This window comes from Pelobates fuscus, chromosome 2 (genome assembly GCF_036172605.1).
Source record: "Pelobates fuscus isolate aPelFus1 chromosome 2, aPelFus1.pri, whole genome shotgun sequence".
In the NCBI taxonomy this organism is placed as follows: domain Eukaryota; kingdom Metazoa; phylum Chordata; class Amphibia; order Anura; family Pelobatidae; genus Pelobates; species Pelobates fuscus.
The window spans coordinates 296,464,113-296,752,470 of NC_086318.1; the positions used below are offsets into that span (position 1 = coordinate 296,464,113).

General features: G+C 41.7%; 1 protein-coding gene across 1 annotated transcript; it reads right to left on the minus strand.

The window, feature by feature from the left end:
• Positions 1-18,614: 18,614 nt before the first annotated feature.
• On the minus strand, positions 18,615-213,362 carry PKIB (cAMP-dependent protein kinase inhibitor beta). The gene is made up of 3 exons (XM_063441264.1): positions 213,071-213,362; positions 24,816-24,990; positions 18,615-19,720 (listed from the first exon to the last, which is right to left on the minus strand). The coding sequence occupies exons 2-3, from the start codon at positions 24,961-24,963 to the stop codon at positions 19,644-19,646; spliced, it is 225 nt and encodes a 74-aa protein (XP_063297334.1). The 5' UTR covers positions 24,964-24,990; positions 213,071-213,362; the 3' UTR covers positions 18,615-19,643.
• Positions 213,363-288,358: the final 74,996 nt, after the last annotated feature.

The window sequence follows — 288,358 nt, forward strand, 5'->3', positions numbered from 1 at the left end:
GTGCGGTAAGTTGTACGTGAAGGTGGTGCTAGTTGGTATGTCTAGTATGGTAGGATCGTGTTTGCTGTGTGAGTGATACTTGCGGGTTACAGTCTCGGTTTAAGAGAGTCTCTTGCGGGCTTTGCTCCACTCCTGCTCGGTCTTTTTGATCGGTTGGTTGGTTGTCGCGGTGGGTATGATGGGAATGTCCCATTCCTTTAGGAGCTTGATGCCCTCCTCCGGAGTGAAGACAGGTTTGAATGCTCCGCCATGCTGGATCAACATTTTGGTCGGGTAACCCCACCGGTATCTGGTGCCGTGTTGCCGTAAGGCTTCTGCTACCTGTTGAAAGGATTTTCTCCTCTTCAGCGTTGCCGCTGATAGGTCGTTGAAGAGTTTGACTGTCGGGTAATCTTCGTGCGGTTGGTCCCTCGTGCGGCTCGCCTTGAGGACCAGTTCTTTAACATGGAAGAAGTGAGCTCGGAATAGCACATCTCGTGGTACAGAATCTGGTAGGTATGTCGGTTTGGGGATGCGGTGTATCCGGTCTATTAGCATCATATCTGCCGGGATATCAGGCACATAGGCCCTCAGTAGGCCTCTGGCGTAGGCCTGAAGGTCCGCCTGTTGGACCGATTCCGGCACTCCTCGAAGCCTAATGTTGTTCCTTCTAGCTCTATCTTCGGCATCGGCCATCTGAGCTTCTAGTCTGTCCACTTTGTCTTCAAGATGTTGGACATGATCTGCCATGCTGTTGTGGGCCGCCGTGAAGTCCCCCATTTTCTCCTCCATTTGTGATGTGCGAGCCCCTATTTCCTGCATTTCCTTCCGCAGTGTTTCGGCTGTTTGCTGCCAGGAGGATATTAGCTTGGTGGACTGTGCGTCCAGAGCTTGTGCTAGAAAGCTTTTCGTTATATGGTCGACCAGCGTTTGCTCCGTCAAGGCGAGGCTGGTGTCTGAATCTCCGTCGCCATCTTGGGCAGCCTGCGGAGAGGCCGCGTGTGTTGTTTGGGTTTTGTGGCCGAAGAAGTTCATTTTGTCGGTTTTCGAGGTCGACTTTTTTGTTCTGTGGTGAGACATCTTCCTAAGAGTTGTCGGATTGCTTTAATTTGCGCCTTTTAATGCTGGGTTGTGAGAACTCGGTGCCGGAGCAAGTCCTTATGCGGCCATCTTGCCCGGTGGTCAGCCACGCCCCCCCGCTGTGATATGTTTTACTGTTTTGAATCACTAATATTTGTGTTCAGCGAAGTCTCCCGAGTAAAACAGTACCCCCCATGTACATGTTTTAGGGTGTCGTAGAACGTTACAGGGTAAAATACAGTGATGGCAAATTAAATTCTCTGGTCTTTCGGCCTGGGTTGGCAGGCAGGTCCCTTAAATTGCAATCAATAAAATAACTTAATTATGTAAAAATATTACCTAAATACGCACGTAGAATTTAAATATATATGCATATTTATATATTTGAAGTCTACGTGTATATTTATATAATTATTTATGTAATTTTGTATATCGACATATGAATAGTTCGCATTCTTTTTATTTATTTAAATATACATAGATATATATACAATTTCATTCTAAGTGTATTTTGATATAAATATATATATATTAATATCAAAATACAGTTAGAATAAAATTTCGTATAGATATATAATTTTTTTTCAATTTTTTATTATTATTTTTAATTTTTTTAATTTAATTTAAATTATTTATTATTCGTATTTTATAATAATATATATATACAATATATATAGTTATTATATATATTATATATATACGTGTGCAAATTAATTATAAGTGTATTTTTATATTAATATATGTACATATTAATATAAAAATACACTTAGCATGACATTATATATATGATATATAGACATATATTATATAGGTATAATATATGTCTATATATCATATATATATACACATATATAATAATATTTTTTTTTATTACCTTTCACTTTACATTTTTTTATGATTTTACACTGGCAGGGAGACTGCCTGTCAGCACAGACAGTCCCCCTGCAGGCAGAGACTAGGACACCTATTGTGACCATGTGGTCGCCCTGTTGGGCGATCACATGGCCCCAGGGGTCCTAAACCGCCATGGGGAGACTGTCTGGGCTGCAGGCAGTCTCCCCACACCGGGAGCACCGCCGATCGCCGCCGGGGGAACGACGGCGATCGGGTAAGTACATTTTAAATTTAGGACGGTTCAGGACCGTCGTCGGTCGGCAACGCAAAAATGCCGATGACGGTCCTGAACCGTCCTGCGTCCTCAAGGGGTTAAGGAGCTCCCGTTGCTCAGTTTTTGTTTAGCCTCAGAAGAAGGCGCATGTAGTGGCGCCGAAACACGTGTCAGGCAGGCAGTTAGGGAGGATACGTTACGAGACTGGTCCTATGGATGATTAGCTAGTAAGCTTAGCATTTTTGAGCAGGTTACATTAGAGATATAGGGTGGCGACAAGGGGACTAGTGGTGTGTGTTGAGCAATTTGTGTTCCAAATTCCAAAGACATCGTTGTACGGCTGCTAGTTAGTTTCTTCCAGCGCCGCATGTCAGGTATTGGCTGCTCTCTCCAAGCCGGATTCGTTCCCGTACCCCCTGAGGCTGTGCTCAAACAGCTGTATCGTGTCTAGATACATTATATCCATCCAGATCAGTGCTCTTCTATATGATACACTCACCTCTCTTGTTATTCTTTTTTTGCTACAGTTCCTTTACAGGTAGATTACTGTTTGCCACTTTTTTCACCCCATCAGATTCCGTTTTTCTGGGCACTGTCAGTGGGTATTAGACGGAGGGACTATCGCATTATATAACAGAAAGGTATTAGTGTACGTGTGAGACATAGCATAGATGTTGGGGGGACTATCCAAATAGTATCCTTTAGGTGATTACCTTAGGTTACTTATCCCCATCCAGCACGTTCTCACACTGATTTACATCCTCCCATTTTTTTGTTCTTTATTATTATTATTATAATTTTTTGCTTTTTTGTTGTGTCCTTACTATAGGCATATTTTTATACAGCAACTATTAAAAGTTATGTTTTATTCCCTGTATATATGTATGGATATTTACTAGGGGGCGCCCTATTCTCTCTGACCTACCAAAGACAAGTGATAGAGGCAAGGATAAATGACTGCGTGATTTTAAGGAGAAGATGTAGTACAGATGTGGATTCAACGGAATTGCCCTAGAAGATCGTGTTTAATAATTAATATCTGTATATAGGGTTTGAATAAGGTTAGTGTAGAATTAGAAAAACCTGTTCTTTATTTTGTGACATGAGAAGTCTATTAGCATTGAAAAAATGACTAATAAAACGTAGTTACTAGTTAATTAGGTGTAGGGGAAAGGACCGGATATTAATAAACAATTGTGGCAGGGCCTCAGAACGGACGGAGGATTGCTCTGGACCTCTTGCTGCAGGAGACTGAAGCTGTTCTGGTGGGAAGCTCGGACTGGAAGTGCTGGTTGCTATGGGGACAATCAGCTGAACGGCAGAGGTGAGTAGGGTCTGGGAGTTTAAGTAGGGGACTTACTCCTCCCACAAATTCAGGCCTAATGGCCTTTCTACATATATACATAAAATATATATAAATCCCCAGCACTCACATTTAAAGTATACCACTGCCGGACGCAAAACCAAGGCTCCAATAGATAGACAATCCAATGAGGGAGGCTGCTCTCCGGACTTAAAACTTCAGTTTATTATAATAGATTAAAAATGACGACCTCATTTTTAATCTATTATAATAAACTGAAGTATTAAGTCCGGAGAGCAGCCTCCCTCATTGGATTGTCTATATATATATATATATATATATATATATATATATATATATTAACTATAGGCCCGGCACCCAATCTCACATCTTGTTCCTTGCCTCGGTGCAAACTCCAACTAAACTATAATTCTGCAAAAGAACTGCACTCCAGAGAACTTTGTAGTGAGTTTCAGTATTCATTATCATGTCCATTCGCATAAGCCAATGTTTCAGTCTTTGTATCAGGACTTTTATCAAGGCCATACCAAGTCTTTGGGATCACAGCCGTTACAGCGTTCTATGCCACCGCAACACCACAACACACCATGTAATGGCGTTATGGGGTTAGATGAACAATTTTGGAATATTGACAAGGAAATTTAAAATTGTAAGTCAAAATATCAGAGGACGGAGCATGTTTCCAATTCACTATATTGGCGCAAATGTTTTAATGTGTTTTACAAATTAGTGTTTAGTAAATAAGTTTCAAAGTGAACATTGTTTATTTTGTATAGAAATTGTATATAGTGTAATACTTATTGTAATGCATATCTTTGCATTTACAAAACTATGTGGGTTAATATATGCAAGCCCCATGCAAGGGGTCCACACGTGGATTACTGTTTATTCTTAGGCAGACGATAGGGAACATAGAAACATGAATGTACTACTGAGAAGTCTGTAACAAATCATTGAAAAAAAATATTTTTACTGCCTTTGTTATACTATTCTTGAGATTTATTTCACCTAGATTGTGAATTACCATGGGAATAGGGCTCGCAACTCTTTTTGTATTTGTTTGTAAAATTACTGTTGTCTCTAATTAGTGATGTCCCGAACTGTTCGCCAGGAACCGTTCGCCGGCGCACATAGCTTGTTCGTGGCGAACGCGGCGGGCGAACATATGCGATGTTCGGTCCGCCCCCTATTTGTCATCATTGAGTAAACTTTGACCCCGTACCTCACAGTCAGCAGACACATTCCAGCCAATGAGCAGCAGTCCCTCCCTCCCAGACCCTCCCACCTTTATGACGAATAGGGGGTGGACCGACCATCGCATATGTTCGCCCACCGCGTTCGCCACGAACAAGCTATGTTCGCCACGAACAGTTCCTGGAGAACAGTTTGGGACATCACTATCTCTAATGTATTTTACCTTTGTATTTTTTTTTTTTTTTTTTTTTTGTCAATCTTTCTTTTTATTGTTTTTGTATTTGTAGGTGAGAATACAAGAAAGCAGTAACAATTCGGTTCATAGCATTCACGACAGTGTATACAGAAACATAGTCATAGTTCCCATCTATATAGTTGCGCTGAGACGTACAGCTACAATAATTTTCGCTAGCAGTCGTTGGCATTAGAGTTATAGCAATTCTAGCATTAAGGCAGATCTTGTGAGAGGAAAAGCAAGAACAGTCAGGTAGTGTCGTCAGGGGACAATGGTTGCATCATATTATCTAGTGCCTTTTACACTTTATCTCGTGTCGATTATCGCATTTGGGTTTTACTGTTTCCCTCCTAGAATTTATGCGAGAGATTAGAGTGTAGAGCGTGGAAACATATACGGCAATGTCCAGGGTGGCTTCCCCAATGGACCTCTAGGTGTCAAGGGCTATCTGTCCATCTGGGACCGTAATACTTTCCGGCGTAAATTGTGGGGTAGTCTTGGATGTGTCAGTTTTCTTCTGTCCCCGCTAGTGTCTGCCACTCGTGTGTGTGCTGTGTTCTAGTCTTATGTCGGGCATGGGCCTCTGTAGTGTTGGCGTCGCTGTCATTTAGTTGCAGCGTCTGTGGTAGGGAGCCTCTGTACCTATATGCCTCCCATGTGCTGCCCACCTTCCTTCGTTCCCAGGTTTGGGTCTGTTAAGGTGTCATGTTAATGTCTGTTGACTATGAACGGGGTGGCTTCAGTGCTGGCTACTCAGTTGGTCTGGTAGTGACCCGCTCCGTCTATACCGCTCGCTGCGAGTATCAGGGATGGTCAGAGTTTGAGACATGGAGGCGTAAGAGTAGGTAGAGCAGAGTGAGCAGAAGTTAGAAGGAGACAAGAAAAGATATAGGGGTTAGAGGACATGAGGGTTAGAGGAAAGGGTAGGGGAGGACAATATGGTCATCCCGGGACACTCTCGTCTGGGGTGCATCACCTCCTCGCGCCTCTCCATGGTGTCCCCCTAGGGGTGCCCCTGTTCTCTCGTCACCCCCGGGTGGTCCAGGCATTGCTCTCTCCTTCGGTGAGGGTGGCTGTGTATGTCATTTGTGTTCTTTCAGTTCGGCCTCTCCGAGACAAACATGAGCCACGGGGTCCAGGTCTGCATATAGCGTTCGGTGGTGTTCCGGAGGGAGGCCGTGAGTTGTTCCATTCCATGGATCTCCTCCACTTTGTCCATCCATTGTATGAGGGTGGGCACTTGTGGGGATCGCCATCTCAATGGGATAAGGAGTTTGGCCGCATTTAGTAGATGTCTGGTCAATGATTTTTTTATAGCGTGAGAGAGGTAGGGGGGTGTGATGAAGGAGCATCTGTAACGGTTGAAAGGGGAGCTCCACGTCCAGGATGTCCTTAATCTTCGTGTGGATTTGTCGTCAGTATGGGGCTATCTTCCTGCACGACCACCAGATATGTAAGTCAGTGCCTGTCTCAGTGCCACATCTCCAGCAGGTCTCGGAGAGTTCAGGCATCATTCTGTGAAGCCTCTCTGGTGTTCTATACCAGCCAGTCAGTAGTTTAGAATTAAGTTCTTGGTGTTTGGAACTCATGGCGCTTTGGTGAGACAGGGTGTGGATTTTCGTCCATCGGGGTGCCGTAAGTGTGACACCTGTGGCCTCCTCCCAGCGTGTCATGTGTTTCATGGGTTCCGCCGGTGTTGCGGTTAGGATCATTTTGTAGAGGGTAGAGACACCACGATTCACGTGGGAGCGTAGCTTGCATAGGTGTTCAAATTCCGTGGCCGGTCTGTGGAACAGGTGGCGTCCCGAGTGTGTCTGATAGTAGGTTTTAACTTGGAAGTATCGGAACCTATCGAGGCCCGACGGTATTGCTTCAGTGCGTCCCCAGTACACCACTGTTGCATGTATGTCCATTCAGCCTCCCTGAACGCCTTAATATCCCTGGGTGAGGGATAGCGTTGCCACTATGAACGGGTGATTCCGAGTCCGCGAGCTTGTCAGTGGGCCGCCAAGCCATGCCGCTGCCGGGAGAGCGCCCTCCATCTGTGCCCGTTCCAGGTGGATCCACACTTTGTCGGTTTTGGGCACGTGCCAATCCACCACTCTATGTAGGTAGGTCGCCTTGTGGTAGTCTCTTATGGAGGGAAGACCAGTTCCTCCCTGATCCTTCAGTTGATGGAGGTGTACTCTCTTCAGCCTGGGGGTTTACCTTTGTATTTTTACTTGTACCAATTGTAACTATGCACAGCACTATGGGATGTGTTGGTGCTTTATAAATAAAGTGTAATAATAATTGCAATGCAGTTTATCAAGGTGAAAGTGGGTCAAATATGGTTGAAAAGACAGTCAACAAGAGTCGTTACACGGATATATATGGGTTGTATTTTCTGTGATAAATATGATCAGTCACTTTGCTAGAAAAAATGCTCCATTTCTGTCTAACTAGATGTGGTGTAAGTATTTCACATTATCTCGAAGTGTACATGCATTTTTACAGTGAGCCCTGTGCTTGTATAGTTTTATATCACCAGCTTCCTCGTGTGTATTTTGCAGAAGTGTGTGCAACTGCATTCATTATGTTTTTGTGTGATAAAGCATTGAGATTTTTACTCCAAGTGTTCATTGAAACTACCGTATAAAATGTCCTATCTGTCTGCTGATGTACCCCGATTATGATCCTGTTGTCCTCTACCCCATTAACTTCACTTCCCTTTTCTGTCTTTTTTTTTTCTGGATGAAGATTATTGTTAGCATGACAGTCCGCTGTTAAGCATTGCTTAAAGCTGTGTTTCTCCACCTTTTATGCAGGTAAAATAAAACAAAAAAACCTATATACCCCGCCTTGAGAAAGTAATTTTTATTGGTTTAAATTCCAAAAAAATGTGTAGTCATGGATATTTTAAAAAAAAAAACACACTATAGTGTCAGAAATACTTTCTCCCAGCAGTACATGCAGCTGAATTTTTTTTTAAAGGTGCCCGGTTGCACTATTACACGACCACAGCACTGACCAGGCCCCTGAAGTTTTCACGGACCCGGCGGGTGCAGGACCGCCGGGTCCGTGAAAACTGTCATGCTTATCACCCCCTGATGGAGGCCCTGGTAGCAGCACTATATGAATGCAACAGGAGCCTGGGTGTCCAAATTAGAGTTGTGGCTAAAGCACAAAAAACAGACCATGCCATACTAAAAGAGACCCTGGACCACATCAATAACCCAGAAGGGGCCATAAGCAGAACACAGGCAAGTCATTGTCTACAGAAAATGACTCCAAATGAAAAATGGAAGTTCTACCTTTCAGCATTTGAATGAACAGCCACCCATGAACAATGGCCCCCCAATCAGTAGGTAAGAATTATTGCACCTTTCCTCAGGGCCATATATATTTATAAGCTTAAATGCTGATAGACATTTAGAGTGAGCTGGTGGTTGATACATTTTCAAATTCCTATGTTTGGCATTTCATTTTGATATTATTTTTCATCAGACACCTAATCACACGGGAAAAAGCAGCATTAAATGGCAACACCTAAATGTAATACAAGATCCTTTTGTTAGACTCATATGCCCCTAGGGGCATATTGCTCTCATATTGTATGTATTCCAACACCCAAATGAGCATCCACATTTCCCTTAATGTGTACTTAAACCTGGTTTTGTTTTTCATTCAGCAATGTGAATTTTGCAACATGGAAATTAGTACCTTTCTATAGCACCTTTATCAGGGCTATCCAATTATCAAATGTTCGAAATTCAAAGCAAATTTCACAAAGTTACTGTGTGTTGAGATATAACTCTAAGGTGCTCTCACTCGTCTTCATGACTACTGTTGTTGTCCTGCCTCTTCCTCTTGAGTGTGGAGCTGTGAAGAACCAAACATACTTGTGATGCTGCTCTTCAAGGAATCCAGTTTGTCGTCAAAGATGTAAGTATATTGATATCAAATATCACCTCATCCAACCCAGTGATCAATGAAGGTGGTATGGTTGGAAACTAGCTTGAGTTGTTTGGAATGTAAGTTTATATTAAAAGTATGTTGTGATTACCACATGTAAGAGCAAGGTGGGTGAAAGAGCAAGAGGGTTTAATATATAATCCTGAAATGCTTTGAATAGTGTGCATGTCCATGTTACAATAAAGTGTGGAGTGTGGAGTTGTCCAGTTATCCTAGCCTGAGTATGCAGATTGCAACAGGTTATAGGCTGAGAAAAGCTGCTGTAAACCAATGGAGCAGGCTTGCTTTTGACAGAGATGAGAAAAACTAAGAGTTACGGGAATAAAGTTCTTGGGACATCTGCAGTTGATGAATCTGAAAAAAACAATCCTCAGTGAACCTGATAATAACAATGATGAGGATAAAGATAAATGTACGAATGAGCAAGCACATGCTGATTGTGATAATTCTGAAAGGTTTGCCTGAATCATTTATATCATTTAAGTAATTTGCCATCCATATTATGCAGAGTGATGAAAAAACACTTTAGGTAAAATTGAAAGCACAGATGAGAAATTTCAAAGATTCTGAGAAATACTGTTCTAGCTCATATGACTAACGTTGTTGAATATGAGTAATGTAACTGCTAGATATAAAATGGAAAACTATAATATTGTCTGTTACGATTGCATCCAAAGAGAGCACATGGTCAGGATGTGCTCAAACAGTCAAAATGACAGACAGTCATTCTGGTGTAATTACTGTAGTTGTCCGACACACAGAAATGCAGGCTGTAGGCACAAGAAGAGAGATAATGTAAACAAGCGGCATATAATGATAGCAGAGTCTCATATGCCTTTAAAATCTGAGCTGACCAACTTAATGGGTTAATACCAAGAGATAATGGTTGGCAGAGGGGAAACATCCCACAGAGTCACTAACATCGAAAACTCTAAAAGTTATAACACTTTTAAATTGAGAAAGAGTTCATAAAGCTTGCAAATGGGAAAATATAGCAGGTGTGGAGATTTAATTTAATAGACAGTAAAGGAAATCAAATGTTAGCAAGCCTAAAGAAAGCATTGTATATACTTTCATATCCTCAAGACTTCTCTGTGGAGGCAGCACTAAGCAATGGCACATCAGTTAATGTAAACAAGGCAGAAGTGAACTGATATGTAAGAACGGCACCACATTCATACAGAGTTAATCACTAAAGCCTGAATAACTCCATACAGTGTCATTCAGACTGCAAAATCCTGAAATCTAAAATCTAGGCTTTCATCAACGTCCGAAATGTGTAATTCAGGCCCCAAACAGGCCTGAATTTGGTCCAAGTTTAAGCCGGGAAAATCTCTGCCAGACAGCTGAAATCTAGCCTGAATATGTCAAATTCAGTAATGTCCGGAATTTGTGATTCAGGCTCTGAATAGGCATGAATTTGATCAGGATTTCAGCCGAGCTAATCTCTGCCGAACAGCTGTGACTGCGCTAGCAACAGCCAGCCACCCACCATGGAAAAAGCAAAAAAATTAAATATATGAATACAAATCTTATGGGAGTCAATAAGACCCTCAACATTACTATAATGGAGGTAGCGTGGGAAGCCTATAAAAGGGCTTTCCCCACTAGTAAGCCCTTCAGAGGTGATTTAAAAAAAAAATAAAAACATTGTGATCTTTCTTTTCAGAAAAACTTCTGATGGAAAATATAATTTTTTTATTAGGGTGATGGCAGGTAGATAGGGCGGTTTGTTTAAGGGTAGGGTCGTTTATTTAAGGGGGTGTCTAGGGCATTGGGGACACCTAGCCATGTGGGGTGGAGTTACTGTTATATGAGGGGTGGATAATGACATTTCCACCACTCTCCCTTTTATTATATTTAATTAGGGCCGACCTGCCAGAATGGATGGGGCCCAGGAAGGGGGCACTATGCCTCCCCCCCCCCACTTTAATACATATTAGGTCCCTGACCTGCCGGTTTGGGTGGGGGTCAGGGGAGGAGACAATACGACCCTGCATTAAAATACGTCCCTGCATTCAAATTTAAAGGGGGGACTAGAAGCCCCATCACCAGTAAAGGCTGCACAGTTACTATTTTTTTTTTTTATCTATATTTTATTAGACAATCAAAACATATACTTGGTATAAAATCATCACATAGTAATTTAATCAATGACAGATGCTTTTTAAATTCACAATACAAAATACAGTAAATGCATTCTTAGAAGCGTTTGAAAAAGTGGAGAAAACAGAAATAGTAGAGGGACAAAACTAGACGAAAAATGACCGTCTGCAAGTTCCCACAGCAGACGTAAAACATCCCAGGGGTGTTTATGTGGATACCGAGTCAAACCCTGAGGAACAGAGATGGATACTTTGGAATGCAACCAGGAAAAACATTTAAATAAAGTAAATAAAGAAGAAAAGCTCACGAAAACGGATCATTATTATTGGGGTTTTTTTTTTAATTCTTTATTTTTGTAGTGCTTTGCAAATTTTACAATCTAACAGAGACATTGCAATTGGTATCAGAAAATATTAACTGGTAGAGTACATTACATGTCTGATTAACTACACTTTTTCTGAAATTAAGTTATAACATCAAGATATTCATGCTTGTGAAACGTATGGTAGGTGATGGTAGGTTGCTAAACACAGGCTAAGCATGCTAAGAGAGGTTAGAAAGGCACTTCAGAACTTTTACACATTTTGTTCTTAAATTCAAGCCTATCCTTCCTATTGAACCAAGGACATGGGATGTCGATTCAAACCTCTCAGGTGCAAGAGGGCACCCTTAAACCTATATACATGAGACATAATGAGGAATAATGAGGAATTGTCTGCTGAGTTGACTTGAAAAAGAGGTAGTCTAGGCTGATAATACACACCACAGTTTAAATATGGGTATTCTGCCCAAATATTATATAACGTGTATTAATTAGCATGTGGTACCATGAAAATTGTAAACATGAGGCCCAATGAGGAGTTGTCTGCTTAATCAACTTATATCACCATGGCATTTAGTGTACTTGCATATTTTTAAAGTTTAACAGACAGACAAAAGTATGAGGCTGGTCAAACATGACTAACTGTTTAGGCAGAAAACAAGGCTAAAACGGGCCAGCTTGACTTGTAAAGTATAGGTATACATGAGACTTCAAAATGCAAGTTACAGGCCAATTAAAGGGTGAGACATCATCTGTAATATTACTATAGAGCTTGCTGGGAAATTACTCAAGAGAGGAGACCACTGGTAATGAGTCTGGACAGTATGGTCTTGCATCTCAGTGTGTGAGTGAAATATGAGGAACCAAAATAATATTAATAAAAATAAAAATAATGGTTTGCAAAAACATAAGAGAAGGAAGTAATGCGGCTTCTGCCTGTGCAGGTGACTACGTTGTGCAAGCGGTAGGCCCAATGCCAGGCTCAACCTATTCCAGTGGATGTCTAGAGCAGAGTGTCGCTAAGTAAACAGGCAGAGCTGACATATAGCTAAACTAAACGTGCAGGTCTAGGCTAATGTTCGAATGGCATGTAAGGGTATTGGCCTGGTAATAATGATAAAGCAATAGTGGTAAACATAGCCAATAACAGTTGGTATAATGCTATTCATAGGTAGAGGTACAGGAAACTATGCATTGAACACATGCTAGGGGTATCGTCAACATACATTAACAACTGCGCTCTCGTTTAGGTTAGCAGAGCTGGAAAACCCAAATCAAAATGAAGATTAAACGTGGTTGGCGGCAGATCAAAAGCCTTGTGTCCCAGAGTGAATCTCTATGTCCCCCATGTCAGCCTATGCCTTCTGGGGTTTCTGTCCAGACCTGTAAGCCGCACGGGAACTCAGCCATCGTTGGTCCCGGTCCTGAGAGTCCTAATGCTAGGCCCGCTTTGTGTCCATGGAGACCTGCTGTATAGCGACTGGATCTGTTCGTGTGCGTCGGTCTGGTCCTGCGCGGGTATGGATGTGTGCTCTTCCTGGCAGTGGTGCCTGGCTTTGGTTTGGGCTTAGGTGGGAGGGGGCTTCAACTTGCTTGTGGCCGTTTTCAGTCGTGGGCTACTTGCGGGTTTTTGCATCGATGGTGTGTCTCCCTGTCTCTGGCACCATTTTCCAGCTTGCGTTTTTTGGCTTGCCTTGCCACTGGGCTGAGTGCGAGCAGGCTGCGCCTTCCATAAGTGTTCGATCGGGGTTTGTGCTGCGGCCTGTCGTTCTTCTAACTTGTGCCAGAAGGCCTCAAATAGGGCATCTATTCTCTTCAGGCAGTCTGCCTCTCGCGTCGCGGTGATTGTCCCCGTGCCAGTTGCCGCAATTTTGTGGTCGGTACGACTCGTCACGGAGTGCTTCCACCACACCCGCGGGTACCCTCCTGGGACGGGGATGACCCCCACCGGTCCATAGGGGGGGAACGAGGGCCCTTCTTCGAGCTGCTTGCCATCAGGGACGACAGGGGAGCGGCCACCTCCCCCGCGCCCGCCATGCTGTTGGGCCTTGGTCCACATTGCCGGGTTTTGTGCATTTTGTGCCACATGTTTGGTGCCGGCGTGTAGCCCCGGTCCTCAGCTCCTCGTTGGTGGCCCATTTTGTGGGTTTGTGGTCTGTTTCAGGCTTTTAATCAGGGATATTTGCCACCAGGAGCCAGAGCAGCTCTATCCTGCGTCCGCTCTGCTCTGCGGTTAGGCCCCGCCCCCCACAGTTACTAGTTTTAATGTGTACTAGTCATGCCCCTCCTACCACATCTGGTATGGCCAATGGAGGTAAAATATATCTATTATATTAATATGAGGTTCTTATTGATCCCCATTTTTATTTTTATATTTTGTCACTTTTTTCATGTGGCAGTTGGCTAGCAAGCATTGGTCAACCACAACATAATTAATCCTTACAAAGTCATGGGTTTGTAACTATTTGCTAGTGCTGCCAGTTGGCAAATAGTTCTTCAAATTATACATTCACTTGCAAAAATCAAGTGAATGATAATTTGGAACAGGCATCTTGCCAATTACATTTGGTTTATCATTGGCCACCACATGTACGTTGATAAATCTGTGATTCCAGTGCTGTAGATTGGTTCAATCACTGATGTTCTGAACTCATCTGAACCAATGTTATAAAATCGATTGGACCTACTAAAACCTGACTGCATTTGGCTTTAGTGAATTTGAGTATTGCCAGTGTGGTCAGAATTTGTCTATTTTCACCAGATTTTGTAAAGTGGCACTATCACCATTTCGGAATTCTCAAAGTCCCCTACTGTGAAGTTAAAACTGAGTTTACTTACCTGAACCTGTCCCTTGTGGGCCCACCATCTTGATCCAGTAGGTCCTCTTCAGAGCCTAAATCACTGCTGTACTCTTGTTATTTTGCCAATACCAATTATCAGTCACCTTTCCCGCCAATACCTGATGCCGATATACTGTACATTTAAAGTTTTGAATAAGTAACACAATTTCTACAAAAATCTGGCATTAACTGGACATGCAGACAGCAATCACACTTCTTTTACTCTCAGGCAGCCAGTACATGCTGGGATCAGTGAGATACCAGCAAGGACAGTACTGTTACTGATGGGATAGACTAGTACAGTAAAAACACACTTTCTAGTGGTAATTTCAAGGTTGCACTCACAAATGTATATTGTTTGTAGGCAGTGGCGTACGTACCGCGGTCGCAGGGGTCGCAGCTGAGACCGGGCCCGGTACACCAGGGGGCCCGGCCGCCCTGCGGCCCCCCGATGACCGGGTAGCAGCTGCCACGCTTTGCAGCCCCGGCCCGTGCGGCAAACCGCTGGGGCCGCATGTTAAGGGGTCCATCGGGTGGCCCATGCTGTCAGGGCCACCCGATGGACATGGATTTTAAGGGGGCCTGGTTGAGCACTTAAAGCGCTCAGCGCAGACCCCTGTGAGGACATCATCACTGCTGGGAGGAAGTGACCGCACGTCACTCCTCCCAGCATACTGAGAGCCCGCGCGGGAGGAAACAGAAAGGAGTATGTGTGTATGTATGTATGTGTGTATGTATGTATGTGTGTATGTATGTCTGTGTATGTATGTATGTGTGTCTCTGTATGTGTGTATGTCTGTGTCTCTGTATGTGTGTATGTATGTCTGTGTCTCTGTATGTGTGTATGTCTGTGTCTGTGTATGTGTGTATGTATGTCTGTGTCACTGTATGTGTGTATGTCTGTGTCTGTATGTGTGTATGTATGTCTGTGTCTCTGTATGTGTGTATGTCTGTGTCTGTGTCTCTGTATGTATGTGTCTGCATGTGTGTATGTATGTATGTGTCTGTCGGGGGTGTGTGTATGTGTTTGTGTCTGTATGTATGTGTCGGGGGGGAGGGGCCCACAGTCAGGGGGGAGAGGTTCACGGTAGGGGGGGGCCCACGGATCAGTTTTGCACCGGGGCCCCATGGAGTGTGTGTACGCCACTGTTTGTAGGCATATTAAGTGTTTTAGAGATGATACAGAATCGTCAGCACGAGAATGGGCATGTAGGAGAAAGCATAAAAAAGAACAAATAAGTGTAGACTTTTAAAAGCGGTATTTTTGTGCTTTACTAGATAACACTTACCGAATTGAAGTGATATTCAGGCATATCAAAATCTCAAGCAGGTATCTTCCATCAATTATAGCCCACAGGTTAATTTCTGTATGGATTAGGGAAAAAACCTCTTTGGTAATTAAAACATTTATTTGATATGAATATAAAATAAACAAACAGACTAGAAAAACAAACTCACTACAATAGCCTAACCCTACGCGTTTCATCCGGTAACAGTCCCGACTTCCTCAGGGGTAAAATATAATCCAAACTCCCGTGTAAGGAATCAGTCTAATTTCTCTGTGTAACCGAGATCAATTTTAAATCAGACCTATCCGCGGAGAGTGGCCACAGCTGTGTTTCATCCTTTCGGAAATGCACCTCAAGCCTCGTTTTCGTACGCCATTTCTTCCTGTATGCGTATGGATGTTGCGCATATGTGCTCCATTTCATTGGAAATCGCTGTAGCGCTTGCGCTCATTGCAAGATCATGATATATGTTTCTATGTTTGTATTTACATATAATTACCGGGACTACCGGCACTTTGATTGAGATAATATTATGAATTTGATGACACGCAGTGCTATGAGTGGAACGCAAGCGCTATACCGATCTCCAAGGGAATTGAACGAATATGTGCGACGTCCATACACATACAGGAAGGAATGGTATACGAAAACGAGGTTTGAGGCACATTTCCGAAAGGATGAAACACAGCTGTGGCCACTCTCCGCGGATAGGCTGAAAGCTGCCGCGGGAGTGGTTTCGTCTGATTTAAAATGTATCTGGTGACACAGAGAAACTAGACTGATTCCTTACACAGGAGTTTGAATTATATTTTATCCCTGAGGAAGTCCGGACTGTTACCGGATGAAATGCGCAGGGTTGGGCTATTGTAATGAGTTCGTTTTTTTAGTCTGTTTGTTTATTTTATTTTATATTCATATCAAATAAATGTTTTAATTACCAAAGAGGTGTTGTCCCTAATCCATATGGAGATTAACCTGTGGGCTATAATTGATGGAAGATACCTGCTTGAAATTTTGTTATATCTGAATATCACTTCAATTCTGTAAGTGTTATCTAGTAAAGCGCAAAAATACAGCTTTTAACAGTCTGCACTTATTTGTTCTGTTTTATGCTTTCTCCTATAAGTCCATTCTCGTGCTGAGAATTCTGTATCATCTCTAAAACACTTGATATGCCTACAACCAATATACCTTTGTGAATGCAACCTTGAAATTACCATTAGGAAGTGTGTTTTTACTGTACTACACTATGAGTTTTTGTTTTCTTTTACTGTAGATTATTTTTTGTTTTTAGACATTGTGAGGGCTGGGAGGAGCCTTGGTATAAATTCTACAGTTTTTGAAGATTGCCATATAGGTAAATTACCCTGTAAGGTTTTATCCAAATATGGTGTGTTTTTTCCACTTTACTAAATTGGGTGTCACTTTATATTATGTTACTGATAGGAGTTAGATTGCTGTCAGCAGTCACACTCCGATCACTCTCAGACAGCCAGTACATGCTTGAATCACTTGTTGTTAACAAAAATCTGCATGTGTTTATGAAACATAGGTCATGCCAAACTAACTTAATTGCAATCTACAAAGAAGTAGTAGAAGTATAGATCAGGGTGTTGCAGTGGATGTGATGTATTTGGATTTTGCCAAGGCATTTCATGCGTTTTCTCACAATAGGTTAGTGTTCAAAATTGGTCTTGATGAAAATTTTTGTTCTTAGTAGAATATTAGTTTAAGTACAGAGATTTAGTGCTTGCAGAGGACACAAAACTCTGTAAAGCAATACAATGTGAGTAGGATATTACTTTGCTGTAGAAGGATTTAGATAGATTAGGGGACTGGGAACTCAAATGGAAGATGAAATTTAATGTAGATAAATGCAAGGTTATGCACTTAGGGGTACAGAATGCAAAAGCAACTTACACCCTAAATGGTAGTAAATTAGAGATAACACACGAGAAGGATTTGGGAATTGTTATAGACAACAAACTAGGCAACAATGTGCAATGTCAATCAGCAGTTGCTAAGGCCAGTAAACATAGAATGTGACAGCAGATAAGAAACATTCGGCCCATAAAGTATTGTCATGTATAAAAGAGACGGGTTAATGCTGAGCAGCAATTATGCAAATGAAACCTGGTAACTGACTTTGGGGTCAAAGGCCGGTTACAGCCTATCAGATCTAGAGGAGGGGTATTTAGGCCCAAATCTCATCCTGCTCAGTGCCCTGTCGTGGTTTCCCTTGTGGTTGTCCGAGAGTGCGTTCCTGTTTATAGTTTTCTACCTGGTTTTTGACTTTGTCTTTGTTTATTGACTTCTCTATATTCTGGTATCCTGACTCCTGGCTTTCCTCATCGCTGTGTCCCTTTCTGTGTTCCCTGTCCTCGGCTAGTATTTTTGGCTATTCTTTGTACGTTAAATTCTATTCTAAGGACCGGTAATACGTTACTTATTTGTCATCTGTGCTGTACAGTTCTACGTGCTGGATCAAACAGTAATCCTGACAGTAAGTTATCAGTAATATTGGTAAATTAGAAGTCTGATACCAATTATCAATAAAATTCTCTATATTGGCTCTAATAATTGGCAGAAACAATAATGGGTCTACCCCTAACCGAAAATAGGCAAACTAAATTTGGATGAACCATACCAAACCATGGCCAAAATTTGATTGCCTACATTTTTTTTTTCTGATGAAATGATTCAGGTTAACCAAATTTTCCATCTATGCACAAGTCTAATCCCCATTGAAGGTGACATCGGGTCACCCTAGATTACATTTCATTTTAATGTAGTTTATAGCAACATTACCATGCCTTGATGATACATCTGCTGTCAACATGTGCAGGAATTACAATTCATTTGTTGCATAATACAGTGCCATGTTCTACTTTAGCTTCACTAGGCATATTGTATTTTGAATTATTAGCAGATGTACAGCAACTGCACAGAATGTGAGTCCCAGCTGGGTTATTAAATGCCTCATGTAAATAAGTTCTTCTTGCTTAGAAATCAATGTTTTATTTATAACTCCTTGATTGTTAGCGAGGTAAACACTTCAGAAAGAATAATAAAATTAATGAGATGTTGTAAAATTATTCTTCCCTAAGGATGATACGTTCATAAAAATGAATTGATCGAAAGCATGTCAATATATTATTTTTTTTTAATTTTCATATCAAACAACTGAAATCACAATTAGACATTGCTACTTTGGCTGACAGTGACACACAGAAAAACAAGTACTGATTTATTTGTAGCTGTTACTTGCGACTTCTGTCAATTTTCCTGGGGTCCGACCTATTCTGACTCCGATTTCACCACATTCTCTGGCAAAGGTAGTCACACATTCAGTGTTATTTACTAAATTGAGAATTCAAAGTGAGTTCAAAATTAATTTCAAAACGTAAGGTCAATAGCCAGAACTGGAAGCATTCTCTAAGTCAGATATGCTTTCAATTCAGCTATATTGGCCTTAATTTTGCCATTAACTCTGAATCCAATTTAAACTCTCACTTTAGCAAGTAACCCTGTCTGTCTCTCCAGCTCCCTCCGGAACTTATGTTCCATCACCCCAGGGCAAAGGGTGCTGGCGGAAATGATTGCAATTGTAGCTTAACAATAGCTGGTAGATGGTCACCCCGTTTGTATGGGATTGTCACATTGAAATGACAACATTAAGGCACTGGGGATTTTGGTTGCCTTTAGGTATTGCTACCATAAGCAAATGAGCTGTTGGAGGGAAATCAGACAGTGACCACATTTTTGCATTGGCTTACAGGTCAAAAAATAAAAAATAAAATTGAAAGAAATTGAGAGTCATTTGACATGGTTACATACTTGATATATTGTTTAAAAATGTCGATAATTCTGGACACCAAACCATTGCTATTTTGGGGGTAAAAACAATAATCACTTATGTATAGTCCAATTGTGATTGTGGCTGCAAAGTGTTTGCAAACTACAATAAAAACATTTATTATTTGAAAATAAACTCCTTAACATTCTTTGTCTTATAGCTCTTTCCTAAATTCGTTTTCAACTTACACTATCTCCACCTAAATTAGAAAATATCCTTCTATTTAAAGTCAGCGAGAGGACCGAGTGCTCAAACAACTATGTTGCATAGTCCACACCCAGCACTATAGATATGACCCAGGCTAATTGCTCCGTGCTCTGCCTTTCATTGCATATATTCCCATCTGTTAAGAAATTTCAGGTCTCTGATTTCTCCTCTGGTGTTTCAGCTGGAGCGGTTCCTGAAGAAGCTCCTCCACCTTCTGCTCCTTCATCTAAAATCAGAAATAACAATGGCATTAGATTAAATATTGGACATATGTCAATGTTTCTCTTGAGGCATCAAAAATAAGGTTCATGGTCAGTCTGTCCATCTGTATGCCCGTCTGCATCATTTTCAGTCTCTATATATGCATTTTGGATATAGCTATCGTTTTAAGAAAAATAATGTAAGAGTTCTCTCGAGCCTAGTGCATTAGGCATACTAACATTGACAGGTTTGCAGTGTGTGACTAATTTGGGTTAGTTTAACAGATTTTTACCATCTGCCTGTATATTTGAATAAAATATTAGACTATTTAGCATTTATTTCTTGAAAATCCACATTTTTGTGTAATGCTCCCACCTATAGTGCATAGAATGCAACTGAAATGTTGATTATTTAATAATCCACCTTTCAATCCTTTTAGAATTAGTTAGCATTTTTCACTTTTCTCCATCCAAGGAGAGAATAACCCCTTGGTTGTATTATTTGTCATTTTGCAACTGAAATCAAAAAAGATAAACAAGACAGAGTATATATATATATATATATATATATATATATATATATATATATATATATATATTTTTTTTTTATTTTTTTAAAGACAAAGTATCAGACTACTGTTTAAATTGGCACTTCAGGCCCCTAAGCCACATGCTGAAGTGCTTTATGTGTGAAATGTGTGTCATGTTATGTTTACTTTTACAATAAGTGCAGATTTCAACAGAAATGGTCAATTTTATAAATGAACCTTGTTACATCCTCTGGCTGTCAGTCAGACAACCGGTTCTGTTACGTCCTTGTTGAGCTCAGTTGAGCTAAACTCAAGACAGGCAAATGCTCAAAGCACTGACCTTGATACATTGAGATGCATTGGAAAGTCCATTTCTCCATTCCCCCCCTTCCCCTGCAGACCCTCCATTTCTCCATTCCCCCTTCCCCTGCATACCCTTCATTTCTCCAGTCCCCCCTTCTTCTGCAGATCCTCTATTTCTCCATTCCACCCTTCCCCTGCAGACCCTCCATTTCGCAATTCCCCCTTGGCCTGCAGACCCTCTATTTCTCCATTCCACCCTTCCCCTGCAGACCCTCCATTTCTCCATTCCCCCTTCCCCTGCAGACCCTCAATTTCTCCATTCCCCTCCTTCCCCTGCAGACCCTCTATTTCTCCATTCCCCCTTTCCCTGCATACCCTTCATTTCTCCAGTCCCCCCTTCTTCTGCAGACCCTCTATTTCTCCATTCCACCCTTCCCCTGCAGACCCTCCACTTCTCCATCCCCCCTTTGCCTGCAGACCCTAGATTTCTCAATTCCCCCTTCCTCTGCAGACCCTCTATTTTTCCATTCCCCCTTCCCCTGCAAACCCTCCATTTCTCCATTCCCCTTCTTCCCCTGCAGACCCTCCATTTCGCCATTCCCCCTTCCCCTGCATACCCTTCATTTCTCCAGTCCCCCCTTCTTCTGCAGACCCTCTATTTCTCCATTCCACCCTTCCCCTGGAGACCCTCTATTTCTCCATTCCACACACACACCATACAGACACACACACCATAGACAGACAGACACCATGACACAGACGCGCACCATGACACAGACAGACGCGCACCATGACACAGACAGACGCGCACCATGACACAGACAGACGCGCACCATGACACAGACAGACACACACCATGACACAAACAGACCATAACAGACAGACAGACACACACCATGACACAGGCAGACACCATGACACAGACAGACACACACCATGACACAGACAGACACACACCATGACCGACAGACAGACACACACACACACACCATACAGACAGACACCATGACACAGACAGACACACACCATGACACAGACAGTCACACTATAACACACATTACTACTACCTGCCATTGGGTCATGCAGTGCAGATGGCTGTCTGTGCTGGTGGCCGCTGGGGGACTTGTGCTGGAGTCTGGCAGCCGCTGGGGGACTTGTGCTAAAGTCTGGCGGCCGCTGGGGGACTTGTGCTGGAGTCTGGCGGCCGCTGGGGGACTTGTGCTAAAGTCTGGCGGCCGCTGGGGGACTTGTGCTGGAGTCTGGCGGCCGCTGGGGGACTTGTGCTAAAGTCTGGCGGCCGCTGGGGGACTTGTGCTGGCAGCCGCTGGGGGAGCTGCGCTGGCTCTGCTCTCCCTCCCTCGCGCGCTGCTGCATGAGACTGCGGGCGGAATATGACGTCATATTCCGGCCGCGGTCTCATTAAGCTGCGCGCTGGGGAGCAGAGACAGCGCAGCTCCCCCAGCGGCCGCTAGCAGACCCAGGTGTCTGCCCGGCCCCAGGTGCCGACGGCCCACCGGGAAATTTCCCGGTATCCCGGTGGGCCAGTCCGGCCCTGTCTGCAGACCCTCCATTTCTCCATCCCCCCTGCCTTGCTGAACCGCCATTCATCCCCTTGCAGACCCTCAATTTCTCCCCCCCCCCCTTTCCCTGAGGCCCTCCATTTCTCCATCCCCCGTTACCTGTTTGCTGCGATCGCGGTACCCATCTGAGTCTGACAGGAAGTGCTCTCTCTGTGAGCACTTCCTGTAAGACCGCACGGTCGCCCTACACACAGTGGCAGGAGGGGAGCAGCACAGCACATCGCTCCCCTGCTGCCAGTTAGCTTACGACCGCGGGCCTTGGCTGGTGCTACTGTGCATCTGCACACACAGGCAAACACCAAACATGTATGAACACCTTGACACAGAGATACACACACTGACACACAAACTCAGATACACACACAGATACACACACTGACACATACACTCAGACACACACACTGGCACACAGATGCACACACTGACACATAGATACACACACTGGAACATACACTCAGATATACACACACTGACACATACACTCAGATACACACACTGACACATACACACAGGTACACACTGACATACTAGCACATGCACACATACACACTCACTCACTCAGATAAACACTGACACAGAGATGCACACATTGACACAAACACTCAGATACACACACTGACATACATATACACAGGGACATAGAGATACACACACTGACATACAATAGATACACTGACACAAACATACAGGTATACACACTGACATACAGATACATACACTGACACAAACACACAGGCACACATTGACAAAAAAGATACACACTGGAACATACACTTAGATACACACACTAACACATACACTCAGATACACACTGATACACATACACTCAGATACACACATTGGCATGTATACACTCAGATACACAAACTCAAATACACACAGATGCTGTGTGATTGCTGGGATATTATACATGATATCCATGTGTCAGGGAGCTACCAGGAGACTGTGGATGTCAGATGTATCCTCCTGTATTTCTAAATACACATTGAGGAACTGAAATAAATGACTGTTGACAGAGCGCACTCAAGTTTAAATAAAGTGCCAGGTGGACAATCCATAAAAAGTGCTAGTTTACACAATGCAGAAAAAAATGCACTGCAAAAATACACCATAAGCAGTATGAGCCACAAGCAGGCTGTTGAAAAAGTATTGGTTTTGCAGTGAAACTCATTCAGTTACTATTTTCTGGATTTAATTTTTCTTTACCCTCATTTACCCCACCTTACTGGTTTGCATTGTATTATAAGAATTTGCTTGCACTGAATAAATCAGCATTTTTGTTTTATAGATTATCCTCATGGCACTACTGTTTAGTTGATAGATAGCTCCTTAAGTTAGTGTCCTTATGATGGAATACTATTTTTAAAGTGGCACTGTCACCATCTGGCAAATTTGCCAAATGAAAAAAAACCCAGACGGTGAGATTCCCACTGGAAGTGCGGTGGCCTAGGGGGGCAGGTAAAGGTGGTCCCTCACCAGTGCTGTCATTTTATCTCTATGAACTACTATTTTTTTTTAGGGGGAGTGTTGACAGTGCCACTTTAAGTATACCAAATGAAGAAACTAAAGAGAGCCTTGGGAGTCTAGCATTTCAGAATTATGAACGACCCACAATTCTTAAATTAACGAATTAGAACAAAACAAACCAAAATGAATTTTATAGGGAGCAGAGCAGAAGGATTACAGCAGCTCCACTGGACAGATCCACTCCAGCTCTCCCAAAGGCAGGGAGGCTGGGTGGACAAATTATAATAATAATATTAGTAGTTTGTATGTGTGTGTGTGTGTGTGTGTGTGTGTGTGTATGTATGAGAGAGAGAGAATGTGTATGTGTGTGCCTGTCTGTGAATGTGTGTTGATGTCTGTCAGTGAATGTGTGTGTGTGAGTGTCTGTCAGTGAGTGTGTGTGTGTGCACATGTGTCTGTGAGTTAATGTGTGTGTATACAAATACAAAAAGACAAGTCCTGCGCTCACTCCCATCACTCCTGGGTGGCAGCAAAGACCACAGTACACATCAGCCCAATACATACAGTAAAAACCAAAGAAAAAGTTACCTGCGCTCTCTCCCAAATCCCTATGTATATTTATTTAAACAAATGGAGGCCATTTAGTTACTCCAATGGCCACTGGAGGGAATGCCCACCTGCCAACGTCAAGGCAGACCCTCCTAGGTGGGTCCTACACTGACCTTTCACCTTGCCTCCTTGAGCCTCTGGCAAAGATATCTCTAATGAGATAGAGATGGGTATTTTTCATATGCACCCCTATATACTTATTAACCCTTAATAGGGAACACATGGGATGGGCGGCAGCATTGTAACAAAGCTGTGTGATACAAAAAGTCAATACAAATTCAAAAAGATAAGTCCTATATCAATCTTTAGCAATCTCTGGGATGCTAACATAATGCTATCATTGTAATCAGAGAGCCTATTCTCTCCTTCCCCTCCTTGACTGTAAGGATGAATAGACCATTTAAACTTCCTTTACTGTTTGGTAGGAAATGAGTTTTGGTATTTTCAGCACTCTTGCAGACCTACAATTAGTGGTTAGGAGCTCCAGGGAGAGAAAGTAATTTCTTGGCAGGCTAGTAATCATTCCTAGAGTATAAATGAAGATGAGTGAGGCTTCATGGACTAAATTCTGTTTTTCAAAGTAAAAACATTCATGCACAATTGTGGGTGTGATGGATTAATTTGAGGTATACCTTGAGATAATGAGAGTTCAGCTAATTTCTGTGGAAGGTCAGCGGTCTCTCCTCCAGCTGGAGAACCCAGGATGTCTGGTAAGGCATTGCGGCGACCTGCTCTTCCTGATGATGCAAAATCTGTGACTCCAGGCTCCACATCAGTCATTTCGGCCCTCTGTCTTCATAGCAACATCTGTAGATAGATACATCGAAAATGTACATTACTTTAGTCACTCTGAGATAACAGAACAAGACATTAATGGTACGAACTTTCCATGGAAATCTGTAATAATCTGGCAGGCATCTTAAGCAGTCATTCAGTATTTGTATTCGTGATTGGATCTAAGTCTCAGGTGCACAAAGTCATAGATTTTGAGGCGCCCCTTAACTCAGCCCCCCACCCCCTCCCCAAAATAAGTTGTACTTTATTGTGCTGTTTTGTTTCCATAGGTAATTTTTCATTGAATATGTTTTCAGAGAAGTTACATGCAGGTACTGAGCTTATACATTAAACAAAATCAAAACCAAAGCAAAACAAAAGGCCAAACTTTTTACGCATGCCGCCGGTGCAATGCCTCACATGGTAAATACCAAACATTGGTCCTAAATTCCATACACAATATCATGGCTAAAGCATCTAGATCCTGAATTTCATACAGGCCCACTGGATACACACTAGCAAAGGATAAGAGAGAAAGAAAGGAGGAGGGGTAGAAAGTAAAGGATAGAATGAAAGGTTGAGGGGTAAGTTGGTAGGTATACCACACTGCCCATGTCAATCCTTTCATTCCCAATTTCCCCACATTGCTTGGAATCTCTTTAGGTTCCCTGAGAGTCTGTGTGACATCTCTTCGTATTTATTTGTGATGGATAATCTGTTTGATACAGCGTGAATAGTGAGGGGTTGAGTTGATTTCCATATGTTGGTAATAGTAGTGATCACTGCTGTTATGATATGGATGGTAAGGGCGTTCCTCTTTCCTTTCATATCCGGCAGAAACATGCTCAATAAATATATCTCTGGTTGCAAAGGGTACTTGTAAGTGATAGTTTTCTGAATCACAGCTTGAATCTTATGCCAGAATGCCTTTGGCACTGGATAGAACCAAATATAAGTGTGGTTCATCTCCAGGATCCACATCTCCAGCAGGTTGATTGCGTTGAAGTAAAAATAGAGGCCATGCATGTTGGTTGTATAGGGAGAGGTATTAGCAGTAGAAAGAGGGAAGTGCTCATGCCATTGTACAGAACACTGGTGAGACCTCACTTGGAGTATTGTACGCAGTACTGGAGACCGTATCTCCAGAAGGATATTGATACCTTAGAGAGAGTTCAGAGAAGGGCTACTAAACTGGTTCATGGATTGCAGGATAAAACTTACCAGGAAAGGTTAAAGGATCTTAACATGTATAGCTTGGAGGAAAGACGAGACAGGGGGGATATGATAGAAACATTTAAATACATAAAGGGAATCAACACAGTAAAGGAGGAGACTATATTTAAAAGAAGAAAAACTACCACAACAAGAGGACATAGTCTTAAATTAGAGGGACAAAGGTTTAAAAATAATATCAGGAAGTATTTCTTTACTGAGAGGGTGGTGGATGCATGGAGAAGCCTTCCAGCTGAAGTGGTAGAGGTTAACACAGTAAAGGAGTTTAAGCATGCGTGACATAGGCATAAGGCTATCCTAACTATAAGATAAGGCCAGAGACTAATGAAAGTATTTAGAAAATTTGGCAGACTAGATGGGCCGAATGGTTCTTATCTGCCGTCACATTGTATGTTTCTATGTTTCTATGTTTCTATGACAAGATAACATCGATCATTGACATCTGGAAGTGTTCTGCATTTGATATGAAGCCACAAACCAGGTCTCAATAGGTTTCCTTCCCGAACTCCCTTTCCCATTGCAGTATATATGAGTGTTAGTGGGTTTCAGTGGAGATAGCTAAATGTTGAGAAAGGTTTTGCTTTATTTGTCTCTGATAGGATCATAATATACTGGTATTGGTATAGATAGCATTGGGACTCGTGAAAATGCGCTTATTTTAGAGATATGCAAACATCTCTCTAGATGGAATAGAATACTGGTCTTTTAACTATGGAATGTTCTCAGACCTGAAGGGTCGAACAACTGGGAAACTTTGGACACTCCTGCTTTAGTCCAGTTTGGAATATTTTATTCTTGGGTAGGAGCTTTATCAACGGAGCTAGATATAAACAAGGGCAGGCCACCACCAACCATGGAGCCCTCCTGCACCACTAAGTTTTGGAGTGCTTAATGGTAGTTAGCATTTTCACTGGTAGAGGACCCATGGACATTGAAATTTACAACATTGAGATACCGGAAATGGCTGAATACATTTGTTTTCCAGTGTCGCCCACAGTGGAGGTGAGATTGACTGAAGCACAGAGACTATTTGGGCTAAAGAGGTAGCTATGGAGTACATTTTAAAATTAAGTATAGTCAAACCACCTAATGTGGTGGGTTGACGACCTGCTTTATGGAACACCTGAGGAGGATGATTTCTATGCATGCAACTCTTAACCAAGTTATTATAATGCTTAATGATATATTGTGGAAGGGCAAGGGTTCTGAATAGGTATAGAATTGTCGACAAGACAATCACTTTGAGCGATTTTATTCTACCCTGAGATGAAAGCTCTAATTTACTAATTTGAGAGACATTTGTGCAAATTTTGTATAAAAGCTTACTATGGTTGAGATGGATCATCACCTGGGTTTTCTTGGCTAACTGAATTCCCAAAAAGGAGAGGAAGTAACTTCTCCAGTTAAAGGGATGCTGTTGCTTTAACTTTTCCACTATCTGCACGGGCATCCCTATAAGTATCTCTTACTGAGATTGTTCTTATAAAAGGATACATTTCCATACTCTGGCAGTAGGGCCTGTAACTGTGACAAGAAGGAAACATTATACTAAGAATTATGTAATTGTCAAACTGTGAACACTTGTTCCTAGAGTCATTTAGTGTGACTCCTTGAATGTCTGGGGAGTGTCTTATTGTTGAGACCAGTGGTTCTAATGCCAGCTAGAATATTAAGGGAGAGAGAGGACATCCCTGTCTGGTTCTGTTTTGGATTCTGAAACGATCAGACAAAAATCCTGAGTTTAAAATTCTTACTGATGGAGATGAGTAAAGTACATCAACAACTATTATACAAGGCTCTGGAAAACCAAAGCATTCTAGCATTGTGTACATGTAAAGCCAATCTAGTCGGTCAAATGCCTTTCGGCATCCAACAAAAGTAGGATGGTGATCTTATTCCTAGCTGCTTATCTCCTTGTATTATTCTATGCTTGCCATCCAGTGACAAACCCCACTATTCTAAGTTCTCTCAAAATAATACTGTGTAATAAGGGGATAGGTCTTGAGGCCAGTAGTTTGGCATAACATGTCCAAGTCTAAAAGAGATATAGATTGGATGTTAGGGCTGAGGAGGGGGATGTTGCCTGGTTTGGGAAATGTAATGATAGCAACTTCTAACATTTCCGGTGGGAAATCCCATCCAAGAATGGGATGTTTGTCTGTATCTAATTTTGATTTTAATCTTGATGCTAACAGTTTTCTTGCCTTGTTCCCCTGATTATAATAAACATGTCCTTATGTTATCAGTCATCTTTCTTGATGGGTAAGCTGGAGAGCTTATAGGTCATATTTTACTTGCACAATTTGTGTTACGCCCTTAGTAGTAGGATCATTTTTATTGACCCCTTCTAAGGAGCTAAGGCATCTCTGTAATGAGTTAACCTGTATGATAATGAATCCCTGTTTGATGAGTAACCTCTGCATCACTGCCTTAGGGGTTAGCCAGATTGAGGTGACCAATGTACTATCATAAGTATTATGAAGGAAATACTCTTTTAGGATGGTAAGTTTTGACTGGGGAAACCCCTGTGTTCAATGGGAGTATTTTGTTTAGATGCCACGCCCCCCTGTCCTCTGATAGGGAAGTATGTTGTAAAGGAAAAGGACATCGGAGCATGAGCAGGCCAACTAATAGCCTGCTTGTTTAGCCTGCATAATAGAGAGGAGTAAATTAGGCAGAGATCAATTCTAGATTAACGTTGATGGGGAATAGAGAAGTGTGTGTAGTCTAGACTGTTCAGATTGAGTGCTGACCAAGAATCATATAAATCTTATTTATTCAACAACCAGGTAGGCACTCGCCCCATTTTCCCATTGTTTTGCTCGTTTTGAAAGACTGAATAGAAGTCATGGCCCGGGGTGTCCGGCATGGGATCCAACACACAATTGAAGACCCCACACACAAACACAAAGTCCTCCTTAAGTGACTGTAATTTTTTAAAAACATTTTCTATAAAGGGAGTTAGATGTGTGAAAGTACAATTGTGATTGATTTTAAGTTGAGTTTGCTCGCTAAGATTGTACATCTGCCTTCATTATCAGTAAATTCTGTAGATAGAGAAAATGCCCATTTTCTGTGCAACAGAACCACCCCTCCCAGATTTCTGCTCTACATAAGAGTGATCAGCCAACAGATATTTCTTTGACTGAAAAGAAGGGGATTTGTATTTACAGTAGTGGGTTTCTTGGATACACACTATTATTGGGTTTGCTTGATGAGTGTCCAAAAATAACATCCTATGTTTGTGTTGCATGTTTAGACATCAAGCATTGTGAGTATACAGTAATTAGGTTTTTAGAGCCATGGCCTACTGTGTTAGGTAGAACTGTGCATTCTGGTACCTGTACATATTACATACTGTTGTTACTTGGGTGGTGATGCATGGTCAATGTGAGGATCTGGAGATCACTGAGATAGAACAGGTATTCGTGAGTGTCGGTTGAAGTGACTTGAGTCATGAATCTGTCTTGCACTTTGCCAACAGGGAAGGTGGTCTTTGAAAAGGAAGAGGAATTAGAGAGGAGGACGAAAGAGAGAGGGACCAAGAAAGAATGGAGGAAAAAAAACACAATCATAGAGAACAATCAAACTGTCAGGTATATAACTGGTTATGACAACTAGTGCTGGTATTTACTGACAATACATAACAAGACTTAGAGAGGGTAGGGAAAACAATATTACAACTTGGTGTGTAAAATATGACAAAATATACACAAAGTCCTGGTGTATAGCCAAAAAAGTCCCAACACACTCTAAACATCAGTGTGGTATCCTCTCTACCCACAAACATAAATAAAAAATGATACATACATACAATAGGCGGAGTTTGTAGGTTCTTGTGTAGATGGTTTTAGGTAATACAGAAATATATAACGATGCAAGCTGAAAAAACAAAGGGGATAACCAAATCCTAGTGCAAGAAAGGCCTATGAAAAAGGCGAAACGCGTCTTGCAACACCAGAAACAAACTTTATACTGATTTTAATTGTATTATTTGAATGTTGTCAATAAAGTATCTCTTGCACTTAATTGTTGTCCAGTGGATCTGTGAGGTGGACCAGAGGACATGAAACCAACGGGTGTACAAGAAGGGAGTTGAATCCCCACAAATATTCCCACACGCCTACCTATTGAGCCTAGTGATACTGGCTCCATCTTTATGAGTACAAGACTAGAGATTTTCTTTACTTATACTTATCCCTTTTGTTTTTTCAACTTGCATTGTTATATATTTCTGTATTACATAAAACCATCTACCCAAGAACCTACAAACTTTGCCTATTGTATGTATTTTTAGGTGTGTAAAATACCCTTGATTTGTGGGTGGTTGATTGTGAAGTGCTCAGGTACAGTTTTAAATAAAAAAAAAGGCATATATTAGTTGATCAGACCTTTGTGGCAATCTATGCAGGAGTGATGGTGAGTACATATTCACAAATATACATTAAAATGTGGAGTTAACCTGATGACCTACTGGAGTCCCTGTATTAAATCAGTAGGGGTAAGGAGGGCAAAGGTGTCAACCTGATGCTATTGGCAACAAACAAAGCAAAAAGTAAACTGGCTCTCAACTAGCAAGTACAAGTAGATATGAACCAATTGCTTAGGGCTTTGTAGATATATAAGCATGTCTGTTTTTTTGTTTTGTTATATTTTGCAACACTTAGTTATGAACAGTATAGGAAGTTCAACAGTAAGGATACTACTTCAGATAAAGGTTGAACTTGGTAACTGGACTTCTCAAGTGGTGTCCTGTCTTGGAGATGTGCACAGTGACTTGCTTGTTGGTAATCACAAGATAAAATACAGGTTGTACCTATTTGAATTAAGGAAAAATGCAATTAAATATAGTTCTAAAATGTAAATTGTCTTATTATTCTTAATAGTCACAAATAGGTCCTTATGGTTAAAGAGTTTCCCCAAACTCCGGCCCTCCAGATGTTGCTGAACTCCCATGATTCTATGAATGAAATAGATGAGAATCATGGGAGTTGTGGTTCATGTTGAAGCCTGGTGTAGCATTTTCATAAGATGGTGTATTATGAAACAAGTGGGAATACACTCACAAGTAATGAGCTCCTAACTAGCTCAGTTTCAGTAGCTTCTGACAATATAATCCGTGACAGAGATATAGCTAATGGGCCAGCATGCAGGACATGAATCTTGTGTGGTGTAGACCTGACCACAGCCTTGTCTCACAGTTGGTCAGACTGTTACTTGAATTAGCCAATTTACAAAAAACTTTTTTACCGTAAGGACCTATTTGGGACTATAAAGAACAATAAGGTAATATATTTCAGAAATATATTTAATCGTTATCCTTGTATTTTTCCTTATTACCATTAGTTGCAACTTGTATTTTATCTTTGGAATTCCTCTGTTTATCTGGTTTGGGGTTGAGGGTATCCCAATTTTTTGTGTTTGCTGTTCCCGAGCTAGCGCTGTATCTACTACCGTTTTCTTTCACTGCTTGTTGGTATTGCTGGGTGCCATTCCCTGTTTTGGTGGTAATGCACCCATATTCTGGTTTCAAGGCTTGCAGTGTCTTTAGGCATTGGTTCAGCAAAGGGAGGCTATGTTGTAATCCATTGTGCCATATCAGAAGTTTGGTGAGATATCCCCTTCTGTAAGGAATTGAGCTGTTTTTAAGACATTTTGTACTTAGGAGAAATTCTCTACTTATCCAACATGGCTGCAAAGAGATCTGCATATATGCAGAGGTGTTGGAACGGGTCAGGACTTTAGCTTTTTTTTAGACACCATCATAAAGTCATTCTTGTAATGGAAATAGTGCAGCCTGACAATGGTGTATTTGGAGGCTGTTTCAGGGACTTCCTTTGGTTTAGTCAGTCTGGGTGCCCTGTCTAATAGCCAGTTCCCAGTCTGTGAGGCCATAAGTATAACTTGGAAAACTGAGACAACAAATGTGGGTACTTCATCAGCTCTAACAGGATTTAGGTACACCCTTCATCCTGACATTATTCCTCTGTGCCCTGTCTTCCATATCTGTTCCTTGAAAGGAAGTTTATCCTGGTCTGTCTCTAGCATGAAAAGTTGGTTAATCAACTCTTTGTGAGCTCCTTCATGCGACCTTCTAGATAGTCCAGATCTTTCTTCATACAGGTCTGCAGTGATACCCCAAATATCTGCCTGGAGTGCGGCCCTCAGGGCCTGTAGGATGCCATGAAACTTCCCCTCCATTACTGGAGCACACTCTGACAACTGAGTATTTTCAACTTGGACACTGTGTCAGACATAGACAATCTTGCCCTTGAGCAGACGCCATCTTGTCTCATTCATGCCTCGTCTTGGGGCTGAAACAAAGCCATTTTCTTGTCTCTGTCTGGTTTGTGGGTTTTATGGGGACACATCACATTCCCAGCAGTGGGTAAGTCTGCTTGATGCTTCATAGCAGTGACAGTTGCAGCTGGATTGGTTGCTTGGCTTGTATACTCATGGAGCGATGCTCACATGTGACCGCTCTCCACTGTGTTCCAGAAGCGTCCCGACACTGGAGCTATTTGGTGATCAGAGACAAAATTAAAATACGGACACAAAAACTTTGTTTTCAAATTCAAGGTGGATGCCCTTAGCATTGACAACCCAAAGGCAGCTGCCAGCTCTGACTATAGCCATATCCACAAATGGGAATATCTAGGAGTATGCACACTCAAATGTAGCAGAAAGAAACTAAAAGAAAACGCTTTTTACGTAGGTCAGCATAAGTGCATAGATTACTATGGCTGGATTATCAATAAAAAAATCAACATGAGAAAAAAGAAAACGTACAATGGCAGCTTAGTTTATCAGGCTCACTGGTGAAACCTACATTTATTAGAAGAGCATGCCAAATTACAAATATTTCAGGACCCCATTGCTTTATCAATGTACCAATGTTCTTGAAATAAAACAGTGCACTTACACAAATACATAGAAAGTGAAAAAAAAAATAAACCTCCATCAACCATACACCATGTTGCCTTTTCTCATGTTGCCATATCGAGCACTGTTTGTATTCGAAAAAAAATATCCAGCAGACAAATCCAAATAGAGAAACAACCTTTCTATTCTTAGATGTTACAATATGAGAATGATATTAAGGCTGTAATGATATGTGTTGGACTACACCTCCCATTATGCTTTGCCTATCCCTGGTCTAGTGGCTAAGTATTTTTTTTTCACCTTGACAGCCTGGTAAGATTTTATTTTACCTTTGTATTGTTTCGAATCTATCATAAATGGTCAGAATCAAGAAATGTCTCTAACATTTCTGATTTGTTTGTTTACATTGTGCGTTTTTGAGACAGCAATGCCCAGTTATGTGGTTATGAGCTGCAATAGATAATACAAATATAATCTTCTATTGTCAATATCAGAAACTGCAGAAAATTGATAAGGGATTTACAAATGTAAACCAATGTAACAATGTTGGAAAATTCTCCAAATTTGGAGAACTGGCAATGTTTTTGTTCTAGTCTATAGTCCAGTCAATAACTGAAAAACGTACAACTAAAGTGGTATCAGCATGCTCTATCAGCAAAAAATGTAAAAATAAAAATAATAATAATATATTGCTATCATTAAATATCAGCAAGTTTGAAATGTTTATATTTTATAGTAACAAGATTGGCAGCCCACTTAATAAGACAGCTTTAGATTACGAATAGTGAAAACAAATTCTACTAAAATATTGAACTTGATGAACATGACAACAATATGCTAGATCTATAATCGTTTTTAGATTATTTTGATTACCTATGTTGGCAGCATAGTTTATCAAACCTTGATATCAGTCTGTAACATCCTCTAAGTCCCACCAGGGGTTCTTCTGTTTTAGTTCTAAACTTGTAAGTAACTACATGTTCTACCTGGGGGTGTCCCAGCAAGATACAATTTAATGATGGAGAAAAAAAATAAATAATCACATGCTTTGATATAGTCTTTACAGAGCTGATAATTTATTCCACAAAGCAGCAGGAGAAATGTCTAAAGAAACGGACAATCTTCCAAATGCATTTGCTACAATAAGCAAATTGTACATCTATCAAAGCAGATACAGTAGGCCATGCTAATCACTGGCTGTATGATAATAATTACATATATCAGAAGGAGACTTAACTGCTTCTCAGCTGAGATTACTGCATATGTGAACCCAAGATTCATGAAACATTTCAATTCGTACCGTATAAACCAGTGATTACTAACAATCAAATTCAGAATGACAAAGATTATTGCGTGAGAAAACTCATGAAACAATATTGCATTACAGATATTTTATCCTCCTCCCTCCCATAATATGCATGTTTCTTTTAATACCACAATATTCCTTCCTAAATTGCTATTTGGCCAAAATAGGAAAGCCGCTGGGATTTTCAAGCAACAATTTATATTGCCAAGATTTCATTTTAGATTTAAAAATTTTTTTTTTTTTTTACTTCATTAAACCAATGTGTTTACTATCCTGAAATATGAGATCGTCAAAGAAGGAACAGGATTGTCTGCATGCATGCTGCATGTATGTTCATGACAATGTAGGAGCTGTTTATCAAAATTAGATCACAATGAAAACATCGGCTTTTAAAATTATAGTAGGTTAAGGAGTCTGATGTTTTTTGTTTTTTTTTGAAAACTACAATATTACATAGTACAATATGTAATTAGGGGTAGGATAACAGCATGGTGATCAAAGGAGATATCTGATTGCAATTTCGGAATCATCCCCCCTCTTCCCCGTCCCTGCAGGCGTTTTAATGTAAACACACTGCCTTTTCAGATAAAAGACACTGTGTGCAGAACTGGCGTTGGCCCATATGGCAGATCATATAGGTGTCGCAATGTGATGTCACAAGGTGGGCAGAACATATGGGGGGCAGAAAATGTTTGTTTGCCTAGGGCAGCAAAAATCCTTGCACTGGCCCTGACTATCCCAATTTTCTATGTACATTTAAATAACTGGATGGGGAGTATTGTACTATAGTCATTGCTGCCGCCCAGGAGTAGTGAGAGTTTAAGTGCAGGGCTTAATTTAACCCCTTAAGGACACAACTTCTGGAATAAAAGGGAATCATGACGTAATATTTCCGTCATGTGTCCTTAAGGGTTAATATGTTTGTATTTGTTTTTGTATTAAACAGCCAAGAGGGCTTAATTTTGTATGTTTGTATTTGGTTTTGTATTAAAACAGCCATGTTACAGCACTGCCTGCCCACCCCATGTGCTCCCTATTTTAGCTCAAATTTCATGTTTTGTTTTGGTTGAGAACTTGTACTATTGCCTTCCGTCCCTAAGGGGTTAAACAAATTCAGTTTATCATTGAATTTCCTTATTCCAGGATGCTAATACCCCCATTCCCCAACAGAATAACAATGAGTACCTTCCAAATACACCGCTGAAAACATGTCATCCATTATTTAGGGGACATAAAAAAAGTATAGAATCGTTTCACTTTCTTAATCGTGCACATGGCTGCTAATAGCTTGGTAGGATGCTCTTACTTAGCATATTTATCATTTATATTGTACTCTACTGTTCATCCTGTCTTCTATTCATACCACTGCCAATGAGTCATATCTCAAAATAAGTTATTTGATTGTTACAGAGGACAACGAGAAAACAGCTACAATCACGCATTCTGATGGGAACCAGGTGCATAGAGTATATTGAATGGCAGATGATCGGTAAGGCCAGACAGAAAAACATGCGTCTGCCCATTCTCTCAGTACATAAGTCAATACAATGACTCATTCCATAGACTTTCTCTTTAACCTTTCGATCTGTTCTTTGTTTTTTCTTCTCAAAGTCGTATTAACAACCAACTGAAATTTTATTTTGGTTTACCAACATAAAAATGAAACATTGGCTTCTTTTCTGTATTTAAGAGTATCGGTTTGTTTAAACACTGTGTAAATTGGTATGTGGTTGTCAGGACTACTTATAAAATTATATGCATGATATGAATTCCATTGCCTTTCAGTTATATATATAAAAAAAAAATCTCTGACCCTAAGGGAAAGAATTGTATTCGGAATTATTTGATACATTTCTTCCTTCAAGTTCTAACACTCCTAACATCTCCCAGCTTTCCTTTCTCCATTTATTTCTTCCGTTTGTTCAGATGTGATTTTAATATTGCCCCTGAACCCTCCATGGACTCCACTGCTTTTAGACAACATTTACAATTACAACTTTTTTATATAGTTTTTTTTTTAAGTTTGAGATAAAACTTCACAAACATACATGAAAAGTGACATGTAGTCCTTACAATAACTTGCTACCATTAGGTCTGAAAATATTTGGACACTAACGCAAGTTTTGTTATTTTGGCTATTTACCAAAATTGATTCAAGTTACAGTTAAACAATGAATATGGGCTTAAAGTGCAGTCTCTCAGCTTTAATTTGAGGCTATTTATATCCACATTGGGTTTAGGAATTACAGCTCTTTAACCCCTTAAGGACCAAACTTCTGGAAAAAAAGGGAATCGTGACATGTCAGACATGTCATGTGTCCTTAAGGGTTAATATGTAGCCCCCCTCTTTTTTAAGGTACCAAAAGTAATTGGACAATTGACTCTAAAGCTCTTTCATGGACAGTTATGGGCTATTTCTTTACCAATTAAGCAGATAAAAGGGCCTGGAGTTGATTCTAGTTGTGGCATTAAGCCTGTTGCTGTGAACCCACAACATGCAGTCTGGGCCGGCCTTAGGGGTGTGCGAGCTACGCGGCCGCCCATAGTTGTGTAGTGTATGATCTTGTCCCAGAGCTCCACATTACTGGGAGTTCTATTGTTGTGGAGCTCTGTGATAAATGGAGAAGTAGCACATTACTACAAATTTTTATTCCAAAGAGATCAAGGTAAATAATTATAATCCATTGCTCGAAGGTAAAAAAAAGGACAGTACGGTTTCTGTACAAAATAAAAATCTCTTAACATCATGGGTAGGAAACTGGATGTTTATACACTGAAAAGCCACAACATAAAAACCACCTGCCTAAAATCAAAACACTAATTGGGGTTCTGCCAAAAAATGTAAAAAATAAAATGGCCGCGGGCGGCGAGGGAGCAGTGGGCAGTGATCTCCCAGCTTAGCTCCCTCGCGTGCACAGCAGTGATGCTAGAGCCGGATTATGACATCACACTGGCTCCGGCATCACTAAGAGGCACACGAGGGTGAGCAGGGAGATCACTGCTCCCTCGCATGCCAGCCGCTCAGCAGCCCCACTGGACCCCAGAGACTCCATGTCAGCCGCCCAGTAGCCCCACTGGACCCCAGGGACTTCATGCCAGCTGCTCAGCAGCCCCACTGGACCCCAGGGACCGCTCACCAGCAGCCTCACTGGACCCCAGGGACTCCATGCCAGCACTCCTAAAGGTAGGGGTGGAGTAAAATGTAAAAAATAAAATTGTATGTGTGTCTGTTAGAGAGTTTGTATGTGTTTGTGTGTCTGTCAAAGAGAATATGTGTGTTTGTCAGTGAGAGTGTATATGTGTTTGTATGTGTGTCTGTAAAAGAGTATGTGTTTGTCAGTGAGAGTGTATGTGTGTCTGTCAAAGAGTATGTGTGTCTGAGTGTGTCAGTGTGTGTTTCTGTGTGTCAAGGTTTGTGTATGTGTCACTGTATCTGCCAGTGTGTATCAGTGTGTTTGTATGGGCCTATGTGTGTGTGTGTGTGTGTGTGTATGTCAGTGTGTATGTCAGAAACATAGAAACATAGAATGTGACAGCAGATAAGAATCATGTGTCAAGGTGTGTGTCAGTGTATATCTGTGTGCCACTATGTGTGTGCCACTATGTGCCAGTGTGTGTGTGTATCTGTGTGTCAGAAACATATACACACACACAGAGATACACACAGACACAGAGATACACACACTAGCGCATACAAACACAGATATACATACCTGGACACACACCGGCACATACAAAAAACAGCGCAATTTATGTATTTTTTTCGTGGGGAGGGGAGTTCCACGATGTTGACACACTATGTCAAAGGGTTCCATGGGAAAAATTAATTGGGATACCCTGATTTAGGTATTCCTCATGCTGCTTTCCATTTTTAGGCTTAGGTACTGTCCAGTTATAAACCTGTGTGGCGCAACACTCACCTTTTTTTTTTATCTTTTAACATTTGTGATTTTTTTGAAAAGGGTTTGGAGGGAATCCATTTTTCTGGGTTGCTGCCTTCCTTAGTTGTTTGTGTTTATTAGCGCTGACCTATTTGTGTGTTTTTATCACCCACCTACATATACACAGCCAGTATACTATGAATTATGGAGTTTTTTTTGTGTAGTGAGGGCATGGTAACATGAGCCATCATTTTCATTTCCTTTGCATTTGCTCTACCAGTTTATGAATGGGGAATAGAAGTGGTACCTCTCTGTCTAAATACATATTACCCTTATGTACAGAGAATTGAGATGGGAGAAGATAAATGGACTTGGTTAATTCTGTATCCATTTTTCTTAGTTTGTTTTTGGGTTGGTATGTGTGCAGTGTGAGTGAACTTGCATATATGCTAGCAATATATGTCCTTGAAAACGTGCAATAGTTTCCTTTCTTGGTTAAATACTTTGATGTTGTTATTATTAAATTTGTTTATGTGCTCATACACCCAATACACATAACTAGCCCTTGCTACATGTCATCTGCATCTAATGTGAATAGGCCATGGGAGTCTCTCCACAGTAAGCCCTGTGCCGCTTTGCCGGATGGCATAAACTAGTAGTTTTCAAATATCTTCTTAAATTGCTGGTGGACATAGGGATTGACAGAAAGTGCTCTGAGGCAGGCTGCACAATTCTTTTCAGGAGTGGGAGATTTTAGTTTAGATGAAAAGATGGAATAGTGGAATGTGTCAACCTTAGTAACACACGTGTCTCAGAAAATAAATAAATATATATATATTGTAGTCTTCTTTTTTAAATTTACAAGTAGTGCAGATATCAATAGAAATTCACATTTTTATAAATTAACAAACAGGTCACCAGATAAATGTTTTTATATATATATATATATATATATATATATATATATATATATATATATATATATAAAAACATTTATCTGGTGACCTGTTTGTTAATTTATAAAAATGTGAATTTCTATTGATATCTGCACTACTTTTAAATTTAAAAAAGAAGACTACATTTTTATAAATTAACAAACAGGTCACCAGATAAATGTTTTTATATATATATATATATATATATATATATATATATATATATATATATATATATATATATATATATATAAACATTTATCTGGTGACCTGTTTGTTAATTTATAAAAATGTGAATTTCTATTGATATCTGCACTACTTGTAAATTTAAAAAAGAAGACTACACTCTCTGCACACCAGGCATCCCAAGTCTCCCGGACTCCCATATTTTGAATGTGACTCCCTGACATCCATAAATCATATGTAATATCCCAGAAATCACACACATAATCTAACATACACTGTATGTCAGAAATTGTGTGTGGGAATTCCAGGATATTATGTAGGATATATGCACAACCCCCCATGCTAGTGTGTGTGTCAGTGTGTATCTGAGAGTGTGTGTATTTGCCAGTGTGTGTCTGTATGTCAGTGTGTGTATCTCAGTGTGAGTGTCAGTGTGTATCTGTATGTCAGTGTTTATCTGAGAGTGTGCGTGCGCGTATGTGCCAGTGTGTGTACCTGAGTGTGTAAATGCGCCAGTGTGTATCTGTATGTCAGTGTGTGTATCTGTGTGTCACTCTGTGTATTTGAGTGAGTGTCAGTGTGTATACCTGTGTGTCAGTGTGCGTATCTGAGTGTATGCGACAGTGTGTGTGTCTGAATGTGTGTTTCAATATGTGTATCTGTTTGTCAGTGTATATCTTAGTGTGTGTATGTGCCAGTGTGTGTATCTGTGTGTCAAGGTGTTCACACATGTTTGGTGACTGTTTGTATGTGGGGGTGAGTGGCGCAATTGCTGGTGTAGCCACCTCCCTGAAATGCATTTTTGCATGTTGGGATGTATGGCACACATAATGCATTTCAGCAAAATTAAGTGCTTTATGGGTCTTTACCATCTCTTTAACGTTATTTGGTTCTAACTGGTAATTTGGAAACTTGCACATTTTAAACACATAGCACTTTAGTACACAATTGTAAAACAAGTGTTGATAAACAATTGTTGCCAGCACAGAGTAGGCTACTTTGAATTTTAATTAACTAGAAATCTCCCCTTCTGAACTGAATGTCTATTCAAATGTTTCTAATTTTAAGATTACATCATGTTTAAAATATTTAGGATGTAGCACATTTTCTGCCGTGCTTTTTTTTTTTGTGATAAATCTTTTCAGGTGAGGCTGGAGTCAGGAAAACAGAAAAAATATTTCTTCAATAGGTTTGATGTTTTGGATATAATATATATGGCCTTTTTATTAATCTTGAGTTGTTTTAGAATGAGAGTGGGTTATATGGATCTTCTACTGAATATTAGTTAAATAACAGCTATCACCATTTTTTATGTTCTTGAAAACTGACTCTGAATTAAAATCAATAAAAACCTCAGTTTTACAATTATAATTTTTTTCCAAAATACAACATACACGATTAAGAGCATTCACTCATTCACTGCACATCAGTTTCAAATCTCACATAATTGAATAACTGTTGTTTGTTTGTTTGCTTGTTTGTTTGTGTGTTTTTTTGGTGTTTTTATAAACCTAGGCAAAAATAATGGGGGTTAATATACAGTATATGATCATACATAGCATAAGCCTGCTACAATGTCAATTTACCTCATTTTTAGCAGCTCCTATCCTTGCAACCTAATGCCTGCCCTTATGGGATTAACCCACTTAACTTGCAAAATACTTCCTTCTGGGGCTCTGTGCAGTGTAAGGTACCTGGGATGAGGCACCCATGACAGGGAGGGTGCAAAACCAAGGAGTTGACTTTAACTCCCAAATGTATTTGTATATTATTATTGGTATTTATATAGTGCTAACGTATTCTGTAGTACCTCACAATATTATCAGAGGAAAACATTTAACAATGAATGAGAATTACAAAATGGTAAATTTTCAAACCAGATGAATGTCATCAGTGGTGTCCCTCAGAATTCTGTTTTGGGACTGCTTTTATTTAACATGTTTATAAATGATCTTGAAATATGCATGTCTTAGTGTTTGCAGATGACACAAATTTTTAAAGTATTAAAATGTGAGCAGTATATTGCTATGCTGCAGAGGAATTTAGATAGATTGGGGGACTGGGCACTAAAAGGGCAGATGAAATTTAATGTAGAGAAATGCAAAGTTATGCACTTGGAGGTCAAGAATGCATAAGCAACTTACACCCTAAATGGTAGTGGATTAGGGATAAGAACACACAAGAAGGCTTTGAGAATAGTTAGGCAGTTAGGCTTTGACAAAAAATTAGGCAGCAATATGCAATGTCAATCAGCAGTTGCTAAGGCCAGTAAGGTTTTGTCATGTATAAATAGGGGCATAAATTCTCGGGATGTAAATATAATTTTGCCTCTTTATGAATCACTGGTAAGACCACACCTTGAATATGCTGTGCAATTTTGGGCACCTGTTCCAAAGAAGGATGTCACTGCACTAGAAAAAGTGCAGGGATGGGCTACAAAATTGATGAAAAGAATGGAACATTTTACTTATGAAGAACGGTTAAAATTTTTTAAAAATGGCGCCTCACAGGGGATATGATAACATTTATGCAAATATATTCGCATCCAGTACAAATCGTTATCTGGAAATCTATTCATAAACAGGGCTATACATGGGACATGAGATCACACATTAGGCTGGAAGAAAGGAGATTTAGTAGAAGGCAAAGAAAAGTTTTTTTTACATTATGAACTAAAGGCATGCAGAATTCTCTGCCTGGTGGTTTCATGATGTTTAAGCTGCAATTGGATAAATACTTGCAAAAACATAACATACAGGGATATAATCTCTAATTAGTGGGGTAATAGCTGCTTGATCCAAAGAGATATCTGACTGCTATTTTGGGGTCAAGAAGGAATTTTTTCCTAGTTTGTTGCAAAATTGGAAGTGCTTTCAGACTGGGATTTAGCCTTCTTTTGGATCAACATCAAAAACATATGTGAGAAAGACTGAACTTGATGGACACAAGTCTCTTTTCAGCTATGTAACTATGTAACTATGTAACAGGAAAAATAGGTAAATGAGCACCCTGCTCAAATGAGCTTACAGTCTTGAAGAGTCGAGTATAAAGACACAATAGGAAGGACATCAAGGGGTACAGAAAACAACAATATGGAAAAGTAGCAAAACTGTAGGTGAGAGTGTGGCATTGGCAATTTTTAGAAATAGAAGTTAATCTGGGAGGCCATAAGAATTTCAAAATATGTGTTTCGAGGGACTTCTTAAATGATTGAAGACTAGAGGAGAGTCTGATGGGGTAAGCAGGCTGTTCAAAAGGAAAGGATTCGACCCAGAAAAGTCCTGCAAATACGAGTTAGCAGTAAGGATGCGAGCAGCAAACAGGAGAGAGTCACAGTATGAGTCAGGCATATTGTAATCGGGTTTTTGTGTGGCATTGATGTAGTAAAGGCTTCTTTCTGGCAACTCGACTATGCAGCACATTTTTGTTCAAGTATCATCGTATTGTGCTCTTTGAAATAACCACACCATCTTTTTACAGAGCAGCCTGTATTTCTCCTGAGGTTATTTGTTGTACCCGACTGGGTACCTCCGTTGAAGGATGCTCCTAGCGTTTCCTGAGGACTCCAAGCACTGCAGCAGACACCACAACCACCGAACCGGAGAAGCATACAAATGCTCTCAAGCATTTGAATGCTGTAAACAGCTGAACAGGAAAAGCATACAATCAGCTTACACTCCTGGCAATCAGCATACAATCCCAGCATACAATACAATTCCCCCAATAACGAGACGACACTTCGTTTTGAGGTCAAGCAGAACTAACTGTACTGGCACATACAGCCTCTTTTATTCCCAATCCACAAACATAGTACTGCCCACAGGGTTTTATAGAACAACCAATCAATACGTACAATACACACAGACACTCCCACACAAAATCCTCCCCTCTGCCTGTGATATGATTACTGAACACAATGGGAAATATAATTATCACAGACAGAGAAATACAGTTTTATAAAACATATCACAGGGACCCCAAAACATGCAATAACCCCATATATTTCCTCAGAACCGGGGGATCTGGGTGAACCACATATCCCAAATTTACCCAGATCCGTTCAGTAGTTTGGAAAATACAGTTTAATGCAGATTCCGCAGAACATATACAGATTATTAAAAAATAATTACTGTATAATGTGTCCCCTGTTGTATAGTTTAAAACTACTGCACAATGTCTTTGTGCACCAAATACCGGCGAGATGGCACCGTGTAGAAAAGTCACAACAGTGTCTGTGAGTTAAAATGGCCACCATCCATTGTTCTCACCATGTGCTTCATCCATTGTTCTCACCATATGCCTCTGATACATGAAATGGTGGCCACCCAGTAACTCCACATTATGTCCCCAGATGGTTCCCAAAGGGCCAGTAGCAGCATAATACAATACAACATGCCCAAATCCTGTATTTAAAGGGTCAAATCTCCCAGGGGCCATAGTCAGCAGGCAGGAGGCGGGCAAACAGGCTTCTCCAATGCCCAGTGGCGAGGTTGGTTCCGCCACAAGCAATACCTGAAATTTCTACTTTTTAATAAGTGATTGAACAGTACTGACTGGCATTTTCAAGGCTTTGGATATCTTTTTATATCGTTTTCCATCTTTATATAGTTCCATTACCTTGTTATGCAGATCTTTCCTGCCCACTAACTTCCCCCCACCCCCCACCCCAACATTGGCTCAGTATCTTGCATTCTCGGTGCATCAACGTGAGAGCTAAGAAACTCATTGACTATTTATACACGGACACCAATTCCAATTGAAAAGGTGTGGGAAATTAACCTTTAATTGCCTTTTTAACCTGTGTGTGTCTCCTTGTGTGTCTGTAACAAGGCCAACATTCAAGGATATGTAAACTTTTTATGTATATTTTAGTGTATATAACATGGATTTCTAGGTTTTGTAAATGTATATCATGAGTTTTAACATTATTGCAGTTTTGTTATTTCTTTCCTTCTTGATTTATCATATATAGTATCAGATGGTAATTGAGTTTTTTTTTGTGATTCTAAGTTTGTGTGTAAGAGTACTATGCTAATAAAACATTTTATATCGGTCCAATAAAAGTAGAGAAAACAAACGGATTGCAAAACACGCCCACGTAGGGAAATCAACTTTGAAAATTTGGTACATGTCTCTGGACACACATTTGACAATAAAATAGCAACAAAGGGAATTACAGATTAAGTTAAGGAAACCATTGATTATATTTCAACTAATAATTCAAAGTAATGAACTGTTTCTGTGGTAGCTAAGTCAGTGCTTCAGATGACAATCAGTGATTCTTATCTAGTGATGTCGCGAACATAAAATTTTCGGTTTGCGAACGGCGAACGCGAACTTCCTCAAACGTTCGCGAACTGGCGAGCCGGGCGAACCACCATTGACTTCAATGGGCAGGCAAATTTTAAAACCCACAGGGACTCTTTCTGGCCACAAAAGTGATGGAAAAGTTATTTCAAGGGGACTAGCACCTGGACTGTGGCATGCCGGAGGGGTATCCATGGCAAAACTCCCATGGAAAATTACACAGTTGATGCAGAGTCTGGTTTTAATCCATAAAGGGCATAAATCACCTAACATTCCTAAATCACAATGGATATGGATTGACACCTGACATATGACATATTGACACCTTCACATATGGATTGACACCTGTCCTCAGGGACCCTGATACACACTGACACAGAGCAGAATAGGGACTGTTCACCTTACATAGGGTCACTTGGCAGATATGGATTGACACCTGTCCTCAGGGACCCTGATACACACTGACACAGAGCAGAATAGGGACTGTTCCCCCTACATAGGGTCACTTGGCAGATATGGATTGACACCTGTCCTCAGGGACCCTGATACACACTGACACAGAGCAGAATAGGGACTGTTCCCTCTACATAGGGTCACTTGGCAGATATGGATTGACACCTGTCCTCAGGGACCCTGATACACACTGACACAGAGCAGAATAGGGACTGTTCCCCCTACATAGGGTCACTTGGCAGATATGGATTGACACCTGTCCTCAGGGACCCTGATACACACTGACACAGAGCAGAATAGGGACTGTTCCCTCTACATAGGGTCACTTGGCAGATATGGATTGACACCTGTCCTCAGGGACCCTGATACACACTGACACAGAGCAGAATAGGGACTGTTCCCTCTACATAGGGTCACTTGGCAGATATGGATTGACACCTGTCCTCAGGGACCCTGATACACACTGACACAGAGCAGAATAGGGACTGTTCCCCCTACATAGGGTCACTTGGCAGATATGTATTGACACCTGTCCTCAGGGACCCTGATACACCCTGACACAGAGCAGAATAGGGACTGTTCCCCCTACATAGGGTCACTTGGCAGATATGGATTGCCACCTGTCCTCAGGGACCCTGATACACACTGACACAGAGCAGAATAGGGACTGTTCCTCCTACATAGGGTCACTTGGCAGATATGGATTGACACCTATCCTAAGGATCCCTGATACACACTGACACAGAGCAGAATAGGGACTGTTCCCCCTACATAGGGTCACTTGGCAGATATGGATTGACACCTGTCCTCAGGGACCCTGATACACACTGACACAGAGCAGAATAGGGACTGTTCCCTCTACATAGGGTCACTTGGCAGATATGGATTGACACCTGTCCTCAGGGACCCTGATACACACTGACACAGAGCAGAATAGGGACTGTTCCCCCTACATAGGGTCACTTGGCAGATATGTATTGACACCTGTCCTCAGGGACCCTGATACACACTGACACAGAGCAGAATAGGGACTGTTCCCCCTACATAGGGTCACTTGGCAGATATGGATTGACACCTGTCCTCAGGGACCCTGTACACACTGACACAGAGCATAATAGGGACTGTTGCTTCTACATAGGGTCACTTGGCAGATATGGATTGACACCTATCCTAAGGATTCCTGATACACACTGACACAGAGCAGAATAGGGACTGTTCCCCCTACATAGGGTCACTTGGCAGATATGGATTGACACCTGTCCTCAGGGACTCTGATACACACTGACACAGAGCAGAATACGGACTGTTCCCCCTACATAGGGTCACTTGGCAGATATGGATTGACACCTGTCCTCAGGGACCCTGATACACACTGACACAGAGCAGAATAGGGACTGTTCCTCTTACATAGGGTCACTTGGTAGATATGGATTGGCACCTGTCCTCAGAGACCCTGATAAACACTGACACAGAGCAGAATAGGGACTGTTCCCCCTACATAGGGTCACTTGGCAGATATGGATTGACACCTGTCCTCAGGGACCCTGATACACACAGACACAGAGCAGAATAGGGACTGTTCCTCCTACATAGGGTCACCATTTTTAGCCCAAGGCAGCTCATCTCATCAGGCCTTTTTTAGTCAAATGTATCGCCCACTGTCAGTCCCTTCGGGATCCATCCCTCATTCATCTTAATAAAGGTGAGGTAATCTAGACTTTTTTTTACCTAGGCGACTTCTCTTCTCAGTGACAATACCTCCTGCTGCACTGAAGGTCCTTTCTGACAGGACACTTGAAGCAGGGCAGGCCAGAAGTTCTATCGCAAATTGGGATAGCTCAGGCCACAGGTCAAGCCTGCACACCCAGTAGTCAAGGGGTTCATCGCTCCTCAGAGTGTCGATATCTGCAGTTAAGGCGAGGTAGTCTGCTACCTGTCGGTCGAGTCGTTCTCTGAGGGTGGATCCCGAAGGGCTGTGGTGATGCGTAGGACTTAAAAAGCTCTGCATGTCCTCCATCAACAACACGTCTTTAAAGCATCCTGTATTGCCGGCGTGGTCGTGGGAGGAGGAGGATTACTTTCACCTCTTCCCCTGTTAGATTCCCGTTGTGCTGTGACATCACCCTTATACGCTATGTAAAGCATATTTTGTAATTTATTTTGCAAATGCTGCATCCTTTCCGACTTGTTGTAATTTGGTAACATTTCAGCCACTTTCTGCTTATACCGGGGGTCTAGTAGCGTGGATACCCAGTACAGGTCGTTCTTTTTATACAAGGGTCCCTCAACAGGCACGACAGCATGAAAGACCCCATTTGCACAAGGTTGGATGCCGAGCTACTCATTTCCCGTTCCTCCTCCTCAGTGATCTCAATGAAGGTATGTTCTTCCCCCCAGCCATGTACAACACAACGGGTACCAGTTAGGTGACAACGAGCACCCTGGGATTCCTGTTGTGGTTGGTCTTCCTCCTCCTCCTCAAAGCCACATTCCTCCTCTGACTCCTCTTCCTCACAATCCTCTTCCAATGTTGCCGCAGGTCTAGCAAGCGATGCTGATAAGGCTGTTTCTGGTGGTGATGGTGACCACAACTCTTCCTCTTCCTCTTCACGCTCATCTACAGCCTGATCCAGCACTCTTCGCAGGGCACGCTCCAGGAAGAAAACAAATGGTATGATGTCGCTGATGGTGCCTTCGGTGCGACTGACTAGGTTTGTCACCTCCTCAAAAGGACGCATGAGCCTACAGGCATTGCGCATGAGCGTCCAGTAACATGGCAAAAAAATTCCCAGCTCCCCAGAGGCTGTCCTAGCACCCCAGTCATACAAATATTCATTAACGGCTTTTTCTTGTTGGAGCAGGCGGTCGAACATTAGGAGTGTTGAATTCCAACGTGTCGGGCTGTCGCAAATCAAGCGCCTCACTGGCATGTTGTTTCGCCGCTGGATATCTGCAAAGTGCGCCATGGCCGTGTAGGAACGCCTGAAATGGCCACACACCTTCCTGGCCTGCTTCAGGACGTCCTGTAAGCCTGTGTACTTATGCACAAAGCGTTGTACGATCAGATTACACACATGTGCCATGCACGGCACATGTGTCAATTGCCCAACTTCAATGCCGCCAACAAATTTGTTCCGTTGTCACAAACCACTTTGCCGATATCCAGTTGCTGCGGAGTCAGCCACTTTTCCAGCTGTGCGTTCAGGGCGGACAGGAGTGCTTGTCCGGTGTGACTCTCTGCTTTCAAGCAAGTCAAACCCAAGACGGCGTGACACTGTCGTATCCGGGATGTGGAATAGTACCTGGGGAGCTGGGGGAGTGCCGTTGATGTGGAGCAAGACGCAGCAGCAGAAGAGGACTCAGCCGAGGAGGTTATGGAAGAGGATGGAGTAGGAGGAGTAGAGGAGGCGGCTGCAGGCCTTGCCTGCAAGCCACGCATTCCATGCTTGGCAGCCATCAGCAGGTTTACCCAATGCGCAGTGTAGGTGATATACCTGCCCTGACCATGCTTTGCAGACCAGGTATCAGTGGTCAGATGGACCCTTGCCCCAACACTGTGTGTCAGACATGCCATTACTTCCTTTTGCACAATCGAGTACAGGTTGGGGATTGCCTTTTGTGCAAAGAAATTTTGTCCGGGTACCTTCCACTGCGGTATCCCAATAGCCACAAATTTTTTGAACGCCTCAGACTCCACCAGCTTGTATGGTAAAAGCTGGCGGGCTAATAGTTCAGACAAGCCAGCTGTCAGACGCTGGGCAAGGGGGTGACTTTCTGACATTGGCTTCTTACGCTCAAACATGTCCTTGACAGACACCTGACTGTGGGCAGATTAGCGGGAACTGCTCAAGGCGAGAGACGGAGAGGCAGATGGTTGAGAGGGGCAAGGAGGACAGCAGTGGTTGACGTGACAGAAGATGCTGGACCAGGAGGAGGATGGCGACTTTGAGTTTGTGTGCTGCTTGTACTCATGTGTTGATCCCATGGGCGTTTGTGATGTGCGATCATGTGCCTACGCAAAGCAGTTGTACCTAGGTGGGTGTTGAACTTCCCACGACTCAGTTTCTTTTGGCACAGGTTGCAAATGGCATCGCTGTTGTCAGAGGCAGACACACAAAAAAAATGCCACACTGCTGAGCTCTGCAATGACGGCATTCTGGTGGTGGACACAGCATGCGTTGATTGGCGTGCTGTCAGGCTGACCCCGGGTGCTGATGCATGCTTTTTGACTGTGCCACTAGCTCCTTGCGACGACCTTCCCCTGTGCCACTAGCTCCTTGCAACGACTCCTCCTCCTCTCTGTCTCCCCATCTGAACTTTCGCCCTGTTCTTCTTCTTGCCGAGCGGGCACCCACGTGACATCCATGGATGCATCGTCATCATCAACCACTTCACTTGTATCTGACAGCTCAGCAAAGGAAGCAGCAGCGGGTACAACATCATCATCATCATCATCACACCGTACGTCCATGTGTGTAATGCTGCCTGCCTGAGACATATCCCTGTTATCTACATCCTCTGGCAATAATGGTTGCGCATAACTCATTTGTTCAAACGTATGTGTAAATAACTCCTCTGACATACCAAGTGAAGCGGCTGTGGTGCTAGTGTTGGTGGTGGCGGCAGGCGGGTGAGTGGTATCTTGAGAGGTGCCCGAAGCTAAGCTGGAGGAGGATGGTGCGTCAAGGTTCCGTGCGGAAGCTGTAGAAGATTGGGTGTCCTGTGTTAGCCAGTCAACTATGTCCTCAGAACTTTTCAAGTTCAGGGTACGTGGCCTCTGAAAACTGGGCATTATTCTAGGGAAAAAGGGAATCACAGCACCACGACCACGATGGTCCCTGCCTCGGCCTGTCGTTTTTTTTTTGGATTAGTGGTACTATGCGTGCAGATATGAGTGGCACTGTGCAGTGGCAGAGGTTGGCAGAGTACACGCTGTAGGCCTGACACACCCGCTTGAAGACAACTAACTGCTATTCAATCTATAACAGTGAAAAAAGTTTTTTTAGTTTTAAATGCACGCTATTGTGACACCAGATAGGAGTGGTGGCACTGGGCAAGTGGGCACAGTATCCACTGTGAGCCTGACACACAGACGCTTGCAGACAACTAACTGCTATTCAATCTATTACAGTGAAAAAAAGTTTGTGGGTTTTTAAATGCACGCTATTGTGCCACCAGATATGAGTGGCACTGTGCACACTGGCAGAGTACATGCTGTTGGCCTGACACACATACGCGTGCAGACAACTAACTGCTAATTAATCCATTACAGTGAAAAAACTTTTTTTGTTTTTAAATGCAAGCTATTGTGACACCAGATATGAGTGGTGGCACTGGGCAAGTGGGCACAGTATCCACTGTGAGCCTGACACACAGACGCTTGCAGACAACTAACTGCTATTCAATCTATTACAGTGAAAAAAAAGTTTGTGGGTTTTTAAATGCACGCTATTGTGCCACCAGATATGAGTGGCACTGTGCACACTGGCAGAGTACACGCTGTTGGCCTGAGACACAGACGCTTGCAGACAACTAACTGCTATTCAATCTATAACAGTGAAAAAAGTTTTTTGTTTTTAAATGCAAGCTATTGTGACACCAGTTATGAGTGGTGGCACTGGGCAAGTGGGCACAGTATCCACTGTGAGCCTGACACACAGACGCTTGCAGACAACTAACTGCTATTCAATCTATTACAGTGAAAAAAAAGTTTGTGGGTTTTTAAATGCACGCTATTGTGCCACCAGATATGAGTGGCACTGTGCACACTGGCAGAGTACACGCTGTTGGCCTGACACATGCAATCTTAAATTGACATTTTTTCTCTTTTCTACATACTTTTGAAAAATACTAGAAGAGACACATCATTAAATATGATTTTAAGGTCTGAGACACTTTGAAGGTCAATGATTTCCATTTTGATTTCCCCTGGAGTCACCATTACATTTACAGAGAAGAGGTTAGTTAGCATGTTGAAAGTCATTTAGTGAGCGAGGAAATCTAGGAATTTCTCCTGAGATATTGCAGTCAAATATTGAGGAGCATACCCAACAGGACCGCAGTTTAAGTATGCTTTGGAAATTAGAGAAATTCTGGTCTTGAAGTTGGCACTTGAAGATTTCTAATTTTGTCTGAAAAGTTTTGATATGATTAAAAACATATATTAGTATATATTTGATGGTTATGTTCATGGACCACATTAAGGGTCTAGCAGGCCACAAGTGTCCCAAGGGATATAGGTTTAAGTCCCCTAGTATACTTAATTAACTCCTATAGGACAGTGGTGTATGAGATATGCAGAGGGTTTTTACTGAAAACAATGTAGGGGACATAATTGACTGAGCTAATTCAGAGATTAATAATTTTATGAAATGTTATATAAATTGTTTGAATCCCAGAACCCTGATATGGCATTATTTTCTCCCCACCTAGAATAGCACTAGATATATATGACCCGGATTGGAGGGACTTAGCCGTGGGCAGCAGCTGCTGTACAGAATTCAGCCACTACTCTTTTAGTGGCATGTACACTGATCAGCCACAACATTAAAACCACCTGCCTAATATCATTTAGGCCCCTATTGTGCTGCCAAAACAACTCTGATATGTCAAAGCATGGACTCCACAAGACCTCTGAATGTGTCCTGTGGTATCTAGCATCAAGCAATAGCAGTATATAATTTAAGACCTGCAAGTTGCAAGGTAGGACCTTCATGAATCAGATTTGTTGTTCCAGCACATGGTTTTACTGTTTTGACTCATCAGTCTAAGTTGAGTGGCTGAGGAAATAAATTCTCAATTTCTCTCTCTCTAACTCATCTCCCTGCTTATCAGAATGGCAGGAGAGGTATTAAGTTATGGTGTCAACTGAATAAATAATCAATGAAGTGGGCGTCCTAATAATCTTGGTTACATCATAGGTCTTAGTACTCTCCTATGATTGGAGCAGTGTCTTTCACATTGTGCATGATAGTTTTTAATGCACCTATATACACTTATGTATCCTGTAGGGAATTGTTTCAGACAGGTATACATTATCTTATCTATCTCTAGATCATTACTTCGCTACCAAGAAATGATTTCTAAGTATGCATGTTTAACAAAATGATTCACATAAATTTTATATACCAGGCAGGATCTGATTACCAATATTTAATTTACATTTAAAAGAGGATAATCCTGATTAAACCTTGACAGAGTATGAATCTTATTAACATATTGGATGAAAGGAGCAGCATAATGTATGCATAAAATATGTCAATGTTCAGGTATAATGCAGCATTTTAATCATCTTAAGTAGATGTAACTTATCAGATATCCAATTCAGCCCTAAAACTGTTTAATAACTTGTAGAATTCCTATTTGAATAAGAAAATATCTCCACGCTGTGCATGGATGTACTGAACGTTTCCCATAGCGATGCATTTAATTCTCTATGAGAAGTTGCTGATTGGCGCAGTGCAGCGTTTTGTTGCGAATGCGCAATAGCTTCCCAATGCTTTCCTATGGGGAACTATTAGATTGGCTGAGATCATCAAAACTGTAGGTGGGGTCAGCCGCTGCAATACTGGCGAGGCATGGGAAAAAAAGGTGAGTAAAATCACCTTTCATCTGCGATAAGAGGAGGGCCAGGGACCTTATTCCGCATTCCAGCACTGTAGTGTTAGGAATACGTTTGTATACCTGACACTGTAGTGTTTCTTTAATATAATTAAACACATCCCACTAATTTCTATATGCAACTCCACCTTGTAGTGATATAACAGGGGTCAGGAAGTGTACTGTACTGTCCAATGCACAGATCTCTCTCAGTTTTCCTTCTATCCCAATGTATCTTTATAGGGAGTGTCAGTCCTACAAAGATTGTAGGACAGTACTAGGAAGCAACTCTGGTAGTTGTCTGAGTGACATCCACTAGAGGTGTCCTTCAGGAAGTATTGAATACATTGCTTTCCCCAGAAAAGGCATTGTTTACAGACCGGAGACTAACTGGACTGTCTCTTTGCACCTTAAGCACTACATTAGATTTTTTTAGAAATAATAATAAATAATAACAATAAAATATTTTAGAAATAATAAATAATAACATTAAACTATAGTAGTTTTGGTGCTATATGAGTGTCCCTTTAAAACCTAACTGACTGAGATACATTTTCCAATTTAACTTACATAGGGATAGTATATGTATATACAGAGGATTTTAGCCACTGATAGCTGTTAATACCGGCAGTAGAGTCCCATTATATTTACATTTATTTGCCTCTAGCAAGTTCCATTTAGTGCTGAGTGGCATCATCATTACGAAAAGGCAGTATGTTTTTTTTTTATCATTTATCTTGACATGGGTCACATGGTATGTTTATCATTAGTAGGCCACAGTAAAATGAAAAATCAGCAGCAACTAACTAACTAAATAAATAAATGTGTTTTATTGCTAGTAGCTCAATATCATCTCAATTCTCAATAAAAAAAAAATATATTGCTATCTACACATGTTTGACCTTTTATTGTAAGATTAGTCATTGGCATGAGCTTCAAACAAACTGAAAAAGAGGAGTTACAAGATATAAAGGGCAAAATGTTTAGAACAGACGCGTACTTGCAAGCTTTCTAAATTAGCTGACCCTTGGACTCCAGACAATATTAAACATTTCATAACACATCATGAAGACTATTTGTCATGACTCAACAATTTATATAACCAAGTGATAACATTATTGGTCCTAGAGAAAAGAGGACTTCAATAAATTCCTTATTCAGTCACTAGTATTAAAGCTGGGCTGTCACTATGATATACTGCAAAGCTCAGTTTAAGAGGTTAAATTGTCAGGAATTCAAAGTGAATTCAATGTGACTTTAAAATTTAAAGAGACACTAGAAGCACCCTGACCACTTCATCTCAAAGAAGTGCAACGACCTCTTGTTTTAACCCTGTAGTGTAAAACATTGCTGTTCTGCCAGTACTGCAAGGTTTGCATTGCAGGGCTTAAATGTCTGTAGTGGCTGTAGCATTAGTAACAAAATAGTTGAATAAAACTCGGCTATTTCAATGAGATGAGATCTGACTTGTGCATCGCTGCGTTTTGCCGTGCATTTGCACTAGTATTGATCTCAGCCATGGAGACGGTACCAGGCGCAAAGAGAGCACCGCTGTGGGTGCATTTATTACCTACAAACCAACAACACATGGAGAGACACAATTGTATTAAATACCGTATTTATCGGCGTATAACACGCGCCGGCGTATAACACGCACCTCTTTTTCAGAAGGAAATTCCAGGAAATTTCCACCCCTCCCATAGTATTCCCCCCCTCATCCCATAGTGTCCCCCCCCCCTTTCCATAGTATTCTTCCCCCCCTCCCATAGTATTCTCCCCCCCTCCCATAGTATTCTCCCCCCATAGTATTCTCCCCCCCCCTCATCCCATAGGGTTCCCCCCCCTTCCATAGTATTCTTCACCCCCTCCCATAGTATTCTCCCCCCCATAGTATTCTCCCCCCTTCCATAGTGTTCCCCCCTCATCCCATAGTGTTCCCCCCCTTCCATAGTATTCTTCCCCCCTCCCATAGTATTCTCCACCCCCCATAGTGCCCCTCCCATAGTGTGTCCCCCCTCCCATAGTGTCCCCTAGTGCACTTTCCCTCTGTCCCATATTTACTTACCTGTCTTGAAGCGTGGGCCGGCTTCACAGCGCGCACCGCGGTACTGGAACTTAAATTTCAGGTTCCAGTTTCCGGCGGGACTGAAAGGAAGTGTGCACACTATTGTGTGCACACTTCCTTTCAGTCCCGCCGGTTGTGGAACTTAAATTTCAGGTTCCGGTTTCCGGCGGGACTGAAAGGAAGTGTGCACACAATAGTGTGCACACTTCCTTTCAGTCCCGCCGGAAACCGGAACCTGAAATTTAAGTTCCAGTACCGCGGTGCGCGCTGTGAAGCCGGCCCACACTTCAAGACAGGTAAGTAAATGTGGGATATCGGCGTATAACACGCACCCATGATTTTCTCCCTATTTTCAGGGAGAAAAAGTGCGTGTTATACGCCGATAAATACGGTAGCTAGGTGCAAACCATATAAACACTCCCTCAAATGTTTCAAATATCCAATTATCTATATAATATAGAATGCACACTATAACAATCTCAAAAAACTAGCTTTATTATGTACAAAAAGTACTAAAGTAAAAACATACAAAAAAAATAAACACAATGACAGAAGCAAGGGCAAATACAATAATGTAATGGTAAATACTAAAAAGATTCTTGCAAGCCACAAGACAGAAACACGAGTTACCAAATCCCCCCAACGTTTCGGCACCAACTGGCATTTACTACCTACTCATACACTGGGAGGGGGAGACAGTAAACGAAATGGCTATAGGACAAAATAGAGTTAGGAATACACGTGCATTTTTTAACGGTATAGTGTTTCTTTAATGCCAAAACAGTCAAACTGAAAGCATAACTCACTTAGAGAATTTTTCCAGTTTAGTTGTTTTGGTCTTAAGTTTATAATTTACCTTTAACTGATATAACAATGTATCATCAGATCTTAAAACTGGAGAACCATAAGAGAAGTTACGTAATCGCCAATTAAGTTAGGAATATAGTAGGACCCAGATACAGTCAATACAAACAAGAGAAAGGTTTTACATACTATTAACCCCTTAAGGACACATGACGTGTGTGACATGTCATGATTCCCTTTTATTCCAGAAGTTTGGTCCTTAAGGGGTTAAATGGTACCTAAAGAATAGGGAACAATTCTTCATGGCTTATGAAATATGCATCTTTTTTGTAAGCATGATACATACTGGAGGTTGACAGGGCCAGCTAATGTTTAACAAGACTAGTAGCCACCTATATTAAAATGTTTAATATCATATGACATATATGCTAACGAAAACAAGGTCTATACAACAGAGAAATCTCCTGCATTTGGTATTTTCGGAATGGTTATTCAAACTGCCACTGTTTGCCTATTTATTTATAGATTTAACATTTATAGAACTCAAAATGCTTTTTAAATGTGCATACTTTACAGTATAGTTGTTTTTTTAAAATCAATGAAACTGTTGATCAAAAGACTGCCAGATGGAATACAGAAGATCAGAATGCTGTAAATGGAAACTATAGTGCCAGGAAAACAAAGTGTTTTTTCTAGCACTATAACTGCCTGTAGTGCCCCCTCTGCGGTGCAGAAGAGGTTGAAAACCCTTTCTGGCACTTACCTCAGTCCAGTGCCGATGTCCATTGGGTCTGCCTCTGCTCCTCCCCCTTATACAATGTTTTCCTATGGGGATGTCCTCATGCCTAGCGTGAGGACGTCCAGCATCAGTTAGGCAACCAAAAGTTGCCTAATGAGTTGGAAGTCCCTCTAGTTACCCCACAAAGCTTATAATTGCAGTTTATAAAAAAAAAAAACTGCAATAATTAGCTTTGTATGGTTAAAGGTGCTGGGACACTGCACCCAGACCACTTGTCAGGATCGGGACAGGGATCCAACACGCAGAGTACAAACAGTAGCCAGATACGTATACCGGACCTTAGAATGGCCGGACTAACGTAAGTAGTACAGTATAGAATGGTCAAAGACAAGCCGAGGTCGAGGGTAACAGAAGACAGGTAAGCGAGAGACAAGCCGAATCAAGGGTAACAGAGATAAGCAGAGTAAGGTAAACAAGCCGGGTCAAAACCAAAAGGGATAATAGAATACACAAGCACTGAGTGACTAGAACAAGCTAGAACCACGACAGGGCAATGAGCTAATGAAAGAAGCTCTGTTAAATACCCTGTTCAGAGCAGTAACCACGCCTCCGAGGCGTCCTGATTGGTCCTGCAGCAATTGAGTGACAGGTCGTTCCGGAGGAGTGTCCTGATTACAACTTCCTGCCTAGATGCTGTAAAAGGCAGTCACTCCCTCGCGGCCGGCCTTGCATGACCGGATAGACCGTGGGGAAGGGAGCCATCAGGCCGTCTGGATGGAGGAACAGCTAAGTCTCTACCTCTTTCGGAGGTAGAGACCACAGGTACCCTGACAGTACCCCCCCTCTCAGATACGCCCACCGGGCGGAATACACCAGGGCGAGAAGGGAATCTAGAGTGAAACGCCCTGCGGAGACGGGGAGCATGCACCTCCTCCTGAGGTACCCAACTTCTCTCCTCAGGACCATAACCCTTCCAATCGACCAGATATTGCAGTTTCCCCCGGGAGATTCGAGAATCAATTATGGAATTGACCTCATACTCCTCCTGACCCTCCACCTGAACTGAGCGGGGAGGGGCGATCGTGGAGGAGAACCTGTTACATATTAATGGTTTTAGCAAGGAAACATGAAATGAATTAGGAATGCGTAAGGCATTAGGCAACGCTAAACGATACGCAACTGGGTTAATTTGAGACAGTACCCTGTAAGGTCCAATATATCGAGGAGCAAACTTCATAGACGGCACTTTTAACCGAATGTTTCTAGTACTTAACCATACTCTATCGCCTGGAACAAACACCGGTGCTGCCCTTCTACGTTTGTCAGCGTGTCTTTTAACCAGCGTAGAATTGTGCAGAAGGATTTGTCGAGTTTGATCCCACAACTTTCTTAAATTGGCAACATGAACATCCACCGACGGTATCCCTTGAGAAGAAGACTCCGAAGGAAGGATGGAAGGATGAAAGCCATAATTCAAGAAAAAAGGGCTAGAATGCGTAGAATCACAAATGAGATTGTTATGTGCAAACTCCGCCCAAGGAATCAAACCGACCCAATCGTCCTGGTGTTCTGAAACGAAACAACGTAAATATTGTTCAACTTTTTGGTTAGTGCGTTCAGCAGCTCCATTGGACTGAGGATGATAGGCAGAGGAGAAATTCAATTTGATGCCTAGTTGGGAGCAGAATGATCTCCAAAAACGGGAAACAAATTGGGAGCCTCTGTCAGAGACAATTTGGGAAGGTATCCCATGCAAACGGAAAATCTCCCTGGCGAATATCTCCGCTAATTCGGGCGAAGATGGGAGTTTAGGTAAGGGAATGAAGTGAGCCATTTTAGTAAATCTGTCTACCACAGTGAGGATGACAGTCTGCTTTTTAGAAATAGGCAAATCAACAATGAAGTCCATTGCCAGGCAGGACCAAGGCTTTTCAGGAACCTCTAAAGGGTGCAGAAATCCGCATGGAAGCGAATGGGGTAGCTTGGTCTTGGTACAAACTTCACATGCCCCGATGAATTCTTTAATATCCTTGCGTAAGTCAGGCCACCAAAAATCTTTAGAGACAAGCGCATAAGTCTTGCGGATGCCAGGATGCCCAGCCACCTTGCTGTTATGGAGACAGCGTAGCACCTCCAGTTGGAGAGCGGCAGGAACGAAGTGTCGATCCCCAGGAGTCTGTTTGGGTGCCAAATGCTGAAACTTCATGATCTCAGAAAGCAATGGAGAGTGAATCCTGAGATTCGTGTTCGCGATGATATTCCCCTTAGGAACTATGGAGGACAGAAGTGGTTCAGTTATAGTGGATGGTTCATATTGACGAGACAAAGCATCGGCTTTAGAGTTCTTAGAACCAGGTCTATACGTAAGAACATAATTAAAGTGAGTGAGGAACAAAGCCCAGCGAGCCTGCCTGGCGGACAAGCGCTTAGCCTCCCCAATATAAGACAAGTTCTTATGATCCGTTAGAATAGTAACAGGGTGTAGTGTCCCTTCCAGTAAATGTCTCCACTCCTTTAAAGCCTTAATGACCGCTAACAGTTCCCTCTCCCTGATGTCATATCTGCTCTCAGGCCCAGAAATTTTTTTAGAGAAGAAACCACAAGGGTGTAACGGTTTATCCACCCCTAACCTTTGAGACAGAACAGCCCCAACTCCTGTCTCAGAAGCATCGACCTCGAGCAAGAAAGGCAGGGTCGTATCAGGATGAACTAGAATGGGAGCTGAGGCAAAAAGTTCCTTGAGAGTCTTAAAAGCAACAAGAGCTTCCTCAGACCAGAACTTAGTATCAGCTTGGTCATATTGGTAATAGGCGCAATGATAGAGGAGTAACCCTTAATGAAGCGCCTATAGTAGTTGGAAAAACCAATAAACCTTTGGATAGCCTTGAGTCCTTTGGGCAAAGGCCAGTCTAAAATAGATTGGAGTTTACCAGGATCCATTTTAAAACCTTCCCCAGAAATCACGTACCCAAGAAAGTCTACCTGAGACTGATCAAAACTGCACTTCTCCAATTTGCAGTATAGACCATGTTGCAGAAGTTTGTGTAACACCTTTCTGACCTCAATTGAGTGACAGGTCGTTCCGGAGGAGTGTCCTGATGACAACTTCCTGCCTAGATGCTGTAAAAGGCAGTCACTCCCTCGCATGACCGGATAGACCGTGGGGAAGGGAGCCATCAGGCCGTCTGGATGGAGGAACAGCTAAGTCTCTACCTCTTTCGGAGGTAGAGACCACAGGTACCCTGACACCACTTCAATGAACTGAAGTGGTCTGGGTACCTATAGTGTCCCATTAAGGTATTATAGATGGTCTTTGTCTCTTTTGGAGATTAATAATCCTGTCTTAAAAGAGATTGTTCATTTAATTTGTAGACTGTGCAGGGTGTTGAAGTTGGGTGTTGGATGAAATGACCAGAGTTTGTTAGTTAGTAGACTAACTGCTGCATTGTCCATTGTCTGTAGCGACCATGTAGCTCATTTTGCTTATAAGTGCCAAAACGTAGGGTATGCATATTATTGTATTATTGCATATTTTAGTGCATACACAGTGGGATTTCCATAACACAGAAAAAGAAACATAGAATGTGACGGCAGATAAGAACCATTCAGTCCAACTTGCATGCTTTAACTCCTTCGCTGTGTTAACCTCTACCACTTCAGCTGGAAGGCTATTCCATGCATCCTCTGCCCTCTCAGTAATGTGATACTTCCTGACAGACACCTGTACAGTAAATTATTTTTTCTCACAAAGCACAAGTACGTTGCTGGTATTCATTTTATTTTTATTTCTCCGTAACTTTGTCCAGTGATAAGCTTTAAACACTGTCTAGCTTCCGAATTTACCAGGTTCCTGTATGCCATCTGTTAAGGAACTTCCAGTATTTGGAAATACCATGTGGAAATACATACACAATGTTCCATCCAGCATGCAAGTTTCCTGTTATGATTGTAGAAGGAGTTTTTCAAAGTAAAATGATTTTCCTAACAATCTCAGCTCACAAGTGTCTAACACATGAATCTGTGTCTTACCATAATAACTGTAATCTGCTTTTGTTACATTCTTCCTAGGCCTCCTGACCTAGGCTGCATAAAAACGCAAACAGTAACACATCTGTAAAAACAAACTGGCTAATAGACGGATTGTGCTTTATTACCTAACATAAATTGTACTGTTGGTATACTGTACAGTGCCTTGCAAAAGTATTCACCCCCTTGGCATTTTTCGTGTTTTGTTACCTCACAACCTGGAATTAACATGGATTTTTTGAGGATTTGCATCATTTAATTTACAGAACATGCCCATAACTTTGAAGATATTTTTTTTATTTTTTTATTGTGGAGCAAACAACAAATATAACAAAATAACAGAAAAAGTCAATGTGCATAATTATTCACCCCCTAAAGTCAATACTTTGTAGAGCCACATTTTGCAGATATCAAAGCTCCAAGTCGCTTTGGATAAGTCTATATGAGCTTGCCACATCTTACCACTGGGATGTTTGCCCATTCCTCCTTGCAAAACTGCTCCAGCTCCTTCAAGTTAGATGGTTTGTGCTTGTGAACAGCAATCTTTAAGTCTGACCACAGATTTTCTATTGGATTGAGGTCTGGGCTTTGACTAGGCCATTCCAATACATTTACATGTTCCCCTTAAACCACTCAAGTGTTGCTTTAGCAGTGTGTTTGGGGTCATTGTCCTGCTGGAAGGTGAACCTCCGTCCTAGCCTCAAATCACGCACAGAGCGGTACAGGTTTTGCTCAAGAATATCCCTGTATTTAGCACCATCCATCTTTCCCTCAACTCTGACCAGTTTCCCAGTTTCGGCTGCTGAAAAACATCCCCACAGCATAATGCTACAACCACCATGTGTCACTGTGGGGATGGTGTTCTTTGGGTGATGTGATGTGTTGGGTTTGCACCAGACATAGCATTTTCTTTGATGTCCGAAAAGTTAAATTTTAGTCTTATCAGACCAGAGCACCTTACTCCATACATTTTGGGAGTCTCCCACATGTCTCTTGGCAGGTTTGCTGTTGTGCCATGTTCTTTCCATTTGGTTATGATAGATTTGATGGTGCTCCTGGGGATCATCAAAGATTAGGATATTTTTTTATAACCTAACCCTGACTTGTACTTCTCAACAACATTGTCCCTTACTTGTTTGTGAGAGTTCCTTGGTCTTCATGGCAGTGTTTGGTTAGTGGTGCCTCTTGCTTAGGTGTTGCAGCCTCTTGGGCCTTTCAAAAAGTGTGTGTATATGGAATGACAGATCATGTGACACTTAGATTGGACATCATTTCACTAATTATGTGACTTCTGAAGGTAATTGGTTGCACCAGAGGGCTTCATAACAAAGGGGGTGAATACATACGCACATGACAATTTACTGTTTTCTATTTCTAAAAAATAGTTTTATGTATATATTTTACTAATTTCACTTCACCAACTTAGACTATTGTGTTCTGATCCATCACATAAAATTCAGATTAATAAAACATTAATCTTAAGGCTGTAATGTAACAAATTAGGTAAAAAGTCAAGGGGGGTGAATACTTTTGCAAGGCACTTTACATTAACATACACTGCTCTCTAATACTAAAGGAGCATATGGACAAAATATATTTATTTTGTAATTAATTTGTAACTGTGTAAAAGGTCACTCTACAGCTCGAAAAAGGTTTACTCCAACCACCATGATTTGAAATGGCCATAGTAGTAAGAGTCAGTATGTGCAGTGTTTCAGCTTAAAACACTGCACATACAGAGATATCTTTAATTGTGTGCTGTGGGCTAGTTGCAGTGGTAGCCCAGAGCTCTGTTCCAGGCTCCATATGTCAATTCTATGTGTAATGTACATACTGCATGCTGCTGACAGGTGTGATTATCATCCCCTTCCTACTTCCCACCCACCTTGTGCTCCCTTCATCACCCTTAGAGATTTATTTATTTTTACTTAGCCCTCCATCTCCACTTTTTCCTTCCCTCCCCTTGTCGGCCCAAAGCATGCTGTAAGCCAGTGAAATAAACATGGAAGCCTGTCTATGAGCATCCTCTGTGACATTGAAGGGGGCGTTGAAGTCAGCACCAGGGGCTTCACTTGGTGCTGGTTTCCAGGTAAGTAAAACTCTTTGGCTTGGATGGGGGACCTTCTCCATTATGTCCAATAGGGCATTTTACACTGAAAAGGTGCTCCCATTAATAAAGGTTATAAGAATCCTTTAAGGGGCCACACTCAGAACCACTTTCATTGGCAACCACTTGTGAGGTTTTATAAGGAATACATTAAGAAAATACATGCCACCAACATAGATTCTCGGGACGCTGGTAAGAGGGAGGTAAAGAGTGTGATCCCAAAGACGGTGCACCAACTTAGAAAGAAAACTGGATAACACAAATTAGTGGCAGGACAGCCTAGCATCAAGGATGTAGGCAGTAGAGTGTAACTTGAAATATACAAACCAAAGTAAAGCATGTAGTAAACATTAATGAATTATCTATAAACTTGGTCAGATTGCATTATTGGCACACCTCTCAACTAGAAGAGTTTCTTCAGCCTTTCCCCTCCCTCTTACCCACCCATCTTCAGTTTTAGACCAGTCCACTAATGACAGAAACAGGGAATTAAGGTGCAGCAGCAGAAGAGGGAGACCCACCACTGGAGCCTGCTCTTCATGACCACACTCCCACACTGATCAGACTCCCTTCTTTTCTCTTCCTGTTGCGATGTTGCAAGGTGAAGAGATTTTCCAATTGCACATGGGTAATGTAACGAAAATATACCCCAACACGAAGGATTCAACTCAACAAAAGACAACACAGAGGGGAGGTACGTCTACCAGACCTTAGAATGGCCGGACTCGACGTATATGAGAGGAGTACAGAGTCAAGAGCATTCCGAGGTCTAGGGCACAAAGAGACAGCGTAAACTAGGACTAGCCAGGGTCTGGTACACAGAAAACAGCAAGCCGGCAAACAAAACAGATAAGGATAAAGAGATAACGTAGTCAGAAACAAAGCCAAGGTCAATACGAAGGAACACAACAGAACACAACAAGCGCTAAAGGGAACTGAAACAGAAACCACGATAGGGCAAGGAACTAAGGGAAAAAGGTAAGTTTAAATAGCTTCTAAACTAATGTGATTGGCTCCTGTCATATCCACACCCCCAAAAGGTAAGTGTATGGGGAGTGTGGCATGACAGGGGCCAATGGGAGCCTTTTGGCAATTTAGGCTCCCACTGTCTCTTTAAGAGCGCGCCCGAGATTCGCGGTGCGCTCTTAGATTCAGACAGGACACGTGACCGCTTCTCGCGGTTACTGCCTGCCTTCCTATTAAAGCTGTCGGATGAGCCGCGCGCGGCTCGTGCAGCAGTAGGACCGTGCGCGGCTCGAAGAGAGGACCGCGGCCGGCCCCTGGATAAGGTAAGTAACGCTAAAGGTAAGCCTGCCAGGTATGCCCAATGCACTTTTCCTGCATTCCTAAGGATAAGACACTAACTGGTTAGATTTTGTATTCTCCTGGATTCTGTGTGGAAAGCATAAGAAAGAAAAATCAGGTAAATAAGATTGAAAAAATATTTACCCGTTTTTTTTAAGCCCGCAGAGAAAGGTAACGTGCCATTCAAAGCTAAATCTTTTGTACGAGACATCTGTCTCAAAGTGATACATGTCTTTATAATAAATGCAAGGATTTCGCACTTCTCTTAAACTTCCTTGGGAATATTCTCAATTTCAAATTCTTGGAAATGTTCCCACCTTGAAACTTAATACTGCATAGAGCCCTTGTGGAGATCACATGGATTTATTTTTTTCTTGCATCCTAATTTTTTTTTTATTACAGTGAGTTTTTATGAATTGGTCTTCTTTTTTTATAGTAACATCTGTAATTATGGTTTGTTTGTTTTTATTTGGCCTTTCGAAATGCTGAAGCAAAGAAGATGTAAGAAGAAAGACTTTTGATGGTAAGTATAAGGCAAGTAAATATCCTAACTATCCCATTGGTATTAAGTGGATTACATTTTTATTTGATTATAATTAGAATTAGTCTTGGCATTTCTATAGTGCAAGCTTAGGCCGCAGAACTTTACAATGTTATAAAGTGGGAAATGTTACAATAAATGAAACAATTACAAATTGTTACAGGAACAATAGGTTGAGGAGGACCCTGTTCAAAAGAGGTTACATGTGTGATTATCTGTATTTTCATAATTAAAGAAATGCCATGTTTACATAAATCCTCTAAAATGTATACATTTATTATTGTTTCTCAATAAAAAATGAAAATCCAGTCCTAAGCACCGTCACAGATCGGAATGCTTTTTGAAATTGCATAATTTCACTATTCTATTTATAGAGAGGTGAACGGACATCTAGATAAGCAAGGGGAGTTCATGTTATTTTATTAGTCATTTCCCTAAATTTAAAGTCCAAGTCTAAACAGGAAACATGCTGCCTGTATTGTCTCATTTTTGTTGAAATGTTTCTCACACTGCTAAGGTTACTGGCACACAATGACCTGAAGGGACATTAAGCAGACAATGACTGTACTTATTTAATTCAAGGCTGGGAAGTGCTTCTAGAAAAAAACATGCATGTTAGTATATAATGTCTAAACTTATAATGCTCTGTTAAAATGTCTTAATAAACCGATGCCGTATATGTTCTCACTGACCAACACACACTGACTGATTTGACAGATACATATTTTCACTGATTTAAAACACACTCACTTACAGTTCCGCACACTTACTGATTTGACATTCACTGACAGATACATTGATAGACACTCTCACTGACAGACACACAATCTCACTTATTTGAAACACTCATTAACATATACAAGCACACCCTGACAGAAACACTTACTGACAGACACACACTCTCAATGACAGACACATAATCTCACTGATTTGAAAAACACTCACTGGCAGACACACACACTCACTGACAGAAACACAAACACACTAACTGCCAGACAAACTCACTAACAGACACACTGATATACACTCTCAATGACAGACACATAATATCACTGATTTGAAACACTTACTGACAGACACACTCATTCACACTGACAGACACTCTTAATGACAGACACACACTTTCACTGATTTGAAACACACTGCCTGAAAGACACACTGACATACACACATTTATACATTCTTACAAATTAATACACACTCACACATTTACACACTTACAAATTAATTTAATTTCTTATGGTGTTGTTTTATTTATTTTTTAGGCCCATCCAGCTCCCCTACCTTTGGGAGAGCTTGTGTGGGTACTCACCCTGGCATCCAGTGGGAATCTTCTGCCTAGTGTCCAGTGATGATCTTCTCCCTGGGGCTCATTGGGGATCTTCTCCCTGGGTTTCAGTGGGGATCTTATCCCTGAGGTCCAGTGGCTCCTGCAATCTTCCAGTTCCTCACTGCTCCCTCAAACACTGTTTAGTGATGCCGGGGTTGGAGAGACATAATATTCCGGGTACCCGGCGTTACAGTAAGGAGCCCAAGGGAGCAATGAGGATCTGAAAGAACATCAACGTTCCCTTGCTGCCAACTGCCTCCTTTCTCCCCGGTATATTTCGGAAGAGTAGGCACCTGCCGTCCAGGTAAGCAGGTGCCTATTTTGCATTAGTGAATAAGCACCTGCTTCAGGAGCGCCCTGAAGTGGCCAAGCAGCTGCCTCCTGGTTCCCAAAGTTTTTCAGAAAGCCAAAGTGTTTTAGGGGTTTGGCATGTCCCTTTTAAGGTAAACTTCAAGTACAATAACAAGTAAAGAAAGTGGCCAAGGCACAGAAACCAAACCACATCTTAAATATGTCAGCATTAACCAGTGTGACAATCTTTCAAACCCTGCCTAGCTGATGGAACTGCTGTTTTATTGATTATAGATGGTTCTATTTACAAAGGTTCAACTTTAAAGTGAGAATGACTGAATACATCGTTTGAAGATGAGTAAATTAGCTGCATTGGGATGAAATTAAGGTTAAATCAGTTGCATAGTCATGTAATGGAGCCACACTTACAACAGACTCAGCGGGTTCAAGTATGGTGCTGTCTGGTATTAACCACTTTGTAATTTCCACAAAGATTCACCCTGGAGTAAGGGTCGAACCAGTTTTGAAATTTCAGGTCTGTTGCTCCTGATAACCTGACTCAAAAGACCCAATAGTGCTAAGCCTGTCGGGAGAGTGATACAATTTCAATTCACCATATTTTATTGTTTGAGTGATAGGCCTCTATATTTGTCATATAATGTAGCCAACATCCCAAAGATCCCCCAGTCTCCACAGGTTACCTACCTCCATATATGAGGAAAAATAAGCAGCGTCTCTTGGGTCTTTAATGTTACAGAGATTTGTTTTTATCATCCAAACATGTTAGTAATTGGTTCATTTTTAGTTTACTAAACCTTAAGTACAATTATTTTCTTATTGGATTAAGAGGGGTTAGTTCTCTTATGATAAGTAGATATATCTTAGGTGAGAAAATGTAGAGTAAAGGAATTGTACAAAAAAAAGGGCTAACAATTGTTTAAACATGTGGCCTCTGATCTTTTAAAGCTTAAAAGGGAAACTTAAAGGGAAACTTAAAGGGGAAAATATAATAAATGCAATCTAATCACCATAATAATGAAAAAATCACAACACCCCAACTTTCATGTTTTATTATAATGTGTTAACTGAGAAAATTAATTCATGGGAAAAATATGTCATGTTCATGAGAAGAGCTTTAAAATATTGCATAACTGCAAATACAGAAAATGTTCATGGTATAATAGCATTTCAATATTTTTTTTATAGCAGTCTATATGCTAGTATTTTACATATCATGTGGGTAAAAGTGTGAATTGCATTGGTCTAGCAAATAATCTTCCCAAGAATTCTGTTCTGTGCACTAAATGTTGTTTTCGTTTGGGTGGCATTATTCTACAGCAATTAAGTCACTTTGTATTCCTTCTTTAGGATATATCAGGACCACTTTATAACCAGAAAAATTTACATCTAGAACACTCCACTCTTGCTAACCACTACAGTATTTTGTAGTAGTTATGGCACCAGAAATGCTCTGGTGCCCTCCTAGTAAAGAGTTAAAGAGACAGTTTAGACACCATAACAACTTCATCTAAATACAGTGGTTATAGTGCCAGTAGGCCCCCAGGCTCACTCTTACCTCAAGGGGTTAAACTGTTCTTGACCAGTTAAACCCCAAAATCGCCTGTACCGTTGCTCTCAGCTCCCCCCAGGGGGCATGCAGCTTCCAAAAATTTAGTCTCAGGAAGTGCAGGGTGCTGCTGGGTAAGGGCACTGCTGATTGGCTGCGAGTGGTCAGCTGGCTTGAAAAGGTTACATTTCTTTCCAAGCCACTTTTGTGAATGGGGAGTCACTGATTGGCTTAGAGCACTGGAGGCAACTTTGGGATTACACCAGTGGTTTAAACCCTTGATGTAAGAGTGCACGTGAGGGCCTCCTGGGACCATAACAACTTTATTTAGATGAAGTTTTTTTTGGTGATGGAGTGACCCTTTAAACCATTTGAAAGGTTTGACAACTTACATAGTTACATTGCTGAAAAGAGACCTGTGTCCATCAAGTTCAGCCTTCCTCATATATGTTTTTGCTGTTGATCCAAAACAAGGCAAAAAAAACAGTCTGAAGTGCATGGAGTCCACTTGGCACCTGCTGCCACAACCTCTTTAGCCCATCAATGCAGGGAGATGCTCATTAGCTGAGATTGCTCTGTGTGTACTACAGTGGTTATAGTGCTTGGAGTGTCCCTGTAATCATTTATCTTATCCCTACATAATGCATGCATTCCTCCTTCTAAAGGTGCTCTAAAACATTGCACATGTTTAACTCTGTCTGGGTTATTCACTAAAATGTAAATTGAAAGTTAATTTAAAGTTAATTTCAAAGTTAAGGTAAAAATAGCTGAATTGAAAAAATTAGGTCAATCACTGATGCTTTGGTTCAGCTACCCTGCCCTTAAATTGAAATTTACTTGGAATTCTCACATTAGTAAATAGCCCTGTTTGAGTACCAGAGGTGTGGTCAATGCATTGTGAAGCAGAACATAATTAAGCAGGGTTTAATTACTTTCAACAACAACTACAATATTATCAGGTGTTTTCACTCATCTATATCAGATATGAATGCTTTGTACATTTTGATATCTTGTGGTTAAAAAAAATACATTTATATTTCTAACCTGTTTAATGCTAGTATGTATTTATGATTTGTTATATAAACGTCAGATATGTTTTTATTTAGAAATTGTGTTTCTTGCGTCATATGTTGCAACCTATGAAGATGTTGTGACCTTGTATTTGTTGCCAAACGAGTGGTCTTGTGACAAGTACAGGTTGCTGCTTTGGTGCTGAACAATCAAAGTGTTTTGCCCTTCCTTCTGCTGTGCTTTGACCTCTAGCTCCTTTGTAGCAGCAAGGCCATTTTTAGCTCCAGCTACATAATCATATTACAACCTAAAGCTCACGTGTGGGAGATCATGTGGGCTTTAAAGTCACTCAACCAGCATGTTTTAGTTATAGCAAATATCTTATATATTTAAATAAAGTATGTTCACAGAGTGCTAAACATTAATATACTTGCAGACCTTGAATATGATAAAATAAAACTAAATGGGAAGGGTAGATCCAGCCATTGTTAATTTTAAAGGTACATGTCAAACTTTGAATGGTGTGTCATTTTACAAAAAGTGCAAATTTCTATATAATTGAACCTTTTTAGACCCTCTGGCTGTCAATCAGACAACGGGCTCTGTTACTTCCTGGTTTGGTTGGTTTAATGGTGCTAAACTTAAGAGGCACCAATTGCTCAGAGCACCTGCCTCACAAATTCTTTTTCACATCGAGTTTGAAACACTGCACATACAGAGATATCTAATGTTGCTGCTGAAGTTGTAACTTCATAACATAATTAGGCAACCTGAAATACGAGTTCCAGACTGGCTGCTGTTAATTCTGTGCATAATGGGCATCTGTCGTCATCACGCAGAGCATGCAGGCAACAGACAACCAGTAGGGGCATGGCCTTCTCCTGTGCTGCATAGTTCTTAACCCATCATCTTGGACATTACTGGTGGTGTCACCGTAGGAGAATCAGGCCTCAGGAAAAATGTGGCCTCAGGGGTTTCGGTCCATGCAAGCGATGGTTACTCTAACCAAAAACAGTTGTGTTTTTTTGTTTTTTTTTTAATGTCTGTTTTGTTTTTATGGCAGTAACACTGTAAAAAACAGATATAGGTGCACTGTGCCTTTAAAAAATTAAGAAACAGTGTAAACACAATATTATTTTCAATCAGACAAAATCTATTGTGGTCCCAATACTGTGCAAGGTCACTGCCAAAGTCCGTATAATGAAAAATTAGGAACTTATATACAAGGGACATATGTGTCCTCCACTTGAGCTCAAAAAAAAAAAAATACATAGTGTAAATCTATATATAAGTTCAGTGGATGTTAAAAAAAACTTTGTTGAAACACTCACAAACAAAGAGCAGATGAACCTACTCTGACTGATCAGCTTGAGTAGATCCCTTAAATGGCTAAGCGATGCAGTGAAGGATGCCAGCAATAGGTATGTTTAAATACTTTATTGCATCAAGTTGTGGTTTAAAGCCCTCTAAAGCTGGGAGGGTCCTTCTTTTGCAAAAAAAAAACACCTTTATTGGACATTGTTCAAAATCTTAGTGTGATATATTTGTTTGTGTTAAGAATAAAGAGAAATTATTTGGGATTGTGGTTGTTAGAAAAATGTTAAGCAGATATATATTTGAAAATAGAGAATAAAAAGAAAGAATACAGGCAAGTTCATCAGGCAAGGAATCACTTTCTGATCCGGTCAAAATAGTAATTTATGCTGAGCAACTGAGAGTACCACATGCTCAGCACACAGAAGAGGGATAGAAACATGACAAAGCTGAGATAGTGAGAGTAATTTGTATATTTATTTGCAATACCTGAGAAGTTGTGACATTTATAACATTGTGCAAAGTAGCTTGTGAAGAGCTTAACAGGATCACATTTGTTCGAGCATTGTCTGCCACATGCTATTCAGGATCTTCCTGATGATTAAGTCCTTTATGTACTGATGCTAAATTAAAATGAGCAGTCTAACCTTGGCCTAGATGAGATAATTGAGAAGGAAATTCTAGAAGATTTTACTGTTCCGTCACAATGAGGAATTACAAAAGCTGGGCTCCTTTTTACTCTTAGATGTCAAATGATAGCTTGGGCTCTATTGTTCTCAAAGTAATTTGACTACTCTAAGCTGCTGTATTTGCTTGAGAAACTTTCTGTCATATCATTCACAAGGGGACAAAATGTGGATGGTCAGACAGGACACTAAAACCGTCTCTCCTAAAACAGTACATTTGGGAGACCTTGCAATACTTTTGATACTATTGATTGTTACAGTGCAATACTCAATGGAATTCTTCACAATAGGTACTAAGTGAAAGATACATTAGCTGCATGTTCCTTATGTTTGCTACTTTGTTATAATCTTTAGAATTATGTGTTACATTTATTGATTCTAAGGACTAATGTTTGACACATACTGTTACTATTTTACACTTTGACTTTGTTATTACTTAATGTTACTGTTTTAAAGATTAGAATTTCTAGGCGCAACTTCACAGGCAGACCCCAGTCTAGCCTCCTGCATAGAGAAGCTTTCAGATAGCACTGCTTAAGGGCTCTCTTCAGGTATCTAGTGGCCACCAATGATCTAATAATGCCCTCATGCTGTGCTTCCCGAGGACAGTTCCCTGGTATCCCCAGATGCGGGACACCAGGGAACAAAATCAAGATGGTGGGACAGGCCCACAAAAAACAGGACAGTTGGGAGGCATGACATTGGGGGACAACATAAGCTCTCAGACAGATACATACTATAAGAAAGAAAGAGAGACATTAAAATATATACAGTTTATTTTATCTACTGGAGGTTGTCTTCCCTGGCAAATATAGAATGTAGGTATTATACCTTGTGGGTGCTCCCTTCTCTAACATGGTGTCCTTAGAGCACCAGGAGGAACTGATTAGACATTAAATCTTTCCAAGCTAAAACAAAAACAGTAAAGGGCACTGAATAGTTATAAATGTCAGCTCCAAATGTAATCTTTAATGAAGTTTAGTTTGGGGAAATAGTCTCCCTCTCGCTAACTTGCATCGTCTTAGTGTCCTAGAGGGAAGATGCCATGCTTGACAGGTTGTAACCAATGGTGTGCATCTCTGCATCTGTGGTCAGCAAGTTAAAACAAAAGGGGGCAATCTATAATATATTGAGAGTACATTGCACCTCCCGTAACCCCAGGAGAATAACCACTGATAATTGACACTTAAAAAGCAGCAACCTATTACACTCATGAATCTAATGATCCTCTCATGATCCTATAAGTATGAAGTCTGAATGTTACAAAAGGAACCTCATGTCATATGTTCATAGAACAATTCTGGGTTATGATCAGAAGAATCATTAGTAAACATGATTGCTACACTTACATCAATGTATGGACATATATATATATATATATATATATATATATATATATATATATATATATATATATATATATAACATATTGCAGAATGTTATTCTATCATTAAAGTGAAACTCTATGCCCAAAAATTCATTTAAAAAAAATTAATTAAAGTATATAATTAATCATTGAAAAAACATATGCATTTACTAACACCTGCACAAACTAATATGCCTTGAAATGTTTCCATTAGCTGAAGAATTGGCTTACGTAGCTAGTAAAGGTCCAGCCCTTTTTGCCCAGCTAGATCTGAGTAATATCCATTAAATGCTTTCATATAGAAGGACTGAGGATAAATCTAGTCAAAATATTCTTAGAGAGACAAATGATTTCATTGTGGCTTAAGCAGACTTGGGGATTGATTTTGTTACAAACTGCAATTCATCCGAATTTGTACCAATCTGGTGGTCATCCAAATTCATGATTTCTAAACTGCTGTATAGAGTAATCAAGAAAGATACGACTTGCAGGGCATGCTGTCTAAGGCATCTAGGATCAGCAGATACAAATGTGGCACACAGATGTTATTGTCAGACATTAGCAGGTTTATTTACTGTGTAAGTGAGCATTCAAAGTGAATTTCAAATATTGTCACCAAAATAACTTTGGCTTAATGAATCAGTTTTTGTGTATAGATCATGTCTCTGAAGGTTCACTGCGCAATCCACTGCCATTTATGAGCTAAATCACTATTGTTTCTGTTTATGCTGCCCTAGGCACAGGTTCCAGTAGTCGCATATTTGCCAGGACAGTCCTGCAGTTTTGTGTAGAGAAGTCACTGAGCATTAGGGCTTCAGCAGCTCTCCGTGCATTGTATGCTGGGGGGGGGGGAGAGGGGGGAGGGGGGCGGAATGTCACTTCTTTTAAGGGTGGACCTGCCCCCTTTGATAGTGACCACATCCACCCAGAAGGTGGCAGAGAAAGTTGGCAGGTATGGAGTCTCATCATCACGCAGCAAGAATAAAAGAGATGTTTAATTAAGCTCAAATTTTTTTATGTAATTAAACTGTGTTGCTACATTCAAACCCAATAATACAAAGTTATGTCTCTGGGCATTCTTCGTTTTAATCTCAGGCACATTTTGACAGCCACAAACCTGCTCTAAATGAACATTATTTGACTGTGAAATTCCTGATTCACTAAAATCACAGCAGGAATACATAAATAACACAGGTGTAAACCTCATAGTAAAATGAGAAGTATATGGCATGCAAATAATCTGAAGTACTATATTCAGACAAACATAGTTTGTTTAAGTTTAGTTTTGCATTTTCTGAATTATTGGTATATTTTAAGTGATTTATGTGATATCCAGGAACCTGCATACAGAAGATAATGCACATAACAATTTTTAGTAACACTAGTGGTATAATCATAAATATGCTTTTTCTGAAAGCACATTCTTTGTGAAAATATTTTAAACTCAATGAACTCAATGAATATTGTATCTAGAATGAATCCGCATTTCTGGAAATTCCACTCCATTATACTGATTAACAGCACATTGATTAAATCCTGCCGGATTTCTCCTTTTTTATTCTTAAAAAAAAAAAAAAAAAACAATCATTTGAATTGCACATATTACATAGTTGTCTAGGTTGAAAATAGACCCCATTAAGTTCAAGAAGCCCATTCGTTTATGCTATTGACCCACAAGAAAACCAAAAAACCCAGTTGGAGCCATTTTGAATTATGCGACAAAAAGGGAAAACATCTTCTTGATTCCATAATAGCTGTTACATTTCTCCTTGGATTAACAACCTGTTTACATACATATAAATTATATCCTTGAATATTCTATTGATGCAAAAAAACATTTCAAAACCTTTTTTAAATGTGCAAAATCTGATAACACAACCAATTTAGGCAGATAATTCCACTTCTTTATTGTTCTTAGTGCAAAGAACTATTCAGTCTCAATGGGTGACCTCTTGTCTGTTGTATATTCCTGCTAACGGACAGGTCAGCACATAGTGGTTTGTACTGACTCTGTATATATTTTTATAGTGCCATTAGATCCCCTCTGAGGCACCTTTTTTCTAAAGAAAACAATTCCAGTTTTTCAAGTGTTTCCTCATAAATAATGGGTTCCACCCCTCTTACTCGTTTTGTAGCTCACCTCTGCACTTTTTCTAGTTCTGTAATATCCTTCTTTAAAATTGCTGCCCAAAATGGCACCACATATTGAAGGTGTGGTTTTACCATTGATTTGTAAAGAGGAAAATTTATTTGTGAATCATATGTTTCAAAACCCATTTTTCTACACAAAAGCACCTTCCTAGCTTTTGCAACAGCAGACCAGTATTGCATACTGTTGCCTAGCTTGTTATATTTAAGTATTACAAAGTCTTTTTTATTTCATGTATAAGTGGCTTGTGGGTTCCTTATTCCAAAATGCATGCATATGCATTAATCTGTATTGAATCTCATCTGCCACTTGCCTGCCCAGTCCCCCAATTTATGCAAATCCCACAATAGATATACTATGTTCAGACTGTATTTTCTTACCTAGTTTTGTGTTATCAGCAAACACCAACAAATGATTTGAAATGTTTAAGTCAAGATCATTTATAAATAGACAAAAGAGAAGTGGACCCAGGACCGAACCCTGAGGCACGCCACTTACCACTTTTGTTCAATATCAAAATTTTCCATTTACATCTACTCTCTGCACTATATCTTTAATCCAGTCTTCAATCAATAAGCCAGTGTTCTTTTCAAGAACACAATGTTTCGTCTACCCCAACTGACTTCAGTTTTACTAGTAACCTTTTACATTTTGTGGGATAGCGGTTTTGTGTGTGTATGCATAGGTATCAACAGTCCCACTTTTGGCAGGACAGTCATATATTTTGAAATCTTGTCCCAGCAAAAATGGATCCTACATACTTCAGGATGCAAAAGGATGCACTAGGACACAGAACACTTAAACTACACGTCATGCATGGTCTGCCTTTAGGGGAGGTCTGTTCGCCTTTCCAACCACTTTAGGGGTGGCCACATTTTGGATGTTCCTACCCTTTTCATTTACAGGCCCACCTCTGTGCTTTTCAACCAAAAGTTTCTACCTGCTAGTAAGCAGGAAAGGCATGTGATTGACTAGTGACATGAACTGTCCCCAAAAAGCTTAGAGCGAGCATTACTAGATGCATTCGCGCCAAGCTCAGACCACTGAAACAGTTCTATCTACATAGTATGTGCTAAGTTGGCCTGCTCAGGTAATTTCTTCGGGCAGAACCAAGTTGTCTCTGACATTATTTAATCAATTGCCCATCATATTTGCTCCATGATTGGCTATTTCACAACCACATTTCAATTCAAATATTATAGCAGCTTTATTTTCTTGATTTTAAATATTGCACATAATGGATCAACATACAAAGAATATTGCAATGTCCAACATCACCAAGATTGGGATGTTAACAGCATTCAAAGTTTCTCTTGTTTTAGTCCACTTTCCATGGCATAAATCAATCAATATTTAATAATTTTATTTATGTATAATGTTCCCTGTTGAATATCAATCTGGCATATTAGCTGTAGCCTGGAGTGCTGTATAGGCCTCTCATTGGCTCTGTTGAATCACATTACTGCAAATGTAATTGTTTTTGTGGGAAAAGCAAATCTTATGGCCTGACTGGTGTTCAGATCCGTGTTTAACAATGTGTTGACTATGCATTGATTTCAAGTGGAAGAGGGGTTCAATCACTTTTTCCCTCCTCCAAAACTTCTTTGTTTGTGCTCCACAAGTAATGCCAAACCTCAATAGCAAGCCAGTAACCAGCCTTATGCTGATGAGTTGCATTAACAACGAAACAGCTGTCCATGAGTGGTTCACTGACTATGCTCCTAAGTTATGTTTCAAAGCTGGTGTATACAGCAACCATTAACTCCAAGTACCCCATGTTTAAAATGGAATAATCAGACAAAAATGTGATTCTTTGTTGAACTAATTTGCATATGCCCACCCCGAATCCCTTGCAACATCACTGAAAATTTAAGATTTCTGTGGTAAAGCAAGTCTTATGGCTTGACTGGCGTGCAGATCTGTGTTTAACAATGTATTGACCCTACATGTATATGTAGACATAAATAAGAATATAAGAATAGACAAAATATAAAATATATCCCCAATGGATCAAAGAAAGTTAGAAAGATCAAAATCAACATTTAGTTCATGGGGGGTAAGCCTGTCTAAGTCAATTACACATCTCATGTATCATCTTCCAAGCTTATTGATTACATTGCCACCTCACCATGCGTGGGTGATTTTATTGATGGCACAACATTTTAAAAATGTTGGTTGGTTATTGTGAGTTGAAAAATGTTTGGAAAATGAATGGTTAGTAAAGCCCTGAGAGATGTTCCTACAGTGTTCAGAAAGCCTGGGCTTTAAATTACTGGTGGTCATGCCACCTCTGGAGGTGACCACAGAAAAGTATAAATTTGAGGAGGTTTAATTGTTTAGTTCTGATACTGCATTATTTTGTATTGTGGTTTTTTATTACACTCATTTTGCATTATATATATTCACAATGCTCTTACAACAGATTATTTAAATACACTTTAGCTCATTAGGCACTGGCACTATTGAATTGGACTCCCATGTTTGAATTAGTGTAGGACCCACCAACATTGGGGTACCGTGAAGTAGTGGTCGGCTTAACACAACATGGTCATATGGTGGAACTGAATCCCATATTTGTTTGCTGAGATAGGCCTTATAGAATTTTAAAAATTATTTTTATGTGTGCGCTGTTCCTTAATCTGTATATAATATACATTTTTATCTCTACAACAGCACCATTGCTGAGAAATGCATGTTCCAGGTGTGCCCTCAATTCCATTTTTTTTTCTTTACTGTGTAAGTCCAGACCACATTCCTTTTGGGTTGAGCCAGTTACCACGACCAGGGGGCTCAACCCAAAAGGTATTCAGATGCCCCTTTGGAGGTGACCACAGGAAAGTATACCTTTAAGGAGGTTTTAGATAGCAATGTCACTGTAATTATGTTTTTCATTTAGTATACAGCAGATATATGATATGCATTGTGCATTCCTTTGTATTGTGTTGTTTGTTTTGTTTTTTTACATTATATATTTAGATTATTCAAATACAATTTAGTTCATTTAGCACTAGCACCTTTTAATTTGTTTCTCATGCTGGAATTATTATAAGACCTATCAATATTGCAGTACTGTAAAGTAGTGGTGGGCTTAACACAATATGGCCATATGGAGGAACTAAATTACGTAACTAAATTAAGTAACAATGAGGTCCAGAGTTCATAGCCCTGGAGCCCTTCTATCTGGTAGCAATATGACATTTGGAAGAACTATCCCAACAGCCCAGGTTCCCAAAAATGGGTGAGACCTATAGGGTTTAATCAAATTGAATGTTTGTGCATTGATGAACTTTGAATCCAAATCACTGTGCATAGACCTGGATGGATAGATATCCTCAAAGTATTTTTTTTTAAATGAATTCGACATTTTGATTGATACCTTGTAGAAAGGTTGTGGAGTTTTTTGAACAAACTGTTAGGAAATTTTCAAGTGACGTTTTGACTGTATATACAAAGAGACGTTTTGTTGATCTGCCCAAATCCAGATACTATATATCTACTCATTTTGTTGTTCAATCTACTGATGTTTTTTTTTTAAGTATTCTTCTTTTTTTATTTTATGATGAAGTGTACCTTAGGGTAATGTTTTTTTGTTTTTTTTTGTCATTAACCATTGGTTATTTTTCTTGTATCTTCACAGTGTTTTAAGCTTATTCGGAATCTTTGAACTACTGGTGGGAACCACTACAAAGGCAGGTATACAGTATTTTATTTAAGTCTAACAAATTGTAGAATTTTCAGGAACTGACATCATTGTATTACTTCCTTTCTTTGTAGTATTGTACAATTATATGGAGAGCAATCCTACATCTACTGGATATTTTGTGGGTTTCATGTTGAGTGCCAGAAAAGGCAATATTGTTTGCATGTTGAATAAGCATCATGGGATTTCTGACACAGTTGCCATTTATTTCCCATGCTGTTAGCAAGTGTTGTCTCTCACAATAGTTGATCTACCATGGTGTAGTGCAGCGGTAGGCAATCTTCAGCCCTCCAGATGTGCACTATGTCTCTCATAATGCTCATACAGTCATATTGCTGGCAAGCATTAGGATAGATGTTTTCCACCTGAAGAGCTGAGGTTGTCTGTCATGGTGTATTGAGTTGAACCAAAGTATTTTTGTTTCTTCATAGTCATAATTCATGACTTACTAGTAACGTGAATGGCAACAAGTTGATATTTTGGACAGGTGCAAGAATGAGTGCTCCTGCTCCTAAATCCTCTGTAAAATGTCATTATGGAAAATTCAACACCAAATATCACTGCTAGATTGTCATTACAACATCCAAAATGGAACTGGCAGCATTGCAACATATAGGGTATAATTGTAAGGGCTTTGTCATTTGCTTGAGATCAGTGTTGCAAAGTTTTTATACTGCTTAAACCAAGACATGGCTGGAATAATATAGTTATCCTAAAGCATAACTCTCTGCATTTCCTATATTTCTACCAAAGGAAGGTGCATGCCATGAGATAAGGAATCCCTGTGATGTAATTTCACCTTTACAAATAAAAATAAAAAAGTTGCCACAAAATCTTATTCAATGAGCAACACACATTCACAGACACATTAGTTCCTTTCTCAGAGTGTAATGTCCGTTAGTTCCACTGGTGGTAAATAAATGACATAAATACTGCAAGAGAGCTAAGAGAGGGTGGATTTTTTGAGTAAATGTTTTGCATACAACAGTATTCCGCTAACAATTAGTTGTTATGTACTATGAATGATCTCTCTGTACCCTACCTCTCTACTGCCTCACCCTCTGTCCTTTCCCTCTCTACGTTCCCATGCTCGCTTGCCCCCTACCCAGGTAAGCAGGCAGGTATCTTTCCGATCACAGACTATGTGACTAACAGCAATTCCATATACCCACTGTTGTAAGATGCTCACACTGTTCACATGGCTAAAATGTTATTACAATGCATATACGGTTAATATTTCCTTTGCTTTATGGAAAATTGTACAGTTGAGTACTTTGTATGCGATGACCGTAATACTCTCACGAGCGGGACCTGCGCGTCCCACCCAAATATTGCACGTCTCTGCATGTTACATATTGTTATTTCTTCTGCTCAATAAATAGCTTTGAAACATTGTACTATGAATGAAGTAACATTATTTCAGTATGAATTAAGGGTTATGACACATGTTCTCTAGCACATGATTTCCAAGTCAACTGATGGAAGCAAAGCAAATAAATGTACCTCTTAGTTCACCTGAGTGCTAGATCTTCAATTTACTTAATTGTAACTAGCACTTGTATCTAAAAAACCTTTTTTAGATACATAAATGAGAAAAGAAAAGTAAAACAAGGATTAGTTAGATTAAAAACAAAAGAAGGAAGGTATGTAGAAGAGGATAAAGGTCTAGCTGACTGCCTCAATGAATATTTTTGTTCTGTATTTACAGATGAAAATGAAGGAAAGGGACCTCAGTTAAGAAAAAGGATAAATGAGTCATTTATTACACGTGAGTTTACAGAGGAAGAGGTTCTATTTCAACTGTCAAAAGTAAAGACAAATAAGTCAATGGGACCTGATGGAATACACCCAAAGCTATTAAAAGAGCTTAGTGGTGTACTAGCAAAACCATTAACAGATTTATTTAACCAATCATTGATAACAGGAGTAGTCCCAGAAGATTGGAAGTTAGCGAATGTTGTGCCCATTCACAAGAAAGGTAATAGGGAGGAGTCGGGCAACTATAGGCCAGTAAGCCTAACTTCAGTAGTGGGGAAAGTGATGGAAACCATGTTAAAGGATAGGATTGTTGAACATCTAAAAACACATGGATTTCAAGATCAGAGACAACATGGGTTTACTTCAGGGAGATCATGCCAAACTAATCTTATTGATTTTTTTGATTGGGTAACTAAAATTATAGATCAGGGTGGTGCAGTAGACATTGCTTACCTCGATTTCAGTAAGGCTTTTGACACTGTTGCACATAGAAGGCTTATCAACAAACTACAATCTTTGAGTTTGGATTCCAATATTGTTGAATGGGTAAGGCAGTGGCTGAGTGACAGGCAACAGAGGGTTGTAGTCAATGGAGTATATTCGAAGCTTGGGCTTGTCACCAGTGGGGTACCTCAGGGATCTGTACTTGGACCCATTCTCTTTAATATTTTTATTAGTGATATTGCAGAAGGTCTTGATGGTAAGGTGTGTCTTTTTGCGGATGATACTAAGATATGTAACAGGGTTGATGTTCCAGGAGGGATAAGCCAAATGGAAAAGGATTTAGGTAAACTAGAAAAATGGTCAGAGTTGTGGCAACTGACATGTAATGTGGATAAGTGCAAGATAATGCATCTTGGACGTAAAAACCCAAGGGCAGAGTACAGAATATTTGATATTGAGTCCTAACCTCAACATCTGAGGAAAGGGATTTAGGGGTGATTATTTCTGATGACTTAAAGGTAGGCAGACAATGTAATAGAGCAGCAGGAAATGCTAGCAGAATGCTTGGTTGTATAGGGAGAGGTATTAGCAGTAGAAAGAGGGAAGTGCTCATGCCATTGTACAGAACACTGGTGAGACCTCACTTGGAGTACTGTACACAATACTGGAGACCCTATCTTCAGAAGGATATTGATACCTTAGAGAGAGTTCAAAGAAGGGCTACTAAACTGGTTCATGGATTGCAGGATAAAACTTACCAGGAAAGGTTAAAGGATCTTAACATGTATAGCATGGAGGAAAGACGAGACAGGGGGGATATGATAGAAACATTTAAATACATAAAGGGAATCAACACAGTAAAGGAGGAGACTATATTTAAAAGAAGAAAAACTACCACAACAAGAGGACATAGTCTTAAATTAGAGGGACAAAGGTTTAAAAATAATATCAGGAAGTATTACTTTACTGAGAGGGTAGTGGATGCATGGAATAGCCTTCCAGCTGAAGTGGTAGAGGTTAACACAGTAAAGGAGTTTAAGCATGCGTGGGATAGGCATAAGGCTATCCTAACTATAAGATAAGGCCAGGGACTAATGAAAGTATTTAGAAAACTGGGCAGACGAGATGGGCCGAATGGTTCTTATCTGCCGTCACATTCTATGTTTCTATGTTTCTAAATGCGACTGTATAAATGTCATTATTGGTGTTCAACGCCAATGTACTATGTGGTGAACATAATTATATGCGACAATAAAAAGCATAATAATGTGAACAAAATTAAGATACAGTAAGCCACCTTTTCATAATTCATTTTGTCTCATTGTACAGCAGAAGAAATAAAGGCGAAAGTGAAAGAACCGGTGATTCTCACCAATTACAGAGTATGAGAATCTTAATATGTCATGTTGCCCAACTTTAACTGACCAGGCAAGTCTTTTGCAACAGATAACATGTCAACTGAATTACTTTAAAGGACCACTATAGGCACCCAGACCACTTCAGCTCAATGAAGTGGTCTGGGTGCCAGGTCCATCTAGGGTTAACCCTGCAGCTGTAAACATAGCAGTTTCAGAGAAACTGCTATGTTTACATATGGGTTAATCCAGCCTCTAGTGGCTGTCTCATTGACAGCCGCTAGAGGCGCTTCCGCGCTTCTCACTGTGATTTTCACAGTGAGAAGACGCCAGCGTCCATAGGAAAGCATTGAGTAATGCTTTCCTATGGACTGCCTGAATGCGCGCGCGGCACATGCCGTGCATGCGCATTCAACCGATGACGTCGGAAGGAGGAGGAGAGTCCCCAGCGCCGAGGGAGAAAGGTAAGTGTTTAAACCCTTCCTCCATCTAGAGCCCGGCGGGGGGTGGGAATGAGGGGAGGGGGGCCATGAGGGTGGGGGGGGGGCCTATAAACACTATAGTGCCAGGAAAACGAGTTTGTTTTCCTGGCACTATAGTGGTCCTTTAAATGAAAGAAAACTGGATTTTTCTCAGAGTAAGCTACTCCATCCATCTTTTATCATGCCAGTCTCAAGTTGGGCCTTGATAAATATAACCCTTCAATTGTACTGAAATAACATGTAACAAAAATATTATGAAATCATTTGTTTAATGGCACTTGAATGGAAGGATACACAGTTACAGATACTTGTTGTGGTAAAGGTTTATATTATGGATTGGAAAAATCTTTTATTAGTAGCACAATTTCATACACCAGACACTGAGAAAATGCATTCGAAAAGCCAGAGCAGAGAGAATTAATTACTTGACTCTAATAACAATTAACTGACTGGCTTGTTTGGAAATATTTTCATGACCTTTGCATTAGCTATTTTGTTGTGCAGTGAGATGTGAGTATGAGCAGACATATGTGCGTCTGAACAGATCTTAATCTGCCAATTTAGATCTGAAGCATTTCTGCTTTGGTTGTTTCTAGGTAAATTTATGCAAAGACTTTTAAGTGTAGGCATCTCTGGTTTACCCATCTGAATAAATTACAGGGATGATTAACTCTATATATTTATACAACATCTGATACACCAGATACAAATACTACATCGATGACCACCATGCCTGTTTTCATGGTGCTGATCATGTGACCAGTATTTGTAGGCCAGTTGTGTTTCAGGAAATTCACCTCCAATATATTTTTCCCACTATCATTCGTGATAGTGATGCCATGGTGCTATTGGTGATAGAGCAAGTGACCGGTCAATATTCCTGTTACCTTGCTTTACTCATTCCTGAGTGAAGTATTTTTTATTAATACTAGCATTTATATGGCACTAACAATTTCATCAGAGCTTTAGAATTATAAAATGGGAAATAATTGATATAGACAAATAATGTTGGCAGACACAAGAGGTGAATAAGGTCCTGGTAAAAAGAACTAGGTGGAAGGGGTAAGGAAGCATATACGTAAGTTAAACCTTTCAGAGGGGTTGGAAGAGTAGTTGGATATGATGCCTGTGTCAAATTAAGTTTGTAAAAGTAAAGTGCTGAAGAACCAAAAAGTGGAAGGTGATCAAGTGAATCTGAACTATGGAAACAAGAGAAGTGTGGAGTGATGGGAGGGATATAGTAATGAGAGAAGACTCACCCAGGGAGATGGTAGGCTTTCTTAATCTGGTAGGGTTACAGTGACTTTATGAAGGACTGGATACTGCAGGAAGTCAAATAGGATGGTGTAGAGCATTCCATAGGAATGGCACAGGCCTCGAGAAATGTGTGTTCAAATTATTTTTATTAACAAGTTTTAATAGAACAATACAATACTGGAATAAAATAAAAACCTAACAGTGATAATATGGGGTAAAAAGAAGGGAAGGGGGGAAATATCTAATCAAAAATGGGGAAAAAGAGGGGGATTCCATCCTTATGTATCAGCATTTGAAATTACAGGTGTTTAGAGTCACGATTTATAATAGAGAGTACACTGAAGTACGTGAAAATAAATTTCAATAGTTACCATATAAATGGTATTGTAGGGTGTGTGACATTAATTATATCCTTATATCCAATATTCTTTTCTTTATATCATCCTCCCAAGTGTCCCAGTGAAACTGCAAAATAGCATTGTTAGGGGATGGTTGCCTCAATGCCATTTTATATATTTTGTTTTCCTATACCAAAAGAAGCACTTCCTTTATAGATGGAATGGTTGGCGACTCCCAATAGCAGGGTATGATTGACGTTGTTGCAACAAGGATGTGGCCTATCACGATCTTATCTATTCTATTTGTTGCATCAGGAAATCTCTTAAACAATCCCATGTCTGGTGTGAATATGACAATGGATGGATCTATCATTTTAATTAAGGAATGGAAACTCTTCCATAAATATTTGATTTTCTCACAGTGCCACTATATGTGAGACAGTGTCCCAAAGTCACCACAGCCCGTCCAGCGTCTATCTGAAAAATCTTTATTCACTTTGTGTAACCTAGAAGGGGCCAGAAGCCAATGGTACAAGATCTTGTAATGGTTCTCCATGTGGATAAGTCAAGAAATTCTGTAGCTAAGATTTAGCAATATGGGAACAAGCAAATGACAAGAAAAGGTCTATTGCCAGATGAAGGGAAGTAGAAAAGCTGCTGTTGTTAAAGTTGAAATGTTATGTGGAGAAGAATTGATGAGGGCTTTGTAAGTTAGTATTAGCATCCTGAAGGGTATGATAAGTTAATAAAAGGAATGACAAATGAGTGAGATGTGTAAGTAGCAGTAAGCCCTTAAACTAAGTACGGAAGCAGCAGTCATTACTAATGTTAAATTGGGCAATGTGAGTATATTTAAGACCAATGAAGAGCAGGTTACAATAACCAATCAGAGAAAAGATACGGGAATAAACAAGTGCCTTAGTTGTGCCTTGTGTTAAATAGGGCTTAATATGAGCAATATTTTTAAGGTAGATATTATAAGATTTGGAGGCAGACTGTAGGTGAAGAGAAAAGGTGAGACCTATGTAGGAAAGGCCTATTTTGAAAGCAGTGAGGATATCATTTTAAAAATTCCCCAGTCAAAGATATAATGGTGAAATGTATTATAAGAAAATAAAGCCTTTAAGGACAACTGTCATCAATTTTTTACCTCTCATTTTTTAAAAGTCTATTACATTTAATTAACAAAATATAATTTATTTTTTAATGATGTGGTATTTTGGTTCTATGGGAAAAATTAGACATTTGTTATCTAGCTGAGCAGCCATGTTGGGCCAAACACTAATTATAAATAGGAAATCCACAGGTTTAACAGGGTGGAACTTCAAGCAGGATTTATTGGGAATAGGGATACAAAACATACAGTATGTTTCTATCTCAAGCCTTAGTCATGTAATTGACTACATGATCAGCTACTGCTAAACTTAAATTGTCTGTTGCTGCAGTTTCACACAGACTACACAGAGCTATCGCATCTTACAAATTAGAGTGAGCAGCAGTTGGTCAGATAATATTAGACGACGATGAGTTGAAAACGACTGTCTATATCAGCCAAAACGTTGTCATGCTGTGTTTCTTCCAATATAAATTCTGCAGTATGATTGTATCTGTGTGCCTGGACTCTCTGTGCTTTTGAAAATATTAAGGGCGCTTGCCATCCACTAACGCTTGAGCACCAGTATATTATTTGGATAAATTGTGCAATCCTTACTTGAAAACTATCAGATAATATCAGATTTAAAAAAAAAAAAGGTGACATTTTCAAACAATCAATACACCAACTAAACTTTTCATATGTTGTTTGCATTATTTCCACTTAAATATTTATATAGAGAGATTTTCACATTATAAATTTAAAAAAAAAAGAATACAACCAATTATTTTGTTTGTAAAGAATTTGCGAATTTGGTTATAAACATATCACTTTTTCTAAACAAGCATAAATAATTTTATAAAACACAAATAAAGTAGATGATAATTTACTGGGCACAAATGATCTTTGCTGTGCCAACACATAATTGTATCTCGGAGTGGAGTGAGCATTGCCATAAATGTTATTTATTCAAGGTCATGAAAGGCCATGCATCTCACATCTTCTAGTTTAATGTGTGAATAGGAGAAAAAGGATCACCTCCATAGAGAGTGCAGTAGGAGAGTGCACTGTGAATCAACATCAAGGTATCCTTCTATGTCTTTACACATTATACATAACAAAAGACTATACATTCATAACATGACATAATCCATATTATTTTAAAGGCCACTATATTTTATTAAAAAAAAAATGTATCATTTAAAATAATTTCTATATATGTCATGGAAAAAGGAGTCAAGAATGAGAGGTAAATGTTACACTTGCTTCAGAGAGAAGTCCAATAGGGAAGAGATGGCATTTTTCCAGACAATTATTTTTTTATTTTTTATCTTTTCACATATTATTGAACTTTAACTCATTTGACCTTCATAAGACATAAAGAATGACATAATTTAAACAATACATAATCTATAGACCATATTAAAATGCAGACTTCTGCCAATTCAACAAAGTTTGCTTCACCAACATTTCATTGTGCTGTTGATGACCTAGAACTTGCCCATTACATGAAGTTGATTTTCTTTTTTTGTTTTGTTTTTTAAACAAGAAATTATTAAATGGTGTTTAAGGCAGACACCCTGCATGTCAACATTTAAGAACAGATTGACATCTTATCTGGGTCTTGCCAGGAGCATGCTGCTGCCTCACTCATTGGTTGAGAACACAAAACTGGCATAACTTATTAAGTGGTATGAATTCATGACAGGTAGTGAGAAGACCCAATAGTGGACGCGACTATTATGCAACATAGGACAATACTACCTGTAAAGAGATGTTCTAGCCCCAAAAGAGGGCTTTTAACCTGGTGTTTCCATCCTCAGTCAGAGCAGCTCATGAGCAGAGTGCTTCAGCACAGTTTGCACAATATTCCCACATTGGAAGAAATAATTATTTGACAGGGGGTAGGAATAGCCAACATTGACATGACGTGGTTGCCTGTATCACCTAGAGATGTAGTACACAAAGGAGGCCTGTCAGAGAGAAGGGGTAGAGTGGACTGAGAGCCAGCTACAGACTATCATCAGCCTCAGCCAGCTTCTGTTGCAGCAAGATCCCACTAAAGCCCACCCTCCAGCACCCAAAAAGCATGAAAATGGAAGAGGGATAAAAATGTGTAAACTATGACTTCTAAATGTGTCTGCTTATGTTTATCTGCATCAGTGTGTATGTGTCAGTATGTGTGTATGTGGCTGTACATATGCATAGCATCCAAATACCAAAACTACATAAAAATACACCCCTACAATCAAACGGCAACACTACACACAAATGCATTCAAACACAAACACTACACACAAACATAAAACTGCATTCAAACGGCAACTGTACTAACAAATGCATCCTTGTATTCACACACAGACATACTCCATACAAATACATGGTTACATTAAAACACACAAACACTGCTCATAAATATAACAATGCATGGGTGGGCGGTATGATGGTTGAGGATCTACCTTTTGGCCACCCATGTACTAGAGAGCAGCCCAAAAATATTACTCTCACCAGGGCCCTATAGTCGTTCTGCTAGTTGTGAAACATGCCTAGTACAATAGGTAATATGTCAACAGATACGACAAATGTGTGCAATATAAATAGAGGCAAGTATTATATATAACAGCATTATGATTTACATCCCACAATATAGGTGCATATGTGAAATACATACTAAAATGCACCTGAAACAATACATACGTGGGGGGGGGGGGGGTGGAAATGGGTGCAATATTATCATATGTGTTTAAAAACATTGGAGGTGCATTTTAAGCTAACATCCTACCAAACAGTACTAAAACTCACAGTTAGAGCAAAAATGCAAGCTGAGTCTCGATTAATATTTAGACAAAAAATATATATACTTGAAGGAAGGATGACAAAAATTTGATTTCTAGGCTAATCTGAGTATTTCGAAATTGGACTCTTACAGTAAGAAAACGCAGCTATAAAATGTAGTTATACTGTAATGTGTGGCATTTTTATGTTTCTCTACTTTATTAAGGGTATCCACACAGAATAATAAAATAATAGATGTGAGATTTTAAAGCTTGAATTGTTATTTTATACTGACTAAAGTGCAGGAATGCAATTTTATATGACACCCATGGATACAGATAACTTAAGGCAAAATGGTGCTTTCATGGACAAAAGCTTTTATTAAATAAAGCCTGAGCTCAGTTCACTGCAGTTAGTAAAAATAAGGAAGTAAAAGTGCACAGTTCCCCTGAAAGCAATTAAAAGCACATTTTATTATCCAACTGGATTTGTTATTAACTATACAGACACATACTACATTGTGTTTATTATCTTCAAATCTGAGGGTTTACATTTAAATATAATGCTGCCTTTTTGTGACAGCACACTAATCTGGAATAAAATATTCTTCTGAATGTAAATTTATGTGTAGTTACAAATATTTGTAACTATCCAAATTTGCACTCCGGGCACCATAACAACTTTATTGTTCATCAAAGTGAATTTCAATTTAAGACCAAATTAGCAGAACTGGAAGCATAATTGGCTTGGAGAATGTCTCCAGTGCATGTATTCTGGCCTTAAATTTGAAATGCATTTGAAATTCACACTGAATTCTCAACAGAATTCAAAATTCCATTTTGCTTGTGTAACAAAATGGAGGGACTTTAGATATTCATGTACAATGAGCAGAATGATTGAGAATTGGTGGGATGAAACGTAATTGGGCAGTTATATTAAATGGATATGCAGGGCTTTAGAAGGATAGCTACGGTAGAAAAGTGTTATGTTTGTATATTAAACCTTAATTGCCGCCAAGTGCTAAATAAATGGTATGTGATCAGAAAGGTGGAACTGAGGAATGTTTCTGGGTAGATATGTGCATGGAAGGAACCAGGGTGCAGAATTTTAGGAATATGCTACACACCTTCACACATAAATTGTGATGGGGAAGAGCAACTGTTATCACAAATTAACACTACATAACATCTTATATTTTACCGGTAATTATTGAGATTTTGTCTGGGCCAGATGGACTAATAATACAGTTTGGGGAAACTGTTTTAACCTGTTAAATGTCACTTACTCTTCCAGTATGCACCTCTAGGGGTGCAGACCAGATTCATTGTTCCATCTGGCATTGCTGCGGTAACCCTCTGGAATGCTCTGATCCACTCCATAGGACTATGCAACTGGTTTGTGCCTACTGGTGGTGCAGACCACAAGCTCCCTGGAGCACCGGATAGATGTGATTGTCAGGATCGGGACAGGGATCCAACACGCAGAGTACAAACAGTAGCCAGATACGTATACCGGACCTTAGAATGGCCGGACTAACGTAAGTAGTACAGTATAGAATGGTCAAAGACAAGCCGAGGTCGAGGGTAACAGAAGACAGGTAAGCGAGAGACAAGCCGAATCAAGGGTAACAGAGATAAGCAGAGTAAGGTAAACAAGCCGGGTCAAAACCAAAAGGGATAATAGAATACACAAGCACTGAGTGACTAGAACAAGCTAGAACCATGACAGGGCAATGAGCTAATGAAAGAAGCTCTGTTAAATACCCTGTTCAGAGCAGTAACCACACCTCCGAGACGTCCTGATTGGTCCTGCAGCAATTGACTGACAGGTCGATCCGGGGGAGTGTCCTGATGATGACTTCCTGCCTAGATGGTGTAAAAGGCAGTCACTCCCTCGCGGCCGGCCTTGCATGACCGGATAGACCGCGGGGAAGGGAGTCATCAGACCGTCTGGATGGTGGAACAGCTAAGTCTCTACCTCTTTTGGAGGTAGAGACCACAGGTACCATGACAGTACCCCCCCTCTCAGATACGCCCACCGGGCGGAATGAACCGGGACGAGATGGGAAGCGAGAGTGATACGCCCTGCGGAGACGGGGAGCATGAACATCCTCCTGAGGTACCCAACTCCTCTCCTCAGGACCATATCCCTTCCAATCAACCAGATATTGTACTCTCCCCCGGGAGATTCGAGAATCAATAATAGAGTTGACCTCATACTCCTCCTGACCCTCCACCTGAACGGAGCGAGGAGGGGCTATTGTGGAGGAAAATCTGTTACATATGAGTGGTTTCAGCAATGAAACGTGAAACGAGTTCGGAATGCGTAAGGTATTAGGAAGAGCTAAACGATACGCAACCGGATTGATACGGGTCAGCACCCTGTAGGGTCCAATATAACGAGGAGCGAACTTCATGGAGGGCACTTTTAAACGGATGTTCCTCGTGCTCAGCCATACCCTATCACCTGGAACAAAGACCGGAGCCGCCCTTCTACGTTTATCAGCGTGTTTCTTGACCAACATAGAGTTGTGCACAAGGATTTGTCGAGTTTGATCCCACAACTTCCTCAAATTGGCAACATGAACATCAACCGACGGCACCCCCTGGGAAGGAGAATCCGAAGGAAGAATAGACGGATGAAAACCATAATTCATGAAGAAGGGGCTTGAATGAGTAGAATCGCAAACGAGATTGTTGTGTGCAAACTCCGCCCAAGGAATCAAACCGACCCAATCATCCTGGTGTTCAGAAACAAAGCATCGTAAATATTGTTCATTTTCTGGTTGGTACGTTCAGCAGCTCCGTTAGACTGAGGATGATAGGCAGAAGAAAAGTTTAATTTAATACCAAGTTGAGAGCAGAAGGACCTCCAAAAGCGGGAAACAAATTGGGAGCCTCTGTCCGATACAATTTGAGAGGGTATCCCATGTAGGCAAAAAATCTCCTTGGCGAATATCTCTGCCAATTCGGGAGAAGACGGAAGTTTAGGCAGGGGAATGAAGTGTGCCATCCTAGTAAACCTGTCAACCACGGTGAGGATAACAGTCTGTCTTTTAGAGATAGGTAGATCGACAATAAAGTCCATGGCCAAACAGGACCATGGTTTCTCTGGAACCTCCAAGGGTTGCAGGAGTCCACATGGAAGCGTATGGGGTTGTTTGGTTTTAGTACAAACTTCACATGCAGCGATGAACTCCTCAACATCCCTCCATAAAGTAGACCACCAGAAGTCCTTAGAGATCAAGGCGTAAGTTTTGCGAATACCAGGATGTCCCGCCATCTTGCTATTATGTAAACACTGTAAAAGTTCCAGTTGAAAAGCAGGAGGAACGAAATGACGACCCGCAGGGGTTTGTTTAGGTGCAAGATGTTGCAACTTAATGATCTCGGCCAGTAATGGAGAATGAATCCTGAGATTCGTATTAGCAATGATATTGCACTTCGGAACTATAGAAGAAAGAACTGGTTCAGGTACAGTAGAAGGTTCATATTGGCGAGATAATGCATCGGCTTTAGAGTTTTTAGAACCAGGTCTGTAAGTCAGTACATAATTGAAGTGAGTCAGGAATAAGGACCAACGAGCTTGTCTAGAGGATAAGCGCTTAGCCTTCCCAATATATGACAAGTTTTTGTGGTCTGTCAAAATCGTAATAGGTTGTAGGGTCCCCTCCAACAAATGTCTCCACTCCTTTAAGGCTTTAATGACTGCTAACAGTTCCCTGTCTCCGATGTCATATCTGCTCTCAGCCCCAGAAAGTTTCCTGGAAAAAAAACCACACGGGTGTAATGGTTTATCTACCGCTAATCTTTGTGACAGAACCGCACCTACTCCTGTCTCAGAGGCATCGACCTCGAGTAGAAACGGCAAAGTCGTATCAGGATGGACTAATATTGGAGCAGAAGCAAAAAGTTCTTTGAGCCTCTTGAAAGCAGCGAGAGCTTCAGGAGACCACGTCTTAGTTTCTGCCCCCTGTTTGGTCATATTGGTAATGGGCGCAATAATAGACGAGTAACCCTTAATGAAGCGCCTATAATAATTGGAGAAACCAATACACCTCTGAATAGCCTTGAGTCCCTTAGGTAATGGCCAATCTAAAATAGACTGGAGTTTGTCAGGGTCCATCTTAAAACCTTCCCCAGAAATCACGTAACCAAGAAAATCTATCTGAGACTGATCAAAGCTGCATTTTTCCAATTTACAGTATAGACCATGTTGCAGAAGTTTCTGTAATACCGCTCTGACCTGTCTATGGTGAGTTTCAATCTCCCTAGAGTGTATCAGTATGTCGTCTAGGTAGACAATGACACAATCATGTTGAAACTCCCTAAGTACCTCATTAATCAGATCCTGAAATACTGCAGGAGCATTGCAAAGTCCAAACGGCATAACTGTATATTCATAGTGACCGTACCGAGTATTGAACGCCGTCATCCACTCGTGTCCCTGCTGGACTCTCACCAAATTATATGCCCCTCTGAGATCTAACTTGGTGAAGATTTTGGAGCCCTTAAGACGATCAAATAACTCGGTAATAAGTGGAATAGGATAGGCATTTCTGACAGTTATTTTATTCAAGCCTCGGTAATCGATACAAGGTCTCAGCGTGCCATCCTTTTTCTTAACGAAAAAGAACCCAGCCCCGGCCGGGGAAGAAGACCTCCTAATGAATCCCTTTTCTAAATTCTCCCGAATATACTCCTCTAGAACCAAGTTTTCCTGAACAGACAAAGGATATACATGGCCCCTCGGAGGCATAGTCCCAGGTAGAAGCTTAATTTTACAATCAAATGGCCTGTGTGGCGGCAAAGAATCGGCATTCTTCTTGTCAAATACTGCCTTTAAGTCTAGGTAAAGGTCTGGTATCTGTCTTTCTGTGGACTGAATAGAAGTCTCAGGTATGTTAACATTAGCTAATGGAGAAACCTTGCATAAACACCTATCCTGGCAACCCTGGCCCCACGAGAGTATCTCCCCTAACTCCCAATCGATAATAGGGTTATGTTTCTTCAACCATGGGTACCCCAGAACTATGGGAACGGAAGGGGATGAAATGAGCAAAAGAGATAAATTCTCCACGTGTAGGATACCAACATTTAAACTAATGGGTATGGTTTCACGAAAGATAACAGGGTCTAGTAGTGGTCTACCATCTATGGCCTCAACGGCCAAGGGTGTCTCCTTTAGCTGGGATGGGAAATTGTTCTTAATAGCAAAGGCTTGGTCGATAAAATTCTCAGCAGCACCGGAATCTATCAATGCCATAGCCCTTACTACTTCCTTCTCCCAAGTTAAGGAAACTGGTAGCAGAAGCCTGCGATCTTTATAATTAGGAGTAGAGGACAAAATAGAAACACCCAAGGCTTGTCCTCTAGAGAGACTTAGGTGCGAGCGTTTCCCGGACGGTTAGGACAGTTCGAGAGTAAATGACCCTTAGCTCCACAATACATACACAAACCCTCTCTTCTCCTGTACTGTCTTTCCTCCTCAGAGAGGCGGGTATAACCTATCTGCATAGGTTCAGGAAGCAAAGATACCGTGGAGTCAGGACTTGGAAAAGCGGGGGCTAACCTAAAAGAAGGTCTCCGGTTCCTCTCTCGAGTGTTCTGTCTCTCTCTTAAACGTTCATCTATACGAGAGATGAACAAAATTAAATCTTCTAAATTCTCAGGGAGTTCTCTGGTAGCAACCTCATCAAGGATTACTTCAGATAGGCCATTCAAAAATACATCCATATACGCCTGCTCATTCCACTTGACTTCTGACGCCAGAGACCTGAACTCTAGTGCATAATCCACCAGTGTTCGGTTCTCCTGTCTCAGGCGCAACAGTAATCTGGCTGCATTAACCTTTCTACCTGGAGGATCAAATGTTCTTCTAAAAGCAGCTACAAATGCGTTATAGTTATACACTAATGGGTTATCGTTCTCCCATAGTGGGTTGGCCCATCTCAGAGCTTTCTCAATAAGTAGGGTGATAATAAATCCTACCTTTGCCCTATCTGTAGGATAAGAGTGGGGTTGCAATTCAAAGTGGATACTAATTTGGTTTAAAAAACCACGACACTTCTCATGAGCCCCACCATAGCGTACTGGGGGGGTAATGCGAGAAGAAGCACCCACTGTGGCTACCTCTAGACCTAAACTGACAGGAGAAACAGGGGTATTACGTATCTCCTCTGGTGGGTTATTGGCATGAGATAATAGAGCCTGTAGCGCAAGCGCCATCTGATCCATTCTGTGATCCATGGCTTCAAACCTAGGATCAGGAGAAGCCAGCTGACTGTTTGTACTTGCAGGATCCATTGGCCCTGTCGTAATGTCAGGATCGGGACAGGGATCCAACACGCAGAGTACAAACAGTAGCCAGATACGTATACCGGACCTTAGAATGGCCGGACTAACGTAAGTAGTACAGTATAGAATGGTCAAAGACAAGCCGAGGTCGAGGGTAACAGAAGACAGGTAAGCGAGAGACAAGCCAAATAAAGGGTAACAGAGATAAGCAGAGTAAGGTAAACAAGCCGGGTCAAAACCAAAAGGGATAATAGAATACACAAGCACTGAGTGACTAGAACAAGCTAGAACCACGACAGGGCAATGAGCTAATGAAAGAAGCTCTGTTAAATACCCTGTTCAGAGCAGTAACCACACCTCCGAGACGTCCTGATTGGTCCTGCAGCAATTGACTGACAGGTCGATCCGGGGGAGTGTCCTGATGATGACTTCCTGCCTAGATGGTGTAAAAGGCAGTCACTCCCTCGCGGCCGGCCTTGCATGACCGGATAGACCGCGGGGAAGGGAGTCATCAGACCGTCTGGATGGTGGAACAGCTAAGTCTCTACCTCTTTTGGAGGTAGAGACCACAGGTACCCTGACAGTGATCTACTTGAATTATGCTAAGACATTTGGTACAGTTCCAAACAAAAGGTTACTCTACAAAATCTGGTTCCTGGATAAAACACTGGTTTACATATAGAATGCAGAGAGTAGTTGTAAATAAACACATTTCAAATTGGACAAAAGTGGTAAAAGGAGTACTTCACGATTCTGTCTTGGGTCCACTTTCTACTCATACATCTGTTTATAAGTGATCATGAAATTGTCATTGAAAGTAATATGTCACTGTTTGTAGATGACACACAATTAGGTAAGGTAATACAGTCTGAAAAATGTATTATTTCTATATAGAGAGATTTGATAAACTGTGGGACTGGGAAGGCAAGTGACAGATTCAATATTGATTAAGGCAAAGTCATGCATTTAGGGTTAACATTGGGAACAATTTTACATAACACACCAGGCAACAGTGTGTAATTCCTATCTGACATTGATAGGCTAGTAAAGTGGTGTCATGCTTAAAAAGGGTATTGATTCACATGATCAAAATATAATGTTGCCTCGTTATAAATCAATGGCAAGATTGCACCTTGAATAAGCAGAGCAATTTAGGGCACCAGTTTTAAGGAAAAATATTGCAGAACTAGAAAAACAGAAGCGAGCTACAAAATAAATAAGGTGGGATGGAAAACACTTGTTATGAAGAAAAGATAGAAACATGCATTTAGATTCTTTAGAAGTCTAGCACATCAGAGATGATAAAGTAACACTCTACAAACATATTCAGGGTCAGTACTAACTGCAAAATAGTAACCTATTCATTAACAGGAATATACAACAGGCAAGAGGTCATCCATTGAGAGTGGAATAAAGATGTTTTCTCTTACAGCAGAGGAAAGGTTTCTTATAGTAAAAGCAATAATAATGAGCAGTGGCGTACACATGACCTATGGGGCCCCGCTGCGAAAATTGATCCGTGGGCCCCCCCCCGCACGCTTACTCTGCGCAGGCCGGGGCCGCAACACATGGCGGCGGGCACCTGGTCGCAGGGGTTGCGACCCCTGCGACCGCGGTATGTACACCAGTGCATGCAGATGCACACACACTTAACCCCTTAAGGACCAAACTTAATAATAGGGAATCATGACATGTCACACATGTCATGTGTCCTTGAGGGGTTAAAGGACCACTACAGACACCCAGATCACATCAGCTCAATGAAGTGGTCTGGGTGTCAGGTCCCTCTAGTTTTAACCCTGCAGCTAAAAGCATAGCAGTTTCAGAGAAACTGCTATGTTTCACTGAGGGTTAATCCAGCCTCTAGCGGCTGTCTCACTGACAGCCGCTAGAGGAGCTTCCGCGATTCTAAGACACTGAACGTCCATAGGAAAGCATTGAGTAATGCTTTCCTATGGGCGGTTTGAATGCGCGCACGGCTCTTGCCGTGCATGCGCATTCGGAGCTGAGAGAAAGGTAAGTGCTGAAGACACACACACACTCTCACGAACAGACGCATACACACTAGCTAACAGACACACACATTTACTGACAGAGACACACTCAGCGACAGACATACATACACACTCACTTACAAAACATACACTCTCACTGACAAACACACACTCACTAACAGACATCAAAACAGACTCACTAATACAAACACACTCAGTAACAGACACACACAGTAACACACTCACTGACACTCACTAGCAGACACACACTCACTGACACTAACACACACACTAACACTCACAGTAACACTCACAGTAACACTAACACACAGTAACACACACAGTAACACTAACACACACACACACTAACACTCACAGTAACACTAACACACACACTAACACACACAGTAACACTAACACACTCACTAACACTCACAGTAACACTAACACACACACTAACACTCACAGTAACACTAACACTCACAGTAACACTAACACACACACTAACACTCACAGTAACACTAACACACACTAACACACACAGTAACACTAACACTCACAGTAACACTAACACACACACACTAACACTCACAGTAACACTAACACACACAGTAACACTAACACACACACTAACACTAACACACACACACTAACACTCAGAGTAACACTAACACACACACACACACTAACACACACACACACTAACACATTTTTTTTAATTTAACCCCCCCAGCCTCCCTACCTTTTGGAGTGCTGAGGGGATTCCCTGGGGTCCAGTGGTGCTGCTGGGCTCCTGGGGGGCCGGTCACCCGGCGGGCAAGAAGGCTGGCAGGCGCGCGAGGGAGCACTCTCCCCTGAGTGCTTCCTCTTCAGCTCCCTCGCGCGCCGCATACTGATACCGGTGCTGGAAGATGACGTCATCTTCCGGCGCCGGTATCAGTGCGGTGCGCGAGGGAGCTGAAGAGGAAGCACTCAGGGGAGAGTGCTCCCTCGCGCACCGGCCAGCCTGCTTGCCCGCCGGGTGTAAGCAGGGCCAGCCTCGGTGGGTCCGGAGGTGGCCGGCTCCTGGGCCCCCCAGGAGAAGAGGCTGGCCCAGTGCGTACATACCGGGTCACAGGGGTGGCCCTGGTATGTACGCCACTGATAATGAGGAATTCTGTGGCAAAATAATTTATCAGATTCAATAGATGTGTTATGAGTACATAATTAATGTTTTCTCACGTGTTCTTGATCCAGGGAGAAATCTGATTGCCATCATGGCATCAAGAAGGAGATTTTTCCCTTTTTTGGCATAATTGACTATCATTCCAGATAGTTTTTTGTTTTTTTTAATCTTCTTTTTGGTCAACAACATAAAAAGCTGTGTTTAAAGGTTGAACTCAAATGACTTGTGTATTTGTTTAAACCTATATAACTGTTATTGTGTTGTTACTATGAATTCCTGACAATTCTCTCCAAGCACTTAGCTACTCCCCACTATAGCCACAATATGTAAATATCTAAGTTAAATTGACTTTCATTGCCCAGCCTATAGCACAGCTGGGGACGTCCTGCAAGTGAAGGAGACCTCCCTCAGTGGTTCCAAAGTTGACTGTTGTAGCTCTGCCCCCTTTTATGATGTGGCGCATGAATGCTGATATCATGATGCCGATGACATCACAGCTTGCCAAAACGTTCAAATTTGAGAATTTTGGGGAGTGCCCATAGAATTTAAGATCCAATCTAGAAAAAGTTGTTAAGCAATAGGTCCTTTCCCTGTTGTGGTTTTATTTTAATCCCAATAGTGTGTTATATAATCCTCATATTGCATTTCTGTTTATGATCTTGGCATTTACTGACTATTCTACTTTCTATACTCCATTGACTTCGCTATTGTTTTTCGCTATTCCTGATTTCTGGCTTCCCTGACTATAGCTTGTCCCTGACTATTCTCTATCTGTTTACAAGGCCCAGCCTTATTACATGTATATGCTTGGTATATTATTACACACTGCGTGTTGGGTCTCTCTGAATTCCTGAAACTATTACAGGGCTATATGGACCCTGGCACACTCACTAGAGACAAGCTCACTGACACCCACAAGCACACTACAGACAAGCTCACTGACACCAACAAGCTCATTACAGAAAAGCCACACACACACACCCACAATCACTAAGCAAACCTACAAGTACCTGTATGTCACTGGGAGTGGAAACTCTCAAGGCAGTGAGGTTTCACCATGTGTGAAAGGTCAGGGGCAGAGCTCCAGTGCAGGTGTTGGCTCAAGTAGCCACGCAGAGCAGGAAACTGTTAAAGGGGATTTGTACTTTCTCTCTTCTCCCTGCAGCTAGCTGGACAGGCTGCAGACTTTGCCAGTGTATTTTGGCTGCTGGCAGCCTCAATGCAGCCACTTAGCTCTGTGCACCAGCCCCCTACACATGGGAAAAATACATTTTAAAGAAGTTTAATGTAATGTGCTGAACTGGCCGGCCCCAGGTGCCGCTGTCCACTGAGAAATTTCCCGGTATCCTGGTGGGCCAGTCTGGCACTGACTATGTCACCCTGGTCTACTGAGGTACCTGAACCTGAACCATATAGAGATGTTAAAGAAGTCTTTGAGAAGGGAAAGACCTAGAGGTATGGTGTATCCTCTATCCTTTAAGGAAAATTTAGTGTTAGACGAATTTATAAAGGAGAACTTGAAAAGAGGGTTTATGAAAAGGTCTTCATAACACGCATAGGCAGGATATTACTTTGTGTCAAAAATTTTATGGTGATCTCAGACTTTGTATAAATTATTGAGGATTGAATATAATTACTGTGAGGAATGCTTATCCTATTCCATTGATAAAGATGTTATTTGATAGGTTAAAAGGTTCCATGGTGTTCACTAAATTAGATTTGAGAGGGGAATATAATCTGGTCAGTAGTGATGTCCCGAACTGTTCGCTGGTGAATAGATCCTGGCGAAGATCGCTTGTTCACGTTCGCCACGAATGGCGAACACATGCGCTGTTCGGTCCGCCCCCTATTCGTCATCATTGAGAAACTTTGACCCTGCCTGTACCTCACAGTCAGCAGACACATTCCAGCCAATCAGCAGCAGACCCTCCCTCCCAGACCCTCCCACCTCCTGGACAGCATCCATTTTACATTCATTGTGAAGCTGCATTCTTAGTGAGAGTAGGGACAATGTAGCTGCTGCTGATTTGATAGGGAAATTGATAGCTAGGCTAGTGTATTCAGTGTCCACTACAGTCCTGAAGGACTCATCTGATCTCTGCTGTAAGGACAGTACCCCAAAAAGCCCTTTTTAAGGCTAGAACATCAGTCTGCTTTTTTTTTTTGTGTAATGTAATTGCAGTTGCCTGCCTGCCAGCCTGTTTGTCAGGCTCACAGCATATACTGTGCCCACTTGCCCAGTGCCACCACTCACTCACTGGTGTCACAATAGCTTGCATTTAAAAAATAAAAAAACTTTTTTGACTGTAATATAATAGCAGTCAGTTTCCTTCATTAGTGTGCGTTTCAGGGCATGCCCAGTGCCACCACTCACTCACTGGTGTCACAATAGCTTGCATTTAACAAAAGAAAAACTTTTTGGACTGTAATATAATAGCAGCCAGTTTCCTTCACGAGTGTGCGATTCAGGGCCTGCCTGGGCACAATGTCACACCAGTGCAACTCATATCTGGTGTAACAGTAGTGTACATTTAAAAAAAATAAAAAATACAATTTTGACTGTAATAGATTGAATAGCAGTTAGTTGTCTGCCAGCGTGTGTGTCAGGCTCACAGCGTATACTGTGCCCACTTGCCCAGTGCCACATCTCATATCTGGTGTCACAATAGCTTGCATTTAACAAAAAAAAACATTTTGGACTGTAATATAATAGCAATCAGTTTCCTTCATGAGTGTGCGTTTCAGGGCCTGCCAGGGCACAGTGTCACACCAGTGCAACTCATATCTGGTGTCACAGTAGTGTACATTTAAAAAAAAAAAAAAAAATTGGACTGTAATAGATTGAATAGCAGTTAGTTGTCTGCCAGCGTGTGTGTCAGGCTTACAGCGTATACTGTGCCCACTTGCCCAGTGCCACCACTCACTCACTGGTGTCCCAATAGCTTGCATTTAAAAAAAACAAAACTTTTTGGACTGTAATATAATAGCAGTCAGTTTCCTTCACGAGTGTGCATTTCAGGGCCTGCCCAGTGCCACCACTCACTCATATCTGGTGTCACAATAGCTTGCATTTAAAAACAACAAAACTTTTTGGACTGTAATATAATAGCAGTCAGTTTCCTTCACGAGTGTGCATTTCAGGGCCTGCCCAGTGCCACTTCTCACTCATATCTGGTGTCCCAATAGCTTGCATTTAAAAAAAACGAAACTTTTTGGACTGTAATATAATAGCAGTCAGTTTCCTTCACGAGTGTGCGTTTCAGGGCCTGCCCAGTGCCACCACTCACTCATATCTAGTGTCCCAATAGCTTGCAATTAAAAAAAACTAAACTTTTTGGACTGTAATATAATAGCAGTCAATTTCCTTCACGAGTGTGCGTTTCAGGGCCTGCCCAGTGCCACCACTCACTCATTTCTGGTGTCCCAATAGCTTGCATTTAAAAGAAACTAAACGTTTTGGACTGTAATATAATAGCAGTCAGTTTCCTTCACAAGTGTGCGTTTCAGGGCCTGCCAGGACACAGTGTCACACCAGTGCAACTCATATCTGGTGTAACAGTAGTGTACATTTAAAAAAAAAAAATGTTTTGACTTTAATAGATTGAATAGCAGTTAATTGTCTGCCAGCGTGTGTGTCAGGCTCACAGCATATACTGTGCCCACTTGTCCAGTGCCACCACTCATGTCTGGTGTCACAATAACTTGCATTTAACAAAAAAAAATATTTTTGGACTGTAATATAATAGCAGTCAGTTTCCTTCACGAGTGTGCGTTTCAGGGCCTGCCAGGGCACAGTATCACACCAGTCCCACTCATATCTGTTGTCACAGTAGCTTGCACGCATAGTACCACTAATCGAAAAGAAAATGACAGGCAGAGGCAGGCCACCCCGCAGGGGCCGTCGTGGTCGTGGTCCTGTGATTCCCTTTGGCCCTAGAATAATGCCCAGTGTTCAGAGGCCACATACCCTGAACTTGAAAAGTTCTGAGGACATAGTTGACTGGCTAACACAGGACACCCAATCTTCTACAGCTTCCGTTTGGAACCTCGACGCACCATCCTCCTCCAGCTTAGCTTCGGGCACCTCTCAAGTTACCACTCACCCGCCTGCCGCCACCACCAACACTAGTACCACAGCCGCTTCACTTGGTATGTCAGAGGAGTTATTTACACATCAGTTGGAAGAAATGAGTGATGCGCAACCATTATTGCCAGAGGATGTAGATAACAGGGATATGTCTCAGTCAGGCAGCATTACACACGTACGGTGTGATGATGATGATGTTGTACCCACTGCTGCTTCCTTTGCTGAGTTGTCAGATACAAGTGAAGCGGTTGATGATGACGATGCACCCGTGGATGTCACGTGGGTGCCCGCTAGAAGAGAAGAAGAACAGGGGGAAAGTTCGGATGGGGAGACAGAGAGGAGGAGGAGGAGACGAGTTGGAAGCAGGGGGAGGTCGTCGCAAGGAGCTAGTGGCACAGTCAGACAGCATGCATCAGCACCCGGGGTCAGCCAGACAGCACGCCAATCAACGCATGCTGTTGCCACCACCAGAATGCTGTCATGTAGAGCTCAGCAGTGGGGCATTTTTTTGTGTATCTGCCTCTGACAACAGCGATGCCATTTGCAACCTGTGCCAAAAGAAACTGAGTCGTGGGAAGTCCAAAACCCACCTAGGTACAACTGCTTTGCGAAGGCACATGATCGCACATCACAAACGCCTATGGGATCAACACATGAGTACAAGCAGCACACAAACTCAAAGCCGCCATCCTCCTCCTGGTCCAGCATCTTCAGCCACGTTAACCACTGCTGTCCTCTTTGCCTCCTCTCAACCATCCGCCCCTCCGCCTCTCGCCTTGAGCAGTTCCTGCTCATCTGCCCACAGTCAGGTGTCTGTCAAGGACATGTTTGAGCGTAAGAAGCCAATGTCACAAAGTCACCCCCTTGCCCGGCATCTGACAGCTGGCTTGACTGAACTCTTAGCCTGCCAGCTTTTACCATACAAGCTGGTGGAGTCTGAGGCGTTCAAAAAAGTCGTAGCTATTGGGACACCGCAGTGGAAGGTACCCGACCGAAATTTCTTTGCACAAAAGGCAATCTCCAACCTGTACTCGATTGTGCAAAAGGATGTAATGGCATGTCTGGCACACAGTGTTGGGGCAAGGGTCCATCTGACCACTGATACCTGGTCTGCAAAGCATGGTCAGGGCAGGTATATCAACTACACTGCGCATTGGGTAAACCTGCTGACGGCTGCCAAGCATGGAATGCGTGGCTCTGCAGAGGAGTTGGTGACACCGCCAAGACTTGCAGGCAGGCCTGCTGCCACCTCCTCTACTCCTCCTGCTCCATCCTCTTCCATAACCTCCTCGGCTGAGTCCTCTTCTGCTGCTGCATCTTGCTCCACATCAACGGCACACCCCCAGCTCCCCAGGTACTGTTCCACATCCCGGATACGTGTCACGCCGTCTTGGGGTTGACTTGCCTGAAAGCAGAGAGTCACACCGGACCAGCACTCCTGTCCGCCCTGAACGCACAGGTGGATCAGTGGCTGACTCCGCACCAACTGGAGATCGGCAAAGTGGTTTGTGACAACGGAAGAAATTTGTTGGCGGCATCGCATTTGGGCAAGTTGACACATGTGCCGTGCATGGCACATGTGTGTAATCTGATCGTCCAATGCTTTGTGCATAAGTACCCAGGCTTACAGGACGTCCTTAAGCAGGCTAGGAAGGTGTGTGGCCATTTCAGGCGTTCCTACACGACCATGGCGCACTTTTCCGATATCCAGCGGCGAAACAACATGCCAGTGAGGCGCTTGATTTGCGACAGCCCGACACGTTGGAATTAAACACTCCTAATGTTCGACCGCCTGTTCCAACAAGAAAAAGCCGTTAACGAGTATTTGTATGACCGGGGTGCTAGGACAGCCTCTGCGGACCTGGGAATTTTTTTGCCATATTACTGGACGCTCATGCGCAATGCCTGTAGGCTCATGCGTCTTTTTGAGGAGGTGACAAATCTAGTCAGTCGCACCGAAGGCACCATCAGCGACATCATACCATTTGTTTTCTTCCTGGAGCGTGCCCTGCGAAGAGTGCTGCATCAGGCCGTAAATGAGCGTGAAGAGGAAGAGTTGTGGTCACCATCACCACCAGAAACAGCCTCATCAGCATCGCTTGCTGGACCTGCGGCAACGCTGGAAGAGGATTGTGAGGAAGAGGAGTCAGAGGAGGAATGTGGCTTTGAGGAGGAGGAGGAAGACCAACCACAACAGGCATCCCAGGGTGCTCGTTGTCACCTATCTGGTACCCGTGGTGTTGTACGTGGCTGGGGGGAAGAATATACCTTCAGAGAAATCACTGAGGACGAGGAACAGGACATGAGTAGCTCGGCATCCAACCTTGTGCAAATGGGGTCTTTCATGCTGTCGTGCCTGTTGAGGGACCCTCGTATAAAAAGGCTGAAGGAGAACGACCTGTACTGGGTGTCCACGCTACTAGACCCCCGGTATAAGCAGAAAGTGCCTGAAATGTTACCGAATTACAAGTCGGAAAGGATGCCGCAGTTCCAAAATCAATTAAAACTTATGCTTTACACAGCGTATAAGGTTGATGTCACAGCACAACGGGAATCTAACAGGGGAAGAGGTGAAAGTAATCCTCCTCCTCCCACGACCACGCCGGCAAGGACAGGATGCTTTACAGACGTGTTGTTGATGGTGGACATGCGGAGCTTCTTAAGTCCTACGCATGGCCACAGCCCTTTGGGGTCCACCCTCAGAGAACGACTCGACCGACAGGTAGCAGACTACCTCGCCTTAACTGCAGATATTGACACTCTGAGGAGCGATGAACCCCCTTGACTACTGGGTGTGCAGGCTTGACCTGTGGCCTGAGCTATCCCAATTTGCGATAGAACTTCTGGCCTGCCCTGCTTCAAGTGTCCTGTCAGAAAGGACCTTCAGTGCAGCAGGAGGTATTGTCACTGAGAAGAGAAGTCGTGTAGGTCAAAAAAGTCTAGATTACCTCACCTTTATTAAGATGAATGAGGGATGGATCCCGAAGGGACTGACAGTGGGCGATACATTCGACTAAAAAAGGCCTGATGAGGGGGACTACTCCTATCTGGTTGAACACCACTCCTATCTGCTGGCACATTAGATTGCATGCGCAGTGCCCCAAATTTGAAGTAGGAGGACCGACCAAGCATCTTTTTCCATCTCCCGCTTCCTAAAATCGATGCCTTATATACACGTCCCCTGATAGGGGACGTAACAGGGATTAAACTGATAGGAATAGTACTACTTAACACACCACTCCTATCTGGTGGCACATTAGATTGCATGCGCAGTGCCCCAAATTTGAAGTAGGAGGACCGACCAAGCATCTTTTTCCATCTCCCGCTTCCTAAAATCGATGCCTTATATACATGTCCCCTAATAGGGGACGTAACAGGGATTAAACTGATAGGAATAGTACTACTTAACACACTACTCCGATCTGGTGGCACATTAGATTGCACGCGCAGTGCCCCAAATTTGAAGTAGGAGGACCGACCAAGCATCTTTTTCCATCTCCCGCTTCCTAAAATCGATGCCTTATATACACGTCCCCTGATAGGGGACGTAACAGGGATTAAACTGATAGGAGTGGTGTGTTAAATAGTACTATTCCTATTTGGTGGCACATTAAATTGCACGCGCAGTGTCCAACATTTGAAGTAGGAGGACCGACCAAGCATCTTTTTCCATCTCCCGCTTCCTAAAATTGATGCCTTATATACACGTCCCCTGATAGGGGACGTAACAGGGATTAAACTGATAGGAATAGTACTACTTAACACACCACTCCTATCTGGTGGCACATTAGATTGCATGCGCAGTGCCCCAAATTTGAAGTAGGAGGACCGACCAAGCATCTTTTTCCATCTCCCGCTTCCTAAAATCGATGCCTTATATACATGTCCCCTAATAGGGGACGTAACAGGGATTAAACTGATAGGAATAGTACTACTTAACACACTACTCCGATCTGGTGGCACATTAGATTGCACGCGCAGTGCCCCAAATTTGAAGTAGGAGGTCCGACCAAGCATCTTTTGCCATCTCCCGCTTCCTAAAATCGATGCCTTATATACACGTCCCCTGATAGGGGACGTAACAGGGATTAAACTGATAGGAGTGGTGTGTTAAATAGTACTATTCCTATTTGGTGGCACATTAAATTGCACGCGCAGTGTCCAACATTTGAAGTAGGAGGACCGACCAAGCATCTTTTTCCATCTCCCGCTTCCTAAAATCGATGCCTTATATACACGTCCCCTGATAGGGGACGTAACAGGGATTAAACTGATAGGAATAGTACTACTTAACACACCACTCCTATCTGGTGGCACATTAGATTGCACGCGCAGTGCCCCAAATTTGAAGTAGGAGGACCGACCAAGCATCTTTTTCCATCTCCCGCTTCATAAAACCGATGCCTTATATACACGTCCCCTGATAGGGGACGTAACAGGGATTAAACTGATAGGAATAGTCTACTTAACACACCTTATAATAACGCAGAGAGAGGCAATGCAGAGAGAGGAGTCTGAAGAAGAGGAGTTAGAGGAGGAAGGTGGCTTTGAGGAGGTGGAAGACCAAACACAGCAGGCGTCCCAGGGGGCTTGTTGTCACCTTTCGGGGACCCTTGGTGTTGTACGTGGCTGGGTGGAGGAAGAGACCTGCAATGACATCAGAGAGGACAAGGAACGGGACATGGCTAGCTTGGTATCCAACCGTGTGCAAATGGGGAGTTTGCGGTTGTGCAAATGGACTGTTTGCGGTTGTTTGTGGTGCGTTAAACAGGGAGTTTGGTCTGTCACTGTGAAGCGGGCGTAACCCTTACACTATCTGATCGAAAGCACGTTATTCCAAACAATTTAGGAATGTTAGGTGATTTATGCCCTTTATGGATTAAAACCAGACTCTGCATCAACTATGTAATTTTCCATGGGTGTTTTGCCATGGATCCCCCTCGGGCATGCCACAGTCCAGGTGTTAGTCCCCTTGAAACAACTTTTCCATCACTATTGTGGCCAAAAAGAGTCCCTGCGGGTTTTAAAATTCGCCTGCTCATTGAAGTCTATGGCGGCTCGCCCGGTTCGCCCGTTCGGGAACATTTGCGGAAGTTCGCGTTCGCCGTTCGCGAACCGAAAATTTTATGTTCGCGACATCACTACTGGTCAGAATTTGTAATGAGGACGAATGGAAGACAGCTTTTAACACCTGATATGGACACTACGAGTATACCTTTTGTACTATGTAATGCTCCAGCTGTCTTCCAAAATCTAGGAAATTATGTGTTTAGACTTTTAACAAGAGTGTCTAGACTAGAGCATAGCTTGACAATATATTGATATAATCCATGGACAGATAAACACATCATAATCAAGTAAAAAAGGTACTGACCAGCTTGTTAAAAAATGGGTTATACTGTAAACCGGAGAAATTGCTTTTTGTCCAATCACAAATCGGCTTTCTAGGATGCATTAAATCGGGAAATGGTGTTGTGAAGAAATGACTATATTGTTCGGTATTTTTTTTGCATAGTTCTTGCTTTTCTGTGTATTTTCATTTGGCAGATGGGACTGCCGAACAGAGACCACCCCTGGCTCACTTAACTTCAAAGCCGGCATCACTTTCACCCTCTATGTGTGCGGTCAGCGTTCGTACTGTCGAACGCCACGTGGCAGAGAAAACCGCGGCCATCTTTTTTTTTCGTCAAACAAAGGCAGCGGGACTTGGTCGTCGAGTGTCTGGAACTAAAATCGGACACTCGACTTCCCAAACACCGGTCGCAATCATACGAACGCTGGAACTAGTGATACCGATTAGCTAGGAGAGCGCTATTCGGTACAAATATGCACACGAATGAGGGGAACAATCGCTGCTAGGAGCCAGGGGAATTCATTCGGTACTTTTATTTGTTTTTTCCCTTTTTCTAAAGTGACCGGCAAAACCTCACGAATCTCTGGAACTATTTTGGGCAGCCACCCACAGTGAACCGGTCACAAAGGACTTCCATAGTTTTTGCGAACCCCTGAACCGATCTGGGTGAAATTTGGATATGTTGGTCACCCAGATCGGGGCTATCAGGGGACATAAGATTTGTGGGGATACCCCAGGTATAAAGGGGTGTTCCAGAAATGGGGAAAAACAGTGAATTTTCAGCCTGGAGATAATTAGGTTGTTACTATATCAGACCTGATTATCTCCAGGACTAGGGGAGGGAACTGCCTGTTTGTATTGGGTGTGTTTTATATTTTTACTGTTCAGGATTGGATAAATGTTACTCCTCCCTGTGGGATGTCCCCTTGCATGGGGACCTGCATAAAAAGCCATGTATGTGAATAAACGTTAGTTCTACTTGTATCCTGAACCTGGACTCTGACTGTTATTTGGAATTCGTATGCTGTAACAAGGGAATTATCTTATGCAGCTGTTATATTCCGTATGGATTTCGTTTCCTGTAACTACCGAACCGAACTCTCACTACCTTAGGCTCTGACTTTTCGGGAGGAAACTACCGAACTCGGTTTGGCTAAACTTGGTTTCCTTACAACTGGTGGCAAGCGGAGGGATTCGAATCCCGAATGGACATTGCAAACCAAGCAAGGGAATGAATGGCTCAGCAGTACCAGCTACTTAAAAGAACCACACTAAAGGATTTACTGGAAGCTCGAGGCAGAGTGGCAAGTAACAAGACAAAAGCCACGTTAATTGCAGAATTAATACAGAGCGATAATACCAGTAATACAGAGATGGATCAAGAGGAAGAAACCGTGATGCAAAAGGACATCCGATGGATGATCAGTCTATTGGGACCCAGCCCAACTGCAGAGGCGCTTTTGCAGGTCATGGCACAAGCCAGACAAGCGCAAAAAGAGCGAGAGGACCGGGACAGGCCGCCACAAGGAGATTTACTGCACTCCCCGGGAAGTACTGGGGAGATACCAAAGAAGGTAAATTATGCAGCCTTTGAATCGTTTAATGACAATGAGATGGAAATTGACTTGCAAGACTTTGAACGTCAATGTGCACTGGAGGGATTAGACTCCACGAAATGGGCTGCAGTCATTAGCAGTAAATTGTCAGGTAGAGCAGCCGAGGCGCTGCGAGCAGTACCTGAGGGGGACATACATAATTATGAAAAAATAAAAGACATTTTGTTGGCCAGATATGCTGTAACTCTGCCGGAGGCATACCGGAAAAAGTTTAGAGATCTGAGGAAGACTGGGAGAGATTCCCATACGGAATGGGCGTTTCGGCTACAACGGGCGGCCCGCAATTGGATGAAGGGCTGCCAAGCAACCACTCTGGAGGATGCTTTGCAACTGATGTTACTGGAGCAATTTTTTAATCACTCTGCAGAGGACATAAAAGACTGGGTTAAAGATAGAAAACCAAAAACTGTGGAGGAAGCCGCCAGGCTAGCGGATGAGTACCAGGATAACAGGAGGAAGGAGCAAGGGGTGAGCAGACCACCTTTTAAGCCTCACTACATGGCTCCAACAACCCCTACTCCTCCTCACCGTGAGTAACCCCTCACCGAACCCAGCAAACACACCTCGACCCCCTGCAGTGTGCCATTATTGCAAGCAACCAGGACATTATAAGAATCAGTGCCCTCGCTTAAACCGGGGAAGCTGGGAAAGGCAACCCCCACAACAACCCAGGGCAGCTGCTCATTGTGTGCAGCAAGAAAGCACAACCGGTGTCCCTAACCAAGAAGAACAGTGGAGTGTGTTACACGAGGTCAACCCAGTTCAAGCTAGGGGTGACAACCGGGACCACCACCGCCAATGGATTACCGTAGATGGCGTGGGGGCCCGGGCTCTGAGAGACTCTGGGGCTACTTTGACTGTGGTGCAACCTCACACGATCAGAGCGCAAGCTCGCACCGGACGCACAGTCACTGTGAGGGTGGCTGGGGGCGCTATCCACAAACTGCCCACCGCCAATATCCTTGTTGATTGGGGTTCTGGGTCCAAACAGCTGGAGGTTGGGATTATGCAAGAACTACCCGCCGAGGTTTTGTTGGGAAATGATGTGAGATGCTTGACCTCCCAACTAGCCCGAGACCCCCCTGCCGAGGCATACCCGGTTACCACCCGAGCTCAAGCCAGACTGGAAGCTCCGCTGCACTCTGAGGAAAACCAGGTAAGAGTCGAAATACCCCCCTTACCCGATCCTCCCTGTCCCTTCTGGGATACCCCCCAGGGGTTTGAACAAGAGCAGCGTACCGACCCCACATTAGAGGGTTATAGGAAGGCAGCGGCCGTTACCCCAGGGAACAACCCGCACGAAAAGTTTGAGTGGTATAAGGGATTGCTGTATAGAGTGACCGAGGGGGTGGGACAGGGGGCCACCCAGGTCATCAAAAGACAGTTAATTGTACCCCGTAAATTCCGGGCTGAGTTGTTAAAACTCAGTCATGACATTCCCCTAGCAGGACATTTAGGGGTTAAAAAGACAAGGGACAGGTTAACCCAAACATTCTTCTGGCCCAGGGTCACCCAGGACCTCAAGTATTATTGCAGGACGTGCGACGTCTGCCAAAGGATAGGAAAAAGGGGAGACCTTCGGAAGGCCAAACTTCACCCATTGCCCATTATCGAACAGCCCTTTCACCGAGTAGCGGTAGATTTAATAGGACCCCTCAGCCGACCCAGCCAGTCGGGCAAAAAATTCATACTAACCGTGGTCGACTACGCCACTAGATACCCGGAGGCAGTCGCCCTCCCCAATATAGAGGCAGAGACCGTGGCAGAGGCCCTTATTCAAATATTCACCCGAGTAGGTTTCCCACAGGAGATCCTTTCCGATCGGGGAACTCAGTTCACGGCTACCCTGACACAACAATTGTGGCAGAGCTGTGGAGTGAAACCCCTGTTCAGCGCCCCGTATCATCCCCAGACTAACGGGCTCTGTGAACGTTTCAATGGCACTCTAAAACAGATGCTAAAAACCTTTACAGAGTCCCACAAGAATTGGGAAAAATTCCTTCCCCACCTTCTGTTTGCCTACCGTGAGGTGCCCCAGGCCTCCACTGGGTTTTCCCCCTTCGAACTCCTGTACGGGAGAAAAGTTCGGGGCCCACTGGAGCTCGTACGGGAACACTGGGAGGGCAATACAGATGAGGGGGGAGTCCCTATCGTCCAGTATGTCCTGGAGTTCCGGGACCGTCTGTGGGCGCTCACCGCATCGGTTCGGGAGAACCTGCAGACGGCCCAGGAGGACCAGAGGAAATGGTACGATAGGGGAGCCCAAGATAGAGTACTGGACTTAGGGCAGAAGGTATTGGCTTTGAGGCCAGTTAAAAAGGATAAGCTGCAAGCAGCCTGGCAGGGACCATTCAAGGTAGTAGAACGGGTTAGCGAGACTACCTACATCGTGAGCAAATGCTCAGATGAAAGGCTGACCAAAGCCTTCCATGTGAATATGCTCAAACCATATTTTGAGAGAACAGAAGATGTGGGCGCCGTGTGTGCCCCCGCCACGGAAGATAGTGAGGGACTACCCCTCCCAGATTTGCTAGACACCGCTCCCTGTACTATTGACCAAGTAAGCTTGGGTCAAAATTTAAACCCCCTAGAGAAGGGTGAGGCCACGCAACTGCTGCAGAGATACCGAGAGATGTTTTCAGCCACCCCCGGCTATACCTCCGCTGCGGTACACCGCGTGGAAACCCAGGGAGAGACGCCACTGCGGCAACAACCATATCGGATCCCGGAAGCAGTGCGTGAGAGTATGCTCACCGAGTTAAGGGATATGTTACGGTTAGGGGTAATAGAACCCTCGCAAAGTCCTTGGGCCTCCCCGGTAGTACTAGTACCGAAGCGCGACGGCACCACGCGCTTCTGTGTAGACTATCGGAGGCTTAACGATCGTACCATAACAGACGCCTACCCCATGCCCAGAATAGATGAGCTCTTAGACCGTATGGCGGGGGGGAACTACTTGACTACCCTGGACATGTGCAAAGGTTATTGGCAGATCCCCTTGGAGCCTGCGGCCATCCCCAAGTCGGCATTCGTCACCCCTTTTGGGCTATACCAATTCAAGGTTATGCCCTTTGGGATGAAGAATGCCCCGGCTACATTTCAGAGGATGGCCGATAGGCTCCTGGAGGGGTTTCAGGACTTCGCCTGCGCGTATCTAGATGATATTGCCGTCTACAGCCGCACATGGGGAGACCATCTGGGTCATGTGTCCAGGGTACTCAAACGAATTCACCTCGCAGGGCTCACGTTAAAACCCGACAAATGTCACGTAGGACTGGCCGAGGTACAGTATCTCGGCCACCGGGTGGGCTCCGGTAGACAGCGTCCAGAACCAGCTAAGGTAGAGGCCATAGCGAACTGGCCCCAACCTCGGACCAAAACCCAGGTACTAGCCTTCTTAGGGACGGCCGGTTATTATAGAAAGTTTGTCCCAGAGTACAGCGCCCTGGCCAAACCCCTCACCGACCTTACCAAAAAGGCCCTTCCCAAACAGGTTTCCTGGACCCCAGAGTGCACGGACGCTTTCCAGAAGCTTAAAGCGGCATTGAGTGAGGCTCCTGTGTTGGCAGCACCCGACTACACTAAACAATTTCTTGTACACACAGATGCCTCCATGTTCGGACTGGGAGCCGTGCTAAGCCAAGTGGGAACAGACGGCATGGAACACCCGGTGGCATACCTCAGCCGTAAACTGTTACCCCGAGAAGTCAGCTATGCCACCGTAGAAAAAGAATGCTTGGCCCTCGTGTGGGCACTCAAGAAGCTACAGCCCTATTTGTATGGGCGGGCATTTACCCTTATGACTGACCACAACCCCCTGGTATGGCTTAACCGGGTAGCTGGAGACAATCCCAGGCTATTACGGTGGAGCCTAGCTCTTCAACCTTATAATTTTACTATGCAGTACCGGCCCGGCAAACAAAATGGTAATGCGGATGGCCTGTCACGCCAGACCGAACTGGACTCCTAAACCTCTACTTTTCTCGGACATCCCCAAGCCAACCCGACAGGGTCTAGGCGGGTATGCCGACTTATGGACTTATAGGGGAGCAGTGTGAAGAAATGACTATATTGTTCGGTATTTTTTTTGCATAGTTCTTGCTTTTCTGTGTATTTTCATTCGGCAGATGGGACTGCCGAACAGAGACCACCCCTGGCTCGCTTAACTTCAAAGCCGGCATCACTTTCACCCTCTATGTGTGCGGTCAGCGTTCGTACTGTCGAACGCCACGTGGCAGAGAAAACCGCGGCCATCTTTTTTTTTCGTCAAACAAAGGCAGCGGGACTTGGTCGTCGAGTGTCTGGAACTAAAATCGGACACTCGACTTCCCAAACACCGGTCGCAATCATACGAACGCTGGAACTAGTGATACCGATTAGCTAGGAGAGCGCTATTCGGTACAAATATGCACACGAATGAGGGGAACAATCGCTGCTAGGAGCCAGGGGAATTCATTCGGTACTTTTATTCGTTTTTTCCCTTTTTCTAAAGTGACCGGCAAAACCTCACGAATCTCTGGAACTATTTTGGGCAGCCACCCACAGTGAACCGGTCACAAAGGACTTCCATAGTTTTTGCGAACCCCTGAACCGATCTGGGTGAAATTTGGATATGTTGGTCACCCAGATCGGGGCTATCAGGGGACATAAGAGATTTGTGGGGATACCCCAGGTATAAAGGGGTGTTCCAGAAATGGGGAAAAACTGTGAATTTTCAGCCTGGAGATAATTAGGTTGTTACTATATCAGACCTGATTATCTCCAGGACTAGGGGAGGGAACTGCCTGTTTGTATTGGGTGTGTTTTATATTTTTACTGTTCAGGATTGGATACATTTTACTCCTCCCTGTGGGATGTCCCCTTGCATGGGGACCTGCATAAAAAGCCATGTATGTGAATAAACGTTAGTTCTACTTGTATCCTGAACCTGGACTCTGACTGTTATTTGGAATTCGTATGCTGTAACAAGGGAATTATCTTATGCAGCTGTTATATTCCGTATGGATTTCGTTTCCTGTAACTACCGAACCGAACCGAACTCTCACTACCTTAGGCTCTGACTTTTCAGGAGGAAACTACCGAACTCGGTTTGGCTAAACTTGGTTTCCTTACAGGTGTTGCTAGGGATTCTACTAAACTGGAATCCATATTCAAATGGCCCCTGCTTAAGGAAATAAAAAGATTTATAGTACTTTCTAATTAGACGGTTTATTTAAAGATTTTTGTCTATAGTAGTACATATAACTAACATGACTAAAAAGGGTTTTAATCCCAAACAATGGACATCTGATGCCTTTGTAACCCTAAAAGTATAATTTGCATCAGCCCCAATGTTAATACATCCTGACTTCTTTTACTAGAGGTACATGTTTCAGAGACAAGTGTAGGAGCAATACTACCTCAAAGAAAGAGTCCAGTTCAACCCTTGCATCCTTGGAGGTACTATCCTACAAAAAAAGTCAGGCACAGAAAAGAGATACAAAATAGGAGACAGGGAACTGTTTGCAATTTTGGAATGAAAAGAATGGTGACATCTTTTGGAAGGGACCTTCTATCCCATAACAACAGATCATAAGAACCTTACATTGGGAAATCTGTACAATTATCAGCAAGGCAGACCTGTTGGTCCCTTTTCTTGGATAGATTTAAGTGTTAGCATATAGAATTAGGTCAAAAACACTAAGGCAGGTGTTTAGTCCCATCAGTATGAACCTCATGTATGTCTTGAAACTGAAGTGTCTTATGTTGTTCCTAAACAGTGTATCATAGCCATCATACCAGTAGCAAAATCAAGTTCCCTCTTATTACTGAGATCTTGCCTAAGCAAGGTCAAGAACCAAAACAACCTTCTGATAGTAAAAAGTATGTTCCTCCTGAACACTAGAAATGTATGCTTACTTGTTTCCATGACAATAAGATCTCTGGTCATCCAGATACATAAGACCTATGCTCTCATACTTAATTAATTATGGTGGCTGTCCTTACGGAAGGATACCAGAAATTATGTTATAGATTGTGAAATACTTTATATTTTTATATATATAAGTCTTTTTATTAAGGATTTTTATCAAATACAAGTATTAAAGAAACAATACAAACATAATATATAAATAGACAATACAATATTTATTATTAAGTGTTATGTACAAACACATACATTTGTGGACATAAACAAAGACAAGCCAACATGAACAAAATTTAAATAGTTTACATAATATCCAAAGTAGGTTTACTGCAGATTATCACAAATGATAAAGGGAATTATTCAGTTACCATTTTTACCTTATTGAGTAAATCTGAACTTGGATTGTTACTATTATAGTTAATGCTTTTTTCAATTTCTGTCTGGAACAATAATAGTTTTTTTTTTTAATTGATTAGTGTGAGATTAAAGATGGTTTCCAATATCTAGAAATTCAGCTCTGTGCGGCCATTAGACAATGTGTAATCAGGGCCCTGGCCTTTAAGTTTGCACTTCCCCAGTTTAAATGTAAAACTGTTTCTGGGTTTCTAACTATGGAAATATCCATTACAGCTTTTATAATTTTATCTACTTGCCTCCAAAAATGAGAAATACGAGAACAGCTTCATCAGATACAGTTGTGCTCAAAAGTTTGCATATCCCGTCAGAAATTGTGAAAATTTGGCTTTGATTTTGAAAATATGACTGATCATGCATAACAAATGTCTTTTTATTGAAGGTTAGTGATCATATGAAGCCATTTATCATCACAAAGTTGCTTGGATCCTTTTTAAATCAGAATTGTAACATAAATCACCCAAATGGCCTTGATCAAAAGTTTACATACCCTTGAATGTTTGGCCTTGTTACAGACACACAAGGTGACACACACAGGTTAAAACGGTAAGTAAAGGTTAATTTCCCACACCTGTGGCTTTTTAAATTACAATTAGTGTCTGTTTATAAATAGTCAATGAGTTTGTTAGCTCTCACTACCCTTGCAGTAAAGTAATACTTCCTGATATTATTTTTAAACCTTTGCCCCTCTAATTTAAGACTATATCCTCTTGTTTTGGTAGTTTTTCTTATTTTAAATATAGTCTCCTCCTTTACTGTGTTGATTCCCTTTATGTATTTAAATGTTTCTATCATATCCCCCCTGCCTCGTCTTTCCTCCTAGCATTCCATGTTAAGTTCCTGTAACCTTTCCTTTTAAGTTGTATCCTGCAATCCATGAACCAGTTTAGTAGCCCTTCTCTGAACTCTCTCTAAAGTATTAATATCCTTCTGGAGATACGGTCTCTAGTACTGTGTACAGTACTCCAAGTGAGGTCTCACCAGTGTTCTGTACAATGGCATGAGCACTTCCCTCTTTCTATTGCTAATACCTCTCCCTATACAACCAATCATTCTGCTAGCATTTTCTGCTGCTCTATTACATTGTCTGCCTACCTTTAAGTCATCTGAAATAATTACCCCCAGGGCCGGACTGGGAAAAAAATTAGGCCCGGGCATTTTTCAATCAGAGCGGCCCCCTAAGAAGGGGGCGGGGCCAGAGAGGGTGTGTTTTGTCATCACTAATGACAAGCACGCCCCCTCTCAAAGTGAGCATGTTAGTTCAATGCGCAGAGCCCCACTGAAGAGCTCTGGCATTAGAAAAAGGCCCTGAATTTGTTCTGCGCAGCGCAAGCAAATTTAATAACATGCTTGCGCTGTGTTTGCTTTTAAATTGTCTCTGGTGTCTCCACAAGTGGGATACCAGAGGACAAAGGGCCAGGAAAGTGTATGGTGCATGTGTTTGGAGCCTGCTTGAGGGATTGCGTGTGTGTAGAGTGTGGTGTGGTATTGTGTAAATAGGTCAATTTCATTTGTGTTTGTGGTGTAATATGTGTGGCTAGGGGCTGTAGAGAGTGTGTGTATAGGGAGCATAGTGTTATAGGGGATGTAGCGAGTGTGTGCATACGGGTTGAAGTGTGTGTGTATAGGTGACGTAGTGTGTGTAGGGGTTGTAGAGAGGGTGTGTTTAGAGAATGTTGTATGTGTTTGCTGACAAGGAATGTAGTGTGTGTGTAGGAGATCTACTGTGTAAAGGACCCAGAGTGTGTATAGGAGATTGTGTGTGTGTGTGTGTGTGGAGGATTAAGAGTGCATATAGGGTAAGGGATCTAGCGTGTATCTGGAGCGTAATGTGTGTAGTGGTGCAGTGTGAGGGGTGCTTTAGTGTGTGTGTATATATATATTTGGACATATTGTATGCGTGAGGGGCGCAGTGTGTGTGTATGTAAGAGGGGTGCTGTGTGTGAGGGTGTTTTTATGTGCCGTCACATTCTAGGTTTCTAATTTTCTTAGTCTGTTAACTCACTGAGGGTTATTTTATTTATATATATATATATATATATAAATAAAATAACCCTCAGTGAGTTAACAGACAAAGAAAATTAGAAAGAGCTTATATATATATATATATATATGTGTGTGTGTGGGAGTGTACTGTATATGTGTGAGCGAGGGTGCTGGGTGTGTCTGAAGGTGCTGTGTGTGTGTCTGAGGGTGCTGTGTGTGTGTCTGAGGGTGCTGTGTGTGTCTGGGGGTGCTGTGTGTGTCTGGGGGTGCTCTGTGTGTGTGTCTGGGGGTGCTGTGTGTGTGTGTCTGGGGGTGCTGTGTGTGTGTGTGTCTGGGGGTGCTGTGTGTGTGTCTGAGGGTGCTGTGTGTGTGTCTGAGGGTGCTGTGTGTGTTTGAGTGCTGTGTGTGTGTCTGAGGGTGCTGTGTGTGTCTGAGGGTGCTATGTGTGTCTGAGGGCGCTGTGTGTGTTTGAGTGCGCTGTGTGTGTTTGAGTGCGCTGTGTGTGTTTGAGTGCGCTGTGTATGTTTGGGTGCTGTGTGTGTCTGAGGGTGATGTGTGTGTCTGAGGGTGATGTGTGTGTGTGTCTGAGGGTGATGTGTGTGTGTCTGAGGGTGCTGTGTGTGTCTGGGGGTGCTGTGTGTCTGGGGTGCTGGTGCTGTGTGTGTGCCTGGGGGTGCTGTGTGTGTCTGGGGGTGCTGTGTGTGTGTCTGGGTGCTGTGTGTGTGAATGTATATTTTATTTACATTTAAATATATATTTTTTATTAATAAAAAAAAAAAAAAGTTATATTCCCCCTCCTCCCTTCTTACCTTTTAGCCTGGAAGGAGGGGGGGGTCTGTTCTGCCTGTGGGGAGAGGGGGATCCGTTCTGCCTGGGGGGTGGGGGGGGTGCCGTGCAGCTTCCTTCCCTGGTGGTCCAGTGGTGAGAGTGAACTTTAGCCTGAAGGCTATAGTTCACTCTCGCGAGATCTGAGCATTGCCGCGGTAACCGCGGCAACGCTCAGACCTTGCGAGAGGACCCGGCGGAGCTGCTGGCTAGAGCTCCGCCGGTCCTCTCGCCTGCCTTCCTACCTCACACCCTCTCCTGCCGGCGGCCGCCTGTCAGTGTCTCTGGGCCGGTGAGGGAGATCTTTGATCTCCCCACCGGCCCATGGAGACACACAGCAGGGCCAGCGCTCGGGTAGCGCTAGCCCTGCAGGGGCTGGCAGGGGAGATCCTGTGATCTCCCCTGCCGGCCTCGGCCACACGGCCATCGCGGCCCACCGGGCATTTGCCCGGTATGCCCGATGGCCAGTCCGGGCCTGATTACCCCTAATTCCCTTTCCTCAGATGTTGAGGTTAGGACTCTATCAAATATTCTGTACTCTGCCCTTGGGTTTTTACGTCCAAGATGCTTTATCTTGCACTTATCCACATTAAAGCTGCCACAACTCTGACCATTTTTCTAGTTTACCTAAATCCTTTGCCATTTGGCATATCCCTCCTGGAAAATCAACCCTGTTACATATCTTAGTATCATCAGCAAAAATACATACCTTACCATAAAGACCTTCTGCAATATCACTAATAAAAAAAAATACTTGAACAAAAATGAGCTGCATGGTCAAATTGCCAGAAAGAAGCCTTTACTGTGCCAACGCCACAAAAAACCCTGCTTACAATATACCCGGTTACAATAACACCTCACAGCTTCTGGCACACTATAATTTGGAGTGGTGAGATCAAAATAGAGTTTTATGGAGACAACCATAAGCCCTATGTTTGGAGAGGGGTCAACAAGGCCTATAGTGAAAAGAATACCATCCCCACTGTTAAGCATGGTGGTGGTTCACTGATGTATTGGGGGGGGGGGGGGATTGTGGGGGGGGGGGGGATCAGGGAGGAAGCTCTAAAAGCATGGGGAATCTTGTGGAAATTAATGGAAAGATAAATGCAGCATGTTATAAGAAAATACTGGCAGGCAATTTGCATTCTTCTGCACAAAGGCCACGCATGGGACACTCTTGACCTTTCCAGCATGGCAATAACAATGCACAGGGCCAAGTTATCCCTCTAGCGGTTACAGCAGAAAAAGGTGAAGGTTCTGGAGTGGCCATCACAGTCTTCTGACCTTAATATGATTGAGCCACTCTGGGGAAATCTCAAACGTGCGGCTCATGCAAGACGACCAAAGACTTTGCCTGACCTGGAGGCTTTTTGTCAAGACGAATAGGCTTGCAAGAATTAGGGGCCTCATAGACAACTATTACAAAAGACTGCATGTTGTCATTGATGCTAAAGGGGCAATAAACAGTATTAAGGACTTAGGGTATGCAGACTTTTGAACAGGTGTCATTTTATGTTTTTTGTTTTGTGCCATTCTGTTATGAACTACAGTTAAATATGAATCCTATATGAAATAAAAGAAATGTGTGTTGTCTGCTCACTCATGTTTTCTTTAAAAATGATACATATATTACAAATTCTCCAAGGATATGCAAACGTTTGAGCAAAACTGTATGTACCCTCTTTTTGAAAACATCTCCAACATTTAAAGGGGCACTGTTGGCACCCAGACCACTGCAGTTCTTTGAAGTAGTCTGGGTGATGTGAACCTTTTGCATTTAGTGCTGCAATGTAAAACATTGCAGTTCCAGACATCGGTGCTGGATTCAGGTAAGTGACTGAAAGTGGTTTTAACCCCTTCAGCCCCGCAGGAGGGGGCGTGAGGGAGGGGGATGATAGTGCCAGGAAAACAGGTTTGTTTTCCTGGCACTAGGGGGTTCCTTTTAGTGAATTCAAAGGGGTGATCATTTCTAGTCTTATCGGTACCAGGCACCATCTTTGGGAGCCTGGGGCAGAGGAGAAGCAGTGAGAGCCTGGGGCAAAAGAGAAGTTGGGAGAGCTTGGGGCAGAGAAAATGGGAAGATGGGGGAGAGAAAAACATGTAAATTTAAATCTATATTTAGTCAGTGCGTGAGTCAGTCAGTCCTTGCTCTCATGAAGTACTTTGTAAGATTGCATTTTTTTTTTCTTAAAACAAATAAGAAAAACATATTTTCCATGGTAAGACGGAGAGAAAAGAGAAATAAACAAACCTCATTCTAAAAGTGGAGTTTTATTCAACTAATTTAGTGTCAAACCATTCGAGGCATAATAAATATGTTTCATATCATAAAATGGGTTTTAGCATTTCAAGATCAAATTAGGCCTCAATCCGCAAAAATGTAACAGCATGGATATTAAAATATAATGAAAGTGCCACTCTACAGAGCATTCTATCTTTGACAGTTTAATAATGGTATGTTTATATTGCACAATTCTCCCCAGGGGGTCTCTGACTACTGAAGTGCACACCCAGATTACACTGAATCAGCAGCTGATTACTAGAAGTTACAATTATTCATTTAAATGGTACTCATTTGACCTCTCAAGGCTTAAAAGCTTAGCTGACCATGCTAAGAATAGAACCCTCCACCAGTTGAGCATGTCCTTCAAGTTACATAAGATTGCATAAGACAACTAAGCCATCTTCTCCCCTAAACAACAATGAAGATAAATTCTACATGGAAGATTAGCGCTAAGAAGTTTTCCAGTTAAAGAAACACTGTGAGCACCATAATCATTACAGTGTACTGTAGTGGTTATGGTGCAAACAGTGCTCCAACATCCCCCAACTCCCCATCGTAAGTAGTTAAAAAGGTTAGAAGAGAAGGGAGGGGGGGGGAGTTTTCCCGGGTTCTTATGTTTTCCCAGTCCAGCCCTGATGTTTGGGTGTCAGAATGCCCCCAATAAGAATTAACTTTGCTCCATATTCCTTGTTCAGTGATACCATGATCTAAACCTTGCACATTGTTTCTCACATTGCCCAATTACTGACTACCCTGGTCTGCATTGTCATGTGTAACTAAGTTCCTTTTCGGTCTCATGTGTAACTAAGTTCCTTTTCGGTCTCAGTTCTCGTGGGTCTAGAGTAGCCTTTATGGATACTCTCCTCCATTATTGTCTTCAGAACCTGGCTCTTAATCCTGACTACCCTTTTGTATCACCCTTGTCCTCCATCACTGGCTTCAGACCCTGGCTCGTGATCCTGTCTATGCTCATGGATCACCCTTGTATGTCTGCTTCCTCATTGGTTTCTGACCTCTTCAAATATATTTTCTATGTTCAATTTATTATTTTTGTCAGAAAATGTCACTTTTCTCTTTTTTAACAAAGCAAACAATGAGATTAGATAAGATTACAGTTATTTAAAGGAACACTCCATTAAAATTTGTTTTAGTTTTTGACTATTTACAAGATAAGCACCTAACACAATATAACAAGATAACAAGATATACACGTGCAAGTATTTTTTTTTCTCCATGTTTTCTTTCGGGATAAATAAGAAAACAACTTGCAAAAGCTACAGACCTGCAGCCTTCCCTTGCAGAGTACTTTTTGTTTTTGGAGTGTTCCTATAGCTATTAAACAGACTAGAATTGAGTAGTGAGACTGCAGGAGCTTAAACTATGCACCAAAACTGTTTTCTAAAGCAAAACGTGTTTTGGTGCTTAGACTATCCCTTATACCCGGGGTGCCCAAAACGTAGATCCCCTGATGTTGTAGAACTACACCTCCCATTTTTAAAGCATGCTTTTAGAATGTCTCTAAAATGACAAAGCATCATGGAAACTGTAGTTTTAAAACATCTGGGGATCTACTGGGCACCGCTGCCTTATACCATATAAACATGGTTTACAGTGTGCTAAAATTATCTGCTAAGAAGAACTTCACAAATCCATGCTGTTGTTTGTTCAATATTGAATGTATATCCTTAGATACACATAGAGGTAGCTTTGAAAACTGATAAAGGTGCAGAGACAGTACATATGCATACAACACAGACTAAAATGATAATACACAACTCTGTTTCTCTGCTTCCCCAATAGTTTTCACATTTACCACATAATTACAAGATGAGAATAAAATAATAATAATAACAACAAAGTATTTAACCAGGAAAGGTACATTCAGATTACCCTGGTTTTCAAGTATGTCCTGGATCTTACCTTAGCCAGGGGTTGTTACTATTACTTAAAGGTACTCATTTTATCTTTCTCGGAAGGATGAAGGGCTGAGTCAACTCTGCAACATTTTTTTTAATACTTTCTATTTTTGTATGAAAGGCATATTTTTTATCTTTTTCATTCTTGATTTATTGTTGTGTCTTCTTTTGTATCAATCTACACATTGGACTGATCAGAAGATTATGAAAGGGGAACTGTCACTTCTGTGGAAATTACACCATTGAATAAAACATTTAAAGTCCCCTATAACTGTAATATTGTTTTTTAATATGATGCTCCATTTTCCTTTGCATTCATATTAAATACTTGGCAAAATTACTTCACAATCCAATTTGATCCAGGCACAGCCAAGGCACACATTGCAAATGAGGATGAGAAGCAGAAGCAATGCTTAATTTATCCTCTTTCTTGTATGCTTTGTCTATGCTTACTGCCAGGTGCAAAGGACAGAATTTGTAAAAATGATTGAAGGAGCTAAGATAGAAGAGCCTAGTTGCACGATAAAAACGTCTTTGATGTAAGACAGATATTTAAAATAAAGATTACTTGTGGTAGAAGTGTGATAGGAGTGTGGTAGGCGTGGTAGGAGTGTGGTAGGAGTGGTAGAAAGATGGCTGCAGTCATCAGCATCTAGGTTTTCTATCCCTTAGTTCTTCGAGTTTATATTTTGTGGACTGCAGCAGCGGACATTCTCAGACATGTTTCATTGAGAATGAATTGAAACTGTCAATCTGAATTCAGGAACAGTACCTAAATTACATAAATTACCCACAATTCCCACCTATGCATCTGAACAAATTAAAATAGCACGCTGACCGCAATCCGCTCTTTCAAATATCTAGGTATGTTGCTAGACCCCAGTCTATATTTCAGCCTTCACATTAAAAAAAAATCTCATCAAACCTTTGTCCAAAACAAGGTGCCCGGTACAGAAACAAATCTTGCCTAATCCCAGCACCTAAGAAGCATATTGTACAACAAATGTCAATGCCGGTCATTGAATATGGTGATGTAATGTATGCGCCTTTGCCGCAAACCCACCTTTATAAACTTACTACGTTGTATAAATCATTCTGCCACTTCATGCTACAAAGTAATTACATGACCCACTATTGTGACATGTTAAAAAGAGCTAAACTGGCTATCGCCGAAATCTAGAGGTACCCTTCATCTTTCCAGCCTTGCCTTTTAGGGAAGCTCCCATCCTACCTGAGAAGAATGCTCTCCCAGTCGGTTTTACCAAGGGAGAGCATTCTTCTGAGTTTCTCTAAGCTTTTGTCCGTTCTCATCGTTCTCAAGTCCTTTGTTTTGCTTGCAATGAATTAACTTGGCTCTCCCCAAGTTAAAAGGGTAATTCAGACGTGGACCCTGTGCTCACTGTGTCTAGTCAGATCAGTTACACCTCTCTGACGAGGCCCAAAGAAGGCCAAAATGATCATCTGGTATTTTGGTTCTGGATTGCCCTTATGGGTGGGATCAGTCTGATATGCTTCAAATATGCTCTCTCTTTATTGGCACACGTGAGCAAATACTATTTTGAGACCTAAACAGGGATTTACAGAAGGGCAAGTTTCTTGATCCTCATTTTTCTACAGAGCACCTCAATTATCGAAAAACCTAACAGACACAATCATATCCTCCTTCAATCTAAAATCCTTAAAGAGATCCCTGTCAACATATCTAAATACAGAATGCATCTGTAATCATGGTTGATTCGATTTCATACCTGTTCTGTGTTAAATTTATATGTGTATTTTAATACTATTTTGTATTTTTAATATTAAATTGTACCCTAATGCAACAATGGAATGTTTGTAGGCCCAGGACATATTTGAAAACTAGATAAATCTGAATGTATCCTATCCTAAAATGTTTTATAAATAAATAAATGAGAATACAGAGGAACACAAAAGTTAGCAGAGCTCAGTTTCAATGCTTGTACTATGTACCTGCTGATAATGTGTCATCCGATAGGAACACTGTGCCTTCTATGAATGTCTCCCTCATGTCAACCCTGCGTGTGTCTGATGAAAATGTGTTCCTCATACATCAGCACTGTGTGGCTTCTGGAAATGTTTCAAATTAGATATGTAAGTGAGAAAACTCTCTCTCTACAGGGAGTGCAGAATTATTAGGCAAGTTGTATTTTTGAGGATTCATTTTATTATTGAACATCAACCATGTTCTCAATGAACCCAAACAACTCATTAATATCAAAGCTGAATATTTTTGGAAGTAGTTTTTAGTTTGTTTTTAGTTTTAGCTATTTTAGGGGGATATCTGTGTGTGCAGGTGACTATTACTGTGCATAATTATTAGGCAACTTAACAAAAAAACAAATATATACCCATTTCAATTATTTATTTTTACCAGTGAAACCAATTTAACATCTCAACATTCACAAATATACATTTCTGACATTCAAAAACAAAACAAAAACAAATCAGTGACCAATATAGCCACCTTTATTTACAAGGACACTCAAAAGCCTGCCATCCATGGATTCTGTCAGTGTTTTGATCTGTTCACCATCAACATTGCGTGCAGAAGCAACCACAGCCTCCCAGACACTGTTCAGAGAGGTGTACTGTTTTCCCTCCTTGTAAATCTCACATTTGATGATGGACCACAGGTTCTCAATGGGGTTCAGATCAGGTGAACAAGGAGGCCATGTCATTAGATTTTCTTCTTTTATACCCTTTCTTGCCAGCCACGCTGTGGAGTACTTGGACGCGTGTGATGGAGCATTGTCCTGCATGAAAATCATGTTTTTCTTGAAGGATGCAGACTTCTTCCTGTAACACTGCTTGAAGAAGGTGTCTTCCAGAAACTGGCAGTAGGACTGGGAGTTGAGCTTGACTCCATCCTCAACCCGAAAAGGCCCCACAAGCTCATCTTTGATGATACCAGCCCAAATCAGTACTCCACCTCCACCTTGCTGGCGTCTGAGTCGGACTGGATCTCTCTGCCCTTTACCAATCCAGCCACGGGCCCATCCATCTGGCCCATCAAGACTCACTCTCATTTCATCAGTCCATAAAACCTTAGAAAAATCAGTGTTGAGATATTTCTTGGCCCAGTCTTGACGTTTCAGCTTGTGTGTCTTGTTCAGTGGTGGTTGTCTTTCAGCCTTTCTTACCTTGGCCATGTCTCTGAGTATTGCACACCTTGTGCTTTTGGGCACTCCAATGATGTTGCAGCTCTGAAATATTAACAGAGAAAGGATAGGGGGCACTCCCGAGACCTGAATTTTGCATGAAAGGTGCTGCCGCTGTGACCAAAATTTCATGAATGAGAAAGTAGTGCAGCGCACTCAGACTACAAAAATACAAAAAACAAAGAAGGCTACTAAAATGCCTAACTAAGTATAAATATGGGGATTTGGTTCCACCATATGGCCATATGTTGTTAAGCCCACCACTACTTTCAAAGTACCCCATTATCGGTGGGTCCTACACTACAATGTGGGAGACAAATAAATAGTAATAGTGTCATAAATAAAATAGTGTTAAATACTAGTAAGAGCATAGTGAGTATACAAACAAAAGTGATGAAAGCAATTAAAAGCAGTGTTAAAACTAAATAATTAATGTGTTAGTGCTGAAAATGAGTATACTCACTAATGCAGATGACTGTGTTCACTGGAAAAAATAATAAAAGTGACTAGACTAATGACAAACTCCTCCTTAATATACACACCTGTGGCCACCTCTAAAGGAGATTCTGAAGCTGGGGGGGCCTGGGCGGGGTGCTTAACCCCTAAGGAATCTGGTCTGGACTCCAAATATAGTATTAACAGAGAAAGGATAGGATCCTATCCTTTCTCTGTTAATACTATATTTGGAGTCCAGACCAGATTCCTTAGGGGTTAAGCACCCCGCCCAGGCCCCCCCAGCTTCAGAATCTCCTTTAGAGGTGGCCACAGGTGTGTATATTAAGGAGGAGTTTGTCATTAGTCTAGTCACTTTTATTATTTTTTCCAGTGAACACAGTCATCTGCATTAGTGAGTATACTCATTTTCAGCACTAACACATTAATTATTTAGTTTTAACACTGCTTTTAATTGCTTTCATCACTTTTGTTTGTATACTCACTATGCTCTTACTAGTATTTAACACTATTTTATTTATGACACTATTACTATTTATTTGTCTCCCACATTGTAGTGTAGGACCCACCGATAATGGGGTACTTTGAAAGTAGTGGTGGGCTTAACAACATATGGCCATATGGTGGAACCAAATCCCCATATTTATACTTAGTTAGGCATTTTAGTAGCCTTCTTTGTTTTTTGTATTTTTGTAGTCTGAGTGCGCTGCACTACTTTCTCACGCAGCTCTGAAATATGGCCAAACTGGTGGCAAGTGGCATCTTGGCAGCTGCACGCTTGACTTTTCTCAGTTCATGGGCAGTTATTTTGCGCCTTGGTTTTTCCACACGCTTCTTGCGACCCTGTTGACTATTTTGAATGAAACGCTTGATTGTTCGATGATCACGCTTCAGAAGCTTTGCAATTTTAAGAGTGCTGCATCCCTCTGCAAGATATCTCACTATTTTTGACTTTTCTGAGCCTGTCAAGTCCTTCTTTTGACCCATTTTGCCAAAGGAAAGGAAGTTGCCTAATAATTATGCACACCTGATATAGGGTGTTGATGTCATTAGACCACACCCCTTCTCATTACAGAGATGCACATCACCTAATATGCTTAATTGGTAGTAGGCTTTCGAGCCTATACAGCTTGGAGTAAGACAACATGCATAAAGAGGATGATGTGGTCAAAATACTCATTTGCCTAATAATTCTGCACTCCCTGTATATATATATATATATATATATATATATATATATTCTCACTTCTCCAGGGTGGTATCTTTATTCCTTATTCTCTGGTCCTCTACCAGAGGCCTGGGAATCTGAGGGTTCTGAACAGTATTTTAGGTGTTTCTAGAACTGCACTCTTCTGGACAACGATCTCAGGTGTCCCAACTGGAAGCTGTTGAAGCTACTCCCCCAACTTGGGAGTCACAGCCTATCAAAAGTTCTCCTATCAAAACTGTGAATACTACTGTCATCATTTTCCACATCCTTTCTAGCTCTTCCTTCAGTCCCTTGTATTTGTCCATCTTCTCATGTTCCTTCCTCCTGATGATATAGTCACTGTGTATTGCTATATCCACCTTGATTGCAGTCTTCTGTTTCTTGTCTACAACCACAATGTCAGTGTTGGGTTGGTTGGACAGTTCTTAGTACATCATCGAAAAGGTGGGAAAGCAGGTGTGCTCTAGCCTACAGCACCTGACATTTATCATTAGGTCTGTCACTCACCCAATGAGGTTATAGAAGTACGTATCATTATCTAAATCTGCACTTTTATAAACTGTTAAAAAAATGACAGATTCCAGACACATAACGATTTTGAGCAAGCTGTAGTGCGATATTTGTCTGGAGTGTTCCTTTAAATCCCAATGTCTGTCAACATAAAACTTGAAAGAATGACATTTTCTTAGGGTGATGATTGAATTTCTGCTGATATTTAACAGTTAGATGACTTGCAAGTGATTACAAAAAAGGATGTTGCGAGTTAGTAATCAGTCTGTGGGAGGTTGATATGAGATTAGCCGGAAGAAAAGCAAGAACAAAATTATGTAAGCACCAATTAGCATATTGATTGGTATGCATCTCTAGGTAACACTCAAGGTAATAAATGGTGCTTGTGAAATTCAAAACCACATAATGTCACAAAGATTTTCACTGAATAAGAGACAATGGACAAACGTTATATATTTTTTTCCTTTATAAAAATAACAGTTGATATGGCAAAATAATAACACTGTTGAATCCTCTGTGCTGTACACAGGAATTTACAGTATTGTGTATCCAGAAGCACTTGCAATATTATTATACCTTAAGAGACATCTCGACTTAATGAGGCCCCTCTTAACCCTTGACCGATGTTAGCATATAGCCCATTAATTCCATTGAGAACCCCACAGCTTAGCGATCATGCTCAGCTGTGGTGAATCTACAACTGCATCCTGCAGAAGCGAGACACTAAGGTCTCCCTGCATATCAATTAGAAATAACTGTCAACTGCACTCTTAATGCTTTAAAAAAATATATACTTATTATATATCACATTAAAAAATATATATGATATGTGTACACATATTTGTCCAAACGAATATACTTCCAACATACAATAGAACAATACATAAGGTAAAACAGTATCAGTGTGCAAGAAATAGTATTTACACAATAAAGAAATATAACAAAGAAAAAAAATAACAAAATAATCACTCAATAACAAATGGCATGGCACAAAGTGTTATAGCTCTTCTTCTATAGTAGATATTCAGAGCAAGATACGCAAAGCATCCAACGTTTTGGCTCCACTGACTTTTCTCAAGGGTGATATGCTTCTACAAAGTGTGCATTTATATAGGACAATACACAGTAGAAAAGGCCATAGCCATTCCCCGCTCATGTGCATAGCAATCCCATTAGGATCACTGTTGTTGCCATAGTAACAAATGCGAACACAAGAGAGTAAACTGCATAAAAATGAAAAAGACAAAAAGACAAAAATATGAACAATGTAAGGTCGCTATATAGTTTTAAGCACTACGTGTGTAGTTGACATTTATTTATAATGGACATGCAGGTAGACCTTAGTGTCTCCCTTCTGCAACCTGCAGCTATAGATTCAACAAGGCTGAACACGATCGCTCAGCTTTGGTGTACTCATTGGATTTAAAGGGCTGTATGCTAACATCGGGAAAAGGTTAAGAGGATCCTCATTAAGTTGAGATTTCTTGTGATATAATATAATTCCAAGTTAGGAGTGTGGTTGGCATTTATTTACAATTGTTTGTGTATTTGACCACCTAGAAAGTGGTTAGTTCAACTATCAGCACCCTGTTCATATTGTCGCATATTGCACCAGGTTGTATGCCCTACTCATACTAATTACTTTCTGCATGTCCTGAGGTCAATTGTAATTGGTACTAGGAGTTTAGTGCATACTGCAGTGTCTTAGTTCAGCGCAATCACATCTAGTGATGCGGTCGCTCTACATTTTTTACAGTTAACCAAAGGGTAAGCTTTTGCACTTTCGAAGAGTTTTCATATTCTCTGTTTTTGTGTCTTACTACTAGTTAAATAAAGTGAGGAGTGGGTTGGGTCCCACCAGTTCTACTCACACTAATGCCTCGTTTCCACTGAGCGGATCGGTTCGGGTCGGTACAGTTTGGAAGGTTTAGAATGGACCGGCCCATTCTGGTGAGTGTTTCCACTGCAAGTCAGACCTTCAGGGCCATGCGAGGTTTAGAAAAAATGCTCTTCCTGTCCACCAATCAATGGATTGTATAGTAGGTCCGCCCTAACCGAACCGTTCCATTTCCTATGGCCCTACATCTGAAGCAGGACCCTGAATGGATCGGTACGGTTCGCTTGTATGGACTACTTTCATAATGGAAACACCCAAAATAGCGAACCGTACCGAACCGAACCGAACCGATCCGCTCAGTGGAAACGAGGCATTAGTTCCTTCTTTAACCCCTTAACACCGCAGCCAAATGTACAAGTTGTGAACGAAACAAAATGTAAACAAAACCTGGCATTTGCGCTATATGTCTGTCCAACCGTAATTCACCTCTTTCATATTAAATGCTCCCCCCCTTATTATATATCATTTTATTCAGGGGAAACAGGGCTTTCATTTAATATCAAATATTTAGCTATGAAACATAATTTAATATGAAAAAAATGGGAGAAAATAAGATTTTTTTTGATTTTTTTAGTTCTACATTACATTTTAACTGTCAATGTCATAATACTGTTTGCTTTTACTGCAATAAAATACACATATTTGTATTCAGCAAAGTCTCACGTGTAAAACAGTACCCCCTATGTACAGGTTTTATGGTGTTTTGGGAAGTTACAGGTACAGGCGTGTTACATTTGAAATTGAAATTCGCCAGATTGGTTACGTTGCCTTTGAGACTGTATAGTAGCCCAGGAAATAAATTTACACCCATAATGGCATACCATTGCAATAGTAGACAACCCAAGGTATTGCAAATAAGGGATGTCCAGTCTTTTTTAGTAGCCATTTGGTCACAAACACTGGCCAAAGTTAGCGTTAGTATTTGTTTGTGTGTGAAAAATGCAAAAAACGCCAATTTTGCCCAGTGTTTGTGACTAAGTGGCTACTAAAAAAGACTGGACATACCCCATTTGCAATACCTTGGGTTGTCTACTATTGCAAATAGTATGCCATCATAGGGGTAATTTTCATTCTTGGGCTACCATAGGGTCATAAAGGCAACGTAAGCAATCTGGCGAATTTTAATGTGAAAAAAATGAAACACAAGCCTTATATTTGACGCTGTAATTTTTGAAAACACCATAAAACCTGTACATGAGGGGTACTGTTGTACTCGGGAGACTTCGCTGAACACAAATATTTGTGTTTCAAAACAGTCAAAAGTATTGCAGCAATAATATCGTCCGTGTAAGTGCTGTTTGTGCGTGAAAAATGCAAAAAAACGTCACTTTTACTGGCGATATCATCGTTGTAATACATTTTACTGTTTTGAAACACTAATATTTGTGTTCAGCGAAGTCTCCCGAGTAAAACAGTACCCCCCATGTACAGGTTTTATGGTGTCTTGGAAAGTTATAGGGTTAAATATAGTGCTAGCAAATTAAATTCCCTATACTTTCGGCATGGGTTGTCAGGCAGGTCCCGCTAATTGTAATTAATTAGGATACCTAATTATGTAAAATTATTACATAAATATATGTGTAGAATTAATATATGTATATATATACATATGTGTATATATACGTATATATATATATATAATTTTTTTAAATATTTTTATTTATATATAGGTATATATATATAGTGATATATACGTATATATTTATGAATATAGATATATATAGATATTATTTCGTTCTACGTGTATTTTGATATAAATATATATATATTAATATCACAATACAGTTAAAACGAAATAAAACACATCTATATATTTCTTAATATTTTGTTTTTAATTATTTATTTTATTTTATTTTATTACATATTTACATATTATTTTTTTTATATTATTTATAAATATATATAAAACAATAATTATATATATATATTTAATCAGTATCAGTCTACGTGTAATTTGATATTAATATATATATATATACAATTATATATATATTAATATTAAAATACACCTAGACGGTGTATGTGTGTATATCTGTATATATATATACTTAGATCATATATATATAATATATATATATGATCTAAGTATATATATATATTTTTTTACACTTATTTAACTTATTTGATTTTATTTTCAGCCAGCAGGGGGACCAACTGTCATTACAGTTAGTCCCCCTGCTGGCATTGCTGCAGCCAGCTATCCCGGCCATGTGATTGTGAGGTCCTCGCAAGGACCTCACTCTCACATGACCGGGAGGGACCGGAGGAGGAAGATCTGCCGCAGGGGGGCTCCCTGGGAGTCCCCCCAACCGCGATCGCCGGCGTGGGACCGGGTAAGTTACTAAAAACCGGAGGGCGTACTATTACGTCCTGCGGCGTTTAGAGCCGCTTTTAAAAGGACGTAATAGTACGCCCTCCGGTCTTAAGGGGATAAATACCAATGCAATGTTTCCAGATATGAATAATTTAGGCAAGCATACCTTCCAAAATGTCAAAAGGACAAAGATGGACACTTTTAGAGGTGTGGACAGAGGTGGGACTGTTATAAGAAATATTAAGTGACTTACTAAAACTGTAATTTAGAACAAGTGCAATGTATCTTCTATACACAGACTGATTTCTAAACGCATTTATTATGGTTTGAAGATAGTGTATGTATATTGTATATTGTAGTTTGACTGTGAATGTTATTACTCTGGAGTCCTGTTGTACATTCAGCCACACCAAGCTCTGTTTTTAATGTTTCAAGATTATTTTCTTTCAGGAAATGTACCGGAGGATTGGAGGACGGCAGATGTGGTTCCTATATTCAAAGGTTCAAAATCCTTTCCTGAAAATTATAGACCTGTGTTTAACTTCTGTGGCTGGGAAAGTTTTTGAAAGGTTATTAAGGGATAACATTCAATAATTCCTTGGGATGAACGTCATTATCAGCAAAAATCAGCATAATTTTATGAAACTTAGGTCATGTCAACTTAACTTGATTGCATTCTATGAAGAAGTAAGTAGATGTATAGATCAGGGTGTTGCAGTGGATGTGATCCACTTTGCCAAGGCGTTTGGTACAGTTCCACACAATAGATTAGTGTTCAAACTCAAAGAAATTAGTGTAGATTAAAATTCTTGTTCTTGGGTAGAACATTGGCATAAAAATACAGTACAGAGAGTTGTCATTAATGGTAAATTTTCAAGCTGGACAGAGGTGGCAAGCGGTGTCCCTCAGGGTTCTGTTCTGGCACCCCTTCTATTTAACATGTTTATAAAAAAACATTGAAAGTCATGTTACAGTGTTTGCAGATGACACAAAACTCTGTAAAGTAATACAATGTGAGCAAGATATTACTTTGTTGCAGAGGGATTTAGATAGACTTGGGGACTGGGCACTCAAATGGCAGATGAAATTTAACGTAGAAAAATTATGCACTTCGGCATAACAAATTCACAAGCAACTTATACCCTAAACGGAAGTGAATTAGGGACAACTACACACGAGAAGGATTTGGGAATTGTAATAGACAAACTATGCAGCAATGTGCAATGTCAATCAGCAGTAGCTAAGGCCAGTAAGGTATGTGCATGCCTGAAAAAGGGCAGTAATTCTCGGTATGAGAATATAATTTTGCCTTTTTATAAATCATTGGTAAGACCACATATTGAATATGCTGTGCAATTTTGGGCACCTGTTCTCAAGAAGGATATTATGGAACTAGAAAAAGTGCAGAGGCGGGCTACACAATTAATAAAATGGAATGGAACATTTTAGCTACATAGAAAGCTATTTACCTTAGAAACCTATTTAAAGCTACATAGAAACCTATTTAATTTAGAAAAAAATGTTACCTCAGAGGGGATATGATAACATTATACAAATATAGCTGGGGACCAATACAAACCATTGTGTGAGAATCTATTCACAAACAGGATTATACATAGGACATGAGGTCATGTGTTTAGACTGGAAGAAAGAAGATTTTGTCTAAGGCAAAGGAAATTGTTTTTTTTTACCGTAAGAACAATAAGGATGTATATTTCTCTGCCTGAAGAAGTAGTTTTATCAGAATCTGTACAGATGTTTAAACAGCAACTAGATGCATACTTGCAAAACACATAATATGCAATGTATAATATTTCAACTGTAGAGTAAAAGCTTCTTAGTAAATCTGACTGCCATTCTGGGGTCAATATAGATTTTCTTCCCTTGTTTGCTGCAAAATTGGAAGTGCGTGAAACCGTTTTTTTATTTATTTTTTGCATCAATAGTAAAAACAAATGTGAGGAAGGCTGAACTTGACGGACAAATGTCTCTTTTCAGCCTATGTAACCAGGCCAGGACTGGGCATACCCAGGCCTGGTTACATAGGCATACTGGGCAAATGCCCGGTGGGTTGCAATGGCCATTGACCTAAGCCGGCAGTGGAGATCACAGGATCTCCCCTGTGGGTCCATGTAGGGCCCGCACTATCCGAGCGCCGGCCCTGCTGTGCGCCTTCATGGGCCGGTGGGGAGATCAAAGATCTCCTGCACCGTCCCACAGGCACTTATATGCGGCCGCCAGCTCGGGAGGGTGGGAGGCAGGAGAGGACCTGTGGAGCTCTAACCAGCAGCTCTGCCAGGTTCTTCTCGCGAGGTCAGAGCGTTGCCATGGTTATCACGGCAATGCTCAGATCTTGCTAGAGTTCACTCACCACTAAGATCACCAGGGATGGCAGCATGGTACCCCCTCCATGGCAGCATGGCTCACCCACCCAGGCTAAAGGTGGAGGGAGGGATATAATGGTTTATATATATATATATATATATAGAATATATATATATATATATATTTCAATTTAAACATATTCTCACACACACACACCATACTCACACTAACAGCACCATCAGATAAGAGCACCCTTACACACACAGCACCCCTCTTTCACACACACACAGCACACTGAGCCCCTCACACATACAATACGTCCAAATATATATATATATATATGCTACAGCCAGGGCCGGATTAACATAGGGGCTGATGGAGCTGCAGCTCCAGGCCCAGGCCCATGGAATAGGCCCATTGGTTTAAAAAAAAAAAATAAAAAAAAAATTTTTTTTTTTACATTTTTTTTTTTTTTTACACACTACTCTTAGGGTTGCCAGATATTTCTCATGTATTTCTTAGGGTTTCCAGGTATTTCTCAGAAGTATTTCTCAGGTATTTGAGGCTGCCTAGCTGGTGCCGGTATTGCAGTAATACCGGCAACACAAGTCTGTCTCAGTATAAACATAGATTATTCTGCAATACCAGCGCCGGCCAGTAGGGGTCGCTGTTTGTGTGGAGAGAGGCAGTGATAAGAAGTTACGGCATCTCCCTCCCTGCCTCTCTCTACTCACTGATCCGTGGGGGAGCAGCTCTGCACAGAGTGTCCAGACAGCAGCTCCGAGACATGGGGACGCTGATACATTGGGACACTGGGGAACATGGGGACCCTGAGCATGGACGTCCGCAGGAATTTTTCCGTGGGGGGGGGGGGGGGGGCATAATTGTAATGACATCCATGCTTGGCCCCTTTTTGACAGTGTCATGAAAGGGAAGGAGCATAGTCATTTTCACATAAAGCAAGGATGAATAGCGTTTTCACAACTATGGTGTCAGGAATATATGTTTGTATTCCTGACACTATAGTGTTCCTTTCATCAAATTACAGGAACATTCTGGTCACCATAACTTTATCTAAATGAAAATGCTGTGATGCAAAGAGGCCCCTGCGTGCTCTTTCTTTGAAGGGGTGAAACTGCTCTCAAATGGTTTACCCCCAAAGGCTTCCTTCAGCTCCAGATCTCCAGGTCGCTCAGTGGTATTCGACTTCTGAAACAGAGTGTCAGGAAGTGCAGATTGACGTTGGGCATGGGTGCCGCTGATTGGCTAGAGTGGTCAGCTGACACTCTAAGCCAATCGCTAGTTCCCGATTCATAAAAATGTTTTAGCCAACAATGTTTTAGCCAATCAGCGGCACCCCTGCCCAGCGGCCCTCTGTGTTTCCTGACACTCAGTAAATAAAAGTGAACACATTAACACTGATATTGTTTCCTGTTCCCTCTTCCTACTCCTTGCTGCCCCTTCCTACTCCTTGCTGCCCCTTCCTACTCCTTGCTGCCCCTTCCTACTCCTTGCTGCCCCTTCCTACTCCTTGCTGCCTCTTCCTACTCCTTGCTGCCTCTTCCTACTCCTTGCTGCCTCTTCCTACTCCTTGCTGCCTCTTCCTACTCCTTGGTGACCCCTCCTGCTCCTTGCAGACTGTCCCTACCCCTTCCTGCATCCCCTTCCTATTCCTTGCTGACCCCTCCTGCCTCTTGCAGACCCTTTCTACTCCTTGCTGACCCCTCCTGCTCCTTGCTGACCCCTCCTGCTCCTTGCTGCTCCTTCTACTTTACCCTCCTGCTCCATGAAAACCTTTCGACCCCTTATTGCTTCTTGCTGCCCCTTTCTATTCCTTGCTGACCCCTCCTGCCCCTTGCAGAACCTTTCTGCTCCTTCTACTTTACCTTCCTCTATGCGGTCTCCCCCACCCCCCCATCCCTCACTTACCTGCTCTGTAGGCTGCCTTTGTGCTGCTCCCCTGCGGTTTCAGTCATGAGAGAGAGGCAGGGATTAGCTGTAGCTTTCTGCCTTTCTCAATTCACAGCGCCACCTACTGGCCAGCGCTGGTATTGCACTGTATTCTCACACTAAAATGAAAAATAGCAGCACAAGCTGAAAAATCCGGGGGGGGGGGCAAGTACCCCCCTTTACCCCCCCCCCCATTCGGACGCCCATGACCCTGAGACACTAGGGACACAGTGGCCCCATGTCTCCCAGTGGCCCCTAGTCTGTGTCCCCATGTCTCCCAGCCACTGTCCCTAGTGGCTCAGTGGCCCCATGTCTCCCAGTGTCCCCATGTCTCTAGTGACATCAGGACACTGGGAGACATGAGGACACAGACTCTAAGGGACACTGGGAGACATGGGGATACAAACACTAGGGGACACTGGGCGACATGGGGACACTGAAAGGCATGGAGACACAGGGAGACATGGGGACACTGGGCGACTTTGAGACATAGGAGACATGGCAGTGTCCCCATGTCTCCCAGCCAGTGTCCCTAGTATCTCAGTATCCCCATGTGTCCCTGGTGTCTCTCAGTGTCTGTAGTGTGCCAGTGTCCCTAGTGTCTCAGTGTTCCCTAGACTCCCAAAGTCCCCTAGTCTCCCAATGTCTCTGTGTCCCCATGTCTCCTAGTGTCTCAGTGTCCCCTAGTATAAAAGAAAAAATCTCAGGCACTCACTGTGATAGATTTAGGCAGGTTTATTGGACACCGCAACGTTTCGACCTGTACCCAGGTCTTTATCAAGTCTCCAATGTCCCCTATGTATCAGTGTCCCCTATGTCAGTGTCTCAGTGCCCCATGTCTCTATGTGCCCGTAGTGTCTCTGTGCCCATAGTGTCTCTGTGCCCATAGTGTCTCTGTGCCCATAGTGTCTCTGTGCCCGTAGTGTCTCTGTGCCCGTAGTGTCTCTGTGCCCGTAGTGTCTCTGTGCCCGTAGTGTCTGTGTCCCCTAGTATAAAAGAAAAAAAATCTCAGGCACTCACTGTGATAGCTTTAAGCAGGTTTATTGGACACCGCAACATTTTGACCTGTACCCAGGTTTTTATCAAGTCTCCAGTGTCCCCTATATATCACAGTGGCTCAGTGCCCCATGTCTCCCCGTGTCCCCTCGTGTCTGTCACCCAGTGTCCCCAAGAGTCTCAGATTTCCCAGGTCTCCCAGTGTTCCCTAGTATCTGTGTCCCCATGTCTCCCAGTGTCCCAATGTCTCTCAATGTCCCCTAGTGACATAGGGACACTGGGAGACATGAGGACACAAACACTAAGGGACTGGGAGACATAGGGACACAGACATTCCCCCTTTTTGTGTATGTTCGCCCTTTCAGCCGTTCTGGTTAGGTGATTTGTGTCAGTAGCCCACCATTTTACCGCATCCATAGACTTCCTGCTTTACTGGACACTGCTGTTTGGGGGTATGGGTTTACTTGAAAGATGAAAGCATGAGATTAGCAAAGGGTATGTGTTTTCTCATAGTTGCATCCTATGAGTTTCCCTACAGCATCTTCTCCATCAGATACATGACGCTTAGGAGGTAGGACTGTTTTAGTGTTTTTGGTCAATAAGATTTTGTAATTAGGCCCATCATAATTATCAGCACCAGGCCCACTGGGCTCTTAATCCGGCCCTGGCTACAGCACCCTTCACACTGCACCACTACACACATTAAGCTCCAGATACACGCTAGATCCCTTACCCTATATACACAGCATTTGGGATAAAAAAGATAGACATGTATTTGGGCACAAAATAGACAAGGTCCTTCCTCAACAGGGACCATTGGAAGGTATGGACACGTTTGCGTTAATACACTTGTTTGTCAACACTATTTAAATATATAAAACACGTTTTCATTTGTGTTACTGATAAAGCAAGCCCTTATATGAAGATAAATGCCACTTTCCTGTCACCAAACATATTTTGTAATTTAATGGATTAGCATCTACAAAACTATGGGACTAAGAACGTTATTTGTTATGAAACAGAACTACGCCTACACATTTTTTCTCTTCCTCCCATTCACAATATTCATAAATGAGTATGTCATACCCTTCAACTCCATAATGCTTCATATCCCATATGTTTGTTCTTTTGCACCTGCTGTAATTCATAGGAACATATGCCATTTGTTGTACTGTGCATTTTGTACTATATAAGATTCCTCTCACGCAGCCACCTAGACTCATATCTGCTTTCCAAACCTCACAGTTTAGCTGTAATCTTAAGAAAAGCTGGAACAAATCTGTGCAGTATCTCTCTCCTGGCCCTTTATTTCTTCATATTGGTTTGGCATTTAACATTCCACATTCCATGCACTCATCTGTTTCCATAGACAACAGCAGCACAGTTTACAGAGGGATGGAAGGAAAGGAGCAGGTCTAATCTACACAGTTATGATTTATAAGACGGAAAGGTCACAAGATGAAATCGAGAGACAGTGTTGATGCATACATACGTACATACATACATACATACATACATTGTTTGTTTTGTTAAATGTAACATCTTTGTCATGGTAACTGCATATCTTCCCGAATTCAGATATTCCATTATGATGTTGGCTAGTCTTGAGGATCATGACAGCAGCTGGAATTTATCTATGTTGTTTCGTGTTTTTTTCACAATTTTACTACCTGAATCATTTACAAATCAATATATACCAATCATGTGTAGCTCATGTTGCAGCTGTAGCTATTAAAATGGGCTCTTGTTTTTGCCTCATCTGCTAGATTGTAATATGGTAATTGTGTATATACATTAAACTTCTAATTAAAACTTTCACAATACAAAGGTCATAACGCTACCCTGTCTAAACACCTCAGATACAACTGGCACGATAATTGCCCCTACTGTAAGATGTGTTTAATGCCATCCTAGACATTACCCTCACAAATGCATTGATGCTTTTTCCCAGCATATCTACACACCGGTCGTCTTTTCCTTTTGCAGAAATATAATCACACTCAAAATAATGCAAAATTGTAATGCAAAGTTTTTTGCTTGTTTTTTTGTTTTCCTTCAGTAGCAACAATGAGAAACATAGGAAAAAAAAAGAGAAATTCATGTCTGTATTCCAGCAAAAGTGTTATCTACGTAAGGATTTAACAAGAAAGAGAATGCACACCAAAAAAAGCCACAATAGTCACTTAAAGGACCACTCTAGTGCCAGGAAAACATACTCGTTTTCCTGGCACTAGAGTGCCCTGAGGGTGCCCCCACCCTCAGGGACCCCCTCCCGCCCGGCTCTGGAAAGGGGAAAGTGTTTAAAACTTACCTTTTTCCAGCGGTGGGCGGAGAGCTCTCCTCCTCCGATCCTCCTCTTCTCCTCCCCCTCGGCTGAATGCGCACGCGCGGCAAGAGCTGCGCGTGCATTCAGCCGGTCACATAGGAAAGCATTCATAATGCTTTCCTATGGACGCTTGCGTGCTCTCACTGTGATTTTCACAGTGAGAATCACGCAAGCGCCTCTAGCGGCTGTCAATGAGACAGCCACTAGAGGAAATAGGGGAAGGCTTAACCCATTCACAAACCTATCAGTTTCTCTGAAACTGCTATGTTTATGAAAAAATGGGTTAACCCTAGAAGGACCTGGCACCCAGACCACTTCATTAAGCTGAAGTGGTCTGGGTGCCTAGAGTGGTCCTTTAACCTGGTTTAATAAGCCAATATCAGATACAGGCAAAAACAAACAATTATAATTAAAGTGACATAATTAGGCACAAAAAATAAATCAAAAAAATCAATGATAATTACCAAAAGTTTTCACAAGCCTAATAGGGCAGAAACAGGACACAAAAAGTAACCCCCCAACATTTCGGCACCTCCTGGTTGCCTTTATCAAGGGAACATCTACTTAAGGATTAACATACATAAAAAAGTCCAATCTTGTCAACCTAACAAAAAATATGAGTCTACATTAATATTCCCAGTTCAACTACTAGCTATATCCTTTTTTTATTTTTAGAAATGCTCTTTTGAGCCTACATAATCCATGCCCATACTAGAGATAGTCCGAGTCACTGTTGTAGTTATAGTGCTTGGAGTCCCTGGGCACTATCTGACAGTAATCTGCAAATCGTTTTTGAACAGCATGCCACCATGTTGCGTTGACAACCTATAGCTGATTTGATGTTACCCCCACATTATCACATCAACATGTACACGGTTTGGAGAGTATTTGGAGAGTATTCATTGACTAAGATTCATCAGCTGACACTCTTAATGCACTGTATACTGGTAAGAATGAACATCCACTTTATCATAGCAACTCAGACAGGCTGGGGTATTTGTAGGGGAAGTGGTGTGGCACTCAGGGTAGCCGCTGGTTTAAGAACAAAAAGCAGCCAAACAGGATCACTGTGCAAAGTACATTAAACTCTAGGTACAATCTAGGGGCTACACTGCTATATAATGCCATTTATTTGTACAAACAGGAGTGGGCAAAAAAAACAATATTTTCCTCTATATATATGTGTATTAATAAACTTCATGGTACACCTGAGCAGTGTAGCTTGTAGATTGCACCTGGGTTAGACTGGGGTATATGAAACAGCAAACTAAGTGTCCCACAAGACAGATGCCAAGAAATGGACTTGTTGCACCATAACGACTTCAGTGTGCTAAAATCATTGAAATCATTTCATGGATGGTGTAAAATATAATTATAATAATAATAATAATAATAATAATAATAATAATAATAATAATACTTATTATTATTATTATTATTATTATTATTATTATAATAATAATGTGAATAATAATAATGTGAATAATAATATAAAACAAGCATTAATAAAATAATGAATAATCTAATATAAATAATATAATTATAATGATCTAATACAGCTTAACAAAAAGGTCACACAAATCTGATTTATATGAACTCTAACATTTCTAGTTCACATTGTTATATTTAATCTTTCTAGTGACTCAACTTTAACACGTATAGATCAATTCATGTCCTTTCAATCATCTGTTTTGTTTGTGCAGCTACACTGAAGCGTTTGTGTATAATTTTAGCTCTTGCTATTGTCTTGGTAATGGTAAATTTTAGTTTAGTTTAGTCAGATAAACTGCAACAAGTGAAAGGGTAACTTTGGTAATGTGACTGTGTGTGAGGGGTAAGTGTTGGGAGTGACTGACATGGTGACTGAGTGTGTGTGGAGGATGACAAGGTAAGTGCATGTGTGGGGGATGGGATGATGTGACACAGTGATTGTATGTGTGTGGGGAGGGGTGATGAAGTGACATTGTGTGTGAGGGGGTGATGTCAAAAGGTTGTCTGTATGTGTGGGGCATAATGTGGCAGGGTGTCTGTATGTGTGTGGGGGTGTGATGTGACAGATTCAGTGTGTGGGGAGGCTGCCCACACACTTCTGCTAATTTTATTTTTAATTGAGCACCCCTCCTGCTTACCTTTTAGCAGTGAGGGGGGCAGGCGGATCCAGTTTCCCTGGTGGTCCAGTGAGCTGCCAGCTAAATCTGCCTTCTGTTTGAGAGCAGATCCCTTGGAATGTCCCCATCTGGTCTCTGACATTTAGGGAGCATTTGTCGAGCACTACTTACAGCCAGAGGGCAACCTGCAGCATGAGCAGGTCCATGCTGTGTTGGGGGGACTTAGCAGAGCCTGTGCTTGAAAGGTAGTACCGGCTCTGCTATTAGGAAACTCATTTCAAACTAAATTTATTTGCAATGAACAAATGTAATACACAATTGCAGGCTATGGGTGAAGACCCTGGCATTAACTTAAAATTGTTATAAGTAAGTCACTTAAAATTTATCAGAACAGCCTGCCCTTGGTCACACCCCAGTCACACCACAAAAAAGTGTCCTTATATGTTGATTTGAAATGTATTTTTGAAATATTTTTTTTTTAAGTAATGCATTGAAAAGTATGTAGAATTTAAAAATAAATAAATAAAAATGATACCAATAGCTGTTACAGATCTGCAAGCAAGCATCAGCACTCGAGAGCTTTGCCCAGACCAGGAAGTGGATCTGTGATGTAATTCCAGTAAAATACAAGTTTAGCAGGCTAAGATTGCCACAAGGCATATGTATGTATATGTGTTTGTAGTATCAGTTGGTTAATTACACGTAGCTAAGATACTGTCATCACTGTACTGACCAGGTGCAGGAATGTAAGAACTGGAATTACGCGTCCCTCTCCTTTGTATCAGATGAGCCACGTGGTTAGACCGGATGGATGAGTTTAGACTCTATTCATTAAATAGGTTAAGGGTATGTGTGGGTGTAGTTAATTGTGGGAGGAGCTACAGTGCTATATAAGGAATGTACTCTATGTATTCAGTACTCAGACTTTGCTGTATTTTGGTGACGCTAGTCCCTCTGAGTCCCGATCGGTGATCCAATAAAGAATCTCTTCCTTCCTGAAGAAACCTGTGTCCATCTCTCTGTGCTTGGCTTCCGTCAGTTTCTCCGGTATCATTTGGTGCATTGGCCGGGAAGCTCATCGTTCAACGGTAGCTGAGAGGCAGAGGCGTGAGACGGTCTATCTTTGCCCACGTTCTCTACGGCTGCACCCCTGAACTTCTGCGTGGACCTCCCTTCGTCTCGGCGCCACTGGTCTGTTGTCCAGGAGATCATCGGCCTCTACGTGAGAAGTGCTGGGGTGTCCCCGTCGATGAGTGTGAACTCAGGTTCAGGAACGAGGAGGTAAGATAACTGCTGTTTTAGACGGCAGGACCCGCTAGGGGTATACCGATTGTGCGGTAGGCCCAAAGGGGTTTTTGAATCTGTATCTGCCCCCTCTGTCGGAGGGAAGGAGCGAAGGCGCACCGCTCGATCGAACGCTCTTTAGTCAGACCGTTTGATTTGGTTAGTCAGGCGGGGTCCTGGTGTAAGATAGCCCTAGCCGGACACCGGTGTCTTGTCTAGACTAGCGTTCTAGGGTGTATATTACGTTCGCTAGGTCGGAGGGACCGGGAGACTAAGCGGCGCCTGTGTAAATTCGGTTCGCTAGTTCTCATCCTATCTGGGCTAAGTGGGAAGGCGTGTAAATTTGGAACCCACTAGACTTTTGATAGTACGACTAAGAGGCGCCTGTGTAAATTCGGATCTCTAGCTCGTTGTATAGTGCGACTAAGAGGCGCCTGTGTAAATTCGGATCTCTAGCTCGCTATGTATATGTGGTGATTGGGCAGTGTGGCTAACCAAAACGGGTGTATATAGTTTTAGGTAGTCCATTCAAGGTACTGGCCAATAGTTTAGTTGGGAATTGTAAATGTGTTAACGATTGTTTTAGTAAAGTGTATATCTTGTTAGATAGCGCGAGCTCAGCCGTCTAGCGAGAGTGTTAATAGTGTGTTGCTGTATTATAGTGCACGGTACCATAACCCTGTATATTTACTGACATTGTATAATAAGTACTAATCATTGTCGTCCATTGCATGTTTTAACACCATAACCACTAATAATTGTATTGTGACCTTAACTTGTGCTTTGACCTATGCTAACCGTACTGTAACCGCTATTTGTAAAAGACGATGTTACTGGGTGTGTTATAGACGGGTAATTCGTATATAGAGAATTATAGCGTGGGTGACTGTGTAGTTACGCCAAAGGGCATAATATTGATTATATAGTGACTGGTGTAGCAGCTGTGTGTGTACGGGAATTCCCTGAGTGTTTATTGTTATGGTGTACGTTTCACTTGGTAACCATACCACGTGGTGCTGTTGCCAGAGGAAACGGGTGTGACTGTTGAATAGTACGCGTGTATAGTAATCGTTGTCGACGACGTTCCACTGTTAAATATGGGCGCGTCGCAGTCAACGATTCCGGATCCCTTAGGATGTATGGTTAAGAATTTTAAAAAGGGATTCAAAGTTTGTGATTTTGGGGTTAAGATGTCCCCTGTACGTTTGGTCACTTTGTGCACTAGGGAGTGGCCTACTTTGGTTGCGGCATGGCCGCCACGTGGCAGTTTGGATCCAACTCTGGTACAGCGCTTACACGTGGCTGTATCAGGTAGGCCTGAACTTTACGGCCAGTTTCCTTATATTGATTGTTGGAGACAGGCCGTAAATGACTCGCCAAAATGGCTCCGGACATGCCACGAGGAACAGTGTCGCCTCATGGTAGCTAGGACTTGTTCGTCCACTAGGGCTGGTGTTAGGCCCATTTTGGACACGCCCCCTGAGTCCGAGATCCCTTTGCCGCCCCCTTACTTTCCGGTAAGAGGAAGTGACGCAAATACAGGAAGTCCTGTAACCCTTCCCTCATTACCCTCATCCACTTCCGCTTCCTCCTCCAGTACAGGATCCACCCCCCCTCGTACTAAATCTCCCCTTCCGGAACCAGAACCCACCCCCATTAGAAACGAATATCCTGATTTGGCGCCACTTCAGACTTCCGGTCAAGCTTCATCTAGCTCGGCCCGAAGTGTTCTATTCACTACCTTTTCCCAAAACCAACCTCCCACATCCCCATACCCTATATCTCCCCGACCGGAACCCATGACTGACGCTTCCCTACGTAGCCCCATCCAAACCCGACAGTTGACTGGTGCCCAACAATTAAAGCACTATCAGATGCCTCTTCGCTTAAATCCCGGGTCAGCTTATATCGATGCCGCAGGTCAAATGGCACACGCTGACCCTGTCTTCGTATATGTCCCTTTCACCACTACCGACCTTTTAAACTGGAAGACCCATAATTCCTCGTATACTGAGAAACCACAAGCCATGACTGATCTGTTCACCTCAATAGTACAGACACATAATCCGACATGGGCTGATTGCCAGCAGTTATTAATGACTTTATTTAACAATGAGGAAAGGACAAGAATAAATCAAGCAGCCATTAAAGCATTAGAGGATAGAGCCCGTGCTTTGAACCAAGCTAATCCAGCAGCATGGGCCGCAACACATTATCCCAACACTGATCCCGATTGGAACGTAAATGGTGCTGATATGGTTCAACTCAGAGCCTATAGAGACGCTATAATTGCTGGCATGAAAGCCGGAGGAAAGAAAGCCATTAACATGTCGAAGACAGTTGAGGTGATCCAGAAAAGCGATGAAGCGCCCAGTGTCTTTTATGACCGATTATTGGAGGCGTACCGCTTGTACACCCCCTTTAATCCGGAAGACGCAGACAATTCCCGAATGGTTAACTCCGCCTTTGTCAGCCAAGCTTACGGAGATATTAAGCGCAAGCTACAAAAGTTAGAAGGGTTTGCAGGTATGTCAATCTCCCAACTAATGGAGGTAGCTAATAAGGTCTATATGAATAGGGAAACAGAAAGCAAGAAAGAGGAGGAGCGCAAGATGCGTAAAAAGGCTGATATGCTAGCGGTAGCGATCGCAGGCGTAGATAAACGGGGCCCAGATAGAGGCAATAATAGATGGAGTAGGGAGCCTTTGAGTAGGGATCAGTGTGCGTATTGCAAGGAAGAAGGGCATTGGAGGAACGAATGTCCGCAAAGAGAGCAGTACGAGAGAGACCAACCCAGGGCAGGCTACGGAAACTTTAGAGGCAGAGCGAGAGGTAGAGGAGGTCCCGGAGGGAATAATGGTTATAGAGGGAGTAATGGGAACAGAGGAAGTGTTAGGGAAGACAGGTATATTCCAGCAGCGCAAAGGTCTCGCGATAGAGAAGGTAGGGACTTTGTAGGATTGGCTGACACGGTCATGGAGGACTATTGATACCGACCGGGCTCCATCCCCCTTGGTCGAGCGGAGCCTATGGTCGATGTATCAATAGGGGGGAAAAGGAGTGCGTTCATGATCGACACTGGTGCTGAACATTCAGTGGTGACTAATCTAGTTGCTCCTCCATCTGGAAGGACTATTACTGTGATAGGAGCAACTGGAAGAAGTGCTGAAAGACCGGTTCTTAAAAGTCGACTCTGTACATTGGGAGGCCACGTAGTAAAACACCAATTCCTTTATATGCCTGAATGTCCAGTCCAATTGCTGGGACGTGATATGCTATCCAAATTACAAGCGCAGATTACGTTCCTACCAGATGGAACAACATCTTTAAAGTTTAATGGACCTTCAGGTATTATGACTTTATCCGTACCAAAGGAAGAAGAGTGGCGACTTTATACAGTGTTGACTAGCCAAAACCCTAGGAGTGATGAGACATTGTTTAACATACCAGGAGTTTGGGCAGAGAACAACCCACCAGGACTGGCCCGCAATATTCCACCAATAAAAATTGAACTGAAACATGGGGTTTATCCAGTGAGCCTAAGACAATATCACATTCCGCAGAAGGCTAAGAAGAACATCCAATCCTATCTGGATAAGTTCATACGGTATGGTATCCTAAAATTCTGTACTTCCCCCTGGAACACCCCATTGCTGCCTGTTCAAAAGCCCGGCACAGATGAGTATCGACCTGTGCAGGACTTAAGAGCAGTCAATGATGCGGTTGTTAGCATACATCCAGTTGTACCCAATCCATATAACCTGCTTGCTTTAATTCCGGGCGGGGCTACTTACTTCACAGTCTTAGATCTCAAAGATGCCTTCTTTTGCCTCCGAATTGCCGCAGAAAGTCAATGTATTTTCGCTTTCCAATGGGAGAACGCTGTAACGGGCTCAAAACGCCAAATGACTTGGACAAGACTGCCCCAAGGGTTTAAAAATTCACCTACCCTATTTGGTTCAGCCCTAAGTCAAGATCTATTGGATTTCGAGTCCATCCCAGGAGAGTGTGTATTGTTACAATATGTAGATGACTTGTTGATAGCAGCAGTTACAAAAGAAATCTGTCAGCAAGCAACGCACGATCTACTACACATTCTCTGGAAGGCAGGATACAAGGTGTCTAGAAAGAAGGCTCAGTTGTGTTTGCCAACTGTCAAGTATCTAGGATTCCATATCTCTGAAGGTCAAAGAATTATGGGGCCAGAGAGAAAAGAAGCTGTCTGCCAAATACCAATACCCAAGAATAGAAGACAAGTGCGAGAATTCTTGGGGGCAGCAGGCTTCTGTAGGATATGGATTCCCAGTTATGCGATACTAGCAAAACCTCTGTACGCAGCTATCAAAGGTACAGAGCACGACCCCTTCCTATGGACCCAAGAACAGCAAACGGCATTTGAAGATGTGAAGAAGGCTTTGATGAGTGCCCCAGCATTAGGTCTACCTGATCACACACGACCATTCTACCTGTATGTACACGAGCAAAGAAGAATGGCTGTGGGAGTATTGACACAGTACTTGGGATCATGGCAAAGACCTGTTGCCTACATGTCTAAACAATTGGATGCAGTGGCCAGCGGACTTCCACCTTGTCTAAGAGCCGTAGCTGCAGCCGCCCTGCTAGTAGCTGAAGCCGATAAACTCACTCTGGGTCAAGAACTTTATGTACGAGTCCCACATGCAGTACAGACGTTGTTGGATTACAAAGGAAATCATTGGTTTAGTAATAGCCGTATGACCAAGTATCAAGCAATGTTGTGTGAAAACCCAAGAGTGCATTTAGAGACTGTAAACACCTTAAATCCAGCTACCCTTTTGCCACAACCTACTGAAAGTCAACATGATTGTTTGGAAGTAATGGATGAAGTATTCTCAAGTAGACCAGATCTTCGTGATTTTCCCATCCAGAACCCCGATGTTCAATATTACACCGACGGCAGTAGTTATGTGAAAGAAGGGATCCGCTATGCAGGATATGCAGTGACAACAATAGACAAGGTGATAGAAGCTCGGCCACTGGCGAAAGGAACATCAGCACAAAAGGCAGAATTAATAGCACTAACACGAGCGTTACAATTGGCTGAAGGTTTAAGAGTAAATATCTATACGGACTCTAAGTATGCGTTTTTAACCACTCATGCCCACGGAGCTTTGTATAAAGAAAGAGGACTACTGAATTCAGAAGGCAAAGAAATCAAGTACGCAGCTGAAATCCTACAACTATTGGAAGCAGTGTGGGAGCCGAAAGAAGTCGGTATCATACATTGTCGAGCGCATCTGAGAGGAGATGGTGATGTAACCAAGGGAAATCGGATGGCAGATAGTGCAGCTAAGCGTGCTGCTGAATCAGGAAGACAGGAGTATGTAGGGCATATAGCTGCTCTTATACCAACTCCACTGTCCCAATGGACTCCAGTTTATACAGCTCAAGAAGAGGAGTGGTTAAAGACTGAACCGGGAAAGTATCTGGAGAACAAGTGGTATCAGCTAGAAGATGGAAGAATAGTTATACCAGCATCGCTAGCGGTAGAAATTGTCCAAAATTATCACAACGGGACACATTCTGGGAGAGACAGTACTGAAGAATCTCTTAGAAAACATTTCTACATACCAAGATTGTCCAACTTGACTCAGGCCATTGTACGCAGATGTGTAACGTGTGCTAAGAATAATGCAAGACAAGGACCAGTAAAGCCACCAGGAGTTCAGTTTATGGGGGGACTCCCCATGTCCGATCTACAAATAGACTTTACAGTGATGCCTAAATCGGGTGGACATCGTTACCTGCTGGTAATTGTGTGCACCTATTCAGGCTGGGTAGAAGCATGTCCTACTCGTACAGAGAAAGCAGGAGAAGTTGTGAGATTCCTGCTACGAGAAATAATACCCCGATATGGACTACCCTGTTCTATAGGATCGGACAATGGTCCAGCTTTTGTTCACCAGTGCCTACAACAACTGACTCATATGCTTGGTATAAAGTGGAGGCTTCATACTGCATATAGACCCCAGAGTTCTGGTAAGGTAGAGAGAATGAATAGAACTATAAAGAACCAGTTGGCTAAAATGTGTCAGGAAACCCAACTTAAGTGGAACGTTCTCTTACCCATAGCTTTATTGCGAATCCGCAGTACCCCTACCAGAAGGATGGGCCTCTCTCCTTTTGAAATCATGTATGGGCGACCACCTCCCGTACTTGGTAACTTAAGGGGGGACTTGAGTCAGTTGGGAGAAGGAATTACCCGGCAGCAGGTTGTAGAGTTGGGTAAGACTATGGAGGAGGTACAGAAATGGGTACAAGATAGATTACCTGTGAATATTTATCCCCCTGTTCATAGTTATCATCCAGGAGACCAAGTGTGGATTAAAGAGTGGAATACTGTACCGTTAGGGCCCAAGTGGAGAGGTCCTTATGTTGTTCTCTTGTCTACCCCTACAGCAATAAAAGTAGCAGAAGTGACTCCGTGGATACATCACTCCAGGGTTAAACCAGCAGCAGTCGATTCTTGGCAAGTTACAGCAGATCCAGAGAATCCCTGCAAGATCCGGTTAAAACGCACTACTCAGTCGGAGTAACGAGGAATTATTGTGGATTACAAATTTTATTGTTACAGGTGTGAGTGAGAAGGCCATAATAAAGCCTGTCCGCTTACCATCACATAGTGTATAAGCCAGGAAAGTCTCGAAGGGACACCTGTGAAGATGAGCAGAACTCCATTCCCTGCAGCCCCTCACATCCTGGAAGCTGAGGCGCCATCGCACGGACGAAGACTGAGGATGACGGCGAAAGATGTGCTTTTGATAGTGTTTATTTATATGTGTTTTTATATTCAGGAAGGTAGAGGTACCGACACTCCTAGCTGTGAGGTATGCATTAAGACTACGAGAACAGGTAACCATATTTCCCAAACCCTAATTTGGCATTCACAATACGAGTGTAAAGGAGATGTATCGAGATGTAGATACTTAAATATAGATTATAGTGTGTGCCATTTAGGAGTAGGAGAACCTAAGTGCTTCAGTCCGGAGTATCAACCTCGTACAATTTGGTTGACTCTCAGGAATGGAGATCCTCAGGGGACCCTAATTAATAAAACGGTGTTAGAATCCGTACATTCTTCGGGTGTTCTGCTATTTGATGCGTGTAAAGCGATATCGAGTGGTAGAAAGCCGTGGAATGTATGTGGGGATCTTAGATGGGAGAGGACGTATGGGTCTAACGATAAATATATTTGTCCCAGTAGCAAAAATAAATATGTAAGTCCTAGATGCCCAAATAGAGATTATAACTTTTGCCCATATTGGTCTTGTGTGGGGTGGGCAACTTGGGGACAGACAGTAGACAAAGACATGATAGTGACTAAGTTGCCGACTAGCCCTTATTGTAAGTCTATGGAATGCAACCCAGTCCATATACTCATTAATAACCCCGACAAGTTCTTAGATAAGTATGGAAATTTATTTGGGTTTCAAATATACGGGACGGGTTTAGATCCTGGGACATTATTGTTTATAGGAATAGAGACTGATACGGTATCCTCCCAGACTCATCAAGTATACCATTCCTTTTACGAAGAGATGAGTATAGATAATAAGATCCCCCATAATGCTAAAAACCTGTTCATTGATCTAGCTGAAAGTATTGCCGGTAGTCTTAATGTTACCAACTGCTATGTGTGTGGAGGTACTAACATGGGAGACCAATGGCCTTGGGAAGCAAAGGAGGTAATGTCCGGTTCTGAGGCAGTTGACCAATTAATATCTTCACAAGCCGATTATCAGATGAGTGTTAGAGGTAAATCTGAGTGGAGATTAAAGACCTCCATCATAGGTTATGTTTGCATAGCAAGGAAAGGAATGATGTATAATACTTCTGTAGGAGAATTAACTTGTCTAGGGCAAAAAGCTTATGATGATGATACAAAGAATACAACTTGGTGGTCGGCTTCAAATGTCTCAGAACCATCTAACCCGTTTGCTAGATATGCCAATTTAAAGGATGTGTGGTTTGATCTATCCATCACATCTACTTGGAGAGCCCCAGCAAATTTGTACTGGATCTGTGGTAAGAAAGCCTATTCGGAGCTGCCACAGGACTGGGAAGGGGCATGTGTGTTGGGTATGCTCAAACCATCCTTCTTCTTGTTACCGATTGAAACAGGTGAGACTTTAGGTGTTAAAGTGTATGATGTGAATCATAGGAAGAAAAGGGGACCCATAGAGATAGGCGCCTGGGAAGATGATGAATGGCCTCCCCAGCGTATCATAGATTATTATGGGCCAGCCACGTGGGCTGAGGATGGTACCTTTGGTTATAGAACCCCTATTTATATGCTCAACCGTATTATAAGATTACAGGCGGTGGTTGAGATTATCACAAATGAGACATCACAAGCGCTCAATCTTCTAGCGAAGCATAACACCAGGATGAGGACAGCAGTCTACCAAAATAGATTAGCCTTGGATTACCTTTTGGCAGTAGAGGGAGGTGTATGTGGGAAGTTTAACCTAAGTAATTGCTGTCTTCAAATAGATGACGAAGGGCAAGCAATAGCTGAGCTTACTAGCCATATGGTTAAACTAGCGCATGTGCCTACTCAGGTATGGAAAGGGTACAATCCAAGTAGTTGGTTTGGTAGCTGGTATGAGTGGTTTGGAGGGCTTAAGGCAGTGGTAGGTGGAGTCCTACTAATTTTAATGTTGTGTCTACTCCTGCCGTGTCTTATACCCTTAGTAGTTAGGTCTGTGCAAAGCCTGATAGGAACTATAGCAGAGAGGAAGGCTGCTGCACAGATAATGGCCATATATAAGTATAAGGCTTTAGATCAGGGAGAAACTATGCAGGAAGATGAGTGTTGAAAAGATTCACATCATAAGAAAAGTCTGGTCTGGTTCATGGTAACCTGAGGTATATGCAAACCAAGGTTAAGTGATGCCTCAAGTAATTGTGAAATATCAGAGGCATCAAAGGGGGGAATGTGATGTAATTCCAGTAAAATACAAGTTTAGCAGGCTAAGATTGCCACAAGGCATATGTATGTATATGTGTTTGTAGTATCAGTTGGTTAATTACACGTAGCTAAGATACTGTCATCACTGTACTGACCAGGTGCAGGAATGTAAGAACTGGAATTACGCGTCCCTCTCCTTTGTATCAGATGAGCCACGTGGTTAGACCGGATGGATGAGTTTAGACTCTATTCATTAAATAGGTTAAGGGTATGTGTGGGTGTAGTTAATTGTGGGAGGAGCTACAGTGCTATATAAGGAATGTACTCTATGTATTCAGTACTCAGACTTTGCTGTATTTTGGTGACGCTAGTCCCTCTGAGTCCCGATCGGTGATCCAATAAAGAATCTCTTCCTTCCTGAAGAAACCTGTGTCCATCTCTCTGTGCTTGGCTTCCGTCAGTTTCTCCGGTATCAGATCCACCAGTTAGGAGCCTCTCGTTCTGGTCTAGGGCTTCCGAATACATATCATAAATGCCTGCCTAGCTGAAACGTATGGTATAGATAGCTCAGCGCCCAGCAGTATGTCAGATGAGAGAAACTGCTAAATAAGTGGTAATATTAGCCATTTTACATTTATTGTTTTGCAATGTGAGCTGTTTTGTGAATTGTTTTATAAACTGCGAGGGCTCAATTGTAAGAGACAGCAAATATTTTAATAAAACAAATGGTGGCTTCAATGTTATTAGCATGCTCCAACATGACATGTTAAAATAACGTAAATCAAGCAATACAAATATAATTTGGATGGAGAAGAATTGCACCTCTACACAATGACAAGCTCTTCATAATTGTTCTTTGGACTGCAATTAATTTCTGCCATTGAAGAGTTTGTTTTTCAAATGTGAGACACAGGAGGGAACTGGAACAAAGACCTGGAAGGTTTATTTTTTCTTGAATTGAGAGGATAGATTAACATGCGTAGAACGAGATAATCCGCGTACGTTCATTAATGCCACAAACAAATACTCAGTCTCACTGACCAAGGCTTACGCAGATGCAAAACAACAGTACTGCATATATAGCTAATTTAGTTTGAATCCAATTTTTATCCATAAAGAAACATTTTCTATATTCAATTGACTCTAGCCTTCCCATAACAATAGGGTGATTGAATGCATTAATATCTCAGTGGGAAGTTGCTTTTCCATTTCTCCAACCTAGAAATTAATAACACATTTTCATAAGCTCTCGGATTTATGTTGATGATGCATTGTGATTTGGAACTATTTGGGGAAGATTGACAACATATTGTACTTAGCAGTTAGTCAGTCCTTCCAGCTATTTTCAGGAGATGTTATCAAAAGTGATTATCCATGTTTGAATGATAGGTAAACAAGCCTAGTAATATGCAGACGTGGAGTTTTATGGCATATTATCATTCAGATATATTAATTATGTAGCATACATTCATATAGTAGAGGGACTCAGGACATGGCTCAATGTATTTAAAAAACACAATTTATTTGGACAAATGACCACGCTATTTGCCTAATAATACTTTCACAACAGTGTTATTTTTAGTAACAAAACAACAATATCTTACATAGATAGCTGTTCAAAGAATTTAAAAAAAATAGAATTTTCAAAATTTTGTTTATTTTCAGAAATGTATTCACCCTTTATAGAAGTCAATAGGTGATAAGTATTATTAGATAATATATTGTAATTCTTATAGATTGGGAAGAAGCATATAAGCAAATGGCAAATAAGCAAAAAAATTAAGCATACCATTTATTTTTATTTTTTTATTTTATGTTTTTGCAGTGCATGGGTATACAAGCAGGCTTGATGTGCCTCAATGGAATTCCCAAGCATATCAACATATATAACAGTGAGACAGATGAGGGAACATGCACAATTGTGTGAATAAGATAAAAAGAAAGCTATGCAGTTGTGTCTAGCAATGTAATGCTAAGACACTTGCGAAAAACACGAGATATAACCCCAGGCAGGAGAACAGGCTATACAGCACAATACCACTACATTATGAAATAGCTTGATGTCAAGTAGTGAAAGTAAGGAACTAATGAAAAAACCTAAAATAAAACCAATTGCTAAGTAGTGGACATATGCAAAAAGCAAAATCAATGCTGCTATTATCAAGTGGTAAAAGGCTTATGTAGCAGTCCCCTTTCAGGATCAGCCAACTCCCGTCCGCAACTGCATGACTATCCCATCCAGTGGAACATCTTTACAGGATCGAGAACCCCCCACAGCCCCCCAGTCACAGGCCTGTGTGAGGGCTGGCATCCATTTACCACAGACTTGGGTACTACAGCAGTCCACGTCTTTCCCCTGCAGAGGATGCTTTGAGGATTGTGATTGCATTCTCCGCTTGTCGCAGGTAATCTTTCTTCCATGTGGGCAATGCGAGGCAGGTAAGCCCCTTTTGGCTCTCGGCTTGGGAGGGTGTGCAGTAGGTTGTGTGCTCATCACTATGTCAGTATTGTCCTGAGTAGGCCTCTTCACCTCTTGTCGCTTGATTCTCCCTTCTCGCTTGTGCATATAAATCACAGAAGACCCTCTGCTTCAAGCTCTTGGCATGGGACTTCGATGAAAAGGAGTCCACCATTTTGGAGTGTCGGGGGTCCTGCACAGTGACTTTGTCGGCATGGTAAGTGCGGATACATTTGCTCAGGTCTGCTCTGAGGTGACCGGGATCGCCCCCGCCGGTCTGGGGGGGTGGGGGGGGAGGAGTGGGGGGGTTGAAGCACAAGGGGATCAGCTGCTTCCCCTTCAGCCCTATCTTCAGTAGGCCGCAGCAGAGCTCCCGGGCTCACAGTGTAGGATAACACTTGAGTGAGTCAGCAATCAGCTGGCCCAGGATCTCCTGACCTAAGGTAAACAGAGGAATTGGCATGGAACCCCCAAAGTTGAGTATAATACCCCAAAATCAACCAAAAGTCAAGAGCTCAGGCATTCCCCCCAGAATGAATAGTTGGCACATTAAATAAGGCAAAACAGCAATATCTTACATAGATAGTTGTTAAAATAAATTTTTAAAAAAATGTAATTCTCTAAATATTTTAAATGTAATGTATTTTTAGAAATTCATTCACCCCTTACAGAAGTCAGTAGGTGATAAGAATTATTAGATATCTTGTAATCTTTAAATATTGACAAATAAGCATATATCAAAAAATATTTTGTCACATTGATACATAAACTGCACAAAAAATATGAATAAATGGGGAAATATCCTGAATGTAGCTATATGTAAGGAATTTGCTTAAGGAATAGCTGACTTTGTTAGGCAAATGAAGACTGATATAGTTAAGGCAGAAAGAACTTGTATAGAAAAGATTGAAAAGAACCATACGTGCCTGCATGGGAGAAGCAGATAAGGATCCAACCATTCACTAAGACATATGTAATCACCACTAAGCTGAGATGAATTAATGTAAAATGTCTGTAGTAGCATAAAAAACCTGGACCATTAGCTCAGTTATGTTTTTTTTTTACTTTTCGTTATTCACATCCATTGATTGCCAAAAGTAGATTTCTTTTCAATGTCAGTAGCATGATCCTGATTATTATCTGGAACTCTGAGAGAGTACCGTGCACTCTTACGGTCAACGACTGTAAGTAATTAGTGAGTTTGGAAGTCTGACATTGTATACTACATAATTTAATTATGATACATGATAAAACAGTTTCATATTCTGAAGTGACTGCTATCCACAGAGCAGATATTATTTTCTAAACGACTATGATAGCTATCAAACCCTATAAAATAAATTAGAACATTGTCTTTATTCATTTGGAACACTACTGATACTTCAAGGCAAAGCTAGCTGGGAAAAGTCACATCCCTGCTGTATTTAATTGATTTCAGCATCAGACTGTGACTACTGAAAATGCAATTATCCATGACACACATTCATAGTCATAAACCTGTAAACCCCAAGCTTCTTCATTTGTGAATTTGGTGCAGATCCCACAGGATCGAAAGTTATTATTTTTTTTTTTTTTTTCTAAAAGCTTCATTAATTTACATGGCTATATTAAAGCATCGACAACCTTTTACATGTGCTGTTATGTTACAAAGACCTCTGCAACACTACATTTACTGTAGCGTAGCTCTATATATTGTAAATGACAAGCTTTGTGCAAAAATGAAATACCCATCCATTGGAAACTGAGATAATTTATACCCCCATACACAAACTCTCATTCAGGGAGCAAAGTAGCAGAGTAAAAAGAGAGTTGGCATTCAGTCTGTTAAGTTAATTAACTCAATACTTACATGTTTTTACTGCAAGTTGCAATGAAGAGAGAGAGGCCTAATACATTTTAAGATATACCTAGGCCTTTAATATAGTAGTAATTAGTCTCCACAGAGGCTTCACCGATCAGGTGCCAAAAATTCAAGTCTTTATAGTATGATCTTATCCCATAATCCTCTATCCAGCAGAGTTGATAAAATTATGACTTCAAAAGCTACATCATTTATTCTCTATATTCTCTGAACTCAGTGGAGCTGATAGAATCCATACTTTGACTGTCTGCTTATACACATAACTGTAAATAAAGTTGAATTATTTGAAGAAGTGAGGTACTAACTGCATACAGAAGATGGACAGATCTGATATTAAACAATAGGGAACACTTGTGGTGTATCATTTATAGTTTGAAGCTGCAGCTATTTTTGCCAATCACTGCAGTTATAAGCCTCATGGGGAGAAACACAGGGAGCAGTGTATCCTATACACCAGGGATAGGCAAACTTATGCACTCCAGATGTTGATTACATCTCCATTGACGCTTTATTTATTTATTCATAAAAAAAAAATTTCCAGGAAGGATACATTAAGATTTCTCTCATTTTCAAGTATGTCCTGGGTCTACAAAACATTGCATTGATACAATAGGGTAAAATAAAATACAAAAATAATATTAATACACAATACATACAAAATTTAACATAGAACAGGTAGGAAATATATAATCAACCATGACAGGTGCATTCTGTTTTCAGATATGTAGAGAGGGATATCGTAAAGGATTTTAGGCTTGGGGAAGATTTGAAAGTGTGCGGGAGGTCGTTCCATTAGACTGTGGGAGCACTGCATAAAAGGAGAATCCCTGTCATTAAACCTCAGTTCTTCTTGACCCTTCAAAACGTAGCCTCAGGGCCGTCTTTAAGGAGGGGCAAAAGGGGCAGCTGCCCCGGGCCCAGTTACTCCTGGGGGCCCTAAGGCAGCTGCCCCATGGGCCCCCTGCAGCACGTGAGGTAATCAGGAGACACGACCCTTTAATACTGCTCTGTAATATGGGGCTGGCTGACTACATACTCACAACTAGCCCCCTTACACACTGCCCTGTGAATCTCTTTCTTCCCCATGGCATGCTGGGAGGAAGTGAGGTCAGACCCTGTAAGAACAGATCACTTCCTTCTCAGTGCCGCTGGGGAGGAGGCACACTTCACACAGAGGATGCAAGCATTGTGGGGGAGAGGGACTGGGGCAGCTGAATGCATGCTCCTATCAGCCTGGGCCAGCAAGCTCCCAATGGACCCCAGGGAAGCCATCCTTCTCAACCCAAAAGGTAAGGAGACAGGAGGGTGGCTAAATATTGTTTTTGTTTGTTTTGCCAATTTCTGATTTCACTTGTATTCATCAGACATTACAAAAACTCATGTGTTGGTGTTTGTAATGTAACACACTGGGGATAACTACATGTTAAAAACCTAGAAGAACCTGACAGTTCCCTATTAAATATAAATAAAAAAAAAATATTTATTTTTAAATATTATTGCATAAAGTGTTATCAAAGGCTGTACACCATTTCCAAATGTCACTTTTGCCAAATTATGGACCAGGGTATGTAAGAACAGAGTTGAGACATTATATTGGCCAAGGTTACTGGGAGTTGCTGTCCAGGAGCTGCTAGAGGGCAGAGATTAATATATGTAAATGTACACACATATATGTGTGTGTGTATCTGGCTGTGTTTGTGTCGGTGTGTGTATTTGGCTGTGTTTGTCTGTGTGTCAGTGTATCTGCGTGTATTTGTACTTGTGTGTCAGTGTGTACCTGTGTGTGTGTATGTATATATTGGTGTATGATAATGCATACATCCCAGCATTTTAATGCCAACACTGCACACAAATACACTCCAACATTCCATTGCTAACACAGTACACATATACACCCCTGCATTTATACCTTTGTGTGTGTGTGTCTGTGTTTGTGTGTAAATACCTGTGTCAGTGTGTGTGTGTGTGTGTGTATATGTATCTCTGTGTGTGGATGTGCCAATGTGTATATGTGTGTGTGTGAAAGTGCTTGTATCTGTTTGTCAAAGGGTGTGTATCTGAGTGTCTGTGTGTGTGTATATGCCAGTGCTTGCATGTGTCAAGGTGTGAGCATGTGTCATTGTGTTTATGTGTGTATCTGCGTGTTAATGTGTACGTGTATATGTGTTAATATGTATGTGCATACATCCCAGAAATCACACAACATGCAAACAGACCCCTGCAAACACAAACATTACATACAGACACACCAGTTTGCTGAAACACCAATACTACACACAAATTGAATAACGCATTTAAAAAACAACACTACATCCAAACACCTCCTTACATACAAACACATCCCTGTATTAACCCGTTCCCACCGTTACGGCGTTCCATGCCGTCCCCATTATAATGGGCTTTAAAGCCGTTGCGGCGGCATGGAACGCCGTAACGGCTTTGAGTCCCAGGAGGTAAGTTATACTTACCTCCGCCGCGATCCTCTTCTGCGGGGCTGCCTGAGAGCCCAGGCAGCCCTCCCACGGCAAATGAGGCCCCCGGGGGCCATGTGATCGCTCTCAAAGAGCGATCACATGGCCCCCTATAGCTGGCTATGGATCTGCCAGCAGGGGGACTGTCTAAAATATCAGACAGTCCCCCTGCTGGTAAGAAAGTATAAAAAAATAAATTAAACATGTTAAAAAATAAATAGAAAATATTTTTATATATATATAATATGTATATATATTATATATATAATATATATACATATTATATATATGTAACGTCATACAAAGTGTATTTTAATACTAATATAAGTATATATATTAGCATTAAAATACACTTAGAATGATGTTACATATATATAATATGTATATATATTATATATATAATAGATGTACATATATATTATATATATATATATATATATATATATATATATATATACGTATAATTAAAATAATAAATAAATAAAATAATAAAATAAATAAATAAAATATTGAAACAAAATTTAATATAAATTATATATTCATATGTAATTTCATTCTAACTGTATTTTGTTATTAATATATATATATTGGTAACAAAATACACTTAGAATGACATTCTATATATATCTATCTATATAGAAAATACAAATAACCGCAAATATATATATATATATATAGATAAATACATATAATTACATAAAAGATTACATTAGTATACACGTAGAATTTAAATACATATATATGTATATATATTAAAATTCTACATGTATATTTAAGTAATCTTTTAACATAATTATGTGATTTGATTAATTAAAATTTGATTGACCTGCCTGACAACACAGGGAGAAAGTGCAGAGAATTTAATTCGCAAGCACTATATTTGACCCTGTAATTCTCCACGACACCATAAAACCTGTACATAGGGGTTACTGTTCTACTCGGGAGACTTCGCTGAACTCAAATATTAGTGTTTCAAACTGGTAAATTGTATTACAACGATGATATTTTAAGTAAAAGTGACGTTTTTTGCATTTTTTACAAACGAACGGCACTTTTATGGACTATATTATTGTTGTAATATGTTTTACTGTTTTAAAACACTAATATTTGTGTTTAGTGAAGTCTCCCGAGAATAACAGTACCCCCCATGTACAGGTTTTATGGTGTTTTGGAAAGTTAGAGAGTCACATATAAGGCTTGCGTTTCATTTTTTTCACATTGAAATTTGCTAGATTGGTTATGTTGCCTTTGAGAGCGTATGGTAGCCCAGGAATGAGAATTACCCCCATGATGGCATACCATTTGCAAAAGTAGACAACCCGAGGTATTGCAAGTGGGGTATGTCCAGTCTTTCTTAGTAGCCACTTAGTCACAAACACTGGCCAAATATTCTTTTTTTGCTTTTTTCACACAAAAACAAATATGAACGCTAACTTTGGCCAGTGTTTGTGACTAAGTGGCTACTAAAAAAGACTAAACATACCTCACTTTCAATACCTTGGGTTGTCTACTTTTTCAAATGGTATGCCATTATGGGGGTAATTCTCATTCCTGGGCTACCACACCGTCTCAAAGGTAACATTACTAATCTGGCAAATTTCAATTTGAAAATGGAACGTTCTATATTTGACCCTGTAACTTTCCAAAACACCATAAAACCTGTTAATGGGGGGTACTGTTGTACTCGTGAGACATCGCTGATTATAAATATGTGCATTTTGTTGCAGTAAAACCTAACAGTATTATGACATTTACAGCTAAAATGTGAGGCGGAACTACACATTTTTAAAAAATAAATACATTTCTCACAGTTTTTTTTATTTTATTCATAATAAATTATATTCCATATATGAATAGTTAATGGTAAATTAAAGCCCTGTTTCTCCTGAACAAAATTATATATAATAAGTGTGGGTGCATATAATATGAAAGAGGGGAACTACGGGTGAACAGACATATAGCGCAAATTCCAGTTTTTGTTTACGTTTTGTTTTGATCAGAACGTGCACTATTGACTCCGTCCTGAAGGGGTTCAAACGTTAAAATTATATACAAACACCAACTCTACACACAAAAGTACACCTGCATTTAAAAGCCAACACTACAGACAATCACACACCCCTGCATTCAAACGGAAACACTACACACAAGTACACCACTGCATTGCAATGGTTATAGTACATACAAATACACACCTAAATGCACACATACACTGTATAAAAAACATGCTTACATTCAATTGCACAAACACTGCTTCCAAATACAACCCTGCAAGGATGGTAGATCCCCAGCTGGCATAGCATCGCAGGAGTTGTATGACAGATGGGGATCTATCTTTTCTTTACTCCTGTGCTACAGGGGAGGCCTACAATTTTTTTTGCACCAGGGCACTCTCTACATTAGTTTTGCTGCTGGGTTGCGGTGGAGGAAGTGATTGCATGCCCAGGGGGCCCAAGCAAATGCTTGCCCAGGGACCAATCAATATTAAAGACGGCCCTGCGTAGCCTCGTCTCGTTCTTGGAAGGGGATTTTATTGTATTATTACCTTGCCTTTTTACAGCTGAACCTGACTCTCCCCCTGGATCTTGTGGATGGGATTATACAGACTCTATTACTACACAGCGACTTGCCGGGAAAAAGGACGTCTCCAACGGCTGATACCCTCTCACTACCAGGGTAGCCGTTACAGCAGTCATTCATAACACGTGTTGGGGTCATAAAATTGGGTCCTATATTAGTGGGTCCTCTTTGGTACATCAGGCAACTTCCAATTTTAAGTTGTTTACTGTAGTAGCATTGATTCCCTTTTGCTGGTTGGTGTTTCTTTCTATAACATTATGTTATAAATATGTTGTTTAAGAACAACAAAAATAACTGTCAACCATCTTAATTATTTCGTATTTATATATCTGCTATTGAGAATGTACAGTTCAAATCCCATTGTATATTGCAACTATTTTGGAATTATCCTTGCCAGAGGTCATTTATCATATGCTTAAAGAGCGCACACTTTTCCTTAACCGCTCATATGATTAACTTCACCATCACGCCACTGGCGATATTATATTCCTGTATTTAATTTGAACTTTTCTTCATTTAGGCTGTTTTCCTCTTTTCCTTTTCAATGTTCTCCCCTACTAATATTAACTGTGGCTATTTTAAACTATTGTATCTTTTTATTTTTATCTTACATTCCTAGATGATGATTCCATAACCTGATGGATAAGCTTGAAGGGACAGAACAATATCGCTGTGTTGTAAAACATCCATAAAAGTGCAGGCAGAGCATTTGACGCTGTAGAGATGATTCGGAGTAACTAAGGCAACAGTAATTGCTATGCACTTAAAAGCAGAGTTTTAGCAGTGTTTCTATTTAAGGAATATTTGGTAACTCTGTGCAACCTAGTGACATAAGCAGAATGGACATGTCTATGGTAAGCCTTCTCATTGCATTTAGTTTGAAAAAGTAACCCTCTCAGAGCAATAGTATGCGAAAGCACCAGAAATGTACATCATAGCTATCACAGACACATTTGGGGTTATATATAAATAGGTATTGCAAGGCAAACGTCTAAAAGTGGAGTAGTATGCATGAAAAAACAGTGAATATCACCACTTCTAGAACTTTGCTTCAGAATCGTTCTTTATACATATCCCCCAATAACATTCTCTCTGCTCTATCATTTTGATCTCTAGCAATCAGTTTTAAATGGATTACAATTGTATTCTGTCTATAAAACTCACTTTCCTTTCACCCTGCAGCAACTGGACCCACACCAGATCTGTCCATTTTGGGAGTCTTTGGAAAATGACCCCTAAAATTGACAGATCTGCTTTCTAAAAATATCAATATTTGAGAGCATTTGTTTACACTCTTAACCAATTAATTCTGTCCAGATTGGAAGAAGGCAGAAACTGGGAATTTTGGTGATATGTGAAGAGGGGGCAGATTGCATGCACTCAGGTGAGTGTCCAAATGTTTGAAAATGGTTTGACTACTTAACAGTGGATAGTCCCAGAGTACGCCTAGCCACAACAGCATGCACACATCATTGTGAGATAGGAAATTTACAGGGGAATTTCCCTTAAGGCAACATTTTAAATCTGTTTCAAGTTTGTTTCCCCATTATGATAATTTTCTGACTCCTATTATTTGTTTTTCTAACTTGCGTGTCTGCTCCAAGGTTGAGAAGTCTTCTGATAAATCTACAAACATCTCTAAGTGACACACTTGTTCCCCTTTTTTCTCTATATGAATATGTATGATTACCTTGTACATACTATATATTACATTCACGGAAGAAACATAAAACAAAACATAGTGTGATATTGTTAAAGATACAATATTTCATGCGCAACAATCTTTTGCACTCACAAGATATAGATGATAAAAGCGCTCTTAGGGTGCCTCCCCTGGAGTAGTGGGGGGCTAGCTGATATTGCTTGTCACCTCTGGATCCTTGTTCCACCAAAAAGACATCCACAGGTCAGGGTTCAGCAATAAAAAAATTATTTATTTAAATAAAAGATGTAGTCACCATATTCAGCATAGGATATAGATAACATAAAATAGGACTATGCTGAATATGGTGACTACATCTTTTATTTAAATAAATTATTTTTTTATTGCTGAACCCTGACCTGTGGATGTCTTTTTGGTGGAACAAGGATCCAGAGGTGACAAGCAATATCAGCTAGCCCCCACTACTCCAGGGGAGGCACCCTAAGAGCGCTTTTATCATCTATATCTTGTGAGTGCAAAAGATTGTTGTGCATGAAATATTGTATCTTTAACAATATCACACTATGGTTTGTTTTATGTTTCTTCTGTAGATTTACATAGCCATATCCCGAATCTTCTTTTTTGGTTTACATTATGCATGATATAGGTCGCTTATTTGGGTAGCGACCTAGGGAGGCTGTTACGCATCTTTATAAGCTAAGTACTATTGCTTTTTAATTTTTGTCATTTTGTTTGTATACTGTTTGAGTTATACTTGCAAGCTATATATTACATTCATTTGTGGGAGACTTTTTATAATGTGAATTGTTCATTTAAACATGCTCATCACTTCTAAATATTTTTTTTTTCTTTAACATGTGTAATGTAATGCTATACCTTGTGGTGTGGCATTATAATTTATTTTACTGTTTGAAATGGTTTAATATGCCTTGATATATGTTCCAGGGTTGAAATGTATTGCCATATATGAACCATGTATTTTTATTGTATTGTTAGAGGCAGCCGGTAAAGATTAGCAGGGTTGGAAACCATTTGGAAAACAGTCATTAAGTAGCAGTTAGCAGTTTCCACTAGGAATAATAGAGGTGTAAACTGTGGCCATGTGTTTGGCCTTCAGTAATGCCTGCCAGTAACTCCATATCACTACTGGTGAAAATTTGCCATTAGTAAACAACTCGTTCCCGATAACGATAGCAACCGGCATTTTAGCGAGTAATGGCTGCTAAGTCAAATGTAGTAAAAAGATTGAAAATGAACCGCATATGCCATTGATCTTCAAGTGTTTATCTGCACTTTTATGTGTATTTAAAAATGGAGACCTATTTTAATTAATATAGATTGTAATATTAATATAGATGTATCAAAAGAAACAGAGCTATTATATGGTTTCTGATTGGCTTTTGTTACTTGCCCATTTGACACAAAACAAAATCAACAAAATGAGTACTGTACTTTAGAAAATTCACATCGTTCACATTCCTGGTGGAGATGAATACCACATGCGCACCTATGATTGAGCAAACCGTATTTTGATCTTTTCCAAGTGTTTATTCTGTTTTTACACTCCTATTTTACGATGTGCACTATATTGTTTTATTCTTTTTTTATATACATGGAGAGGAGATGCTCTACCTACATATCCCAGAGTGAGGATCATACCATTCCAAGCTACATTCTAGGAGCCACTGCTAGGCTCCATATACTTATATACTGTAATGATTTTAGATGATAAGGTAAATGCTTTAGAGGCACCACTAGGGACAGTATGTAGGATTCATTTCCATTATATGGTTTCCTTGTGCCATGTGCCTCTGGCAGTACATCATAGGCCAGTCTACTCTAGGGAAGTTACCTCCCAGAACGCATCTCACTGGGAATAAAAAACAGATGTAATAGAGATTCATGTTCTCTCGATATCAGCTCTCACTCGTTTTGTAAGTTATATGTTATAGTACTGTTACTGTACTGTAATTCATTGTCACTGCCATCATTTGTTATAGCCTGTTACTTGCAATGACTATTGGAGAAAATTTACATTTAATATTATGTTTTCTGTATTTTCTGTCCACATGTTCGACCATAATACCAAGAACTATAAAACATATTAATATTACAACTTATTAATTATTACATATTAATTTGAAATATTAATATTCATTTTTAGGCCATGACCACAACACTTACTAATAGGATCTTACTCTTAAAATGCTACATTATAATAGTTTTTCTGTACTTTTATACCTACAAGACTCTATACTATATGACATAAAGGAACACTATAGTCACCTAAATTACTTTATCTAAATAAAGCAGTTAGTGTATAGATCATTCCCCTGCATTTTTACTGCTAAATTCACTGTCATTTAAGAGTTAAATCACTTTGTTTCTGTTTATGCAGCCCTAGCCACACCACCCCTGGCTATGATTGACAGAGCCTGCATGAAAAAAAAAAACTGGTTTCACTTTCAAACAGATGTAATTTACCTTAAATAATTGTATCTCAATCTCTAAATTGAACTTTAATCACGTACAGGAGGCTCTTGCAGGGTCTAGCAAGCTATTAACATAGCAGGGGATAAGAAAATCTTAAGTAAACAGAACTTGCAATAAAGAAAGCCTAAATAGGGCTGTCTTTACAGGAAGTGTTTATGGAAGGCTGTGCAAGTCACATGCAGGGAGGTGTGACTAGTGTTCATAAACAAAGGGATTTAACTCCTAAATGGCAGAGAATTGAGCAGTGAGGCTGCAGGGGCATGTTCTATACACCCAAACTGCTTCATTAAGCTAACGTTGTTCAGGTGACTATAGTGTCCCTATAAGGAATAACAGCCTACATTACAAGAGCTATACTATATCCTTAGGTGGGGATCATACCGCCCAGACAATTAAGTCGGAGCTGGATTACAGCTTCCAAAAAATAAGTGGACATTTTACTATTTGTATTCCTTGTTATCACCAAAAATGTACTACACTATCAGTTCTTGTATTTCTCTTCTCTTGTCGCTCTGAAGGACAATCCAGTTGCTATACCAACCGATTTGTTTTATTTGACATTTGTTCCACCAAACAAGAGAGCCACCTGATTTGATTGTTAAGCTGCCTAACAGAACTATATTAGTATTGTTCAAGTGCTGAATTTCCTCTGTTTTTACTTTAGAAAATGTACTTAAAGGTAAACTCCAAACCCCTAAAGCAGAAGTGTGTCCTCATTTTGCAAAAAGTGCAGCTTTCAATTGAATTTGACACTTTTATAAATTATCCTGATTACACCCCCTTGGCTTTTAATGAGACAACAGGTCCTGTTACGTCCTGGTTTGGTTAGCTAAGTGGAGCTAAACTCAAGAGGCAGGCAATAGCTCAGAGGACCTGCCTTGCAAAGTCTTCTCATTGAGCTGCATTGGAAAATATGTGATTGGACAGCCACCGAAAGTGTGGACGGGGTAAGAAGGGGATGGATTGCAAAGACAGCACTGCAACTTTTGCAAGCTGTTTTTAGATTAACCTCAATCGAAAAATGCATAATTAAATTTGTTAAGTTTTAAGTTTTCATTCGTGTATATCTACTAAACAGTGATTTTTATTTATGTTGTATTCGGACAGTGGAATGTCCCTTTAACCCCTTAAGGACAGAGCTTCAGAAGCTTGTCTTTCACTTAATGACAACGGCATTTTTTGCTGTTTGCGTTCAACTGCAATTTGCATTTTACTAATTTATTGCACCAACGCATATTATATACCATTTTTTAAAGGACAGAAAGGGCTTTAATTTGATGTAATATATATATACATAAATGCTTATTTATTATAAAAAAATACAGAAAAATGCAAAAAAATGAAAAATTATGATTTTTTTTACAGTTTTTGTAATAAAAATGTGTGCACAATTAGTGCAGGTTAAGGAAAGTAATTAAAAATAAATTCATTTAGTTGTTCTGATTTACAGAATATATAATGTGTCTGGGATTTTCAGGTTTTTTTGGTAGTTACAGGTCACAAAGCACAAGGAGTAAAATAAACTTTTAATGTGGAGCGATTTTAGAATTTGGTAGGTTTGTCTTCTAAGCTTAATAGCCATAAAAGAAAATAAAATTGCCACACAAAAGTATATATTTATATAAAGTAGACACCGCAGGCTATTTACGTAAGGTTGTTTTGACACTTTCTACGTAGCCATTTCACCGCCAACCTCTGCTAAATATTGGAGTAAAATTTTATTTTTGGGAGGTTTTGGCACACAAACTTATAACAAAGAACTTCTCATGTGTATTTTGTAATGTTGGTGTGTGCTATTCCTGTACAAAGTTTTATTTTGTATTCAGTTACATCTGCTGAGTAAAATGATACCCCCATTGTATGTCTTTGGCACTATTTTGTGAAGCTACAGTGCCATATAGGAGACCTGTCCTTTTCAGTATTCACAGTCGAATTTTGAGAGACGGATTTAATGAGCCAATGCTTCCATTTGTGGTATTATAGTAGTTTGACTGTTCAAAAAAACCCCACAAAGGCCTACCATTTGTAAATGTAGACACTCCAGGGTATCTCATAAGGTGCATATTGTGCCTTAGCATGCCCCCATTTTTCCACCAATATATGCCAAAGTATGTGGTAAAAAATTATTTTGGGAATGTTTTTACATACGGATTGCATTTTTGCTGGGCATTTTGTATATTTCATATGTGCCACTAAGTTCAAAACCCCCAAATTATGCTCAGCTAAGTCTTTTGAGTAAAAAGACACCCCCAATAAATGTCTTTGGCACTATTTCGTGATGCTACAGTGCCATATAGGAGACCAAGCCATATCAGTTTTTACCGAACTTTGAATTTTGACGCTGGGCCTATGTGCAATTTCCAAGCATCTTCGCAGGTTTTAAATTCAAACTACCCCACAAAGGCCTACCATTTCTTAATCCAAATACCCCATAAATCCATACCATTTCTTAAAGAAGACATCCCAGGGTATTTCAAAAGGCATATTTTGAACCTTAGCGTGGCATTATTTTTCTGCTAACTTCTACCAGGTGTAGTGGTAATAAGCGTTTTTTCTGCCTTTTTGACACACAAAGTGAGTTTGCACAGTATATTTTGCAAACCGTATGTGTACTACCACTGTATAATACTTCATATGTTGCTCAGCTATGTCTGCTGAGTACAAAAATACCCCGTATGTACCTTTGCCAGGTATATGTGGACATCGGACGGGCACATTTGGGACACAGCCATTCCATTTTTTTTCAAACTTTTAATTTTTACGCTGTGCCCATGTCCCATTTTAGACTATTTTACCAGGCTATATAATCCAAATACCCCATAAAGCCATGCCACTTCTTAAAGAAGACATCCCAGGGTATTTCAAAAGGCATATTTTTAACCTCAGCGTGGGATCATTTTTCCGCTAGCTTGTACCAGGTGTAGTGGTAATAATCATTTTTTCTGCCTTTTTGACACACAAAGTGAGTTTGCACAGTATATTTTGAAAACCTTATGTGTGCTACCACTGTATAATACTTCATATGTTGCTCAGCTATGTGGTCTGAGTACAGAAATACCCCCGTATGTACCGTTGCCAGGTATATGTGGATGTTGAAGGGGCACATTTGAGACGCAGCCATTCAGTTTTTTTCTAACTTTGAAGTTTTATGCTGTGTCCATGTTCCAATTTGGAGTAGTTTAGATGGTTGGTTATTGAAACTTCCCCACAAACACATCCTATTTATTAAAGAATACACCCTGGGGTAATTCAAAAGGCATATTTTGAAACTTGGCGTGGGATCATTTTTTCTCTAGTTTGTTCCAGGTGTAGTAATGAGCGTTATTAAATGTATTTTTTTTTACTTTTTAAAGCTTTTTTTACCTTTTAAAACTATTTTTTAAACTTTTGTTTTGCTTATTAATTTTTTTAAAGTTTCCTAAACTTTCGTAAAACTTTTTTTTACAGATTTAAAATTTTTCTAAGCTTTTTTTTTTTAACGTTAACCCCTAACTAGCAGTAAGCAGCACTAACAGTAAATTCCCCGTTTTCTCATAACTCCCACCCACCCCAGCTAGCAAAATATTTAATTATACAATATTTAAATGAGTTAATTAAATAAATTTAACCCCCGAGGGTTAAAAAAAAAAAATATTAACCATCAGGGGTTAAAAAAAAAAAAATCAGATCATGGTAAAATGTAATCCCTGTCAGTGATCAATTGGCAGGGAAGGGGTTAATTTTTTTATTAAAATGGGTAAAGGGGGGTGGGATTTTAATTTAACTTTATTTATTTTTTCAACAGGGGGCAGGATCACTGTGAACCCGGAAGTGCAGGGAGGTGGAAGGTAAGTATACACCGCACATGTGCTCGCTCTGACATGCTGTCAGAGCGGGCACATGTGCTGGGACAGCGCAAGTCGGTACTCCCAGTCTGCCTCTAATACAGAGGCAGACCGGAGCACCATTAACCCCGCGATTGCGGCGATCTGGGGTTAATTTTAACGGGTGACGGACGAGGTCCGTCACTCGTCGTTATGGCAATCCCCTGAGTGTCAGACCTCGTCCCTCACTCTTCGTTAAGGGGTTAACACATATATATATATATATATATATATATATACATATATATATATATATATATACATATATATATATATATATATATATATATATATATATATATATATATATATATATATATATACATACATATATATCAGCACTGAAGAAACTATTCCAGGTCATAAGATCAGTTTCGCTCAATAATTCCTGTACTGTCTTGCTTATATATAAAATGAAGTATCTGTAGAATTATTTGTTCATTATAACCATATTCTGTCTGAATACTGATATTATAAAAGGTCAATTTTGTGAATTGGCTTGCTTCTGATTGTTAATTGAACAGAACCACTGATGTGCCTCAGGGATCTTTGAGTTTGATTTCGCATAATGACTATGTACACTAGCCATAATGATAGGAAATAGCATTTTTAGACATTTTAAGGAATCGATATACTCACTGCAACTAAATTAGATGTTTGTATTTGTTACAGTTATGTACAGCGGTTTGAATTTAGCAGTTGTCAATACTTTTTACTGGCAGACAAATTCATAAAACACGAATAAGGTGAAAAGAACAAAAATTAAATCATCTTAAAACCCACTTATGTCAATAAACTTTCCCCTCTTGTATTAGCTTTAAAAAAGTAGGATTAGCCAGATAGACCATAAATCTTTCGTGAAATGTACAGAAAAAAGGCTGGTGTAGGCGCTCGCTAGAATGTGAAAAGGCAGCAGTAAATCTACAAGGATTCCCAAACCTTGCGTAAGATACAGAAATGTGACAAAACAGGTGATAAACCGCGCCAAACAGAACTGAAAAAAAATCACACGGGTATACTCATTCTTAACAATAACCCAATAATGTGTAATAAATGGTGTATATACATACTCTCCATGGAGTAAAGTGATTTTGTATTTCGTTACAAGGAAAACCTCAAAATAAAACAGAAATAGAGTGTAATATGTCTTAAATGGTTTTACAGACAGTTAAGTATATAGGTGTCTCACTCACACTTTTATGATTTACTGAGAGCTCTGCTGTTTAGTGCTTTGACGGTACATTCCCCATCTTGGTATATATGTAGATCCACAATTTTATGCGTCCAGTATGACTGTCCAAGAGACGCACTTTGTATGACAGTATGTGTCCAAGAGACGCACTTTGTTAAGACCAAAATCCCCTCCTTTGGTACCAAAGACTATCCCACGCAATACCACGCAGCACACACATCCAAAGCGAGAGGAGTGTCAATATTAATTCATAAGTCACAAACGTTTGAATTGCTTAAACTACACACAGACAGCCAAGGCAGATATATCATATTGATATGCAGAATTAATGACACCATATACACAATAGCCAATCTGTACAGCCCTAATGCAAATCAGAGAAATTTCCTCCATAAAGTACTCTCCAAATTAGACCTTCCACAAACGGCACAGATAATAATATGTGGAGATCTTAACCATATCTTTGACCCAGACGTAGACACTTCAGCCACACCACAACAACCCAGGCGTAATACTTGGTCAATGCAATGTAGATCCATGACGAAATTACTATCAGAATTGGGCCTATATGACGCATGGCGAATACTACACCTGGGAGAACGATCATACACCCACTACTCCCCAGTACACAAAACCCACTCGAGAATTGACCACATACTGATATCATCCCCAATCCTCCTCCAAACAACACAATGCAAGACAGGAGACATACTGTGGTCAGACCACGTCCCCCTGACCCTAACACTCACAGATACTTTCCAAACCAGAGGCCGAACTCCATGGAAACTCAATGAATCCTTACTAGCGGATAAACACTTCAAACAGAAACTACACAAAGAACTACAGGACTACTTCCTAACAAATAACACCCCAGACAGCACAGCACTGTCACAATGGCTAGCCCATAAATCAGTAGTCAGGGGGATACTTATTAGCAGAGCAGCCCACATTAAACGCACCACTCACACCAAGCTCCTGACGCTATTGAGACAACTGAGGGACAACACCACCCAACATTTCCTCTCACCATCTCCTGCCCTGCAGACCACTATAGACCAGACACAAGCACAGATTAACGAGTGGCACCTCAACAAGACTGTATATATAATGCAGAAACTCAAAACAAGAGAATATGCCCAAGGCAACAAGGCAGGGAAACTGCTTGCATCACGGCTCAGACAACAGCGACAAACAGCTAAAATCCCCTTCCTCACCCATCCAAATGGCACAAAAACATACAACCCCCAACACATAGCAGACGAGCTAGCAAATTACTATTCGTGACTTTACAATCTCAAACAGGACAGCTCCATCCACCAACCGAATAAAGCAGACATCACGGACTTCCTGACACAAGTAACCCTACCAACCCTTACCCCAGAACAACAACAATCCTTACAAACACCTATCACAGTAGAGGAAATTACATCCACTATCCACACACTACCCATGGGGAAATCACCGGGCCCAGACGGGCTTTCAAATCTATATTACAAAACCTATCACAATACGTTAGAGCCCTACCTGCTTAAAGCCTACCAAACCATGCTGCAGACAGGCAATACACCTCAAGAGATGCTGATGGCACACATAACGGCATTACCAAAGCCAGGCAAACCCCCTACTAAAGGACAAAACCTACGACCCATATCATTATTGAACACAGATATAAAGCTATTCGCGAAAATCTTCGCAAACAGGTTAGCAAACATAATCCCAACCATAATACATGACGACCAGGTGGGATTTGTGAAAGGTAGACAAGGGGCGGACAGAACCAGGAAGGTGCTGGACCTGATGCATCCGGGGGTGGGGGGGGAAGTAGCGTGTTCCTCTCCCTGGATGCAGAAAAGGCCTTTGATAGGCTAAACTGGTCCTTCCTCATGGAGGTCCTGCGCAAATTTTATTTCCCACCGCAATTCCTGGCAGCAGTATCCACACTTTACAGTAACACCTCCGCCAGAGTCGCCACAAGCAGATTCATCTCGGACCCGCTAACCATCTCCAATGGGTCACGGCAGGGATGCCCCCTGTCCCCCCTACTATATATACTAGCACTGGAACCTCTGACTACCCTAGTCCGCAACAACCCACATATACAAGGAATATGAGTAAAACAAACAGAATACAAACTTACACTATTTGCCGACGACGTATTACTAACATTAACCAACCCAGAGACTTCCCTACAACAGTTCACAGCCACATTAGACGCTTATAGTAAATGTTCTTACTATAAATTAAATGTCACCAAAACACAGGCTGTGTGCTTAAATACCCATAACGACGAGCTGAAAATCTTAAAGTCCCAATTCCCATATGACTAGAGAACAGATCACCTTACCTTCGTAGGTATAAAATTCACAACAATGACCACCCAGTTCTTTAAAGCGAACTATGTAACGCTACAAAACCAAGTGAAAATGCTTCTTCAAGGATGGCATAAAAAATGTATCTCATGGTCAGGCCCAGTAGCCGCAGTGAAAATGGTGATCTTCCCTAAATACTAGTATCTATTTTGGACCCTCCCCATAAAAGTTCAATCACCCTACTTTAAGAAAAACCAAAAACTACTGAACCAATTCATATGGGCGTATAATAGACCCAGGGTAGCCATGACCACAATGTATAAAAGTCACACCAGGGGAGGCATGAACCTCCCTAACATTCAGCAATACTATAACGCAGCCAACATTAACCCTATTGTAACAGTACAAACACAAGATAGACACCCACAATGGGTAGCGCTGGAATCCAGCACGAAACCGTAACAAAATTTTTTGTCCATCATGTGGACCCCCCCCCCTTCCTTAGACCCAAAAACATATCGATGTTACCTACAACGGCCCTAACAAAACATATCTGGGAAGCTAACAGGGCGACTCTATGCAGGACAAAAGCGCACTCTCCTGCCATGACAATTGGCACCTTACAAATGTTAATCCCCGATTTTAACTCCCGATTATGGGAAAGACATCACATCAAATGTATCACACAACTAATGCAGGGGAAAACAATCATACCCTTCTCTCAATTACAAAACGAATATAACCTCCCGAACATAGCTGAGTTTTCATACTTTCAAGTACGGGCATGGTTGCTCAAACACTATGTACCAACAATGAAAATTGTGAGTGAGCTGCGGCTGACGGCCTTTGAACGGGTTATGACGACACAATTGCCTGCAAGCCTACATAAGGTAGAGAACATTAAAACGTTAACATTTATCCAATCCTGGGAACGTGAGCTAAACCTCAACATCCCGGACAAAACATGGGAAAAAATATTTATCACCAACAAAAAATTAACACTCTGTTCATCCCACATAGAACTCTCAAAAAAGTTGCTGTACCGGTGGTACCTGGTGCCAAAACGACTCCACAAGATACACCCTGGAGATGTCTCAATGCTGGAGATGTCTCAACAATTTAGGAGACATGATCCACACATGGTGGGGATGCCCTAAACTAACACATTACTGGCAAAAAGTGGTCGACCTGGTGACCTTGGTCACAGGACTTACTCTGCCCCATAACCCAGAAACATTCTTACTACATATCTATCCCGCAAAACTCACGAAAGCACTGGCATACCTAACCTATCAAATAAATATAACAGCACTGATGCTGATTAGCAGAAAATGGCGCAACACAGAACCCCCAACAATACAAGAATGTATTATCCTAGTAACTCAAAATAAAATCTCTAAATGCGCAGCAAGACAGGTAGCGAACCAACAATCCAAAGTATGGAGAATAGCCTGGGAAAAGTGGAACGAAATAATGTTCACTGATGAATCTACCACTAAAGATCCAAACCTAACCAAGTGCCGACAGCAGCGCTCACGTAAATAAAACTTGTAAGGACCGCTTCCAAAGCAGAAGTATGTAATGATCAAACAAACCCCGGCCATTATCAAACCCCAGATATGGCCAAAACAACACAGGAATAGAACGAGCCGACCATTCCAAACCAACTGGGCACCCATAGGTTAAACACTCCAGAGGCAGGACACGACGCCAAACGTGCACACTAACACGCACAACAGACACATCAACAGCTGCAATATCCAGGGTACAGTGAGATACCACCCCTTCTTAAGAGAATGCAACCCAGGGCACCACCCACCCACCCACCTCCTCACTCTCCCTCCCCCTCTCACCCCATCCAGGTTTACCTACCCAAAGTTAAATTAAAAACTCGCAATATGTAATTAAAAATAATTGTGAAATGGATTGTGACTTAAGTACAAAATGTTTATGTTTGATACTTTATGACTGATGATCTTAAAAGTTCGCAACTCACTCAACCTTACTCAATGTAAAAGTCATGCATGTATGTGAACAAAATTGCTTAATAAAAAAAAAAAAAAAAAAAAAGGCAGCAGGCAGGCAACCAGGCTCCTCCAATGGACAGTGGCGAGATTGGTCTTGTCACATCTCTCCCCTTTTCCAAATAGACTAACAGGGTATCTGACCTCCTGCCGGTCAGTGCCCTGGTTAGTCCAGCAGCCCACCCACAAAACAGAAACAGCAGTACAGCCCACCCACAATAAATGGTTACTACACCTGGGTAAGGGAGAAACTTGTCCATGTCCAGGTGCCTCACCACGGCTGTGTGGGGGACTGGTAGGCTGCCTTGGTGGGTTGCTGGGTGGGCAGAGACCAGCTGCCCTGGTGCCAGCACTACCACGGAAGTAGCCTGGTGGGAGCCTGGTTGCTGGAGGGGGAGACCGACTGTCTCCCCTTTGGATACATAGCTGTGCTGCTGGAGGGGGAGACCGATCGTCTCCCCTTTGGACAAAGCACCCTGCTGCTGTGGGGGGAGACCGACTGTCTCCCCTTTGGACAGAGCACCATGCTGCTGTGGGGGGAGACAGACTGTCTCCCCTTTGCCTAAACAGCCCTGTTGCTGGGGGACAGGACCGACTGTCCCTACACCCTGTGCTGTAAGTGCAGAGACCACGGTCCTATCTGCATGGTTGTGGGGCTTACTGTCTCCCCCTGGTGCGTTAAGCTGCCGTTGGGGAGAGGGGGTAACAAGCTCCTCTCCCATACATACTTCCAGCCGCGGGGGAGGGAGACCGACTGTCTCTGCTCCCAATACAGAGTCCTGCTGCTGGGGAAAGGAGACTGGGCTCCCAATTCCCTGAATATCACACTGCTGCTGGGGAATGGAGACTGGGCTCCCAATTCCCTGCATATCACACTGCCGCTGGGGAATGGAGACTGGGCTCCCAACTCCCTGCATATCACACTGCCGCTGGGGAATGGAGACTGGGCTCCCTATTCCCTGCAGATCACACTGCCACTGGGGAATGGAGACTGGGCTCCCAATTCCCTGCAGGACCGGTGGAGAGACCTCGGTCCCATCTCTACCGGCCACCTGGGGTTCTTCCCAGTAACACTCTACAATATCTGCCCAGCTGAATTGGTCTGGATCTGGGTCTCCGGTTCCCTGCTGAGCCTTCTCACTGGAGTGGAACAGATTTTGGTAGCCCTGCTCCAGCTCCATCTCTCGGGTCACTAGGTGGACCAGGTCTTGCTCAATCTCATGAAGGTCATCCTAGTCATACCTGCTCTCCCTCCACTCAAATAGATCATGGAACCGGGCGTGTGTAGCGCTCCAAAACTCAGGCTCTGCAAAAGTCTCACATAACAAGCCAGGACCATCAAACTCGTCTCCCTCTGGCTTGTCATGCTCGGCTGTCTGGGGTAGGTACTTAGCTTCATACCACCAGAGCACCTGGTAAGCATCCTCCAGTTACATCTCCCGCCTTACCAGGTACTTCAGATCTTCTACCCACTCTTCCAGGGGCTGCTCTCCCAGGAAAGGCATCCGCAGGGCTAGTCGCTTCTGCTGTCGCTGCTAGTCCTTGGGGAGCCTCTCATCCCGCAGATATTCCACAATACCCAGTGCCTGGTACCAGATGCCTTTGCGGACTGCATCTCGGTCATCCATGAAAAAATAAATAAAGTGAAGAAACGCTCGAGGCGCGTTCCGGCGTAAAGATGCTCCGTCGTCAGGAGCTACTAGTAATAGTAGCTCCTGACGATGGAGTATCTTTACGCCGAAACGCGCGTCAAGCGTTTTTTCACTTTATTTATTTTTTATTTCATACTCACTTTGTGTGTCAAAAAAGCCAAAAAAACGCTTATTACCACTACACTTGGTACACGCTAACGGAAAAATGATCCCACGCTAAGGTTCAAAATATGCCTTTTGAAATACCCTGGGGTGTCTACTTTAAGAAATGGTATGGCTTTATGGGGTATTTGGATTAAGAAATGGTAGGCCTTTGTGGGGTAGTTTGAATTTAAAACCTGCGAAGATGCTTGGAAATTGCACATAGGTCCAGCGTCAAAATTCAAAGTTCAGTAAAAACTGATATGGCTTGGTTTCCTATATGGCACTGTAGCTTCATGAAATAGTGCCAAAGACATTCATTGCGGGTGTCTTTTTACTCAGAAGACTTAGATGAGCATAATTTGGGGGTTTTGAACTTAGTGGTACATATGAAATATACACGATGCCCAGCAAAAATGCAATCCGTATGTAAAAAAATGCCCAAAATAATTTTTTACCACATACTTTGGCATATATTGATGGAAAAATGGCGACATGCTAAGGCACAATATGCACCTTATGAGATACCCTGGAGTGTCTACTTTTACAAATGGTAGGCCTTTGTGGGTTTTTTTTTTAACAGTCAAACTACTATAATACCCCAAATGGAAGCATAGGCTCATTAAATCCGTCTCTCAAAACTCTACTGTGAATACTGAAAAGGGCTGGTCTCCTGTATGGCACTGTAGCTTCACAAAATAGTGCCAAAGACATACAATGGGGGTATCATTTTACTCAGCAGATGTAACTGAATACAAAATAAAACTTTGTACAGGAATAGCACACACCAACTTTACAAAATACACATGAGAAGTTCTTTGTTATAAGTTTGTGTGCCAAAACCCCCAAAAAATAAAATTTGACTCCAATATTTAGCAGAGGTTGGCGGTAAAATGGCTACGTAGAAAGTGTCAAAACAACCTTACGTAAATAGCCTGTGGTGTCTACTTTATATAAATATATAATTTTGTGTGGCAATTTTGTTTTCTTTTATGGCTATTAAGCTTACAAGACAAACATACTAAATTCTAAAATCGCTCCACATTAAAAGTTTATTTTACTCCTTGTGCTTTGTGACCTGTAACTACCAAAAAAACGTAAAATCCCAGACACATTATATATTCTGAAAATCAGAACAACTAAATTCATTTATTTTTAATTACTTTCCTTAACCTGCACTAATTGTGCATACATTATTATTGCAAAAGCTGTAAAGAAAAACTCAAAATTTCTAATTTTTTTTGCATTTTTCTGTATTTTTTTTATAATAAATAAGCATTTATGTATATATATGTTACATCAAATTAAAGCCATTTCTGTCCTTTAAAAAACGGTATATAATATGCATCGGTGCAATAAATTAGTAAAATGCAAATTGCAGTTGAACGCAAACAGCAAAAAATGCAAAAAATGCAAAAAATGCCGTTGTCATTAAGTGAAAGACAAGCTTCTGAAGCTCTGTCCTCAAAGGGTTAAAATGTGTTTTTGTATGGATTTTATTCTCCTTAATAAAAATATCTAGATCTAAAAAAGTAACATTGGTGGTGTTAAAATCTGCAGTTAGTTTAATCCCATATTTGTTATTATTTAAATATTTAATAAAATCTTGTGCTGAAGGAATGGTACCATCCCAAACTAAAAAGAGATTGTCTATGTACCTATAGTATGCAACCAGGCTTCCCACCCAGCCCTCCATACCGATCTTTCCTCCCACTCAGTCATGAAGAGGTTGGCATAGCTAGGTGCAAACCTGGTCCCCATTGTTGTACCATTTTTTTTAATATAAAAAGCATCATTAAACCAAAAATAGTTGTTAGTTAAAATCATTTTGATCCATTCGATTATATAACTTATTTGGATAGGTGACATTTTATCCTCGGTTTCTAAGATATTTTTGACAGCACTGCAACTTTCTTTGTGTGGAATTATTGTGTATAGTGACTGAACGTCACAAGTTATAAGGGCATATCATTCCTTCTAATTAATATTTTCTAATTTATTAAGGGGGGCCATAGTGTCTCTCAGATAGGATTTAGCTTCTTTAACATAGGATTGTAGCATAATAACAATATATTCCAACACATTTGAAAGGATTGAGTCAATGCCAAAAATGATAGGGCGTCCATGTCACATATTCATCCTCACCTTGCGATATCTGCGATAGTAATTCCCTTCGTGACAATAACGGAAGTGCTGCTCAGCAGCCCTGCGCCAGTATACCTGACTCCTGCAACATGTTGATGGACGCCAGTCGCTGCGCAACCATGCCATTTTATAGCCCCATGTCCGCCCACAGTAATGACGACGTCAACGTGGGTGTGACATCACACAAAAGACACGCACGCACGTTCTGGGATTAAAGGGCGGTTACGGACAATCGGATCTGAAGGATGCTTATTTAAACTCATTTTTACTTTTCCTAATTGCCCTGTCATGGTTTCTCTTAGATGGTTATCCGAGAGTGCGTTCCTGATCATGTGTTTCTGGTTATTGACTTTGGCTTCGTTTGACTGTCCTGACTTCTGGTATCTTTGATTATTTGCTTTCCCTTATTGCTGTGTCCCATTCTGTGTCCCTGACCTCGGCTAAGAATTGACTATTCTTAGGTACGTTAAGTCCGGCCATTATAATGTCCGGTTAGATGTTACCCATAGTCCTAAGTGTGACACATTTCTGCGTGCTGGATCAACTATAATCCTGACAGTCCAGGGGGTTCATTAATATCTTTGTGAATCTTTGGCAAAAAGTAAATTAAAGGGATTCTAGGGTGTAAAATATTTAAATAGTTAAATTCATCTGTATTTAAAATAGTGGTTTATTTTCCTTTATCTAAAAATATTTTTAATAAAATTTGAATATCTGGACTGGGGTCTTTATCTAGTTTCATATATGTGTTAGGCTCCTTTAGTTGTTTATATGCCTCTTCTTCGTAAATTTATTTTGACAGGATAACAAGGCCTCCACCCTTATCGGCTGGTTTAATGACAATGGTCTCATCCTTTTGTTGTTCCCTTAGGCTGTCTCTTTCCTTTTTAGTCATATTAAAATTGTCACCTCTTTGTTTTGTTTAATGCATGTAAGACTTTGCACACTTTTTTTCCAAAAATATCTAGTGCACTAGATTTAAAACTTGATGGGTAAAATTCTGATTTATTTTTTAAAGAACTTTTTACATAGGTATTTCCATTGGTAGCCTGCTCTATGTCAGTATTTGTGCTGCCTTCTTTGTTTTTACTAAAATAAATTTGGTGTAATGTATGTTTTTCTGTAACTTGATCTCCTATTTGGTACATGTAGGGGTAAAAATAGTTTATTCACACAAATAAAAATAGTTTATTCACACAAATACACAGTACTGGAGACCCTATCTTCAGAAGGATATTGATACCTTAGAGAGAGTTCAAAGAAGGGCTACTAAACTGGTTCATGGATTGCAGGATAAAACTTACCAGGAAAGGTTAAAGGATCTTAACATGTATAGCTTGGAGGAAAGACGAGACAGGGGGGATATGATAGAAACATTTAAATACATAAAGGGAATCAACACAGTAAAGGAGGAGACTATATTTAAAAGAAGAAAAACTACCACAACAAGAGGACATAGTCTTAAATTAGAGGGACAAGGGTTTAAAAATAATATCAGGAAGTATTACTTTACTGAGAGGGTAGTGGATGCATGGAATAGCCTTCCAGCTGAAGTGGTAGAGGTTAACACAGTAAAGGAGTTTAAGCATGCGTGGGATAGGCATAAGGCTATCCTAACTATAAGATAAGGCCAGGGACTAATGAAAGTATTTAGAAGACTGGGTAGACTAGATGGGCCGAATGGTTCTTATCTGCCGTCACATTCTATAAGCTGGCCATGTTGTGATGCATATGTTAAAAATGTATTTGTTTTTATTTAATTTAAGTATTTTAACCAATATATGATTTTAAATATATGTTTTTCCTCACAAAATACGTTCCACATACAAATGTCACTATGCATTATAATAAGTACATTATTTCTATGGAGAATACTAATTTCGCCCTCTTCTTTATCCCATTCTTAACATACATATCATGTTGCCCACAACTAAAATGGCCGATTAAATTTTTTATCATGTTCCCCTCAACCAATATGGCCGATGAAAACTTTTATTATGTTGTCCTCAACCAAAATGGCTGATGAGAACTATTCCGGCCATATTATTAGACATTCAGAGAAAGGGAAAAAGGACTACACATCCCACAATGTAAGTCAGTCGCAGCGCATCACTTCAGGGTGACACATGTGACCCAGAGAGACCCATGAGAACTAGGAAGTAAATCAGCACACCTAATTCTACTAATTGGAGATGAACTTCCTTTATAAACTTGGACATTCTGAGGATCATCCACACTTCTGAGGAAGCCCTGCTGGGAGAAACGTGTAAAGTGTAACCTTAGAGACGTTCTTTATATCTATATATTTCATTCTTGTATTTTACTTACTTGTAATATTACTTTTAACTACTATATTTATATATTTAAATACAATTTATTGTCTTCAACATCATATCCAATTTGTTGTTTTGCTGCTGAACAACTATCCTCAGGTGGGGATTGTACCACCAAGGCTTTATACCACCTGAGCAAGTTTATTGCTCTCCAAAGTGTAAGTAGGATACTTTGCTTTTGTGCCCCTTATATATATTAACATATTGCACTATTAAACAGCAGAGCTCTCAGTAGCTCATAAAAGTGTGAGTGAGACACCTATACTCTTAACTGTCTGTAAAACCATTTAAGATATATTACACTATATTTTTGTTGTATTTCTGTTTTGTTTTGAGGTTTTCTTGGTACCGAAATACAAAATCACTTTACTCCAGAAAGAGTACGTATATACATAATTTATTACATATTTGTGGGTTATTGTTAAGATTGAGTATACCCCTGTGATTTCTTTTTATCAGTTCTGTTTGGCGCAGTTTATCATGTGTTTTCTCTTTGGCCATAAGTATTTGCAGCTAGTGAATCCTTCATTACACTGCCATCACAGTATATTAAAGGGATACTCCACACACTATAATTGCACATTCTTTGTCAAACCGACAAAACTGTTTGAAAAAAACAGAGCGTCAGCACGCACGGTAAGCTGTAATGGTTAGGGTTCATGGGACGTCTCTACAATACATGCATGTTAATAAAGACTAAGGACTCCACACTCCGTCAATCCAATAGAAATTTTTTTTGTATAAACAAAAGGTCGAGGCGTTTTGTTACTTTATATAGCATTCAGGACAGAGAACTTCTTCTGATCACACCATCCAACAAATACAATTGTTTTAAATAAATATGGCAAAGCAGGTAATTTTATATATAAGGGCAGACAAAAAAGCATCAATAGTGAATAATTTAACATTATGTAAGTGCACATTCCTAAGTGCCAGTCTACATTGAATACTATTTGAATTTATGTCAGCATTAATTACTAGGAGACAACCTACAATCCATTCAACTGAATAAGTTCTAAGGGGTCTTTGTTTTCTGGCAAACGATGAAGACTAGGAATTTTATCATGTTATTGAAGCTTTCACACACATTTCCTAATAAAGAAATGTCCTTTTAAAATCTGTGCGGCCACATTTCAATTCCCATCATCACAAATATTATGTTCAAATGTGAATCAACTAATCTGGGTCAGGCCAGGTGAGTGATAGCAACCCACATCTACGTTCTGCAACTGTGAACTTTAGCTTGTAAAATGTAATTGAGATTACTAGATATCTACATAGTATATGTTTTTCTTAGGTGATATATGCAATTAGCCCAAACAGCCTACCTATTATCTTCCTAAAACAGTAAATGAAAAGGGCATTAATTTAAAACAGCAGCAGTTTAAAAATGTTAAATGCCAAGTGTAATTTGAGAAAAAGTGAAATGCTGAAGTGTTCATATGAGCATTCATAAACTATGCTATTTAGGGTTAGGGAGTAATTACCTTAAAGATGCTGTGCACACAGGTTGTTCAACTACCACACACACACACACACACACACACACTGCCCCCCATACACACACTGCCCCCATACACACATTGCCCCCCCCACACACACACTTCCCCTCATACACACATTGCCCCACACACCCTACACATTCACACACTACACTCCCCCACACACACACACACTGAACCTTTCACACACACACTGCACCCCTCACACATTGCACCACTCACACACACCACTGCTCCTATGCCCTACTACAGCTCCATATCCCAGCAGACCCCAGTTAAATTGTCAAACTGTTCTTAAATGGTTTGACTACTTACTCTAGGAGGGGATCCTGGCACTCCTGGCACCATAACCACTACACAGAGCTGTAGTGGTTATTGTGTATGGATTATTTCTTTAAATAATCTACAAGTGCCCCTCCCGAGATCAGGCTCTGGATCCGCCACTGGCATGACATCTAGCTTATAAAAAAAAATCTGTAATTTTCATGCTAACCTTTTTAAAGGGAATCCTCCCAGCTTTCCCAAATCCAGTAGGTTTGGGTCTATTATCCCACTGTCCTGGGTTTGTTTCCTAGTGTCTCTCTTTTAGAGACTATGCACAGAAAGCACAGCATTAATAGTATAGAGCGCTTGCACTTCACTAAGTGCCCTGGGATCATAGGCGTGCACACAGGTTATTCCTAGGCACACACTAATGAAGCAACCACCTAATGCATTGTTTCCTCTGAGTGAAGCTGTGACAGAGGGTGGGAATATAACTTTAGGTTCTATCCCCGCCCCCTCCTCAAAGTTATTGGCACCAATCTCTGCACAGAGGCAGCACAGAGCAGGACAGTCAGTCCCATGTTGCCCAGTCAGGTTGGTATGCAGGTGTGATTGGGAGAGAGTGACAGAAAGTGGGAGAACATTTAGGGTGCTGGGGAGGACAATATGTAGGGAGAGAATGGAAATGTAAGACAGTGAAGATGAAGAAAGTTGAAGGTGTGGTGGGACCGTGGAAGAATATGGAGAAAGAAACTTGAGGAAGAAGATGGGATAGAATATGAAGAGAGAGTTAGAATTTGGAGAGATTATAATGAGAAACAGAAGGAGGGGGAGAATGTGGAGAGACAAAAAAAGTAGGCACCATGCAAATGTGGGTTTTTTTCGGCGTCATTGCCACCTGTAGGGGAGCTACCTGTGCCGTGTCAACTTCCTACCTGGAACCGGAGAAAACATCAGTGTTTCTGCCCCAGTCGCCGTGGCTTGATTGGGGTCCTCCTGGAGCCTCTCTGTCCTGGAACAGGATAGGGGACTAGCTCTATTCCCTCCCAGAGACTGGGCAACACACTGTCCTAGGTGTTCTAGTCCTTACAAAGACTTTCCCTGTTGAAACATCCACAAGGTGCTGAGCCGTGATTAGTCCTTTCTCCTCCCAGTAACTAGATGACACATAGTTCTTGGAGTACAACTGATTTTAATGAGACATACTTGGCCTCTTATGCACAAACCCTGTCCCCACTTCCCGTAACTTGCACTGCCGCTGGGAAGAGAGACTGGTTGTGTCCTCTCCTTGGAATAAGCACTGCTGCTGGGGATGGAGACCGACCGTCTCCCCTCCCTGGACCGCACACTGCTGCTGGGGAGTGAGAGCGGATGTCTCCAATTCCTGTAACTCACACTACCACTGGGTTGGGGGCAGATTTGCTTTGCACTGCAGGTACCTGGCCACTATATTTCTCGTATGCTGTCTGCTTTTCTCAGAGGGGTTGGGTCCATAGAAAGCAAGCAGCCCCTTCAGCATCTTGTCAAGCTCCATGTCAGTGTAGCTGGGAGCCATGCTTGTTCAGCTGATTTAGCTGATTCCCCTTGCTGAAGTACTAGTCACTCTATCCCAATTTATGTCTGGGTAATTAAAATCTCCAATAATTAACGTGTTACCCTGATTTGCAGCTTTCCTAATTTGCTCTAACAGCTGTTCTTCCTCATTAATATATACATTAGATGGTTTAAAACATATCCCAACCAATAATTGATTTCCATTTGTTTGCCCCAAGCAGATATATATATATATATATATATATATATATATATATATATATATATATTTGGGAGTCTTGGCCAATTTATTGGTTTTACACTTCATCTATTCCCTTGAGATGATTGTTAGTGTCATGTCTGTATATCCAATCTCCATTTTATGATATATATATATATATACTAAGGTTTTTTTTTTATCTTTATTTTTAAGATAGACATTTCACCATTCTAATACACCTTATCTGCTTCTGACTTTTTCATTAAGTTTTAGCACAAAACAGGCAAATATCAACCTAAGGGCAAATTACAAAATTGCTACAAGGGATTCTTCTCCAGCTATACGTGAGAAACAATCAACTGATTTCAATTTCAATTTAACTGATTTCAATTTCCGTTTTTCACACAATTATATACGAAATCTTTTAATATAGTGTTGATTGTAATAATACACAACATATACTATACAGAAATCAGGCCTTTTATAATTTTGTTTTTACATCTAACCAACATCTCCAGAGGATTGATCTGGAAGCCTTCTTAGCAACACGTACAAGGCTCCAAGGCTCCAGCTGCCTTTATGTGGCAGTTAAGAATCCTGGTATTTTACATTTACAAGGAACATATGACAAACAATAAATTCAAATCATTATCCATAAAACAGCAATAGTAATAAATACCATAATTTATGAGCTAGCAAAGAATTAAATACCCGCCTTGTTAGTTTATATAAATATTTAATTTCCCTGCCTCTGTGACTTGGATCAGTTTGTTATAGCAACAACATTTTAATCACAGTGAAATACTTAAAAGCCACAAATCTAAAATATGTAGTTGTAGCATACAAGAGTTAGAGAGCTATTAATGCATTAAAATATATGTAGAAACATTAAACCGAAATAAAATAAATAAAAAGATACAAACCTTTGAATTTTCAGCATTTGCTGTGCATCCCCGTGATTTACACAGTTTATTTTTAATCTCTCATCTGTCAACCTATCCTTTCCGATTATTCTCCAAACAAACTTCGAGCATTCTCCATAAACATCTACATAATTGTTTGGAAAAATATCCAGCTGATTTGTGATATAAAGCATGTTTACATGGTCTACGGTTAAAAATTGGTGTTTTTGTCCCTATGAAGAAGGTCTTTAGCTGCAGTCATTTTCTAGTCCTAGCTCAGCATGAAGCAGAGCTTTGGAGCGAAGATACCTATAAAAAGTTTATTCAACATTCTTATCACTGCTTTTCCACACCAGCAAGCAAAAATGCCATTATCAGATCATATAGCTGTTGGGCTATTCACTATACTGTGAATTGTTGGAGAGAAAAACAAGTAGCAGGAGAGGTGAGACTACGGCTCAATTAGCCTGCCCTTCAGTGGGTCCCCCCTCAGATCTCAAGCTGGTTTTAGCTCATCTTGTGCCATTACAGAGAGAACATATCTGAAGCATATCAGACTAGTCCCACCCATACGGGCAGTCCAGATCCGAAATGTCAGCAAGTTCCCTCTGCACGAGAGATACGGCAACCTCAGATGATCGTTTAAACTTTGTAAGGTATCATCAGTGAGGTATAGTCAATATCTCTCTAGGCACAGTGAGCAAGAGTAGTACTAAATAGTGTACCTAAATCACAACTTATACGTATAAAAAGAAATTGCACGGACAATGACACCTTCAAGGAACAAGCAGACAAATTAATGACCGACCTGTTAGATAAGGGCTATAAAAAGGAGACACTCAACGACACTTATACACAAGTTTTAAAAATTCCACAGAGCACTTTATTACAAGAAAAAAACAAAACGCAAAATGAATGTGAGGTCAATTTACCTATTGTATGTAATTACAGCCATAACAATAAGGCATTAAGGAAAATCCTAAATAAACATTGGCCTATCTTACTTCAGGACCATGCCCTATCTCAGATTCTACCACCAAAACCCAAGATAATATTTAGGGGTGCAGTTAATTTAAACAGACTTTTGGTAAAGAACCACATTAAAAAAAACTAAAACCACTACCTTCCTAAATAAAGGAAAGGGTTTTTATGGGTGTGGTACTTGTCTTGCATGTAGGAACACCAATAATAAAAAGAGACATATTAAGACTTTTAAGAACTGCAATAACGATGAGGAATTCCCTATTAAAGAACTTATAACTTGCCACTCAAACAACGTAATATATATATTGGAATGTCCTTGCGGTTTAAAATATGTGGGACGCACTAAACGGAATTTACACACTAGGATTGAGGAACACACTAGAAATATTAAGAAAAAATTTGAAGGACACTGTGTATCACACCACTTCACCCTAGCCCACAACAGTGATCCCACCCAATTACTCTTTATGGGTATACAAAAGGTTAAGGGGAATTGGCGGGGAGGCGACCTCAATAAATTATTGGGACAGAGTGAGATGAGGTGGATATTCAACCTCGGGACTTTAAAGCCCCGGGGTTTGAATATAGACTTTGAACTCTGCCATTTCATTTAAATGGGTATCCCCCCTTTTTTTGGGTTCAATGGAATTTATCCATTGTAATCCATTCTACCCTTTTTATACCCCTTGTTTTTCTTTCAATCAGTGGCATATTATGTATGCCCGAACACTATAAACACTGTGAATACCACTTAAAGAATATTGATTTAAATACCCAATAAGGATATCTATTCTAGCACGTGTGTATGTAATATCACCTTTTTAATGTTTAAAAATATAAGTACCACCAGCACAGTATGCACCTTTAACAATGTGAATGTATTAGTCTATATGCACCACTATTTACATTATATCAATATTTGACATTATGCAATTTTACTGTCATTTCAATTCTGCAGCTCTATTTGCTTTTTTCAGCTGGTTTTTTTTTTTTTTCTTGGAATGGCTGGATGGCGATCACATGATTACGTGATGTCACTTCCGCCAACCACCCGGTTGAAAACAAGCACTTCCGCCAACCAACGCTGCCCACCAATGAAAAAATAGACAAATAAAGGCGTTAACATCATTAACCTATTAAAGGTACACACACATACACACATTATGTGAAATTGAATCTGATTGGACAGAATGAACTTAACTCATTAAAGGGGAAGACCCAGATGACATTTAAAATGGAGGATTCAGAGGACTAACATTACAGCTGACTGAAGAAGCTCTATTTGAGAGTGAAACGCGTATTGGCCATTTTTAAAGGACTTTTATTTGAGGACTTTTATCATCTTTGTTTTTATGTTTATTTTAAACCAATAAATTCACCATTTTCATTCAAAACCTCATCCAAGTCCTTTTTGGAGCCTCCAAGGAATCCTCACAGGGGAAGTGCCATCCCCATTCAAATTGGCACAAAACCTACACACCTAGAGCCGGGATTCGTAGGCTCAGGACCAGGTGAGCACCCCATTTATTGAACACATACCTGTGTCATTTATCACCATAAGTCTACACATTGGTCTGCTTTCTTCCCTTTTTTTCGTGTTCCTGAGAAATTCTTCAAGCCGAAGTAGGAGGGTGGTGCTACCATAACAGCACACAAGCCTTGATACGGAGCCAGTGTTTTCTATATACAGGCTCCTTGAAATGTGAGTGTAATATTCAGCACGATATCATTATAATCACTGTGAAGCCATTTTTCAGTACCATCTACACTATATTGTATTTTCTGTATTTTACTTTGACATGTACCCCATATTTTACCATTGAATGAGACTACGTTTTGGTAAGATTTATCTGTGTTTGAGCGCTCCACTTATAGGTGTAGGTCCTTGTCACTTACACCGCACCAATATCTACTAAATTTATTCAGTGGAATAGAGGATATTTCCACACCAGTGTATTGAGCTGCCTGTAAATCACTTTTTGACTTTTTTGAGCACTTTTGTTATACACACTCCTCTGTAAAAAGAGGCAACCTTTGATTGGTATTCACAGTGAGCAAGAGGTCCACGTCTGGATTGTCCTTTAAACTTAAGGAGAGAAAAACAAGTAGCAAGAGAGATTCTCTCCTGTGAATTGTTGGAAACTTAGAATTCAAGTGAACTATATATCCAATTTGAATATTTTGTAATTCCATTTGCAATTTTCTGATGAATTCCATACAATTCAAGGTTTATAATTTTTATGAAATGTATACTCTAAAAACAAGTTTAGAATTTCTCCAATTTATTTCTAAAGGATAAGTAAAATACGATTTTTACAAATGTATCTAATTTAAATGTTTATGCATACAACATCCTAAACACAAAAAAAGTATTTTGTCGTGACTTAATTTACTATTTATGCCACATTTCAAATAATTATTTTATGACTTTTAATCCAAAACTAACTTGAAGGGATGCAATGAAGAATATTTTATTAAACTAAATAATACTTTAGATGTCCATGATGCTCTACGGATAAGAAAATAGTTAAATTAATATGACACTGCATAATAAGTCAAATTATTTCTTAACTGCCATCAAAAATTCTGTTCCTGTATTTAAGACACTTTGAAATTCCAGTGGTTTATTATATGTTTACAATATTAGATCAGTTTTGGTATGTGGTATGTGTCGTAATCATTAATGCCAAAGGAAGATTTAACTGGTTCTTGTCATTGAGGCTGTATTACGTAAGTTGGTGATGAGCTTCTTATGTGCGGAGGTTTACGAAGGATTAGCACATAGTACACGTATTTTTAGATCTTATTTTCTATAAACCTTTAGCAGTCCAGAATTGGCCCAGATTTTGACAATGAAGAAGGCAATAAAACGAAAGTACTTCTGGTGACTCAACAGTATCTTTACAAAATAAACAGGATACCAGTTCTACAGTGTATTGAAAATATAAGGTTATATATGTATATAGGATTTCCTAAATTAATCCATCAGTCATTCAATCACAGTCAAGTTTATTAAATACAATACAAAGTAAAATACACATTTTGCTAAATTATATAAATTTGACAGTTTGGCTACAAAAAAAAATAAATAAAAGTAAACTAAAAATAAACTTGCATGGCAGAGACCAAGGTCGTATTTTATATCAATGAATAGGCATAACTTGGCTCTGTTTGTAGCTTATCTGTTCCCTGATTTAATTTCTTCCCTTTTTGTACATACTCTTTACTCCCTACAACAGATTAAATGTCCTTTTCTTCATCTCAGCAAGTCCTCTACCTACTTCTTCTCATTTATAAAGTAACAGTTGATGAGTTATTATTATTGGCACAACTATGGTTTGAGTAGCTATGCCCTGCACAACGACACCATTGAATAAATCATTGAATCATTGTTATATCAAATTAGATATAACTTGTGGTTTTTTATTTATTTTTTCACAAGATATTCCATTTTTTTTTTACACGTATTTTAAACATTGAGCACACAATATCACAGTCCAGTTTAGGCAAGGCAAACATTTCAACTAACAAAGAAAAATATTGTTTAATGCATCCGCTTCTTTCTCTATGCAGACTTCCAGTTGCAAAAGGCTGATCTTAGAACAATTATTGGCAAGAAACTGCCACAGAGACACCCAGCTGCAGGATAGAGAGGCAATGGATTGATACATATATTTTAATGATCTCACCTCACAAATACATGTTTGTTAATATCTCTCTAAAATATAAATAACTACATAAATGTAATTACCTAGTTGGGGAAAAAAGTTTTTTCTAAGGATCTTATTGGCCTCCTGTGCTCACTGAATCATACACAAACTGGCTGAGAAATCCAGCCAATCCCAGGCCTCCTATTCATTTGAATGGAAAGAATAATATACAAAGTGTGTAGACAATGTCATTATGATGTTAGTACTGACAGTAGTACGAAAAACCTAATCATTTCCTTTCTTCCAGTATGTGAGATACTTCTTCGGTTGTCTTTTGCAACTTGTCCATTTGGTTTTCAATTACCCAAAAAAAATATGTTGTTTTTTTACTGAAAACATTTTTTTATAGCCTAAATGTATCATATGTAATTAACTGTTCACACTTTCTGCTTTCTTTTTGGCACACAGCAGGAGAGCAGTTCTCTTCCTATCCAGGTAAAGTCACCGGAATCAGCTGTGAAATTACTCAGTTAAATGGAGCAGTGACATGTGATTTAGAATCTACGTGATGGATCCTTTGCGTCATTTGTTATTGAAAGTTCCCAGGCATGTGTACATTGACCTCGACTCACTTCCATTTTATATTTCCTTCTGTCAGAATGGAAAAATATTAGTTTACCTTCACGAACAGCTGCTTATGAGGTACATTTTGACTAAAACAGATGCAAAATGAACTCATTAAAATGTCATGTGGAGAATTTAGTTTTTTTTCTGTCAACTGATCCAGTAATGTTTTGCTTTACTTTAAATAGGCCCAGAAGCAGTGACCAATCTGTAGTCACACTGATATATGGACTATGTCACTTTGAATCTGGTGGAGAGACACAGATACTTGACTTAATTTTTTTATTCTTATTTATTTTTTTATTGGGAAGGAGCCATGGCTGCAACCCCCTATAGTGTTTCAATATTCATAACTGTAACTCACCACTTCTGAGATGTGGTTTTCCCAGAGTTGTGTTATCCATCCATTTTAGCATCAGGAGTCATGCTAGTAAACATTTTTTGTTATTATTATTATATTATATATATATATATATATATTATTATTTTTAACTTAAGTTCATTTTAGGAGTAAATTGGGCCCATAACATGTCAACATAAAGGAGTGCCCATTCTACAACATAATCTTCTGAAAGAGAGACTCCGCACTGCATCATGGCATATGGACACCAGGCAATGTGAATAGAGATTGTTTGAAGGATAAATAAGTTTGGCTGTATAGATTTATATTATTAACTTAAAAAGTTGCACATATTCTAGATGACGGTGTAATTTTGAGCATGTTGATTAAATTATGAACACTATGAGAAAATATTCTCTAATTAACAATATGTGGAGTTTACTTTCCTTCTGTTGCTTTTCCTGAATCCCTTCACTAGTTAAGGTCGCTGTGTGGGAGGGCATTATGTACAGCAACTAAACACTGGACAACTGGGCTTTTCATACCTAGAGCACCATCTGTTCTAAACAAAGGGAAGAAAACAGTACATTTACAAAAATTCCATATTTTGAAAAATGAATTTTGCCTGCTTGGTGAATGAATTGTTTCCAACTTTCGATACAGTTAAGTGCAAGAGCACTCCCAAGCACACCCCCACTCCCGAATTCTTACCTCAATGGCACTAGAAAAATGAATGTCATTTTATTGAAAGGATCTGTATTCACATATGTATTCATAAGCTCCAGACCTATCAGTGTTATATACATCTAAAAATACTCTATCCATTGCAACCCACAAGCACAGTAATAAGTGGTGAAATGAGAATAAGGATTATGATGAGAAGGAAACTGACTGGATTAAGAAGAAAATTGAATTCTCAAATTACCTAGTAACTTTTTGTGAAACTGTAGCTAAATACACATTTCACTTGTATTTAACTCATTTTAAATATTTAGAAATAGATATGGTTCGAAAACCCTCAGATGAGGAATGTGTGTCTATTTTCACATCTATGTTCATCATTTAGAAATAATTAAGTTAGTTTTTCCTCCCAGCCTTCAACAAAAAGATTACATTTTAATAAATGCTAGTTGTATCGGGCTTTACAAACATTTCCCTTTTCTATTTCTTAAACCTGTAAAGATCCAATTCATGCAAGAATGCAATTATATGTTTCTAGATTCAAGATGCAACTGAAACGCTTGCTCATGTATTCAACTCCCATCCTGATTATTGCAGCCCACTCTATCAGCAGCTTTAATTGTGCCATTACTTCCTTTGATCAATGAGAAAAAAAATAGAATATTCTAAATATACAGAATCATTAATTAGTCCACCTAACACGACAAAAGGGCAGCACTGTAGTCAAAAGCCAAGTCAAAGGGACACTATAGTAACCAAAACAACTGCAGCTTATTGTATTTGCTCAGGTGAGTAGATTCATTCCCTTCCGGCTTTTTGCAGTAAACACTATCTTTTCAGAGAAAATGCAGTGTTTACATTACATCCTAGTGATAACTCCACCGGCCACTTCTCAGATGGCTGCTAGAGGTGCTTCCTATGGCAGTGCTGTACACTGTGCAGTACTGCCATTCAGTGTCTCCACCCTCTGCATGCAGAAACTAAACTTTAATTCAATGCATCCCTATGAGGAGATGCTGATTGGACAGGGCTGTGTTTGACTTGTGCTGCCTCTGCCCCTGATCTGCCTCCTTGACAGTCTCAGCCAATCCTATGGAAATGCATTGTAAGTGGCTCACAGAATCACTTCTGATGATGACAGCTGTAAGCAGGCAGGTCAGGGGCAGAGGCAGCAGCTGCAGACCTGAATACAAATATGATTTTACTATACTTAGGGAGGCAAGGAATACATGTTTGTCTTCCTAACCTTATAGTGTTCCTTTAAGCCATCATTACTGAGCTCACAGAACAAATACGATTATTTGCATACGGGCTCACCGGTTGCAGTGTAACCAATCAAAGTGAATAAAATGAAATAGGGAGACAACTTGTACACAGGTATATTCTGAAATAAAATATAAAGTGTCTTGATAAATTATAAATTGCAAAATGCTGTTATCATAATGAACACCCAAAAAGGCACATCTCAGTATTCATTCAATATATAATTGTGGATTCTGCTTCAGTATTGAATTTGAAGTAAACAGATACAAATAAAAAATAATGATTACAATCAATTGCCTAGATGTAATAAACTTTTCAAATAATTCAATGCTGTTGAGAAAACCTTCCAAAATTAGTTGTATATAGAAGTCACCATTAAAATATAATTGATATTTTGTAAATTTTGTAGAATATTTAGAAAGTTGTTTTTGTAACAATCTTGAATTTTATATATATATATATATATATATATATATATATATATATATATATATATTATATTTTAATAGATTTTTAATAGAGAAAAAAATATTTTAACCCCTTAACGCCTTTGTGGGCCTGAGGCTACCAGAAGTAGATCATCCAGATAATGGAACCAGGTGAAGTTCTGGACTCTCAATATCACTATAAGCACATATAAGGTTATTGGGGCTGCAGTGAGGCAAAATGGTAGGACACTAAATTGGAAATTCTCTTCTGAGATAATGCTTAAGATCTAGGGCTATTGGAATGTGATAGTAAGCATCCTTGAGATTTATAGAGATAAGGAAATTATCCTTCCAAATTACTTGATATATGAATCTAATTGACTCCATCCCAAAGACTCTGACATTCAGCCTTTTGTTGGCCCTTCTTAGATCCAGTATAGGCTTCCCTGTGCCTTTTCTTTTAGCACCAGAAGAGAGGCGAATATTGTCCCTGGAACCGATCTTGTTATGAGACTTAAGAAATCACCTCTTTGTCCAGAAGGTTTCTTACATATTCCTTTAGTGCTGTACCTTTTGATTCATCTGTCTGAATTATCTTGTTGGTATAGAGACCCCTGTGTCTGAAGAAAATAAACTCCAGTCTATATCCATCTGGACTATGGATACCACCCAAGTCTCCAGAATGTGATGAGCCCTGGTATGTCTGATCAGAAAAAATAAGGCTCCTGGAACTGGAGAACAGACACAAGTAGATTGCTGAAGAGCAAATTGACTGCTTCATAGCTCTATTAGAACCTCAAAAGGCAGGTTTACCAACTGCCATGAGTTACCTCTGGAGTATTCTCTGTAGGGTCTGTAACTCCATGTAGCTCAGAAATTCCAGGGGGTATACCTTCCTCCACAGGGTAAGGTTTGGCCTCTTTTTCTTATCCCTAAGGCCTCTGAAATACTTTGAAACTTCCTTTGTAAGCCATGCTCGCATGTCATGTGGCTGCGCAGGTATAGGTGATGCTGAAGAGGCAACCTTCTGGCGACAGTCAGTGCATAACGGGTTTCCTTCCACTGCTTTCCCATCACAACTAGAACATAGTGTTCATAGATTCAGACAATACCTTGGTGTAAGCTATGCCAACATGTCCTGTGGCTGAGCAGGTATAGGAGATGCTGAAGAGGTTATTATTAGACAGTCAATGCATAACAGTTTTCATTCAACTGCATTCCCTTCACAATCAGAACATGGTGTAGATTCAGACATCAAATAAACAAAATAAAAAAATGAAAAATAAATATTACCTGTGGCAAAGTACTAAAGTAAAAAGGGCACTGTCAAATCTATTACCAAGAAACCAGTCAAACAGATTTAAAACTGGCTGAAAACAGCACTTACCCATGTCTGGAGACCCTGTAAATACTTTTTAAATAGGTATGGGTTTGTTGTAATTTTACCTCCATTTGAGGTACTTTCAGGCAATTGCCCTTATCCAAGATGGTTGCCGCAACTTGTATTCCCATAATGCAAGTCATCGGTATTGCGCCCTTTAAGGCACAAACTGCATATGCGCATGCGTCTTCTGAGTGCATTTTCCGTTTAGAGACCGGGGAGAGAGCTTGGTCTGCAGCATACATGGCCCCTGAACACCCAGGGAAACGGGAATAAATTTCCGGCACCGAAGGGAAGCATAAGACATAAAGTAAAAGTTCCTGCAAGGTGATTAAAAGGCAACAAGGTGCAAAAGTCAAAGCTTAAAGGCACCATTGTATAAAGGCATCATAGTATAAAGGCATTACAACATAAGGAACAGCTGCATAATCCCCACAGCTTAAATGCATCATAAATTTACCCGTACATAGATTAAGGGACTCCCCGCTCTAGTGTGCATTTCTGTGTTCAGGGACATTTCCCCTAACATAGACGAACGCACAAGAGCAGGGAATCCCTCTAATCTATGCTGGGGAAATTTTCCCGAACATAGATTAGAGGGATTCCCTGCTCTGTTGCATTCGTCTATGTTCAGGGAAATATCCCCGAACATAGAAGAACGCAGCAGAGCAGGAATCCCTCTAATTCCCATGACGGCTCGCACTTACCACCATGAGAGAGAGCTGGTCGTAAGCAGGGCTGGATTAACATAGGGGCTGATGGAGCTGCAGCTCCAGGCCAAGGCCCATGGAATAGGCCCATTGATTTAAAAAAAAAAATGTTTTTTTTACACACTACTCTTAGGGTTGTTCCCCTGGACGGTATTTATTTGAGATTACTCTGCAATACCATTACCGGCCAGTAGGGGTCGCTGTGTGTGTGGAGAGAGGCAGGATAGGAAGTTACAGCTTATACCTGCATCGCTCTACTGACTGATCCGAGGAGGAGCATCTACACAGCACAGAGAGTGCACACAGCAGCTCCCAGCCTGCAGAGACAGCCTACAGCTTAGGGAAGTGAGGGATGGGGTAAAGGCTGCAGGGAGACATGGGGACACTGAGACGCTATGAAACATGGGGACACATGGAGACCTCTGGGGATGCTGAGACACTTGGGGACACTTGGAGACATGGGGACACAGAGACATAGACACACACAGATATGGGGTCACATGGGGACATTGAAACACTAGGGGACACTGAGACCTGGGAACACTGAGACACTAGGGGACATAGGGAAACAGACACACATGGGGACACTGAGACATGGGGACACTGTGTCCCCATGTCTCCCAGCCAGTATCCCTGGTGTGTCAGTGTCCCCATAGCTCCCAGTGTCCCTAGTATCTGTGTGCCCATGTCTCCTAGTATCTCAGTGTCCATAGTCTCCCAGTGTCTGTGTCCCCATGTCTCCCAGTGTCCCCATTTCTCCCAGTGTCCCCATGTCTTTCAGTGTCCCCGGGAGACATGAGGTCACTGGGAGACATGGGGCACTGAGACACGGTGATCTCAGTGTCCATATTTTCCCAATATCCCTAGTGTCTCAGTGTCCCCATGTCTCCCAGTGTTTGTGTCCCACAGTGTCCCCTAGTGACATGGGGACACTGGGAGACATGGGGACACAGAAACTAGGGGACACTGGGTGACAGGGAGACACTGGGAACAATCCATCTATACAGCAGAATAAAATTAAGTAGTCTTTTAGTGATTTCACAGAATGTTCTCTTACTCCTTGTGATTTACATCATGTGATGTCACACATACATAATTAGTTATGCAAATTAGCAAGGCCTGTATTTTTTCCAAGAAAGGTGGCAACCCTAACTACTCTTCACATACTCTTGCTTAAGTATGGAAACTTAAGAGGGATATATGGAAACAAAACTTGTGTGGACTAGGTGAAATGAAATGAGTTAAGGTAATGCTGACTTTGGTCTCTCTAACACTGTGGCATATTCCCTTTCTTCTACACTCACTACATACACCTTTCCTCTGTCTCAGACTGTATACCAGGAGCTTCTAACTGCTAGTAAGAAGGTAAGGAGACAAGTGGACATGTGAGTGCTAGGGGACAGCATTCATGCCAGGCTAGTCTTCCAATTCTCTGGGCAGACATGTCTCCTTTTTGGGCATGTTCGGCCCTTTCGAATGTTCTGATTACATGATCCACGTCAGTGGCCCACCTTTTACACCGCCCATTGACTTCCTGCTTCACTGGACACTGCTGTTAGAGGGTATGGATTTACTTGAAAGATGAAAAGCCTGAATTAGAGAGAGATTAGCATATTTTTTATAGCTGCATCCTATGAGTTTCCCACCAGCAACATCTCCACCAGATACTAGATAATGCTTGAGAGGTATGACTGTTTTAGTGTTTTTGATCAACACGATTCTGTACTTAGGCCCCTCATAATTGTCAGCACCAGGCCCACTGGGCTCTTAATCTGGCACTGGTCGTAAGTGCGAGCCGTCGTAAAGCAGGTAGGTCACAAAACGAAGACCACCTGTACAACAAAACAGTGGGTGAGTGAAAACTAAAATAACATTTTTTTTTTTATTAATTTACCACCCAGAAGCAATATTCAAGTTTTGTTTATATTTTTACTGTCATTTTCATTCGCTGGTTTTTACAGAGCATAAAATGCTTGAGGCTCCTAGCAGAGGTAGTGAACGTAAAAGTTTGTACTATTACAAATGACACATTTGCAGACACGACACACTGTGTTTCCCATGGCACATAACCAATATGAAAAGAAAACTCGTTTGGATGAGTACTGTCACATGTTTCAGACACAGCAGCAAAAATAAAATAAAGACAATCAAAGCAAGTATACCACTTGCTTTTTTTGCTTCACATGCAAAATAATATGGTGTACTCATAGAGTCCTCAAACTATCTGCCTTCTGCACCTCCACCATGCGACCAGTGCTCCAGCGGTGCAGTATATTAGACGCCACATGTCTCTCTCTCCACCGGCCACTCAAAGCAAAGAACGCAGGACCTCTCAGTAACCGGTCTGCCGGAGGCACCGGTGGTTAGGCCCAACAGAGCTCACAGTGGTGGGGTTAACTTTCTCCAGGTTCCCACATAATCCAGAGGCAGAAGCTCCACACTAAGCAGCAAGATGCAGTTTGGTAAGAGCAGCAAAGGCATAGAAGTGGTTGAAGGTGAGGCTCTAGAATGTGTAAGTAGAAAGCTCTATGTGATAATCAACAGGCGACTAAACTCGCTGAAGTAAATAAAAGTCCCACAGTGAGGGGACGTAGCCAGGGTTCCAGCAGATGCACAACCAGAAACATAATGTGGAACCGGTGAACTTGAAACCCCCCGGTAAGGGGGGGAATCGGGGCCAAGTTACAAACCATGATTCTTCAAGTACGTACATTCTACATGTGAAGAGATGTACAGTTTGTTAGGGATGCTCTCTGGGTCGTGCAGTAGGACTCCAGCCCTTCCTCCAAGGCTGTAGTGCACCATATGCCATAGGCCCATAGGCTATAGGCCCAATTTGCTAATCACTGCATATTCTGGCTTTTGGCTTCAATACGAAAGCAGGGGTATTCCCCCGACAAAATCCAGTAAGCAATAAAGCTTATCAGTGAGTACTGACTGGTATTCGGCATATTTGAGAGGCACAAGACCAGAGCTGCAAATTATCCTTATCACCATGGTTTACATTTGTAATCCTTATATTTTAAGCCTTATTACTTTAAGCACAAGCAAAGAAGAAACAGACTGTTGGTTCACTAAGTGGGAATACCAACTTTACATTGGCCAACCTAGGCTTTAAAAGGACACTACAGTCACAAGAACCACTACAGCTTAATGTGTGCATAGCAGGCTTCTTAACCCCTTAAGACCGGAGGGCGTACAATTACGTCCTTTTTTAAGCGGCTCTAAACGCTGCCGGGCGTAATTGTACGCCCTCCGTTTTTTTTTTACTTACCCGGTTATCGCGGTTGGGGGGACTCCCAGGGAGCCCCCCGCGGCACGTCCGCCCTCTTCAGCCCCCCCGGGCCATGTGAGAGTGAGGTCCTTGCGAGGACCTCACAATCACATGGCCGGGATTGCTGGCTGCAGCAATGCCAGCAGGGGGACTAACTGTAATGACAGGTAGTCCCCCTGCTGGTTGAAATCAAATAAAACAAAAGTGAAATAAGTGTAAAAATAAATAATTATATACTTAGATCATAATATATATGATCTATGTATATATATATATATATATATATATATATACACATATACATACACACAAATACACTGTCTAGGTGTATTTTACTATTAATATATATATATATAATTATATATATATATATTAATATCAAATTACACGTAGACTGATACTGATTAAATATATATATATAATTATTGTTATATATATATTTATATATAATATAAAAAAAATATGTAAAAATAATAAAATAAAATGAAAAAATAATGAAAAATAAATAATTAAAAAATATATAGATGTGTGTTATTTCGTTCTAAGTGTATTGTGATATTAATATATATATATATATATATTTATATCAAAATACACGTAGAACAAAATAATATATATCTATATACATAAATATATACCTATATATCACTATATATATACCTATATATAAATAAAAATATTAAAAAAAATTATATATATATACATATATATATATATATATACATATATTAATTCTATGTAATCCTAATTAATTACAATTAGCGGGACCTGCCTGACAACCCATGCCGAAAGTATAGGGAATTTAATTTGCTAGCACTATATTTAACCCTATAACTTTCCAAGACACCATAAAACCTGTACATGGGGGGTACTGTTTTACTCGGGAGACTTCGCTAAACACAAATATTAGTGTTTCAAAACAGTAAAATGTATTACAACGATGATATCACTAGTAAAAGTGAAATTTTGGGCATTTTTCACGCACAAACAGCACTTACACGGATAATATTATTGCTGCAATACTTTTTACTGTTTTGAAACACTAATATTTGTGTTCAGCGAAGTCTCCTGAGTAAAACAGTACCCCCCATGTACAGGTTTTATGGTGTTTTCAAAAGTTACAGTGTCAAATATAAGGCTTGTGTTTCATTTTTTTCACATTAAAATTCGCCAGATTGCTTACGTTGCCTTTGTGACCCTATGGTAGCCCAAGAATGAAAATTACCCCTATGATGGCATACCATTTGCAATAGTAGACAACCCAAGGTATTGGAAATGGGGTATGTCCAGTCTTTTTTAGTAGCCACTTAGTCACAAACACTGGCCAAAATTTGTGTTTTTTGCATTTTTCACACACAAACAAATACTAACGCTAACTTTGGCCAGTGTTTGTGACCAAATGGCTACTAAAAAAGACTGGACATACCCCATTTGCAATACCTTGGGTTGTCTACTATTGCAAATGGTATGCCATTATGGGTGTAAATTTAATTCCTGGGCTACTATACAGTATCAAAGGCAACATAACCAATCTGGCGAATTTCAATTTCAAATGTAACGTGCTATATTTGACCCTGTAACTTCCCAAAACACCATAAAACCTGTACATAGGGGGTACTGTTTTACAAAAAGGGGGGCACAGAAGTGCTGAGGTTCCCAAAAGTGGGAACTAGAGTGTGTCTGCAGTACTAGTAGGGCATAACCCTTGTATATATACAGAAAGAGGAAATGTGAACCCAAGCTGGAACGGCTTCAGGGACACTAGAAAGTAGTACTGCAGTGGCGATTGTGTCTGATGAGAGGACCTTAAGAGATAATAAACTTTATTGCGGGCATCATAAAAAATATATATATGATCCCAATAAAATATATATAGAGAAAAGGAAACTTACTACACCTTAACAACTATACACCCAGATTGTCTATACTGTTTTACACGTGAGACTTTTCTGAATACAAATATGTGTATTTTATTGCAGTAAAAGCAAACAGTATTATGACATTGACAGTTAAAATGTCATGTAGAACTAAAAAATTAACACAATTTCTTATTTTCTCCCATTTTATTCATATCTAATTATGTTTCATAGCTAAATATTTGCTATTAAATGAAAGCCCTGTTTCCCCTGAATAAAATGATATATAAAAAGGGGGGGTGCATTTAATATGAAAGAGGTGAATTACGGTTGGACAGACATATAGCGCAAATGCCAGGTTTTGTTTTACGTTTTGTTTTGTTCACAACGTGTACATTTGGCTCAGTCCTTAAGGGGTTAATGCAAATGCCTGATAAAAGGCAGTGTTTACATTACTGTCACTGGAGGTGCCAAATAACATCTCTAATGACAGTCACTCAGACGACCACTAGACGTGCTTCCTAATTTTTTGTTGCTCTATATGCAGCAGCTCCGTTCAGAGTCTCCACGCTCTGCATTCAATGCATCTCTATAAGTAGATGCTGATTGCATGCACAATAGGTCCAAATACTTTCCAATGAGAAAGCATTGGAATGGCTGAGATCATCAAGACTGATGATCTCATCCATGGAGGCGGGGCCAGTCGTGGCAAGACCGGCGCAGCAATTGAAAAAAGGTAAGTTAAAAACCTTTTCACTGTAATTTAAGGAGGGCCAGGAACTACATGTTTGTATTCCTAACACTATATTGTTCCTTTATATTGTGCCATTTATGTTATTCCATTATATTGTGCCATTTATATAGTTCCTTTATAAGGTACCAGGACAGACATTTTAGCGTGAACCTGAAAGTGATTTAACATTACAATGAATATAAAAGAATTTTCCACATCTCTTTATATTAAATAATGGTTAAAAATTTACAGAAGATAATTGAACAATTTCACATCCATTTAATTCTATTTAAAGGGACTCTCCAGTGCCAGGAAAACAATCAGTTTTCCTGGCATTACAGGTCCCCTCTCCCTCCCACCTCCCTTCAGTGACTTACCAGAGGCAGCGACGATGTCCCACGTCGCTGCTTCTTCCTCCGCTCATCACATCAGCCGGCAGGGAGACTGATCACGCCCGCCGGAGGGGGAGATGTAATGCGCATGCACGGCAATGCTGCGCAGGCGCATTAGACCTCTCCATAGGAAAGCATTGAAAATGCTTTTCAATGCTTTCCTATGGGGATTTTAGCAACGCTGGAGGTCCTCACACAGTGTGAGGACGTCCAGCGACGCTATAGCACAAAAAACCTGTGCTATAGACTAGGAAGTGCCCTCTCGTGGCTGTCTAGTAGACAGCCACTAGAGGAGGAGTTAACCCTGCAAGGTAATTATTGCAGTTTATAAAAACTGCAATAATTACCTTGCAGGGTTAAGGGTAGTGGGAGTTGGCACCCAGACCACTCCAATGAGCAAAAGTGGCCTGGGTGCCTGAAGTGTCCCTTTAAGGGACACAATCACCAGACCCACTATGTTAAAGGAACATCATACTCACTTCATCTAAATGAAATTGCTACAGTGCCTACAGTAGTTCTCCCTCCTTAGTGGCCCCAAAGACTTTATTTTAATAATTAAAAGCCTTTTAATGATTAGAAGACAAGAGAGTCTGTTACTTCCTGGCTCTCATACGCTAAATAATGCAGGAGCTTAGTTTTGCATTGCAAGAATGCAAGTAGACTGCATTTGCAAGAAGTGCTATTTTTTTTTTTGTCTTAAACATTTTGACAGAAAACTGTTACATGATGGCCATAGGCTTATGGCATCATACCTATTACAATTAACTAAAGTAGTTATGGTACATATAGTGCCCCTTTCAATTAGCAATACATTATTGATTTTTTCACTAAGTTTTTAAAACATTATGCAGATAGTGCATAAAGATATTAATTGAAAAGAAATAAACAAATCATTAGAATAATTGCTGCTTTAAGTGCACATCTCTTGCCTTGAATTTTGAAATGTCATTTATTACATGGTGATACAATCAATATAATCTTAGCATCATAAATCTTAACCTTACAACGTGAGGTTTATCAGTTACTTTAATTCAAATATACAATGTTGTAGTATCATACTTAAGTGTGAAACCACACTTGTGCATACATTTCTCTGTAAACATCCTATCCAGGAAATGAAACATTGACCAGATGATGCCATAATTCCTGTGCTTCTAACTTCAGTATCATGTTCCTCAATTGAAATATAACGCCCAATGACCACTAAAACTTTCATCCATAGAAACTGAATACACTTCATTAAGTTCTGCAATTTAAAAGGCTTCAAAATACAGTGTAAAATTACTGCCAGGATAGATGCTAACTTATTCTGTAGCTCTCAAAGATGATATAGAAACATATTCTCAGCCCAGAGGGTGGGTTCATGTTATAGCCATGCCAATTGTCAACAAGCTAGTTGGTTGCAAGAGTGGTTGGTGAGAGAGACAAGGTGGGTTCATGTTATAGCCATGCCAATTGTCAACAAGCTAGTTGGTTGTAAGAGTGGTTGGTGAGAGAGACAGGGTGGGTTCATGTTATAGCCATGCCAATTGTCAACAAGCTAGTTGGTTGTAAGAGTGGTTGGTGAGAGAGACAGGGTGGGTTCATGTTATAGCCATGCCAATTGTCAACAAGCTAGTTGGTTGTAAGAGTGGTTGGTGAGAGAGACAGGGTGAGTTCATGTTATAGCCATGCCAATTGTCAACAAGCTAGTTGGTTGTAAGAGTGGTTGGTGAGAGAGACAGGGTGGGTTCATGTTATAGCCATGCCCATTGTCAACAAGCTAGTTGGTTGTAAGAGTGGTTGGTGAGAGAGACAGGGTGGGTTCATGTTATAGCCATGCCAATTGTCAACAAGCTAGTTGGTTGCAAGAGTGGTTGGTGAGAGAGACAGGGTGGGTTCATGTTATAGCCATGCCCATTGTCAACAAGCTAGTTGGTTGTAAGAGTGGTTGGTGAGAGAGACAGGGTGGGTTCATGTTATAGCCATGCCAATTGTCAACAAGCTAGTTGGTTGTAAGAGTGGTTGGTGAGAGAGACAGGGTGGGTTCATGTTATAGCCATGCCAATTGTCAACAAGCTAGTTGGTTGTAAGAGTGGTTGGTGAGAGAGACAGGGTGGGTTCATGTTATAGCCATGCCCATTGTCAACAAGCTAGTTGGTTGCAAGAGTGGTTGGTGAGAGAGACAGGGTGGGTTCATGTTATAGCCATGCCCATTGTCAACAAGCTAGTTGAGTTGGTGCTGTAAAGAGAAAGTACAGAAGTAGCATACAGAGTTAACCCACATTTAAAAGGGTGCATTGTACCCCACACAACCCTTAGTTTGTCCCTGTTCATATTTGTCATGTGGTCTAACTGGGAGAATCAATCCCAGCCAATCCCTTGGCTTCCACCAAGATTGTTCCACTCCTGGAACCTGGCTCTATTTTTCTACTAGAGGTAGTTTTATATCTCGGCTCCTGTGAAGCTAAAATAAACCGATAACTAGATGAATTGTTGCACATAACCTCTGTGATCCACGAGAAGCCTCATGAGACATGAAGACAATCTTGTCTAAGAATAATGGGGATTTTTTTTAACATTCATCTTTAATGTTTTTCTTCCTTTATTGAACAATACAGTAATTCTTCCTAGTATGAAATGTGAACCTAACATCCAAAATGAATTCCCAAGTACTGGACTGGACTGCAGAAACAGGGGATTTTAAAAAGCTTTCGGCTTTTAAAACTTATAGGAAGATGCATGTTTTCATTAGAATTTTTTTTTTTTTTTTTAAATAAAAACTTGACAAACAACAAATTGTTTTCAACAAAATATCAAAAACTGCTCTGACCAGAACTAGTCAGGTTTCAGTTTACTATTCTTTAAATGCATTTAATGTACGTTGTAATACATGAAAGAAAACAGCCTTCCTGACCTGTAATCTTTCTTCAGATTTTAACAAACAAGAAATAATGCAACTATTCAACTGTTTTTAATAAGCCTATGGCTAAAAATAGTCAGGATAAAATCGAAAGAGCACTTGTGTCACAAAGAAATCATATCTCTCACGCAAAGGTTGAAATGTTTAATCACAGTTGCCTTAGGGATAATGTTCAAAATGTATCCTTATGGCATCTGTAGGGAGTAAGAAGACCATTGAAAAAATGAAACACATTAGTAGCGGGTAGTTGACATGTCTGACCTGGTGTGACAATGACTGCATTGCAGATGGTTTCTGAAGCAAATTCATCACCGTACGTTCACATCTAGTTCATTTTAAACAAATGACCAACATAAGGTAGAACTGGCCGCATTCACTGAATTGAAAAATGGAAGGCATGCAAAAAAATGTAAAATCATTCAAAAAATGTATTTAACCCTGTAAACAGAGACAGGGAAATTGCACTTTGATAGCTTTGTAGATGAGTGATTACAGAGTGAGTTAACACTGACAGGATATTTACCGAAGGGAAAATATTCCGGATGGATTTGGTTCTTTAATTCAGATGAAATTCACTGGTTAGTTTAACTGATGGTAAAATGTGTATTTTATAAACAATGAACTGTGTTGAACTGAGGAGCAAATCGCAAAAAAGTAAATAATAGCTGATTTAAAAAAGCGAAAATCTCAATCTCCGTTTTAGTTACAGCTTGGCTAATGTAGCTCGAATTTTACAATTTGGATTTCAATTCAAAACAATACACTGTTTAGTGATACATCCCTGCAGTAAATCAGATTGTTCTGGATTTGAAAGGAGCTAAATAAGATATGGACTGCTCAGTAATTCATTCCCAAAACAGAATGCAAAATATATAGTTTAAATGGCTGTAAATGTGTAAAGTGGTGTAATGATGTCATAATTAGGATGGAGTTAGGATCAATACCCTCCTCGTTCCTTACCACATTGTCATTTTTATAGATCCCCTACCTGCCCCTGATCTTTAGCTAAACCGTACCAATCTGTGGGAAGGAGAAAAAAAGGAGGCATCCCCAACTCATTATTCACCTTTCTCGTTAAGACAACAAGGAGAGAGTGCAAGCATTTGATTGTACTCTCCAGTTCTAACTATGAGTTAGCACGCTTCATATGCTGTCATTGAATTAGCAGATATTTTGCTAGACAGGCCTGGAGAACACTGCTATTTTAAGACTACTGCTCCTCCCCTTAAAAACAAAAAGGAGTGTTTAGTAGATAACACCCAATGAAAATATACATGCATTTAAATATGTGTTTTTTTTTCATTGGGATTACATCTAAAAACAGCCTGCAAAAGTTGCAAGTATCTTGCCTGCTGCCTTTGCAAGGCCTCCCCTTCTTCCAAAACCCTGACTTTCTGTGGCTGTCCAATCGCAGATTTTCCAATGCAGCAAGACAAGTGCTCTGTGCAATAGCTCCACAGAGCTTAACAGCAGGAACTAACAGGACCGGTTGCCTGATTGATAGCCAGGGAGTGTAACAAAGCTCATTTCTAAAAGTAATAATTTCTTTTAAAATCTGGAGTGTTTGTAAAATGAAGGACACACTCTTCACACATAAAGTTTTTCAGCAATGTAGGGGTCTGGAGTGTCTCTTGAAATGTCACACCATGACCTAAAGGTATGAGGGAACAGAAGCTGCAATTGTTGAGGCACTTTCTGTTTATTTGGGGTCCTGGAGACACCTGCTATTTATTATTAACTCTTAATAGTGGTACACTGGGTGAAGGAATAGGAAAAGGGGTCCTGTGAAATTGCATGTCATATTTTTCATATACTGATCACCTGCAACATTGAAACCACTGACAGATGAAGTGAATAACATTGACTATATCATTACAATACACCTGTCAAGGGGTGGGATATATTATGCAGTAACTGAGCAGTCAGTTCTTTAATTTTTGGTGTAGGATACAGGACATGTCATGTGTGACACGTCATGATTCCCTTTTATTCCAGAAGTTTGGTCCTTAAGGGGTTAAGGGGTTAAAAGTGGTGCAAGGAAGGACAACCGATGAACCTGCATCAGGGCCCAAGTCTCATGGATGCACGTGGGGAGCGAAGGCTCGCCTGTCTGGATGATTGTGTAACTAGGCAGTAACGTAAACACTGCCTACACTGTTTAAATTACAAAGCCTGCAGAACAGACAGTAGACACCAAAACAACTACACTAAGCTGTAGTTCTGGTGACTATAGTGTCCTTTTAAAGCATTTTTTAAAAATTATTTTAATGTACTAACAGACACATAATGTATTTGGAAGTGTCTTCAGCTTCTGGCACATGTATAAAAATAAAACTATATTTAAAATGGAACAAAATTAGCTATGGTACTGTATATTTCCACTTGATGGGAACGATATTTTTCTCCTACATATCTGCCAGAATCAATATACCGGTATATTTGATGTAAGCAAGAAATATTTGTACTTTACATTAACCCGTATGAAATAGTTAATGTTCCCTGATTATGTTGCCTAGCACGGTCTATGCAGGGAAAGATGTGTTACCATCTTCCAAATGTGTGTTTAATTGTTGGCAATATTCCATCGTGCTTTAACAAGATCTCAAGTTTGGCTTGGCTGTGTATCTGGGACTATTATCACATCCTTTGTCATCCTCTAAACTCCCATTGGCCTTGTTTTCCAAGGCTCTAGGTAATTTACTGCAACCTCATCTTCTGCAGCTGTTCTATAATTGAACAATAAAGTGAAAGTAATCAGCCACGTGCACCTACATTAGAGAACACACACATCAAACGCTACAGTAGATAACACATCTAGCTTCCAAATGCATCCAAAATGTGGACAAATGTGATGCAATTTCATGAGAAGTACAGAAATGTGGACCATACATATCATTAAAATTGCTCAGTTATAGTTTAACCATTTCAATACCAGAAGCATTTGCCGGCAGGAACAGCTCAAGACAAAAAAAATAGTCTCAGGGATTTCAATATAGAGCAGCCTACTTTTTAATTTTGAGGTTTTAATAGTTAAATTATAGTTTGGCCCTTTCCTATGCCAATGAAAATTACTTCAACACTCTCCCAGAACCTCAAACACCACTTTCACACTGTAAACACACTATATTCCCCTTTCACCATTCCCCCTCCTGCTAGCCCGATTGCTCTGCAAGCCTTATGTTCTCCTCTATCCTAAGTTTATTCATACCCACTACACAAGAATTTGTTTCTGCTCTGCTCCTATCCACACATCTGGCTACATGCATCCTCAACCATATTCCTTTACATCATATTCATAATCTGTCCCATGCTTTGCATCTTTCTAAAGTATTTGGCATGTGCAAATACTACATTCATCTTTAAACAAATTCACCCAATAAAACCCTTTGAAATGTTTTTTTTATGAATCGATTTGTTCTGCAAAACCTAATTTGTATTTTCTCAATATCTACCGGCTGTGGTTTGTCATATAGATTGTGAAAGTTGCTTTTGTGGGTAAATGGTTTAAAAACACTTTTTTTCTCTGTGTGCTTTAATTTGACTTAATTAAAGGGACACTATAGGCATCCAGACCACTTCAACTGAATGAAGTGGTCTGGGTGTCATGTCCCTGTCTGCTGTCTGTTTAACCCTGCAAATGAAAACATTGCCACTCAAGGCGCTTTGGCAGCTATAACATAGCTTTGATTATAGCTCAAATGACTGTGATTGAGACCATTTGATTTGCGCAGAGTGGTATTTTGCTGCGCATGCACACTAGCCGCTCAATGATTTCCTATAGAATCTTGGTGATTTCAGCCTGGGAGGTGGGTAGCTATGCAGAGACTGGCGCGGCAAGGGCTGAAAGGTAAGTTAAAACCAGATCTGAAGTCTGAAAATGGATTAATATATGCATGCCAGCTGTCCAAGTTGGCTAGCAGCCATCATAATGTATAATCATTATGTGTGTTAAAGTATCTGTGTAAATCCTCCCATATTATCACACAATTGTGGAATATTACTTCTGAACTGATTAAAATGGTTACTATGATTAAGCATTTGATAGTTGGAATTGGTGGGGACTTTCATTAATTGATTGTGTTCCCATTTCACACTGGCTTTTCCAGATGTTATGACATAAGTGTACCATATCAGGCATCCCAATCTTCCCGATTTCGGTGGTAAATTTTAGTGTCTTGTCCTGCCGTCCCGGGTTTGTTACCCAAAAAGCATAGCATGAGTAAATCAGATGAGATTTTGCTACACTAAAGGTACTAGGATCAAGCAGAAAGCACTGAAACCCAGCCGGGCCACTGCTAGGCTTTACTCAGAGCACAGAGCTTCTGGCTCTTAGAGGACATAACTGACACTTTCTCAGGTAAGAAGTCAAACAGTTAGACTACTTACACTGGGGGAGCATCAGGGCATGCTGGGCACCATAATCAGTACAGCACTCTGTAGCATGTATGGTGCTTAGGGGGTTCCTATAATTAGATCTGACAACTGATCATTTCTGGGTAATCATAAAATTCAAAACCACAAAATGTTCAATATAATAAAGATTCAGGTACTTGAGGATAAAAGCCAAAATAGCAATTTTATTTAGAGAAACTCAACAGCAATGTTTCGACCAAGCAGGGTCTTTGTCAAGCTTTTGACTTCAAACTCTGGAAGTGAGACCTGGCCGTCGCCAGGTCCTGAGCACCCTGCAAGTATCCATTATCTTTTCTAATATGTTTTGTACAGACTGAGATTATGTGACATGGTAAAATGTTTCAAGAATTCAGTGCATGTCATCCCATCTTTCATTGTACTTACATAATTAAAATCATACAAAACAACTGCTGCAAGTCAACAACAAATACAAAAGAATCCCATGCACTCACCTGATTATTTAAAATTTTGTGAAATCATCTGGAAATAGAGACAGCAAATCAAACAATAAATCGCCATGGAATAAAATAGCTAGCGATTGCTAGCTATTTTGCATTCTTAATTTAAATAGACATGAATTTCAAGGCGGTGCATAGATTGGTCTTTCTGGTCTTGGTTGTCGGGTGCCAGATGTCAGATTCCAAATGGGACATCTAAAATCTCTGTTCAGAAGTGTGCAGTTCTAGGAACATCTAAGATACCTACACAGAATCCTCTGACTCTGATAATGGGGGACCCGTGGATGAGGAATACACAAAAATACCCCCCAAAGGTTGAGAAAGTCAATGTTGGCTCCATGCACACCAATCTGAGTAATGTTATAACAATTCCATTAGTTGAGGTACAGTTGTATACAAGCCTTTTTGGGCTTTTTCTGTTTGATATGCCTGGATTTTTCTCAGCATGTATGTTATAATATATAAATGTCTTGTGCATAAAAGGGACACTAGAGTCACCAAAACAACTTCATAAAGTCATTTTTTATGTATAGGCCATGCTATAATGCTTAATTTTCTGCCATTTATGAGTTAAATCACTTAGTCTCCCAACTGTGACATTGCCGCAAAGGGAGGGAATACTTACCTGAACCTGTCCCTTGGGGGCGCCGCTATCTTGGTTGGCTGCTCTGCGCCAGGAGCTGTGTGAGAGTAGAACACTGAGGCCTACTGGGAATCCTGCAAGACTGCAGGATTCTCCGTAGACCCAGCCAATACCCTCCAGCCATCACTGATGATGGTCTCTGCCTTGTGTCAGGAAATGTCAGGTAGAGGATGTGGCGGAACCAACCTCGCCACTGTGAACTGGAGAAGCCTGGTTGCTAGCCTCCTGCCCTGCGACTATGGCCCTGGTGTGTATTAACCATTCAAGAAGTATATTTGGGCACAATGGATTTTTGTATGCTGTTCCTGGCCCTTTAAAATACTTGGGAGCAGTGTTCCAACTTTTGAACTGGCACTTCGAATGCAGTCGAAGTGCCGAAACCGTCAAAGTCCCGAAGCCGCCGAAGTGCCAAAGTCGTCGAAGTGGCCGCCATTACAGTCGAACACGTGGCGGTGGCCATTTTAATCCAGTCGAACGCGGTGAGCTGTACCGTCCCCTACCCTTCGACACTGCGGCTGGAGACTAAGTCCCGTTCAAAGATTCTAACACACGTTCGAACGGGACTTTGTCATTTCTGGGTGTAAAACAGACCTCTGGTAGACAATAGAACACCACGGAAACAACCCCGGTTTCACTTCGACACTTCGACAAAAGTCGAACGGCGCCTTCGGATCTGACTTTTTTATTTTCAGAGCAGAAATAGACTGACCGCACAGCTTGAATCTGTGGAACTGTTTTGGGCATGAAAATGTGCCTGCGGTCGGTCACAAAGGACTTCCGACTAACTTTTGAACTAATGGAAGGATTTGCATGATTTTTGAGTGTGTTCATATTTGAAGTATGCTGATTATTAATATGTGTTTTTTTTATTAATATTGAATGCATAGTTTTGGAGTTATAGAAATGTATGAAAATGTATGTTTAAACTATATGTTATAATTGGGTTACCTCTCAGGCTAAGGGGAGGGAATCTGTGGGAGGTAACCATTGTGTGATTGGGTAATGTTTAATTGGGTGTGGGCGTCTCCCTTGCAGGGGAGAATTGCATAAAAGCAGAGTGTGTGTAATTAAACTAGAGTTCTTCTTCACCCTCAATCTAGAGTCCTGTCTCTTATTGGGGGAATTGCTATATCACTACAAGGGATTGCTATGCTCTGCATGCTCCCTTGGATAATCACTTCTAAGCTCTTGTAAGAGCTTGCTCCTGCTTCACTCTCTTGGAGGAGAGGTTCACCCACTGGAACCTGGAGCCTTGTCGTAGGTCCAGGGTGGGTAGGAGAAGGCGAGACCCCAACCAAGCTGCGGCGGTTCGTGGGGTCTACGGTGGTTGTGGTGTCTGCGGAGCGCTTGGAGCCCTCTATAAGCGCTAGGAGCATCCTTCAATGGAGGTACCCAGTCGGGGTGCCAGGTGATCAATTACAGAGGAGAAATACAACTACAAAGTAGTCTCTACTTTGTCTCTACATTTCTTCTTGATTGAAATTTTTAAAAAGTCATGATCGTTATTTTATACTCATCTTTGTGATACTAGTTTTTAATATAAGTGTGACAGCACCACTTTAAGCTAAAATTGTTTTGGTGAATATAATGTCCCTTTAAGTTTCCAATAAATTGTGAATCATCCACATTTTTGGGTGATAACTCCTAAATGCTGTATGGACGAATCATGAAGCAAACATCACATACACGCTCTTCTCTTCAACTCCACCCTTTCATCACCTCATGCTTATCTGGGCAGGGGTCTCTCCATACCTCTTTCTTATCAATCTAACATGCTTGTTTTTTTTCTACTTTGCTTACTGTTTATTTTATTTCTATTTTTTTACTTGATTTAATGTATGTTTATTGTAAAACACTGCTCCTCATATTAGCGCAACTCATATTGAATACATTTATATTACTTTTAACACTTGTATTGTATCCCTTAACTTATTGTCTCAATGTACAATTATCCCTGCTGATTGTAAGCTCATAGGCTGTCTTGAGTAGCCCTTTTAGGAAGTGCTGCAGTCTTTGGATTGCAACTCACAGGCCAAGTTCTCTACTCCTTTTGGGCATTTGGGCAGTTTATAAAATCTCATAAATCTTTATAAGGAATATTATACCAAACATGGTCTCAGTGGAAGGTTAGGTATCAAATATATGAATCAATTTAGGCAGCAGGCAAAGTTGTATACCTTCAGGATGACATAAATAACAATTAAAACAACATTAATATAGTAGCCCTCGAAGAATTTTCAATAATGAATTGTGTTTTATTTTGCCCTCAGTATTCCCCTATGATTCTGAATGTGTGTTCTGTTAAAGGACAGTATTTAACCAAATCAGCAGAAAACGTGATAGTCAGCTAAAGCATGAATCTATTCATTTGTCCTTGAGATCTTAAAAGTATAGCAAATATGCAAATTCAGATACACTCATTTAACCTTTTACTGTTTCTAACTTATAATACTAATATTCTGTATATAAAATACTAACGAGAGAGAATAAGTTCAACCAGTTTGACTTCAATGTCTCATGAAATTAGAGGAATTTGTTTTTCCGTAACAGTACACTAACCTGAGTAGACAAAATAGATTAAAAGAAATGTACTCAAACAAATTAATCTGCAAAAACATCCAATTCAAATTAGTCATATATGTTATAAATTGACAGACACTATAGGCACCCAGACCACTTCATCTCACTGATATGGTCTGGGAGCAGTGTCCCTGTTACCTTAAACCAGCAATGTAAATTGTGAAACATTGTGAAATGACACTGGATGTCCTCACGCATGAGGGCGCCCAGCATGATAAAAAACCCTAAGGGTTTTCCTATCTGGAAGGCCTAATGCCAATATAAAATACATACTTTTGCGATGCTCCTATGCTGCTCCTAAACCTGACCCAGAAATAATGTCTTCATAGCTTCACTGCATATATATATAACTTCTTATGGACTGATGACTGATTTTTAGATTTAAAGGTTGGCATTTTAGTTTTTAAATATATAAAGAAATATTTGTTTTAAATGATTTTGAGTCCACTATGGCTACTTTTTCCTATTCTGCATACAGTTTGGGGATCTATATTCCTAAACATGAATGCTTCTTGAAATCCTCATACATTTGTCACAAACTGTTATAAAATTAAAATTTGCCTTCCGAACAATTGTTTCTTAGCTTGTTATAGAAGAAAAACAATGAATACAAAATATTCATATTACAAATGTAGCCTTGCAATATTTTTGCAACAGATTTACAAGTAAATAAAACACTGCAGGTAGTTTAAGGGTTACATCTCACTCAACAGTCCTATAACATTAACACAATAAAAATAAATTGCTAATATAGGTAAAGAAAAGGATGTCAATGACTTATAACACGTGTCTTGCTATTAGTACATTTCTATTTAATAATCAGTTTCATAAATACGTCAATCCATATACAAAAAGGACATCTTGGGGGGGAAATACATTATATATCACTGCTGGTTTCTCATTTGTTACTAAACCGTATGATCTAAAATGTGCAGCTGATGGTAACATGGAAAGTCTGGTAAAGCCATAATTACAAAGATGGTTCTGTGGTCATACATACAGTAAGGTAAAAGAAAAAAAAAACTGCAGTGATTAGACCTTCATGCATTACATAGACACAAAGAGACACATGATTGAGGATGCACTGCCTAGGGAAAAAACACAATTTCACATCTAGCTAAACAACTGCATGATATATCATATCCCATAAACTTGTAAGTGAAGCTCTGTGAAATATCTAGACTGAATAAGATCACATCCTGGTATCATACACAAAGTATAGGAATTCTTCCAACCAGGGCATGTTGTGCTATATACTATGCCTATACCATCAGCATGAATGAAAGCAGCCTAGCACAGTCTCATCACCAGTTCCCCCTATCACTCTAGTGTTGCATCTGTTGACTCTCAATGAAGCTTCAGTCCTACTAAATAAATCTCATCGCGTTTTAGTCCAGCAATATGGCAAATGCTGTTGACAGTCACGATGGCATTAAATGGTTCTTTACAGATTAGCAGAAAATGGGTTTAAAAGGAAAAATGCTCTTTTTTTGATTCCTGGTGGTCTTCACTCCCCCTTCCCTCCCCCCTTCTCATTACAATTCTTTAGGACCCAAGTATCACTCACCAATGAGATGGTCAGTATCAGCACTCTTACTGACAATGCTCACAGAGGGTGGTCAGGAAACAAAATTCAGCCTGCATAATCCAGACCTCTGCAGGGAGCTGGGGAGGTCATGTTCACAGCAGATCCAGGTGTATTGTGTGTGAGAGAGTCAGGGATCTGCCTCCCAGCAGGTCTCCCTCACAGCTCGCTCTGTCCCCTGAGACACTGGCACAGTTGTTGTTCACACTAATTCACTAGACACACACCTTTACTTCCACTCAACTGTCTTTATTATGTGACTTGAATCGACAGATCACCCCCTCCCCTTGCTGAATGCATCCACTACACTAATCTACCAAGAACATTGTACTGCCATCAAGTGGACTCAGAAATAACACAATATCAACAGGGAGACACCTGTAACACAAGGATATGACTAAATACATTATTTTTTCCTGTTTTTCTACTGAAAAGCTTGATACAAATTCATTACTTGTATGCATTAATAAAAATACAAGTAGGATTAGCAGTATAATTTAGCATTTTTAGAATTACAGTTACATAGTAATAGAACTGAAAGAAACTGTTGATTTTTATCTGTCCAGTATCCTTCTGCCAAAGCATTAAAAATGTCCCCCTCCAAATAGTATTTTTAAAAAAGTCCAGTATGCTATGAGCATCGTATCATTGTTTATAAAGTTCCTCATTTTAATGCAATAATTAAAGTGTTATTTAGTAAAGTGATAATTCAAAGTGAAGGTCAAACGTATGCTTGCTACAAAGAAAATGTAACAAAGTAATGCTTGTTACTCCAGAAAATTGTCATGCCCCCCTCCCATGAGTCTCATTCCTCCCTCCAGCCCCTCCATGTGTTTCATTTTTGCCCTTAATTGCATGTCTCATTCTCCCTAGCCCCTCCCTGTGTCACATCCTCCTCCACGTGTCTCATTCTCCCCTCAGCATCTCCATGTGCCTCATTCACCTGAAGTGTCTCATCCCCCCTATCCCCGCCATGTGTCCTATTCACCAGCTCCTGCATGTGTCTCAATCCCCACAGCCCCTTAATGTCTTACACCATACAACCCCTTCATGTGTCACATCCTCGCCCCCAGCTTCTCCATGTGTCTCATTCTCCCCATCTCCTCTATGTGTCTCATTCCCCCATGTGTCTCTTCCTCTCCATAGCTCCTCCAAGTGTCTCATTCACTCAATATGTCTCATCCCCCCCAGCCTCTCCATGTTTCATCCAGCTCCTCCATATTTCTCATCCCCCCCACCCCTCAAGTGTCTTATTCTACCCCCCCCCCCCCCCAGCTTCTGCATGTGTCTCATACCCCCAACCCCTTCTATACCTGCTCATCTCTATGTAACGTGGCCGTTGGGCCGCAGCACCCAATCTGAAAGGAAGTGCTCGTTGATAAGTATAAAACACAGGGGACACTCCCAGGCTATGGATGGTGAATTTATTAGAGGGTAAGTCTCCTCACAAAAGGTGCAATGCAATGTTTCGGCTCTATGGAACCTTACAAGTTTTGCATAACAAGTGCAAAATTTCATTATGTATATATAACACTTAAATTGATCAATTAATGAATCAAATGTATTTTAAAATCATCATTGAACTTCAGAACCTGTGACATGGATTGCACAGCATAGCTGTGAAATAAATTGCACAGAAAAACATGACATGGTGTATTCTCTAATGTAAACAGAGGTACATATTATTAGTTTTAAACATAAGCTTTTCCTTATCTTTTACAAATGCAAAAAATGATTGATCTAACATGCTGGATAAATCAGAACTATAACCACTATGTACAATAAATCATAAGTATAACTACTATGTACATAAATAAAATAAAAATACACTACAGTACAAATTGATTAATGGATCAATTACATCAACTCAACCCACATGACACCGCCACCATCCAGGTGGGCACACTGGGGCAAGCTCCCTGATGTCAATTGCTGAAAAACAAAAATACAAATGTATATATATAAATATCCAAATAAGAATACCGAAAGAAAAATGATGTAAAAAATAAAAATAATTGTAGTGTCATCTTATATTACAATTGGGGGTTCAAGATCAATTCCCTATTCAGTCCCTTTGGGCTCAAAGTGTCCAATGTGTGAATCTAATAGGCTTCACTCTTTTTGAGCTGACCTACACGATTACCCCCTCTCCTAAGTGGTGGTATATGGTCTTTGACCTGAAAACGTAATTGAGCTGTAGCATGATTTTGCTTGAGAAAATTAGCAGGTACCCGAAGGTCAACCTGTCTGGTCCTGATTGTCGACTTATGTTTAAGTCCCACCAGACTTTCATCATGGTCTACCCTACTTAGAGAAGACCACAAGGACATTTAAGAATATATACAACATAAGAGGACTCACATGTTGTAAAAACTTCACCTTTAATAACAAAATTACTTGAACCACAGATGTGGCATAGGAAATTGCCACAAACAGGAGTAGACCAAAAACACTGTAATTTTGGTTTAAGTGGACCTATATTATCCCGCACAAGAATGTCTCTTATATTTTGTGGTCTTTTATAGGAAAACAAAGGGGGAGAAAGCAGTTCAGGAATTTCTGGGGGGAAATTTCTTTAAAATGCCCTAATGACAGCAGATAACATGTGCTATCTTATTACTTTGTGTATTGAATTGAGATACAAATGGTATCATTGTCGAAATTTCGGTTGCTCTTTTCTTCGGTATCAGAAGGGAATCTCTCTCCATACTGAGTATCCTATCCTTCTCTTGATCAAGGAGTTTGGTTGGGTAACCACGGCTCTGAAAATTCTCACTCATTTCTCCAAGAAGTTGTAGATGTATGTCCACATCTGAAACATTCCTGGCCTCCATTGTATATTGGCTATGAGGTAATGACTGGATGGTTCCCTTGGGATGAAAACTAGTAAATTCTAATAGGCTGTTTCCATCGGTTGGTTTAGAAAACATATGCGTGGAGAACCCATCCCCTTCACGTATAATTCTCAGATCCAGGAAATTGATGTCAGTCTCATTAGTGAACTGGATCTCATCACAGACTGTGTTCATGTTGCCAAAAAAGATGTCAAGCTTATCCTTGGTTCCACACCATACACCAAACACATCATTGATGAATTTCCTCCATACATGCGCAATGAATAAACCATGCACATACACCTGTCTGGTTTCAAATCCATCCATGAATAGGTTGGCGTATGATGGAGCCATATTAGACCCCATAGTTGTATCTCTCAACTGTTTATCTCCAAATAGGAAAATAATTATTATATAACAAGAAATCCAAGAAAGTCATAAAAAATTATAAATCTGCTGTCAGGAATCCTGGAACCTGAACACACAAACAGAATCACAAAATAAATAAGTCCATATACTGGTCCTTAGAATGGCCGGGTTAAACGAACAAATAGAGTCAGTATAGCAAGCCAGGGTCAAAGGAGTACAGAGACCAGAGAATACGATTAAACATGCCGAGGTCAATGAATAACAGAAGACAGAATAAACGTAGGGGAAAGCCAGAACAATATACCAAGAAACACAAGAGGAACACGCTATTGGGCTATCAAGAAACCACAACAGGCTAACAAGGAATGGGTGAGGTAAATATATATATAGGCATCACTTACACCTGATTGGTCCTTTTCCATTTGGAATTGACCACTATTCGTGGAAGTTACTTGACCTTCCTAATCTGACCTCTGACGTCATTCATGTACGCCAAATTCGGTCTACTGAATTCCGCGCTCGGTTCACCGAATGCCGAATTTGGCAGTTTGTTCGGTCGCACATATATACACGTTGCACGTCGGATGGAATGACCGAGGGGATCATGGCACTTGGAGCTGCAGCTGGAGGTAAGCGGGCAGGAAGCCTGACATCTGTATCTGGGTATATTCACTCCCACCAAGGACATTCCTAATGGTATAACCACCTCCTAACCACCCTCATTTGGAATGGATGTGTACTAACTCACAATATCCGAAGTAAATAGAATGCATGGTGTATCTATTTTCAGAACTGACTAGTTCACGTTTAAGTGTTTGTTGCTCTCAATGAGTACTTCCGGTCAGACTGCAGTTTGCTTGGCCACACTACATACATTGACTGTGCTAGTTTTGGGCTGGCTGGCTGATGACACTCCAATGACGCCGCCGGGGTTGGAGTTACACCACTGGCAACAAAGGGGTAAAACTCTGTAAGTGCAGATTTTTATAGCATAACACTGCACATACAGACTTCAGACACCATGACCACATAAAAGCAGTGAAGTGATTACGTTGCTTGGAGTAACCCTTTAAGGTCAAAATAGCTGAAATGGAAAAATATCAGCTATGGCTTCATATCAGCTATCATCATTCAATTCAATTTGAATTCTCAATTTGATTTCTCACTAAATAATCATGTTAGAGTTAGTAATTTAGACCAACATAGACACATAATTTGAATGCAGTGGTCCTGCAATGTAAAATATTGCTGTTTTGTAGATATGGCAATATTTTAATTGCAGGGCTACACACCACTAGGCAGGGGCTTAGCCAGAAACCTCAGGATACCGGTGCAAGAATCTGTTACCGGCCTCCCACCCCTGCTATAGAGGTACAGTGCCTTGCAAAAGTATTCACCCCCTTGGCATTTTTAGTGTTTTGTTGCCTCACAACCTGGAATTAACATGAATTGTTTGAGGATTTGCATCATTTAATTTACAGAACATGCCCACAACTTAAAAAAAAAATGTTTTATTGTGAAGCAAACAAAATAACAGAAAAAGTAAATGTGCATAACTATTCACCCCCCCTAAAGTCAATACTTTGTAGAGCCACCTTTTGCGGGAATCACAGCTCCAAGTCGCTTTGGATAAGTCTCTATGAGCTTGCCACATCTTACCACTGGGATTTTTGCCCATTTCTCCTTGCAAAACTGATGGGTGGCCGTCTCTTGGCAGGTTTGCTGTTGTGCCATGTTCTTTCCATTTGGTTATGATAGATTTGATGGTGCTCTTGGGGATCATCAAAGATTTGGATATTTTTTTATAACCTAACCCTGACTTGTACTTCTCAACCACATTGTCCCTTACTTGTTCTGAAAGCTCCTTGGTCTTCATGGCAGTGATTGGTTAGTGGTGCCTCTTGCTTAGGTGTTGCAGCCTCTGGGGCCTTTCAAAATAGGTGTGTATATAAAATGACAGATCATGTGACACTTAGATTGCACACAGGTGGACATCATTTAACTAATTATGTGACTTCTGAAGGTAATTGGTTGCACCAGAGCTTTTTATGGGCTTCATAACAAAGGGGGTGAATACATAAGCACATACCAATTTTCTGTTTTCTATTTCTAAAAAATAGTTTTATGTATATATTTTTCTCATTTCACTTCACTAACTTAGACTATTGTGCTCTGATCCATCACATAAAATTCAGATTAATAAAACATTGAACTTAAGGCTGTAATGTAACAAAATAGGTAAAAAGTCAAGGGGGTGAATACTTTTGCAAGGTACTGTAGATCCTCAGCTGCTGTGCAAATCCCATGATGCTTTGCCAGTTGTCGATCTACCCATCCTTGCAGGGTTCACAGTATCCTCACAGTATCTGTGTTTGACAGTTTGTGTATTTGTGTATAATGCTGATGTTTTAATGAAGGAGGTTTGTTTGTGTGTAGTGTTGGTGTTTAAATGTGGGGGTATTTTTTGTGAATAATGGAGATTGCATGCAAATGTGTATTCACAAATACATATGCACTGCCAAACACACATACAGGAACACATTGCCATGCACAGAAATACACATACACTGCCACACACATGCCCACAGACACATATTTGCACAAATACACTACAAGAGACACACATATACAGTTACATTGACAGATACTGACATTGCATGCACAGATCCACAAATACATGCACAGATAAATACACTGACACACACAAACACCAACACACATGCACAGATGCATACACTGACACAAACACTGACACACAAGCACAGATGCATACACTACAACACACACAAACACTGACACACATATATTCACTTACCTCCTCTCTTAGGTCCAATGAGCATGCCTCCATCCCTTGTGTGGTGATACTCCACATCACCGCCTGCCTGGGTGTCCCAGTGCTGCAGTTAATGTAATGCATTCCTTGGTGGTCTGGTGGCATAACAGCATTCCCTGTTGCTGAATTCTATGATATCCTCTCATTCATGTTTCTGGCACTCATGGTTAAATCAGAGCACCTGCTGGAAATCAGAGGCAATGAAGACCATACAGAGTAAATGTTGATTTTCATGCACAATCTCACTCATGGTGCATGAATATGGCTGAAGGATCCTGTCCTATACTTAAGGTAGGGATGAATTTTTTCAAATTTTTTACATAAAACTCATTAAAAATTAAATCTATTCCCTTTCAAAACTTGGAAGGATTATTAATTAAAAAAATAGTTTTGGGTGACAGTTGTCCTTTATGTGATAATTTAGTGCTTTCATATTTTCAGTCTATCCCTAGAGTGACGTATGGACTTCACAACTTTATGAGGTTTTAAAAGCCAGCTAACTGTTGAGTAACTTGAATATACAATAATCTTTATAAACTTTAACCCCTTAAGGACCGGACTTTTTTTGCGATGTTGTACATTTGCGACCAGGCATCTTTTTACACTTTTGTGGTGTTTGTGTTTAGCTGTAATTTTCAGCTCTCTCATTTACTGTTCCCATACAAATTATATATTGTTTTTTTCAGGACAAAAGGGGCTTTCTTTACATACCATTATTTATATAATCTCATGTAATTTAATTTTAAAAAAATGAAAAAATATGATGAAAAATTTAAAAAAATACATGTTTTTTGACTTTTATGTGAAAAATCTTTTACTCATCTACTAAAGCGAATGAAAAAAACTGCTAAATAGATTCAAAATTTTGTCCTGAGTTTAAAAATACCCAGTGTTTACATGCTTTTTGCTATTTTTTTGCATGTTATAGGGCTATAAGTACAAGTAGGATATTGCGGTTTCAAAACATACATTTTTAAAATGTATCAATAGTGACATTGTAACACTATTATCTGTCATAAATCTCTGAATAACATCCCACATGTACATATTTTTTTTAAAGTAGACAACCCAGGGTATTCAATATGGGGTATGTCCAGACTTTTTTAGTAGCCAGTTAGTCGCAAACACTGGCCAAAGTTAGCGTTCATATTTGTTTGTGTGTGAAAAAAGTAAAAAACTAAATTGAACGCTAATTTTGGCCAGTGTTTGTGACTAAGTGGTTACTAAAAAAGACTGGACATACCCCATTTGCAATACCTTGGGTTGTCTTCTTTTGCAAATGGTATGCCATCATGGGGGTAATTCTAATTCCTGGGCTACCATACGCTCTCAAAGGCACGTAACCAACCTGGCCATTTTCAATGTAAAAATATTTGACCCATATATTTGACCCTGTAACTTTCAAAAACGCTATAAAACCTGTACATGGGGGGTACTGTTATACTCAGGAGACTTTGCTGAACACAAATATTAGTGTTTCAAAACTGGAAAATGTATCACAACAATTATATCATCAGTAAAAGTGCTGTTTGTGTGTGAAAAATGCAAAAAAAGTCACTTTCACTGACAATATCATCGCTGTGATGTGTTTTACTGTTTTGAATCACTAATATTTGTGTTCAGCGAAGTCTCCCGAGTAAAACAGTACCCCCCATGTACAGGTTTTAGGGTGTCGTAGAACGTTACAGGGTAAAATACAGTGATAGCAAATTAAATTCTCTGGACTTTCGGCCTGGGTTGGCAGTCAGGTCCCTTAAATTGCAATCAATAAAATAACTTCATTATGTAAAAATATTACATAAATACGCACGTAGAATTTAAATATATATGCATATTTATATATTTGAAGTCTACGTGTATATTTATATAATTATTTATGTAATTTTTTATATGGACATATGAATAGTTCGTATTCTTTTTATTTATTTATATATACATAGATATATATACAATTTCATTCTAAGTGTATTTTGTTAAATATATATATATATTAATATCAAAATACAGTAAGAATAAAATTTCGTATAGATATATAATTTTTTTTAATTTTTTATTATTATTTTTAATTTTTTTTATTTAATTTAATTTACTTATTATTTGTATTTTATAATAATATATATATACAATATATATAGTTATTATATATATTATATATATACGCGTGTAATTTAATTATAAGTGTATTTTTATATTAATATATGTACATATTAATCTAAAAATACACTTAGCATGACATTATATATATGATATATAGACATATATTATATAGGTATAATATATGTCTATATATCATATATATATATACACATATATAATAATATTTTTTTTTATTAACTTTAACTTTAATTTTTTTTAATGATTTTACAGCAGCAGGGAGACTGCCTGTCAGCACAGGCAGTCCCCCTGCAGGCAGAGACTAGGACACCTATTGTGACCATGTGGTCGCCCTGTTGGGCGATCACATGGCCACAGGGGTCCTAATTCGCCATGGGGAGACTGTCTGGGCTGCAGGCAGTCTCCCCACAACGGGAGCACCGCCGATCGCCGCCGGGGGAACGACGGCGATCGGGTAAGTACATTTTAAATTTAGGACGGTTCAGGACCGACGTCGGTCGGCAATGGGAAAATGCCGATGACGGTCCTGAACCGTCCCGCGTCCTTAAGGGGTTAATAGAAAAGAAAAGGCGTTAGAGGACAGCGCTAGTCAGACACAATAGTCACTGGGAGTCCTCTCCAGTAGCCAGCAGATGGAAAACTTCCCCAATGGCGACTTGGTCCAAAAAGACAGTGCACTTGCACAAGGGTAAAAGGTCGATGCTGGGAGTTTGGTACCGAATTTTAAAGTCCAAGGCCGACTAGTGCGTGACTCTTCACAAAAGAGAACAACTTCTGCTACAATGGGTTTCACTGAACAAAGTATATAAAGCAGGAGGTGTAGCTGAGTCCACACTTCCTGCTTTATATGTCCTTCAGCAATGCCAAATACCCTTCACTAATGTCAAATGTACAAACAGCTGATACAGTAACAAAAAATATGACCACCACAGATTCCCTAAGGGTGACGCAAAAGCCGCGCATGTGTTGTATATGTGTAAGGACTGATCCCTATCACTGGCAGATCGTTCATCTCTATAATATTTTTTATTTTTTATCATTTCTATTATTTTATCTTTGCACTATTAGGAATAGTAATAGTAAAAAGCTTCACTGTGTGGTGCGTGCACCCACCCCAGTGAACACACGGTGGAGCGCTGAAGAATATTTCCACTTACCCTCACTTTATGGGTGAGGTATATTATCCTATAATAAAAAAAATTAACATAGAATAGTATATCCAGTATAGTGTATATGACCGTATATATATATATATATATGTATATATATATATAGAATGTACACTTACATGTTTCTGTGCCACATAGGACCGGCTCAGATCACTTTAGTGGTTGTGTAATGCAGTGACACTGTCCCTCTTCCTCTGAGTCTTTAATGTGCTTGTGATACATAAAAACATAAGAGAGGATCTAGTGTAATAAGTCCAAAATGGAACAAAATACATATATGTGCGGTTTCAATCTGCTCACCTTATTTAGAGCCCATAAACGTTGGCTCTGAGTTAGTAGACTTGTGTGTCTATAAAGGGGACACATACACCCTTCTTTGTAGAAGGAACAAGGTAGTGGAGTCTCCAAGTAGGATAAAAATCAGGTTTATTACAATATACTTAAAACAAATCAAATGCATATAAAATATAAAAACCTTCAAGGAGCTCCCGAGATGCGTTTTGCCGCCGTAGCGGCTTTTTCAATCATTATAACTACCCAGGTATACCTTCCTGCTTTTAATTATTCAGAAATTTTCTTATTGGTCCATTTCAAACATTGTACGCCAATCCTCAGTGTCCCCGGTGATGTAATTCATTCCCTGTTGGTGATATCTATCTGAATCACCTGAACCATAAGTGGTGCAGCGGATTCCCCATCACGTCACTTCTGGTTATAAGTCCACCATCTTTGTAGACGGAAACATTCTGGGAAAGTTGGTATTTTAGTGTATGCATATATCGTCCATCAGAAGTCCCACATACACTGAAAAAGTGTACTCAGAGGATTGTAAATATGTAAATAAGGACATAGAGAGAATAAAAATTAATAGATATGTAATTTTAAATATGTACTGACAAAGATTAATATAACCAACAGAACACTGCTTAGAGCTAATAACTAAAGGGATATTAGAATGTATATAAAAGTTTTCATATATAAAAGGTTAACAAATAAAGAATTATTTTAAAATAGCATAGAAGATTATAAGAAATGGCAAAGCTCAAAATCACTGTTAAGACCATGAGGTAGCATAGTATTAAATTAAAGATCCACCTCATTTCTGTTTGGCCCATTTTTTAAATACAATCTTCACCTCTCCAATTTGGTAGGATTCTTTGAATGCCTATACATTTGAAATGACTTGGGTGTTAAATATGGGTATTCTTTAAGTGCAGAGACAGACTATGTTTTTCAAAACCATTTCTTAAATGCTCTTGAAGGGGGTGGATTGGGGCCAGAAAAAAACATGCATGTTCCTTAAAGTGGACATGTGAGTTTAATACCCCTCCAGGGTATCTTATGTGCAGAGCCATGCTGAAGAGCTCTGTGTTTTCTGGTGAATTGTCTCTGCTGTCCCCGTAAGTGGAATATCAGAGTAAAAAACAGGGGCATGGTTGAGGATCCCTGATCACCCACTATTAACAACACAGGTCCCCACCAAACTTATTTTCAGCCCCCAAAGAAGGCAAATAAAAGTCCATTATCTTGTGATGTGATTCTTTAAAATAAAAAAAGGCAGCTAGCAAAGTCCTCCCTAAACCTTGAAACCTCTCTTACATTAATACGGAGGTCTTATTGACCCCCAAAGGCCTTTTTATTTATTTATATTACTTTTTTTAATGTGGTGGCTAGCTAGGAAGCTCTGGTCAGTTGCCAAATAATTAACCCTCGCACTGCCAAGGGTTTTTGACTATTGGCAGGCAGGCTACCAGCACTGCCAGAGTGTAAATATTATTTCAAATCATAGTTCACTTACATTAAAGCAATTGAACATTCATTTATGAAATTGCATCATCCTGGATGCATTCAGTCGAAGGATTGCCATGGTAATGCACAGCAAAACTCTGAAGTGCCTGCTCACAGGAGGACCATACAGCCTCCCGGGTCCTCCTTCTCTCCCTCTCCTGCAGCTAAGTGCCAAGAGGTTGGTAAGGAAGATCTTTTGATCTCCCCACCGGCCAAAGAAGGCAGACAGCAAGGCCAGCTCTGCATGGGCTCGCATGGGAGACAAAAGGATCTCGATGTCGACCTCAGCCCACTGAGCATTTACCAGATAACCACACATCCAGCATGAAAAAAAGTTTAATATTCAGTCAGATGTTTTACATCTCCTGTTTTGTAAATTGAACTTTAATCGCAAACAGGAGACTGCTGCAGGGTCTAGAAGACCATTAAAAGAGCAGATGAGAAATTCTAAATTAAACATAATGTGCAATAAAGGAAGTTTAAAGATAAGATCTCTCTTTACATGAAATGTATCGGAAGGCTGTGCAAGTTACATACAGTGAGGCATGCCTAAGGCTGTATAAACCAAAGTATGTAACTTCAGTTATTTAAAAATAATCATATACACTGGGAAAATTTGTTTTCTTGGAATTCAAAATTGAAAAATGTCTAGGCAACGGTTATTCACCTTTACCGTATTGCAAAATTTGACCAATGGGATTTTTAGCTGACTTGGAGATTCATTGAATTATGAACTGCCATTTGTCCAAATTTGGGTCTATGGGTGATCGTACACATTTTCTATTTCCAAACCACCATATAGACTTATTACAAAACCAGTTACTTGTGCAATGACCTCACTGTTCGTTTTGATTTCTGAATTTGAATTCTGCTGGTGGCACCAATAAAAACCCAGATGATTGATGGGGAGAAAAGATGATTGATGACTAGGGGACAGCCACAACATGATTTTATTCACAGATCAAGTGAGAAGTAAACAATTTATTTACTGCTACTTCTCTTTTACCTTGGGTTGATTACTTTTTCTCACTTGATCTGTGAACAAAATTGCAGAAAAATCTTTATTTTATGAATATATTTTGCAGTATATTGATTAGCTCCTTTTCACACCTGTTTTGTTTGTCTGATTCGTTTTCATAAATTTGGTTTTAGTTAACTACATCTGGACTAGAAAATCTTAATCCAATAAATAATTATCTATACAAGGAAACAATTCTGGTGTCATGCAGCTGAATATGACTTACACATCACAGCATTGTGTACAAATTAAATGTACATGTTACATTGCAAACAATTGACAAATGCTTTGCAAGTTAAAATTGTCGGCTTTGTCTTTACCGGGATTTCCTCTTAAGGATTTGCAAAATATAGACCATAATGAGTTGGAGAAGATTCTTAAGTCCCTAAAATAACACTGTTTAGAGTCGTACATATTCCATAAATATATTAACTGGATGGAAAAAAAACAGCAGGTTCATGAATAAACAGTTTTTTCTCCTGCCGGGAAGTACATTTGCATTCAGTTGGTACATAATAATCATCACAATGTTGTATATCTGTGACTGGTTGCATGAAATGTAGCATATAAAAGCAAGCTTAAATCTGTTCTATGCGAATAATCACTGGGTTCTGCATTTTAGGTTATCAAGGCGTTAGTTAAAATGATTATGGTTAAAAAAAAAATTATACCCTGTGTTAAAATAATACAAATTGTCCTTATATTGGATTGTGTTATTGGATGAACACGACCATATATTTTATGTAAAAAGAGCTGTACTTGATCAGGATGCCTGCTGTTGAAACCAAGAGTAGAAAATCCCATTACAGCATGCAACAAAATCTGGATAAATAAGATAGCACTTCTAAAGAAGCTGAGTTTATAAGAGAATTAATGGTGAATATCACATCAAACACATCAATGTTTAATATATTTTACATTGAAAGAACACTTTTCAAGATGTGAAAAGTCTATCTATAAATTATACATTTAGTTGTTTTTAAACTGTATATGTTATCCTTGTGTACTTATTTATGTATTCAGATTGCTTTACATTTATGCACTCTGAACAAGATTTTAAATATGAATATTATTACATGTAGGACCATTATTAAAAATGTTGTTGCCTAAACCTTTTGCTAAACAATTAAAATAATTCACACCCACTTAGAAAAATATACAGAGTAAAAAGGATATACCACCTATTGCAGATATAGATATGGTGGTTACATCTGTAAAACAAATGGGACATACATAGTGTTTTCCATATAGGTAAAAACAAACAATTGTATCATATGAGGATTGAACTCACAAGGATGGAGCCTCTTAGGCTCTATGTACTTCGCTCTCGGGTGCCTATTCAGGCTTTCGATAATTTTCAGTTGAAGACCCAGACTCCACGAATTCAAGAGTAAATAAGGGTTTATTAATAGATGAAATATTATATTAAAATATTAATAATATAGGACAAAAATAGGCAGATATATGTATAAAATACAGTGTGGTATGGTACTGCAATAATGGCCAAAATTAAAAGCAGCAAAGCACCACAGCATATACACAAAATAACAATACCGCCAAATGAAAGTCCCAGTAAAAAGTCCAGTAAAATGCAAACGCGTTTCAGCCCTAGATAGGGCCTTCCTCAGTGCTAAATTCCTGGAGAACCTTCAGGGCTTAAGTAGCCCCCTTGATAAGTCCAACTGCATCCAGCTGTGCTTCAGAAATGCCGCCAGCCATATCACTTCCGTTTTTTGAAAAAAAAAAAAAAAAAAATTATTTTATTTAAAAAACATGTGACTTCCGGTTGGATGCGGTCATGTGATGTATTTGTGTTCCACCATGCGTTCCACACTCGGGGATGGTGGAATTGACTACAGAAAGTGTTCATATTGAAAGAGGGCATTTGCCCAAACAAATAATATAGTAGAATGAATAAACAAATTGAGTAAGCTGTGAATAAATAAATCGGAATAGAAATTTTAAAATACAAAATATTTGTTATTATAGGTACATATAAAACATCATATATAAAATAGAAGAAATGTAACTCAGGGGGATGTGGAAGGGAGAGGAAACGTCCTAGAAGAAAAGATATTAATATAAAAATGTAAATATAATATTTAAAAAATATATAAAATATTATATTATAAAAAATGGACTAACTCAAAATCTATGTTGAGACCTTTAGGGCACATAGTGTCCAAAGTGAAAATCCATTTACCCTCTAACTTACTAAGTTCTCGGACATTATCCTCTCCTCTCCAATTCAGCCGCTTCTTCCCAATAACCATAAAACTTAAGAGAGAAGTGTCACCATTATGGAATTGTCACCATTATGGAATTAATATAAAAATGTAAATATAATATTTAAAAAATATATAAAATATTATATTATAAAAAATGGATTAACTCAAAATCTATGTTGAGACCTTTAGGGCACATAGTGTCCAAAGTGAAAATCCATTTACCCTCTAACTTACTAAGTTCTCGGACATTATCCTCTCCTCTCCAATTCATCCGCTTCTTCCCAATAACCATAAAACTTAAGAGAGAAGTGTCACCATTATGGAATTAATATCTAGGGCGGTGGTGCTTTGCTGCTTTTAATTTTGGCCATTATTGCAGTACCATACCACGCTGTATTTTATACATATATCTGCCTATTTTTGTCCTATATTATTAATATTTTAATATAATATTTCATCTATTAATAAACCCTTATTTACTCCTGAATTCGTGGAGTCTGGGTCTTCAACTGAAAATTATCGAAAGCCTGAATAGGCACCCGAGAGCGAAGTACATAGAGCCTAAGAGGCTCCATCCTTGTGAGTTCAATCCTCATATGATACAATTGTTTGTTTTTACCTATATGGAAAACACTATGTATGTCCCATTTGTTTTACAGATGTAACCACCATATCTATATCTGCAATAGGTGGTATATCCTTTTTACTCTGTATATTTTTCTAAGTGGGTGTGAATTATTTTAATTGTTTCACTTTACCTTTAGGTGTTAAGGGATTACACCTTTCTGTCACACTTACTTTTATTGTCTATTTTAAGTTGGAAGCGCCTACACAACTATACACCTTGTGTATATTTTGTTTGCTAAACCTTTTGCTAAGTCCCCACCCCAACACACATGCACACACACATGCATACACCACACACATATGTATATATGATACATACTCCATAATCCTCTCCAGACTACCACTTAATCTTTCTCCACAATTTGCCACCAAATCTATTAATTCTTTCCCAAAATGCTACCTAACCCTCCAAATCATTCTCCTGATTGCCACCTAAGCTCCCTAACCTCCTAAAACTGCTATCTAAACACCATAATCCTTCTATGGACTGACATAGTTATATAGTTACATAGCTGAAAAGAGACTTGCGTCCATCAAGTTAAGCCTTCCTCACATATATTTTTGCTGTTGATCCAAAAGAAGGCAAAAAGCCCAGTCTGAAGCACTTCCAATTTTGCAACAAACTAGGAAAAAAATTCCTTATTGACCCCAAAATAGCAGTCAGATGTCTCCTTGGATCAAGCAGCTATTATCCCACTAATTAGAAATTATATCACTGTATGTTATGTTTTTGCAAGTATTTGTCCAATTTCAGTTTAAACATCTGTATAGACTCTGACAAAACCACCTCTTCAGGCAGAGAATTCCATATCCTTATTGCTCTTACTGTAAAAAAAAACCTGTTCTTTGCATTAGATTAAATCTCCTTTCTTCCAGCCTAAATTTGTGACCTCGTGTCCTATGTATAGCCCTGTTAATGAATAGATTTCCAGATAAAGGTTTGTACTGGCCCCGAATATATTTGTATAATGTTATCATATCCCCTCTCAGGCGCCGTTTTTCCAAACTAAACAGATTTAAATTTTTGATCAATTTTGTAGCTCGTCTTTGCACTTTTTCTAGTGCCATGATATCTTTCTTTACAACAGGTGCCCAAAATTGCACAGCATATTCAAGGTGTGGTCTTACCAGCGATTTATGAAGAGGCAAAATTATATTTTCATCTCGAGAATTTATGCCCCTATTTATACATGACAAAACCTTACTGGCCTTAGCAACTGCAGATTGACATTGCATATTGCTGCCTAATTTGTTGGGGAAAAACAATATATACAAAAAGGTAGACCTAGGGAGAGAAGAGGAAACTCCTCATCCCTACACTAAGTCGACCCAATAGGAAGCCCCTCCCTTCGGTAATGCTGCAAAATAAAACTTAACCTTTATTGTAATTTGTAAAATAAAAATGATGCAAACACAAACAAAAATAAGTAGTAAAAAGAAGATGAAAAAATAATAATGAGGAGTGCCACAAAAATCACTGTGGGTGTGGACAATAATCAATAATATATATTGTCCTACCAAAACCACCTCCAGATAGGAGTCCAGCAAAAAAGCTCAATAGCTAGATAAGATAAGGTATATGGAGGAGAGGAAGGGAGGGGAGAGAGATAATCAGAGTAATTCTGGGTCTCAATTGGATATAAAATCCTAGTATACTTCGTAGCAAATGGAAACAAAATGTATCTAGTGCACGTTGAAACTCAGTTGCACTTGGATCCCTGTGATGTGGGATGCTGAACTAAATCCTGTTCCCACCAAGAGGCAATATAGCTGTATATACGAGACTGTCCAAGCTAAGAATAGAACTTAAACATCCAAAGCCCCCCTCTCTTGGATTTCCCTTCTCAAACCCCCAGATTTCTAAACCTAGTACTCGCTAGAATCTATTCCATGTGGCAACTCCTGACTAAACTAACCTAACGCGCGTTTCAGCGCCTCTAATGCGCCTTCGTCAGAGGTAAAGTGTTGTCTATAACAATTCCCAAATCCTTCTCGTGTGTGGTTATCCCTAGTTCACTACCATTTAGGGTGTAAATTGCTTGTGCATTTTTAACCCCGAAGTGCATAACTTTGCATTTCTCTACGTTAAATTTCATCTGCCATTTTAGTGCCCAGTCCCCCAATCTATCCAAATCCCTCTGCAGCAAGGCAATATCCTGCTCACATTTTATTACTTTACAAAGTTTTGTGTCATCTGCAAACACTGATACGTGGCTTTCAATGCCCATTTCAAGATCATTTATAAAGATGTTAAATAGAAGCAGTCCCAAAACAGAACCCTGAGGGACACCACTTACCACTTTTATCGACATCTATTATCAACTGACTTCCTTAATCCCTCTCCAGAATGCCACTAAAATGCCCTAATCCCTCTCCAGACTTCTATGAAAAACTCTCTCCAGACTGCCAAGTAACCTTTAATTATTGTCCATACTATATCATAATCTGCCTATTTAATCTCCATAATCCCTCTCCAGACTGCCAATTAACCTCTCTAATTCCTATCCAATACTATTGCACACTCTCCCTAATCCTTTTCAAGGCTGACACCCAGTGGATGGCGAAATTGTTTGGCTTGACTTGAGGGGCAGGTATAACTGAATGGCCTTTTCTCACAAAACTCACTGTGGATGGCCATACTGACATGAAGTGTGCCGTATATAGGTGTGACACATGGAGGCTGATGGAGTTGTGAGATGTGACACCATCTCTCTGTGCAACCTTTCATAATATGACCTTAACAATGTGATGACGCATTTACAGAGATCTGTACACGCAGACTCTGTTTACTAAAACTTAATTGCCACCAGTGATGACTAGTGTGCAATGATGATCTTATCTCACCCTCTAGTCACTTGCAAACACTTCCTGGGACATCATACATTCTCATCTTAATCTGGCAGCTATGTCAACCCTGATACTGCAGTCCACTGGGATATCTATCTATCTATCTCTATATCCTAGTAGGCCATGCCAGGTCAGGAGAGCATTGAGAGCACAAGCCACTAGCCAATGATGCTATCACCCATCACTGCTGCGGTACTGTGGCAACAGACATCCTAACATATGTTCACTATTTTAACTCTCAGAGGAATGGTTAGAGGCTGAAACCCACATCTCACTTGTCAGCCCTCCCATGCTAATAGTCTGGAGGGCAATAGCTCCCCTTCCCCCTTTCCCAGCTCCCATTCTGACACCTTACCGCTAATTCCGTTTCAGACTGCCACCTAACTTCTCTAAACCATGTCCAGGAATCTGCCTAATCCTTTATTAGGCTGCTCTGGTAAATTCTAAATTCAAATTCCCCTTCCTTTTACAGAGAATAAGAGACAGGGCCGGACTGGCCCACCGGGATACCGGGAAATTTCCCGGTGGGCTGTCGGCACCTGGGGCCGGGCAGACACCTGTGTCTGCTGGCGGCCGCTGGGGGAGCTGCGCTGTCTGCTCCCCAGCGTGCAGCTGAATGAGACCGGGCCGGAATATGACATCATATTCCGGCCCCGGTCTCATTCAGCAGCGCGCGAGGGCGGGAGAGCAGAGCCAGCGCAGCTCCCCCAGCGGCCGCCAGTACAAGTCCCCCAGCGGCCGCCAGCAGACCTCCCCCAGTGGCCACCAGCACAGGTGCCCCTGTCTGTGTGTTGGTCTGTCAGTGTCATGGTGTGTCTGTGTCATGGGGTGTGTGTCTGTCTGTGTCATGGGGTGTGTGTCTGTATGTGTCATGGGGTGTGTGTCATGGTATATGTGTGTCTGTCTGTGTCATGGTGTCTGTCTGTATGGTGTGTGTGTGTGTGTCTGTCTGTGTCATGGTGTGTGTGTCCGTCATGGTGTGTGTGTCTCTGTCATGGTGTGTGTGTCTCTGTCATGGGGTGTGTATCTGTCATGGGGTGTGTATCTGTCATAGTATATGTGTGTTTCTGTGTCTTTCATGGTGTATATGTGTGTTTAAAAATAGTGTTTTTGCTCACCTTTTTTTTCCCCCACGCAGCGAGCTGGTCTCCCCTCGACTGGCCCTGCCTCTATGGCTTGATGATCTCAGCCAATCCAATGTTCTGCCATTGGATTGGCTGCAAAACATTACACCAATCAGCCTCTCCTCATAGAGATGCATTGAATCAATGTATCTCTATGGGGAACGTTCAGCACCTACAGAGTGTGGAGGCCCTGAATGTAGGTGCACTGACACAGGAAGCACCTCTAGTGACCGTCTGAGTGACTGTCACTAGCGGTGTCACTTTGAAGCAATGTAAACACTGCCTTTTCTCTGAAAAGTCAGTGTTTACGTTGAAAAGCCTGTAGGGACATGCATATATATATATTACTTAATCATCTGTCATGGCAAGACATAGCCTTACATGTTACACGCGACAATATATGGCGCAGTGACTTATGGGGCTGGCACAAATGTTTTATCCAGGGCTGCTTTGTATCCCCAGTCCGGCCCTTATAAGAGGTAACAATAGGGGATGATAAGATCTCCCCAGCTGACGCAATTGAGATCTAGAGGGGGGAGTGAAGGTCTAAGCATTAACAGGTGAGGGTTGACATTCAGTGTCACTGTTTTCTGAAGAGCAGTGAGGAATGCTCATGGACAGTGGAGAGACCAGACAAATTCCCCCTTCCCTCTGCCCCACACTTTTATTTTCATACAATATAGTGGGCGGAAGTGCTGTGTATCTGCCCATGATTTGTTGTATGGAAATAAAAGTATGCTCCATATTACTTTGTAATGGGGGGGTTACCCCATGTCTTGTAGTGCGCAGGCCATATAGATGGAGGGATACATGGGCGTCCGCAGGAATTTTTCCAGGGGGGGCATAATTGTAATGACATCCATGCTTGGTCCCTTTTTGACAGTGTCTTGAAAGGGAAGGGGCATAGTCATTATCACATAAAGCCAGGGTGAATAGCGTTTTCACAACTATAGTGTCAGGAATACATGTTTGTATAGTGTTCCTTTAAGCAAATTAAAGGAACATTCTGGTCACCATAACAACTTTATCTAACTGAAAATGCTATGATGCCAGGAAGCCCGTGGGTACTCTCTTTCCTTAAGAGGTTAAACCGCTTTAAAATGTTTTAACCCCAAAGGCTTCCTCTAGCTCCAGATCTACAGGTCGCTCAGTGGCATTCGACTTCTGAACCGGAGTGTCAGGAAGTGCAGATTGACGTCAGGCATGGGTGCCGCTGATTGGCTAGAGTGGTCAGTTGACGCTCTTAGCCAATCGCTAACTCCCGGTTCATAAAATTTTGTAACTTTTTTATGAATGGGGAGATACTGATTGGCTTAGAGTGCCAGCTGACCACTCTAGCCAATCAGCGACATCCCTACCCAGTGGCACTGTGTGCTTCCTGACACTCAGTAAATAAAAGTGAACACATTAACACTGATGGTTTTTTTTTTACCTGGGGAGATGAGAAGGTCCAAAGTTTCCCTGCGAAAGCCTTATGATGTGGTGTCCAGAATAAAGTGGATGGCTCACTTCACTTGTCCTTCCTGCTCCAATCTCCTTTTCTTCTCCTTCATTTGACACAGTCTTCTTTTTCTTCTGACACTTTCTTCTCTCCTCCTTGGCTTCTTCTGCTCCTTTCTCTTTCTGATCCCTTTCTGCTCTTTGCAGACCCTTCTCTTCTCCTTCTCCTACTTTACCTTTGTGCTCCTTCTGATTCTTCTGCTCCTTTACCTTTCTGCTCCTGCTGTCCTTTTCTGCTCTTTGCAAACCCTTCCTTCTCCTTGCAGACCATTCCTGCTCCTTGCAGACCCTTGCAGATGCTTCCTGCTCTTGCTGACCCTTCCTGCTAATTTCTGCTCCTTCTCCTACTTTACGTTTGTGCTCCTTCTGCCCCTTCCAGCTCTTTGCTGACCCTTTCTGCTCCTTGATGTCCCCTTCCTGCTCATTTCGGTTCCTTCGCCTACTTTACCTTTGTGCTCCTTCTGTCCCTTTCTGCTCCTTGCTGCCCTTTCCAGCTTCTTGCTGACCCTTTCTGCTCCTTCTACTTTACCTTTGTGCTGCTCTACCTTCCAGCTCCTTGTTGACCCTTCCTGCTCCTTGCTGCCCCTTCCTGCTCACTTTTGTTCCTTTGTGCTTCTTCTCCTATTTTACCTTTTGTGCTTCTTGCTGTCCCTTCCAGCTCTTTGCTGCCCCTTTCTGCTCCTTGATGGCCCTTCCTGCTCATTTCTGTTTCTCCTCCTTTCTGCACCTTCACTTATTTTACCTTCCTGCCCCTTGCTGACCCTCCCTGTATGCTGCAAGCCCCCATCCCTCACTTACCTGATCTGTAGGCTGTCTCCCCCCGTCTCACTTCCCTGATCTGTAGGCTGCCCCCCATGCCTCATTTCCCTGATCTATAGGCTGTTCCCCCATGCCTCACTTCCCTGATCTATAGGCTGCCTCCCCATGCCTCACTTCCCTGATCTGTAGGCTGCTCCCACCATGCCTCACTTCCCTGATCTGTAGGCTGCTTCCACCATGCCTCACTTACCTGATCTGTAGGCTTCCCCATCCCTCACTTCCCTGATCTATAGGCTGCCCCATCATGCCTCACTTCCCTGATCTATAGGCTGCTGCCCCATGCCTCACTTCCCTGATCTGTAGGCTGCCCCCCATGCCTCACTTCCCTGGTATATAGGCTGCCCCCCATGCCTCACTTACCTGATCTGTAGGCTGCCCCCACCATGCCACACTTACCTGATCTGTAGGCTGCCCCCCCATCCCTCAGTTACCTGATCTGTAGGTTGTCTCCCGCATCCCTCACTTACCTGATCTGTAGGCTGTCTCTGCAATCTAGGAGTTGCTGGCTGCACTCTGTGCTGCTGCCCTGCGGATTCAGTCAGGAGAGAGAAGCTGGGATAAGATGTAGCTTCCTATGCCAGTCTCTCTCTCGATACACAGCGCTACCTACTGTATTTGCAATCTCACGTGAAAAATAGCAGAACAAGCTGAAAAATCCAGGGGGGGGGTATGATGTCACTTGTTGCAACTTCCTTGGGCCAAACAGTTGATATTCTCTTCTTACCTTGGTATTGGTGTTGCCTCCTCTCTATTCAATTGTACATTGTGGAAGTGGTATGTAATCAATTGGTTGGTTGCAATTTACTTGTCTATCTTTTGGATAACATTGTATCATTGAGCATGTGTATACTAACTGATTGATTAGATTGACGACCACTTTGTGTGTGTGTATATATATATATATATATATATATATATATATATAAACACACACACACATATACACACACACATACAGAATAATACACAAATGGGCTGCACTCATGGTCTTTCCTTGTATAGTTTCCTTTATTCCATCAAGTAAAAAAGCAGATCAACGTTTTGATATTGATTAGTAACACATAACACGTGGGGTAAGTCACTTTTCTAATCAATATTGATGTATATATTTTGTTGTTTACACATTGGAATTATGCCATTTGTTCTTGAGGAAGGTCCCTGAGTGGACCGAAACATTGCCCCTTTAAAACTGTGTCCCCAGAGTCCCCAGACTGTTAAAATACTTTGTTTGTGGCCTTTTCCCACTTGGTTTGGTAAATGGGGCTTACTGAACCAACTACTGAACAGGCGGACCACACGCAAGTGGAAGTGTGCAGGCAATTTACCACCACAGGTTAATTGCTGACCGCTGGGTGGCCGCCGTTCGTAAAGTCAAACATGTGGCGGCGGCCATCTTTATTTAGTCGAACGCGGTCAGCGGAGTATGCCGTCAAATCCATGGAACTAAAATCGGCTACACATTTGCACGAACACAACTGACTCTTACCTTCTCCACTTCGACATTTCGGCTAAAATCGAAGGGTGTTCGACGATTCGAATGCACAGTATACTAAGCTATTTGCACAAACGGTGCCCCTTACCTTACTAGGACCCTTACCTTCTCCTCCACTTCAGCTAAAATCAAAGGGCGTTCGACGATTTGAAAGCTCAGTGTACTAAGCAATTTCCACGAATGGTGCCCCGAATAGAGCGAACGCACAAATGAAAAAAAAATATATATGGAACTGTTTTGGGCAGGAAAGCCATGCTTGTGGTTGGTCAAAAAGGACTTCCACCTAACTTTTTAACCACTGGAGGGAATTGTCTGATTTTTGTGTATGTTTGTATTTGAAGTATGCTGATTCATAATTTGTTTTATGGAGATTGTATGCATATATTGTGAGTTATGAATATTGTATGAAACTGTATTTTCCTGCCTGTGGTTATTAAGTTAACCCATTGTGTTTGTGTGTCCTAACTGGGAGTGTCTGGCTGTATTATTATGTGTTTGATTGGTTGTTCCACAAAACCATGTGGGTGGTAACTGTGTGTAAAAACTTGCATATAAGACATTAAACCCTCAGACTGCTGAGTTCCTGTTTTGACCCTCAACATAGAGCCATGTCTCATTATTGGGGGGAAAAGGCTGCATTTACACTGGGGGCTTGCAATACTCTACATACTCCCCTAGCTATAATCACTAAGCTCTTTTAAGAGCTTTTTCCAGCTTCGTTCTCTGCAGGAAGAGAGGTTCGGTCTGCAGTGCTTATGGTGTCTGGAGAAGTGCTTGGAGCCCTCGGGAAGCACTAGGAGCATCCATCAACTGAGGTACTCGGTTGGAGTACTGGAGCTCCGTTACAATATATATATATATGGAATTTATGGCTTATACTTACCAAATATCTGTTACAATTTTTGTCATTTTCTGTGTTTTTTTTTTTATATGTATTGGATTATAAATTGTAGAGATATAATATTTATATTTTCTGGCATAATATGTCTGACAAAGTGATATCTAGGAAGATATCATAACAACAACATTGAAAAATAAAAACAGATAAAGTTAATACTAAAGGGAGACCAAATTAAGCCCCGGTTCCAATCAATGTTGTTGTTATGATACCTTCCTAGATATCACTGTGCATTTTAAATAACATAACGAAAATAACATAATAATCTTCACATCTGAGTCACAGCAGGTACTATTGATCTGTTGTAACATAATCATATGAAAAACAGTTTGCTTGAGTAGAAGTGAGAAAAAGTCCAATGTGAATATAATGAGAAGAGCAAAAAGTTTTTTTTCCTTCTATAACCAAAAAGTTAGATTTTTTTTTACTATTGTTTCTATTACAGTAACCGTTATTTAAGCACCTTAGTAGGTTCATACTTTGTTTGAACAGAGACCACCAGTAAATGCTAAATATTCTAACCCTTGCTAGCCAGTAACAGTTAACCTTAACAAAAGTTTTTGAGTTTTTTTGTGCTTTATTGTGCAAGGTCCAATGTCTAATGACCTTTTAGACATTTTCTCTGCTGCTAGCTACACACTGCTATAAAGAAATTGTACTCTGAGCTCTGGAATGGGAGAAATTAATGGAACTGATAGAAAAAAATAAAACCACAAAGAAAAACAGTTTTGATAAAAAAAGAAAAAAACAAAAGTAATGAAAAAGTACATTAAACTACCAAGTGCATTCAATTTCAGAGCAGTCAAATGCTGTATGTTTACACTTTAAATAGCACCTCCGGCAAACTCACCATCACAGTTTCCTTAAAGAGAACATCAGTCTGAAATCGGTTACATGATTTGGACATTTAAAATCAACACAAATATTATTAAAAATAATTGAAAGATATTCTCACTTTTAAATATCATATTTTTGGTGGATATGTCCAGCTGCAAGGGTAAATTTCAGTTCTGGAACTAAATGTTTATGTTTTTGTCAGGATTTAAAACGGACCCTTGCTGTTCTACGCAGAAGGAATGCCTGGCATCTGTGTCTCTCTCGCCTGCACAGTGTGTACAGCGGAAGGCTAACTAATAGATTTCAAAGCTCTCTGTACACAGCCTCAGCTCTGTACGTAAAAAGAAAATTGTACTCAAAAAACTCTTCAATGCGTAGTGGCAGTGGAGTCAAATTAAATGTTCTCTCTCTTACTCTCTCCCTCTTTCTCTGAAGAGTAAATAAAAAGGGAATAGAAACAAGGCCTGGAATAATTTAAAATGGAGAAAAATGGGATAAAACTGTAGAGGTTTGACATGAAATTGCTAAGATGGGATAAATTGAGAGAAGTGGGATATTTAATTATTTGTGGACATACAATTAGGAATGTTATGTAAAAGATGGGTATGGAATTGAAAATTAAAGCATCTGCCGGAAATGGAGACAACAAAAAAAAGAAAACAATTACTAAACTCCTATCATAAGTACTCTTCACATCAATGGCGTTTGGCCAAGCACACATTTGTGCTCTTGACCTTAGTGTCATTATGTTCCGAGAAGGAATATTCAGCTCAAGACAGTGATATCTCTACATCCAAGAACAGTATCAGTTTTGTAAGACATTTCCCATATATGTTTTCAAAGATATTATTACACCAGGATGGGCTGAAGAGGGCATTTTATCACCAAAAAAAAGGTATATGATTTTACATAGATGTAAAATGTAATTGTTGTTCTGTTTATTTGCCAAATAAATATCAGACCTAATAACTCCGAAAACCTTTATAATACCAAAAGACAACAGAGAAATGCCTATTCATGCAAATACGAAGGCTATTTATACTTCACCTTTGGTAAGATGATTTCATTTAGATTGGAAAACAATATGAATACAGATGTTGTGTTCCTAAAACTGAATAAACAGAATTTAGCAGAGATGAAAATTATCCAGGGAAATGACTATTAAATGTAAAACATACAATAAAAAAGCATAATAAACATAAAAAAATTAAAACATACAGGAAACGCAGCTGTGCATACACATTGTCCAAGAAAATTTTGTTTTTCACAATTGGATGTATTGGAAAAAGGAAAAAGAAAATGCTTTGTTACGTGGTGGGAACTAAATAAATACATCTGGATAACCCACAGATAATGTCCAATTTAAGGAGAATTTGTGTAAATGTCTGTTCAAGCCATTGCACTTTCTAAAAAATAACCTTGATAAAATTAGCAATGTCAAGGGAAATCTGATAATAAATCTACCTTTTCAAACAATGACAGTTTGTATATAGCAAGTAATCAGCTCTGTGTATATATTTACTTACAAACTAAGACGTTATTACTGTCAAATATGCTGTTTTCACTAGAGGTTTCAGTTTACCATTAATTTTGAAATTAGAATTTTTTCATTGGTTGTAAAACAAGGGTGAGGGATACAGAAGAAAAAAAGGAGTGGGTTGGGAGGGGGAAGTCATTGTATATTGCATACATCATACAATGTAGTTGTCTTTGTTCATCATATAGCAATTCTAAGTATTTAACCTCGGTTGGATGGTACCATTGTTATGGATAGAATACTAAAATGTCTTTTTTTTACTATTATACATTTGTGTCTTATTTGTCACACATTCCCTAATATCCTTGTAAGAGGGTCATAATGTCTTACACATGTGTGCTCAGTAACTATTTCCTCTGTAACAAATGCCTGTGTTAAAAGAACAGCTTCCTTTACTAACTCCTCCCCTCCCCCACTTCCTTTTTGCCAGTTAACAGCTATATGCCACGTGTAACAAAATGGAGAATCACTGTTAAAGTAACTGAAATAAACTACTCACTCCCCCTCCCATCGTATATCCATCCAAGATGGAGCTGGAATATGGGTGGGAGAACTCTGTAATGATGACATCACATCCTGTAGGGTGGGTTTAGACAAGACCCCTTAGACTGTTAACCAATTGTTGAATGTATACTGTATGTTTAAACTGTGACTCTGTACATGATGTATTTTTGCTTTAAGAAAGAGCTCCCACTCCAGGGAATAAAGCATTCCTTGGTTTTTCACTGATCAGAAACTTTGTCTCCGGTGTGAATTACTTCTAGGGAAAGCGTGCACGCATTAATCAATCAATTTGGAAGGAGTAGATAGACAAATAATCAAAGTTTTCTTTGATCTTAATCAGTTGGCGCATTTCGGAACAGGGACTAAAGGGTTGTTGTTATTCTGCTTGAAGCCGTACGATTCCAAGTCCGGAGAAGAAAGAGACTCCCAGAGATTGGAAAAAGAGCCTGATCACCTCTGTATATGGTAAATGAGTTTCTTACCCTATATTTTCCTTTCTTTGGACTTCGCTTATTCTCCGTGCCTTCACTCGGCTTCCTGTGGTTTAACGTCTTCGACAGGTAATACTATGCCCACATGTCCCCTTTTATATAAAACCTGTCAATTGTCTATCTACATCCTGAGTGTGAGTTTTATGTGTGAAAGTGTCTGCTTGAGAATCTGTTTTACTTCTTTTGATTATTTGAGGTCGGGTTCATAGACAACCCTGGCGATTGAGTTCAGGGTGAAAAAACCTGGCGATCTAGGCCGGATTATATTACTATTTTAATATTAAATCCTGGCGTTTCTTTTGTTGTTTTTATTTTAAGTTCAGTTTTGGAAAAAAAAAAGCTGTCGATTTAGGCCGGATTATATTGATATTTTAATATTAAATCCTGGCGTTTCTTTTGTTGTTTTTATTATAAGTTCAGTTTTGGGAAAAACAAAACTGGCGTAATTAGTTTTAGTTTGTTGAAATAATAAAAAACAACGAAGAAAGAGTTAAGTTGTTGTATGTGTGCTTGAGTGTTTCTATGTATGTGACCTGAGTTTATTATAAGCCGGCATTTATTTTAAGGACTTTGTGGTTTAATTGCATCTGTATATTGTGCTTTGGCTTGTATATTGTGCTTTTGCATGTATATGTCTTTTTAGGTATATGTTAATTGTTCTATATTCTATCTGTGTCTTGTCGCTCTCCTATTCGATCTTTTGTCCTAAGGAGAGCTGTGCTTAGGCAATTACATGGTTAAATACTTTGTGCTTGCAACTCTGCTTCACCCTCTCCTCCCCCCCCCCCCCCCCCTGCCACTTTCACCCCTCCCTCCTTCCCTTGGAGTCTGTGCTGCTGAGCTGATTTTTTTTTTTTTTAATCACTCTGGTTCTCTGTGTTATGCTCTACCGTACATGTGAAGCTTGATGCATGTTTTCCTTTGTCTATAGCTCCTGTACTCTTTCCCTATCTCTCCCTCTCCCTCTCTTTCTCTCAATCTCTAAATCTCCCTCTCACGTTCTCTCCATCAGCCTCTTGCTCATTTTCTATTTCCATCTCTCTCTCTCTCTCTACCTCAGTCTCTCTCTCTCTCTCTCTCTACCTCAGTCTCTCTCTCTCTCTCTCTCTCTCTCTCTACCTCAGTCTCTCTCTCTCTCTCTCTCTCTCTACCTCAGTCTCTCTCTCTCTCTCTACCTCAGTCTCTCTCTCTCTCTCTCTCTACCTCAGTCTCTCTCTCTCTCTCTCTCTACCTCAGTCTCTCTCTCTCTCTCTCTCTCTCTCTCTCTCTACCTCAGTCTCTCTCTCTCTCTCTCTCTCTCTCTACCTCAGTCTCTCTCTCTCTCTCTCTCTCTCTCTACCTCAGTCTCTCTCTCTCTCTCTCTCTACCTCAGTCTCTCTCTCTCTCTCTCTCTCTCTCTCTCTCTCTCTACCTCAGTCTCTCTCTCTCTCTCTCTCTCTTTTGGTCCAGGGTCTGTTTGCCATTTTTCCCCCCTGTTTCTCTCTATCCAGTACTACTGTTGTGTATAAATGGGTCATGTTAACCCCTCCCGCGGTCGGTTAGCCTGTGATCTTGTAAAGGAAAGAGCTGGGGACTAAGCTGTTGCCAAACTTAAGAAAATAATTAAACTTTGTGGTATTACAATGTCCCCCAGTGGTAGATTGCAGGCGGAAGACTGGAGAAACTTCTAAATGATAAACATGGGATATTGTTAGATAATGGGTTAATGAAGGCCGCAGATGCTTGGTATAGGGTGGCTCAAGGGATTAAGAAGGAGGGGTGGATTGAGGAGGAGATAGACCTAGAGGGGAAGAAATTCTTTGTGTATCATGAAAAAGGTTGTTTTGTTGAATCTGTTGCAGGCATTTCCCGACCTCCTCCTTATGATGGAGCCTGGCCAGACAGGGAGGTGGCTCAACCAGCTTCTGGAGCCCCCACACAGCCTATTCATGTTAGCACCCTCTCTCCAGCCCCTGCTGCCTTGTACCCTGTCCTTAAGGCAGACGGTTATTTTCCTGCCCCCACTCCTTCTCCACTCCAAGTCCCAGTCACACCTTCCCTTCCTGTTTCCTTGCCCATCTCTGCAGCTACACCCTCTCTTCCGGCTCCTGTTGCTTCTGTCCACGCCCAATTCCTTTCACTTCTCCCTATAACTTCCGCCCTTACTTCTCCTTTGGATTCCTTCTCGTCTGCCCTTTCACTGTCACCATTTCCTGTTTCTACCACACCCATCCCTTCCATGATCCCCTACCAACGCCCCTTTGGTCGCTTCCTCCCTCCCTTCTGTATCCTCTTCCATTCCCGCCCCTCTCATGGCTGCCCCCAGTGTATCTTTCCCTATTATGACTATTGGATCCACTGTTCCTGCAGCATCAGACTATCCTCCTGCTGCCTCCCCTGCAGCATCAGGCTATCATCCTGCTACCTCCACTGCTACATCAGCCACTTCTCCCCCTGCCTCACAACTTGATTTAGTCCAAATTACTACTACAGTTAATCACCCTGCGGCCAGTACTACAGCTGGTCCGATTTCCGTTCTTCCTGACATGGCTCGTGTATCCAGCCCACAGATTCCCATTCTCACTGCCGATGGTAGTGTTCAGGAGGCACAGCCTCTAATCTGCCTCACATTCCCCTAGCAGGCGCTTGCAGTGCCCAGCATGATCAGGAGGGCGCCCCTTTAATGCATGTTACCTTCAACCTGTCCCAAGCTGCAACACTGGTACAATCACTTCCTGACCCTGAGAAACAGCCCATGCCCTTTTTCCGTTGGATTGTTCAGAACCGTAAAACTTACTCTGCAGCATGGCGCGATTTGTTTAGTCTGTGTGAAATTAAGGCAGGGGATGCTTACTGGCCCATAATGGAAAGGAGCTTTGATGATGCCCGTCTCACTACGGACACGGATTTTCAGTCTGGTGTCACATTTCGTGAACAACTCCGTGCATGGGATCAAGATAAGTTGGCTGATCAGGCTACTTCTATTGCTGATATTGTTCAAGAAAAATCAGAAACGGTTGAAAGATTTCATTCTAGGTTAACTCAAACCTTCTCTGATCTGGGTTTCAATACATGTAATAAGGCCCACACCCAGATGCTTTCGTTGCAGGCCTTAAAGAACCTATAAAGAAAGGACTGGTCCTGTCCCGCCCCAAGTTCAGGATAATTCCCCTGGATACTCTCCTCCTGGTCGCTAAAGGCCTGGTGTCGATACAATTGCCCCAGCAAAATAAATCTAATCCTTTAATGTTTTCCTTATCTGACCCTGCAACTCAACTTGCCCCTGGTGGGTACCCTATTCCAGCACCTCTGGACCCTTTCACAGCTCGGGCCCCGGGACCACCACTCAAAACGTGTTATCACTGTAGGCAAATAGGTCATTTTCGGAATGATTGTCCAAGTCTGCATGCACCTAGGCAGCGCACAAGTGCTCCACGGCCACCGTATCCTGTGGCCGGTTATCCTCCTGCCCAGGCGCTCGGTTATACGTTACCTGGTTCTCATTCTGCTGACTATGCTAATTATTATCCTAATGACATACCCTCTGCCACTTATCTGCCCACTAACAATCCAATGCCTAGACACCGACGCCCTGCACAGCATGCTCACCAACCATACTACTCAACTACACCTACACATACATACCCTGGTCCAGACCAGTCTCATATTGATCTTGTCCAATAGGTAACAGGCAAACCTGTGTCCAATGCCCCTGTCATGGCAGTGTATACAGGGGATAAAGGGGGGCCCCTAGCTACAGTGGTCCTACCCGTGGAAGGCTGCCCAACCACCTTCTTAGTTGACACAGGCGCAGCCCGTAGCGTACTTAGAGCATGTGACCTGCCTGATGATTCCTTTCTCTCTAATATAGATGTTTTCTGTATAGGTGTAGATGGTACCCCTCGTAGCAACCCATTAACTAAGCCCACTTTGACAGACATATACTGTGATACAAAAGGTAACACTGTATTTTTAGTCAAATTACCCACAGAAGTGACTCATATGTACCACCATTGGGAGATGGCAGTTCCTCATGTCTCTATTACTAAATCTCCAAATATCTCATGGAAGGAACTTGGTCCATTAGCCAAAGCATGGAGTGCAACAGATCAAGACCAACTCTCCACAGAAGGTGTTACCAAACGAACTGTGAATTGTAAGACTACTGGTTACCCACAATATCACATAGAAATATGTGAAGATGCCCCTCCCATAGATCCTGACCCAGATGTCCCCCATGACTGTTTGAACAGATGAAGATGGAAACAACCCATCTTCTTACAGTACATGAAACGGCTTTGCCAGATCCTGACTGCACACTGATTGTGGATGGCTCCAGATTTGCAGATGAACAAGGAAGATACAACACTGGATTTGCAGTGACCACAGTAGATCAGGTACTTCAAGCATCCCCACTTCCCCCATCTATGTCTGCTCAAGAAGCTGAACTAAAAGCCCTCACTGTAGCATGCCAAATGTTTGAAGGGAAACGTGTTAATATTTACACCGATTCAAGATATGCCCTGGGCGTAGCACACGATTTTGGATTAATATGGAAAACAAGAGGTTTTCTGACAGCAACTGGTACACCAGTTAAACATGGTACAGCTATCAAGGAATTGATGGATGCTTTACTCCTTCCTGAAGAAGTGGCCATACTGAGAGTAAAAGCCTATGGGAGACGGAATTCGGAAGAAACATGTGGCAATCATAAAGCTGACCAAGCCGCCAAAGATGCTGCATGTCATTCAAGGGAAGTGGACAGAAGAGTGTCCGGTGAGGAAATTCCTATTTTTCCCATGCAAACCTTACCTACGGACCTCAAGTTTTTGAAAGAACAGCAAGCAGCTGTAAGTCCTGAAGAAAAGCAAAGCTGGAAACAGAAAGGAGCGACCTTGCAGGATGGAGTATATACTAGCAATCTCAAATTTTGTCTACCTAAATGTATGTATCCGGCTGTGGTTCAGTGGGCCCATGGAGCAGTGCAATTGTCTAAGACCCTCATGAACTCTTTAATTGGTAAATATTTCGAAGCACCAAGTATTACCACTCTGACTAAAACCTACTGTAAGTCTTGTGCTATCTGTGTCAAGTGCAATCCGGGAAAATTGGAGAAAGTTTTCCCCAAACATCTGGCAAAGCCACACTACCCATTCCAGAGAGTCCAAATTGACCACATTCAGATGCCAAAGAGTGGCCGGTATGAATATGCCCTAGTTATGGTGGACATGTTCTCATGATGGCCAGAAGCTTTCCCGGTTACTAATATGACCGCCAAGACCACTGCCAAGCAGTTGCTCACTGAAGTTTTCTGTAGATATGGAGTTCATGAAGTGATTGAAAGTGATCAGGGCCTGGCTTTTACAGCACTAGTGACTAAGGAAGTCTGGGCAGTCCGTTCCAAGTCCTTCTAACCATGACTACCTCAGTTAAATTGGCCGGAAAGAACACTTGGATACACGCTTCACACTGCAAGAAAGTTCCAGCTCCAGAGGAAGCAGATCCTGTTATAGCATGAATTTTGTGTATTTATTCTTGCTGCTAGGTCTGATAAAGGCCCAACAAGTCGCTATAACCAAAGACAATCATGTTTATACATTTTGGTACAATTCCTCTAGTACACGGGTAGCCACATTTGCATTTGATTATTGTGATATCGTAAATTGTACATTTCCACCAGCATTGTTGTCAACAGTGTACAAAGATATACCTAACATTAAGGACCCATACATATGTGTGACTAATGACTACTGGGGATATGAGTGTAGTTCATGGAAGTCAGCAGGTTGGAATACAGGGCCAGCCTGGGGCTATAGACCACAAAGTGCCTTAGACAGATTAGATAAAAATGGGGAGTCCTTACTGAAAAGAATGACGTTCAGGAAACCAGGGGGGGCGACACCTATGAAACTAGCTTTAAACATAGAACATCCCAGTCCTGGAGATGCTGGGCAATATGTAATGGGAATGTACTGGAAGGGAGGAGGTTCGTACAATAAACAGGGGACCTTTTACTTTTGGGACATGTATGACTCACCTGAATGGGTAGGTGCCACGCACATGACTATTAATCCTCTTAAGCCACATATCAAAACTCTAAAAGAGATGATAGCTATAGCTAACCCCACGTATGAGGACCCTATGGCTGTAGAGACGGGTTTCTCTGACACTAACTTATGGCTCGAGTGGATGAAATATAACGCTAACAAACACAACAGATCTAACTGCTATGTCTGTGGAGGAGCGAGGCCTCACTTAGGTACTGTCCCTTTAACCAGTGAGAAAGATACAGATCCACTTATGAGCACCGACACCCCTCGTTTTTTGTTCTAAAGCAGAAGTGGAACTCAGGGGTTGTGTTTGGAGTTAAATTTTGGCCCGTTGCACCATTTAAAAGGTGTTTCCTGACGGGGGGCAGAGCTTGCCAACCGAAGAGAGCAGACGCCATTCCTGAAAGCTCCTCAAAAAGCAAATTAAACCCATCAAATATCAATCCAACAAAGACCCATCCAACATTATAAACCCTCCAGCTGACCTGCCTGATCGGAGCTGCACCGATAGATGCCGTTCTTACACGCAGCAAAGCACTCTAAGCTGCGGCGCAGGACTGCGGCCTACTACACGCCGACAATCCAGGGCCTGTAGGCTCTCCTATGTGGTAACTCCACACAGAGCCCGCCAGACACCATGCCTCATGCATCACGGACTCCCCAAGACTCCATGCCCGCAATGGGACACCGATCCCCAAAACCGAGCCCCACGGCAAACAGCAAGGACATAGGAGACATGCTGAGGCAGCATGCACAGCCCAGAACGCTCCCTGCAGAGGATCAGAGAATATACCCCCAGGCGCAGGGGGAGAAATAACCCACACTACTCACAGAGGCAAGTCTCACACAATCTCTTGAGACCACTGATGGGTTGGCTCCCACTACCAAAAATGACCTGAAAAGCCTGCTTGCAGACATACATAAATTATGGGCAGCTGACCTAACGCTGTTGAGAACTGACATACAAGCCATTACTGACTGGGTGCGGGCCGCCGAGGAGGATATACTTGACGCCAGAACAGACATCAAAACCATTAAAGAGACAGTGCACCAACTTCAAGCACATCACTCACACTTCTCCCTACAACTCACGGCCCTGGAAGACAAACAGCGCCAAAACCACATAAAAATATGCGGAATCCCTGTTGAGGTTCGGCCGAGGAGCTCCCACACTATCTCCGCAGGTTACGGACAACCATATTACCCCATGCTACTGCCAAAAAGGTGGTAAATCGCATTGCATAGATATTGACCCTCGAGTATATTAACACTTAAAACACGGGAGCACCTGAGAGCTCCTACTCATCTAGCAACCCCCTTATCTTGTCACCCCTCTCAGAGACACCCCGAATGTTGACATGTTTTATTAGGAAAGGAAAAAAAAGGTGCAGCGCTATGGCAGTGTTCTTGCACACTCATTCTGTATACCTGCATCTTACAAAATTGCTCTGTATCGATCATGTCTTTGCAATGCACCACTAAAAAATAAAACGTGTTTCCTGGCAGAACACATGAGCATCAAGCTTTTTTGCTTCTGACAAAGCTAATCTACGCTTGTTGGGGGAGTTTAGCCTCTTCACATTAAAAGATACAATGTTTAACGTTATTGTTGTGGGTGAAGAGGATGCAGGTCTCGCCCTGGTAAATGGCATTGAAGCGCCGGATAAACTACGGTGCCCCCAACATGGGGACTAACATTTTTTGGGGACATTTTTTGTGTGTGTTATTTTTCAGTTTTTTAAAATTTTTAAGTCTAGAAACCAGCACTTTTGCCGGTCTGGCAGGACCACGATTTTGCAGATCGTATTGCCCCATGCTCTCACCTCAGCCCCATAATCCATACCCCAGTATAAACCTTAACTTCCCGCGACACAACTCCAAACCTCTCTGTGTGTGGGATGATTTTTTGCATTTTAATCTCCTCTGTGGTGTAAACGGTGCTCTGATGCCCCTGTAAAGCTCCAGCCTGTGCCATTCTGTTGGAGCGTTGCTGTCTGCGCCATTTCGGCGCCGCAATTTTTATCACAGATTTCGGCTTTTTTGGGGGCAGATTGTTGTGCCATGATGTGTAGGGGTACTGAGGCACACCGTTACTTGTCTTTTGCGGGCTTGTATTCGCTGTCTTATTTGCTGTAGGTTAATCCCTCACGGAGAGCAACAGCTCACGCGGCCATCTTGGTGAGCTGCTGAACCATGCCCCCAGTTTACGATTAATTTAAGTGAATAACATGGAGTAATCAGTTTGCTGAAGAGCTATGTGGGTATTTTAGCCTTGTGGTTCACAAGGTTTATTAACATTAATATACTGCTTGCCCATTTCAGTTTTTAAACATTGAAATTTGCCAGATGAGTTTGCTGGGCACATGTTGCCAATATCTCAAGCCAGGAATGAAAATTACCCCCATTATGGCATAACATTTGCAACAGTAGACAACCCATGGTGTTCAAATGGGGCTTGTCCAGTATTTTTTTTAGAAGCTGTAACGGATCACCTTCCGTTGACGGACGCTCCAGCATTCAGGACCATGTGGGAAAGACCTCTCCTCCAATCACAAAGTGATTAAAGCTCAAGGGAGTATGCAGAGCATAGCAATCCCCAGTGTGATATAGCAGTTCCCTCCAATAACGAGACAAGGCTACGTATTGAGGGTCAAGAAGAACTGAACTCCAGATTTATTCACACACTGACTTATAAAGGATTCTCCCATGCAAGGGAGGGATTTACAATACACCAATCACACAATGGTTACATCCCACAGATTCCCTCCCCTTAGCCTGAGAGGTAATCCAATTATACATACAGTTTAAAACATACTTTTTAACCAACATTCATAACTCTAAAACCATACATCCAATTCACATAAAAATTACATATTCACAATCAATCCATTCAGAGGAACAACATATCAGAAGTTAGTAAAATATCTTTTGGGCCCTGGCTGACACATGGCTATCTGGCCCAGGCCGGTTTTCAGAGTCTTCTATCCTGGAGATAATTGAGAAGTAATTCAATTATCTCCCAGGACAGAGACAAGACTCCATTATGCACATGGTGAGCACAAAGCATTAAAATACTATAAAATACACAAAGTCACATTTTATACATAAAACACAGACATGTCACATATCCCCAGATAGCTGGGATCTGAGCGCACAAAACTACCAAATAGCGCTCAGATCCTATTCACACAGTTCAATTGCCATGGAGCGGAAGTCTTTAACTACACGAATGGGCTCCATGGCATGGCTATCTGGGTTAACACATTCACATAAAGTCGGGTCCACAGTCCAAAGGCAAGAGGCGGGCAAGCAGCCCCCTCCAAGGACACGTGGCAAGGTCGGTTTTGCCACAGAAGCCAATTAGCAGGGCCAGTGCAAGGATTTTTGGCTACACAGGCGAAGATGAATTTTTGCCCCCCCCCACACACACGAATAAGATGTATCTTTAGCGGTGTCTCATATCCAGCTTTTTGAAATCCCCATGTAGTGTATTGTACCCCACTTTAGTGTGTCTTACACCCCCTTGTATATCTCTTAGAACCCCCATGTGTATCTCCTTCCCCCCCAGCCCCTTTGTGTGTCTTTCTTTCCCACAGCCCTTTTCTGTGGGTCTCTCCCCTCAGCCTGTTTTTTGTGTGTCACTCTTCCACTCAGGCCCCTTTGTGTAACTTTTCCCTCCCAAGCCATATAGACATAGATATATAGCTACACACACATACAGGCACATAGTCACAGAAATATGCAGGCACACAATCAAACAAACACAGCCATACAGGCACACAGTCATACAATCAACACATACAGGTACACAGAAATACAGTCATACAGACACACACACACAGAGACATGCAGACACTGGCATATATATAAATAAAGACACAGTTATACAAACACAGACATACAGAGACATGAAGATGCAGGCATTCAGAGACATACAGAACAAGGCATACAGATACATACAGGCATGCAGAGACATACTTACACTGGCATGCACGGACATATATACACAGACATAGTCATACAAAGATATACAGAACAAGGCATACAGAGACATATGGATACGGTCATACAGAGACATACAGACACAGGCATACAGTGACATTCAGAAACACACGGACACAGTCATATAGAGACATATAGACACAGACATACATACACTTTCATACACAGACAGACAGTCATACAGAGACATGCAGACACAGGTATACAGAGAAGGGGCAGATCCAGAACCTAATCTTGGGTGGGGGGGGGGGGGGGGGGCTGGTAGTTAGTTTTAGTGGGGTAATAGGGGCTGTAGTTGAGAGTTAGGGGCTGTAATTGGGGGCTTAGGAAATGTAGTGGGGAATTGGGGCTGTAGTAGGGGGTTAGGGGCTGAAGTAGGTTTATGGCTGCAAGTGGGAACAGGGGCTGTAGTGTAGGGGTATGGGCAGCAATTGGGGGAGAGGGGCTGTAGTGGGGGTAAGGACTGTAGTAAGGGAATAGGGGCTGTACTGGAGTTATGGGGTGTAAAAGGGAGTGGAAGGGATGTGAAGTAAGGGAGTTAGGGGCTGTGGTGGGAGCAAAGGGGCAATGTGGTTGGAAACAGGCAGTATGGTGGGAAACAGGGGCAGTAGAGGGGGACACAGGTGCAGTATGGTGTGGGCACAGGCTGTAACGAGGGACACTGAGGCAATAAAGTGGTGTCACAGGGACAGTATGGTGGGGGTAAATGGGAAGTAGGGGGGGCAGGGGCTGTATAGGGGGGTAGGGGAAGTAGAGGGGGGAGACAGGGGCAGTAAAGGCGTGTGGAAGGGGGGCAGAGGCAGGGGGCAGGATCTGTAGAGGGAAATAGAGGAGGCACAGGGGATAAAGAGGGGGGCACAAAAGCAATAGAGGGGGGACATGGGCAGTATAGTGAGGACAGGGGCTGTAGAGGGAAAGAGGGGCTGTAGAGGGGGGGCATGGGCAGTATGGTGGGGCAGAGGCTTTAGAGGGAAATAGAGGGGCTGTAGACAGGGCAGGGGTAGTAGAGGGAAATAGAGGAGCTGTAGAGGGGCAGTATGGTGGGGCAGGGGTTATGGAGGGAAATAAAGAGTGGCACACGGGGCAGTAGAGGAGGACAGGGTCAGTATGGTGGGGGCAGGGGCAGTAGAGGGAAATAGAGGAGCTGTAGAGGGGCAGTATGGTGGGGCAGGGGTTATGGAGGGAAATAAAGAGTGGCACACGGGGCAGTAGAGGAGGACAGGGTCAGTATGGTGGGGGCAGGGGCTATAGAGGTGCTGTAGAGGGGCACATAGGGCAGTATGGTGGGGCAGGAGCTATAGAGGGACATAGAGGGGACATGGGCAGTATGGTTGGGAGGCTGCATTGTAGCAATCAAGCTAAGTATTTGTATATATATTTCACTACAATCACTGTCTGTAGTAGTGTTTATATTGCATTGTACAGTATGGTAGGGGCAGGGTCTATAGAGGGAAATAGAAGTGCTGGAGAGGGGCACATGGGGCAGTACAGGGGGGTTTGGGCAGTATGGTGGGGACACAGGCTATAGAGGTGCTGTTAAAGGGCAGAGGTAGTATAGTGGGGCAGTTTGGTGGGGCTGTAGAGGGGGCGGGGTAGTATGGTGGGGCAGGGGCTATAGAGGGGGCAGGGGCAGTATAGTGGGGGCAGGGGCATATAGGGTCAGTAGAGGGGGCAGGGGCACTATGGTGGGGCAGAGGCTATAGAGGGGCTGTAAAGGGGGCAGAGGTAAAATGGTGGGGCAGTTTGGTGGGGCAGGGGCTGTAGAGGGGGAAGGGGCAGTATGGTGGGGGCAGGGGCTATAGAGGGACATAGAAGGGCAGGGGCTATAGAGGGGCTGTAAAGGGGGCAGTATGGTGGGTCAGTGTCTATAGAGGGAAATAGAAGTGCTGTAGAGGGGCACATGGGGCAGTTGAGGGGGCAGGGGCTATAGAGGGGCTGTAAAGGGGGCAAGCGTAGTATGGAGGGGAGAGGCTGTAGAGGGGGCAGGGGCAGTATGGTGGGGGCAGGGGCTATAGAGGTGGCAGGGGCTATAGAGGTGGCAGGGGCTATGGTGGTGGCAGGGGGAGTATGGTGGGGCAGGGGTAGTATGGTGGGGCAGGGGTAGTATGGTGGGGGCAGGGGTAGTATGGTGGGGCAGGGGGAGTATGGTGGGGCAGGGGCAGTATGGTGGGGGCAGGGGCTGTAGAGGGGTGCAGAGGCAGTAGAATAGGGCTGCAAAAAAAAACGTTTTGATTTAAAAAAAATAAATAAAAGTAAACATACTAAAAGTTCTTCCCCCACCCCCTTCCCCTCCCAGGGGCTTACCTTGGACCGGGGAGGGGAGAGCCTTACCCCTAGTGGTCGGCTGGGACGAGCTGCACTGGAGGCTGGAGCTGCAGTCAGAACCACTGGGGAGTCTGGGAGCAGTAGAAGTCCCGCCCCCTTCTGACATCATCAGAGGAGGACGGCTGACTTCACTGCCCTGCTCCTGCTGTGTGATGGCTGCAGGGAGAGAGGCGAGTTTACAAATCCGAGTCTCCAGCCAGAGGCAGGGGATTCGGATTTTTGCGCCCCCCTCCTCTGGCGCCCTAAGGCAGCCACCTGTGCCGCCTTATGGACGCGCCGGCCCTGCCAATTAGTCACAAACGCTGGCCAAAGTTAGTGTTTATGTATGTTTTTTGCATTTTTCACACAAAAACTGCACTTACAATGATAATATCATCATTATCATCATTATACAGTTTACTGCTCTAAACACTCATATTAGTGTTCAGTGATGTTTCACAGATACAACAGTACCTCCGATGTACATGTTTTATGGGGTTTTGGGAAGTTACAGGGTCAAATATAGGGCTTACAAAATTAAATTCTCTGGACTTTCTGACTGGATTGTCAGGCAGGTTCCACAATATATAATTAATAAAATAATCTAATTATACATAATAAATAAATAAATATATATATATATATATATATATATATATATATATATATATATATATATATATATATACACATACAGTTGCAAGAAAACGTATGTGTTGTGTTTATATTAACTTGCATGTGTCAGTGTGTTTATATGTGTGTATCTGTGAGCAAAAGTGTATGTATATATGTGGTATATTTGATGGCATAGCATCGTTAGTGTTGCATGATTCATGAGGATCTGCCTTTTTGTCACTCTTGCACTACAGGGGGCCCGATAAAACTTTCTTGTATCAGGGCCCTCTCTAGTTCCGCCATTGTTTTTTCCCCTCTCTCTTACCCCCTCTTGTGTCTCTTATTTTATCCCCCCTTTTAGGTTCTCATACAACCCCCCCAGTGTCTCTTAAAACCCACAGTGTCTCTTACAATCATGCAGTGTCTTTTACAAACCCTAGTGTCTCACACAACCCCCAGTGTCTCCTTCAACCGCCTCAGTGTCTGTTATACCCCAAGTGTCTCTAACAGTGTCCCAATGTCTCTTACTGGGCCACAATTACACTTGCAGTCACCCATTTCTCGGAATCTCCTCAGTATGATCCATGAGGACCATGGTAGAGGACCATGCATCTTCATACTCCCTTATCATACTTACCTTCGTAAATCCATAACTTTATTCCAAGGGTATATACAGTTGCAAGAAAAAAGTATGTGAACCCTTTGGAATGATATGGATTTCTGCACAAATTGGTCATAAAATGTGATCTGATCATCATCTAAGTCACAACAATAGACAATCACAGTCTGCTTAAACTAATAACACACAAATAATGAAATGTTGCCATGTTTTTATTGAACACACCATGTAAACATTCACAGTGCAGGTGGAAAAAGTATGTGAACCCTTGGATTTAATAACTGGTTGAACCTCCTTTGGCAGCAATAACTTCAACCAAACGTTTCCTGTAGTTGCAGATAAGACGTGCACAACGGTCAGGAGTAATTCTCGACCATTCCTCTTTACAGAATTGTTTCAGTTCAGCAATATTCTTGGGATGTCTGGTGTGAATGTCTTGAGGTCATGCCACAGCATCTAAATCGGGTTGAGGTCAGGCCTCTGACTGGGCCACTTCAGAAGGCGTATTTTCTTCTGTTTAAGCCATTCTGTTGTTGATTTACTTCTATGCTTTGGGTCATTGTCCTGTTGCAATACCCATCTTCTTTTGAGCTTCAGCTGGTAGACAGGTGGCCTTAAGTTCTCCTGCAAAATGTCTTGATAAACTTGGTGTGGCGAATCCGACCTCGCCACGTGTCCTTGGAGGGGGCTGCTTGCCCGCCTCTTGCCTTTGGACTATGGACCCGACTTTATGTGAATGTGTTAACCCAGATAGCCATGCCATGGAGTCCATTCGTGTAGTTAAAGACTTCCGCTCCATGGCAATTGAACTGTGTGAATAGGATCTGAGCGCTATTTGGTAGTTTTGTGCGCTCAGATCCCAGCTATCTGGGGATATGTGACATGTCTGTGTTTTATGTATAAAATGTGACTTTGTGTATTTTATAGTATTATAATGCTTTGTGCTCACCATGTGCATAATGGAGTCTTGTCTCTGTCCTGGGAGATAATTGAATTACTTCTCAATTATCTCCAGGATAGAAGACTCTGAAACCGGTCTGGGCCAGATAGCCATGTGCCAGCCAGGGCCCAAAAGATATTTTACTAACTTCTGAACCCCTGGTCTGATTCATGCCATTTTTTTTATATGTTCCCCTGAATGGATTGATTGTGAATATGTATTTTTATGTGAATTGGATGTATGGTTTTAGAGTTATGAATGTTGGTTAAAAAGTATGTTTTAAACTGTATGTATAATTGGATTACCTCTCAGGCTAAGGGGAGGGAATCTGTGGGATGTAACCATTGTGTGATTGGTGCATTGTAAATCCCTCCCTTGCATGGGAGAATCCTTTATAAGACAGTGTGTGAATAAATCTGGAGTTCCTGTTTTAACACTCAAAGTGAAGTGTTGTCTTATTCTTGGGGGAGGATTTATTGCATGCTGTTTCAGTTTGACTGCATAGGAGTGAAAACCTATTCGTATGGTTCCTATTCATCTGTCTACAGCATTCAGAGGCTTGAGAGGATTTATATGCTTCTTAGATTCGGTGATTGTGGTGTCTGCCAGAGTGCTTGGAGTCCTCAGGAGCGCTAGGAGCATCCTTTAACGGAGGTACCCAGTCGGGGTGCCAGGCGATCCGTTACACTTGGGAATTCTTTTTTCCTTCGATGATAGCAATCCATCCAGGCCCTGACACAGCAAAGCAGCCCCAAACCATGATGCCCCCCCACCATACTTCACAGTTGGGATGAGGTTTTGATGTACGTGTGCTGTGCCTCTTTTTCGCCACACATAGTGTTGTGTGTTTCTTCCAAACAACTCAACTTTGGTTTCATCTGTCCACAGAATATTTTGCCAGTACTGCTGTGGAACATCCAGGTGCTCTTGTGCAAACTGTAAACGTGCAGCAATGTTTTTTTTTAGACAGCAGTGGCTTCCTCTGTGGTATCCTCCCATGAAATCCATTCTTGTTTAGTTTTACGTATTGTAGATTCGCTAACAGGGATGTTTGCCAGTGACTTTTGTAAGTCTTTAGCTGACACTCTAGGATTCTTCTTCACCTCATTGAGCAGTCTGCGCTGTGCTCTTGCAGTCATCTTTACAGGACGGCCACTCCTAGGGAGAGTAGCAGCAGTGCTGAACTTTCTCCATTTATAGACAGTTTGTCTTACCGTGGACTGATGAACAGCAAGGCTTTTGGAGATACTTTTATAACCCTTTCCAGCTTCATGCAAGTCAACAATTCTTAATCGTAGGTCTTCTGAGAGCACTTTTGTGCGAGGCATCATTCACATCAGGCAATGCTTCTTGTGAAAAGCAAACACAGAACTGGTGTGTGTTTTTTAGGGCAGCTGTAACCAACACCTACAATCTGATCTCATTGATTGGACTCCAGTTGGCTGACATCTCACTCCAATTAGCTCTTGGATATGTCATTAGTCTAGGGGTTCACATACCTTTTCCACCTGCACTGTGAATGTTTACATGGTGTGTTCAATAAAAACATGGCAACATTCTTTGTGTGTTATTAGTTTAAGCAGACTGTGATTGTCTATTGTTGTGACTTAGATGATGATCAGACCACATTTTATGACCAATTTGTGCAGAAATCCATATCATTCCAAAGGGTTCACATACTTTTTTCTTGCAACTGTATATACCCTTGGAATAAAGTTATGGATTTACGAAGGTAAGTATAATAAGGGAGTATGAAGATGCATGGTCCTCTACCATGGTCCTCATGGATCATACTGAGGAGATTCCGAGAAATGGGTGACTGCAAGTGTAATTGTGGCCCAGTAAGAGACATTGGGACACTGTTAGAGACACTTGGGGTATAACAGACACTGAGGCGGTTGAAGGAGACACTGGGGGTTGTGTGAGACACTAGGGTTTGTAAAAGACACTGCATGATTGTAAGAGACACTGTGGGTTTTAAGAGACACTGGGGGGGTTGTATGAGAACCTAAAAGGGGGGATAAAATAAGAGACACAAGAGGGGGTAAGAGAGAGGGGAAAAAACAATGGCGGAACTAGAGAGGGCCCTGATACAAGAAAGTTTTATCGGGCCCCCTGTAGTGCAAGAGTGACAAAAAGGCAGATCCTCATGAATCATGCAACACTAACGATGCTATGCCATCAAATATACCACATATATACATACACTTTTGCTCACAGATACACACATATAAACACACTGACACATGCAAGTTAATATAAACACAACACATACACACCCTGACACAGAGATACATACACACCCTGACACACAGATTTAACACACACACACACTGACATATACACACCCTGACACACAGATACACACACTGACATATACACACCCTAACACAGATACAAACATACACACAGGTACAAACACTAAACACGCACACTGACATATGCATACACCTTGACACATAAACATACAATCTGATATATATATATACACATACACACATCCATGTCAATTTTTATATTTGTAGCCAGATACAGATGCACACCTTGCGTAAGGTCCTGCTGCTGCTGGTAGCTAGTGCGGGGCCTTACTGCTGCTTCTCTTCCCCATGCCAACTCTGCCTCCTGCTTAATCCTCCCTACAGCGCAGCTCCCTCATGAAGCTGGGAGGAAGAGACCAGCTGTCACTTCCTCCCAACTCCACCAATAATACAGGGGCCCAATCATGTTCTTAAAGGGCCACGGTGCTTGACCAAGCCCTTGTTCAACAATGCCCATTGGGTGACCCTAACTTCATGGGCCACCCAATGAGCCCCCCTAAGAGTACAGGCCACTGGATACAATACACCAAAAAATGAGAAGATTCACAAAAAGCCTGTAAGATGCACAAAAGGGACAAGAGGATAGGTAAGATGGGCAAAAGTGGGGTGAAGAGACACACAGACACATTTTAGGGGGGAACAAAATGCATTTTTGCCTGTGTAGCCAAAAAATCCTTGGCACGGTATATGATATGAGTTGCTGCAAACCAACTAAACATTAAAGATTACTCCAAGAATCATAACCAGCTGATTGCTCTCAGCCAATAAATGCAATTCTGAGCAAATGAATATGCACAGAATTGACATTAGTCAACCAGAAACGATGCATAGGGGTTAACCTCATTGAGTAACCCTTTAACCAAAATGTAAGGATTGACCATACTTAGAGGTAATTATGTATCTTTTATCTGATGTGCTTAAAAAAAAAGAGAAAAAAAAATTGATCACAGCTGGATGCGTGGATTAAAAGGAGGCCTACCCAACATCTCAGTAAGAGCAAGCTCTTCTTGCTGACACAAACCAAATTTCTTACTAATGCAAGTGGGAGAAAAACAATGATATGATTGATTAGTGCAGCTTTCCTGTGCAGTCTGATAAATAGAGCACTTTGCTCTTGATATAAACAGAATTACTGGAAAATATCTCCTAGCCTATTCGGCAGAATAACCAATTATTAGCCGCTTAGATTAGTGACTTCACAGCATACCAATGTAAAAGTAATTTATTAATTCTAACATATTAAATGGACATTTGCCTTTTATCTTAATGGACCATCACATCAATACCAGAAAGACAAAATGCCTTGTAAGCCAAGACAATGAAGCAGGTCAAGATGATCATATTGCTTGGCATTTGTAGCGTTAAGAGAGACCTTTCAGTCAAGCTGATTGTAAAACCAGTTAGCCTGTGGACAATAACTCCGTGTCAAACAGAGGTGTATTTTCATTTAATCAGTTTTGCAGGCTTCTTTTTAGATGTTTTCCCATTACATCCCAGCCCTTTCTTTAGAAAAGTATATAGAAGCCGCATCGCAAACTGTATGAGACTCATTCAATCGAACACATTACCAGCAGTGTTCTGAGAACACAAACAGTTTTATGTTTTGGTTTCGTATTTCTCAGAAAATGGTAAAACTGATACAGAAGTCATCCTGTGACATTGTATAAACAAAATTCAAACTTGCAGGCTGTTCAATACCTGCGAGTTAATGCAACCTTATGCAGCAAAACCTGCAGTTATCTTTTGCCCCCACACTCAATTATTGTAACCTTAGTAACTGCATTATTGTGACAGTTTCTGCAAAAGGACACAAAATATCCATTACAAGTCCATTGACAAAAGAAATCAGTCATAACACTCATGCCATTAAAGGGACACTATAGTCACCAGAACAACTACAGATATTACATTTGTTCTGGTGAGTAGAATCATTCCCTTCAGGCTTTTTGGGGTAATCACTGTCTTTTCAGAGAAAATGCAGTGTTTACATTACAACCTAGTAATAACTCCACTGGCCACTCCTTAGATGGCTGCCAAAGCTCCTTGGACAGTGCTGATACCGGAGAAACTGACGGAAGCGAAGCACAGAGAGATGGACACAGGTTTCTTCAGGAAGGAAGAGATTCTTTATTGGATCACCGATCGGGACTCAGAGGGACTAGCGTCACCAAAATACAACAAGTTCTGAGCCCCGGACAATAGTGCAGGCTCCTTATATAGGCACATAACTCCTCCCATATTAAGCTCCACCCGCACATTCTCTTGACCAATCAATACAAGTAAGAATTAACTTCCTGCTTGACCGCATGGCTTGTCCAGCACAATGGAGGAGGGGAATACTACATCCTGTGTTCTTGCACATGCTCCGTACACTACTGATCGTATCTTGCCTCGTGCAACCAACTGATCGATACGTCAGCATATGCACGTACACATGCCACGTGGTAATCTCGGCCTACTAAATTTATTTTTACCGAGATTCCACCACATTCCCCCCTTTGATGCCTCTTGATATTTCACAATTACTTGAGGCATCACTTAACCTTAGTTTGCATACACCGCAAGTTACCCTGAACCAGACCAGACTTAACTTATGACGTGAATCTTCAACACTCATCTTCCTGCATTGGTTCTCCCTGATCTAGAGCCTCATATTTATAAATTGCCATTATCTGTGCAGCAGCCTTCCTCTCTGCTATATTTTCTATCAGGCTTTGCACAGACCTAACTACACGGCAGGAGTAGACACAACATTAAAATCAGTAGGACTCCACCTACCACTGCCTTAAGCCCTCCAAACCACTCATACCAGTTACCAAACCAACTACTTGGATTATACCCTTTCCATACCTGAGTAGGCACATGCGCTAGTTTAACCATATGGCTAGTAAGCTCAGCTATTGCTTGCCCTTCGTCATCTATTTGAAGACAGCAATTGCTCAGGTTAAACTTCCCACATACACCTCCCTCTACTGCCAAAAGGTAATCCAAGGCTAATCTATTTTGGTAGACTGCTGTCCTCATCCTGGTATTATGCTTCGCTAGAAGATTGAGCGCTTGTGATGTCTCGTTAGTAATAATCTCAACCACCGCCTGTAATCTTATAATACGGTTGAGCATATAAATAGGGGTTCTATAACCAAAGGTACCATCTTCTGCCCACGTGGCTGGCCCATAATAATCTATAATACGCTGGGGAGGCCATTCATTATCTTCCCAGGCACCTATCTCTATGGGTCCCCTTTTCTTCCTATGATTCACATCATACACTTTAACACCTAAAGTCTCACCTGTTTCAATAGGTAACAAGAAGAAGGATGGTTTGAGCATACCCAACACACATGCCCCTTCCCAGTCCTGTGGCAACTCCGAATAGGCTTTCTTACCACAGATCCAGTACAAATTTGCTGGGGCTCTCCAGGTAGATGTGATGGATAAATCAAACCACACATCTTTTAAATTGGCGTATCTAGCAAACGGGTTAGATGGTTCTGAGACATTTGAAGCCGACCACCAAGTTGTATTCTTTGTATCATCATCATAAGCTTTTTGCCCTAGACAAGTTAATTCTCCTACAGAAGTATTATACATTATTCCTTTCCTTGCTATGCAAACATAACCTATGATGGAGGTCTTTAATCTCCACTCAGATTTACTTCTAACACTCATATGATAATCGGCTTGTGTAGATATTAGTTGGTCAACTGCCTCAGAACCGGACATTACCTCCTTTGCTTCCCAAGGCCATTGGTCTCCCATGTTAGTACCTCCACACACATAGCAGTTGGTAACATTAAGACTACCGGCAATACTTTCAGCTAAATCAATGAACAGGTTTTTAGCATTATGGGGGATCTTATTCTCTATGCTCATCTCTTCATAAAAGGAATGGTATACTTGATGAGTTTGGGAGGATACCGTATCAGTCTCTATCCCTATAAACAATACTGTCCCAGGATCTAAACCCGTCCCGTATATTTGAAACCCAAATAAATTGCCATACTTATCGAAGAACTTATCGGGATTATTTATAAGTATATGGACTGGATTGCATTCCATAGACTTACAATATGGGCTGGTAGGCAACTTAGTCACTATCATGTCTTTGTCTACTGTCTGTCCCCAAGTTGCCCACCCCACACAAGACCAATATGGGCAAAAGTTATAGTCTCTATTTGGGCATCTAGGACTCACATATTTATTTTTACTACTGGGACAAATATATTTATCATTAGACCCATACGTCCTCTCCCCACATACATTCCACGGCTTTCTACCACTTGATATCGCTTTACACGCATCAAATAGCAGAACACCCGAAGAATGTACGGATTCTAATACTGTCTTATTAATTAGGGTCCCCTGAGGATCTCCATTCCTGAGAGTCAACCAAATTGTACGGGGTTGATACTCTGGACTGAAGCACTTAGGTTCTCCTACTCCTAAATGGCACACACTATAGTCTATATTTAGGTATCTACATCTCGATACATCTCCTTTACACTCGTATTGTGAATGCCAAATTAGGGTTTGGGAAATATGGTTACCTGTTCTTGTAGTCTTAATGCATACCTCACAGCTAGGAGTGTCGGTACCTCTACCTTCCTGAATATAAAAATACACATAAATAAACATCATCATCAACACATCTTTCGCCGTCATCCTCAGTCTTCGTCCGTGCGAAGGCACCTCAGCTTCCAGGATGTAAGGGCTGCAGGGAATGGAGTTCTGCTCGTCTTCACAGGAGTCCCTTCGAGACTTTCCCTGGCTTATACACTATACGTCGGTGGGCGGACAGGCTTTATTATGGCCTTCTCACTCACGCACCAAATCCCAAAAATAATAACATTTTGTAATCCACAATAGTTCCTCGTTACTCCGACTGAGTCGTGCGTTTTAACCGGATCTTGCAGGGATTCTCTGGATCTGCTGTAACTTGCCAAGAATCGACTGCTGCTGGTTTAACCCTGGAGTGATGTATCCACGGAGTCACTTCGGCTACTTTTATCGCTGTAGGGGTAGACAAAAGAACAACATAAGGACCTCTCCACTTGGGCCCTAACGGTACATTATTCCACTCTTTAATCCACACTTGGTCTCCTGGATGGTAACTATGAACAGGGGGATAAATATTCACAGGTAATCTATCTTGTACCCATTTCTGTACCTCCTCCATAGTCTTACCCAACTCTACAACCTGCTGCCGGGTAATTCCTTCTCCCAACTGACTCAAGTCCCCCCTTAAGTTACCGAGTACGGGAGGTGGTCGCCCATACATGATTTCAAAGGGAGAGAGGCCCATCCTTCTGGTAGGGGTACTGCGGATTCGCAATAAAGCTATGGGTAAGAGAACGTTCCACTTAAGTTGGGTTTCCTGACACATTTTAGCCAACTGATTCTTAATAGTTCTATTCATTCTCTCTACCTTACCAGAACTCTGGGGTCTATATGCTGTATGAAGCCTCCACTTTATACCAAGCATATGAGTCAGTTGTTGTAGGCACTGATGAACAAAAGCTGGACCATTGTCCGATCCTATAGAACAGGGTAGTCCATATCGGGGTATTATTTCTCGTAGCAGGAATCTCACAACTTCTCCTGCTTTCTCTGTACGAGTAGGACATGCTTCTACCCAGCCTGAATAGGTGCACACAATTACCAGCAGGTAACGATGTCCACCCGATTTAGGCATCACTGTAAAGTCAATTTGTAAATCGGACATGGGGAGTCCCCCCATAAACTGGACTCCTGGTGGCTTTACTGGTCCTTGTCTTGCATTATTTTAGCACACGTTACACATCTTCGTACAATGGCCTGAGTCAAGTTGGACAATCTTGGTATGTAGAAATGTTTTCTGAGAGATTCTTCTGTGCTGTCTCTCCCAGAATGTGTCCCGTTGTGATAATTTTGGACAATTTCTACCGCTAGTGATGCTGGTATGACTATTCTTCCATCTTCTAGCTGATACCACTTGTTCTCCAAATACTTTCCTGGTTCAGTCTTTAACCACTCCTCTTCTTGAGCTGTATAAACTGGAGTCCATTGGGACAGTGGAGTTGGTATAAGAGCAGCTATATGCCCCACATATTCCTGTCTTCCTGATTCAGCAGCACGCTTAGCTGCACTATCTGCCATCCGATTTCCTTTGGTTACATCACCATCTCCTCTCAGATGCGCTCGACAATGTATGATACCGACTTCTTTCGGCTCCCACACTGCTTCCAATAGTTGTAGGATTTCAGCTGCGTACTTGATTTCTTTGCCTTCTGAATTCAGTAGTCCTCTTTCTTTATACAAAGCGCCGTGGGCATGAGTGGTTAAAAACGCATATTTGGAGTCCGTGTAGATGTTCACTCTTAAACCTTCAGCCAATTGTAACGCTCGTGTCAGTGCTATCAATTCTGCCTTTTGTGCGGATGTTCCTTTCGCCAGTGGCCGAGCTTCTATCACCTTGTCTATTGTTGTCACTGCATATCCTGCATAGCGGATCCCTTCTTTCACATAACTACTGCCGTCGGTATAATATTGAACATCAGGGTTCTGGATGGGAAAATCACGAAGATCTGGTCTACTTGAGAATACTTCATCCATTACTTCCAAACAATCATGTTGACTTTCGGTAGGTTGTGGCAAAAGGGTAGCTGGATTTAAGGTGTTTACAGTCTCTAAATGCACTCTTGGGTTTTCACACAACATTGCTTGATACTTGGTCATACGGCTATTACTAAACCAATGATTTCCTTTGTAATCCAACAACGTCTGTACTGCATGTGGGACTCGTACATAAAGTTCTTGACCCAGAGTGAGTTTATCGTCTTCAGCTACTAGCAGGGCGGCTGCAGCTACGGCTCTTAGACAAGGTGGAAGTCCGCTGGCCACTGCATCCAATTGCTTAGACATGTAGGCAACAGGTCTTTGCCATGATCCCAAGTACTGTGTCAATACTCCCACAGCCATTCTTCTTTGCTCATGTACATACAGGTAGAATGGTCGTGTGTGATCAGGTAGACCTAATGCTGGGGCACTCATCAAAGCCTTCTTCACATCTTCAAATGCCGTTTGCTGTTCTTGGGTCCATAAGAAGGGGTCGTGCTCTGTACCTTTGATAGCTGCATACAGAGGTTTTGCCAGTATCGCGTAGCTGGGAATCCATATCCTGCAGAAGCCTGCTGCCCCCAAGAATTCTCGCACTTGTCTTCTATTCTTGGGTATCGGTATTTGGCACACAGCTTCTTTTCTCTCTGGCCCCATAATTCTTTGACCTTCAGAGATATGGAATCCCAGATATTTGACAGTTGGCAAACACAACTGAGCCTTCTTTCTAGACACCTTGTATCCTGCCTTCCAGAGAATGTGTAGTAGATCGTGCGTTGCTTGCTGACAGATTTCTTTTGTAACTGCTGCTATCAACAAGTCATCTACATACTGTAACAATACACACTCTCCTGGGATGGACTCGAAATCCAGTAGATCCTGACTTAGAGCTGAACCAAATAGGGTAGGTGAATTTTTAAACCCTTGGGGCAGTCTTGTCCAAGTCATTTGGCGTTTTGAGCCCGTTACAGCGTTCTCCCATTGGAAAGCGAAAATACATTGACTTTCTGCGGCAATTCGGAGGCAAAAGAAGGCATCTTTGAGGTCTAAGACTGTAAAGTAAGTAGCCCCGCCCGGAATTAAAGCAAGCAGGTTATATGGATTGGGTACAACTGGATGTATACTAACAACCGCATCATTGACTGCTCTCAAGTCCTGCACAGGTCGATACTCATCTGTACCGGGCTTTTGAACAGGCAGCAATGGGGTGTTCCAGGGGGAAGTACAGAATTTTAGGATACCATACCGTATGAACTTATCCAGATAAGATTGGATGTTCTTCTTAGCCTTCTGCGGGATGTGGTATTGTCTTAGGCTCACTGGATAAACCCCAAGTTTTAGTTCAATTTTAATAGGTGGAATATTGCGGGCCAGTCCTGGTGGGTTGTTCTCTGCCCAAACTCCTGGTATGTTGAATAAAGACTCATCACTCCTAGGGTTTTGGCTAGTCAACGCTGTATAAAGTCGCCACTCTTCTTCCTTTGGTACAGATAATGTCATAATACCTGAAGGTCCATTAAACTTTAAGGAGGTTGTTCCATTTGGTAGGAACGTAATCTGTGCTTGTAATTTTGATAGCATATCACGTCCCAGCAATTGGACTGGACATTCAGGCATATAAAGGAATTGATGTTTTACTACGTGGCCTCCCAATGTACAGAGTCGACTTTTAAGAACCGGTTTTTCAGCACTTCTTCCAGTTGCTCCTATTACAGTAATAGTCCTTCCAGATGGAGGAGCAACTAGATTAGTCACCACTGAATGTTCAGCACCAGTGTCGATCATGAACGCACTCCTTTTTCCCCCTATTGATACATCGACCATAGGCTCCGCTCGACCAAGGGGGATGGAGCCCGGTCGGTATCAATAGTCCTCCATGACCGTGTCAGCCAATCCTACAAAGTCCCTGCCTTCTCTATCGCGGGACCTTTGCGCTGCTGGGAAATACCTGTCTTCCCTAACACTTCCTCTGTTCCCATTGCTCCCTCTATTACCATTACTCCCTCCGGGGCCTCCTCTACCTCTCGCTCTGCCTCTAAAGTTTCCGTAACCTGCCCTGGGTTGGTCTCTCTCGTACTGGTCTCTTTGTGGACATTCGTTCCTCCAATGCCCTTCTTCCTTGCAATACGCGCACTGATTCCTACTCAAAGGCTCCCTATTCCATCTACTATCGCCTCTATCTGGGCCCCGTCTATCTACGCCTGCGATCGCTACCGGTAGCATGTCTGCCTTTCTACGCATCTTGCGCTCTTCCTCTTTCTTACTTTCGGTTTCCCTATTCATATATACCTTATTCGCTACCTCCATTAGTTGGGTGATGGACATACCTGCAAACCCTTCTAACTTCTGTAGCTTGCGCTTAATATCTCCGTAAGCTTGGCTGACAAAGGCGGAGTTCACCATTCGGGAATTATCTGCGTCTTCCGGATTAAAGGGGGTATACAAGCGGTATGCCTCCAATAATCGGTCATAAAAGACACTGGGCGCTTCATCACTTTTCTGAATCACCTCAACTGTCTTCGACATATTAATGGCTTTCTTTCCTCCGGCTTTCATGCCAGCAATTATAGCGTCTCTATAGGCTCTGAGTTGAACCATATCAGCACCGTTTACATTCCAATCGGGATCGGTGTTGGGATAATGTGTTGCGGCCCATGCTGATGGATTGGCTTGGTTTAAAGTACGGGCTTTATCCTCTAGCGCTTTAATGGCCGCTTGATTAATTCTTGTCCTTTCCTCATTGTTGAACAAAGTCATTAATTAACAAAGTCATTAATAACTGCTGGCAATCAGCCCATGTTGGGTTATGTGTCTGTACTATTGAGGTGAACAGATCAGTCATAGCTTGTGGTTTCTCAGTATACGAGGAATTGTGGGTCTTCCAATTTAAGAGATCGGTTGTCGTGAACGGGACATATACGAAGACTGGGTCAGCATGTGCCATTTGGCCTGCGGCATCGATATAGGCTGGCCCAGGATTCAGACGAAGAGGCATCTGATAATGTTTTAATTGTTGGGTACCGGTCAATTGTCGGGTTTGTATGGGGCTACGTGGAGGGGCGTCAGTTATGGGTTCCAGTCGGGGAGAAATAGGGTATGAGGATGTGGGAGCTTGGTTTTGGGAAAAGGTTGTAAATAAAATAAAAAAGTCTGAAGTGGCGCCAAATCAGGATATTCGGATCTAATGGGGGTTGGCTCTGATTCCGGAAGGGGAGATTTAGTACGAGAGGGGGTGGATTCTGTACTGGAGGAGGAAGCGGAAGTGGATGAGGGTAATGAGGGAAGGGTTGCAGGACTTCCTGCATTTGCGTCACTTCCTCTTAACGGAAAGTAAGGGGGCGGCAAAGGGATCTCGGACTCAGGGGGCGTGTCCAAAATGGGCCTAACACCAGTCCTAGTGGACAAACAAGTCCTAGCTACCATGAGGCGACATTGCTCCTCGTGGCATGTCTGAAGCCATTTTGGCGAGTCATTTACGGCCTGTCTCCAACAATCAATATAAGGAAACTGGCCGTAAAGTTCAGGCCTACCCGATACAGCCACGTGTAAGCGCTGTACCAGAGTTGGATCCAAACTGCCACGTGGCGGCCATGCCGCAACCAAAGTAGGCCACTCCCTAGTACACAAAGTGACCAAACGTACAGGAGACATTTTAACCCCAAAATCACAAGTTTTGAATCCCTTTTTAAAATTCTTCACCATACAACCTAAGGGATCCGGAATCGTTGACTCCGACGCGCCCATACTTATCAATGGAACGTCGTTGACAACGAATACTATGCACGCGTACTATTCAACAGTCACACCCGTTTCCTCTGGCAACAGCACCACGTGGTACGGTTACCAAGTGAAACGTACACAATAACACAATAAACACTCAGGGAATTCCCGTACACACACAGCTGTTACACCAGTCACTAGATAATAAATATTATGCCCTTTGGCAAAACTATACAGTCACCCACGCTATAATTCTCTATATACGAATTACCCGTCTATAACACACCCCAGTAACATCATCTTTTACAAATAGCGGTTACAGTACGGTTAGCATAGGTCAAAGCACAAGTTAAGGTCACAATACAATTATTAGTGGTTATGGTGTTAAACATGCAATGGACGACAATGATTAGTACTTATATACAGTGTCAGTAAATATACAGGGTTATGGTACCGTGCACTATAATACAGCAACACACTATTAACACTCTCGCTAGACGGCTGAGCTCGCGCTATCTAACAAGATATACACTTTACTAAACAATCTTTATCACATTTACAATTCCCAACTAAACTATTGGCCAGTACCTTGATGGACTACCTAAAACTATATACACCCGTTTTGGTTAGCCACACTGCCCAATCACCACATATAGCGAGCTAGAGGACCGAATTTACACAGGCGCCTCTTAGTCGATTACTATCAAAAATCTAGTGGGTTCCAAATTTACACGCCTTCCCACTTAGCCAAGATAGGTTGAGAGCTAGCGAACCGAATTTACACAGGCGCCGCTTAGTCTCCCGGTCCCTCCGACCTAGCGAACGTAATATACACCCTAGAACGCTAGTCTAGACAAGACACCGGTGTCCGGCTAGGGCTATTTACACAGGACCCCGCCTGACTAACCAAATCAAACGGTCTGACTAAAGAGCGTTCGATTGAGCGGTGCGCCTTCGCTCCTTCCCTCCGACAGAGGGGGCAGATTCCATACACAAATAACCCCTTATGGGCCTACCGCACAATCGGTATACCCCTAGTGGGTCTGCCGTCTAAAACAGCAGTTGTCTTACCTCCTCGTTCCTGAACCTGAGTTCACACTCATCGACGGGGACACCCCAGCACTTCTTACGTAGAGGCCGATGATCTCCTGGACAACAGACCAGTGGCGCCGAGACGAAGGGAGGTCCACGCAGAAGTTCAGGGGTGCAGCCGTAGAGAACGTGGGCAAAGATAGACCGTCTCACGCCTCTGCCTCTCAGCTACCGTTGAACGATGAGCTTCCCGGCCAATGCACCAAATGATACCGGAGAAACTGACGGAAGCGAAGCACAGAGAGATGGACACAGGTTTCTTCAGGAAGGAAGAGATTCTTTATTGGATCACCGATCGGGACTCAGAGGGACTAGCGTCACCAAAATACAACAAGTTCTGAGCCCCGGACAATAGTGCAGGCTCCTTATATAGGCACATAACTCCTCCCATATTAAGCTCCACCCGCACATTCTCTTGACCAATCAATACAAGTAAGAATTAACTTCCTGCTTGACCGCATGGCTTGTCCAGCACAATGGAGGAGGGGAATACTACATCCTGTGTTCTTGCACATGCTCCGTACACTACTGATCGTATCTTGCCTCGTGCAACCAACTGATCGATACGTCAGCATATGCACGTACACATGCCACGTGGTAATCTCGGCCTACTAAATTTATTTTTACCGAGATTCCACCACAGTGCAGCAGAGTAAGCAGCACTGCCATTCATTATCTCCACCCTCTGCATTGAGACACTGAACTTTCCTCATAGAGATGCATTGATTCAATTCATCTCTATGAGGAGATGCTAATTGGCCAGGGCTGTGTTTGACTTGTGCTGGCTCTGCCCCTGATCTGCCTCCTTGACAAGCTCAGTCAATCCTATAGGAAAGTATTGTGACTGGCTCAGGCCACCATTTCTGCTGATGTCAGCAGACACGGGGAGGTCAGAGACAGACAGGGGCAGAGCCAGCAGCTACTGACTTGAATACAAGTCACAAGTAACTTTTACTATATTTAGGGAGGCAAGAGGGGGCAGGGGGGCTAGATGGTGGTTTTAGCACTGTGGGGTCAGGAATACATGTTTGTGTTCCTGACCCTATAGTGCTCCTTTAAAGATCCTGTATTAAAATTAAACGTCTCTCGCATTTAACAGAGAAACTACTGCATAAAACTGTATATGCTTAATGGGACATGCATCACTGAGACAACTGTCTTATTTAAAAGCATTAGCTTTGAATGAGAAGAAATAGCTTCTTTATTTAGGCTGAAAAAGCAGGTATATATGTATTATTTATTTGTTTTTCATATTTACCTGCTTCTTCATTCTTATGCTTTCCACAACCACTCCCGTGGAACACTAATCTAAGTAATTAGTGTCCTATCCCTAGGAATGCTGCTAAAGTGCATTGGGAATGCCTGACAGATTTACACACGTGCAGTTGGAAGACCTCTTCACCTTGCAACATCCTGACAGGAGAAGAGGAGATGGAGTCTGCTAAATGTGATCATGCAGAGCAGGTTCTGGTGTATAGTTTCTCTCTCTCCTGCTGCTGCACAATGATGCCCTGTTTCTGTCATTAGTGGACTGGTCTGAAACTGAGATGGGTGGGTAAGAGGATGGGGAGGAGGCTGAAGAAACTCCCCTTGCTGTGAGGTGTTCTCAATAATGCAATCTGACCAAGTGTTAGTAATAAGTAGTAAGTAGTAGTAAATTTATAAATGTTTATTACATACTTTTCAAAGTTTTTCTTGTTTTATTTTGGTTCGTATAATTGGTTTAAAGAGTTTGCTTCCTGGTTTAAAAAAATAATTGTGGTACATAGTAATGGATTTCTCCTTAAAGGGACACTATAGTCACCTGAACAACTTCAGCTTAATGAGGTTGTTCAGGTGAGTGCTACAGCTCCCTGCAGCCTTTTTCTTGTAAGCACTGTATTTTCTGAGAAAATGCAGTGTTTACATTGGAAGCTTGGAACACCTCTTGTTGCAGTCAATCAGACGGCCACCAGAGGGACTTCCGAGTTCAGAGGCCCTAAAAAGGCCTCACGTCTGACGTATTCACGCATGGGTGAATACTTCAGACGGGCTATCAGCACACAAAGCACTGTGAACGCGTTTTGTGTGCTGAGGCTGTCAGCACTGCTGTGGGAGCCCAAACCCACAGGGACTCTTTCTGGCCACAATAGTGGTTGAAGGGGGGGGGGGGGGAGACCTACTCTCCTTCCCCCCCCCCCGGCCCCCACCCCTGGGCGGTGGGTGGGGGCCCTAAAATTATCAATAAGGGGGGGACCTACTGCCCCCCCCACCCGCCGCACAGGCCCTAAAATTAAAAATAAGGGGGGGGGATCTACTGCCCCCCGGCCCCCACCCCTGTGCGGCGGGTGGGGGCCCTAAAATTATCAATAAGGGGGGGACCTACTGTCCCCCCCGGCCCCCACCCCGAGCGGCGGGTGGGGGCCCTAAAATTATCAAGGGGGGGACCTACTGTCCCCCCCGGCCCCCACCCCTGAGCGGTGGGTGGGGGCCCTAAAATTATCAATAAGGGGGGGACCTACTGTCCCCCCCGGCCCCCACCCCGAGCGGCGGGTGGGGGCCCTAAAATTATCAATAAGGGGGGGACCTACTGTCCCCCCCGGCCCCCACCCCTGAGCGGTGGGTGGGGGCCCTAAATACAAAGGGGGGGACCCTAGTTAACCCTTCCCCCCCAAAAAAAATGATCTCCCTACCTACCCCCCTCACCCTAAAAATAATGAGGGGGGGGACCTTTAACTAAAAACCTGTAAAAAAAAAAAATGAGATAAAAACAACTTACCATTCGATGTTTTCTTTCTTCTAAAATCTTCTTTCAGCCCCAAAAAAGGGCAAATAAAAAGCCATGAGCGGCGGGTGGGGGCCCTAAAATTAAAAATAAGGGGGGGACCTACTGCCCCCCCCGGCCCCCACCCCTGAGCGGCGGGTGGGGGCCCTAAAATTAAAAATAAGGGGTGGGACCTACTGCCCCCCCGGCCCCCACCCCTGTGCGGCGGGTGGGGGCCCTAAAATTATCAATAGGGGGGAACCTACTGTCCCCCCCTGCCCCCAGCCCTGAGCGGCGGGTGGGGGCCCTAAAATTAAAAATAAGGGGGGGACCTACTGCCCCCCCCCGGCCCCCACCCCTGAGCGGCGGGTGGGGGCCCTAAAATTAAAAATAGGGGGGGGGGGACCTACTGCCCCCACCCCTGTGCGGCGGGTGGGGGCCCTAAAATTATCAATAGGGGGGACCTACTGTACCACCCCGGCCCCCACCCCTGAGTGGTGGGTGGGGGCCCTAAAACTAACAATAAGGGGGGGACCTATTGTTCCCCCCCGGCCCCCACCCCTGAGCGGTGGGTGGGGGCCCTAAATTCAAAGGTGGGGGGGGACCCTAGTTAACCCTCCCCCCCCCCAAAAAAAATTATCTCCCTACCTACCCCCCTCAACCCTAAAAATAATGAGGGGGGGACCTTTAACTAAAAACCTGTAAAAAAAAAAAAAAAATGAGATAAAAACAACTTACCATTCGATGTTTTCTTTCTTCTAAAATCTTCTTTCTTCAGCCCCCAAAAAGGCCAAATAAAAAGCCATAATAACCTACGCAATTAAAAAAAAAAAAAAAAACAGTGTTCTTAGCCTAATTGCAGGGCGTGGCAAGGCTTTATAAGCCTTCCCCCGTCCTGCAAAGCTCAGTCTGCGCGGAGCCCTCCATGGGTGAACATGTATTGTTTTTTTTGCGCTCGTTTTTTTTTTATTTATTTTTATTGCGTAGGTTATTATGGCTTTTTATTTGGCCTTTTTGGGGGCTGAAGAAAGAAGATTTTAGAAGAAAGAAAACATCGAATGGTAAGTTGTTTTTATCTCATTTTTTTTTTTTTTTTACAGGTTTTTAGTTAAAGGTCCCCCCCTCATTATTTTTAGGGTTGAGGGGGGTAGGTAGGGAGATAATTTTTTTTTGGGGGGGGGAGGGTTAACTAGGGTCCCCCCCCACCTTTGAATTTAGGGCCCCCACCCACCGCTCAGGGGTGGGGGCCGGGGGGGAACAATAGGTCCCCCCCTTATTGTTAGTTTTAGGGCCCCCACCCACCACTCAGGGGTGGGGGCCGGGGTGGTACAGTAGGTCCCCCCTATTGATAATTTTAGGGCCCCCACCCGCCGCACAGGGGTGGGGGCAGTAGGTCCCCCCCCCCCTATTTTTAATTTTAGGGCCCCCACCCGCCGCTCAGGGGTGGGGGCCGGGGGGGGGCAGTAGGTCCCCCCCTTATTTTTAATTTTAGGGCCCCCACCCGCCGCTCAGGGCTGGGGGCAGGGGGGGACAGTAGGTTCCCCCCTATTGATAATTTTAGGGCCCCCACCCGCCGCACAGGGGTGGGGGCCGGGGGGGCAGTAGGTCCCACCCCTTATTTTTAATTTTAGGGCCCCCACCCGCCGCTCAGGGGTGGGGGCCGGGGGGGGCAGTAGGTCCCCCCCTTATTTTTAATTTTAGGGCCCCCACCCGCCGCTCAGGGGTGGGGGCCGGGGGGGACAGTAGGTTCCCCCCCTTATTGATAGTTTTAGGGCCCCCACCCGCCGCAGAGGGGTGGGGGCAGGGGGGGGGCAGTAGGTCCCCCCCCCCTTATTGATAATTTTCTCAGAGAAGCGTCCTATTGGGCCCCGCGATTTAGTCATTTTGACAAAAAAGGGGGCGCGGCATGGCTGGGAGCTCGGCGCTGGAACGGAGGTACGTTTTTAATATAAAAACACCTTGAAAATTATTTTTAATCAATGAAAGTACATATAAAAGCAAGAAGGAAGGCTGGGGGACCTGTCTTTCTTGCTTTTATATGTTGACTATAGAGTCCCTTTAATAAGCAGGATGGCATTAATTGGTGCTTGCATATTTTTGGTCTTGGTTTCTTATATGTATATATATATATATATATATATATATATATATATATATATATATATATATATTTAGATCGCTAGCTGCCCATTTAGAGATACAATTTGTACTGTGACTTTAAATGCAGTTTTCATGTGGGGAATCAGGAGATGAATAGGAAAAGGTGTGGAACCACTTTTTCTGACAGGAAAGTGTTCTCTTTCACTTCTCTTTTTTCTTCCATTCCTAAAATCGATATTTTTGCATAAACTGTCGGAAATAACTATGATGAAAACTGCTACATATTAAATTACTTATGGGAAGTGGGATCATGGGATCATCTGCGCATGGGAAGTTAAATATTTATAGGTTTTAAAAGAAAGTGGTTCCTAAGCATGTCTAAAGTAGATACTAGCTTGCTATGACACTGCCTACATGTTGATGTAAAAGACTTCTAAGCAGTCGACATGTGCAATTCGTTTCGATCCGAATATGAATTTGGACGAATTTCGGGCAATTCGGGCATTTGGGTACTTCCGAATGTCCGAATTGCCGAAGTGCCGAATTGCCCCCTTCTATCCTGGGTCCTAAATTAGAATAAGGTGGGGACCTAATGTCCTCCCCTCCTGGCCCCCACCCCTGAGCGGTGGGTGGGGGCCCTAAATTAGAATGAGGGGGGACCTAATGTCCTCCATCCCTGGCCCCCACCCCTGAGCGGTGGGCTCAGGAGGGGGTACCCTTTTTAAAAAATTTTTTTTTTATCTCTTTACTAGACATGCCCCTACTCGCAGTATGGCGAGTAGGGGCATAATTTACTAATACTAAGTAAACTTTACTTAGTATTAGTACATTTGGCTGAAAGACCAATTTAGGTCTTTTAGCCTTTTGGTAGATAACCAAGCGGCTGCAAGAGAAGTTCCGAAATTCCAAAGTTCCGAAGTGTGGTAGTGTCAAAGTGTCAAAGTGCCGAAGTTCCGAAGTGTCGAAGTGCTGAATGCCGAAGTGCCGATTTGCCGAATTGCTGAAGTCCCGAATTTCGAAATGCCGAACCAAACTGAAAAATGTTCCCATGCACATGCCTACTAAGCAGCAATTTACATATATAGACAAATTGTGTTTGAAAGGCATCCAAAAATAAACAAATAACAAAACTAAATATAAGTATACAGCAATTAAACTACCAACAGCTGGTGAGTCCATTTTGGACATTCACAAATTCACAGTGAAGAGGAACACACACCATTATCCATGCTAAAAATAAACCCAGCAGGAACTATGAGGTTTAACATATTTACTGTGATATTTCACGGTCTTCAAAAGAGGTAAATGAGAATGGTCTAATACCATCACAAGCAGTTAATCTGTTTTCTCACACAATTTATTCTGTTGAATAATTAAAAATTTAAAGTATTCTAAAGTAATTCTTTCAAGTAAATGTTGCCTTCTCAGTGAGATACCAATCTGCTGTAGTTCCATGCGGCTAATTTTATTAAAGACACGGAGGCTCATATTATGCATAACTCTTTCTTTATTTCCTCAGCAGCAAAGATAGAGGAATATAAATATTGTCAAAATGAAAGAAAAAACTGTATAGGCATAACGGGTAGCCGATCACATGGTAGAGGAAGTAGCTATATAAGTCCTGTGTCTCCCACAATCCCCCTCTTTCTTTGCTGCTTCCTCAGACAGATAAGTGTTACTTGTTTGCTCTTGACTCTGATTATTCAGTTTGGTGTTTTACATGTAATTGTATTCATCTTGTATTTATTTATTCTGTTTGCCTCTATTCTGTCTTGACCTGTACCGTCAGTGCCTCGGACTCCTTGGGGGTTCTACCCTTCTAGCCGGAGGTTTTTCCACCTTCCCTTCCCTCCCCTTTTCTCCCGCTTTCCCGCGCGGGACCCGGCTCTGCCTCGCTGCAGCGGCCGTCTCCTGCCCTCGGCCGCGGCTGAGTGCTCTCCTCTCCCTTCTCACCGGCTGCCCGCGCGGCTCAGGTGCACGCGCCCCTTCCCCCGCCGGGCACCCGGTCGCGAGCGCCTCCCTCACGTGCGGCGGCCATTTTGGGCAGACTCCGTTCTGCTTGCAGTGCTGCCGTGCGGTCGGTCGCCTCGTTTTGTCCTCTGGGTCCCCTGGCACTCTGACGGTCTGGTCCTTCTTTGTTTCTCCCTGTTATTTCTGTGGGTTACTCAACCCTTTTTTCTCCATAGTATAATTTATTAGTTTTTCTTAGACTTAAACTCACTGTGGTTTTTGCAAAAATGCAGGATAGGGAGGATGGCCCTGTAGGCCCCCCTGGGGACTTTCACTCCGATAATCCTGAGGGTAATATGGCCTCTCAAGAGTTTCAGGCCATGCTGGAGGCCACTATGGCTTCTTCAATTCAGAAGGCTATTGCCTCAGCCATGGGGGCTGTTTCCTCCTCATTCTCACAGTCCCTGCATTCTGCGGTTTTACCTAATTTGGTCCCTACTACCCCCCTAGGTGTGGGTTCCCCTTCCCCTGCCCAGACTGTGCCTGGTGCCCGTAAGGCAAGGACTAAGTCTAAGAATGTCGGCTCCCACTCCTCTATGCAGGTGCTTCCTGCCATGACTGACACGCTGGAGGCGGTCACAGATAGCGCGCACCCCACGCGCAAAAGAGCCCCTGGCCGGGCTAAAAAGGCTAGATTATGGAAACGGGCTAGAGCCCTTGATGATGGGTCGGATACCGACCGGAGTGTGGAGGATGAATCCGACCTTATGGAGTATGACTCCTTTGATGATAATGACTCTGGCGAGGATTTGCCCCCTACGGGCGTCACCCCCTCGGGGTCCTCCGCCATGGACCGGGGCCAGTTGTTAGGCCCCTCTGGGGACGCCAAGGCGATCCTTGACCCACAGGGTAACCCCCTGTTCGACCCTGACGATTTGCGCCACCCCCGGTCCGCTGAATGGGTCCCCCCGGATCATATTGCCCAATATGTGGCTAAACGCATCCGCACGCCCCTCTCTAGAGAAGGCCGCAATAAGCTGCGCGCCGAAGGCCCACGACCCTCCCTCCCGGGCTCTGCATGCAAGACCCCTGACATTGATCCGCAGATTGCCCAGTTTTTGAATAAGTCGGGGTGGAAATCTAAGAAGGGCCTTGACCACTCCCTAAAGGGTTGCCAGGACAAGATCCTGGATACGCTGGGACCCCTATCAAAGCTCTATGAGCTCCTCGACTCTGCTAGGGCGGGAGACTCGGTTGTTGATGTGGATGTGGCCATAGGTTGGGTCCAACGGGCGATATGCCTACTGGGGAACGCCAATACGGCGATGTCCACTGAGAGGCGTAAAGCGATCCTCCTGAAGATAGACCCTAAACTGGCCACTATGACCGTGGCGGAGCCTGATCCGACCGATGAGGGTTTGCTGTTTGGCACCTCTTTTGTTAAAGACATGGGGTCTTTTGTCAAGACCTTCACTGCCATTGACAAGGCACAGGCGAATATGAAGCGCGTGTTCGCGCCTAAGGTTTTCGGAGGGGCCGGGCGTAGCAGGAACCGTCCACCCGGCCGTGGTTTCCGTGGCGCATTCCGCGCAACCAGAGGTTCCTTTTTTCCCTCCCGGGGATTTCAGGACCAAAGAACCTCACTTCTCTTTTTTCTTCCATTCCTAAAATCGATATTTTTGCATAAACTGTCGGAAATAACTATGATGAAAACTGCTACATATTAAATTACTTATGGGAAGTGGGATCATGGGATCATCTGCGCATGGGAAGTTAAATATTTATAGGTTTTAAAAGAAAGTGGTTCCTAAGCATGTCTAAAGTAGATACTAGCTTGCTATGACACTGCCTACATGTTGATGTAAAAGACTTCTAAGCAGTCGACATGTGCAATTCGTTTCGATCCGAATATGAATTTGGACGAATTTCGGGCAATTCGGGCATTTGGGTACTTCCGAATGTCCGAATTGCCGAAGTGCCGAATTGCCCCCTTCTATCCTGGGTCCTAAATTAGAATAAGGTGGGGACCTAATGTCCTCCCCTCCTGGCCCCCACCCCTGAGCGGTGGGTGGGGGCCCTAAATTAGAATGAGGGGGGACCTAATGTCCTCCATCCCTGGCCCCCACCCCTGAGCGGTGGGCTCAGGAGGGGGTACCCTTTTTAAAAAATTTTTTTTTTATCTCTTTACTAGACATGCCCCTACTCGCAGTATGGCGAGTAGGGGCATAATTTACTAATACTAAGTAAACTTTACTTAGTATTAGTACATTTGGCTGAAAGACCAATTTAGGTCTTTTAGCCTTTTGGTAGATAACCAAGCGGCTGCAAGAGAAGTTCCGAAATTCCAAAGTTCCGAAGTGTGGTAGTGTCAAAGTGTCAAAGTGCCGAAGTTCCGAAGTGTCGAAGTGCTGAATGCCGAAGTGCCGATTTGCCGAATTGCTGAAGTCCCGAATTTCGAAATGCCGAACCAAACTGAAAAATGTTCCCATGCACATGCCTACTAAGCAGCAATTTACATATATAGACAAATTGTGTTTGAAAGGCATCCAAAAATAAACAAATAACAAAACTAAATATAAGTATACAGCAATTAAACTACCAACAGCTGGTGAGTCCATTTTGGACATTCACAAATTCACAGTGAAGAGGAACACACACCATTATCCATGCTAAAAATAAACCCAGCAGGAACTATGAGGTTTAACATATTTACTGTGATATTTCACGGTCTTCAAAAGAGGTAAATGAGAATGGTCTAATACCATCACAAGCAGTTAATCTGTTTTCTCACACAATTTATTCTGTTGAATAATTAAAAATTTAAAGTATTCTAAAGTAATTCTTTCAAGTAAATGTTGCCTTCTCAGTGAGATACCAATCTGCTGTAGTTCCATGCGGCTAATTTTATTAAAGACACGGAGGCTCATATTATGCATAACTCTTTCTTTATTTCCTCAGCAGCAAAGATAGAGGAATATAAATATTGTCAAAATGAAAGAAAAAACTGTATAGGCATAACGGGTAGCCGATCACATGGTAGAGGAAGTAGCTATATAAGTCCTGTGTCTCCCACAATCCCCCTCTTTCTTTGCTGCTTCCTCAGACAGATAAGTGTTACTTGTTTGCTCTTGACTCTGATTATTCAGTTTGGTGTTTTACATGTAATTGTATTCATCTTGTATTTATTTATTCTGTTTGCCTCTATTCTGTCTTGACCTGTACCGTCAGTGCCTCGGACTCCTTGGGGGTTCTACCCTTCTAGCCGGAGGTTTTTCCACCTTCCCTTCCCTCCCCTTTTCTCCCGCTTTCCCGCGCGGGACCCGGCTCTGCCTCGCTGCAGCGGCCGTCTCCTGCCCTCGGCCGCGGCTGAGTGCTCTCCTCTCCCTTCTCACCGGCTGCCCGCGCGGCTCAGGTGCACGCGCCCCTTCCCCCGCCGGGCACCCGGTCGCGAGCGCCTCCCTCACGTGCGGCGGCCATTTTGGGCAGACTCCGTTCTGCTTGCAGTGCTGCCGTGCGGTCGGTCGCCTCGTTTTGTCCTCTGGGTCCCCTGGCACTCTGACGGTCTGGTCCTTCTTTGTTTCTCCCTGTTATTTCTGTGGGTTACTCAACCCTTTTTTCTCCATAGTATAATTTATTAGTTTTTCTTAGACTTAAACTCACTGTGGTTTTTGCAAAAATGCAGGATAGGGAGGATGGCCCTGTAGGCCCCCCTGGGGACTTTCACTCCGATAATCCTGAGGGTAATATGGCCTCTCAAGAGTTTCAGGCCATGCTGGAGGCCACTATGGCTTCTTCAATTCAGAAGGCTATTGCCTCAGCCATGGGGGCTGTTTCCTCCTCATTCTCACAGTCCCTGCATTCTGCGGTTTTACCTAATTTGGTCCCTACTACCCCCCTAGGTGTGGGTTCCCCTTCCCCTGCCCAGACTGTGCCTGGTGCCCGTAAGGCAAGGACTAAGTCTAAGAATGTCGGCTCCCACTCCTCTATGCAGGTGCTTCCTGCCATGACTGACACGCTGGAGGCGGTCACAGATAGCGCGCACCCCACGCGCAAAAGAGCCCCTGGCCGGGCTAAAAAGGCTAGATTATGGAAACGGGCTAGAGCCCTTGATGATGGGTCGGATACCGACCGGAGTGTGGAGGATGAATCCGACCTTATGGAGTATGACTCCTTTGATGATAATGACTCTGGCGAGGATTTGCCCCCTACGGGCGTCACCCCCTCGGGGTCCTCCGCCATGGACCGGGGCCAGTTGTTAGGCCCCTCTGGGGACGCCAAGGCGATCCTTGACCCACAGGGTAACCCCCTGTTCGACCCTGACGATTTGCGCCACCCCCGGTCCGCTGAATGGGTCCCCCCGGATCATATTGCCCAATATGTGGCTAAACGCATCCGCACGCCCCTCTCTAGAGAAGGCCGCAATAAGCTGCGCGCCGAAGGCCCACGACCCTCCCTCCCGGGCTCTGCATGCAAGACCCCTGACATTGATCCGCAGATTGCCCAGTTTTTGAATAAGTCGGGGTGGAAATCTAAGAAGGGCCTTGACCACTCCCTAAAGGGTTGCCAGGACAAGATCCTGGATACGCTGGGACCCCTATCAAAGCTCTATGAGCTCCTCGACTCTGCTAGGGCGGGAGACTCGGTTGTTGATGTGGATGTGGCCATAGGTTGGGTCCAACGGGCGATATGCCTACTGGGGAACGCCAATACGGCGATGTCCACTGAGAGGCGTAAAGCGATCCTCCTGAAGATAGACCCTAAACTGGCCACTATGACCGTGGCGGAGCCTGATCCGACCGATGAGGGTTTGCTGTTTGGCACCTCTTTTGTTAAAGACATGGGGTCTTTTGTCAAGACCTTCACTGCCATTGACAAGGCACAGGCGAATATGAAGCGCGTGTTCGCGCCTAAGGTTTTCGGAGGGGCCGGGCGTAGCAGGAACCGTCCACCCGGCCGTGGTTTCCGTGGCGCATTCCGCGCAACCAGAGGTTCCTTTTTTCCCTCCCGGGGATTTCAGGACCAAAGAACCCCTCCCTTCTTCCCGGCCAGAGGTCGGGCTTGGGGCTCCAGGTACTCCCGCGGTGGTAACCCCGGCAGACGTCCTTATGGTAAGTACCCTTTCTTCCCCTGCCATTCAAGTAGCGGGGAGGTTGGCCCTATTTTACCGAGAGTGGGAAAATATCACCTCGGACGCTTGGGTTCTGCAGTGCGTAAAGGGGTATCGCCTAGAATTTGTTTCCATGCCTGTCCAGTTTTATTCCCCCAGAGAACTATCTCTTCCACCAGATCAGGACGAGATGATCTCCGCAGAGGTCACAGAAATGTTGTCCAAGGGTGCTATAGAGGAACTGCCGTTCACCGCCAAGGGCTTTACGAGCAATCTGTTCCTGGTGCCCAAGAAAGGGGGCGGAGTCCGCCCTGTGATAAATCTTCGTCCCCTCAACGCCTTCCTGCGTTACCAACACTTCCAGATGGAAGGTATACACTGCCTCAGAGACCTTCTACGCCAGTCGGACTGGCTGGCCAAACTGGACCTGAAGGACGCTTACTTCACGGTCCCTATTGCTCCGGAGTTCAGAGACTATCTCCACTTCACATGGCATGGGCGTCGCTGGCGCTTCACCTGCCTGCCTTTCGGTCTCTCCTCGGCTCCCTGGTGTTTCACCAAGCTCCTGAAGCCGGTAGTGGCGTTCCTTCGAACCCGCGGGGTTCGTCTCATTATCTACCTGGACGACATTCTGATTTTGTCCCAATCAAAGGAGGATCTCCTTCTTCACCTAGGGTGGACTACCAACCTGTTACAGAGGTTAGGTTTTCTGATCAACTGGGACAAGTCGGTCCTGGATCCCGCCCAGTCCATAGAATTCCTGGGCTTCAAAGTGGACTCCGTCCGACAGTTTCTGTTTCTACCGGGCTCCAAGGTGAAAGCCATCCAGAAGGAAATTCGCAGGGCTCTTCGCGTCCCAGACTTGTCCGTCAGGCAACTGGCGAGGATAATTGGCCTTCTCGCGGCCTCTATTCAAGCGATCTTCCCAGGTCCTCTACATTACCGAGCCCTCCAGCGGCTCAAAGGGGCACACCTTCGGTCAGGTCACTCCTACGAATCTCGGATACGCCTGGATGCGGAGTCCAGAGACGAATTGGTGTGGTGGTTGGCACACATGGAGGCGTGGAACGGGAGGGCCATTTTCGGCTCCATCCCGGACGTAGTGATCGAGTCCGATGCCAGCTTACACGGCTGGGGTGCTCGTTGTGGAGACGTTTCCACAGGAGGCAGATGGTCAGACATGGAGAAGTCGTTGCACATCAACTGCTTAGAACTCCTGGCAGGGGCGTTCGCGATCCGCAGCCTTACCCCAGGGCGGGCGAATTGCTGCGTTCTCCTCAAGATGGACAACGTGTCGGCGGTCCGTTACATAAATCACCTGGGAGGTACGAAGTCCAAAATGTTAGCGATGCTTGCAAAAGATTTCTGGCAGTTCTGCCTATACAACAACGTCTCGGTGACAGCGGAACACATTCCGGGTCTGGACAATTCGGGAGCGGATTGGAATTCCAGACACTTAAGAGACTCTGGCGATTGGCGTTTGCACGCTTCGGTGTTCCAGGGCCTGGAAATGTTGTGGGGAAAATTCCAGATGGATCTGTTCGCATCACGGCTGAACACACAACTGCCGAAGTTCTACAGTTGGAGGCCGGACCCGGCAGCGGTGGCGACGGATGCCTTCCTCCAAGACTGGCCACAGGGTCGCCTGTACGCTTTTCCCCCGTTCAACATGATCGCACGCACGATCTCGAAACTGGTTCGCCACGACTGTCGTGTGGCGCTGGTCACTCCCCTCTGGAGATCTCGGCCATGGTTCCCTCGCTTGATGGAGTTGTCCATAGATTTCCCTCGGTTGATCCCAACCTTCCAGGACCTCCTTCTGGATCCGGATGGGAACTCGCACGAACTGGTGTTGCAACACCAGCTGCCCCTGATAGCGTGGTTCCTTTCAGGGGACCTTGGGTTGTCTCAGACGTTCCGCAGACAACTCTCCTACTCCTCGATAACGCCTGGGCCCCAGGCACACGAACAGCTTATCGAACTTCATGGAGATCGTGGTCTGGTTGGTGCATGGAACGGGCAGTGGATCCCGTATCTGCCCCTCTACATTTGATCCTAGAGTTCCTCACGTTCCTGTTTGATTCGGGTAAGGCTTACCGCACGATCAACCTATCCCGCTCGGCTATTTCGGCCGGCCACAAGGGTTTGGATGGTTCCCCTATCGGCAGGCATCCTTTTGTATGTCGACTTCTCAAAGGTATTCGACTCGCCCGTCCCCCTCGGCCTCGTTTCTCTGCCTTTTGGGACGTCAACGTGATGTTGCAGTTCCTCTCATCATGGTACCCTAACCAAGAATTGACTTTAAAGCGATTGTCATCCAAACTGGTGATGTTACTCTGTTTAGTCTCTTGCAAGAGGGTCTCTGATGTCAGGGCCCTGGATTGGGACGCCGTGGCATTCACCCCGGAAGGCGTGACTTTTGACATATCCAGGAGGACGAAATCTGCATCCAAGTCCTTTACATACCCTAGGTTTTCTGGTTGTCCGGCACTTTGCCCAGTGGATTGCGTCAAAGTTTATCTGGATGCTACACGTTCCCTCCGCTCCGCTGGTCTACATGATTTGTTCTTATCTTTTAAGTCACCTCACCGGCCAGTTTTCGACGCCTACTCTAGCACGTTGGGTGCGTTGGTTGCTATCTTCTGCAGGTATAGACACCTCTGTTTTTACGCCTCATTCTGTACGGGGCGCGATGGCCTCAAAAGCCTCCTCAGTCGGATGTCGTCTGGAGGATATTATGCGAGCGGCAGATTGGTCCAGAGAATCGACCTTTAGGGACTTCTATTTCAGACCTATTGAACACATCGCATCTCGAGTGGTTGCACAGCTTTGAACTTGCATAATATGAGCCTCCGTGTCTTTAATAAAATTCCTAGATTTTACTAGTAACATGACGTAAAGTCATGATTTTATTAAAGACACGGAGGCGAGTATTATTCCCTCCCACCCTCCCGGTGTGGTCTTGGGATACGAGATGCTTGGGACTCTAAGGGTTTTTGCTGTTCTATTAGATATGTATTTATTTATATGTATTTATTTATATATATTTATTTATATGATTGGATGATATTGTACGTCTCATTATGTTTTTACTAACTATTTATATTTTGTATTTCAGAATCAAGTTTGTTGTTTGTGACTCCTCACAGTGATGTTTGGTAAGTCTGCAGTTTTGAGTCTGGAAATTACCATATTTCTCCGTCTTTTTTAGCTTGAAGTTATCGTATTGTTCCTGTCTCCTGTGTTGATCAAGTAGGACATCGTTCTTCTTACCTGGTCTTCGGTTTTCGCAAGAAAGAGGGGGATTGTGGGAGACACAGGACTTATATAGCTACTTCCTCTACCATGTGATCGGCTACCCGTTATGCCTATACAGTTTTTTCTTTCATTTTGACAATATTTATATTCCTCTATCTTTGCTGCTGAGGAAATAAAGAAAGAGTTATGCATAATACTCGCCTCCGTGTCTTTAATAAAATCATGACTTTACGTCATGTTACTAGTAAAATCTAGGAATTACAGCATAGAATTATATATCACTTAAAGTGCATTGACCTCTCACGATAATTAAGTATTATAGTATTATAGAGTTCTGAACACAACATTATAAATAATAGACATCACTATCCTGGGCCTAGAGGTTAAACACTGTAATGATTTGTCATTTCTAAGTGCTCTTTATAATTGGTTAGAAGACGTCCAGTCCAACTAACATTTCCCTCTAGGAAAGACTTCTGCCACATTTAAAACTTTGTGATCCATGGGTCAATTTTGAATTTTATTGGAAAGGCTTTGGTTTTACTATAATATAGCACAAAAACCAAAAAGCTCTAGCAAGGTTTGTGCCTGACAGGAAATGAATACCATGAAATTTGGGTTTGTGTGTACTTAATTTTTTCTTACGTAAAGAGGGTCCCTGATGCCGGCAGTGAATTATGTGTGGAATATGAGTGGAATATGATTATAAGGAATATTAAAAATCCTTCTCTTTTAACTAATAAATGAGAATAATAATGTTTCTGGTAATCACGTTCCACCTTTAGTGCTAAAATTGAGGTTCAAAATCTTTATGTGATATTTGGCCAGAGAAGAAACATAGCAGCAATTCTACAATTTTTTGATTGTAGAACCATCACTGACAAATGTTAAATAATTTGCTTACACATATAGTTGTACACAAAACATGTTTTGTTGATTTTTCTATGTACAAAATATTTGTTTACATGGAAGTTAAGACAAGCTGTTCAAGTCAAAACAAGATCTGGCACCCAGTCACTCTGACAGCAACTACAGGGGCTTCCTGGATGGTCCTGCAAAGATTGCAGGACCAACGTTCTGTGTCTCCACACTCTGCGTGGAGGTGCTGAATGCTCCCCACAGACATACATTGAGTCATGCTGATTTTTTTTATTTGGCGCAGCACGGAATATGCTATACTAGCCGCACTATGAGGAAGCATTGGATTAACTGAGAGGATTAGTATTGAGGAGAAGAGGGGGCCAAAGCAAGACAGGTACAGGGGGAATTGTAATATGAATAGAGGGGCGTGGCCTGGACACCATCCGTGATGGCCGCAAAGGAACCGTGCTCCGCCGCACCCGTACCTGTTTTAAGCGATCCCGCATCAGCCAGCACGACAAATGGGTCGTAACCGCCGCTCCGACCACCCGCAAGCCCAGAGGGACCCTCAGTCAGGCTCGCAGCAAGGTCCGATGGACGGCTTTTTACAGCCGCCACGTGGTAATGGCGGCGGGGATGAAAGCCCGGCTCCGGCCGCACAGCACTCAGCCCAAGCCGCGGGGGGAGACTCAACAGCCATAGACCGGATTGGGGAGGAACTGAGGCACATAGCAGCAGCCATGGCGACCAAAGCTGACCTCCTCACTCTGACCACCACCATACAGGATGCCCTGAGGGCAGAAATAGCGGGCCTCCGTACAGAGGTAACGGCCCACGCAGGCCGCATCCAAGCACTAGAACAGGCGGCAGAAAACCACTCCACCAGGAACAATGCGACAGACGTCGCCATAGCCAGGCAAGGGGACTTGATCCTGCACATGCGCAGGAATCTGGAGGACCTCGATAATAGAGGCCGCAGATGCAACATAAGAATCAGGGGGATCTCTGAAGCGGGCGAGGGAGAGAAAGCTGAAGAGGTATTAACAAATTTATTCTGCTCTATCTTGCACACTGACACGCCGCAGGCGTTCGAATTTGAAAGGGCACATAGGGCCCTACGCCCACGCTCCGCTGAGGAAGGCCCAAGAGATATGATCTGTTGCCTACACTCGTTCCCAATCAAAGACGCAATAATGAGAAAAGCCCGGGAACGCCCAACGTGGCCCTTCCAAGGCACTCAAGTATCCTTGTACAATGATCTCTCTCCATATACGCTGGAAGCCCGGCGAGCACTTAAACCAGTAACCAATGCGCTACGTGAACGCAATATTAAATACAAATGGGGATTCCCTTTTGCCCTGATGGCCAGACATCAAGATAAATGGCTGACGGCCAGTTGGCCGGATGACATCCCACGACTCCTCGATGCCCTGAACATACCGCATATCCAGTTTACGGACTGGGTTCTGGACGCTTCTAGGCCCGATCCCAAGGCTACAAAGAGCAGCCTGCAGACGAGGGGGGCAATCACCGCCGGGACCTCCGCCGCGGAGACGCTTGGGGAGGGGAGAACAGGCTGAGTGAGTACAGAACATCACACATTAAGCTGATGATCGGCTCCTGGCGGCACCTGGAAAGGTAACTCACCACCCCTGATTTACATGCGGGTCCCCCACCACACAACAGAACCTGGTAAACAAGGGGAGTCACACAACACTACCTAGCGATCTCCCAGGGGATAGCGGACATTTCACCACCTACTACTCCCCCCGCATGCACACATAGCGATTATAAAGTTTATTTTGGGAGGGGGGTTAATGGGGAGGGGGGGGGAATACAAGTATGCCAAGAGTTGGGACTCTGAGGACGGGGATGACTTGGTTGTCAAACACGAAGTCCCAGTGGCGCGATACTCTGATGGGGTGCCCCGCGGGGCGGCATCATGCTCACCAGGGGAAATCTGCCTGAGCCTGCCTTCTTAGGGGAGCTGGACATTGGGACTCTGGGGGGCCCCCAATTTGCCTCCTTGCGGCTGCCTACGCCCCTCTTACACACCTTTGGGAGGTACGGGTTTGGGGGGGCGGGGGGTCACACCGGGTAATTGGGTCGATGCACACTGGGAAGAAATAGGCTGTCCAGCCAATGTTAACCCGCCAGGCCTCCAAGCGACGTAATCCTGGCACCACCATGTGCATTACAACCTATGTTATCAATGGCCCTTTCGCCCGAATACCAAAGGCCATATGCTCCTGGAACATGAGAAAGGGTCATGGACACATGTCTCAATGCATGCTATATAATGTTGATCACCCCTGTACGGGTGGTGGGCAGGATAAAGGTAATCAAAGGTAATCAATGGACGGGGCACACCGGGACACTGACGCATAACCACAGACTGACGAATGAGCTTGACAGACACACTGGTACAACCCCAAGGAACACCCTGGGAGATGGGGGAAGGAGCTGACGCATGAGGGAAAAGACCCACTAGGACACACACACGTGGACAGCCATACCCGACAGACAGTGTCAGGTGGAGCAAGGGAAGGTAGCAGGTAGTCAGTGATTGCTCCAAAGCCAACCCCTACACTAATAGCTACAAAGCCAAAGAGAGGGGGAGATGGGGGGGGGAGGAGGGATGCCTAACAGGGGGCATTCACGCGCTAATTGGCAGGGACACCACCCGTGGCGAACACGACTGTACCGGACCGCAGGGGAGGACGGAGTCTTTAGGTAGATGGGACTTAGGCAACTACAGGACGATAAGGATTAGAACGCAACGCCGACGCTTAGGGTGACCTCAGAAGGGATACGACTGCTGCCCACCCACTGTAACCTGAGACTCAATGAGGTGACACATGGGAAAGAGGGGGACAACGCACGAAGTGAAGGACTGATGACAATCCCTAGAGCACACTTATGAATAATGTTGCACTGCCCCACGGCAGCACGAGGACAGAGGGGGACCCATGAGGGAGATCGGGGCACAAGCCAGGGGAAATCCACTGGCTCACACCAGACAGCCATGGAGCCGAGATAGACGCAATCACATGTGTTCTGACTTACGAAAACTGTACCCTATGTTGTTGTTATACTGTTAATTATGGCTTTGGCCAAATGTTTGAGATGGATCTTTTATTTTGCTTTGGAATGTTAGCTACCACGGGTAGCGGCGGATGCGAGCTCTCTGAACGAGACACACACTCTTTCCAACTTGGACAGGTGCGGACCACTCACCTCACACCACACTCGTGCCTACACACATACGGCGGCACCCTACGGGCTCTGACCTACTGGTCTGGTTACTGGGGCAAACCCACGGGGTTGCCGACCGTAGCACGAGCCACCTCTTCACCAGAGGTTGACCGACCAAGATATCTCCTATCCCGGTTACAGTACCTGCCTAGACGGGCAACTGTTTACTCTCCTTCTCTTCTCTCTTTCCCTACCCTTCTTCTCCGCCCTACTACCCACTGTACCCTCTCTCATCCCCCTCCCAACCCGGCCCTACTACTACCACCCCCTTACCTAGGGGACGCGGCGGGGGTCCGGGCACCTGAAACGGGCTGACCACAACGGAGGCGGGCACCGAGCGATGGCCAACAGCGCTGCACCCTGTGACGCGAGGGCGTATCGCCCTGCTCCCCTGACTGTCCTCACCCTTAACTGTAGGGGCCTGAACGCGCCTGAACGAAGGACTCACATATTACGAGAAATGAAGAAGAGACGCATCTCGGGCGCGCTACTACAAGAAACACACTTCAAAAAGAATGCCGCACCTAAACTCCGGAATAGACACTACCCGATTAACCACTTCTGCAACCACCCTATGACCAAAAAGGCGGGCGTTGCCATCCTGATCGCTGGAGACCTGGAATTCACAACGCTAGACAGCCTGCAGGATGACCAGGGACGCTTTCTGTTCCTAAAGGGGACAATTGCGGGGATGCTCTACACATTCGCTACTGTTTACACACCCAATAAAAGA

Bases quoted from the DNA above. Each gene is read 5' to 3' on its own strand.
- PKIB (XM_063441264.1), bottom strand. From the start codon at position 24,963: ATGACTGATGTGGAGCCTGGAGTCACAGATTTTGCATCATCAGGAAGA. The intron at 19,721-24,815 runs GTATACCTCAAA...TTCTGATTTTAG, and splicing joins TGAACTCTCATTATCTCAAG to ATGAAGGAGCAGAAGGTGGA.